We start from the raw sequence: 252,928 nt of genomic DNA, 5'->3' as shown, positions 1-252,928 counted from the left end.
ACTGGGCCGGGAGCGCGGGTTTCCTCACCCGCCGGTCGGGCGCGAGCGGGCTGCGCGCCAGTGCCCCCCTCGCACGCGGAAGTTCTCGGGCGGCGCGCCCTGTTGCATACACACACACACACACACACACACACACACACACACACACACACACACACACACACACACACACACACACACACACGGAAGTTATCGCGCCAAGATACCAGACACACACACACACACACACACACACACACACACACGGAAGTTATCGCGCCAAGATACCAGTCCGAGCAGCACATCTTTCAGGGCTTCCTGGTGGTTGTGCTAAGAAACAAGCTCAAAGCGAGGTTCGGAGGTCCGGCTCCTGGACGACTCCAGCTAGTTGGATCTAACCCTCTCCCTTTGGCTCCAACTTCAGTGTTTCTCTGGCCCACTCCTCAAGTTCTGGCAATCTGCTTATCGCTATCGCTCCTCCCTTTATTTATTTATTTATTTTTTCTCCCTTACGGATTCAAACCTGTTGCCTGATCAGTTTTCACTTATAAGGAACTCTGATCACCTCTCTCTCCTGGACCAGCCCTTTTCAGCTTCTACATTCTAAATTGTTGGCACTTCATCTGAAACACTGCTCCGCTGAAGTCCCTTTCTCCTGCAGTAAATCTTGCAGTAGTAAGTCCTGTAGACTTTTCAAGATATCCGAGGGTGTTATTTCGGTGTCCTTTTTTTCTACCTTTTCCCGCGCGGTTTTTACTCAGTTCAACTCAACAAATATTTGATTGTCAGTTATTTCTGTCGCTGGGGACATAAAGATAAATGACACAGTTCCTGCCATCAAAGGGAGATTGGCAAGTATATAATCAATTCTCACAGTGCCTTAAATCAACACCACCTGAAGGAACAAAGTCCCTTTCTCTTCCCTAGAACTGTCTTAGGTATCCAGGCACTTCTCCCTTTTCACTTGTCCTGGTCCCAGTTTCGTCCACGGTTCACCTGCAAACCCGCAGCAGTATTAGCCTTCAAAAGCACATCAAAGTACTCTCAAGTGTTTCTCCAAATCTTATCCTCCGAAGTCCCTGAAAATATGTCACTATAAAGTCACACTACAACAATAATGAAAGGAAGGCGCCTGAAAAAAATTTAACAAATGAAAATGAAATGAAGCACTTATCTTGTCCCCATAACGAGTTATCTGTAATTCTTTTATTTTGTGGGATGGATTTCCGGGATATCAGACCTGATGGCCATGAAAAAAAATGTAAAGATTTCAGCTGCCTGGTGACATGTCAGGGAAGGACATCCTGTTCCTGTCCTCCCCCAACCCTTCCCTTCCCATGGCTGCTTGTGGAAAAGACAGGAAACACACTGTATCTGCCCTGGTTGCAAATAAAGATGGCAAGCTCTCTTTTCTCATTTATTGAATGTTTCTGCTTCATGAATTCATTCTTTATTATAATAAAAGTGTGATCCAGGCTTGGCCAAATTCCCTGTGTCATAAATTAGTTTGGCTGTTAAGTGTCCTTTGAGACACTGCCCAATCCTCTCATTTTACAGCTCAAGAAACTTAAGTCCAAAGAAGTTGAAACTTGTCCACAATGAGGCTTTGAGTGAGTGGCACAGTCCAAATGAGACACTAGAATTCCTGACTGCTAGTTCATTGATCTTTCCATTAACACGTTGCCTCCTCTCTTATCAGACCTACCAGAATGTGGAAGGGACAATAATGCCACTATGGCATATTTTCTCATCTGGAAGATTTAAGTACTCTTACAAGTTTAAAATGCTAGAAAGTTGTTTTTTTTCTCTAATAGAAGACATGGCTGACAATTCCCTGAAATAAATTCATAACACACTATAAAACAATTACATTTAATGGTAGCTGTTGAAGAACTCATTAGTCCTTTAGCCAGACTATCAAGAAAAAGGGAGAGGACTCAAATAAATAAAGTCAGAAATGAAAGAGGAGATATTACAACTGATACCATAGAAATACAAAGGGTCAGGGGTGCCTGGGTGGCTTAGTCGGTTAAGCGTCCGACTTCGGCTCGGGTCATGATCTCACGGTCCGTGAGTTCGAGCCCCGCGTCGGGTTCTGTGCTGACAGCTCAGGGCCTGGAGCCTGTTTCAGATTCTGTGTCTCCCTCTCTCTCTGCCCCTCCCCTGTTCATGCTCTGTCTCTCTCTGTCTCAAAAATAAATAAAAGTTAAAAAAAATTAAAAAAAAAAAGAAATACAAAGGGTCATAGGAGACTGCTATAAACAATTCTATAACCTAGAAGAAATGAATAGATTCCTAGAAAACTACAACCTATCAAGACTGAATTGTGAAAAACCAGAAAGTCTGAATAGACTGATTACAGTAAGGAGAAGCAGTAATCAAAAACATTCCAACAAACAAAAGTCTAGGACCAGATGGCTGCACTGGTGATTTCTATCAAACATTCAAAGAAAGATTAATACCAATCTTCAAACTCTTCCAAAACAAAACAAAACAAAACAAAACAAAAACAGAAAAGGGGAGAATTTTCCCAAACTCATTTTATGGGGCCAGCGTTACCCTGATACCAAAACCAGACAAGTATGCCGCCAAAAAAAAAGAAAATTATAGGGGCATTTGGGTGGCTCAATTAGTTAAGTGCCTGACTGCGGCTCAGGTCATGATCTCGTGGTTTGTGGGTTCGAGCCCCACGTAAGGCTCTGTGCTGACAGCTTGGAGCCTGAAGCCTGCTTCAGATTCTGTCTCTCCCTCTCTCTATGCCCCTCCTCTGCTCACGCTCTGCCTCTCTCTCTCTCTCTCTCTCTCTCTCTCTCTCTCTCTCTCTCAAGAATAAATAAGCATTAAAACAATTCTTAATAAAAGAAATTATAGGCCAATATCCCTGATGAGCATAGATGCAAAAATCATTGACAAAATATTAGCAAACCAAATTTAACAAGACATTAAAAGGATCATACACCATGGTCAAGTGACATTTATGCTAGGGATGCAAGGATAGTTCAACATCTGCAAATCAACAAGTGTGATACATCATGTTAACACTCAACAAGGCAGGTATAGAGGGAGTGTACCTCAACATAATAAAGGTTACCTATGACAAACCCACAGCTAACATCATATACTCAATGATGAAAAGATGAAAGCTTTGGGGCGCTTAGGTGGCTCAGTCGGTTGAGCGTCTGGCTTCAGCTCAGGTCATGATCTCATGGTTTGTGAGTTCGAGCCCTGCATCCGGCTCTGTGCTGATAGCTTGGAGCCTGGAGCCTGCTTCGGATTCTGTGTCTCCCTCTCTCTCTGCTCCTCCCCCGCTCGTGCCCTGTCTCTCTTGCTTTCAAAAATAAATAAACACTTAAAAAGTTTTTTTAAAAAATGAAAGCTTTTCCTCTAAGATCAGGAACAGACAAGGATGTCTACTCTCAACACCTGTATTCAACCCAGCACTGGAAGCCCTAAACAGAGCAATTAGGCAAGAAAGAGAAATAAAAGTCATCCAAATTGGAAAGGAAGAGGTAAAACTGTCACTATATACATGACATTATATATAGAAAACCCTAAATACTCCATCAAAAAACTGTTAGAATAAATGAATCCAGTAAAGTTGCAGAATACAGTCAATACACTAAGACATGTTGCATTTGTACACACTAACAATGAACTATCAGAAAGAGAAATTATGAAAAAGATCTCATTTATAAGTGCATCCAAAAAAATAAAATACCTAGGAATAAACTTGACCAATGAGGTGAAAAACCTGTATACTGAAAACTACCAGATACTAGGAAGTTGAAGAAGACATAAAAAAATGGGAAGATATTCCATGCTTATGGATTGGAAGAATTAATATTTGTTAAATCTCCATACTACTCAAAGCAATCTACAGATTCAATGCAATCCTTATCAAAATTCTAAAGGCACTCTTCCCAGAAATAGAACAATGAATCCTAAAATTTGTATGGAACAATAAAAGACCCCAAATAGCCAAAGCAATCTTGAGAAAGAAGAACCTCAATTTTATTCCTCACTCTACAATTATCTAAATCTGGAAATCTTGGACAAATGGTTTAACTTTTTTGATTCACTATTCTGTCACTTTTAATATGAGAATAATATTCAGCTTTTAAGTTACCACAAAGATTAGACAAGAGAAAAAATGTAAAGCCCTTAGCATAGTGCTTGACCAATAGCATATACCAAATAATGATAGCTATTATTATAACAGAGTTCACAAGACTGAGTAACATATAACGACGATAAATACTAGGGGGAAAATAATTGTTCTTTTTTCTTTCTAATCCCCTATGTAGAAATTCAATTCAGCAGAGTTAAAATAATCTTTAAAAAATATTAATGTCTATGCCTTACCCTTAAGCCTCAGACCTTAAGGTAGTACTGATTTCCTGATCATTTCATTTTATAATTGATAAAACCTATGACACAAAAAATAAAGTTTCATTTCCAAGCACAGAGAGAGCTGTCAAAATGTTGTTTCATGTATCAGTATAACCAGTATAAAGTGAAAAATCGTGAAATGCTAAATGTTTATTTAGATAATTAGAGTGTTGGCTTTTTTTTATTTCAATGTGTATGTTCTATGGGATGGGGATTATAGGAACACAAAACAACGAATAAGTCATCTGCTCTTTTTTTTTATTTTTCATTAAAATGAGTGGGTATTTTTAAAAAACTGTGCAGGAGACTGACCGGCTCCGTGGTAGAACATGTGACTCTTGATCTCAGGGGTTGTGAGTTTGAGTCCCATGTTGAGTGTAGAGTTTACTCAAAAAAAATTTTTTAATAAAATAAATAAATACATGATAAGTCCCTTGGGTCTCTGATTTTTTAACTGCTCCAAGAATAGTCTTCAAATTGAGCTTCATGGCTTTTTCAGGATTCTGGCCAGAGACTAGAGTGGACCACTTGAGTAGAGATAGGCCTCCACTAGCATGAAGAGAACTTTGGGGAACAGACATGTTCAATAGCTCACTGTTTGCCAGCCTCTGTACTCTCTGGCCACTACCTAATTTCCCTTACCTCTCCTTTCTGCCTACCCTGCTTCTACCTTTCCTCAGCTTCCAAGCTCCCTCTTAGATTGGAAGTCTGAAAATGACTGGGTTGGGAGAACAGCCAATAAAAAATTGGGCAGTAAAGGAACTCCGTTATTTGAAAATGTTCTTGCAGTCCAAGAATTAAATCTACCTCACAGTCACGTGATAGGATGGGGAAAATCGCCTCTACTATTATTTATTATTACTACTATTATTTTCTTTTGGAAGAGTGTGGTTGAAATTAGAGAGTTGCCGGGGCGCCTGGATGGCTCAGTTGGTTGAGCATCCAACTTCGGTTCAGGTCATGATCTCACAGTTGGTGAGTTTGAGCCCCGCGTCGGGCTCTGTGCTGACAGCTGGGAGCCTGGAGCCTGTTTCAGATTCTGTCTCCCTCTCTGTCTGCCCCTCTCCAGCTCACCCTGTCTCTCTCAGGAATAAATAAACATTAAAAAAATTTTTTTAAGAAATTTTATGCTACTAACACATTTTAGTAAATTCAACTATTAAATAAAATTTCATTTTGAAATTAAAATTAATTTTAATTTTGTAGTGGCTGATATATGGAGGAATAGATACTTTAAACCTAAAATCAGGATTACTTTCACTGATCTAAATAGCTAACACTGCAGGAGGCTAAAATGATAATACAGCTGTGAAGCTATAGCAAGACTTCTCTCAGAATATCAGTGGTGACCAACTTAAGATTCTGTTCCTCTCAGCAAAGATCAACTGGTTTTTGAACATTCTTTTTCATCCTCTCCATCAACTCCATGCCTTGCTTCTCTATCCTTGTCTCTTTTAATATTTCCAGGGAATGAAAGCTCTACTCAACTGGTTCTTGCCTTCCTCCTCTTTTTCTCCTTAATAACTATGGTGCCCCTATTTCTAAAGCAGGAATTGAACTTTAAACAATTCACAGAACTTCGTTACAATTCACAGAACTTCGTTACGTAAAAATAACCGTTGTGAGGCTTGAGGTGGGGAGAGAACCTTTTTATAAGCTGACTCTCCTTGCAACCATGAAACAGAGATATACTGATTTCCAGGTGGAGCCTGTGCTCAGAAGAAGACACCCAACCTTCATTTAGATTTGAATTGCTCAGAACAGCAGCTTCCCCTCCCCAAACTCCTATCTGATAGTCCTTAAATATAAACTAAGTCAGTTCTCAAAAGAATTTAAATGTGGTGCGTCATCAGTATTATTATTTGTAAACGTGATGGGAAATCTGGGTATTGTGCCAGAAAAATAAGAAAAATGAGTGAGGTTAAAGTCTGATACGTTTTTGTTTTAGGGTTTGAAGACCCCTGTTTTCTTAACTTTTTCCAAACAAGATACACGGAGTGTATCTCCCTCCCTCTCCCCTCCAGGCCCTCAATTCGCTACTGCTATCCAGTCGGTATTAATTTTAGCACTTGGAGTTGTTCTCTGTAATGGAAAATTCTACCCATTATCTATGTTATCTCCTTGCCCAGATTTCCCCCCAGCTGCAGGACATGAAGTAACGAGAGGAGGAGGGGTCTGAACCAGCTCAAACACACTTTCACACGAAATCATAATGTGCAACATTACCGCCTCTGAGCTGATTGTATTCAAGCTGAAGGAGCCAACACATACATTTTCATTAGAGGAGAAAAAGATCATTTAAATAATACCATTTTTAGGATATTGCAATAATCAAATTAATGTTGCAACATTTTTATGAGAATACACCAGATTAAAACATGAAGGAAGAGTATAAATTAGCTAGCGCTGGGTGGAATGGAGCTTTTTCGGCCAAATTCAAACACCTGAGGAAGAAAAGTACATCGTGCATTTGAAAGAAGTCTGATATACCTGACATAAAGAGCAAGAGGAAAGTAATAACAATTATTACTTTTATTCACCGCTTACTAAAAAAAAAAAAAATGCGTTTTCTATGCATTAACTTGATCCTTACAATGTCCTTAAGGGGTAAGTACTAACATCATTTTCACTTGACAGATAGGGACACTACTATACGGCCGTAAGACCAGGATGAAATGAGTAGGAGAAGTAGGCAGGGGCCAGATTACTCAAGTCCCCTTAAAGAATTGGTCTTTAGCTAAGGTAAGCAACTGGAGACTTTTCAGCAAGGTATCAGATTTGAATTTATAAAGATCATTTCAGTTTCTCTGTGGAACACATAGTATTAGTTAACACTTCTAAACTGTTTTCTAAGAGTCAGGCACTGTTTTCAGGACATTTGCAAGTCTTAACTCATTTAATCCACAGCTGCTCTATAAAACGGGTATTGTTATTTTCATTTTGCAAAAGTGGAAACTGAGGCACGGACAGAACAAGTGACTTACCCCTGGTTGCACAGTTTGTGAATAATAGAGCTAGATTCCAACCCAGGAAAGCTGACACTACAGTCCACACCAGCCACTTTGGTATACTGCAACCAGATGTTGTGATTGGGACTAAGATGGCAATAATGGCAATAAAGACATGTGAAGGGATTTGACAAGATATTTAGGAAACTTGATGAACTAAGCATAGTGAGGGAGAAGGTGGAAAGTGTCAGGGATGACATCACGATCTATATTTTACACGACAGGACATAATAATTGTATTATTTACTGGGAGATCACGAGTGCAGAAGTTGGTTTTAGATACAGGTGAAGAATTCAATTTAAAATTAATTGGGTTTGAGGAATCTCTGAGACAACCAAGAGTGGGTAGTCACATTTAAGGTGTGAAGAGTAGATGAGAGTCTGGAGTTCTGAACAATTCTACATAGAAATCCCCGCCTGTTTTTTCTCAAACCATACTCCATACCATTCCCTCCAACTACTTCTCACAACTTGTGACGATTTCATATCTCTCATGTAAACATATCATGGAAGATTCTTTGCTTGACTCTTCGCTATTTTCTTCCCAATGCCTGGAATATAGGTGTGCCATAAATAATTGTCCAATGAGTGAATGAGACAGCATCAGACAACCATATCACAAAATCTTTGACCAACAGGAATTCAAGTTCTCCTTGTACATGTCCAGTGTCAAGGAACGCACTATCATAAGGCAATCATTTTTAACGGCTCTCTTCAGAAATTCTCATTTTATATTCAATTGCACACCACTTATTTGAAACATTGACCTGTTGGTGCAATCCACTATCTGGTCCTGCTATCTAAAGATTAATGACCAAATTGCCCATTTTATTCTCAGTTCCTCTTTATCACGTGGCTTGGATACACCTTAGTCTGTCATTGCTCTTGATACGTGGCATCTGAAGCTGATCCTCTAACCCCAAGCCCAGGCCTCACATGCTGGGTCCTTCAGGGTACAGAGTAGGACTGTCACCTTTCTTGTTTCAGCTAGTATATTTTGACTAAAACCAGCCAAACTCTATTAAGTGTTTCTGCTAGCTTCATAATGATTTACAGTCAACTAGAATGCCATTTTTAAACAATGTCTAGGGAGGCAACTGGGTGGTTCAGTTGGTTGAGCATCTGACTCTTGATTTGGGCTTACGGCTCAGGTCACGACCTTGAAGTTTGTGGGATCGAGCCCCACGTCAGGCTCTGTGCTGTCAGCTGAGCTTGGGATTCTCTCTCCTTCTCTCTCTGCCCCTCCCCCCTCCCTCTCTCTCAAAACAAATAAAATAAACATTTTAAAAAATGTTTAGGTATAACCAAATATTTGTGATTTAATGATACTCCCAGGTATATTCTCGACTTTGGAAAACAATGGCCCAGTTTCATATTCACATCTGTTATTTCAAAAAGCATCACTTTCTAAGATTCAGCAATGTGTATCAAAATTTAAAATCTGTCATCTTTTTATAACCCATTTAAAAAGCAATCTATCCCAAGGAAATAATCTGTGAAGTTACATTTTTTAAAAGTCAAATGCAGCATTATTTAGAAAAATGTAAAAACTAGTACCCAGCATAGGTCAGTAGTGGTACAGCCACCATTAAGTAGCCATCAACAAATGATGGTTACTAAATCTATCTCATTTTATTATTAGAGTGATTCCAAGGGGAAATGCTTATAAAATAAGTTGGCAAAAGCAGGATACAGCATTCCACTTCAGGATGATTACAAATGTAGAAGGAAATAGACTAAAATATCAACAGTATTGTCTCTGTGTGGTGAATTGTGATAAGTTTTCCCCAAAATTTAATGAATGCACATTTTTTAATTAAAATCAATTTAGAATAATGTATAAAATTATTTTCCTTTTTCCTCTTGAGTCTACTTTTATGCTCATTAGACAAGGTTAAAGTCCCACCCACCTCCCCCCTCCATTTTCTTCACAAATAAGAGAGGTATTTTCCTATACAAATGGAAATAAGTTGGAAAGAAGGAAGAGGTTTAAAGAAAGAATGAATAATCAAAGTTAGAAGTTGGAGAAGCCAAAGTTAGAAGTTGGAAAAGCCAAACAAACTCACTTAAATTTTCATGTATTCTTTTTTTTTAATGTTGATTTATTTATTTTGAGAAAGGAGTGCACGCACATGCACCAGCTGGGGAGGGAGAGAGAGAGAGAGAGGGAGAGAGAATCCCAAGCTGGCTCCACGTTGTCAACGCAGAGCCGGAGGCAGGGCTTGATCCCACCAACCATGAGATCCCGACCTGAACCCAAATCAAGAGCTGGTGGGCCGCTCAACTGACTGAGCCCCCCCAGGTGCCCCTTCATGTATTATTTTGACTTGCATTGAAAGTTGGGGGGGGGGGAGAAGGGCAAACACGGCATATGGGTATGAGAAAAACGATGCCTGAAATGGAAACCCTGACTTCTAATGGTAAAAAGAGACAGGGAATTGTGAATAGGGGCCCAAGGCTGTAAACAAATGCTCTGGAAACAAACGAAAAAACAGCTGTACTGTTACTTGTGCATGCATGGTCCTCACATGTTTGTTTAGTGACAGCACCAAGAACTTAGCTCAGGATAATTTTTCTAAATTGTGATTAAGACATGAAATTTTTAGGTAAAATTTTGTGAAGTCTGTCAATAATAATTTCATACGTTTTTACAAGTAGAAATAGATTCGTGATGATTAAATTAGGTTTTTGAAATAATCCATGTGATGGAAAGCATTAAGGCAAGACATTTATTTATAGCTGGACTCTAGCCATTTCTGGCATGGACCTAAAAATTCCAATTAAGAAGGAAGAAAATGTGAGGTATGGTGATTCATACAAGTAAAGGTGTTTTTGAAAACTGTGCTAATTGCATACCTCATTCAGCATTGTTTGCGTAGAAGGAAATAATGGATATAAAAGTGCCTAGCACAGTGCCTGGCACACAATGGGAATGGCAACTCTTCATGATAGTGATAATCTACAATATTTAACTGCTCTCTGGATTTAATGTATTTTATACTGTCTTACCATGATAGCTATTTTATATCCACTTAACAACTACTTATCAGACGAAACAATATTATGTACTAATATTAAAGGATCAGCCAAAGATTCCCTCTCTTGATAAAAATAAGCAGGATAAATATACAGACGTACGTACTTTTTAGATGTGCAAAAGATCATAGAGAGAATACCCAGTAAATTTTCCTCTCATTTTCTAGAGGAGGGAACTGAAGCCCCCAAGAGGTTAGGTTGTCCAAAGTTCTATCCCTAGTTGATGGCAGAACCTATTTGGAAAAGGGAAACCTGACTTCAAAATTTTGTTCTCTCTCATTAGATTCAGAATCCAAATGGACAATATTAACAAGAACCTGGAAAGGAAATAGAAAATACTTTATTTCTTTTAATGTTAACAGTGCTCAAACTACGCTTCAGAAAGAATCCATTGGCTACCACGATGCTTCTCCTTTTAGCTTCTTGATACTGGATGTTTGTAAGCAAATAGATACAATTATTCAGGTTGAGAAGAAGCTCATGGATTGGGCAGTGAAACAAATTAATAAATATAATTCTTCAAACCAAACAGAGCTTCTTTTATAAATATTATCACAGAAACCTAGACGTTAGGTTGTAAGTGGCTCAGAAGAGTTTAGGGAAAGTATAAAAAAGAACTGGGGAGAGGGGGAAGGAAGGAAGATACTGAGGGAGAGAGGGAGGGAAAAAAGAATTATTGCCAATGCATGATGCACCCTACCTCAAAGTAGGAAATGATGGGAAAAGTCTGGGAGGTACCAAGAACAGAAGAAAACAGCCAAGGCTGAAATAAACTTTATTCTCTACACATAGGTGAGTGAAAAGGGGTTATATGCGCCAGAAACAAGGGATTGAAGAACAGTCTGGCAGTTCCTTAAAAAGTTGAAGAGCTACCAATTCCACTTCTAGGTATATAGCCAAGAGAAATGAAAACACACATGTCCACTCAAAAACTTGCACACAGTTGTTCGCAACAGTATTATTTACAATAGGCAAAAGGTGGCAACAGCCCAAGTGCCCATCAACTGACGAATGGATAAACAAAATCTGGTCTACCTGTAACGGAGTGTTATCCAGCCATAAAGAGGGTTGAAGTACTGATGTGTGCTACCACGTGGAGGAAGCTTAAAAACATGAAGTCAAGGGAGGCGCCACATCCGGGTATCTCCGCCTTCGGCTCCTTAGCTGCGGCCCTTGCGTCCTCGTACCTTCCACTTGCAGAGGGGGCCATGTCGTGAGGGGCCTGGGACCAGGCTTTGCGCATCCTGGCCATGTCCAAGGCAAAGATGTCGGGCATTGGGATGTCGGGCACTGTCGCGATGCCCGTGGTGGGCAAACTCAGTCCCATCAGCCCTCCCACTTGGCACCGCTCGCTGCCCACAGGAGGGGAGGGGTGTGAATTTGGCGTGCCCCCTGCTAGCATGAGGCGAGCTGCTGATCAGAACGGTGGAGGCGGGAGACACAATTGGGGACAGGGTTTGGGGACCTATGAAAGAGTGGCCTCTGGCCAGTCCACCAGCCACTGGCTCAGATGAAGTTTTCTTCCCAGTGCTGGGTGTGTTTAACAACTGAGTTCTAGCAAACGCTGTTGGACCTGACCCACGCTGAAGTAATCTTTCAGTACAGGAGAAAATTTTTTAAATCCTGAAGACAAATGTGTGTTCTTCAAGTTTCCGGATTCTCATTCAAGTCCTTACTGTTAGGAACAAGTATCACTTGTGCAAATTTCTGGACTGTGTGTGTGTGTGTGTGTGTGTGTGTGTGTTTCGCTTCCTTTTCCGTCTGAATAATGGGCTTTGGTGGGCCCTGGTCTGTGGGCACCAAGATGGGCATCTGGGGATGGGTCACCAAACCCTTGACAAAGGGGCTCTTACCTCTTTCTTGCACACACGCCTGGCTCCTTCTTTTCCCAAGCCCCAAATTTGCAGCTAGAGGAGGTAGCACATATAATGGTTCTGCCTTTGACAAGCTTTCTTATTTATGGACTTTTGCCAAGGACTGGTTGCAAAGAAGTTGTCCACCATCTTTCCCCCTTTGGTGGCAAAACTAATAACAATAGGGGAGAAGATTAGACCAGTGGATGGAGAGCTTTTTCAGCTTTTGGAATTGCTGTAACCTGATGTCTGTTGCAACCATTTGCCACCTCTTTGGTTGTTTTTATAAAAACAAAAACAAAAACAAACAAAACCAAAAAACAAACAAAAAAAGCACCACGGAGTCAGTGAGGGCCACAGATTGGTGTTAATGAGGCATAAAGGTTGTTCCCTAAGGGAAGTGATCAAAACTATAGTGGAGCTACACCTTGCACAGGGGCTAGGTGCAAACTGTGTGTACCCAGAGTAGTTGGGATGTATTATGCTAGAAAGTTCCAAACCCCATGCACCACAAGGACTTGCTCTCTTTGAGAGGCACCTGGGCATTGATTCCATTTCATTCTCATTCTGGATATGTGTTTATTGGATAGTGTAGAGAGGAGGACCTTACACTCTATTTGTCATTTTTGCCCTCCCTCCCTCCCTTTTTTTTTTTTTAAATTTTTTTTTTCAATGTTTATTTATTTTTTGGGACAGAGAGAGACAGAGCATGAACGGGGGAGGAGCAGAGAGAGAGAGGGAGACACAGAATCAGAAACAGGCTCCAGGCTCTGAGCCATCAGCCCAGAGCCTGACGCGGGGCTCGAACTCACGGACTGCGAGATCGTGACCTGGCTGAAGTCGGACGCTTAACCGACTGCGCCACCCAGGCGCCCTTTTTTTTTTTTTTTTTTTTTTTTTTTTTTTTTTCAACTGCCCTCCCTCCCTTTAATGGCCCTGTGCTTCAGTTAATTGTGAGGAAGGTATAACTCCTCTGTACATAGGTCATATTTTAGGAGCCAATATAAGTGAATCACATGGGTTGTAATGGCTTTAGAATCATTTGTATTTGAGGGTCCTTCTAAAAAAAATTTTTTTTTAATGTTTATTGTTGAGAGAGGGACAGAGCATTAGCAGGGGAGGGGCAGAGAGAGAGGGAGACACAGAATCCAAAGCAGGTTCCAGGCTCTGAGCTGTCAGCACAGAGCCCAATGTGGGGCTTGAGATGAGATCATGACCTGAACAGAAGTAGGATGCTTAACAGACTAAGGCACCCAGGTGCCCCCCTTTTTAAAAAAGATTATTTATTTTGAGAGTGACAGAGGCAGTGTGAGCTGGGGAGGGGCAGAGAGAGAGAGAGAATCCCAAGCAGGCTCTGTACCGTCAGTGCAGAGTCCGATGTGGGGCTTGAACTCATGAACCATGAGATCATGACCTGAGCCAAAACTAAGAGTCAGACGCTTAACTGAGCCACCCAGGCACCCTGAGGGTCTTTATTTTGAGCCATGATGTACATCAGACCAACTTAAATAATCAGTCTTCTTTCATAGGTGGGCTTTTTCCACTAGAGCTAGGCTTATCCCCCAGTAAAGTTTTTTGAAGGCTAATAAACCCCCACCAAAACCAACAAAGAAAGAAACAACCGTTAAGTCAAGAAGCCAGTCACAAAAGACCCCATTCTATGATTTCATTTATACGAGATGTTCATAATAGGAGAATTGATGGAGACTGAAAGTAAATTTGTTGTAGTGACAGGCTAGGGAGAAATGGAAGGATTGTAGGGTGATTGCTAAAGGGCGTGAGGCTTCTTTTTGGAGTAATGAAAATGTTCATAATTGATTGTAGGGATGGTTGTTGCACTACTCTGTGAAAATATTAAACACCATTGAATTATACCTTTTATTTTTTATTTTTATTTTTTAAAGTTTATTTATTTAAAGTTTTTTTTTTTTAAACATTTACTTATTTTTGAGACAGAGAGAGACAGAGCGTGAACAGGGGAGGGTCAGAGAGAGAGGGAGACACAGAATCTGAAACAGGCTCCAGGCTATGAGCTGTCAGCACAGAGCCTGATGCGGGGCTCGAACTCATGGACCGCGAGATCATGACCTGAGCTGAAGTCGGACACTCAACTGACTGAGCCACCCAGGCGCCCCTAAAGTTTATTTATTTTTGAAGGAGAGAGAGAGATCGTGAGTTGGGGAGGGGTAGACAGAGAGGGAGACCCAGAATCTGAAGCAGGTTCCAGGCTCCAAGCTGTCAGCACAGAGCCCGACGTTGGGCTTGAACTTAAAGAGCTGTGAGATCATGATCTGAGCCAAAGTCAGACGCTTTAACCGACTGTGCCACCCAGGCGCCCCTCAATTATACCTTTTAAATGGTGAATTATATGGTGTCTGAATTACATCTCAATAAAACTGTTACCAAAAATATCTCCCCTGAAACAAGAATAACTTTGGAAAAGCAAGTTTGAGATGAAACAACCCTGTAGCCATAAAAGAAAGTAAGGAATGGGCAAACGAAAGCCCCCTCTGAGAGGCCTAACAGACTGAATAAGGAAAGCCAGCAAGGAGATGGGAGCTGCCAGCTGGTGAGAGTATGCAAGCCAATAGAAGGCCGGCCGATGAGGAACAGGTGTGCATCTGGACTATTCAAAAAGGTGCTGTTGCTACTGCAATCTATGTGACACCTGCAGTCTATGTGACACCTGTAGTCTACGTAACACCGTCTGGTAAAACTTGGTGTTTAATATTTGCTCAACACTGTGCAAATGTTCGTTTCATCAATTATCTATTTGATGTGGTAAAATTGCCATTGCACAAAAGACTGGCATAATCATAATTATGACTAATTCATTTTTGTATGCCCTGCAGCGCTCAGCTTGAGGCCTTATATGCAGCAGGCACTCAATAAATATTTGATGAACAAAAGTAACCATCATAGTCAGGGCTCAAGACTCCGCACTGTAATTATAAAACATAACCAAGGCCAAAGTTTTAGCCATCAAAAAAAAAAAAAAAAAACCAAAAAAAAAAAAAAAACCACAGAACATTATTCCACATTTGAAACATTTTAATGGACCTTTAAATGAGAGTTTTAATTCAGTTAACAATTAAACTACACACAAAGCATAATTTAGTAATCTAATATGAAAGTAAAAAGATCAGAAAGGTAAGGACATTCTGAGAAATGCTAAGAAAATGGGATTTTATTCATATTATATATACACCACAAAACAGATAATTTCCGTTACTCTGGTTACTTCAAAATTTAAATTCTGCATGTTTTTCAATTAAATTTTTTCATGACAGATGCTGAATACTGACCTGTTTTTTCCTGACAATATCAATAGGCTGCCCAACTACATGATATAATTGTTTTTAGCATTTAAGAGCCTATGGCTCAGTGTTTACAAATAAATTAATTAACAAAAACAAAACATTATTAGGAGAAAAATGAAAGCACACCTGATGATAAAAACAATCACTCCTTCAAAATCAGAAAGCGGCGGCATGAGCATCACTTTACTTGTCCTGCTCATCTGAGGCATACAATTCAAATGACGCAGAACCTATAGCTCGGAATGATACAGTTGCTATCGCTAATTAGGTGCCACTAGGTAGTATAAATAAAAACAAATGGAATATCAAGTTAAAAAAAACTTGTTTTTAGCTTAATCGTTGGTGCAGAATGTACGGTCGGGGCTGGCTGCCTGGTAGCTGCTTTAGCTTTGCTGGCTTGGCTTGCCCGAACAGCAGTTTCCAAACGCACTTTCAACTCAGGCGCTGCTCCCATTACTGTCTTGAAAGCATGTGGATACAGAGGTCCAATATGCATTAAATTCTGGAGTGCAAACTCATGAAGATCTTTGGAAACCGTGCTTGCTGAGGCAAAGGAATTTTCATCCAGCAGGTAGGAGATCAAAGTGGGAACTAAAAGGGCAAGTAACTGGACTCCTGTAAAGAACAAAGATAAAGTCTGAAGATCATCCCGGGTCCGTCAATTACAATAAACTTTAATTTTAAAATTATGCAATTACCATGGTGGTCTCACTCATAATACAACATAAGCAAATACACATACACAATCTGTTTTAGACTCAACAATAACTCATAATTGATATCAAATATTTACTTAATGCTAAGCTATCTGGCTGAGACCAGATTTGTTACACTGTAAATCTTAGGTTTATATTAATTTGTCCTATTAAAAAAATTACTGCCTAAAAAGGTTAAAAAGGAACAAGCATTTTACAACTGCCATCTGGTGGAATGTATTCGGCTAGTAAGATTATGACATCTTTAAGGGTATTCCAGAATAGGGAAGTTCGAGTAGGAAACAGATACCTGAACAGCATCCAATTACTAACATTTAACTAAAACTAAGTATTTCTTTCTTTTTAAAATGGAAGAATAGGAAGTCAGAGTCTCTTGAATCCTAGAGAAGTTTTCATAAAAAGATAGGATAAGTTTTGAGTAACAGATTGGATACAGATGAATAAAAATTAAGACTCAAATATAAATCCAATGTCTTTAGCTTGTAACCCTGGTCATGTCGGGTGAAAAAACTTCATTGTCTATTTCTGTAATGGATACTATCAAGTTAAAAACAAAAATTAGCATTTGGAACTGATGTGAAAAACATTGAGTGATAAAGCAAATTTAAAAGCTGAAAATTTACACTTTGGGTTTTATAGTACTGTATTTTCTATAACTATGTATTGTAGTATTAAGTATAACTTTATACTATATATTATATATGTAAATTGCTATATATTCTCATAATAAATATTAGTGAAATATAATCAACAATAAGTATTATCATAGTTTCTTCATTTTTTAAGATTGCTTCACTCAGATAACAGATGCTGTGTACTACATCAAGACTTAAAAAAATTTTTTTTAATGTTTATTTATTTTTGAGAGAGAGAGAGACAGAGACAGAGCACGAGAGGTAGAAGGGGGAGAGAAAGAGGGAGACACAAAATCTGAAGTAGGCTCCAGGCTCTGAGCTCGAACTCACAAACCGTGAGATCATGAGCTGAGCTGAAGTCAGATGCTTAACTGACCAAGCCATCCAGGCACCCCTATACCAAGACTTTTAAGATGTACAATAAGACTGGTGTATAAGATCAATTTCTTTTTTCAGAGGCACCTGGGTGGCTCAGTCGGTTAAGCATCCAACTCTTGATTTCCACTCAGGTCATGATCTCACAGTTTGTGAGTTCGAGCCCCTAACTGGGCTCTGCACTGGCAATTTGGAGCCTGCTTGGGATTCTCTCTCTCTCTCTCTCTCTCTCTCTCTCTCTCTCTCTCTCTCTCTTTCTCTCTCTCTCTCTCTCTCTCTCTTCCCCTCCCCCACTTACTCAGTCTCTGTCTCTTAAAATAAATAAATAAATAAAATTAAAAAAACCTTTTTCTTCATAATCACCTTTACGTTTATCCTTTTTCACTATCATAGTTTTGGATTATTATTTAGAAAAAAATTTTTTTAGTGTTTATTTATTTTTGAGAGAGAGAGAGACAGAGTGAGAGAGGGGGAGGGTCAGAGAGAGAGGGAGACACAGAATCTGAAGCAGGCTCCAGGCTCTGAGCTGTCGGCACAGAGCCCAATGTGGGGCTCCAACCCACAGACTGTGAGATCATGACCTGAGCTGAAGTCAGATGCTTAACCGACTGAGCCCCTGGTTCCAGGTACCCCTGGATCATTACTTTATAGGGAAACTATTACAATAGCTTTTTCAAAATCTCTCCTATCTTCCCAATTTCCTGTAAAAATTTTTTTCAAGGGAAGAAGAAAAAACTTATGATGGAAAAATGGATATAATTGTTATCTGGAGCATAAACCAGCAATATATATTAAAAGCCTTAAAAATGTACATTTCCTTCAACCCAGTCATTTCACTTTAAGGAATCTGTCTGAGAAACAGAATAAAAAATCTGTACAAAGATACTTAGAATCCCAAAGAAAGATACAAAGAATCCCAAATGTGTACAAGGATACTTAGCTCAATTATTTATGATTTTGAAAAATTGGAACTAGCTTAATGTTCAATCATAAGGTACTAGTTTAAAAGGTATAGTCTTTCTGCAATAATTAAAAGTCCTATTTCTAAAGACAAATTTTAGATTGTGATGAAATCAAGGGAATAAAGAGTAGGTATTAAGCTAAGTCTGTGATTAAATTGATGTATGTATGTGGTAGCTTTTCATTAAATAAAAATAATTTTTAAATTTCAAAATTGGAAGGATTTTAGGAATGATGTGTGGTATTAATACTAATCTGATCATGTTTGTTATAAAGCTTTTGTACTTCTATTATGAACACAACAATAAATTATTTTTATAAACCTATTAAACACCCATAGTTTTCCTAGTTCTTTTTTTTTTCCCCTAGTTCTTAAAGAGTACATTCCTAGGAAAAACATCAATGTGCTGTAATGCCATCAGTAATTTATTTTAACCTCTTGCTCATAAAAAAATGAATATAAATCAACTCAATACACTATATTATTAGCACCCTAAGAAAAATATTAAGCTTTCCGATAGTAACCACTCCTAGTAAACTTACTATTGCAATGGCCTGTGTCCAATATCAAATTATATATATATATACACATACATATATATATAAAATACAGTTCTTCATTTGAGACTTGGATTTTTATACAAATACTTACTGTTCTGTTCTTCCCCAAGAGCAACTAACGTTTCAAGAACTTTGATTCCTTCTTGAACAGCTAAAAGTTCGGTGCTACTGGCTGGTCTGTTTCTTTCAACAGCTTTCAGCTTTTCAACTACTATTGGAGCTAAGGAATGGATATAAGGAGTTGAAAGGGCACGATTGGAATGTTGGAAGACTGACAAGAGAAGCTGGTAACATTTGGCTTGAACCTATAGAAGAAAGTAATTTCATTAATTAACATGTGCAATAGTTCTTGTTTGTGTACACTCACACTGCAACTTAATATAGGAAGAAAAGATATGACACTATAGGATGAAAATTAAAATGTAGGATGAATTAATGCCATTTTCTATTTATAGAAATGAAGCTAAAATAACAAAATTGCCAATAAGCTAACTAAAAAAAACTAACTGAAAAGAAATTAATCAAAAAAACATTCCTTATACGGTAACTGCCAAATTACCAAGCCTATATAATTTGTGTATTTTGATAGTGTGGAAGACGCTAGAAACCAGGAATTCCAATTTCTGTTTTTAATTTTTTCTTTACTCGACAATTGTCCCTTCCACTTTAACCTAACATATTTAGTAAGGAAGGCGAATATCTAACTGATGTCAAACAATGCTATAAAAATACACTGGTAAGACACCTCACATTCATTTGAATTCCCTGGAAATAACTGCTTATGGCAACTTAAGTTTTTTAGGTCTCTAGAAAGTAAAATCTCATTGACTCCACTTTAGCTTAGAAATACTTCATATTACCATTTAAAAAAAAAAAAAAAGGAAGGAAGGAAGGAAGGAAGGATCAAAGGAAGGTCCATCACCATATGGGACAAATAGTGGAATAAAGCTGTTTCAGCACTTTGGTAGAAGAGAAGTTACCAGACCTTGCTGGACATAAATACTTGGGCAATATTTTTAAAATACAGATTTATGATTCAGGAAGACAGCAGCAGAGTTCTAGGAATCATGTTACTAAACTGATTTTTTTTTCTGATATGAAGCAGGTTTGAGAATCATTAGTTCAGACTTTGACACTGTGAAACCAAAAAAATTTATTTTCTAGAAAAACTAGTTTCCCATAGGTTCATCAAAACATGTAATAATACAAATTTATTTTTTAATGTTCTTGGTGCCATTAAGTAAACAGTGAAAAATATAATCGCAGACTCATGTAAAATTTCTACCAATATAAGTCAGAGTTAATAAAATATTTTAGACATTGGAGAATAAACATACACATAATGTGTCTCCTAGTGCTTAAACCCCGTGATCTTTTCCAGCTTTTCTATTTAAAAACCACATAGCAAATATTTAGGTTCTCATTTGATGTATTACCCCTTTTAGTGGACCAATCTGAAATATTATTGATAAAGTAGAATGTTTACCTCTATGTTTAAGTGTAACTTACCCATGGGTCACATGAATTCAATGCATTCTTAAATCTGTTCATGCAGCCATTCTGTAATGACTGGACTCCTATTATTTCACTACTAGCAGACCACAGGAAGAGTGCAATTGCTGTTAGCATGCTTACTTCATCAGGCATAGGCATGGAATCTTCTGAAATATATGAATAATATTAAAATACGTGAAAAATGGAAGCAATGTCTTGTTTCCAACATGCTTTGGAATTCCAAACATGAACAATAACCTTCTCTCCCCTAAAAGACATTTACAGCAGCATATACTTCAATCTAATGCAGTCCATAAACAACTTTATGGATAGAACTCATCTACTACTAAGGAAACAGGGATACTTCCTGTATTTAAGTTCTTTTTACTTGTTTTTCTGGATGATACAATATTAACTGAAAAAAATTCAGGCATAAATCCTAATAAGAACTCTACAAGGGAAAGCAAATTGGAATAGGAAAGATAACACTGTAATGTAAAATTACTTAAAAGTTATGTAACTTCCTTGTAGTTTAGACTGATCAACAATTTCTAAATACAGCTATTCTTTCAACAAAGCCAGGTGATTATAAGATATTCTAAGTAGTTTAAAAATCCAGAGTGTTCTTTGTTAGTGATATCACCTTTATATTCAGTAAATATGAAACTTGTAAGTTCTACACAACCATAATCAAAAAAATCTCGTACAATTTCCTGAAGGCAGTATTCTCATAATTTTAAAGAACTTCTTGCTATTGCAGCCATTTATTTGGGAATAGATGTGACTTTAACCTAATGGAAATACAGTATGTTATTAGAAACACAGGAAAATATACATTTTTTCTGAAGAAAAGTACTATTAAACATATAAAATAAGAAAAAAAAACATAAAAGAAGAGACCTCAACTATTTTGTCATTATCATTTCTTCCACAGCTGAACTTACTAACATTCTTTACATATGAATTTGGACTAATTTGGAAATTGCAAATACTCTATAATCAGTAATTTATCAGGATTATGAATATATTTAATATGCTAACACTATCTCCTAATTAGGGTACCAGCAAAAAATAGAATGGGCTACAAAAATAGTTGAGAAGACGCCCACTAACTTGAAGAAAAGGAAGAGATGTAAAATCTGAAGGATTTAGCCAATCTATAATAACCTAAGTCACAGATGTTAAAAACCTGAGAACTCCATCATAGGAATATTACTGTTATTATTGTAGTAGGAATATTATTGAACAATCTCTAACTCAGAGTTTGTGACACTGCAAGCAATTTTTTGTTGGAAAATTAACACTTTATTTTAAAATTGCGACTTTAAGATTTGCTATCTAAATACCATTTCCTACTAAAAGAAACCAGGGCTTTTTTAGAGAAGTGACTAATTCCAGAACAGTAATAGGGAAAACATAAGGTAAGTCTGCCACATCTTGGTGCCAGGAAGTAAAAATGTGCTCAGGAAATAATGGAGATATGTCAAAATGACATTAATGGACCCACTGAACTAAAAAAAGAATCATAAGTCTGTACTGATAGTAATAAACAATAACCATATAAAAAATAACAAATGAAGGCAAAGAAAAAGCTCTTCCTTTCAGAGAAATGCCAGCTAATAAATGTAAAAGGAAGAAAACTAATGAAGAAGTTAGAAAATTATCATTTTGACATCATCACAGTAAGAACTGGTTCAGGTATAACAGATATTAAAACGACTGGGTATGGCACGCCTGGCTGGCTGGGTTGGTGGAGCATGTGACCCTTGATCTCAGGGTCATGAATTCAACGCCCAGACTGGGGGGTAGGGCTTACTTAATAAACAAAAACAAAAACAAAAACCATTGGGTAAAAGCTTGATGGGAAACAGATAATTGATATAGTTTCAAAGTATCTCCCTACAAATTCCTTACTAATTGTAAAAGGGAAAAATGTAAACTTTATGGTGGAGAAATATGGCAGACAGCATCTTAATCAAGTTATTAAAGTTAAGACTCCTAATAATGGGGGGGGGGTGCCTGGGTGGCTCAGTCAGTTAAGCATCTGACTTTGGCTCAGGTCATGATCTCATGGTTCGTGAGTTCAAGCCCCACATGGGGCTCTGTGCTGACAGCTCAGCGCCTGAAGCCTGCTTCGGATTCTGTGTCTCCATCTCTTTCTCTCTCTGTGTCTCCCCCACTCATGCTCATTCTCTGTCTCTCGCTCTCTCAAAAATAAACATTAAAAAAAAAAGACTCCTAATAATGAGACGAAACACCATTATATGCCTCTTTACATGATGCACTGAGAAAGACCTAACAAAATCATACAGTATTCCTGCCAAAAAAGCATAACCTGAATCTAAGCACAAGAAACACACACACACACACACACACACACACACACACACACACACACACACACACAATTCCAAACTGAAAAACAATCTATAAAATAGATGGTCTGCACTTTTAAAGGACAATATCATGAAAGATAAAGAAAAGCTGAGAGAGACTGACTCAGATTAAAGAAGACTAAAGCATTAAGACAAGTACAATGCGTGATCTTGGACTGTATCAAAAAGAAAAAGAAAAAACTTCTATTCAAGTCATTATTAGGACAACTGGTAAATTTGAATATGAATAACAATAGCATTGTATCAGTGTTAAATTGCTTACATGTGATAATTCTTCTGTGGTTATGTAAGAAAATGTTCTTGTTCTTAGAATAGCCATAAAGCATTTAGTAGTAAAGAGTCATGATGACTTCAGTGTATTCTCAAATGGCTCAGCATAATTAACAACGATAATATTAACAATAACATGTGGATTATAGAGAAATAAGATACGTGGCAAAATGTTAACAGCTGGTGAATTGAGGAGAAGAGTATAATGTAGTTAACTATGTTATTCTTGTAACTTTTAAAAAGTTTGAAATCTATTCAAAATTGAAGTTTTTAGAAATGAAAAAAAACCTGCAGCAATATTAAGGGTATACACTACATCCAAGGAGATTTCTATTCGTGGGTGTATGTGTTCACATACATACATATGTACATTTTTTCTAAGTGGAAGTCTCAGATTTTATACTAGGAAATATGATTTCTATAATAAAAATTCTCAATTACGAAACTTTTCTTGTAAAGCAAGGGATGCTGCTTGCCTTGCTTACATATACTATACATATATTATACACAATGGTACTTGCGGCCTTGATCCCATTTTCATATTGACCATCTCCTAAGAGTTCAGTTCTGGACAGAATATCTTAGGCAAGTTCATTCTTTTATCATACTTTTGAATTAATTTAATATTACTAGACTGATAAAATATCAAAACCTTCCCTTGTAACTGACAATTTAAAAAACATGATTATTGACTACGGAACTGCCCCGTGAAAATTAAAACAATATTTAGATTTTTAAACAAATTCTTAACTATTTATCTTGTTACTCATATCTATTTATGTACTTACACATATATACATACACATACATAAATATGGTATTTAACATTTCTTTAGTTGGTTATAAACATTCACTCAAGATACAGCTAAAATAGTTCCAGTAGCACTAATAAAACTAATTGAAGTTTTCCTTTCCAAATAAATTTTTAAAAATTCAGATAATAAAAATAACACAAGGTCATTGTTTAACATATAAAAATGGTCTAGGGAAGGAAATAAAAGTAATTCTACCATCAAGTGGCAGTTTAATTTCTAGGTACTGTTTTAAATCCTTCTGGTCTGCATTCTTTTTGTATGTATTTATAAATATGATTTTAATAGATATAATGGATATATAATCCAAATTAATATATAATAATGTATTTTATAATTTTTCCCACTGCCAGGTAATTATATTTATCACATATTTTCACTATTGTAAAATAGACTGTGATAAATAACCTTGAACATAATGAATCCTTGAAAACGCTTTGTACATTCTATAGAATTGATTCCCTAAAAGTTTAAACCATTTTAAACTCCCTTCAGCAAAGTATGAAAATGTTCTACGGGTACCAATGCCAACTGTACAATCACATTTAAAAAAAAAATCAACTTTGCAAGAAAAATTTGATATTACTTCATTTTTGTTCATATTTCTTTGCTTATTAATGTGGTTGATTTTTTTTTTTTTATATGCTTGGTGGTCATCTCTACTTTTCACTAATGTGTGTTCTTTCCCCTTCTATTGGGTGTCAAATGTTTATCTTACAAGACTTCTTTGTATATTAATGATATTAACACTAACATAAATATTGTTGTCAGTTTTTCAGCTGTCTTTTTTTTCAGCTACCTTTTAATGTAAGAGGTTTTGACAGGTAGAAGTTACTCTATAGCCTAGTATGTTGATATTTACCTCTGTGATATTTTCCGTTCTTACACTTACACACTCTGTTGCCATCCTTACATAAAAGTTGTACATGTATTTTCTGTAACTATTTTTAAAATGTTATATTATCATTTTAATTTATCTGGTATTTATTTTGAGTCATGATCTAAGGTGAGGGCCTAACTGGAACTGATATCTCAAACAGCTACCTGACACAAACCATTTGAAGGATAATGAATGGTCTTTATCATGTATTATATTCTCATGTGCATAAATGTCTGTTTTAAAGCAATTTGTGTGTTTTGTTGTGCTGTCTGTTAATTCATGGGCCTGCTCCACAGTTTTAATGTGGAAATGTGTGAAAGGTGACATGGCAAATTTTAATACGTGAAACGTGACATGGCAGATCTTTATTATTCTTTGTCTTCCATCTTTGTTTCTGTCTTTACAACAGAAATAAAATGAAAGAAAAAGTCAAACACAGAATAGAAATGAACAAAAGTGCAAATAAGCATTTCCCTCAAAATTAAACACAAGCATGAAGAATGCTTATTATACTCACTAGGAAAATGAGAAATGCACATTAAAACAACAAGACAGTACATTTTACCCATCAGATAGCAAAATTTAAAAGTCTGAAATACCAAGTCTTGGTGAGGACATGGAGAAACAGAGATTATTATCCACTGCTGGTGGGTGTTTAAATTCACATGGTTACTTTGGAGAGCAATTTGGCCAGGTCTGATAAAATTAAAATTAAAATATGTCATCAATTCCATCTCTAGCGGTATACCCCAGAAAATCGCATAGCACAAGTGTGTGAACAATTTATAAAGATGTTCATGGCAGCAATTTTTATAATGGGGAAAAATGTGAAACAGCAGAAATATCAGTTGACAGGGAATGAATAATAACTGAAAAATTCATGTGATGGAAACTATATAGAAGTTATATAGAAGGAATAAATGAGAATTTTATATGTACACATTAATAGCTCCAAAAAACCTTACTCTTGAGTGAGAACGTAATGGCAGAATGACATGCTGTGACATTACTTATGTCGATTGAAAAACACAAAAGAGGGGCACCTGGATGGCTCAAGTCGGTTGGGCGTCCGACTTCAGCTCAGGTCATGATCTCACACCCCGTGAGTCGGGCTCTGTGCTGCCAGCTCAGAGCCTGGAGCCTGCTTCAGATTCTGTGTCTCCCTCTCTCTCTGCCCCTCCCCTGCTCATGCTCTGTCTCTATCTCAAAAATAAATAAAAACATTAAAAAAATTTAAAAACACAAAAATACTATATATTGTGCATGGTTATTTATCTCATTTTATATATAACCCATGTATACATTTATTAATATATACATTTATTGTTATTTATTAATAAGGACCTATATTTATTAGTACAAAAAGTATATTTACATATAAAAATATTTCTGGAATGAAATATATCTAAATCAAGGCTGTGGTTTCATTTGAGGATAAGCTTGGTGAGTGACAGATACTTCAACTTTCTCTATTTTATGATATTTATTTTAAAAAATGGAAGCAAAAAAAATATTTTAACACATATCAATTTGATTCTGAGTATGTTTTCTGAAATCTTCTGTCCTTTTTGGCCTGGGGAACCTCCAACATGTATTTAAGTGCTACGACAAGGACATTTACAGTCAATATCCAAATATCCAGAAAGGGGTACTAACATTCCTATCTAACATGACTACAAGACATCTCTGAGTTGCTTCAGTGTTCTATAGCACTTTTCTGATAAGCTCATTCAACTACTTATTGGCATACAGATATCCCAATACATTATGGATTTTAAGCCCTGTTTAGGTTACCTGGCTGAGAATATTCCAGGATGCATGCCAGAGTGCTGCGAATTAGAGCTGTCCACTGTTTCTGAGTGTCCTCCGTCTTGGCCATCGAGAGTGTCACGATGCTTTTAATCCCTTGAAGAGCTGCACTGACTGGTGGAGGAACCTGATTATCTGCCGATTTTATTGCTGTGTCTTTCAATATTCTTGCAATTAAAAACAGAATTGTGGGCAGGATTGTCATACATCCTGAATTGAAAACAAATCAGATTACCTCATAACTACTCAGTTCTCATATTACAGTTCTTCCAATTGTTTTCACATTTGATTGTGGTTTAATATTATTTTTTTTCCTTGTTGTTTTACAAAATGTGCTGCATTCCTATTACTTAATTCAATGTTAAAAAAGAAAATGAGAAAGTGGCAAGTTATTTCAAAGAAGACAGTATTTTCTTTCTTATTCTGGCTAGCCTTATTTTTATTATTTCCAGTATTTCATCTAATCATGCCCTTCAAAATGAAAATGAGAAAGGAAGATAGAGAACCAGAAGGGAAGCACTACCATATCCTTTGAGAAGCATCTGAGTAACTTATTGAATCATGTAACAATTCTAAGACATGTAATCAATCTTCAGTGTATTCAAGTCAGCCTTAACCATGCTGGGAAAAATGATGAAAAGACTATATGGGTAAGCAAAGAAGAAATGAAAAAAATTCCAGAATTTCTAGCTAAAAGAACTCGAAGGTCATTGAACGCATTATTTTTACATCCACAGGCTTGCATTGAGCTGAAATTTGCCTTTACATCTCCTGATACTATTTCTCCTATTTCTCCCTCCTAGATAAGTAGAGGGAAAGTCTAAGTTTCCATCTGGTATTTTTCAGGTATCTGCAGACAGCTATAATCTGTGCAGCTATAATTTCTCTAGTTACTCCTTACAGTTGGTTGTCACAGTCATCTGACGTTTAGTAGTTTGTCAGTGTTACTCAAAAGTGGCAACTAGACCAGAAACTAACAGGTTTAGTCGTCCCGCCTTATGTCTATCCACTAACATTCAGTGTCTTGCTTCAAGCTGTGCTTCTATCTCTTTGCTGGTTTGTCTGAAATATATCTGAAGAGCATCTGGAGTTTTTGGTTTTTTAAATCCTTAACCTTTATAGGCTCCAAAAGGTAAACGTCATAAAAGACTGACTTCTTCCATACTTGAGATTTAAGAGGGAAAATAAGTCATAACAGCACTTAAAAACAAAGGAAGGCTCATCTTTGTCTACTGCAATATAATGCATTTGCAAATAGTGTTCAATACTGTACCAGCAGGCGAGCAAAGGGACGGTAAGTCAGAGAGTATGGTAACTGTGGCTGCCACCAGACGAGCACTTTCTTCTGACAGTCGAGTTTTAGTGGCTACGTGACTGGGGGAGTCGGACATCTTGGTACTGAGATGTGGCATATGTCGCACTAAAATGAACATCAACAGCTCCATAGTTGCAAACACAAGAGATTTTCCAGGAACAAGACCACCGCTGTCACCTCCTTCTCCTACTACAGGACAGGGTTCTTTTTCCATATCATCTTCATCTTGGGGGGAAAAATGGGTAAAATTTCCAGCAAAAAAAAAAAAAAATAGCACAGAGTAGATAAAACTACACAATAAGTATATTTGAGAAATTCTTTCAAAAGAATTTATAACTGAATGTCTAACTGATAGCACATGTCTTTCAGAATAATTCTCTGCCTTCCTAGAATTCTGTTTATTGACCTCTCCTTAAAGGTAAAGGACAACTCAGGGGTGCCTGGGTGGCTCCGTCGGTTAAGCGTCCAACTTCAGCTCAGGTCACGATCTTGCGGTCCGTGAGTTCGAGCCCCGCGTCAGGCTCTGGGCTGATGGCTCAGAGCCTGGAGCCTGCTTCTGATTCTGTGTCTCCCTCTCTCTCTGCCCCTCCCCCGTTCATACTCTGTCTCTCTCCGTCTCAAAAATAAATAAAAAACGTTAAAATTTTTTTTTCAAAAGGTAAAGGACAATTCATTTTTGACTTCAAAAATTCTTATTAGGTATTTTTATTTGGAATGTATTTCATATTATGAGTAACACACATGTTAGATTGAACCATATCAACTTGACACTTGAAGGTGAGAAATAGCTATCAGCAATTTCCTTTGGGTTTTTTGTTTGTTTATCTTTTTTATTTTTTTTTATTTTTTATTTTTTTAACATTTATTTATTTTTGAGACAGAGAGAGTCAGAGCATGAGCAGGGGAGGGTCAGAGACAGATGGAGACACAGAATCCAAAAAAGGCTCCAGGCTCTGAGCTGTCAGCCCAGAGCCTGATGTGGCGCTTGAACTCACAGACCACGAGATCATGACCTGAGCCGAAGTCGGACGCCCAACCGACTGAGCCACCCAGGCGCCCCTGTTTAGTTTTTTTTAGAGAGACAGCACAAGCAGGGCAGAGGGAGTGGGAGAGAGAGACTCTTAAACAGGCTCCACACTCAGCACGGAGACCGACAGGGCTCAATGCCACAACCCTGGGATCATAACCGAGCTGAAACCAAGAGTCAGATGCTCAACTGAGTGAGCCACTCAGGTGCCCCTCATTTGTCTCTTTCTAATTAAAGCAAAATCAACTGCAAATCTTCTATATATATGGTTAAATCTTTTGATTAAAATTTTTATTAAAATCTTGCTGGCATTGATACTTAAAATGTCAGAGTACAAATAAGATCTATTTCAAAGTTAGCATAATTTCTAGTACTTACTTAGAGTGTTTCTTTTTTCTTGCAAATAATCCTGAGCAGCTCTTACTATCTGTTGTACAACTCCAGTAACCAGCAGTTGGACAGATGGGGGGTTCCAGGTCAGCAGGAGGCGGTGCAAAACACTCAGCAACTCTACGCCAATCAGCTATTATAAATTAATTCAGGTAAACTTAATTTATCTTAATTTCAAAGGATAAATTTAGGTTATTAAAATCTAAGAAAATATGCGTGTAAAAATAAAGTTGGTAACTAAAGTTAACATTTATGACTACGTAACAAATAAGAAAATTATAACAATCTTGAGAAATGGTCATATTGTATCCCAACACCTTTTCAGTCAACAAATTATTTTTGCGTTTAAATAATTTTTATATTAAAAAAATGATCATTCTCCTATTTCTTTCCTCCATTTGAACTAAATGGCATTGCTAAAGTACAATGCCACTAAATGTATGATTTCCAATCCTAGCTGAGCACCAGGAGTTGTCTACCAGGGATTCTAAGCCCTTCTAGTAAGTCCCTGTCCAATTCATCTCAGCAATTATTACAAACTTTCACCACTCATTTTAAGCTTCTTACAATCTTCCACATCAAACCCATCCAATGACCCTGCCTCAGATTTCAAAGGGGGAAAAAAAACACTTAACTATAACCAAAGCCACTTTTGCCTTTTTCCTTAAGACTAAGTATCCAGGCTCTACCCAAGGCTGGTTCATCTTTCCTCATTTGCTTCCTATCCTATCCTATTTGACCTCCCAAGGGTTCTTCAAGGACCTTGATTGTACTTCATATATCATCAGCCTCTCTCCCTCTGGTTAGGCTCTTCTCCCCAGTATAAGGAAAACACTCAAGTCTTTCCTGTCTAATTCGCCCTCCTCTCCTGAACCCAGTCAGATCCTTCTCTCTTGCCTCTATGTCCTTTCTATCTCTTCCTCTGTTCCCAACCTAGATAGATGCTTCCACTTCCTTCACCCTCTCATTTACTCCTCACTCTTCCACTGTCTGGCTCTGCCCAAAGTCACCAGTAACCTCCTTGGGACTCTCTTATGTCCTTATATACTGGATCCTGTTTCTTCTGAGACTTGTCTATCTCTGAAACTCTCTGTTGCCCTAGTAACTCTGTTCTTAGTTCTCCTCCTACCACTCTAGTGATCTCCACTGTTGACTTACTTCCCTCATCTCCATCCTTACTTGCTATTTATCCCTCAAGCTCCAGTCTTGGCCCTCTTTTCTTCTTCCTTTGTTCAGTTTCCTAGGCCAGTGTAATTCATCACTTCTTTGGAATTATGAAAAGAGCCTCTTAATTTGGTCACCCTGCCTCCCTTATCATCTCTTACAGACCGATCTCTACGAGATTGATGAAAGTGATCAAATCTATATCTACCATATTCTTAAATATAAGTTTAATCATGTCATTCCTCTATTTTAACATTAATTTTTTTTTAATATTTATTTTTGAAAGAGAGAGACAGAGAGGGGAGAGCAAGCATGAGCAGAGGAGGGGCAGAGAGAGAGAGGAAGCCACAGAATCTGAAGCAGGCTCCCTCCAAGCTGTCAGCACAGAGCCGAACATGGGGCTCAAACCCATGAACTGCAAGATCATGCTCTGAGCTGAAGTCGGATGCTTAACCGATTGAGCCACCCAGGTGCCCCTATTTTAACATTTTTAATGATTCCTTACCACTTTCAAGATAGATTTTAAATGCTTTAACATGCCATAAAGGAATCTTCATGAGCTGGCCTTTTCCCCATTGTCCAGTCTCATCTAACAACCCCCACATGCTCCTTTTGCCTTGGCCACAGTAAATGATAGTAGTGTCCTTGAACTGGTCCTGTTTTTCATACCTTCTTGTCTTTGTATCTGCTTCTCTCTTGGAGAGGAAAACCCATTCCTCTTGTGCTGCCTCACTAATAACTCTTTTAAGATGTAATCCAACCATCATCTCCTTTGACAACCCAATCTTTATTTTCCTTGATAATGTCAGCACTCCTCCCCTCTGTCCTCATCAGACCGTTACATCCGCTAGCTCAGCACTTATCATATTGTACTGGTCTCCTAATCCAGATGCAGTGAAACCATTTTTGATACCTATAGCCTCAAAATGTGTCTGATGCCAGGACAGGCACAGAGTAAAAGTTGTTGGGTGAATGAATACAATTTTTGAGTCAATGTACTCTGATGATATTGAAATCATAGGAACCAACTCAGGAGAAAAAAAAAAAAACCATCCAAGTGTAAAGCAGTGCTTGCATAAACAAAACACTATTACGTGCAAAAAATAGCTAGGTAGTTAGGTGTGGGACAAATTATGTTAACACCCAGATTACTGACTGTAAATATAGTATTCCCTTTTCATTCACAGATTTAATTTTATATGTGTGACTATTTGAAGACAACTCTGAAGTTTCTTGCAGTAATCTGTAGTACAGCTGAGGAATAGCTTCAGGATGCAAGGCTGGGGTGCAATGAATATATAATGAAATGACAGCAACTTTGTTTTTTATCTGTTAGTTTGTGGTTTATAGAAAATTACCCCACATGGTAGTGATGGCAACCAAAAAGATGTTTCTTATGAAAAGAAAATACATTTTTTTAATGTTTCTATTTTATTTTTGAGAGAGAGACAGAGCACGAGCAGGGGAGGGGCAGAGAGAGAGAGAGAGAGGGAGGGAGAGGGAGGGAGACACAGAATCCGAAGCAGGCTCCAGGCTCCAGTTGTCAGCACAGAGCCTGATGCGGGGCTACAACCTATCAACCATGAGATCATGACCTGAGCTGAAGTCGGACGCTTAACAGACTGAGCCACCCAGGTGCCCCCAGGGAAAGAATTTAGAATTAAAAAGAAGAGTAACAAATCCGCTGGTAGCTTGCTTCTGGAACATGAATAAAGGCCTCTAAATAATCCACACAGAAATTAGAAAAAGCAATTCATTAAACTGTTTAGAGGAGTACTTGAGCAGTACAAAAAACAATCTCATTAAATGAGAGATAAAACTTTATCAAACATTTAAAAGTGGCATAATTTACTTAATAGCCTTATAAATTACTTCAGCCCCTTTTTAGTAGAATCATTAACTGGGATGGAAGGCATCCCTTAATTTTTAGTTGTACTTGACTGCCGATGAACACATCTACAAAGATATACTGACCACTCTCTATGCTGGCTGTGCCTGGTCATCCAACATTCAGTATAATGCCTTAGATAAAGCCAAAATCCTGAATAGTTAGTACATAAGATTTATTTCGTAAGGTTGAAAATTATCTTAAGATAAATATGACAAAAACAAAGCATACGATTTATAGAAATTATTATAGAAATACACTGTACCTGATCTTCTGCGATATGGACTCGGGCATAAGGAGAATCTAGCAAGGTGTGCAAGGCCTGTAGACATGCTGTGACGTGTTCAATAGGCTCCTCGGGTCTAGGGGAACAAAGGAACTGTATACTCACACCTGCGATGTACATAATAAAAATACACATTTGTCACCATCACACACTTCGTTGCTTCCGCATCAATTTTTTTTCTCTAGTTTTCCTACTTCTTTGTCAGATGCTTTAGCATATATTTAATGCTACCTTGAAGTAGACTTCCAAATGGTTACCAGAAGCAGCAGCCAAACTTTAGAATACAGATTCTAGCTTTTTAGAATACAGATTTGTAACTACAGATTGTAGCCTCCAATGAAATTGGAGGTTGGGGGAGGGAGGCAGTTCCACAGTCATCAAGTTGATTAAGAAGATATTCAATTTTTTCTTTCTAGGACTTTTAAAAATAAACTTATGAAAGTTATACAATTAACTCTCATTAAATGGTTGCCAAACAATTTTCATATCTACAAAGTTTTTTTTAGTAGCAAGCTACAGATGCACAACGGATATCTTGGGAACAATTTTTTTTTTTTTAATCTATTTATTTTGAGAGAGACAGCATGAGCAGGAGAGGGGCAGAGAGAAAGGCAGAGAAAGAGAGAGAATCCCAAGCAGGCTCCACACTACCAGCTGTGGAGCCCAACGCAGAGCCTGAACTCATGAACTGTGAGATGGTGACCTGAGCTGAAACCAAGAATGAGTCACCCAACTGACTGAACCACCAAGGAGCTCCAGGTAACAATTGTTTTTAATTTGCATAAGGGTAAGGTCATAGTTCTAGAAGTCCCTCATATTTTCATGTATAAGATTTACTGACGAGTTCTGTAATTTCATCTTACCACTGTGTTCCTTTCCCCTCCCAGAAAAGATAAGACCACTTAAGAGCCTCATTAGAATCTATAATATCTTAATGTTAAAAGAACACCTATAAAGCAATTATAAATTGAAATTTATTCAAATTTGCTTTAACTTTGCATTTGTTATTTCCTCATGGGACAATTTAAGTGCCAACTAAAAATAAAACCTGTTGTTGAAAAAGAAAAATGTAGCTTTTTTTTCTTGAAAATTATTCAGTACTACTCTGTGAGTAGACACGACAGGTAAAATTTTTAGAGTAGTTTTTTTTGTTTTTGTTTTTGTTTTTAGAGAGAGAGCATGTGAGCAGGGGAGAAGGGCAGGAGGAGAGAGAGAGAGAGAAAGAGAGAGAGAGAGAGAAAGACAGAGAAAGAGACAGAGACAGAGACAGAGAGAGAGAGACAATCCCAAGCAGGCTCCACACTTAGCACAGAGCTCAACACAGGGCTCAATCCCACAACCCTGGGATCATGACCTGAGACAAAATCAAGAGTCAGATGCTTAGCCGACTGAGCCACCCTGGCGCCCCAGAATATTTTTAATAATTAAATTTTTATATTAAAAATTCAGTTAGTAATTTAGAAAATGTACTTAAAAATTCTTTTATTATTCCCTCTCTGAACTGCGATACATAAAACTTTTCTATGGCATTAAAATGAAAGATGGAGGAGTTCAGAACATGCCACACCAAAATATGCCTCTCTGGCATATTGGTTATTTTGAGCTGAAGGTACTTGATGAACAGCAGACCCCTTTCTACCTACAAGCAGGTCATAAAATTTCTCATGAGAAAGGTGCCCTCCCTGTATCAGGAAGACCAGACTGGGAGTCAATGCTGAAATAGACCTGTACAAACAAACCTACTAAAACCAGTTTCCCGCACATATTTCCTAGCCCTGTCCCACAGTTTACTGCCCCTGGCCCAAAGCCCTTTCTTGTCACATTCCTACCATTTACTGTTCTTTGTGCAGAACGGCATGTAAGTTTTTGGGCCTAATGGCTACTTCAGGCTGAAAATATGAAAAAAATCTGTGTGCTCTTCTCTTGTTAATCTGTCTCATATCAATTTAATTCTTAGGCCAGCCACAGAACCTAAGAAGATAGAAGAGAGATTTTTTTCTTCCCTACAGATATGAATTTTCAGAAATGACACATCTCGAAATACAGTAATATGACACACCTACCTAAAATCAGATGCATTCTATCTTTGTTAATTTCTGGCAAAGATTTAGCACTAGGTGTTGCTCCTGATGCCTGGTTTAAATTGACGGGTGTAGAACGTTTTTGTAAGCCAGGTATCGCTGCTGCTTCTGCAGACTCTGAACATGTGAATCCTGTGCTATTTAACCAAAGTGCCACTGCGTGGAGAATCGGGGCCCAGGAATTCCGGTAGTGAAGTCTAGCTGTATCAATAGTCTCAGGAGTATAAAATGCTCCGCCTGTAAAATAATCAAGCCAATGAAAGCCATTACTTTTTATTGTAAGTGTTTAACCATTTATCAACAGCTAACTTAAAAATACTCATTCCTTACTGTGTTAGTCCATTTGGGCTGCTATAACAAAACACCACAGACTGGGTGGCTTATAAACAACAGAATTTATTTCTCACAGTTCTGGAGGCAGGAAGTCTGAGATCACGTGCCAGCATGCTCGGTTAAGGGCCATGTCTCTGACTCCATGTGGGGTCTCTTCTACAAGGGTACCAATCCCATTCAGAAGGGCTCCGTCTCATGACCTAAGCACTTCCCAAAGACCTCACTTTCTGATACCATCACCATGGGGATTAGGTTTCAACACGTGAATTTTGAGGGGACACACAATTCAGACACAGCACATACAAAAGAGCAATCTAACCAATTGAGATTCTCTTCATTACCAAGCCACCAAAACTAACGTCTTTCCTGCCACTGCTGAACTGGAGTGCCTGTGTTTTCCTCACCAATGCTAGGGTTTCCAGTCTTTCCTCTGCAACTGTGGATGCTGCTGGGAACCCAGTACCTTTCTCTACCTTGTGGCCACAGGCTTCCTCTTCACTGTTGCCAGACACTCCCTAAAGCCTTCACTTTCCATCACTCTTTCGATCGCCTTTCTCTCTGTTGCAGAGACAGGGAACTCTGTCCCTTCTTTTTCTTTCAACTCCCCCTCTGCCATTCTCCCTCATCTCCTGTTTACACTGTCAAACTGAAGATTTCCCCCATCTGTCCTTGCATTCACTGACCAGCACAGCAATAAACTTCATTATAGTTATGCATAATGACTTGTTATGCATAGTTATTTAGAGTATGTTAGCTCATAAAGTTATTATTATAACAGGGAGAACATGTTTGCTTGGGTTAACAAATAAGCTTAAGGCTGTATTTGAATTCAGAAATTCAATATGGAGAACAGGCTCCAAGTGAGAGAATGCCAAGTTTAAGTCCACAGAAATTGAAAGTGTTATTGCTACATCTTAAATCACTTTATTAAATTATCAATAATTAAAAATTTAAATTTAAGATGTTATACTATCTTTACAAATTTAAGATGTAAAAGTTATATCATAATATTATTAGTGATTGTCGCTAGCTTCCACCCATTACATTTTGTTTAATTACTACTCTGAACTCCATAAAGGCCAAACTCTGAACGCAGTACTTACCATCTGCAGGGAGCTGACTAGCAAATTCGGCTGGTAAAGTCAAAAGCGCGTAGTCTTTTAGTGCCGCCAACCACAGGCGGCTGAGTGTTGGCAGCTCGGGTTGCACAAGTGTGATTAAACTATCTGGCGGTAGTTCATCTATGGTACCAAAATCATCATCATCATCATCAGTGCTTTTAATTGCTCTTTTTGGTTTTGACTCCGCTTCCTTCTTAATATTCATAGCAACCACATATACCTAGTGCGGTATTCAGGAGGAGAAAATAACAAGGCATAATACTAAGAAATGACACAATCTAAGTTGCTATGATTATACAATTGAATTACCAAAAATAGCTCAGTACAGACACTGGAGAGGATACAGCCTCATGAGTTCCTGAGAGCCTCCAAAGAATAATTCCACCTGCTTTGGAGGTAATTTGTTTTTATTGCTCTGACTTCTGACTATTCCTCTCATAAAATATTCCTTGAGTAGGGTTCTCTGAATTTCTTCTGGTTTCTCTTGCTATACTTTACAAAGCCCCCTTTTATGTGTGTCTTTTTTTAACTTTTTCTTTTCGTCATAGGGTATAACTTCCTGTTTACTATCTCTACTTTCACAGACTTATTAGACACAATTGGACAGCATTCAAAGAAAAAGGCTGGGGCACGGGGGAAGGGCCACAGAAAGGATTTCCATAAATATCCTTCTAACCTCTTAAGTGATAGTTAGCAATCTAGTCTTTATAACAGAGAGATGAGCATATAATTTACTGCTTACATATATATTATCCATATCCTTTCTCTCCACTTGGTAAACCAAAAGGATGTATAATAGCAACTTCCTAAATCATAATTTAAAAAAAAATTGTTTTAAGTTTATTCATTTTTGAGAGAGACACACACAGCGTGAGCAGGGGAGGGAAGAGAGAGATAGAGATAGAGATAGAGATAGAGACAGAGAGAGACATGGAATCCAAAGCAGGCTCCAGGCTCTGAGCTGTCAGCACAGAGCCTGACGCAGGGCTCAAACTCATGAACCGTGAGATCATGACCTGAGCTGAAGTCAGATGCTTAACTGACTGAGCCACCCAGGCGCCCCTCCTAAATCATAATTTTAAGGATTCTTCTTTGTTACAGTTATACACGTTTGTTTTTGTACATGCATTTAGGCTTTGGCAAGTGGTACAGACCGAGCAGAGACTAGGAGGCAAAAGTAGGTGAAGGTTTTACTCTATATGCAATGGGGAAGAGAAGAGGTCACTACAGGATTTATAGACCAGATGTTATGTATCTTCCCTTAACTTTTGATGGTATTTAAAAAGTTATACTATAAAAAGTTTTGGAAATGGGTTTTTAAAATTACTATAATTCCAATTTCCAGGTTATCATATTCTGTCTTTGTATGCTGGAATGCTGTTGTACAGAGAACTTTGGGTTTAATTTTATCTTCTAACATATGATAAGGTTTTCCCATGGAATCCTAGTCTTCATAACCATAACTCTTCATGGCTGCAGGGGGTGAGCCATAATAGGTCTAACAATTTCCCCATCGTTGAAATTTTATATTTACTTCTGATTCTCTAGTCAGCCTTCAGAATCTTAAAAAAGACTACTTACAGTTTTCAAAGACAAAAGGTGTTCAGTTCTTCACATTATAAATATGTTCCAAGTAAACCTTTTTTGTAAACACTTCCTTCCTACACTTTGGATATTCTTCCCTAGATAAAGTCTCAGAAACAGAATTACTGCATTACTGATTATAAATCTTTTTATGGCTGTGAATAGACACTGTCAAAACCTTTCCAAAAGGGTTCTATAATTTATATTGCTACTTGCAATACAGGAGAATATATTTTTTAGGATTTTTTTTAACAAATTTTGGCTTATTTTTCTTATTAGAAAAGAAAAATAGAAAAATCACACAAGAAAAATAGAAAAATGAGAAGCATAAAATGAAAATAAGAAAATATCGTTAACATTCCAGATAAGTTGTATATACATATTCATAGTCTTTTAAACAATACTTCGATTCTTCTAGCACAAGATAATATCTAAGGAGTGATCAGGTAGGGTCATCAGTTTTCCAAGACCACTGACTCCAGACACCTTGACACTGAGACCTCAGGCTCCAGGGCACAAGTGACTCACGGAGCATGTCTGAGCACTTGTTCTTGTTTTGACCGGTCCGTGGACGCCTGAGAATACATGTACACCAGACCACTGTCCTCAATAAAAACCCCAGACCCCAAGCAAAGATGAGACTCACTCTCCTTTCCTTTCCAAGTCTCCCAGAGACTTGGTATCTGTATCTGCTCTCTCTATATCTTCAGTAAACTCTGCTCCCACTTCCTCTCAGCTCGTGTTTGATTTCTATCCTGTGCAAAGCCAAAGACCCTCCTGGTTGGTCCTGTAGGGCCCCCTCGGGGTCCTCGGACCCAGCTAGCCTGCATCAGTGAAGACCCCAGATTGTGGGGGACTAAGAAGTGGGTGGCCAAGAGCTTAGGAAGTGGAGATACTGAAATTTCAGTGAACTGAGATGTGAAGAGGAGAGACAGAAAGCAGTGAGTAAAAGAGAATACTGAGTTGGGGAGGAAAGCAGGTAAGAAGACCAAGCATGTAGAGGGAGAGGCTGAAGACACACAGGTGGGCAGGACTGATGGCACTGAGCTGGAAACAGTCTCCCCTTCCTACTCATGCCTAACGGGAAAGTTCCCAAACCATGTAAATCTAAAGATTTCAAGGAAACAATCTGAGGAGACAGACAATGGAAATCCTCAGCTTTCTGAGTGAAAAAGTATAACCAAAGAAAGGTCTTGAGGAGAGAAATCTAGAATATGCTGGCCATTTGAAGAGAATGATAAAGGAAAGGAAAATAAGCAGGGAAAGAATTGCTAGACAGCATTGAAGGCTGAGGTGTGAGGTGCAAATCATTAAATTATAGCACAAGTTACCCCCCCCCAAAAAAATGTGTCAAATACAAATGTACATTGTTAATTTAATTATGTGAGGTTCTGGGGCGCCTGGGTGGCTCAGTCGGTTAAGTGTCCGACTTCGACTCAGGTCACGATCTCGCGGTCCGTGAGTTCAAGCCCCGCGTCGGGCTCTAGGCTGATGGCTCAGAGCCTGGAGCCTGCTTCCGATTCTGTGTCTCCCTCTCTCTCTGCCCCTCCCCCATTCATGCTCTGTCTCTCTCTGGCTCAAAAATAAATAAACATTAAAAAAAAAAATTAAAAAAAAATTATGTGAGGTTCTGATCTAACTTTTTAAAAGTAATGATCTGTCTTCCATTCAGTCCCAGTCCCAGTGGTTGGTCCTTTTATATACATTGCCTTACAAGATATTATCTCCATGTTCTAATGAAAAAACTAAGGCTCTAAGAGGTCGAATCACTTGACCAAAATCACAAAGATGGTAAATGCCAGAGACAGAATTTGTTCTAGGACCTCTGAGTCAATATTTAATGCTTTTTATACTAAATTATGCCAGGCTTCCCAGTAGGTGAATCAAGCATATTAATGCAGGTCAGCAAAGAACTAGCTGACTGGCAACCAATGTGCTGAACTTCAGACCCCACAGTGGTCTCTACATTTGGGGAAATGAGTGAATGGGGTTGGAGAGTTCAGAACAATGCAGATCTTCAGATAAAAATCAATACATCAACTGCAATGTAATTTCTACAGACAAGAAAAGTAGCAGTTTTAGATAAAAACTCAGATACATGAAAATTAACAAAGAATTTTTATCATTTTCAAAGTGAGAAAACAGAGGTAAGTCATATTATAGTAACTTTTTCTTATACTACTTCCCATCTAAAAGGGTTTGCATTGATTTGAAAAAAAAAACTAAATTTTTATCAATAAGAGCAATCATTTTATCAATCAAACAAAAAATATTATTTTGCTTTCTAAGCCAAAAATGGCAGCAGGGAAAAATAAGGGAACCTTCATGGATAATCTACTTGAAGGACAGCTTGATCTACAGTCTAAAAATCAGAGAAAACTGATTTCCATATCTTATTGAGCTCTGTATTTTTCCATTTTTATTTTTGTGGGGGAAAAAAGTACAGCAAAAATTCAGAGGTCCTTTATCTGAACTATATCACGTGGATGCTGCATGCTCTGAGTCAGCAAGTGTCTACTGGGTAGTCATCAGCCACTGATACTAGAGAAATAGAGAAGTCAGGTACTGGTTGGCAGAGGGAGGGTTACTTGAAATACTGTAGGTCAGATAATAAGAATTTGAAAGCAAATGGCAGAAGAAATTTGGAAAAGTGAATTTAAAGCAATATCACAATTTTTTAAAAAATGGCTGTGGAATGAAAAAGGTAAAGCCAGCTATAGAAACAAAACAAAACAAAACAAAACAAAACAAAACAAAACAAAACACACAAACAGAAAACTGCAATCTTGGTATCAATGAGCAGTGGCAAGTCTCTTGAAATTTAATCAGATAAAAGACTTTTTTTTTTTTTTTTAAGTAAATTCTACACCCAACGTGGGGCTTGAACTCACAACCCTAAGATCAAGAGTTGCATGCTCCACCAACTGAGCCAGCCAGGTAACCGTCAAATAAAAGATTCTTGGCATAAAATATTTTATATTACTTATATTTGTAGTTTTCTCTGCCTAATTTCCACATAATTAGTTAAGGGATCAATTTCTCAATATCAAAATTTTGAAAAAACTGATTAAAAACTGTAATTTTCAAAGGCTTCATAAGAGCTCTTTTGAGACATAAACATATACGTATTTCAGCGAGAAGGAGCAAATAATAGATTTTCAAAAAGCATTCCATACCAAAGATCGGTTTTAAAAGAACAATAACCAAATAAAATTTTTTTTTTACCTACAGGAGGAGTAGGGGAACATTTTCTCATGGATGGGGAAATGGTTCAAAAACAATAGGCTGTGGTTACCTCTGCCCACGCTTTGAGAACAGCCAGTTTTTCCATGGTTGTGGCACTCTCTCGGTACAGTTGGCTAGAAGATCCTTTTCCAGCCTGCACTTTGTCCAGAGAAGAAACAAGCAGATTGTGCACTCGACGGAGGTCATTGAGATCACTGACAACTCCACTTCCGATCCACGTACTACACACCTGGCCAAAGAAAAACATTGTTAATGTTGTATAAAAAAATTAACACAAAACATATAAGAGTATAAATATGATTTTTTTCCTTGGGGAAGAAACATAAAATAAAACCAATGAAGAAAACAAAACAAAAAAAAACCCCAATGCTGTGCTTCAGTATTATTTTGAATCAGAAATCAATAGCAAGAGTAGGATTTATTGTACTCTTATGTGGAAAATGAACGGTGATTTACTTATGCTTCCATTTTCTAATTTGACAAAAATTTTAATAGAAAAAATTTTCTGCCTGTATCAGTTCAGAATCAGTTGTGAATAATCCTTCAATTCAACAACATTTCTGCTTACCACAGATAAAACGTTATTCTGAGTGCTATGGAAGAGATTAAAAAATAAATAAAGGGCTAAAATCTGGTCCCTGTTCTCAAGGAAGAGAACGTAGAATGAATGAACACACACGACCATTTTAGGATTGCAACGCTACACTTAAAAACAGAGAAGGGAGACATCACTTCCAGGAGGAGAAATGGGAATGTTTGGAGATCAGGAAGGTCTGTGTGTATAGATACAGAGGAGTTACAAGGGAAAAGTGATGAGATTAGCAAAGTTAAGTGGGATCAGATTATGGTGCAATTTAAATTCCAGGAGAACTAAATACTGACTTTGTTCTATGGGCAATCATAAGTTTCCAAGGCCTCTGGGCAGGGAGATTACAATTAGAATTATGCTTTAGGAAGATTGCTCCAGCATTTATGCCAGCAAAGAGGGTATTTAGATGGTTAGCCATGTGTTCAGTAAAGTGACTATTATAATATTGTGGGACAGAGAATATAGATGAAACTGGGAATGGAATAAAAAGGGAGAGTCATCTGAGAGAGATTTGGAGGTAGAAATCACAGGATTTGGAAACCAATTAAATATTTTTAGGGGGAGGGGGCGGGGCCTTAGAAAAAGTGTGAGGACTCAAAGATTGCCAAAGCTTCTAACTTGGATGAAAGTGAGGAAAGTGAGGCCACTGCTTAAGAGACAAGAAAGGAAAAAGGAAAGGTTGGGGGAGATGGGAAGTTAGAGAGCATTTTTAACCTTGCACAGTTTAACATGATGAGTTCAAAGTACTAGTAGGGGACCTGTGGGAAGATATTCAGCAGACAGGTGGAACCTTGGTTCTGGATTTCAGGAGGAAGGTAAAAAATAACGAAGTAGATGCTCAATATCAGTCACCATCAGGGAAGTGCAAATCAAAACCACAATGAGATATCACCTCACACCTGTCAGAATGACTAAAATAAAAAACGCCAGAAACAACAGATGTTGGTGAGGATGTGGAGAAAAAGGAACCCTATTGCCCTGTTGGTGGGAATGCAAACTGGTGCAGCTACTATGGAAAACAGTATGGAGGTTCCTCAAAAAGTTAAAAATAGAGATAACTTATGATCCAGTAACTGCACTACTAGGTATCTACCCAAAGAATACGAAAACAATTCAAAGGGATACATGCACTCCTAGGTTTACTGCAGCATCATTTATAATAGTCAAATTATGGAAGCAACCTAAGTGTCCATTGACAAATGAATGGATAAAGATGTGGTGTATATGCATGTGTGTGTGTATACACACACATACATATATACACACATATCATATATGTTATACATGTTACATATATACACATTATATATATTACATATATATACATTATATATATATATATATATATATATATATATATATATATGATGGAATATTATTCACCCATAAAAAGAATGAAATCTTGCCATTTGCAACAACATCGATAGATCTAGAGAGTATTATGCTAAATGAAATAAGCCTATGCTAAATGAATAAGACTAAGACAAATACAATATGATTTCATTCATATGTGGAATTTAAGAAACAAAATAAATGAACAAAAGAAAAAAAAAGAGACACAAACCAAAAAATAGACTCTTAACTATAGAGCAACAACTGATAGTTACCAGAGGGGAGGTGGGTGGAGCTAGGGTGAAGGAGATTAAGAGTACGCTAATACGATGAGCACAGAGTGAACAACAGAATTGTTGAGTCGCTAATATTGTACACTGAAACTAATATAACACTGTAGTTAACACTGGTTATTATTTAGTAATAATAGCAATGTTACCAGGTAAATTTGTTCAAGGACTGAGGTACAAAAAAAAGGTGTTAAGGGCAGAACACAGGGCAAATATTTATACTTAAGGGACAAGTGGAATAAGAATAAACAATGAAAGAAATTGAAAAGAAAATTCCAGAAAAACAAAAGAAAAACCAGGCAAGTGCGGTGCCACTGGAGCCAAGGGAGGAATGTCAAGAAGTAAGGGGTGGCCTGGTAGTGCCACCTTTACTCCACAATTACAAGTCCTCATGTTCTGATTATCTGAAATCTTTGGGTCAAGATGTGGGTCACAATTCAAAACTTTTTGATGAAAGGTAGTAAGGCCAGTGAACCTCGCTAAGAAATACATCAAGCAAGACGTGTGGCAGCACCCCCCCAATTAACAGAAGGACACTTCTGTCGTGAAATGTAGTACAAATCACAGTAAGAGGGACGGATCAATACTCTAGCCCCACTCAGCTTCACATCAAGACAAATGAGGACAGTCAGCTCAGGTTTCACCAGCAAATAAATAATGAAAAAGCTTTTGTTTTTCAGAGTGTTTGGATATTAAATCATAATTAATGGATTATGTTTCTATATTTAAAATTTTTTTAAGCTGAGAATAAATATTTATGTAAATCATTTTATTCTCTTATAATCTTATCCTCCCAGAATTCAGAACTAAGTTTAATAAAAATTAAAAAGGACATTTTAAAATTGATTGTTATTAATTATGAACATATTGATGGCAAAATAAAATGCCAGTCAAAATATTGTTGGAAATATAATGAAACTTAAAGTAGAAAGATTTTAAATATGATTATGAAAATAGAGTTGCTATTCTTTAGGAAACTGAGCAACATATTGAAGAGATCTGATACACATTTCTCTTGAGGTAGTAATACAACTAAAAGTTGGGGGAAACTAAACACTGAGGGTTTGGCACAAAGTTTAATTTATAAAAACATTAATTATCTCTTCCACTTTAAAGAAGATGAAACTAGATATTGCAGGTACTGCATTATAAGTTTGGTTTATCAAGAAAGGCATAGCAGCACTGAATCAGCAAAATCATTTTCAGAGAAAAGACCTTGGCCTTACATCAAAGGAGGGGTGTGTGAATGTACATTTATAAATTTTAATCTGAAATAAGATAAAGTATATATTATGTTTAAGATTGCTAGGCTGATTTAAATGATTTTTTATTAAGCCGTTGATTACTTGTCCACATGTGTGTTCCACTTGAGTCTTCCTGTAATATCTAAAAATTGTCCTGATTTTCAGGTTTAACATAACATCTATTCCAGTAAATAAGGTGGGATGCAATGTTTCATGACCTGTCCAAAGCCAACTCCTTACTTTTCTTTAAGGAAAAGGAATTTGCAACCCACTGTTCCATTTGTTTCAAAACCAGGTTTCCTTCAAGAAACCGAAGGATAGGAGGTCAAAACTTAAGCTTGCCTCTAGATAAGGAGAAACTTCTTATAGAAAAAGCAGCTAGAGCCACATAAAGAATGAGACGTTGTGGCACAAAAACAGACACACAGACCAATGGAATAGAATAGAAACTCCAGAACTAGACCCACAAACGTATGGCCAACTCATCTTTGACAAAGCAGGAAAGAACATCCAATGGAAAAAAGACAGCCTCTTTAACAAATGGTGCTGGGAGAACTGGTCAGCAACATGCAGAAGGTTGAAACTAGACCACTTTCTCACACCATTCACAAAAATAAACTCAAAATGGATAAAGGACCTAAATGTGAGACAGGAAACCATCAAAACCTTAGAGGAGAAAGCAGGAAAAGACCTCTCTGACCTCAGCCGTAGCAATCTCTTACTCGACACATCCCCAAAGGCAAGGGAATTAAAAGCAAAAGTGAATTACTGGGACCTTATGAAGATAAAAAGCTTCTGCACAGCAAAGGAAACAACCAACAAAACTAAAAGGCAACCAACGGAATGGGAAAAGATATTCGCAAATGACATATCAGACAAAGGGCTAGTATCCAAAATCTATAAAGAGCTCACCAAACTCCACACCCGAAAAACAAATAACCCAGTGAAGAAATGGGCAGAAAACATGAATAGACACTTCTCTAAAGAAGACATCCGGATGGCCAACAGGCACATGAAAAGATGTTCAGCGTCGCTCCTTATCAGGGAAATACAAATCAAAACCACACTCAGATATCACCTCACGCCAGTCAGAGTGGCCAAAATGAACAAATCAGGAGACTACAGATGCTGGAGAGGATGTGGAGAAACGGGAACCCTCTTGCACTGTTGGTGGGAATGCAAATTGGTGCAGCCACTCTGGAAAGCAGTGTGGAGGTTCCTCAGAAAATTAAAAATAGACCTACCCTATGACCCAGCAATAGCACTGCTAGGAATTTATCCAAGGGATACAGGAGGACTGATGCATAGGGCCACTTGTACCCCAATGTTCATAGCAGCACTCTCAACAATAGCCAAATTATGGAAAGAGCCTAAATGTCCATCAACTGATGAATGGATAAAGAAATTATGGTTTATATACACAATGGAATTCTACGTGGCAATGAGAAAAAATGAAATATGGCCTTTTGTAGCAACGTGGATGGAACTGGAGAGTGTGATGCTAAGTGAAATAAGCCATACAGAGAAAGACAGATACCATATGGTTTCACTCTTATGTGGATCCTGAGAAACTTAACAGGAACCCATGGGGGAGGGGAAGGAAAAAAAAAAAAAAAGAGGTTAGAGTGGGAGAGAGCCAAAGCATAAGAGACTGTTAAAAACTGAGAACAAACTGAGGGTTGATGGGGGGTGGGAGGGAGGAGAGGGTGGGTGATGGGTATTGAGGAGGGCACCTTTTGGGATGAGCACTGGGTGTTGTATGGAAACCAATTTGTCAATAAATTTCATAAAAAAAAAATAAAAATAAACGTTAAAAAAAAAAAAAAGAATGAGACGTTGAAGGCAAATTCAGTAAGAGGAAATTTTCATAGTACTCATCCACAAGATGAAATCTGAATAGCCTTTGCTTTTCTATGAACAGGAGCTTTGTATGATTCTTCTGCTTAAATACGGTGCTTTAAAACATCACCATGATACATTTATTTATACATAACTATGATTTCTGATTGTGTGTTGGTATCCCAAACAAAACGGCCTCCTCTAACTCTGAGGTTTGTATCATGATCCACAGACTTCTCTTTTCTTTTTAAATTTTTTTTAATGTTTATTCATTTTTTTTGAGAGACAGAGAGTGAGTGAGTAGGGGAGGGGCAGAGAGACAGAAAGACACAGAATCTGAAGCAGGCTCCAGGCTCTAGAGGCAAACCCATTCAGCCACAGAGAGAACACAGTAAGAACTTCACACTTACCATTGCAAACAGCAGAACATTCTCTTTCTAGAGGTCACAGCTTGATTATGGATTCTAAGCAATAATGATGGACCCAAACCCATACTCCAGAAAACTGGGAAGGAGAGGGTTGCCTCTCTTCTATCTTTAGGAAAGCAGATAAAGACTCTGATTTCCCGGGGGCTCCTGGGTGGCTCAGTTGGTTGAGCATCCAACTTTGGCTCAGGTCATGATCTTACAGTTTGTGGGTTCGAGTCCCATATTGGGCTCTGTGCTGACAGCTCAGAGCCTGGAGCCTGCTTTGGATTCTGTCTCCCTCTCTCTCTGCCCCACCCCCACTCAGCTTTCGGTCTGGCTCCCTCAAAAAGAAATAATAAACATTAAAAAAAAAAAAAGAATTGGATTTCCTGAAACACGGGAGTTTAATGCATGAATCCTTTTTCAGAATGAGGCATGAAAAAGAGGAATTTATTAAAAGTGTAGGAATATAAGTGCTTGCTTTTGTGACTCTTTTCAAATGTAATAATGTTAGACCAATTCCCCTGCAATTAATTTTACAATTAAATTTCCATATTGTTAAATTCTCTTTAGGATAAGTGATTCCCAGAAACTTGTAAATTTTTCAAAACTTGTGATGAAAAAAGTCTTTTTTGGGGGCGCCTGGGTGGTTCAGTCGGTTAAGCTTCCGACTTCAGCTCAGGTCATGATCTCCCGGTTTGTGGGTTCGTGCTTTCTCTCTGTCCCTCCCCAGCTTGTGCTCGGTCTCTCACTCTTAAAAATAAACATAAAAAAGTTTTTTTAATTAAAAAAAAATCTTCTTTTATGTTTATTTTTTATTTATTTTTGAGATAGAGCATGGGGGAGGGGAAGAGAGGAGAGGGGCTCCCAATCAGTCTCTGCCCACTCTCAGCCCAGAGCCTGGCATGGGGTCTAATCTCTCTAACCATAATATCATGGCCTGAGCTGAAATCAAGAGTCAGATGCCTAACCGACTGAGCCACCCTGACGCCCCCCAACAATTTTCTATTACCTAATTATCATTAATAATACATTATTTAATTATTTGGTAATCTTACTTTAATTTTTAGTTGTTTTTATGATTTTCATACCTCTGTTTACTTCTGGATAATATAAAAGCTATGTATCCCAAAGTCATCTCCTCAGCTATGACAAAAAAGGGATGCGACTAAGTTACTACTTCATCATTTGATACAGAATAAAAAAGGAAACTGTCACTATTGTGTTTTCAAGATAAAAAACAAATATTATTTGATTTTTCCCTCTTCTTTCTTGGAGGTGAAATTCTAAGGCATCTATTAACTTAAAGAAGGTAACTATAGGGGCGCCTGGGTGGCTCAGTCAGTTACGTGTCCAACTTTGGCTCAGGTCATGATCTCGCGGTCTGTGAGTTCGAGACCCGCGTCGGGCTCTGTGCTGGACAGCTCAGAGCCTGGAGCCTGTTTCAGATTCTGTGTCTCCCTCTCTCTGACCCTCCCCTGTTCGTGCTGTGTCTGTCTCTGTTTCAAAAATAAATAAACGTTAAAAAAAATAAAAAAATTAAAAAAATAAAAAAAAAGAAGGTAACTATAGAAAACCCTATTTTTCTTCTTACCTGGCAAGCTTTTGCTATTATGTCTGATGGGGTATCTTGTGAAAAGGCTGGTCTTAGAGCAGCTCCCACCTAAAAAAAAAAAAAAAAAAAAAAAAAGAATATGAGCGTTTTGTTTTAAAGATACGTGGTAAACATAAAGCCTCTTGTGTCCTTGGAGATGAAAACACACAAAATACATCATTGTTACTTTCTTTTTTATCACATCTCCCTTATCTCTCTTCTCAGTTACAATAAACTCAAACATACCGTTTTTCTTTTGCTTTCCAGGAGGTTATAATCATTATCAAATCTGTATGAATGCTATACCAAAGAGGCAATTAATCTTGTTTCTTTTTCCTTTGTTTTTGTTTAATAGTAAACAAGATTTTCTGACAAAGTCACAGGCTCCTAGAGATAACAGAAAACTGCTATTCTTTTTTATTCTGTCTATATTTTCCTGAATGTATTTCTTTAAAAAAATTTTTTTTTTATTATGTTTATTTATTTTGAAAGAAAGAGAGAGACAGAGTGCGAGTGGGGAGGGGCAGAGAGAGAGGGAGACACTGAATCTGAAGCAAGGCTCCAGGCTCTGAGCTGTCAGCACAAAGCCTGATGCGGGGCTTGAACCTGTGAGTGTAAGATCATGACCTGAGTCCAAGTTGGACGCCCAACCGACTGAGCCACCCAGGCGCCCCTCCTGAATGTATTTCTAACAGTATTTACCTCATGGGTGAATCTCATATAACTGGATCAACTCCTTTAAATAACTGAGTAATACTAAAAATTCACATAGTCATTTAAAGACCTTAGAAGCCATTTTACCTCAAAAAGAGGTGCTTTCAGAGAAGGATTCTCAAGAAATATTCATTTGTGTACCATTGTTACAGTAATAAGTAAAGGAATATTAGCTTTAGTTTTCAAAAATATTTTTTTTTTACATTTGTTTATTTTTGAGAGAGAGAGTGAGTATGAGCAGGGGAAGGGCAGAGAGAGGGAGACAGGATCTGAAGCATAAACGCAGAGCCCAACGTGGGGTTCAAACTCACCAACTGTGAGATTATGACCTGACCTGAAATCAAGAGTCAGCCACTTAACCAACTGAGCCACCTGGGTACCCCATGAACTTTAGTTTTAATAAGCCAACCCAGTCATTGATTTTTAGATATACTAAATTTAATGTGCATGAACTGAACAAGGAATTAGATACATTCAACTCCTAATTTGAGACATCTTCCCTTACACAAGAGTCAGTCACTAAGATATATCAGTAGCCATTTGGAAATGGATTGAGTCCCTCTCTGTGACGAAACACACATGGTAACTAATTGCAGTATTGGTGGTACAATCATCAACTAATCACAGAGCTGGTGCTGGGTCCTGTACTGAAGGTGGAAGAGAATATACTATAAAAGAGATTACCGGCTTGACTGATAAAAGTGGAATATGACAGACTATATAGAAGTAATATATCAGTGTTGAATTTCCTGAAGTTGAGAACTGTTCTGTGGCTATGTTAGACAATGTTCTTGTCCTTTGGAAATACAGACTGAAGTATTCAAAGATAAAGGTACATGATTTAAATAATTTATCTGTAAATGGTTTAGAAAAAAAAAATGTGTGTATAAAGAGAGAGAAATATAAAATCAATGCTAAAGCAAATGAGGCAAAAATCACCATTGGTAAATATGAGTAAAGGGCATAAGACAGTTTTTTGTACTATTCTTATAATTTTTCTGTACGCTTAAAATTATTTCTAAATAAAAAGTCAAAATAAAGCAGAACAGAACAACAAACCTTCATTTGGATAGGTTGGGTATTTGGGAGTAAATAGTTGAATATGGATTTTCTATAGCCAGCTGGGCTAGAAGCTATAACTTCCTCACCAGTACTTATGATGGAAAAACAATGGATTAAAAATTATTCGTACTTTTTAATTTTACGTATGTTTGAGTATAGCTTTTGGATAAGGTGTTGTGTATCTGAAGCTAAGATTTTGATCACAGTAAAAAAAAAAAAATGTGTATTCTTTCCTTGCTAACTTTGTCTTCATATAACCCATCATTATCAGGATTATATCTATTGTGCCTCAGGTGAAGAAAACAAAGTTATAAATCTCAGGAGAAAAAAGTATCTCTGTTTAGAACAAAATAAAAATATTTTTGAAGGTATATAATTCTTTCAGTAATATTTTTAACTGCTATTATTAAAAGTTATCCTTCAGCATACAAAGTTGCCCTTTGTATTTTTAAAAATGCTTATCAAGTCTTGACATATAAAAGTAATGTCAGCAAATCCACAACACTCTTTGAATGTCCTTTTATCTTTTAAATGGCACGGCTAAACATCTAAACACAAGACTGAAAAGCTAGCCTGCGATTTCTATTCTAGTTTTATCATGAATATGCTATCATAACTTAAAAATAGTTTTATCCTATTGTTTCTTCAACTGTGGGATTCAACTATGCAACAGACAATGGGAATAAAGACATATAGTTGAAGCTCCAAAGACATTTCTCCAGGGAATCCTTGCCCCCTTACTCACCACACAAAGAATCAATTTTAAGTTTTTAAGTAAACAGAGTATCTCACTCACATTAGCTTGATACTGCTCCAGAATCACTTGGCCTGGAAATTCTGGCTCAGGCACAGATGCAAACTTCTTGATAATGTCTTCAAGTGCTTGGAGCCCAGCCATCCGCAGCTGGTTACTATGATCTGTTGCAGCCATGAAGGCCATGCGAATCAGGTCAGAGAGATGAAGTACCAACAGGTCATCTAAAAATAAAATAGACGGCAAAAAGGAAAATTTCTGCCCAAATAGGTTTAATATGAAATGAAATAAATGTCTTTAAAAAAGCACTTATGGGGGCGCCTGGGTGGCTCAGTCGGTTGGGTGACCGACTTCGACTCAGGTCATGATCTCACAGTCTGTGAGTTCGAGCCCCGCGTCGGGCTCTGTGCTGACGGCTCGGAGCCTGGAGCCTGCTTCGGATTCTATGTCTCCCCCTCTCTCTACCCCTCCCCTGCTCATTCTTTGTGTCTCTCTGTCTCTCAATAATAAATAAATGTTTAAAAAATTAAAAAATAAATAAAAAATAAAAAAATAAAAAAGCACTTACATTCCATACATTTCACTGTGTTTAAAAATAACAAAGATACACTTTCAAGAAAGCTTATCTATCATAATTTCTCAAGAACATTGGTAAACCTTTCACACAGTATGGTAAAATAGACGACATTATTATGCGATAACATTTGAAGCAAAGTAACTGATTATCCTAACTTTCCCCAAAGGAGTTTATAATTCTTTAGAATGGGGTCGGCAGATTTTTTTTTCTGTAAAGAACTAGATAGTAAATAGTTTTGGCTTTCCTAGCCATATAATTTCTTTTTATTTTTTATTTATTTTTTTTTTTATTTAAAAAAAAAAATTTTTTTTTCAACGTTTATTTTATTTTTGGGACAGAGAGAGACAGAGCATGAACGGGGGAGGGGCAGAGAGAGAGGGAGACACAGAATCGGAAACAGGCTCCAGGCTCTGAGCCATCAGCCCAGAGCCCGACGCGGGGCTCGAACTCACGGACCGCGAGATCGTGACCTGGCTGAAGTCGGACGCTTAACCGACTGCGCCACCCAGGCGCCCCTATTTTTTATTTTTTTAATCTTTATTTATTTTTGAGAGAGAGACAGAGTGTGAGCAGGGGAGGAAAAGAGAGGGAGACACAGAATCCGAAGCAGGCTCCAGGCTCCGAGCTGTCAGCACAGAGCCCGACGCGGGGCTCAAACCCACGAAGCGCGAGATCATGACCTGAGCCGAAGTCGTACGCTTAACCTACTGAGCCACCCAAGCACCCCTGGCCATATAATTTCTAACACAGCTACTCAACTCTGGTGTTGCAGAATGAAAGTAGTCACAGTCCATGTGTATATAAATGGGCGTGCTGTGTTCCAATAAAACTTCATTTAAAAAAACAGGCTATGGGCTGGATTTAGACTGTAGGCAGTAGTTTCTCAACTTCTACTTTATGGAAAAGACTTTTGCAAGGTAAGACGCAGGAAGGAGAAGACTTTTTCCTTTTAGAATAAAGGCTGCTCCAGATCTGCCCAAACAAAGCTTGAATGCAAGTCTCAAAGGATTCAAAAGATAGCAGGTAATTTAACTATATCCCAGAACAAAGTGTAATACTATTTAAAGGAATACAACAAAATCCAGCACTACTACCATAAAATTTGCAATATCTGGCATGTAATAAAAAAATTACCAGGGATGCAAAGAAGCAGGAAAATATATTTCATAACAAGGGAAAAAACTCTCAGTGAATAGAAACAGATTCAGAAATGAAAGGGATGATGAAATTAACAGACAGGCAGCCTAAAACAGGTTTATTATAAACATGTTGCCTATATTCAAGAAAGAAAAGGAAAGGCCGAGCATAATGAAGACAGAAATAAAAGAGAAAACCACAAATGGGACTTGTAAAAATTAAAAAATATATATATTGGAAATGAAAGATAAATTGGATAAGATTATTAGGGATTAGTGCCAAAGAGGAAAAGATTGGTGAACTTAAAGACATAGCAACTAAAATTATCTAAATAATTTATCAAGCTCAAGTACTCTGAAGTTCTTCAGGCTGCTGCAAGACTCTCAAAGTCTTTTTGAAGCAGTGGCAAGTCTGTGTTTCAGCCTGATTCCCAAACAGCTCCTATTTAAACAGGTTTTTGCTGTTATTCTTATTGTGAAGGTTGTAAGACAAGTTCTTCTAATTTTTTCCTGTGCCTACCTAAAATTCTTATTTTAGAATCTTAAGTTTAAAAAACAATATCTATTGGTTTGGGGAAGAGGAACAGAGGAGAGAGAAAAAGAACATTTAGTCAGAAGCCCCCAGTGCTTCCTCACCTCAGGGAAACAAAAACATTCCACCAATGGGGCGCCTGGGTGGCTCAGTCAGTTGAGCGTCCGACTTCGGCTCAGGTCATGATCTCACAGCTCATGAGTTCGAGCCCCGCATCAGGCTCTGTGGTGACAGCTCATAGCCTGGAGCCTACTTCAGATTCTCTCTCTCTTTCTCTCTCTCTCTCTGTCTCTCTGCCCCACCCCTGCTCACACTCTGTCTCTGTGCCTCTCAAGAATGAATAAACATTAAAGAAAAATTAAAAAAAAAAAAAAAAAAACATTCCACCAATAAAAATGAGGAATAATGAAATGCTGCCAGAAGTTGGGAGGAAATTTCCAAGGTAGATGGAACTCGCTTAAAATGGGCCTATTCATATTATGCCAACCAAGAAGTAAATTAAAAGGCCCATTACCCCTCTGTTACTCTCTGCCACCTAATTAAAAAGGTCTAGAATGATAGCACTCTCACAACAAAAAAGTAGGCAATAATTCCTAAATGAAAGTGCTATCACTTCTCTACACAATTCTCTACCTCCAACTTTTCTTAAATCAAGACCTCTTTTTTCCAAATCCTAGGAGATGAACTCCTAAAGCAGGGGAGTGGGAAGGGACATGGGGCAGAAATTCTAAAATGGGGAATTAGGGGACTGTTAGAGGTTTATTATATTCTGGGACTGGTAGTTCTGTACAACGAAAGCACAGTGCATGCAAAGGGAGATAAGGATGATACAGGAAGAGCCTGGATAGCACATTTATTTGATCTGTAACTTTTCATACACACTGACATTACTGTTCAGGACGGCAGGCAATGGGAACTAGAAAGGATCCTCTTTCAGTCCAGCAGAACAAAGCATGTCAGATACTGAAATCTAGGTTGGAGAGCTGTTATATCAGCTCACCATCCAGCTACCAATGGGAAGCACCCAGTTAACAAAGACAGAGAATATGGGCAATCCACCCACACACAATGTGAGCAAATTCCAAATATGCACTCTACCCTTTCAAGGATATATAAACAAATAAGCCTGTGGAAAAAAAATACACCCAGGCAAAAGAAAGATTATGAAGATTCCGAAAGAACTAATCTCAAAAATAATTTTCTGGGGACACCTGGGTGGCTCAGTCGGTTAAGTGTCCAACTCTTGATTTAGACTCAGATCATCATCTCATGGTTCGTGAGATCAAGCCCCACATCAGGCTCCCTGCTGATCACGCAGAGCCTGCTTGAGATTCTCTCTGCCCCTCCCCCATTCATGTGCGTTCACATGTGCAGACTCTTTCTCTCAAAATAAATAAAATGCACCTAAAAAATAATGTTCTATAAAAATCAGAATAAAATACAGAAAATCACTTGGCATCTCAACAGGATGCAAAAGTCACGGTTGCTATAGAATAAGAACAGAAAATCATAAGGAGCCCAAATGATATGATACAATGAAGGAAGAAGACAAAACAATTAAACGAAAACTAAAAACATAAAAGAATACTTCAGATCCACTATGGGGGGCAGAAAACAGTAAAACATTATATCCATGACATAAAGGGAAGCCTTGTGAGGATCTCTGAGAATGCAGGGAAAAAGACAAGATACAAATAATGAGAGAAAAAACAATTAAACACAAAGAAAGGAAAGCCAACTTAAGGATCTTCACCTTTCCTTAAATGTAATATGCATACTTCTGTGCCTTTACAAATTCTCTTACTTTCTTTGCTTATAATAAACCAGTGTGGTAGGCGGAATAATGGTGCTCAAATGTTTCTACACCCTAATCCCTACAACCTGTGAATGTTAAAGGGACTTTGTACATGGAGATTATCCCAAATTTAACAGGTGGGCCAATCTAATCACATGTGCCTTAAAAGCAGAGCACCTCTTCTGGCTGTAGTCAGAGAGAAGTGTGACAACTAAAGGTGGATCACTGAGACAGCCAATGTTGTTGGCTTCGAAGACAGAGAAAGGGGGCCACCAGTCGAGGAATACAGGCAGTTGACAGAAGCTATGAAGAAAATAGACTCCTCTAGAGCTTCCAGAAAGGGATGCAGCCCTGCTGAGACCTTGATCTTAGGCCAGGGAGACTCATGTTGGACTTTCTGACCTACAGAACTATAGGATAGGGCCACTGAATTTGTGGTCTTTTCTTACAGCAGCAATAGAACACTAATACAATCAGCTTCTTCTACCTGCAAAATCTTTTCTCTGTCTTTAAAATCCAGTTTCAAAATCACCTTTTCTGTGAGATCTTCCCTGGCTCTTCAGGAAACGAACACTACTTTTTTTATGTTCCCCAAATACTCCATCATACCACTATGGGACATGTAATTGTTTGACACAAGCCTTTTTGTCTTCTAGACTAGAAATTCTTCAAGGATGTGGGCTCTGTTTTCTTTTTCTTTGTATCCCCAATGTGTAGCAAAGAACAGGATTTGGTAAATATTTGATAAATAATGACAGGAATAAAGACACTGTGCTCATGATAATTGTGCTTTCCTGATAACTGTACCTTCAGATTCACATTCTATACATGGAGTGCTGTTTTACCTTTTGTTTTTTAATCCATTTGTGAGCTCTAGTAAACTGAAAGGCATTTAGTAACAAAACAAACTGGAAGGCATTTTAATGTACAGACTTCAATACTATTAACATATATAGTTTGTCTTTACATATGTAAGAAAATGACAGGGCAATGAAGAGACAACAAATGACGAGACAGAGTCTATTACTCTCTTACTGCCCTCAGCTTCTCTGATTCTCATTTGTAAAATGAGGATATTGGATGCGATGATTTCTTTGCAAACTCCCTATAATATCGGATCCAGGGAATTATGGGATATAAAAAAGGTCATAAAATATAAAAAAGTGACAGGTCTCAGTAACCAACAATTTTCACTTTTTTAAAACTACCTAGCAGCATTTCTGAAATCTGAGAGTTTGAGTTGAATTGAATGATAGCACTCATGAATTCTGACATTCTCCATGGCTGGGGACTGCAAAATTCACTTTGCTTATGCACCTTAAAGCGTTGCTCTATCTTTTACATTGAAGTGCTAAAACTAGGACAAGGTACAAAGGATATGTAAGTTACTGTCATTATTACCCTGAGGGGACATGATTAAGATACATCTACCTTAAGATAGGTAGACATATACCTTTGAACCACTTTCTTCAACTTATCTTCCAAATACAAAGCAGAAGATGGGTAGTATGTTTAGGGGACAGAAAACAAAGGTAAAAGGCACATGAATGCAAGACATGAAAGGCAGAATCTAAAGCATGTTACCTAGCAGCAAAATATCTCAAACCTATAGAAAAAGTACTGATTTTAAATTTACTTGTAGGGTTCCGTAGTTTAGCAGAACGTGCCATCGCAAGATCAAAGTGGGCCTGGTCCGCATTCTCACACAAATTGATGATTCGGCACAGGCAATCGGCAGCGAACACCCGAGTGGCCCAGCGAGGTGCCACGAAGGGCTTTGATTTATCTTCTTCGCCTAGTGTGGTGAACATGGTATCATCATCCATTTCATCTTTCTTCTCAGATTCCTCATCTTTTCCACTACTTAAGGGAGTTGCAGTGCTCATATCTATAACAAAAAACAGCATATTATGACAAATTTCCATATAGCAAAAATGATGTTATAGAACTTGCATTCATGTTAGAAGATTGTTAATAAAAAAGGACTAAATTCTCATTCCTTTGAAAACAGTAGAATTGGTAAGTTAAAAAAAAAAAACAATCAGAAACCAAGCAAAGGGTAACATAAAGGCCTTTTACATATTTCACTAGTTTTACATACTATGTTGAACTATGGAGTAACTGGGGGTTTTCATACATGAAAATTTAGTTTGAATTTAGCTGTTTCCCCCAAATCAAAGAAAGCATATTACTTTGTAATGTAATTTAACCTTCAACATTTATATAGGGATTTATAGATTAAAATGTATTAGTATTTTTAAATGCAAGCTCAAATTTAAATCTATGTATCTATATATCTTTTTATGAATCTGTATCCATATATTTACACATACAAATGTATACGAGAGGGAAAATATTCACTATTTTATATATTGAATACATACCACTAGAAGCTGCCAGGACATCTTTACAAAGCATTAGCCAATGCGAAAGTTTTTCTACAGCCAGTGATGACAGCATATGCCCCAAAGTATCGTGAATATCAGAACATAATTTTCTATCTGTCTCCCGGTCTAGCATTCCAAAAAGAAGCCCTTCAAGACCAGTTTCTGTTATATTAACACCTTGGTGCCGGCAATGGATATCACTTCGAGAACTAACTCCAGGTGCAAAAGGACTGACATCTGAAAAGCAAATTTTATAAATGAACTTGTACAGGATTTTGTTGTACACTAGAGGTAACAATTACGTTAAATACCAACGCTTACATGTAAATTCAGGATTACAACAAAACAAACTAGCTACACATACAATTTATGTTCTCCAGTTTACATACATATCCTTAGGTTTAGAATTTAATCTGACAATAAATCTGATCTTTAAGACTGACTATTCTGAGGTAGTTTAAACAAATCTCCAGGGAATGCTAAATAGATATATATTTCATGTAAAAAAGAAAAAGTGTGGGAAAGAGATATATTTCTAGGTAGATTGAATTTAATGGCCTAAAAAATAATTACTGCTATATTTGTTGGAAGAACAAATTGAAATTCATTCAGTCTTATAGTTCAGATTTTTAAAAATCTGGCTTTATAAAGCCAGAACACAAATCATAAATGGATTATATGCTATACGAACACTTAAAAACTGGGAAAGTCCTTTCCAAGAAACATACAATCCAAAAGTAATAATGAATGGCGAGATGGATAAAATAGGTGAAGGGGATTAGGAGGCACAAACTTCAAGCTATAAAGTAAGTCACAGGGATGAAAAGTACAAACAAGGAATACAGTCAACAATATTGTAATAATGTCGTATGATGACAGATGGCGACTACACTTATCATGGTGAGCACTTCATCATGTACAGAATTGTGGATCTCTATGTTGTATCCCTGAAACTAACATAACATTGTATGTTACTTATACTTCAACTAAAAAAGCAATATTATTATAAGATAGTAAATGTCTTGCTTTATCTGAAAATCTTTTTGTTCTTATAAACAGCAAAACTTGTACAACAGGTAGCCTTAAGAATGAACACCGTGGGGGTACCCAGGTGGTTCAGTCGGTTAAGCATCCGACTTTGGCTCAGGTCATGATGCCATGGTCTGTGAGTTCAAGCCCTGCATCAGGCTCTGTGCTCACAGCTCGGAGCCTGGAGCCTGCTTGGGATTGTGTCTCTGTCTCTCTCTCTCTGCCCCTCCCCTGCTCATGCTCTGTCTCTATCTCAAGAATAAATAAACATTAAAATAAATAATAATAATGAATACTGCGAGCTCCGAAGTCTAAAGTCCTCTGAACCTTGAAGAGAGTGAGACAGATGGATGGAAACTGAAAAGTGACTCTTTTAGTTGAGTCACTCCAAAGACAAATGAGGGGTGTCTGCAGAAAACAGCCACAATGAAAGAATTCAGACAGTAGGAAAAGTCAAAAGAAAAGGTTCCAAGGAAAGAGAACATTAGTGAGAAATTAGACCACAGAAGTTTAATTTTCACTTAGCAGCAGGTAATATGTTCCCATATCAGGAATTATACTTCTATAACATGAATTTTCATAGCTACATAGCAAACCACTGAATTAAGAGAACATTGATTAACTCATTGAGGATGAATTCCTAAAAGGGGAATTGCTAGGTCAAAGGGTAAGCTGACAAAAAATACTGACAAATCCAAAAAATTTGTATGACTTTACATTTCTTCCTATCTGCAGTGTAAGACATTTGTCTTCTATTCATACCTCTCCCAGCGCTAGTTATAATCATTATTTTTAATCTGGTCAGTTTCATAAAAGAAAAATGCTATCTTATTATTGCACTGACTTATAACTTTATTATTATTTAATCACTGGAGGTTGAAAATATTTCCTATGTTGATACTTGTTCTTTGGTAAAACATGTTTCTTATGCTCTCATGATTTCTGTAGATGCAAAAGACAGTTAACATAGCAGGCCTGAGAATACTTAGTAAGGCCTGATATTCAGGTTAGCCCTCTGTTAGCATCTGAGAGAACTGGGTTTCAGGAGGGTTCCCACCATTTCCTGGTAAAAGTGGCTCACTATGCCTAACCTGTTTGTACAAACAGTATGGTTTATGCCAAACATCCGCCTGACTTTTGAACATCTGGGCTTTTGAAACATGCTAGGCAGACATACCCTGTCAACCAGTGCCCAATAAAAACCTTGGGGACTGAGTCTCTGAGAAGATTCCCTGGTAGACATTTCGTGTGTGTTGTCAAAACAGACTGTTGGGGAGTCAAGCAGCTCCTGTGTGACTTCATGGGGCGGGGGCGCTTGGAAACCTGAGCCTGGTTTGCTCCAGACTTCACCCCAAGTACCTTTTCCCTCTGCAAATTTTGCTTTGTATCCAGTTGCTGTAATAAACCATAGCCATAAGCACGACTATATGCTAAGTCCTCCTACTGCATCATCAAATGTGGGGTGGTCTTAGGACCCCCGACACACTAAGCTTTTAAGCTTTAAAAATATTAAAACAGGGGCGCCTGGGTGGCTCAGTTGATTGTCTGGCTTCAGCCCAGGACATGATCTCGCGGTCCGTGAGTTCGAGCCCTGCGTCGGACTCTATGCTGACGGCTAGGAGCCTGGAGCCTGCTTCTTGTTCTGTGTCTCCCTCTCTCTTCCCCTCCCCTGCTCATGCTCTGCCTCTCTCTCTCTCTCTCAAAAATAAATAAACATTAAAAAAAAATAAAAATATTAAAACATAAATATACACACTTCAATAAATAAAGCAATAAATATATTTTGCAAATATTTCCCCCTCTTAGTTTGTCTTTCAACTTCAATGATGGTGGCTGAATGTAAACATTTTAAAATTTTGTATCTTGGGCAGCCATGGTGGGTCAAGAGGATCGGTACTGTGGGAGGTTCAGCAGGACTGAGCGAACTGGGAGTATACTGAGGTCAGCAGCAGCAGCATCAACAAATTGTGGACTTTCTCAACTCATTTGATACATCTTGTTGTTCAAGACTTGCAACACTAAACGAGAAACTGACAGCCTTTGAACAGAGACTAGAGTACACTGAAGCACGGGTGACAAAAGGTGAGACCTAGCACCGTGCCATGCTGCTGCTGGGAGGCGTACCTGGGAAAGGCCCCAGCAGCCTCCGCTCCTTCCTCTCTCCTTAAAGAGCAACAGGGCTTATTCTGGTTTTACTTTTTTCCAAAGCGTGGCCTTTGGGCCCTGCCACATACGTTGGTGTGTGATGTGGCGTGTGGGAAGAAGTCCAGGGGCACTCTCAGAAACAACATTAGGCATTTTACCTTTTAAGTAACCATTTTGTAGAACTGTTTGTCAATGCATTTGAGGCCGTGCAGAGCCAAACGCCTGGGACTCTTTGTTAAGGTCCTCCCCACCTCCTTTTCTCTCTCTCTCTCTCTCAGACTTTCCTTATAGCTCCCATTGCCTCTGCATTGGTTCTATAAACAGTCTTTGTCTCCTTTCCACCTTTGGAGGGGAGAGGGGTGGAGTGGAGCGGTGCTGGCTGAGAACACTTATGCCCTGGCAAGGTAGCCACCAGAGAATGTTGTTGGTAACCCACCAGTTTCTTGTCCTTTTGGGGAGGTCAAGGCCAGGCCCCCACTTGGCTTGAAGGGACATTTTCAGAATTTTCTTTCTGTCACTTGGGGTGTCTTTGCCTCTCATATTTCTCTAATAAACTCCTCAATTTTTAAAAAAGATAAAAATAAAAAAATTAAAATTTTATATCTTATTCAGGAATATTCTGTAATTACTTTTGGTTCTATGTTTTCTCTCTTAAAAGCAATAATGTTTATTGTATAGCTTCTCTCACATTTCTACAATACAGTATATTTGTTAATAGAGCTCCTACACTATGCTAAAATTGAAGATATTTTAGCATCTTGCTTCTTAGTACCCAAGCAACTTCTATGCCTTTGAAAGCTCTTGTAAGTAAAAATTTTTCTCTCACAATAAGGAAATATCTGTCAATTAAGCTCTGAAAAAGTTCCCAAGCAACCAATCGCTAGGGACCAGAAGACCAAGTATGAAATTCAAGTTATACATAAAACCCCCCCCAAAACAGAAAGAATTGAAGAAAGCAAAGATCTACCTTTTGCTACCCAAACATGTACTGACATTTCTTGTTTTATTGGTTACTCTAGCTTTACCTTCTTGAGGAAAAGTTGCATCACTTTTCAAAAGGGACCAAAGCTTTCAGGTACCCCCCAAATAGATCACTGCTCTTTCCAGAAGTCTATCAGTGATACTGAGCAACATCCTTAGAGTTAGTTATCCTTTATATATAGCTAAATCATCCTCAAGGCATGGCACAAGTATCTTGATATTAAATGCTGTTTAGCTCCAAACCTTAAAAAAGGTAAAAGTGTAAAATTACCAAGAAAACCATACTGGAATTTTTTGGGGCATGTGGGTGGCTCTGTCAGTTAAGCATCTGATTCTTGATTTCAGCTTGGTCATGATCTCAGAGTTGTGGGATCAAGCCCCATGTCGGGCTCAGTGCTGAGCGTGGAGCCTGCTTGGGATTCTCTCTCTTCTCTCTCTGCCCCTCCCCTACTTATGCTGTCTCTGTCTCTGTCTCTCTCTCTCTCTCTGTCTCTCTCTCTCTCTCTCAAAAAAATCAATAAACATTTATGGGGCGCCTGGGTGGCTCAGTCAGTTGAGCGTCTGACTTTGGCTCAGGTCATGATCTCACGGCTTATGGGTTCGAGCCCTGCATCAGCCTCTGCCCTGACAGCTCGGAGCCTGGAGCCTGCTTCAGATTCTATGTCTCGCTCTCTCTCTCTCTCTGCCCCTCTCCCACTTGCTCTCTCTCTAAAAAATAAATAAAAACATAAAAAAAATATAAATAAATAAACATTAAAAAAATCTTTCTAAAAACTACACTGGAGGTGTTTTCTAAGTGATAATGGTTTTATTTTATTTAAAAGGACAGGAAGAATGACTATCCTTGAAAGCAAAAATGTTACTTAAAGAGCAATAGTCCTGTGAAATGGTTAAGTATTTAAACAAAAAGAATAATGACCGATAAGGTAACTTACTAGTACCACTGTTCTCCTTGTCGCCTGCATTTTTGGCTAGGCTCATGGCATATTCACAGACTTCTGCAGCTTCTCTTTGGGCGAGCTGCCGGAGACAAGCCACGGCTGCGCGTCGAAGCAGCAAATGGGAACTACATAAGTGAACCTGTAAACCATAACATATTAGACAATTTTTTTAAAAACACTGCGATCTCATTTACCTAATGAATATATATTAACACTTTACTTGGGAAGAGGCTCTTCGTTGAACAACATCAGTTGTTAAATATATAGCCAAATAAGTGGCCTTTTGGAAAAATAATAATACCAATAAAGCATACAAGGAATATTTTAGTGGCCAAAATAACTGTCCCAAGACCTGGTCACTAAAGACCATACAATATACTTACATAAAAATCCAGATGGATCTCTTGCACATCTTATTTTACACACGGTCCTACTAAATGTTGTCATCCAAAATTTTTAACTGCAGGGGTGCATGAGTAGCTCAGTCGGTTAAGCATCCGACTTCAATCAGGTCATGATCTCATGGTTCGTGGGTTCGAGCCCCGCATTGGGCTCTGTGCTGACAGCTCAGAGCCCAGAGCCTGTTTCAGATTCTGAGTCTCCCTCTCTCTATGCCCCTCCCCCACTCATGCTCTGTCTCCCTCTGTCTCGAAAATAAATAAACATAAAAAAATTTAAAAATTGTTAAGTACATAAAGATTATATGTAGTCAATGAAAAGTTAGCAAGGAATGAAAGCAAAGAAGGGTTGTTTATTAAAATAAAAAAAAATCAAGCCAATATTTACACCTGGAAAAAATTCCAAAATGGGCCCTTTTGGAAAAGAATTGTTTTTCATCTCAAAAGATCCTGAAAGACATTGAAAGAATCAATGTAGCACACTTTAATACATGAAGTATAAGACACAGCATAACATGATGATTAAGAGCTTGTGCTCTGATTGCTAGACTGGGTTTGAATCTTGGTTGTCATTTACTTCTTTGTGACCTTCGACTAGTTACTTAACCTCTCTGTGCCTTGTTTGTCCATATGCAAAATGTGGAGAGTAATTCTTTGCAGGAATATAATGAAAATAAAATAAGTTAATGCAAGTATTTTGCTTAGAATAATGATTGACATACTTACTCAATACAGATTAGTTGTTATTACCATAAAGCTGATTCACCAAGAAAATATTAAATTAGGTCCCATGAGCTACTTCTTAAGCAAGGAGATAAGAAATGTAAGTAATATATGTTAGTAAAAAATCTCATCCAGAAATAGCGAAAGGGGGAATAATTATATGGAATACACCACCCCTTTACAATGCTAGATAGTATATTTTTATACTACCAATATAGCATTTTTAATTCGATATATTTGCATAAAATTCATAGCCCGTGAAACTTATACCAAGTATTTAAAATCTATATCTATATCTATATCTATGTATACATATATATATATGTATATATATATAACTGAGAGAAAACCTGACAGATTTCTTTCAATAAAATGTTTTATTCACTCCATTTCCTTAAAATTAAGACATTTTGGAACTTTCAAATATCCTCTAATTAGAAAGCTTAAGCATGGTCACATGCTTAAGATGCGAAGAACAAGTCACTTAGTCTCTCAAAGTTTCTGCCTTTTCATGTGTACATTGGGGACAATACCCACCCTATCTTGCATGATTGTGGTAAGAATCAAATGATTAAATATATATAAACAGAACATCATAAAAATTTAATTTAGTTGCAACTAAATAGAATTGTAGCTAAGAGGGGTGCCTTGCTGGCTCAGTCTATACACCATGCAACTCTTTATCTTGGGGTCGTGAGTTCAAGCCCCATGTTGGGCACAGAGTTTACGTAAAAAAATTTTTTTTAATATTAAAAAAAAAGAATTGTAGCTAAGAAAATACATTCAACAAATGTTGATTGGGAGAGCTGAAGAGAAAAAAATAGAACACTTTTGTTTTCAAAGTACTTTGAATACTCCATTTTAATGATTCTGAGGCATATATATTTTTTTCCATTTGAACATCTCTAGTATTAGAGATGCAAATTACAATCGATGGTGTCTTACAGTCACTGTAAATCAGGTAAAATAAAGACATATTTGTTTGAATAAATATTTGATAAAAATATGTGGCTTCCTAATGTCCCTCCCTAGCTCCTTAGAGATAATGAGAATCTATAGTGACATCCATCATTATAGTTTCATTTAGCCTGCTCTTGAACTTTATATAAATGGAACTATGTAGTGTGCTCTTATGTCCGACTTCTCAGAAATTTATCTGTGAGATTCATCCAAGTAACTACATTTCAGTTTGTTTTTATTGCTGTGTAGTGTTCTGTTGAATATTATATCACTATCCACTGCTCACTGGTAGACATATAGGTCATTTCTGCGTTTTGGCTATTTTGAATAACCAATCAATGAACATTCCTGCACATGTATTTTGGCACACATATGCATGTATTTCTTTCAGCTATTTACTTAAGACTGAAGTTGCTGGGGGCACCTGGATGGCTCAGTTGGTTAAGTGTCTACTTTTTTTTTTTTAATGTATATTTTTGAGAGAGAGACAGTGCAAGAGAGCGCGCACACATGCATGCATGCATGAGTGGAGCAGGGGCAGAGAGAGGGACAGAGGATCTGAAGCAGGCTCTATGTTGACAGCAGCAAGCCCAATATGGGGCTCGAACTCAAGAACCGTGAGATCATGACCTGAGCTGAAGTCAGACACTCAACTGACTGAGCCACCCAGGTGCCCCAAGCATCCTACTCTTGATTTTAGCTCAGGTCATGATCTCACGGTTCCTGAGATTGAGACCGCATCAGGCTCTGCGTAGACTGCACGGAGTCTGCTTGGTATACTCTCTCTCCCTCTCTCTCTGCCCCTCCCCGCTCACATACTCTCTTTCTCTCAAAATAAATAAATGTAAAAAAAAAAAAACCTATAAAAAAAAGAGTGAAGTTTCTGGGTCATAGCATATGCATATATTAAACTAGTTTAGATTGTGCCTAATTGTTTTCCAAAGAAACTTTTTTGTCTTATATTTCACAAACTTCAGGAACATTGTGTTGCTTACTCCTACAGTAGACCTCCACCTTTCTATAAAAATGCCTGTTATTTTATACTTTACATCATCTTGCTATCTCTTGTTGCATCCACCGCATATACATCCTGGACAACTGGACGTCCCCTGCTCTGACACTGATGACCTGGGCATTCAGTTCAAGTCTTTTTCTCACTGACATTTCCTACAACTATCCCAGATGACATCAATGCCTATGTGTGGAATACTTCTGTCAGGACGGGAGAATGAGGAACTGTGGTCACCTGGGAGGAAAGCAGTTGCTTGCCAAGAGGGAAATAACAATACTTCAGAGTGGTGGTTGTTCTTTCAAAGACACATTTTGAATAGTTCTAACATCACACAAATTTTAACACTTTTATATCACTTAAAGATTACTATGGTGAAACTCACCTCTCAATACATTTGCTGAAAAGATAAATCACATTTCATTTGTGTGAGGTATTACACACGGTATCACATAATATTGCCATTTCTGATGGCAATGATTGAGTAGGAATAAACACGAAATTTGTAAAAATCTGAACCGATTTCACTAATTTGGATGAACCCACGTGTGGACTAATTTTCAGTGTTGAAAGATCTGGTATGGAGACAGCACAGGGGCTTTTGGCAATGTGGAAACAAGACAACCCCTTGCATGGCCCCTTTTCTCATCGCTACCCTGCCAAGCCACCTCCTTCCAACCAACTACCTGGAATCTCACTACTTAGCCTCTTGGAAGAGGTTCAGGAAAGTGCTCCAACACACCTTGTAATAAAACCCTTGGTGTTCTGCCAAGGGAATCAGTTTGGAGGCTCATTGCACAGCCTGTGGCTTATTGGTAACCTCCACTGAGATAAAGAAACTCATGTTACTACTTTACCAGATCCTCTTAAATGTGCTCTATTTCATAAGGTCAATGCCATAGTATAATTATATTTAAGGAGAAAAAAATGGAGACAGGAATCAGACAACCTAAAGAATACATGTCTGTGTTTTGTCAGTAACCTACGTTTGTCAGTAACCTGAGCTGTATCACGTAACAGAGTCACCTTGTTCAAGAGATGCCATCAATGCCCTCGGAGCTTGGGCATTAAACCATGGTTTTTGGCAGGATGCTACGTATCTTGTTGCAGAATGCAATCAGATATGAACTATTAATCGACTATTTTCTTTGCGGATGTTTTTTGTACGCATTTCATGTGCATCTGGTTTCTGCCCTGCAGCACTCTCAGATTCTGGGATGGTCTAGGACGGATTCACATTCCCCTGGTCTATGGTGAAACAAGAGCAAACCTTATTGCGTCCGTTAAATATACCACATCAGATCTAACAACTAATATGTTGGCCTTTCAGTCCCTTCACCTCACTCTGGGTAACCTCCTCCCTTTTTCTCAGCAATATCCTCCCATGGTTACATCTGTAGCGCCTTTCTTTCCCCTTGTATATCAGCCTCATACTGTCTTTTCCTTCCTCCTTTACTGAAGTGAGAGCTCATAATCTCAGCACTATCTTGTTAGTACCCTTATTTCTTTCATCCTGCTGTCATTTAACTGAACCTGTTTGGCCAAAGTCCAACCATGAATGTACCAAAGCATCTATCTGGCTGCTCAGTGCCTGCGCTCAGTTGATTACAGGTTTTGGAGAAAAATCCTACAAGGTGCACTGCTACCATTACAAATCACACACTGGAGCCAAAAGGGTCACTATTCTCCGCTGAAGCCTTAGTCCTACCACAGAAACTCCTATTTCTCCAGTTAGTTCAATCTCCCACATCCCACTCCTGTCAAATTTCTGGCCCTCTTCTTTGCTCTTTTGTTCATAAAACTTATCTTCCCTCCCGGGGCACCTGGGTGGCGCAGTCGGTTAAGCGTCCGACTTTAGCCAGGTCACGATCTCACAGTCCGGGAGTTCGAGCCCCGCGTCGCGCTCTGGGCTGATGGCTCAGAGCCTGGAGCCTGTTTCCGATTCTGTGTCTCCCTCTCTCTCTGCCCCTCCCCCGTTCATGCTCTGTCTCTCTCTGTCCCAAAAATAAATAAACGTTGAAAAAAAAAATTTTTTTTTTAAAAAAACTTATCTTCCCTTTTATGTGAAAGTAAAAGTCATTGGATGATAACCCCCCAACTTCAAGCCACCAAATCCATAAACTCATTTGTATGTACACTCATCCTCTTCCCCTTTCTTCATGCTGTACTGGGAGAGAGATTCTCTTCCTTGTGCCCTGAGAAGTTTATCCCATTATAAACCTTGGGTGATTAATTATCTCTCCACTCTCCGTCCCACACCTTAAACTCTCCCACTCTACTGGTTCCATCCCCTCAGCATTTAAACCCTCACATCTCACTACCATAGGAGAAAAAGTCCATCTCCCCCTTGACCTACTGTCCTCAGTCCTCTCCTACAAAGTGAACTTCTGGAAAGAAGTTTCTATTCATATCCCACCATTAGCCCAATGTATTTGGGCTTCCATTGGTACCACTCTGCAAGATGAGCTCTTGCTAAAGACATGATGTGACAAAAGTCAAAGGACACATGATAGCTCTCATTCTTATCTCTTAACAATATGTTATAGCAGCCCACTCCTCTAATCCACTTGGCTTCCGTGAACACTACAAACTCTATTTTTCCTTTAATCACTCAGATTGTTTCATATTTTTCCTGATTCTTTTTCTTTCCCTAAATGTTATACACTGGGTTCCTCATGCAGCACTCTCCCTGGTGATCTTATCTACTTCTGTATTTATTGCCCATCTAAATGCTTATGCCTCCCAAATTTACCTTTCCAACCAGACTTCTCTTTTCTGAGCTCTAGCTCATGAAACTAACTAAATGTCTAAAACTGAATTCGTTACATCCACCTTTCCCAACCTTCTCCTATTCTGGTGTTACCAATCTCAGAAAATTACATTACTATGCGCAAGTCAGGAACTTGGATTATATCCTTCTCCTTTTTCCTTACAGCCCATTAATCAATGAATTGCACTGATTCTTTCTCTTAAACATCACTCAAATCCATTTATTTTTCTGCATTCTCATTGCTACTAATAGGGAGCAAGTCATTACCATCTCTCTCCTAGACCACCGTATTTCTCTCTCTTTTTAAAAAAAATTTTTTGGGGCACCTGGGTGGCACAGTCGGTTGAGCGTCCGACTTCGGCTCAGGTCACGATCTCACGGTCTGTGAGTTCGAGCCCCGCGTCGGGCTCTGTGCTGACAGCTCAGAGCCTGAAGCCTGTTTCAGATTCTATGTCTCCCTCTTCCTCTGACCCTCCCCTGTTCATGCTCTCTCTCTGTCTCAAAAATAAACAAAATGTTAAAAAAAAATTAAAAAAAAATTTTTTTTTAATGTTTACTTATTTTTGAAAGGGGGACAGAGTGTGAGTGGGGAAGTGGCAGACAGAGAGGGAGACACAGAATTCAGAGCAGGCTCCAGGCTCCGAGCTATCAGCACGGAGCTTGACATGGGGCTGGAACTCATGGACCATGAGATCATGACTGGAGCTGAAGTTGGACGCTTAACCAACTGAGCCACCAGGCGCCCCACCGTAATTTTCAAAGCCAAAAAAGTCCAAAGTTTTACTACATCTAGAAAGTCTGCATGATCTCTCACCTGGCTAAGTGTCCAGCTTCATCCTGTGCCTGGGCCCTATCCACCCCTTCTCTCTCAGCCTAACCACACTGACTAAACAGTTTCTTGAATGTATCACACTCCTTCCCATCTTGGGGCCTTTCACATTTTTCTCTCTCCCTAAAAATAAATGCTGTCTATACCAATACCATGCTTTCTCTCAAACTAACTCTTATTTATCACACCTTGAATATCATTTTTTCAGGGAAATCTTTTCTGAATGCCTGGATTCTGACAGGCTCCCCTGTTACATGTTTTCCTATAGCCCTTTCTAGCAATTGTCATATTGGTAAATAATTATTATTGGCCATGTTCCCTTGTAAACTATAAATTTTATATGACAGAAACTTCATCTTGTCTCATCTATAAAATGTATTCCCAGTACTTTGCATAGTACATGACATATGGCAGTTTCTCAATAAGTATTTATTAAGTGAACAGATTAATGACTGTGATGACAGCAACTGCCCCTCAGAAGTTATCAATCAAACTTTAGGAGACAAAATTCTGAATGGGAAAAGCTAAAAATATGATACATCCTTAGCCAAGACATAAACAGCTCATCAAAATATTTCTTAAAAGGTGAAAAAGGAAACCAGTAAATAAAACGAACAGTCATAAAATGACTACTGAAGCTGAATCTCTAAGATTCACAATCTAGGAAACTTCCATTTTTTGTTTTGGGTCTAGTTTAATCTTTTGGGAAACAAATCTGGGGCTCTCTAAATAAATCCATGAATGAGGGGTGCCTGGGTGGCTCATCTGACTCTTGGTTTCGGCTCAGGTCATGATCTCACAGTTTGGGAGTCCGAGCTCCACGTCTGGCTTGGTGCTGACAGCCTGCTTGGGATTCTCTCTGTCTCTCTCTCTGTCTCTCTCTCTCTCTCTGCCAACCGCACCCCCTCCCCCCACCAGCCGCTTGTGCTGTCTCTGTCCCTCTCAAAATAAATAAACTTTGAAAATATTAAATAAATAAATATATAAACGAAGCAGCTTTATACTTACACACAGGCTAGGAACAAGACTAGACAGGTTGACATGTCGTGGTGCAAACATGTGAAGCTGCTGAAGGCAAGAAATGGCAGCAGCCTGAACAAGGGAATCTGAATGGTCCTGGGTTATGGCACAACCCACCAAACAAGAAGAACGAATGGTGGAAATTGTTGCTCCGTTCCCTAATCGAAAAATACAAGAAAATGAAAAACACAATTATTAGTATTACCAAAAATATTCCTAGAAAACAATTGTCTTCTAAATAACCTCTTTCTGATTACTGTACAGTTTTGAAGACAAAAAGTCTACGAAGTCCATAGAAATGATTTCAAAACATGATTGTCTATCAATGACAACAATATATCCCTCCAGGTTTAGCTAGGTTTACATATAATCCCTAGGAAACTATGTTGTCTTTTAAATCCATCATTGTTTTATTCGAAAGAGACAGAAAATTCCTCATTCTGTTTCTCTGTTCAACCAATATTATCACGACAGTATTTATTTAATAACTTTAAATCGTATTTTCCTAAGAAGATTAATGGAAATTTTTACAGAGATAGGAAAAATAATTGTAGTATTATATACTATCTGTATAAAAATGGCTTAATTGCCGGGGCGCCTGGGTGGCTCAGTTGGTTGAGCGTCTGACTTCAGCTCAGGTCATGATCTCACAGTTCATGGTTCAAGCTCCACATTGGGCTCTGTGCTGACAGTTCAGAGCCTGGAGCCTGTTTCGGATTCTGTGTCTCCCTCTCTCTCTACCCCTCCCCCACTCATGCTCTGTCTCTTTTTTTTTTTTTTAATTTTTTTTTTTAACGTTTTATTTATTTTTGAGACAGAGAGAGACAGAGCATGAACGGGGGAGGGGCAGAGAGAGTGGGAGACACAGAATCAGAAGCAGGCTCCAGGCTCTGAGCCATCAGCCCAGAGCCCGACGCGGGGCTCGAACTCACGGACCTCGAGATCGTGACCTGAGCCGAAGTCGGACGCCCAACCGACTGAGCCACCCAGGTGCCCCATCTCTGTCTCTGTCTCTTAAAAAAAAATGAATAAACCTTAAAAAAAAATGGCTTAACTGCCTAATATAAGTGATTTCAAACTTTTGCCAATGTAAAATAAAAAATAATTTTACAGACATAAGGAAATCATAGGGTCACTTCTAATTTGAAATACACATTGGCTCCCTATCACTGCATTAGAAAGCACTTGGTAAACACCTATGTTTAATCAAAGTTGTATATTTATCCTGTGTATATCCTTATGATAACACTGAAAGAAAGAATTATCAACTTTCTCAAAGAGGACACTGAGTCCAAGAAAAAAGACATGTCTAAATCATGTATTTTCCACTTTCTAGCATTCTTCATCAAGATCTTTTTATTTCGGCTTCCTTTTTTAAAATATCTGTCTGGATGGAGGCAACACAGACAGCAGAGTGGTTAAGAATGCATGCAAAGGAAACTGATCTGGGCTTCACCTCTGGCTCCAACCACTTGCTGGCTATACAAAACTTGGAAAAGTTTTTAACCTCTCCCAGCCTTAGAGTTCCATCTATAAAATGGAGTGATATACCTATCTCAGGATGTTGTCAAAGTTAAATGAGATAATGTGCATAAACATCTTGACCCACTTAAAGCATTTACTGAATGATGGGAAAAAAGTGAAAATTTTGAAAATGGCTGGTACATTCAGGATAAATTCACAGTAATTTTCTGCCTTGTATGTTTCATTCAACCTTTAGTAAAATTATGTCGGTGGAATTGTGTGGTTAGAATGCGGGCCTTAGGATCATACCTATCTTCTCTGAGTTTGCTTCCTCACAGAGAAATTACATAATATTATCCCCTTTATTGCAGTGGGTTTTCAAACTTTGATCCTGAGCTTTAGAGTTCAAAGAAAACAGTGAAGCAAAAGTCCATGAAGACAAGTGGATGGCACTCCGGGACACAGGGACTCCACTTTCATCTTGTCTTCATGGGGATCCAGGTAAAATATAATTTGAAAAGGCTGTCTCTGCTCAAAACTTCAAATAACAGTCAGTTATAGGTATGGTGTACGCATTAGATTAAATACCATATGTAAAAAGAAAAGGCATAGGTCTTTGGTAAATAACAAGCATTCAGTACATAGTAATTATTATTATTATTATTATAAGTTTTCATTTAGCGACATGATAGTGACATGCAGGAAACTGAAAGACAGCAAAGTGTAGTTCCTTTCATTTAAGATGAATTCACTCACCTTGTAGCTCAGGGCCAACCGTAGTTATTATGGCACCCAAACATCTACCCAAACATTGATGAACTTCTGTATGTGAAGGTGGAACAGTCAACAGCAAGGTAAGAACTAGAGATAATGTTGGCTCCACATATCCACGATACATTGGGCCACTAGAATCCACTATAAGAGCGAGTGAATGAAGAGACCATGTCTGGAATGAAATATAATTTCATTTAGTTGTAAGGAATAATTAGAGTATACTGAGCTGATTTTTTTAACTTAAATTTTAGTAACTACTAACCTCTTACTTTTTTAAAAGTTTATTTGTTTTGAGAGCGTGCACATGCAAATGGGGTAGGAGGGGAGAGAGAGAGAGAGAGAGAGAGAGAGAGAGAGAGAGAATCTCAAGCAGGATCCGTGCAATGCAGAGCCCGACACAGGGCTCGATCCCGTGAACCGTTAAGATTATGACCTGAGCCAAAATCAAAAGTTGGGACGTTTAACTGACTGAACTACGCAGATGCTCCTTGAGTTAGGATTCTTAAAACAGAAGACAAATTAGGGAAAACTTAAGAATATCTACTGTACTCTTCTTGTGCAGATATACAGTAGTGCTGAGGGAATGCAATTGATACAAATTATAGTAAAATGTCCTCTCATATAAAAAGAATCATGTAGGGGTGCCTGGATGGCTCAGCTGGTTAAGCCTCCACCTCTTGATTTCAGCTCAGGTCATGATCTTGCAGTTCATCTCGCAGTCTACTGTGAAAACAGAGGTTTTTTTTTAAAAAAAAGTGTAGCACCTAACAAGTAATAAGCTTACTTAACTTTTGTTTCTAACCTTTTTGGGAATTTTGGGCTTTACACAGCTGGAAACTTTTACCAAGAAGTCAAAGGCAAACTAAGCCTGTAGACTGGAAGCCTCTGCTGGATTTACTGCTTCTTGTCTAACTGTGAAGGAACTAATTTATCAACAAACTAATGGTATGTAGTAATGGCAACTGAATTGTTTCTTCTCCCAACTTACAGTCCCAGTATGAAGCTGGCAAGCTGAATGCTACTATAGTCATATACTCTTAATATTTTTAGGTGCATCAGTGCATGGTGGCAAATCCTTAGTGTAGTATGTTTTCAGACATGTGAAGCTCTTGCCTTTCGTTGTGGTTGTATTTATTTGTATATAAAATGTTCAAGCATAAACAAACAAAAATTCCAGGAGAACACTTGAAAATTCAACCAAAAAACCCAGACTTTGACTGGTGTCTGAGTGGGAAGAGAGAGAGGATAGCCATTAAAACAAACTTGATCAACTCAGCAAATGTGGAGCACCTGGGTGGCTCATTTGGTTAAGCGTCTGACTTCAGGTCATGATCTCAGTTTGTGGGTTCGAGCCCTGTGTTGGGCTCTGTGCTGACAGCTTGGAGCCTGGAGCCTGCTTTGGATTCTGTGTCTCCCTCTCTCCCTGCCCTTCCCCTGCTCTTGCTCTCTCTCAAAAACAACAACAACAACCACAACAACAACAACAAAAACTTAGCAAATGTAAGGAAATGCAAAAAAAGAGGAAACAAGTACAAAAGATAGTAAATTAATAAAAAGAAACTATATTTCGAGAAATATATGTGAATGGGTTAAATTCCCAGAATAAGACAGATTTAAGACTAGGTTAAAATACAAATTCCTGTTCTACAGTTTTACAAATAGAACTCATAAAACAAAGACCCTAGTAACATTTTTCCAAACAAATTATAAGAATCATTACTATTTTATAAAACAAATGACAGTGCTAAAAATATTATTTAAAAATGTCATAATGAAACAAAATCAGCATTATACCTGGACTTCAGAGGATGTTCCATCTTGTGCTAGAGCCAATAAAATGCTGACACTGGTTTTCAGATGTTGTCCTGAGCCGATACCACCAACATAACGATGCAAGCAACCCAGAGCCAATGAGTGCCCAGTTCTGGATACAACATCTCGGGCTGATTTCAACCTGGGAAAATAATTATATGCTTCAGGGACTGGCCTTTCTATTTCCCTATGACAGTAACAAGCTCATTATGAGTCACACCATAAACGGGATTTATTGTGGAAATCAGAGAAGACTACAATCATGATTACTTCTTTCTCCACTCCCTACCAAGAGTCAGAGATTAATTTAAAATGGTTGGCTAAAGTCACATATTTCATTTTAATTTTAGAGAAACTCTGAAAGAAGAATCACAACTTCTCAGTTTTTAACATTTATTATTCCTTGAAAAGTTAAGAATTATTTGAAACATATTTTTATTATTGGTGTTTTAAATAAACACGAATTGCTTTTATAACTGGTTTTAAAAATCTAAAAATTTAGATTACAGAAATTACAAAATTACAGAAAATGTTAACTTAAGAAATTCTCTATAATTATGATCTGAACCTCTTTAACATGCATCAGTCTTTTTCTTTGTGAAATATATCTAATGAATTAAAAAATATAAAAAGAAGATATTGCAGATTACTTAAAAAATAAGCTTTATTGAGATATATTTATATAAAATAAAATTCACCAATGGTAATTCTTTTCAAGTATCCATAGAACATTTACCAAGATAGATAATTAATTGAGCCAATAAGGAAATAAAACATATCAGAATTTATGGTATGCAGCTAAAGTGTGTATCAAGGTGAATTTATAGCATCAAAATCCTTGTATTAGAAAAGAAGAAAGGTTTTAAATGAAGTATCTAAACCTCCACCTTCAGAATCTAGAAAAAGAAAAGTAAACTGAACTGAAGGTAAGCATAATGAAGCAAGTTATAAAAATAAAGTAGAAATCAGTGGAAGAGAAAATGGAAAGACAATAGAAAAACTCAATGAAATCCAAACCTGATTTTTTTAAAAAGAATTATGAGAATAAGGAGAGAGAGAGAGAGAGAGAGAGAGAGAGAGAGAGAGAAAGGCAGAATGTATATTGCTTCTTTTGTAAAGTATTCTACAAATGTCAGTAGGCCAAGCTAGATGACAGCATTGGTAAAATCTACATTTTTAATAATCAGAGTCTGTTCTATTAGTTACTGAGACAGGAATGCTGAGATCACCAAATATAATTTTAGACTTGTCTATTTTACTTTCACTTCTATTAGGTTTTGTTCCATGTATTTTAAAACTATATCATAAGATACATATACATTGAGAATTGCTATGTATTCTTGGGGGGAATTGGTCCTCTTATCATTATGAAAGCACTCATTTATTCTGGTAACAATTTTTGTTACAAAATCTACTTTTTCTGATAATAACAGAGCCACTCTAGCTTCCTTTGAGTTAGTGTTTTCCTGGTATATTATCCCTATCCTTTTACTTTTAACCTATTTCTTTCTTTAGAGTTAAAGGGGTTTCTTACAGATAGCATTCAGTTAGATTTTGCTTTTTATCCAATATGACAAATTCTAACTTTTACTTGTAATGTTTAGACCATTTATATTTAATGTAATTATCAGCAGGTTGGGTTTAAGTCTCCCATATTGCTATTCAAGCTCTGTCACATCAGTTTGTTTCTTTTTCCTTCTTTCCATCTTCTTTTGGATTTAGTATTTTTTATGATTCCATTTTATCTCCACTATTGGTTTATTAGTTATACATTTTTGTTTTTTAGTAGGATCTCTGGAGTTTACATTATACATTTCTAACTCATTATGATATACCTTCAAAGAATATTATATTCTTTCATGTATATTGTACATGGAGTATGCCACCATTTCCTCTTCCCATTCTTTGCACTGCTGTCATGTATTTTTACTTCTCTATTAAAATCCTACCATACATTATCATTTTTGCATGAAAGGGTCAATTATCTTCCCAAGGCACTTAAAAAATGCGACTAAAAATAGCTTGCAAACTCTGTTGCCCAGGAGCTGCCTGTGCCACTCAGCCATGGTCAACTCCACCATGTTCTTCAGCATCGCCATGGATGGTAAGCCCCTGGGCTGTGTCACCTTGGAGCTGTCTGCAGACAAAGTTTGAAAAACAGTAGAAAATTTTTATGCTCTGAGCACTGGGGAGAAAAGATTTGGTTATACAAATTCCTGCTTTCATGGGATTATTCTGGGATTTATGTGTCAGGGCGGTGACTTGGTATACCATAATGGCACTGGTGGCAAGTCCATCAATGGGGAGAAATTTGATGATGAGTATTTTATCCTGAAGCATAGGGGTCCTGGAATCTTGTCCATGGCAAATGCTGGACCCAACACAACAGTTCACAGTTTTTTCATCCGCATTGCCAAGAGTAAGTGGTTGGATGGCAAGTATGTGGTCTCTGGCAAGTGAAAGAGGACATGAATATTGTGGAAGCCACAGAGCGCTTTGGGTCCAGGAACGGCAAGACCAGAAAGAAGATCACCATTGCTGACTGTGGACAAATCTATTAAGTTTGACTTGTGTTTTATCTTAACTACCAGACCATTCCTGTTGTAGCTCAAGAGAGCACTCCTTTGCCCTTGTCTGCTCTCGCTGTAATCTTTGTATCTCGCTGCAGTTCTGTGGGTTCCATAATTTCCTTATTCCCCTCCAAGTTTAGCTGGATTGCAGAGTTAAATTTATGATTATGAAATAAAAACTAAACAATAACCAAAAGTAAAATATAATAAAAAATGAGAATAAAATAATAGGTCATTTTAAAACAGACATATAAAGAGTAAGTCCTTATATTTATCTACATACCTACCACTCTTGGCACTCTTCACTTCTGTATGTTACACTCAAATTTTCATCTACTATCATTTTTTTCCCCCAAAAAGCTTCTTTTAACATTTCTCATGGTACACCGTATAAGCAATGAATTTCCCAACTTTTCACAGTCTGAAAGTCTTTATTAAAACTTCAGTTTTAAAAAAGTATTTTCACTGGCTATAAAGTTCTAGATCACTCTACTGCCTTTTGCTTGCATAATTTATAATCAGAAGCCTGCTGAAATTGTTATCTTTGTTCCTCTGCGTGATATCTTCCCCCAACTGGCTGCTTTTATGACATTCTCTTTATCACTGGCTTTATGAAATTTGATTATGCTATGCTTTTCTTTTGTCTTTATTCCACCTCGGGTTTGTTGTGGTTATTGGATGTGTAAAACTCCTATTTTACCTATTATTAACAGAGCACAAATCATTAAACAGGTAAGACTGGTTGTATATTTTAAAAAATCTTTAATGGAAGTTGGATTTCAGAATCAATGACATACTTGGAAAAGCAAAACTGATCTATTGTTAGAAAATGGTAAAAGTCATCCTACAGAAGATCAAGTGTCAGGGACTATTTTATCTTCTGCTTGCTCATATTATCCTTAGTGATTCAAACAACACACTAGGGCATTACCCTATAACCAAATTGTTGCTCATGTCTGAAGACAGGGAAAAGCCATTCTCATATAACCAAGAATTCAGAAAATACTTTTTATTCAGAACTACTGCTTCACAACCATTGTTTCCCCCCCACCTCTCTCATTAAAGATTATGGCCTAGTTTGGTATAATTAGTACTCAAAATATACAGTGGTTAATTTACATAACTCAAGTATCAGTTCTTGACCACACTTGATTTTCAACTTGTCTACTTTAAGTACTTGATTAACAACCAACCAAGAGTCACTAATAACGGCATCATCTTAATCATACTTATTTGGAACTCTGAGATCACTCTTTTTAATTAATATGCAAAGAAATCCTTAAAACCTAACACCAACTTTTCCCGTTTCAGGGATAATTTAAAAGATGATAAACTTGCTGGCAGTTATAAAAAGAATGGCTTATTCCAAAAAATGAATAATTAACAAAAAGAGTAATGTAAGGAGCAGAGATAAGAGAAAGGGACTTCCAGAACACGTCTTCAGAGCAGAGTACATATAACTAACTACGAGAGGTCGTATTAACAATCTGCTTGATTCCATTATGTAATATTCAAAGGCTGAAACCTGACCACCTTAAAAGTATCTATAATATTACAACTTTCCCAGGTTCTGGAGTTTAAACAATTACTGCACTGAAAATTAAAATCATTATAAAAAACACACAATATTGTTATATGCTATGCCATGTGGAAAGCATATCACCCAGTTAATATAATTATTGACTACTAAAAAGACATCTTTGTCTCTATGAGAAACTTACTTGTCAGTAAAAAGACCCACTTACTTGTCAAAGCTATACTGGGCCATTCTAGCAATGAAGGTTGCTTCCCCAACCACCTGAGCCATTCTTCCAAGAGCTTCCCCTGCTGCACATCTTAAGATGGGGTTTGGGTTGTCAAGAGCGCCCATAACCAGAGTCAGAGCAGATTTACGAACTTCCTCAGGTCCTAAAGTACTTTTGTTTTCAGCCAGGCCCTATGGTTATTAAAAACAAAAAAGGGGGTGGGGGAAGGGGGCAAATTCAAAATTCACAGTACATAAAAGAAAAAGATGTGCTGCAATCTTTGTAAATATACATGTATTTCCACCCACCTTTTTTCAACCATCTTTTATTTTTTAATTTTTTAAAGTTTTTATTTTAATCACCCAGTGCTCACCATGACAAGTGCACTCCTTAATCCCCATCACCTATTTCACCCATCTGCCCACCCACCTCCCCTCTGGTAACCAGTTTGCTCTCTATAGTTAAGAGTAGTTTCTCTCTCTCTCTTTCCCTTTGCTTGTTTTGTTTCTTAAATTCCACATAGGAGTGAAATCATATGGTATTTGTCTTTCTCTGACTTATTTTACTTAGCATTATACTCTCTAGCTCCATCTATGTCACTGCAAATGACAAGATTTCATTATTTTTGATGGCTGAGTAACATTCCATTGTGTATATATACCACATCTTCTTTATCCATTCACCAGTTGATGGGCACCTGGGCTGCTTCCATATCTTGGCTATTGTAAATAATGCTGCTATAAAATAGGGGTATTATGTATCAACCATCTTTTCGTTTTAATTGAAGTACAGTTGACATACTGTACAAACCTAGTTTTAGGTGTACAACATCATGATTAGACAATTCTATGCATTAAGCTATGCTCATCATGATAAATGTAGTCACCATCGGTCAATGTACAATATTATTACAATATTAACTATATTTCCCATGCTGTATTCCTATGACCTATTTGTAACTGAAAGTTTGTACCTCTTAGTCCCCTTCACCTATGTTACCCATTCACCTACCTGCTCCCCTTCTTCAGCCATCTTTCATATGCATATATTATGCCTAGAATCAATACCTGTTAAACTAATCATTTTCCTAAACATGATTCACAACATGATATATAACAAGGTTATAGTCAATCAGCCCTAAGATGAACAATCCCTGGACGTGTCTTTATCCAAAGACTAATGCTTTTTATATAAAAGTATTGCTTTTTATAAAGGATGCTATACTATTAAGTCAACTGGTATTCAACTAATTGACATTTACCATTAGAACTTTAGGTAAGGAAAAAGGCTGATAAGTATGAAAATTTGACATGTTTCTATAAAAATTCCAGAGAAGATAATTATGTCATCAAGAGTACATTCAATATATATAAAAAGATAAAATAAGGTAACAATAATCAGTAACTGAATATCGATACACTTTGTTCATCATATTAAATGTTAGTATCTCTGTTCTAGGTACACCTAGAACATGGAACTTAGCTTACATGAGACCAAAAATCCAACTCATGGTGCCTGGAGAAAATGTTAGCCATAGCAGGAGCATTAGCAAGCAAATCTATGAAGAAAAGTATACTGTAGAGCAATATTACAGTTGGTTCACTCACCTTCCAACCACTAAGGAAGACAGACTACCCAATTCTTTTTTTAAAAACTCAGATGTTCGTATTAGCTGATGGTCTCTAAATAGGGCATATACTAATAGCTATATAAATGATACAAACTTCTATTTCTGTATTCAATGCCTATGTCCCTTTTCCCTGATGTTTACAAAACACAATTTAATTCACGCCCATTTAAACACTTGTATTTGCTGCCATTTTAACCGTAAACCTTATAACAAGCTTAGTGCTGAATAATATAAAAAAGTTTTCAAATATGTCATGAGAGGCTGTAGGCTGCATAGAACAGTGCATGAACTCTGAGAGATAGGCAAAATATTGGTTATTTCACTTCAAACATACAGAAACTGAGGTTCAAAAGGTTAAGGAACTGCTTAAGACATAAACCTATGAGATCTAAACCACAACACAGTCTCTAAATGTAGCCTTTTTTCAGCTGTACAACATAGTCTCTCCTGATTTATGGTCTAAACCACAAATGGAACTCAAACTTTATCTAGTTAACCTCAAGTAGAATACAAGATTTTATTAGTCAGACATCTTTGAAAATTCCAAGAGAACTTACTAAAACTTATAAAATCTGAAAGATCAGATCAAAAAATGAACTTTAACATTATTAAACTATAGAACACTTATTTAATTGTAATGAGTCTAATAAATAGTTTCTAATAATTTAGTTAAACTAATATAAAAACACAGTTTTCAAGTGATATACATATAATCATCATAATGGTCTAGATATACCTGCCTTATTAAAGGCCTTAATTAAAATCTTAGTTCAGAATACTTATGTTTTTTTTAATTTTTATTTATTTTATTTGAAAGAGAGAATATACACACGTGCTCAAGTGGGGGAAAGGGGCCAACAAAGGGAGAGAGGGTGAAAGGGAGAGGGAGAGAGAGGGTGAAAGGGAGAGGGAGAGAGAGGGAGGAAGAGGGAGGGAGGGGGAAGGGGGGTGGGGAGAGAGAGACAGAGAGACAGAGACAGAAAGAGAGTGAATCTTAAGCAGCCTCCACATGCAGTGTAGAGCCCGTCTCGAGCTATTCCCACAATGGTGGGATCATGACCTGAGCCAAAATTAAGAGATGCTCAGCCAAATGAGCCACCCAGGTGCCCCCAGCATACTTATGTTTTAAAAGTAAATACCTTTAGTGCACTAAGAACAGCAGTAAAAATATTAAGCTGCACAGCCTGCTGACGGACGCCTTTGGCTTGTTTAACGCATTCAGCAAAGTGGTCCAACATTTGTAATCTATGATAATAGAATAAAGATCACATTAGCAATACTTTTTATTCAAATATGGCTCAAAAAAGATACATAAAAAGAGTATAAGCTAATTGGTAACAAATAATGCCCCATGCTGTCTCATTTTTATTTCATTCCTGCAGCTGGTTCAAACCCAAGCTCCTCCTGAATTGATATAGGGGCATGCAGTTTTTAAGTGGAACAAGGCAAGAGACTAAATATTAAGTTTCAATGAACAAAATAAGGTCATAATTTCAGTGTTAACATTAATGCCAGAATCTAATAAAGTGCCTGGTATACAGTAGATGCTCAAGGTTTCTTGAACAGAATTAGCAATCATTAATTATGCATCTGTGTAGAAGATTCAGTTGGAAATTTTTAAATGAGGCATAATTTTTTTCTTCTTTTCAAAATACACTCACATGGAAGAAAATTGTACCTCATGTCCTATTCTCAGAAGCTAACTGGGAGGTTTTTATTTTATTTTTTTTATTTTTATTTAAAAAAAATTTTTTTTTAATGTTTATTTATTTTAAAGACAGAGAGACAGAGCAAAGCAGGGTCAGGGCAGAGCGAGAGGGAGACAGAATCTGAAACAGGCTCCAGGCTCTGAGCTGTCAGCGCAGAGCCCGACACGGGGCTTGAACTCACGAACCGTGAGATCATGACCTGAGTCGAAGCCGGACGCTCTACCGACTGAGCCACCCAGGCGCCCCAACTGGGAGGTTTTTAAAGGGATTTAGCTTTGGTCATTTTTTTCTTTTAATGTAAAAAATCAGAAGTGAATTTTTTTTTATTTCAAAATTTTTTAAATGAGACAGTCAGAAAAAAAAAAAAAAATCACAGCCATTTGAGACTATTCCAATAAGAGAATGAGATCATTTCAGATTCTTCTAAAAATAAATCAGATGGGCAAAGGAATCCGGGATGTTGGATTCAGTACCAAAATAACTATGATCTAAACTAGGAAATCAGGATCTCCCTAAGGTCACTATAAGGATTTAAGCTCAATTTACAATAGGCCATAGGTCTCAGGTCAAAGTATTCTTCAAATATCACATAGGGAGAAATCATCTAATCTTTCAGTAAAACTCCACTGAGAGTTACTGGGGGCTAAAATTGACTACTTAATACTTGCTCTGACATAGATCCACATCTTCTAAGGATGAGGAAACTGGGCATTGCTTTCAAGCATACACATAAGAAGACACACAGGGTCTCCAACACTACCAGAAGCATGATTTACCTATGACTGATCTCAAATACATAACCTTTTTAAAAACCTTACTTTAAAAAATGTTTTTTCTTTTTTATAAAATATTTGTTTCATTTAATTTGAAGATTAGTAACAAAAAATTACATCCAGAAATAACTACTCTTACCCTCAGATACATTTTCTTTCAGGTCTTTTTTTAATCATTATTTTTAACGTTTATTTATTTTTGAGGGGGGGAGGGGCAGAGGGAGAAGGAGGCAGAGGATCTGAAGTGGGCTCTTTGCTGACAGCAGAGAGCCCAATGCAGGGCTCGAACTCACAAACTGTGAGATCACAACCTGAGCCAAAGTCGGACTCCTACCCGACTGAGCCACCCAGGCTCCTCTCAGGTCTTTTCTTTAAAATACAGGACTGGGATCACTTCTTGCCTTTTATTTTACTTTTATCATTTAACATTGTATAAGGAGCATATCAAAACATTGTCCATGTAAAAAAAAATTCTAACCTATTGACCTTCCATAATTGATTGACTCATTCCTCTATCACTGGATATTTAAGTTATTAATTGTTAATGTAATTTATTTAATTGTTCTACAAAAGTGAGTTAATATAGTCAAAATAATCCTGGACTCTACTTACAGCTCTCATAACTAGCTGTGTAACTTTGGGCAAACCACAAACTCTTAGACCTGGATTTCCTGATTTAAAACAAGGATATTAAAGTAGATGCTTTATGAGATTCTTTCCCCTTTCATATTCTTCATTTATGTGACAACCAAATGTTCTTAAAGATACCTGGGTAAAGTGAAATTTTACACGGAAATTTTTCTCCTCAAATTAAAAAGCAATTAACCAAGTAACCTATGCATTTTTTAAAGATAATATTTACATTATTTTTTATACTTATGTTATCTTTATACACAAACCTAACAATGTTTCAAAAGCATTGTTTATTTATTTTTTATTAAAAAAAAATTTTTTTTTTAACGTTTATTTATTTTTGAAACAGAGAGAGACAGAGCATGAATGGAGGAGGGTCAGAGAGAGAGGGAGACACAGAATCTGAAACAGGCTCCAGGCTCTGAGCCATCAGCACAGAGTCTGATGTGGGGCTTGAACTCACGAACCGCGAGATCATGACCTGAGCCAAAGTCGGACGCTTAACCGACAGAGCCACCCAGGCGCCCCTCAAAAGCATTGTTTAAAAAGATTTTTTATTTTTAAGTAATCTCTATATCCAACGTGGAGCTTGAACTCACAAGCCCGAGATCAAGAGTCACATGCTCCACCGAATGAACCAGTCAAGCACCCCTAAAAGCATATTTTGTTAAACAAGTTACCTATGAGTGTCTTACACTAATTCATTTTCACTCTTCCTCTTGAGAAAACCACCATAAATAGATAAAATGCCTACAAAAATTAGGGATAGTGTCTGTAGACACAGAATACAGCAAACCAAAATGCTCCTATTAGAAAGACAACCAGTTACTTTAGTTTCCTAAGTCCCAGACTAAACCATATGACAAACACTATTAGAGAATGGACTTCACATTCATTAACTTCTTCAGTAATAAAAAAAAAGAGTTAGCAAAGTGATGTCTCTTATTAAAGATATGGAAAACCTACTTAAAAACTCGCAAATGAATTATTGAAATGAAAATCTTGCTGTTTTAAGACAGTCCACAAGAGGGGCGCCTGGGTGGCTCAGTCGGTTAAGCGGCCGACTTCGGCTCAGGTCATGATCTCGCGGTCCGTGAGTTCGAGCCCCGCATCAGGCTCTGTGCTGACAGCTCGGAGCCTGGAGCCTGTTTCAGATTCTGTGTCTCCCTCTCTCTGACCCTCCCCCATTCGTGCTCTGTCTCTCTCTGTCTCAAAAATAAATAAACGTTAAAAAAAAAAAAAAACTATTAAAAAAAAGACAGTCCACAAGACAATGGATGTCAGAGGCCAGTTCACAGAGCCAACTCTTAAAAAGTTTCAATTATGTGGAATTTTCAAGCAATTTTTTTCATCATGTATGTGTCACTTACATTATTAAATTTATAAGCCTATTATTTAAGTAGTAGTTTACCTTATTGCAGGTAACTGAGATGGGAAAATCTATTGCCTAAATATAATTTATATATATGTTTTTCCTGACAGCTTTATTATGTTAAATACTTAAAAAGTGTTTTTATTTTTTATTTTATTTTTTTATTTTTATTTTTAAAAAGTTTTCATTTAAATTGCAGCTAGTTACCATAGTGTAATCGTTAGTTTCAGGGGTGCAATATAGTTATTCAACACTTCCATACAATACCCAGGGCTCCTCACAATAAAAGCCCTCCTTCATCTCCATCACCTACTTAAACCATCCCCCCACCCACCTCCTCTCTGGTATAGTTTATATTAAACTAAAATTATTTGATTGATTTTATACTAACCGGTGTTTATAAGAAACATGAGGAAACACTACACCAAAAAGAGCCACGGAAGCATCAATGACTGAAACCCCAAGAGGGAGAGGACCAGGCACAGCTTCTCCAGCAGGGATTCGTAAGTAAATGGAGGATGGGTCGTGCTCCAGAGCCCCACTTCCAGATGCACTGTTTGGCTGGAGCTACAAAAAGAAGGACATAAAAATCATTCAAAATCTACTTTAAGAAACTCACTAAGTATTAGTTAGGCATGAAAAACAGAATGAGAGGAAGGAAAAAAGGTAACAACAGCACAAAAAAACCAAGAATGATTGAATTTGAAAAAAAAAGAAAAAAACAAAATGATTGAATCTGAAAAATTTTAAATAGATAAAAATATTATTTGGCCACTAAAAAAAGCCATCAGTAACACCTTGTATAATTTTAAGAAAATACTTATTCATTTTAACATTTGTATATTGACCACCTTACAATGTGTAAGCAAAACAATATCAGGAATAACTTCAACTCACGAAAACTCACTAAAAGAGGCATTAGTAAGTCTTTTTTTAAAAGAACGTAAGAAATTCACCATTTTTCACTATTTTTTTCTACCACCAGGAAGCGATCTTTAAATGTCTAAGAAAGCTAAAATAAAATTAAACTTTAGTCTGAAATATTTCCTTTTTAAATAACAATCTGTAACAGCCCCATTGCTTTTGATGACGTAGTATTTCAATTCCCTGGGTAGTTTGCTACCTGGTCTTCAATTGATTTATGATCAGTTTCTTGAAGCCAGGAACCAAGAAGAACACTGTCATCATAATGGCAGAGGGATCTGAGGAGGGAAGTGGTTGTGTTGGCTGAATTGTCAGTCAAAGTGAATTCTGCTACCAGTTCTCTAAGAAGTGCGTTGAAAGATCCTAAAAAAACAGAACTTCAGATCAGACATGAAACAATAGTTTTTATGAAAACTGCAATCATTGCCCACAAAAAGAAGCACCATGTTCAACAGGGATAAAATAATTAAGTCCCATCGCTTCTCAGCCTTTTGGCTAAGATCAAGTGAAATAATTAAGTCCCCCCTGTTCTCTTTTTTAAAAAATCTGTATCAAATACTTTAATGCTGTTTTAAAATACAATAATGGTACTTTCTTTTTTATTATTGTATTATGCGTTTTAGCCCAAGTTATTTAAAGGAACAAAAAACTTAGAGAAAATATTTACAATAACTATTACATTTACTATTTAAATTTAAAACATTTAAATTTAATAAATATATTAAATATTTTCATGCTTTAAATATTTATTTAAATATACTAAATATGACACGATTATTATTTATTATTAATTACCCAGTGATGTGCAGACAATGAAGCCGAGCACATCAGAATTCTTGGACATGGCTGAAGTGAAGACAAATCAATGGCTTATTTTAATATTAACATTTTACATAATATTTAATATCTATAGAGTACATTATTATTCTCTTTCAAGATTCCTAAATTATTGGCTATATTATAATATATACAAAGCAGTTTCAGATAGTAATTAAAAGCAGAGACTTTGTTGTTGTTGTTGTTGTTGTTTTTTAGTGTTTATTTATTCTTGAGAGAGAGAGATAGAGCGTGAGCGGGGGAGGCGCAGAGAGAGAGAGGGAGACACAGAATCCGAAGCAGGGTCCGGGCTCCGAGCTGTCAGCTCAGAGCCCGACGCGGGGCTCGAATGCATGAACCGTGAGATCATGACCTGAGCCGAAGTCGGACGCTTAACCGACTGAGCCACCCAGGCGCCTCTGTTGTTTTTTTTAATATGAAATTTATTGTCAAATTGGTTTCCATACAACACCCAGTGCTCATCCCAACAAGTGCCCTCCTCAATGCCCATCACCCACTTTCCCCTCTCTCCCACCCCCCCTCAACCCTCAGTTTATTCTCAGTTTTCAAGAGTCTCTTATGGTTTGGCTCCCTCCTCTCTAACTTTTTTTTTTCCCCTTCCCCTCCCCCGTGGTCTTCTGTTAAGTTTCTCAGGATCCACATAAGAGTGAAAACATATGGTATCTGTTCTTTCTCTGTATGACTTATTTCACTTAGCATAACACTCTCCACTTCCATTCATGTTGCTGCAAGAGGCCATATTTCATTCTTTCTCATTGCCAAGTAGTATTCCGTTGTATATATAAACCACAATTTCTTTATCCGTTCGTCAGTTGATGGACATTTAGGCTCTTTCCATAATTTGGCTATTGTTGAAAGTGCTGCTATAAACGTTGGAGTACAAGTGCCCCTATGCATCAGCACTCCTGTATCCCTTGGGTAAATTCCTAGCAGTGCTATTGCTGGGTCATAGGGTAGGTCTATTTTTAATTTTTTGAGGAACCTCAACACTGTTTTCCAGAGCGGCTACACCAGTTTGCATTCCCACCAACAGTGCAAGAGGGTTCCCGTTTCTCCACATCCTCTCCAGCATCTGTAGTCTCCTGATTTGTTCATTTTAGCCACTCAAAGCAGAGACTCTGAAGTTGAACCAGTTGGGTCTGAATCCAAGCTCTGCCACTTACTAGATCTCAGACTTAGGTAAGTTACATCACCTCTCTGTACCGGAGGTTCTTCATCTATAAAATATAGGTGAATTACCTCATAAAGTTGTGGTTAGAGTCCAAGGAGATAATACACGTAAAGGGATTAGAACAAACCTGGAACACAATAAGTGCTCAATGAGAGTTAGCTACTCTACATGAAGAAAAGTAAAATGGTTGTCTTCCTTTGTATGGTCAGGGGACAGCCTTGGTCAGAACTCTGTAATGTTGTGAAGAACTAGAAAGATACACTGAAGAATTTTTATTAGACAATGCAAATTTCATTTACCTTCATAAGTCTTTGGAGGTAACAAAGCCAAGATATCATAAAGTCTTAAACGGACCATTGCTGCACTAGCTTTCAGATGAGCTCCATGGGCTTTAATTACAGACGGAATGCTAAAATATCAAAAGTACAGTTGGTGTCAGCTTACTAGAATAAGTGTTATAGACATTTTCAGCAATGTATCGATGTACTGTCAAAATACATTGGCAAGTATAACATTTTCATCTTAGTTTATACTGTGACCTTTATTGGAACAGTATAAAATACAATTTTATTTCAATTCATTCCATGACTATAGTTTTTAAGTTCATTTTAAAAAAGTAAAGTTTTACATGTTTCCTGTATGACATTAGAGGGGAGTGCAAAACATGATTATTTATAAATATGTAAAACTGAACATTAACTTGTTATAATCGCTTACTTACTGTGACATCATGGTCATGGCACATTCAATTGGGGTCATCAATTTTCTAATCACATCTTCAGTCAGGAGCTCAGGGCAATGTGCGACAAAACTCCTCATTGCTAGATAAAATTTTTAATTCTTAATTATTATGAAATATAAGGTTCTGAAATCAGGTCAAATCAAACGAAGAACTAACTGCAACTACAGAGAAACATCATTAGAAAAGGCTAGAAGAAAGGTGGAGGGAGGGAAGATATCTGTTAGGGAGATTTCTGTGAGTGGGAATTCAAAGGTCTGTTAACATCACTGAATTCAGATAACCTCAAAGAAAGCAAGACAGAACCAAGGGTGGACAAAGTGGCTCAGTGAGAAGGAATATCTTTGCTGCCTCTTTAGCAATAGAACTAAGACAAAAAGAGCTCTCAGATGTTTGGGAACAAAACTGACACCTTGCCCTGCCACCTTTATGATTTAAGCATATATCTGTTTCCCACAGTTTGGAAAAAGAAGCACTTTCCAACCAAAAAAGAACAGAGTCACCCCAGTGTAATTCTAGTTCCCAGTTGAAACAAAACTGGAGCCTTTCCTGTAAGTTGCTGACTTCTAAACAAAAATAATTTTATTCATAATTTTTGTAATGTGGATGTCTAAAAAAATGCATCTCAACATTTGCAGATTTGATAATGCTGGAGGGAACAGCTGTGTGTCCATCATGAAAAGACTCACTGTCAACTCAGTGACCTGGGAGATCCTGAGTGTCTTCTTCCTTTAAATACCTACTGGGTTTTCTATGTGGTGACAGTGCCTCTTTGACAGGTAGAAGAAGACTGCAATAACTGGACTCAAGAGGCCTGGGTTCTAAGTCTTGTCTGATGACCACTAATGCTAACCTCCTCTTTCAAGTCACTGCTTCATTTCCATCTCAAAATTAGGTTATTTATGGGATGCCTGGGTGGCTCGGTCAGTTAAGCGTCAGACTCTTGGTTTTGGCTCAGGTCATAATCTCATGGTTTGTGAGTTTGAGCTCAGTGCTGACAGGCAGAGCCTTCTTAGGATTCTCTCTCTCCCTCTCTGTCTGTCCCTCCCCTACTCATGCACACGTGCACGCGGGCTCTCTTTCTCTCTCCCCACCCCCCAAAATAAATAAATTAGTTTACAAAGTTTCTTTCTAAATCTACAAGTCTATGAGTTCATCATTACACATTAACATAAAAATCTGAAGTAGTGATTCTCCTTAACCTCACAAATATTTTTGTAATAAAATTATATTCTGGGAGCACACCCCTTTCAGTTCTTACCACATAAAGCTCCGGCACGACCTTCCAATGTTACCTGCCAGGTAAAAGAATCGCCTCGGGCCTTCTCAGCCTCCAATTCCTTTAGAGAACGAGGGAAAACATTTCGCCACAATAACAACATCTTGGGCAGATGGTATCGAACTACGGATGGTCCTAATGGAGAAAAGGAGAACACGAAACCATACATACATAAAACAAACATTACAAACAAAAGTCAAAGAGCCCCACACAAGCTTTAATAATATCATTTCACTCTACCTTCATCTGTGACAGTAAGAGTTTCAAAATGTTTCTTTTATTTTCCAGTGTGATTGAGAAATAAGTGGCATACATCACTGTATCAGGTGAAGGTTTGGGTTACAAATAGTGTGAAATGAGCACCACAACAGGTCTGGCCAACATTCATCATCTCATATAGATACAATAAAATGAAAGAGAGAAAGAGAGAAAGAGAGAAAGAGAGAAAGAGAGAAAGAGAGAGAGAGAGAGAAAGAGAAAGAGAAAGAGAAAGAGAAAGAGAAAGAGAAAGAGAAAGAGAAAGAGAAAGAGAAAGAAGAGAGAAGAAAAGAAAAGAAAAGAAAAGAAAAGAAAAGAAAAGAAAAGAAAAGAAAAGAAAAGAAAAGAAAAAGAAATTAAAAAAATGTTCTCCCTGTGATGGGAAGCCTCAGGATTTACTACTCTCTTGACAGCTTTCCTGTCTGTCACAGAGCAGTATATCTGCATGCCGGACATCGCATCTCTGGTATTTACTCATCTCAGAACTGCGAATCTCTACTTTTTGATCACCTTCCTCCACTTCCTCCCTAACTCAAAGTGCTTCTTATTCAGTAAGTAAAACACATATCTACTACTAAAGTTGGAAGCTGGACATGTGAACTAAAAAGAAGACATACGCCATCACCATGACAACAGTTCTGTTCTATGTACAGTGCTAGACTTTGCCTGCATGTCAGGTTTGTCATAGCACTTGGGAAAGTGAAGGGGAGAAGGGTAACTCCAGAAAAGCCGCACCAACAAGACCACTGGAATGTGACTTTATCACCCCACTAAAATCATGTCACTCACGTCACTTTGGGGATGGAATGGGCCCCATACTCTTATCTCATTTGGTTAGCACTAAGCCAGTTAGTTAGACCAGGGCTATTCTGGTGACACTTCGTTATTTTTTAAGGTGAAACTTTGTTAACCATTTTCTCCTTAAATGTACTTAAGCAGAAGTTACCAGAAATAGAAATCTACTCCCAAATGAGAGGAAAAACACCTTCACCATTTTACCATGTCATTCAAAGTCTAGAATGTGAAGTTTAATACTTTTAAATTACATTTTATTTATAATCTACTGACACTTACAGAGTAAGACGACATCCTACTCAGATATAACTATACCTAAAGTCATAAGTGCTCCAAGTAAAAGCCATCCAGCTTGGGTGCGCTGTAAAGACAGCCTGCTATTTTGAGCAGCGGTTCGTAAGAGATCTTCAGCGATACTAACTACCATCTGCAAGAGAAGTTCAGAATTGGATTTTAACTGAAACAAGTTAAAGAAACCAAGTAAGAAAATACACAGCTAGTGCGCCTTATTAAAAAAGGAAGTTGTTCTTTTTTGTTGTTCCTGTTAACATGTTTTAAAAGATCCAACATCAAGACCTACTTCATCTCGATCACACTGTCGTCTGTGAGGAGACCCTGAACAGCACAGTGGTTGAGAGAGAGCTCTAGAGCCAGATTGCCTGGGTTCACAGTCCAGCTTTGTCATTTCCCGGCTTTCTGATCTGGGACACCTTCACCTCCCTGCCTCAGTTCCCTCACCGGGGAAATAGGAATAATAGGAATGCCAACCTCACTCCAGCAAGGATTAAATAAGTTAATACAGCAAAGCACTCAGAACAGTTGCTGGGTCCATGAAACCACTTAATAAATGCTATTATTGGTAGCACCATTATCCTATATCAAAAGATTTGTTGAACTCTTAATATGTTTCTGCCATTAAAATAATCTTACAGCACTTATAGTCTTCGAGAAGTCACAGGGAAATGGGAAGTAACAAGCAGCACATGAATGACAAAAGAGTGAGCAGATGTAGTAGTGGTCCACAAGGGCAAAGGTTATCGCAGACAGAGTAGCTCTGAAGAAATTTCATGAAAGAGATGGAACTTGAATTGGGCCTCTAAACAAACAGATACGTTTGGTTCACCTGACCAAGAAGGGGGATGAGATGCTATTGTGTGAACACAGGCATGAAGGCTGCAAAAGGCATGGAAAGAGAGCAAGACGACTAGTCTAAGCAGAGCAGTGGGAACGCAGAATGAATGGGTAGAATGACAGCAAATTGTGGAGGTGCCGGTTTACCAGACCGAGGGGATTCTATTTACTCTCTGAGCACCGGGTAGTCCCTAAGGGTCTCGGAGCTAATGTGAAAAATGCAAGTGGTGTGGGGAGACGAGAGAAAGGCTGCAGGCAGGATAATCAGAGAGGAGGCAGTTGAAGGACAAAGGGAGATGGAAGCCAATATTCGAGTGGTAGCTATGGAGCTCGTAAGAGTGAATAGATCTGGGCCTAATGTCCCAGAAAGAGTAAGAAGTTAAAAACCTAGCCCCAATCTACATATGTAAAGTTGCGGACAGTATTTACATAAATGTTTAATATTCTTGAGAAAAAAAACCATAATAGTATTAGTAGGTATAGTAGAAAGAAAAAGAAAAAAACTGACTCATAATAACCACTGATTATTATTACCAAAATGCTAAATGCAATAGCATATTCTCCTGATATCTTTGAATAGAGCAATGTGAATTTTTATCTCTAAAAGCTGAAAGAATAGCTCTGATTTCTACATAATAACTGTTAAGGGTTTGGGTTTTTTTTTTTTTCTCTAAAATAAAATGATACTACCCCCAGACAACAGAATTAAAGAATTAAATATCAAATTTGAATTAGGGTCTGTCAACTCCATATTAGCATAACACTATATTTTATACTATTATATTAAAATTGTTTGATCACCCAGCTCAGCATCAAACACAGGAGGTGTTCCAATAAAGACTAAAGCCCACGTGACAGCACTCATAATTCCGTCGTACCTTTCCCTTGGCATGAGGAATGCCCAATGGACACTGATGAACTCCACCTAACAGAGCAGCCATTGCAAAGCTGTATCCACTAACGGCTTCCGGTGACGTTTTCAAGTTGTTGAGCCGTTCTGCACACCTGTCTAGAAAGGGTGTCAACTGGAAAGGTAATGCCACCGCCACACAGCGCAAACACCATGCGGCAGCAAGCCGAGCAGCCATACTCGGATGAAGAAGCACGGAAGTCACAGTCTCCAAAAGTCCTAAAAAGAAATACTCAAAAAATTACTCTTTAACGAAGTCCAATGATTCCATGAACTAGAAGACTACGTGTAACACAATGATTAAAATCATAATCATTATGGTTTTAGTCACATACATTCAGAACTTTGCCACAAAACACATAACATCATCTCAGAAACAGCAGAGAACTTCAAAGAAACATTTTCTACAAAAGAGTATAATTACATCTAATAAAATACAAATGATGTAAAAATTAAATGAATATTTAACAAACGTTAGCCAATTATTACAAACTACCATGACGTCTTTGTCTCCCCAAACTTTCTTTCACTATTTATTCAACATTTACAATTACCGTGAATCTTAACTTAAATAAAACCCAACTGATCTAAATGATCTAAAAACTGCTAATTATGATGACAAGCAACTAATCAGGAGTTAAGTATCAGTTACACTTCTGACTTTCTTTTTTAAATAGTGAAAAGAATCCCAGCAAGTAAATGAATTCTCATACCTATAGATGCTTCCTGAATAAGAGGAGAGGCAGTAGCATTCAGGCTCTGCACCAGGCTCCCGAGCTCCTGGAGGGCACAGACCATCACATGCTGGCTTGCTGCGATGTCTGCCGCTCCAGATTTGTTTTCACCGCTAGTATCATTCACGACTGCTTCTGGAAACACACAATCATGCGTTTGATGTGGGTGAGTTAAATTGTGACATAATGTTTTTGATTTATACAACTGATATTTATTTTAAGTTTATTTATTTATTTTGAGAGAGACAGAGATAGGGCGAGTGGGGAAGGGGCAGAGAGAGAGGGAGAGAGTGAGAATCCCAAGTGGGTTCTGCACTGCCAGCACAGAGCCCAGGTAGGGCTTGAACCCATGAAGTTCTGAGATCGTGACCTGAGCCGAAACCAAGAGTTGGATGCTTAACCGATTGAGCCACCCAGGCGCCCCCTACAATTGGTATTTTTGTATCAACATTTATACCAGTTGATGTCTGCGTGCTAAAAACTCTATTTCTTGGCAGAACACTTGTGTAATTAAATGATGAAGTGACTTAAAAACACTGATTAATGACATCATGACAGTACTTCAATACATACTGGGATATCTTGTCTGCTTTCAGGAATACACCTAGCTCTAGTAAGCAGTAGCAAATCACATTGTACAAAGCACTGGCTCTGGAGAAAGGAAACCTGGGTTCCTGTCCCATCTCCACCAGTCACGCCAGCTATGTGACTCTGGGCAAGATACTCTGCTGACCCGAGTCTTAAATTCCTCATCTACTGAGAGGGTTAAGGGCCTATCTCAACGGGTACTGTGGTGATTAAAGAAGACAGCACAATGCTGCCCGCAATACATGTTCAGCAAATGTCAGCAGTCATTACTGTCACTTTATTATTATTGCTATCTCAAGTGCTGCAACAGTGTCAAATTTCTGACTAAAAAGGAAGTAGATCTATAAGGAAACTGGCTTTAGAATTTCTTACTGAGATGTTCCTCAAAGCTCCTTTAGCTTTGCTGCCCCCTTCCCTGACCCTTCATTAGAATTAAAATGTATTTAACATAAAGACAACTGAAGATTCCTTGCCAAATTAATTGAGAATATATTCTGGCCCATAAATCCCAGACAGATAGCATAACATTCAGTTCTGCTTTTAAGATTGTTTAAATTTTTATTTATTTATTTATTTATTTATTTATTTATTTATTTACTTATTTTTAAACTAAAACTGTATATAAAACATTTAATTTATTGGTCTTTTGGGGGTATTTGATGTATCACCAGTGTCTTACAACTGAGCCATTAATCTTGTCGCTTCATCAACATTAACTGGCTCGTTTTCATGACACTGCTGAGGAATCGACTATTTCTGCAGAAGTTCAAGGGAAAGTCCTTTGGAGAAACATGCAAGTTCCTTTTGTATATCTACAAAAGCTTTATTCACTCTGTTAACTTTTCCATCATTCACAATGTTTATCTTCTTAAGATTAGTGGTAACTGGTTTTGCTTTGTTTTTAGTCTTAAAATTTTTTGGCTGGCTATATGAAATCCATTCCTGGACCTTTGCCCTCTTAGTTTGCTCTTGGCCATTGTCTTCGATAACCCTGTGCAGCAACTGAAGCTCCAAGTGACGCCATCTGCACGCCTTGTAAGATTTTTTTAAAAATCAAATGGCTAGTCTGTTGCCTTAAGATTAAGACCCTTATGTGACTGTAAAACTTCGTTACCTTTATTGCATTCATTGTGTATTGACAGACTATAAAAATATATAATACATAATTATGGAAGAGAATAGATTAATACACTACAGATTGTAATTTTCATTACGGACCTCTTTATTTTTACCTATTTCTAGACTTGGAAATGCATGAACTCCACCTTTTGATTATTAAACCATAAGCCCCTTGACCAGGTATTATCTATATCTGGTTCACTATTTTATTCCCACAACCTGGCAGTGTTTCTGGCACTCAAACATTTCTTCCACACATCAACGTACAAGTATTTGTCAAGTTGTGAAACTAGGACAGACTACTATTTTAAGATAACTAAAGAATGATGCCTCATTAGGGGTGCCTGGGTGGCGCAGTTGGTTAAGCGTCCGACTTCAGCCAGGTCACGATCTCGCGGTCCGGGAGTTCGAGCCCTGCGTCGGGCTCTGGGCTGATGGCTCAGAGCCTGGAGCCTGTTTCCGATTCTGTGTCCCCCTCTCTCTCTGCCCCTCCCCCGTTCATGCTCTGTCTCTCTCTGTCCCAAAAATAAATAAATGTTGAAAAAAAATTAAAAAAAAAAAAAAAAAAGAATGATGCCTCATTCATTTAAACACCCTTCAATTCACAATTCATAATTTTTAGTTAACCCTATACATTTAAAAATGGTTTGCTAAGTAAGCTATTATAAACAATGAAAGCTAGGGGTGCCTGGGTGGCTCAGTTGGTTAAGCATCCGACTTCGGCTCGTGTCATGATCTCAGGGACTGTGAGTTCGAGCCCCATATTGGGCTCTGTGGTGACAGCTCAGAGCCTGGAGCCTGCTTCAGATTCTCTGTCTCCCTCTCTCTCTCTACCCCTCCCTCACTCATGCTCTGTCTCTCTCTTTCTTTTCCTAAAAAAATAAATATTTTTAAAAACTTAAAGAAAAAAACAATCAAAACTATAACTATTTGTGAATTTACTTTTATGGATTTTAGAAAATGTTTAATATATTCTCTAAATATAAGTTACCGAGTATTCTCTATTCATTAAATTTTTATTTCTAAAGAGCACTAGTAGGCAATATAATTTGCATGATTAGAATTAATAAAACTGAACTGTCCAGAATTTATATTTTACCTTATATAGTTCCCTAACTGGATTACAAGCCAACTGGATTGCAAGAAACTTTTTTTTTTTTAATTTTTTTTTTCAACGTTTATTTATTTTTGGGACAGAGAGAGACAGAGCATGAACAGGGGAGGGGCAGAGAGAGAGGGAGACACAGAATCGGAAACAGGCTCCAGGCTCTGAGCCATCAGCCCAAAGCCCGACGTGGGGCTCAAACTCACGGACCGCGAGATCGTGACCTGGCTGAAGTCGGACGCTTAACCGACTGCGCCACCCAGGCACCCCAAGGATTGCAAGAAACTTTTATGTCACTCATTATTCAAACCCTGAATTACTGCTTAGAAAATCTCAGATACTCAATATTTGTTAACTGAAAATTTTATAAATGGACATTTCTTTGAAAAGGATTTCTTTTAATTATGAATTACTGAGGTTTCACAGTGTATCCTCTGGTGGGCTAATAACCACATCTTCACAGTAAGCCTAGTAATGGAGGGAAAACAAACAAACAAACTTGTGTTTATAAAAAAAAAAGGGTCCAAGCAGAAAAATTACAATAGACTGTTCCTTAAAGACAGCAAAGCACAATAGAGCTTACCAGGAGAGCTCTAACACCAGTATAGGTACTGGAAATAAAACAGAAAACCTAACCTTTCAAACACGCTACCGAAATCTGTAAAAATTCTATTTCACTGTAATGACATTGTTTGAATAACAAAATAAGAGTCTTCAATAAAACTATTAAAACACAGTCCAGAAAGTGACACGAATGAATCAGATCTATTATATTTATCAAGAATAATAATACAAAACTAAATGACTAATCAACTAGACACATCAAGATATCGATTCTTACCTACTGCTTTCATCTGTTTCCCAATAGCTTGGCATATTTCTTTGGCAGCTGCAATCTGGGCTTTTTCACCTAGCAAACTGCCCACGGTAGCTCTTAGGATAAAGGAGACACATCGTCTTGAGTACACAGCCTCTACGTGAGTTTGTGTTGCCCGAGGATGGGAGACCAGATCAAGTACGTGAGACAAGAATGTAGCAAAGCTACGCTCCAACCATTGACCACCCAACGTAGTCACAAAAACGACATACGCCTATAAATAAAGATACAACTTCAGATAAATTATATAAATGAACTGAAATTACAGATAAAGCAAACACAGAAATACATGATGACAGTATGCAAAATAACTTATATTTGAGAAAAGTTTTCAATTAGCAATAATTGCGCCTCGGATAAACCTCATTGGCTACGATACTGCCACTGCGCAAAGCTAAAATAACTTATATTTGAGATGAAAGTTGAGAAAATTGACAACTTGAGACCTGGTGGATTAAAAACTGTCCTTAAGATAATAGCTTCATGGGTTGCCTGGGTGGCTCAGTCGGTTAAGCGGCCGACTTCCGCCCAGGTCATGATCTCGCGGTCCATGAGTTTGAGCCCTGCGTCGGGCTCTGTGCTGACGGCTCAGAGCCTGGAGCCTGTTTCAGATTCTGTGTCTCCCTCTCTCTGACCCTCCCCCGTTCATGCTTTGTCTCTCTCTGTCTCAAAAATAAATAAACGTTAAAAAAAAAAAAAAAAAAGATAATAGCTTCATGAAAAACACAAAAAGAGAATGGGGAGGGAAGGCTGAATTCACCCTAATACTGAGGAAGGTAAAAGGTTATAGGACTAAGAAAACTCGCACATCCTAAACAAACATGGACCTGGAAAATAGTTGCTTGTGATAGTAAGATAAAAATGGCTTACTATTATTTTACACTTGTTTTAGGAACAATGTATAGCTGGAGTGATTTTGACTAAGATCACAAAGAAACATTTTATCTTATAATGTATTAATTATTCTTGGATCATTACCCATAATACCTTATTTGGTTAATTATTATTTTGAAATTATAATTCCAAGTCAGGATTCATTTCATAATTACACTGGTGATTAATCATTAATGATAATCCAATCAAAGTATTAACCAATATGGTTGGCTACCGGGTAGCTGGAGAACATTAACATCTAAATGCCTAAAGCTATTTGAATATAATTTCAAATAAAACTGAATTATTTTACATCTGATTTTCTGCCAAGTAAAATTTGGGAAAATGTTATTGGATACTTATATAAATATAGTAGACAAAGGCTTATTTACACATCATTAAGAATCTATCTTTCCATATAAGTGTGTAATTTGGAATCTGAATGTAATTCATTCATTTGGTAAAATAAATGTTTTGAAAGAAACCAGACAAGGTTAAAAACTTGGGTGTACTGTTACTTAGTAAGAATGTTCCATGAGATTTCATAAGCAATGCAAACAGAATTCTTTTATATGTATACATTACAAACCTGTGTGACTCCAACTCTCACTTCACGATTAACAGACCCTCCGACTTTTAACATTTCTCCACCACTCTTTAGAAAACCTGACCCTCCACGTAGAAATCCTGTGGCCATGAGTTCTAAGACTTCATCAAATGTCGCTCGCTTCACATTCTGCCGCATTACTTTCAGGAAGAAAAATAAATTCATAAGCAATATATCTTGCTATTAGTTGAGTAACACTTTCTTATAAATCTAGCTTAAAATTCAAGAAATTATTTTCAAGGATTCTTTACTACAAAGGAGATAGGGTCCTTTTGTTCTCTTACAGTCTTTACATTTACAATGTACTTGTAAAAATAAATTCAACTTTGAAGCTAAATGCTAGGAAATGGAATGAGCTAGATATTAAAGGTAATTCAATAAATTGATGTCAAAAATAGCTTAATAATACTGTTAACCTTGATATATGTAACACAAGGACAAAGCACACCCACAGCCCTCATTGATCACAGCCCTCATTCCCAGCTGAGGTGGACTCAAAGAAACTTTGTCAAGTACATGCTTTTTACACAATGGTTAGCAATAAATTAAAATGTCACTGGACTGCCGCTGACTTGCCCTCCCTTATACAGAGCTTCATATTTTACAAAGTCCTTTCACAAACAGCTGCAAACATAATCCTCACAAAAAGTCTGTAGGAGAGGTATAAAGCTCATGATTAAGTATGTTAACTTTGAATTTGGCTGCCTGGGTTTGAATTTCAGTTCTGACACTTAACACTTAACAGAATATAAATTAATACAATCGCTCGATTTCCTTGTTTATAAAATAACAGTACTTATAGGGCCACCTGGGTGGCTCAGTTGGTTGCATCCGACTTTGGTTTCGGCTCAGGTCATGATCTCACAATTCATGAGTTCAAGGTTCATGAGTTGGAGCTCTGCATCGGGCTCTCTGCTGTCAGCACAGAGACCGTTTCATATCCTCTGTCCCCCTCCCCTACCCCTCCCATGTGGCCGCATGTGTGCACACCCTCTCTCTCAAAAATAAACATTTAAAAGTAAATAAATAAATAATAGTACTTATAAGTCACAGAGCTTTTGTGAGGATTAAATAAAACAATTTTGTTATATGCTTAATTCAGTGCCTGGCACAGAGAGCTTGGTAAATGTTACCTGTCATCATCATCTAATTGCACAAATTGAAATAATTGAAGATAAAGAGACTACAGCTCAGAGGGCTTCACAGCTAATTAACATAAGAGCCTGGACTTGAATCTATGACATCTGATTCTCCTTCTACTATATAGAGGTGACATAGGGGTGGGGACAGTAGCAAACGGTGGCTCAGAGCATCTACTCACAACCCTCCCTCACTGACGCATCTCTGTGGAACTGTGAGGCACAGCACAAATCACATGACAAATCAATGATGCCTCTGATTTTGCTTAAAATAGTCATCAAAACAAAAACAAACAAACAAACAAAAAACAAATACTGTGCTATAAGAAGGGTCTACTCACAGAGATTGAAAGTAAGAAAGCATATAAAGTGCCAGACTCTGGTCCCTTGACGATTACACAATACCATTTCATAAATCTTACTTGCTTATATATCCAGTATACTTGATATATGTTATCTTGTATGTTAAAACCATAAAAAAATGCCTATATCAAGAAAAATTCCATTTGGGTAGTAGACAAAGATACTCAACAATTTAAAACTTTAAAGTGGCTTGCCTCTAAGAAAGAACTCTCTTAGATGAATTCCATATACCTTCAAGTATCTGTTATAATGTACATTAGGGGCTAGCAAACAATACCTGTTGCCTGTTTTGGCATCAATGCTGTAGCCATGACTGTTCCTAAGAGTTTAGATACTGCCACTCGAACCCCATAATTTGAGTTTTCCAAAGCCTTAAAGCAGAGAGTGGCAATATTTTCCAGTTCAGCAGTCCACATGAACACAGCTTCATTCTGTAGTTCTAGTAGACACTGGAATTAAAAAAAAAAGAAAAGAGAAAAAAAATAAAGTACATCCTAGAACTTCCACTTCCATAGATATAATAAGAATCAGATTTACTCTTTCTCCTGAAATAACTAAAAAAATTAAATTAAAATATATGAAACAATAGTTTTCAAGACACTGGACATCAGGCAATGAAGCACAGTGAGCCTTAGGAGATGGAAAATAAAGTTAACCCTATCATTGTCCCAGCTTACTGCCTTGAGTTTTCAGTACTTTGGAGAACATATTTAACAGTAATTCTTATATTAGAAAGAAGAAAAGTCTTAAATCAATAGCCTCAGCTTCCCCTTAAGAAACTAGATGATGCAGAGCAAATTTAGCACAAAGTAAGCAGGGAAAAAAAGAGAATAATAAGATAAAAAAGCCAAAGTAGAAAACTGAAAAGAAAAACAGAAATAAAACCAAAAGCTGCTTCTTTGTGATGACCAATAAATTTGACAAATCTCTAGCCAGACAAATGAAGGAAAAAGGGAGAAGACACAAATCACCAGAATCAGGAATGAAAAAGGTCACATCATTACAGATTCAATATATATTAAAAGAACAAATAGAATATTATAAACAACTTGATGCCAATAAATTTGACAACTTAAATGAGACAGATAACTCACTGAAGAAGAAATATATAACCTAAATAGCCCAATATCTATTTTTAAAATTGAATTTGTATACAAGTAAAACTGGGAAAACTAAAGATCAATGGATTGTGTCAATGTCAACACTGTATTAAACTAGTTGTAATACTGTACTATATTTTTGCAAGATATTACCATTGGAGGGAACTGGGTAAAAGTTTATAAAGACTTCTCTATATTACTTCTTATAATTGTATGTAAATCTACAATTATCTTAAAGTAAGAAGTTTAACTCGAAAACAGTAACAACAAAAACAACACAAGAAATCAAGTATAAAACAAAAGGCATTTGACAAAATCCAACATCCATTCCTGCTAAAATCTCTTAGCAAGCTAGGAATATGAAGGCACTTCCTCAATTTGGTAAAAGTCATCAAGAAAAACCAACACTTAACACTAAATGGCAAAGTACTTAATATTTTCTCCTTAAGGATCTGGAATAAGACATGGATCTTTGCTCTCATGTTTTCGTTTTTGTTTTTAATGTTTTATTTATTTTTGAGACAGAGAGAGAGAGAGAGAGAGAGAGAGAGAGAGAGAGAGACAGAGTGTGAGCAGGGGAGGGGCAGAGATTGAGGGAGAAACAGAATCCGAAGCAGGCTCCAGGCTCTGAGCTTCAGCACGGAGACCAACGTGGGGCTCGAACTCAAACCATGAGATCACGACCTGAGCCGAAGTCAGACACTTAACCAGCTGAGCCATCCAGGTGCCCCTTTGCTCTCATGTTTTTAATTCAACATTGTACTGAAGGATTTAGCCAGAGCAAGAGACACCCATGTTGGAAAACAAATAAAACTGTCTTTATTCTTAGACAACATGATTGTCTATGTAGAATATCTGACAGAATCCATTAAAAGAGCTGACAGAACTTATAAGTCACTTAGCAACACTGACAGATACAAGGTCAATATACAAAAACCAATTGTATTTCTGTGTTAGCAATGAACAATTAGAAATTAAAATTTTAAAAATCAATACCATTTAAAATAGCATCAAAAATATAAAATGCTTAAGAATAAATCGGACAAAAGATGTACACGACCTACACCTAGACTCCACAAAGTGTTGTTAAGAGAAAACAAAGAAGACCTAAATAAATGGAGAGATATATCACATTCAAGGGTTAGAAGATTTAATATTGTTAAGATGTCAACTCTTCCATGGATAAGGAAGATGTGGTTATATATATATGTATATATATGTATATAATGTATATGTATATGTATATGTATATACATATATATGGAATATTACTCAGCCAAAAAGAATGAAATCTTGTCATTTGCAATCACATGGATAGAGCTAGAGCATATTATGCTAAGTGAAATAAGTCAAAGAAAGACAAATACCATATTATTTTACTCATATGTGGAATTTAAGAAACAAAACATATGAACAAAGGGGAAGGGGGGGAGAGAGAGGGAAGCAAACCATAAGAGACTCAGTGACAGAGAACAAACAGGGTTGATGGAGGGAGGTGGGGGGGGGATGGACTAAATGGGTAATGGGTATTAAGGAGGGTACTTGTGATGAGCACTGGGTGTTATATATAAGTGATGAATCACTAAATTCTACTCCTGAAACCAATATTACACTATATGCTAACTAACCAGGATTTAAATAAAAATGTGAAAACAAAAAAAAAAAAAGGAAAAAAAGATATCAACCCTTCCTAAATTGATCTATAGATTCATTGCAAAACACCAGCATGAATCAGAATCCTAGCATGTTATTTTTCAACAAACTGATAAACTAATTCTAAAATTCATATGGAAATGCAAAGAGCCTAGAATACTATTTTGAAAAAGAACACAGTTGGAAGGTTAATACTACCTAGTTTCATGACTTATGAAGGTACAGTAATTACGATAGTGTTATTGACATCAAAATAGATCAATAGAACATAAGAGTCCAAAAACAGACCCATACATATATGGACAATCAACTTTCAACAAAGGTTCAAATGCAAGTTAGGTGAAGAAAGGATAGTGTTTTCAACATGGTGGTGGAACAAGTGAATATACGTGTGCAAAAAAGAAAAAAATGAAAAAAAGAACTTTGATTCATACCTTGTGTCATATTTAAAAAATAACTCAAAATGGATCATAAAAGAAATAACTTCGATTCATACCTTCCACTATATTAAAAAATTAACTCAAAATGGAGTGTATATATAAGTATAAAACTATTAAACTTCTAGAGGGAAACATAAGAGAAACTTTCAGCTAGGAAGTTTTCTTAAGATACAAAACCAGCAGTATGGTCTATATAAGAAAAATTGGTAAATTGGACTTGGACGAAATTCAAAACTTCTCTTCTTAGAAAAGCACTATTTAGAGAATGAAAAGACAGTCCACAGCTGAGAAAAAAATATTTACAAATCATGTATCTGATAAAGGAATACATAAAAAAACTATAAAGTACTGTCAAAACTCAATAATAAGAAAACTCCATAAAACAATGGGCAAAGGATTTGAAGAGATTCTTCGCCAAAGAAGGTATGGATGGCAATAAGCACATCAAAATATGTGTCTGTTTTTGTGCCAATACCACGCTGTCTTGATGACTACAGCTTTGTAGTACAGGCTAAGGTCTGGGATTGTGATGCCTCCCACTTTGGTCTTCTTCTTCAATATTTGGCTATTCGGGTCTTTTGTGGTTCCATACAAATTTTAGGATTGCTTGTTCTAGCTTTGAGAAGAATGCTGGTGCAATTTTGATTGGGATTGCACTGAATGTGTAGATTACTTTGGGTAGTATTGACATTTTAACAGTATTTCTTCCAATCCATGAGCACGGATTGCTTTTCCATTTCTTTGTATCTTCTTCAATTTCCTTCATAAGCTTTCTATAGTTTTCAGCATACAGATCTTTTACATCTTTGGTTAGGTTTATTCCTAGGTATTTTATGATTCTTGGTGCAATTGTGAATGGGATCAGTTTTTTATTTGTCTTTCTGTTGCTTCATTATTAGTGTATAAGAATGCAACTGATTTCTGTACATTGATTTTGTATCCTGCAACTTTGCTGAATTCATGTATCAGTTCTAGCAGACTTTTGGTGAAGTCTATCAGGTTTTCCATGTATAGTATCATGTCATTTGCAAAAAGTGAAAGCTTGATTTCATCTTTGCCAATTTTGATGCCTTTGTTTTTCTCTTGTTGTCTGATTGCTGATGCTAGAACTTCCAACACTATGTTAAACAACAGCAGTGAGAGTGGCCATCGCTGTCGTGTTCCTGATCTCAGGGGGAAAGGAAATTTACCCAAGGGATGCAGGAGTGCTGATGCATAGGGGCACTTGTACCCCAATGTTTATAGCAGCACTTTCAACAATAGCCAAATTATGGAAAGAGCCTAAATGTCCATCAATTGATGAATGGATAAAGAAATTGTGGTTTATATACACAATGGAATACTACTTGGAATGGAAAGAATGAAATATGGCCTTTTGTAGCAACATGGATGGAACTGGAGAGTGTTATGCTAAGTGAAATAAGCCATACAGAGAAAGACAGATACCATGTTTTCACTCTTATGTGGATCCTGAGAAACTTAACAGAAGACCATGGCGGAGGGGAAGGGAAAAAAAAAGTTAGAGAGGAGGGAGCCAAACCATAAGAGACTCTTGAAAACTGAGAATAAACTGAGGGTTGAGTGGGGGTGGGAGAGAGGGGAAAGTGGGTGATGGGCACTGAGGAGGGCACTTGTTGGGATGAGCACTGGGTGTTGTATGGAAACCAATTTGACAATAAATTTCATGTAAAAATAAATAAATAAATAAATAAATAAATAAATAAATAAATAATAAAAAATATGCTCATCATTAGTCATTAGGGAAATAGAAATTAAAGCCACAATGAGATGTGGGTACATATATACAAGAATGGCTAAAATGAATAAGCATAACTAACCAAATGTTGGTGAGGATGTGGAGGAATTAGAAATCTCATACATTGCTGGTGGAAATATAAAATGGTATGATTACTTTGGAAAATCGTTTGGCAATTTTTTAAAAAGTGAAACACAAATCCATCATAAGATCCAGTTATTCTACTCCTGGGTATTTACCCAGGTAAAATGAATGCATATGTCCACACAAAAATTTGTACACAGATGTTCATAGCTTTTTTTGTAATAGTCTACACTGGAAGCAACTCAAATGTCCCTAACCGGTAAAGGAATAAACCAACTGTAGTACATCCACACAATGAAATACTACTCAGCAATGAAAAGAAAATGAATTATTGATACATGTGTAACAATACAGATGAATCTTAAATTACATTGAGTGAAAGAAGCCAGACCCCCCCCCAAAAAAAGAGAGAGAAAGAGAGAGAGCACATACCACATGATTCCATTATACATAATTTTATAAAATGAAACTAACCCATGGGGACAATAAGCATGCTATCATATTTTAAAACTTAAAAAAAAAAAAAAAAAAAAAAAAAGAGCAAGCAGGAGAAGGAACAGCATTATAAAGTGGCCAAGCACTAACCTTGGCAACTGCACACCGAACAGCCATTGACCGGTCAGTCAAGAGGGATCTGGCATTCTTGTAAATATCACGATGAGAGGAAGCTGCCGCACCTCCCAGTCCGTTCAGAACTTTCTGTAGACTCATTAGGATTTCACTTCGCCCTTGAGACTAGAAGTGAACATAAATCAAACTGAAAACTTTGTTGTAAAACAAATTCCAGGTTTAAACAAGAACATACCAAAACACAACAGTTTTCTGGGGTTCCTGGTCTCATAGTCTTACCTTTAAATTGTAAACAGTAAGTAATGAAAAGCAAAATAAAATAAAGTATCCTAGAAAGTACCTGAAAGGTAAGAGTAGTTATTAACTTCAATTAAGTAATACCTTTCTGAGAAATTAGGTTACAACTAGAAAACATATTCTAATGTTTCCACAATATGTTGAAGTGCAGCTTAATGAGAACATGAAAACAAATTCAAAAACTTCACTATAAGTGTATCTCAAGGATCCAAAACCTCAGAATGTGAATGGTTAAGCAAAACAGTAGTTAAGTAATACAGGCATTCTAAGAGAAGAACCATCCAACACATTTAAAAAATGTGTCACAGAGATATGCTAAACCTTCATCTTTTTGTAGTTCCTGTTGTCATACTCTTACACTTACTCAAACACAGATCTCTTCCACTAGACTTGATGAGGTCAGGAACCACATCTTGTTCATCTTTATGTGCTTACTACCTGACAGTATGTCCTCAATCATGGTTTAATAAATGAATGGACAAATGATTCCCAGAAGAAGGGTTGTCCAAGAAATCTTTACCTTTCCGAGATGCAGGAATTAGACTGTGAGAGTCCAGGGCTTGGTCCAGTTTTAGTCAACACCAAGTTGATAAGGAACTTTCAGAAGTAACATGAAACTGACATCACAAAATAGAACTATTTTTACTAAATAGCAGCTGCTGTGGATTGAATAGTGTCCTCCGAAAAGATTAGTTCAAGTGTTAAGCCCCATTACCTGTGCAGACAACTTGATGTGGAAATCAGGACTTTGCGGATGAAATTAAATAAAAACAAGGTCATACTCTATTGAAGTGGCCCTACTCCAATAGTTGGCATCCTCATAAGAAAAGAAGAATTTGGATGCAGAACACAGGTACGGAGGGAGAACACTATGTGACAACAGAAGTAGAAATTAGAAATGTGTCCATAAATCAAGGAATACCAAGGAACAACAAGGGACTGCCAGCAACCACTGGAAGAAAGCAAGCAAGGATTCTTCACAAGTCTTCAGAAGAAGCATGGCCTTGCCAAACATGTTGATTTGGGATCTTAGCTTCCAGAACTGTGAGACAACAAATTTCTGTTGTTTTAAGTCCCCATGGTCATTCATTACCCTGGGCAACTCTTGGAGCCTAATACATTAATTATGACAAATAAAATGGCAATGCAAAAATATCCATAGGGCTAAATAAAAAATAATAAGTAAACCTATTTTTGCCCAGGTGCCAAGGAAAAGCATTCTTTTCCTTCGCACTGAAATATAAGGTAATATACATTAAAGAAGGAGCAAGCGATGTATTTTTTTGCAAGTAATAATCTTAAATTACCTTCTTGCTAAGCACTAGGAGTACCACAGTGACAGGAAAAAAAGGCAAACATATATTTTTAACTGACATCTAACTCCTGCCAAAAGCAAAACATTTAAATAATATTTGTTGTAAAACTTACCTCTGCACTTTTCAGAGATTTCAAAAGATTATTCACTGTTTCTGGAAATGCACTTCCTAACATTCTCCCCATTTTTTCATAAAATGCTCCAACACAAGCCACTGCAGCCCTGTAAGAAGCGATGCTTTTACTGGTCACTGTTCAGGTTAATAAAACAATTTTCATGATACCTTTCTCATTTTCAGAAATCAATTTGTATTTGTGCAGGATACTTTTGGCTACAAATCCTTAATTTTCAGCTTTCAAAAACACCTTGTTTACTTACCTATTCATTATGATCACAACAAATACTACCGTTAATCAAACTGTATTGTTAGGAATACAAGAGAAAAAATATATTTATGTAAGAAATCATACCCATCCTTTGGGGAAAAAATGAAGTTTTCCTTTCATGAAAACTTCTCAAATTATGTCAATCCACAACGATTCCTTCTCTTCTCTCATTATATATAACACTCCATGTCAACCATTCATTTTCACAAAATTATGCTATATACTGTGTTGTGACTTGACCATTTATGTGACGAGCATAAGCTTTGAAGTCTGGCAGATCTATGTCTAAATCCTAGGACCCGCCACCTAATAGCTATGTGTCCTGAGCAAGTTACTGAGGCAGAAACATTAAATGTGCTCACCTCACTATCATATATGTAATAAATAACAGAATCATGGAATCAACCTTCATCTGTTTGACTCTAAATCCTGTGCTTTTTTCAATACTCTCCAGGCTGATAACAAAACGAAAAATGACTGAGGTCACATGCCAGAATATTCAGGGAATTCCTAAACAGAATCCATGAATCCACTGGAAATACATATGAATAATATGCAATATGTAATAAATTCTACTTAAGCAGAACTAGAAAATCATGTGTGGATTTGCTAAGTGGTGGAGAACTAAACCACCAAAGTTTAGTTTCAAATTCCAAATTAAACTGGAAAGCACTGGTGCTCTCTAATCTCTTCCAAAACTTTTGAGATCTACATCTATCCCAAACAACACAGAATCTAGTTACAACATACCTATGCAGTTGAAAACAGACTTAAAAATCAGTGTCCAGATTCAGAATAATGTCCCTGTTTCCTCTGTAAGCTATTAAACTGGCCCAGGCCCCTTGCATGGTGTTCTAGAGATGTATCTCTGGCCAGTCTCTGTTCTCAAACAGTAACTCTTTCTAGGTAACTATCCATACCAAAGAGTTCTACTTGCCAAAAGCTACGTTCTCAACTCAGAGCTCTGATATCCAGACCACGACTTCCAACTACCGACTATACACACTGTCCCTTGGATATTGCCTCCTGTCCTGCAAGTCAGCACACCCAAAACTGAACTTCTCATCTTCCCCTCATGACTTGTTCCCTCCTCTACTTTGCATCTTTCTGAAAAGCTCTGTAAAGTATAAAGAACCTACTTCTGTTTCCAATGAGAAGTTTCCTTTGCCTAGAAAACAGGTTGGCAAACGACTGCCTGCAGGCCGAATCTGACCCATTATCCAGCCTGCCACCTGGTTTTGTAAATAAAGTTTCCCTGGAACAGAGCTATGTTCGTTTATTTACATACAGTCTCGGGCAGAGGCGAGTAGTTGCAACAGAAATGTATATATGGTCTTATAAGCCAAAAATAGTTATTACCTGGCTCTTTTTCATGAAGTCTGTCAATCCCTGGCCTATCACATCCACCTTCCCTTCTTCCCATCTAACCACTTACTTGACTATTTCCATGTGTCCTTCCCTGTTGTTGATCTTCTTTGGCCAATGCTTTGTTGAGAAGCCTTCCTGACACTGCTCTCCGCTCACACCGCAGCTAAGCTTATTTAGGTGTCATTTCCCCCTCCCCACCCCACCCCGGACAACACTCCTCACTGTACTCTAACTGCTGATTTTCTTATTTGACCCTTTCATAGGACGTACCCCATTGCCATTATTCTTAAGGCTTGCTCTGAAAATGTCTGTCTTTGACCCAAACCACAAGTTCGAGCCACGAGTTGGGTAAGCCCTTAATTTAGAGGTCAGCAAATGTGCAGGCAAAATGGTCTCTGTCTCAGCTATTCAATTCTGCCATTATAACATGAGAGCAGCTACCACCCGAATGAATATGTCTGTATTCCAATAAAACTTTATTTACAAAATAGGCAGCAGGCTGGATTCGGCCTGTGGGCTAGTTTGCCCATTCCTGCCTTAATCCCATCACTTAGAAATTCTTGACTTTTCTTTCTATCTCAGTCAAGAATATTCTCTCCATCCAAATTTACCAAGAGATCTCTGTGCAAATTGCGGACACCACACCAATTCTCTGTAGTTTACTGAAAAGTCCCAGGGGCGATGAAACACATATTGAAAAAGAAACCCTTCCCCAGACCTACTTAGAGCTTTCATTGTCAAGCAGCATGCCTCAGGTTCCATTGACCTTGGGGTCTTTATGATCAGTAGTCCCTTATTAAGATAAGTTACTCAAAAAAAACCAAAACATCAAATTAAGTACTTACAGTTTTGTTGGTAAGTAGGCTGCAGTGTCATCTTTATTTCTGATAATATCATTACATTTATCAAGTGTTTGAAAAACAGTAAAAGTATCCCCAATGCTATAAAGGGCTGCCAGGTTTTTAGCTAACAATTTTCGTGTAGGTGGTCCAGGTGAACTACTTATTAATCCAGTTAATTGTTCAACAAGTTTTTTCTGTTTTTCCTTTACGTCAGTCTGTTATAAAAAATAAAGAACATTATCAGCTTTTTTCTTATGTGTGCTTTCATTACCTTTCAATCAAAATAAAAAATACTCAAAAGTTAAAATCTATATTACATTAGGCATAAAACCATAAATGAAAATGTTCAAGATAAGGAAAAGTTTGGTAAGAAATGAACCATTCTTGGGGCACCTGGCTGGCTTAGTCCGTCGGGCATGCAACCCTTGATCTTGGGGTTGTAAGTTCAAGCCCCACACTGGGTATAGACATTACTTAAAAATAAAGTCTTAAAAAGAATAAATGAACCATTCTTTCCTAAATGTTATCCTTCGTTCCCCTCCAATACCAAAAATTTAGCTGCTAATACAAGTGACTGCTCTAGATGAAAAAGTTTCCACACCAACTAAGAAACCAACAAAGGACGTAAAATATTGGGTACATGGACAACTGACATCTTAGAACCTAGCTAGGCTGCCCTGTAAAAGCCAAGTCAGCAGTTCATAAGACACAGGTCCGTGAAGGAAACCAAAAGAAACTCTAGGAGCCCTAGGCAGTAAAAAAAGATATTCAAATAGACTCATAGTCAATACTCAGAGTTCATTCATTCATTCAAGAAATGCTTATTGTGCACTTATTATATGCCAAGCACTATTCCAGGCACTGGAATGAAACAGTGAACACAACAAAGTCTCTGCCCTTGTGAGTTTATATTCTAGTGGGGAGAGGCAAAGTTTACCGAATAAACAAATGAATAGTGTGAGTTCTTACTGTTTTGTTCAGATTAGTAAGAAAAGGCCTCTCTAAAAAGAAGCGAAGGTGTGAGCTATGCAGATATTGAAAGAAAAATATTCCAAGCAGGAGAAACAAGGGCAAAGGCCTTGAGGTGGGAACTTGCTTGGGCGAGGACAGCAAGAAGGCCAGTCTGGCTGGCAGAGAGTCAGAGAGAGGAAGTAATGAGAGATGAAGTCAGAAGAATAGAAAGGACCAGATTGTATAGCCCCTTATACACCATTGTAAGAATTTTCTTTTTTTTTTTTTCTTTTTTTTCTTTTTTATTTTTTTAATTTTTTTTTTTCAACGTTTATTTATTTTTGGGACAGAGAGAGACAGAGCATGAATGGGGGAGGGGCAGAGAGAGAGGGAGACACAGAATCAGAAACAGGCTCCAGGCTCTGAGCCATCAGCCCAGAGCCCGACGCGGGGCTCGAACTCACGGACCGCGAGATCGTGACCTGGCTGAAGTCGGATGCTTAGCCGACTGCGCCACCCAGGCGCCCCAAGAATTTTCTATTTCATCCTGAGAATCTGAAGCATAAGAGGTACATGATCAAAATGTTTTAACAGGCACATTCTGACTACTGAGTGAAAAATACTCCACAAGGTCCATGGCTGGAAGCATAGTGAGCATTTAAGAAGGTGTTGCAATGATCCAGATGAGAGAGGAGGGTGGAAACAATGGAAATGATAACAAATAATTCAATTCTGGACATGTTTAGTGGATAGAACCCTTAGGATTTGCTGATAAATATGATGTGAAATTTCCAAAAGAGAGAAGAATGACTCTAAGGTTTATGACCTGAGCAACTGGAAGGAAGAAATGGTTGTTTCCTGAGATGGTCACCACTGAGAAAGGACAGGTTTGGAACGGAGAAATCAAGAATTTAACTTTGTATATGTTAATTTTGGGATGCTATTTAAAAGAGAAAGAGGTGGGGCGCCTGGGTGGCACAGTCGGTTAAGCATCCGACTTCAGCCAGGTCACGATCTCACGGTCCATGAGTTGAAGCCCCGCGTCAGGCTCTGGGCTGATGGCTCAGAGCCTGGAGCCTGTTTCCGATTCTGTGTCTCCCTCTCTCTCTGCCCCTCCCCCGTTCATGCTCTGTCTCTCTCTGTCCCAAAAATAAATAAAAAACGTTGAAAAAAAAATTAAAAAAAAAAAAAGAGAAAGAGGTAGCTGGAGATCTGCAAGTCATTACTGTATAGATGGTAGCAAAAATCATGAAATTAGATGATATCATTGCGGGAATAAATATTTGTATATACTCTTCACAACAAAATAAAATACCTATTACGTGTTTCAAGGGAGAGGATCAACTATGTCAAAAGCTGCTGATGGTCAACTAAGACGGAATACTGACCATTGGCTGGAACAATGTGAGATCACTGATGACTGGACAAAAGCCATTTCAGTGAAATGGATGCAGCAAATACTCAGTTGGAAAGGGTTTAAGAGAAAATAGAGACTTCTAGCTAAGGGCCATAAGTGAATCCATGCATTAACTTTGTCTTTCCAGAAATACTAGTAAAACTATATGAAAGGGCAACCACACACACACACACACACACACACACACACACACACACACACACACACACAAATGCACAAATCCACAAGAGCAAAGAAAACAGGAAAAAAATCAACAGAATATACAGAAGCCAGGTACCTCCAATGGGGAAAGCTGAGAAGAGACGCAACTTACAACACAGAATCCCATGAAGCTCATGTCTGTTTTGTTGTTGTTGTTTGAAGCTCCAGGTGCTTATGGAGGAGGGAGTGAATTATGCTTGGAACTGGAGGAAATGGTTGAGAGTCTAGAAGTTGTAAGACTCTCATACCTCTCTCCTCCATTTGGGACTGAGGAAGCTCCAGCACAGCTGTGGGCTGGAAAAACTGTACTGAAAACAGGGGATTAAACGAAAGTTTTCATACTGGATGTTGAAGCCTGGAGCCTTCTCCCCGAATTCCTAGAATCTAGGCAGCTAGTGATATGCCCTAGGACACTAGAGTAGAAAAGTCTCTTCCTGGGAATGACTAGCCAAGGGAAATCTATGATGCCAATGCCAGGGGTTCCTCAAACCACAGGACTGGCCTACAGTGAAGCACAGTTAGCAAACTTCACCCTGCCCAGGAAACGTACTACTCATTCTTAAATTTGAGCAGACAGCCAAACATTATCAGATATTTGAGGAAAGTATCTAATTTTAAAGACAGAAAACAAAACACATAATGAAAAGCAAGAAGGCTAAAACAGACTACGTAGGAAGAAGAAAACAGAAAAAAGCCACCCCATTATAACTCCTCAGAGAGATAAGTGAAGATATTGGGATTGCTAGACAGCGCGGAGGGACCACTTGCAAGGTGGAGATGAGTGAATTTAAAAGTCATATAATCATATTTTTCTCCAGTCACATTCAGTTGTCCGGGTAGAGACATGAAGTAGGCAAAGAGCTAGGTTCAAATGAGATTCTGGTTTTGCCACAAAATAGAAAAAGAACAGACAAAAATTTCTATTACTGTGTTATAGTCTCAATTCCATAAGTGACCCACAACCTTTCCAAAACATAATGCGTGCTCCCTTACAAAGCATGAACATATAATACTCTTCATTATGTAAACCCAGCTGGGAAAAAAAGCAATACTATACCTTGTTGGCAGCGACCAATACTTTATCAAGAAATCTCAACCATTCAAAGATAAAAACTGGTCTCTTTGCTTCAGTGATTTGAGCCAAAGCTTCTTCATTTAGCAATAAACTGTGGGCCAGCTCCATTACTGAAGTTTAAAAGTCACACCTTAACAAATCAAGAAATACTTGTAAGTATTTTTTTTTTTTAATGTTAAAAGTCAAAGCTTAGTGAATGCAACCACTAAGAATTGAAAAGTGTGGTTTTACTTCTCTTTTCATTTGCGGGAAATTTACATTACTTCTTTGAGGCAAAACCCAAGAACCTAATTCTAAAGAACAAGGGTAAAACAAAAACAAACATAAATGAGTCATGCTTGGTGAAGAAGAATGAAAAAAGGACAACTTAAATCAATACTGCAAATAACAGGGCGTCTGCCTGGCTCAGCCAGTACAGCATGCGACTGTTGAACTCGGGGTCCTGGGTTTGAACGCCACGTTGGGCATAGAGATAGCTTTTTAAAAAAAATATTGCAAAGAAGACGTTATTCCAAAAGAAATATGCCTAGCAAAACATATGTCATTAACCCATTCCACGAATGGGAAAACCACGGCACCAAGATCATACACCGGTTGGGCCTGACAATCCACCCTCCTCTTTTCTCGCCCACGGCTCAGTGCACAGCACCCTTACCCTCCCCTGGCCCAGGACGACGTCAAAACTCCCAGAATAAAGATCTCACACTGGAAGTCTGCAACAAGAGTCTTCTACGGTGACGGGATGGGGAAGGCCAGATCCCTGTGGCCGAAGATTTAGTGACAACCCCGGGCGGTCGGGGAAATGCAGCCCACAAAGGCTGCGCGCGCTGCGGGTCTGGGTTAGCCCGGCTACTCCGAGGACCGCCGTAGCGCAGCGCCCGGCCTGGGGGGAAATGTTAAGAGGCCGCCGCAGGCCTCGCAGGAGCCACTCAGGGCTGTCAACTACAGGAGGCGGTGGCTCGGAACCAAGCCCGGAGCCTGAGAAAGAAAAATGTTCCCTACGAATTCGATTTTCCTCCCCAGTCCTCTGAAAACATACGGGGGGACAGGGGTGTGTGTGCGTGTCACCGTGCGTGCTTTGGCCGCAACGGGGATGGCCTCACCTCCTAGTCTGGCAGGGGCTGAACAGCTGAGTTCCGGGGCCAGAAGCAGCTGCCAAACGACCCGGATGCCCCGCCTCCCGCACTCCTGCCAGCAGGAAACGAGAGGAGAGCGCGTGCGCGGAAGGCTCGTGTTGCGCAAGCGCACTAACTACATCCTCCTGGCTCCTCCCGCCGCAGGTTTCCAATCGATTGCTCGCTAAGAAGCTTAGGTGGGAGCTGAGGCTCAGAAGTCCTGTGCAGGTGGGTGGGCGCATGCGCAGCGCGCGCTCCCACAAGCCGACCCGGGGCGAGTAGAGCTACCAGGTAAGGGAATGGGGACACCTGATAGAATGGTAAAGGGCGGTGGTCTGTGCGCTGGTCGTGACTGACCTATCACACCATCACCCACATTCCTGACTGTGACGCTTGCAGCTGGGCGGGACGCGAGAAGGGAGAAATCAGCCGTCCCTAAGGGGGGGTTTGGGGACTGAGGCTTTTTGGTTACCTTTCTACTGTATGTCCAGCTAATTAGCCCTTCTCTCCACTTGGATGTATAATGGGATTCTCCGTGTGTCTGAAGCAGCGTTCTTGTTGCCACCGCCTCTGCCTGCTCTATGTCAAAAACAAACAAACAAACAAACAAACAAAAGACTTCACCCGAACCAAACCTACTACAGTCTAACCACTCTTAACTGGTAACTCCATTCTTCCAGGTGTTCAGGCCAAAAGCCTTAACATAATCGTTGACATCGCTCTTTCACACACCGCCTCCCATCCATCAGCCAGTCTCCTTAGCTCTACCTTTAAAATACGCTCAGGGGCTCCTGGGTGGCTCAGTTGGTTAAACGTCCGACTTCAGCTCAGGTCATGATCTCGTGGTTCGTGGGTTCAAGCCCCATGTCGGGCTCTGTGCTGACAGCTCAAAGCCTGGGGCCTGCTTCAGATTCTGTATCTCCTTCTCTCTCTGCCCCTCCCCTGCTCTCTGTCTCTCTCTTTCTCTCGAAAATGAACAAACTTAAAAAAAATTTTTAATATACGCAGAATCCGACCGCTTCTCACCACTTCTGCCGGTGGTCCACTTCCACTGGTGGTCCAAGCCACCGTCATGGTGGCTTTACAAAGTTTATCCTTATGCTTGATGCGAATGGATCATGTTGAAGTGTATTGTACCCACAAAGGGGGAGTTTTAAAAAGAAGCTGGAACCCCTTAGGCACCCCCCCCCCGCCCCGTTCTTAAGACCAATGGATTACTTCTGTCCTATAAAAGTTGAAAAAGCCATGCTTTTATGCATGGAGACATGAATTAGCAGTTCTTGCATACCTTTTCGGTAAATAGGAAGATTCAAACTTCTAGTATTAGATTAACAATCTAATGTTTTTATTAAACTATATTTACAGTAAATAGGACCTAGAACGATTTTGGGATTTAGTGATAGAAGTAGGAGCGGGAGTAGGTGGAGAGTTATTAGGGCATTTTCTCATGTAAATGATGGTTTAGTGCTTTTGATATGGTGTGTGTATTTGCCCCGTTGGGTTGTGATTAGTATATAAAGGGAATATAGGGCTGTAATAATAATGTGTGTGCCTTTGAGGATAATAGTAATATTGGATCATGAGAATGAGGCTATTACTACAGATAGTTCTCCAACTAGATTAATAGTAGGGGGTAGGGCTAGATTTGCAAGGCTGGCTAGTAGTCATCAGGCGACTATTAAGGGGAGGAGTGTTTGCAGACCTCATGCTAGGATTATTGTTTGGCTATGTACTCGTTCATAGTTTGAGTTTGCGAGACAGAATAGTATTGATGATGTTAATCTGTGGGCAATTATTAGGGCTGTTGCTCCTAAATAGCTTCATGGTGTTTGGATAAGAACTGCTACAATAACTAGGGCTATATGGTCCTATACTTCTAAGAATTAACTAAATGTTTTGATTTATTGTTTTACGTTAGTTGAATTTATGGTTATTTGGGCTAGTTTTGGCTCAAGATGGCCAGTTTGATATGAAATCTTCTGGGTGTAAGCCAGATGCTTTGTTTAAGCTGCATCTTGTTTTATCCAAGCACACTTTCCAGTATGCTTACCTTGTTACGGCTTACCTCCTCTTGTGTTTTTTATAGTTTGAATAGATTGTCTTTGGGTTTTGTCACTTGAGGAGGGTGACAGGTAGTGTGTGCGTGCTTCGTGGCCCAATTCAATTGAGCTCTCTCTTCTCAATTTACTACTAAATCCTCCTTTGGTTCTTAATTTCATAAGGACTTTTCGTGGAAAAGTGTTCTAGGATAGAAAATGTAGCCCATTACTTCCCACCTCATAGGTTACAGCTTGACCTAACTTTTTTATGTTAAGATACTTGTGCTTACTTTTCTTCCTTTTTAGGGTTTGCTGAAGATGGCGGTATACAGATTGGATTAGCAAGGGGTGGTGAGGTATATTGGGATTTATCGATTATAGGACAGGCTCCTCTAGAGGGATATAAAATAAAGCACTGCAAAGTCCTTTGAGTTTTAAGCTGTCGCTAGTTCTCTGGCAGACAGATTTGTTTAGTTAGCTATCTAAGTTTAGGGTTAAGCGTAGTGGGGTATCTAATCCCTGTTTGGGTCTTAGCTATCGTGTGATCAGAGGTGTTCAGTTACTTTCGTGCCATATTTTTATGTTAACTGTAGCTTTTTACAGCTGAGTTAAAATTTAACTTTAGCGCGGGGTGGGGAGGGGTTCCTCTATAACACGCTTTATGCTGTGGGTCTATTAATTCCGGTTAATTGTATGACCGCAGTGGCTGGCATGAAATTTACCAACCCTAATTTAATATGGCTTAGCTGAACTTTCATTCATGGCTTAATTTTTATCGCTGCTGTGTCCTGTGGGGGTGTGGCTAAGCAAGGTGTCAGGCCTATCTTTGCCCATTTTTTCTATCTGGCTTCATTCTGCAAGTGGGATCTCTTCATATGGCCAGGAAGATGGCCCTTTGGAGCCCACCTTCACATACTCCCTGTTCAGAAACTCCAGTGAAGAGATCTCTTTTCCCCCATAAGGCATGCTTATCTGACCTGGTTAGGTCCTCACCTCCTCTGTTGCTGGGACATAGTGAACTATAATTGGCCATCTTGTGCCCAGGGAAGTATAGAAGACAGAGCTTGCCACCCTCCACTAGAACCCAGTGGAGGGCAGAGGGTTGGGTTCCCAAAGAAAAGGATGGTGGGTGGGCCAAAACAGCCTGTGTGTACTGCAGCAAATGACTGCCGTCTGTAACTAGCTTCTGGACCAGAAGCATTGATATCATCTGGGAGCCTATTAGAAATACAAAACTTCAAGCTCTAGCTCAGAATCAGATTCTGGATTTTAAGAAGATCCTGAAGCAATTCATATACATAATAAAGTTTGAGATGTGCTTTTTTGGGTAACTATTTTATCCCTGTAAGAGAAAATAATTACATGATTTTAACTATTTTGGATGGAAACTCTCCTCAAAAATGTCTCCATATAAGTGAGATGTTAAGTATACCAAGTTCCAAGTGGACAGCTTGAACATGGAGTGCTGTAGAGAGAGGCCTGGAATGGTTAGGATGGGTTTCGTGAAGGAGGGGAGCTTAGGCCAAGGAGGAAGGAAATGTCTGTGTATGTTCAGAGAACAATGAGAAACCCATGTGACTTGAATATGGAGCCCTAAAGGAGCGTCAGGGGTGAGATTTTGAAGGATCCCTCCTGCTACAGTGTTAGAGTGACTAGTCCTCCAGGGTCTGCAGAGTAAAGTTTATTGAGGGATTGAAATAGACAGATTAAGTGACCTGACTTATGTTTTTTATAAAACCACTCTGGAGAGGCTGGCTCAGCAGGAAGAGCATGCAACACTTGATCTCAGGGTTCTGAGTTTGAGCCCCACTTTGGGTGCAAAGATTACTAAAAAAAAATAAACTTTAAACTTTTTTTAATGTTTATTTTATTTTTGAGAGAGAGAGAGAGAGAGAGCAAGTTGGGGAGGGGCAGAGAGAGGGAGACAGAGGATCTGAAGGAGAACTCAGGAACCATGAGATCATGACCTGAGCCAAAATTGGATGCATAACCAACTGAACCACCCAGGAGCCCCAAATAAACTAAAAAAAAAAAAAAAAAAAAAAAAAGTTGTCTTTAAAAAAAAAAAAACACTGCAGAGAGTGTAGGGGATGCACTGGAAGAGGAGAGGCCACACACAATGAAACTAATTAGGAAGTTGTTGTAATAGTTCGGGTGAGAAAGAAATGCCTGAACTGAAGCAATGGTCACAACTATAGGAAAAAAGCTTTTGAAGAATATTGTAGAGGAAGAATTGGCAGAGGGCTATACGAGGTCAGGAATAGGGAGATTGTAGCGACATTTATTTGAAAAAATTAGGGGATAATGGAGGTTTGGAATGGAAGAGAACGAGTCGTTGGAGAGCTTCCCACAGAAAGGTGTCAGAAGGCACTTGAATGTGTGGTAGAGCTCCAGAGAAAGGTTTATTTCCATTTTCGACCAAACAACAACAAAAAAAGGTGCTGTTACTTTATCCTCTTTGATTTGTAGATACTTTTGCCATATGAAGTTGAACATGGCAGAAGAAGAGGACTATATGTCTGATTCCTTCATTAATGTCCAGTAAGTAAATTTGCACACCTTATGTAGTGATATATATAAGACATTAATGTAGACTCCTAAGTGATGACATTGATTTTAAATGTGAGTTGAAAAGTCAGTTTTGTTGCTTTGTGGAAACACCTCTTACATTTCTGTACAAAGATACCAGGAGCCTTTTCTTCCCTTTTAATGCTAAACATTTGACTTCTGCCCTTGATTCTTGTTATTTTCCTCTTCCAAGCAAGTTTACACTTTTGCTTTATTTCATCTTACTGTCTCTTCTAGCTCGTATTCAGCTTTGCTCTTTATTATTTCCAACCTCCTAGAAAAATTAGTCTAAAATTACTGTTTCTTCAACTCTCTATTTTCTTTAGCTTCCTACAGTCTGGCACCAGCTTTCATTATTTTTACTAAAATAGCCATTCTCAGAGGTCACTGATTATGTTCTAAGATCAATGAAAACAAAGGTGGTCATCGTGGTGGTGCTGAAATATTAAGTAGCGTCAGGTAAGTAAGTAGCAAAGTTACGAGAAAACTGCATGTCCTCGTCTAAAATAACCTTCTCCATTATTCTTCAGACAAGACATCAGACCAGGATTGCCAATGCTGAGGCAAATCCGAGAAGCCCGTCGAAAAGAAGAAAAGCAACAGGAAGCTAATTTGAAAAACAGACAGAAGAGTTTAAGAGAAGAAGAACAAGAAAGACGTGACATTGGATTGAAGAATGCACTAGGCTGTGAAAACAAAGGGTTTGCTTTGCTCCAAAAGATGGGATATAAAAGTGGTCAGGCCCTTGGCAAAAGTGGTAAGTTCCATCTGGACATAAGCAGGTGTTCCTAACCACCAAATGGTGCTCTATTGATGAGTGCCAGAGAGGACTCCTTATCCATCTACACAGAAAGTAAAGCAACATAGCTACTAGGTATAACAAGCATACAGAGAACAGTGTCTTCCTACACCACTTTAGACAAGTGTGTGTCATCAAGAGCTACTTACCAGCCCCACTTCGCCTTCAAGGCACCAATAGCGGGGGTGGACGAGGCTTACAACGGAGGCAGCAGCTAACAATGGTGATAAGAGAAGCGTTGAGAAGTACAACAGCCAAAGGACAGTGAAGCAACATTGAGGATGATGGCAGGACACCGCCCTGCTCGCTCTGTACCTGTGCCAGGTACCCCAGTGAGCTCGCCTCCCTATTTAGGAAGGTGTAGAGGCCATACATTCATAGTAGATTCTGTAAGCCATTTTTCTTTTCTTCCTTATTATAATTGCTTTGATCTTCACCGAGCAAGGCTTTGCTTTCTCTGGAAGCTGCCACTTTCTTGGACATATATCAGTGTTTTCCCTTGCTGAAACCCTAACTTCAGATGGCATAGGAGGCTGTGGGTCAGTCTTACTGAGGAGTAGATATTTGAAGGCAAGGGAGGTGGTTGATTATAGAGTATTCATGTTCAGATTTCAATTTCAAATGGCATCGAAACTGGAAGGGATATGTACAGAACATTGTAAAGCTGCGTACTACACTCACCTGTAGCTTGAGGAAGAAGTTCTAAAGTCATGTGTGTTCTCTTTTTTTGTTCTCTTTTCTTAGGAGGTGGTATTGTTGAACCAATTCCTCTCAATGTCAAAACAGGTATATAATTATTTCTGAGCATATTTACCAGTAATAATAACTTATGCTTAGATCTAGCACATAAACTTGCATACCAAATGGGTTTTTTTTGTGGTAGCACTGTTACAGTTCTTATCCTAGGAAGCCCCCAGTAAAATATTTCTTAGTTAAACTTCTCAATATTTTAAACTAAAAATAACAGTTTGAGTATAAAATAAAATTTAAATCCTAAAAATATGGGGGGAAATCATAACCATTAAAAATGCAAAGCTAGGGGCACCTGGGTGGCGCAGTCGGTTGAGCGTCCGACATCAGCCAGGTCACGATCTCGCGGTCCATGAGTTCGAGCCCCGCGTCGGGCTCAGGGCTGACGGCTCAGAGCCTGGAGCCTGTTTCCGATTCTGTGTCTCCCTCTCTCTCTGCCCCTCCCCCGTTCATGCTCTGTCTCTCTCTGTCCCAAAAATAAATAAACGTTGAAAAAAAAAATTAAAAAAAAAAATGCAAAGCTATTTTTTGCCCATTGAAATGTGCTAAGGGGTGCCTTGGTGGCTCAGTCAGTTTAGCGTTTGAGTCTTGATTTCGACTCAGGTCATGATCTCACAGGTTGTGAGTTTGAGCCCCGTGTCAGGCTTCCCACTAACAGTGCAGAGTCTGCTTAGGATTCTTTCTCTCTCCCTCTCTTCCCTGCTTGTGCTATGTCTCTAAATAAATAAACATTTAAAAAAAAAAAAAAAAGGAATGTACTGAAAGTATTCTGAGACAGACTTATCCATTCAATGTTTTTCTTAAGACTTTGGATGAATTAAGGAGAAAAATACATATTTTATTTGGTTATTATATTTATATGGAAGTATGATAGTTGATACTGTTTTCCCAATTTAAGGAATTTTGTATTGTGTGACTATCTCATTAAATCAGACTAATGATCTTTGTAAAACTCAAATTGTGTGTTTGGGTTTAGGAAAAAAAAATCTCTAGTGTTTTCATGTCAAATAATTTCGAGTGATTGTACTCAAATCAGAATTGTGTGAAGTGTGAAGTCATCAGGTTCTAAAGCAGTTTGCTGTTTGAACAGGGAAAAGTGGCATCGGTCATGAGGCATTACTGAAGCGGAAAGCAGAGGAAAAACTAGAAAACTATAGAAGAAAGATCCACGTGAAAACCCAAGCCGAAGAAAAAGCCGCAGAGCAGTTTCGGTAACACTTGGTATTTGAGCTATTTTGGGTTTTACCCCGTGTTTATTGTGATGTTTTCTGGTAGTTGGGCATTTAAATGGATAAAGGGAGGGCAGACTCTCGGTAGACTATTGTTTTCTTTCTATTAGACTGCGATTGAAACATAAGCAGGATGAAGTGAAGCTGGAAGGGGACCTTAGAAGAAGCCAGCGAGCCTGCCAGCAGTTGGATACTCAGAAGGCAAGCCTTTCACCTGTGTTCCGTTTGGAAAGGTTTTTCCGCGCCCAGTGTGATTTGCCACGTAATTAGGAAAAAAGAAAGAAAAGAAACTCCAGGCCTGTGGTATCTAGCCTGCTACCTATTAAAGCTTTCATTTAACATGCAGGGCTGATCTTTGATGGTTGACACTCATGACGATGACCTGGTCGCTGCAGGAACCGGAGTAGTCTGAATCACCCAATAAGGCTCAAATAACATTTTTATATTTAATCGTTCTCTGCTTATTTGGATATTGGAGACTCAGAGCTAGTGTGTGTGGAGATTCTGTCCACCAGAATATTTGACGAATAGCCTATTTTCAGTCCATCTTCAGTACCTCTTGTGTCCCTAACTAGCAAAGTCATGGTAGATTACTATATATTTTGGCTGTTTTTAAAATTCTGTTTTTGGTTTTATTTGTATTTCATTTTGCAATTTTTTTATTTTGATCTTTCCATTAGAATAAAATGACTTCAATTAAAGTCTCTAAAACATTTCCCTTGTATGTAAATAGATCTCTGGAAGCAATCTCTCACTTTTCTGTATTCCCATAGCACTTTATTTTGCGTCATGACACTTTCCTAGCTGATGTGTACTTTGTGTGTGTGCGTGTGCTACAAGTAAATCTTGCGAGATCTAAAACGAAATCTCATGAGATTTTTTTTTTTTTAATTCAAGTCAGTTAACATACAGTGTAGTCTTGGCTTCAGGAGTAGAACCCAATGATTCATCTCTTACATGTGACACCCAGTGCTCATCCCAACAAGTGCCCTCCTTGATGCCCATCCCCTCACCTACATCCCTCTTATGTGTGTTATTTTATTCCCATTAAGATATATATACCCATGGCTTATTTCCCTAATAGACTGGCAGCCACTGGGGGACAATACTTGAACTGAGTCTTCATCCCTATGGTTCATGCAGCCCAGGGCTTTACTCTTGAAGCAGCAATCAGTAAATATTTCATTGATAGAAAGAATCCATGTCGATATGAACGTACTTGTGATTAGCTTGTACTTGTGTAGTCTTCTGGTTAGCTGTGTTTAATTGGGAATAATTCTTTATTTTCAGAATATTCAGGTTCCTAGGGAAGCATGGTACTGGTTGGGGCTTGAAGAGGAAACCGAGGAAGAGGAAGAGGAAGAAAAAGAACACGATGAAGATGAATATAAGAGTGAAGACTTGAGTGTATGTTTTGGTACCAGTTCCTCGAGCAGGGTGTCTTAAGTGTATGCCTTGGTACCATTCACATTTTGAGCCGGGTAATTATTTGTTGGGGCACACTGTTCTAACAGCATCCCTGGCCTCCACCCACCAGGTGCCTGTTGCACTTCCCCCTTATGACAACCAAAAATATCTCCAGACATTGCTAAATTTCCCCGAGGGGAAAAATCACCTCTAGTTGAGAACTACTATATTATAGGGTTATTTTATTGACCCCAAACCATTATATAATTTCTTCCTTTAGCTTCGGTTTACACTCTCAGCTTCAGTTTGGTGACAAGATGAGCCACAAATATAAATTATCTTAATTTCTACTTTGTTGCCTGTTAAACCTCAGGAAGTGATTCTAATGAATACCCCTCTCCTCCACCCATAAACAAAGCAAAAAAACACAGCTCAAAGGAAGTGGAAATTATTCAAGAAAGGAATCCCATTTCTGTGTTTTTTTGTGTATAAGAATTTTATAGGAAACATTTGCAATTTGAAAAACCAGTGTTCCACTTAACTGGGAGACCATTGATGAGAACTTTAATGACAAAGGGAGGCAGTGTTCACTCTCATTCCATCTGGGAAGGTAGGTTCTTTGAAGTAGAGGGAGGTTTTTAAAGGATCCTGATTAAAATAAGAGCCAGCCCAAATGTATTTTCCAAATGTTAACAAGTGGTCTCTTTGTGTCTGTCAAACGTGTGAAAATATCAGGGTGGCTGGTAAACTGGGACATGTTCTAATATATTCTTCCCTTGATACCTATCCTACATGGTTAAGAGAGTAGCAGAAGATTTATGGCCTTGGGCTAATTTGGCAGGATCCAAGAGACCAGAATACCAAGATTATGTTCAATTTGAACTATTAATGTGCCTGTGTCCTACATGTAGGTACTGGAAAAATTACAAATATTGACTGGTTATTTAAGAGAAGAACATCTGTATTGTATTTGGTGTGGAACAGCCTATGAAGGTAAGAGGATACTTTGCACTTTTTAAAAATATTGAACACGAATGCTCTTTGATTTTTTAACTTCGATTTTGTGTGTGTGTGTGTGCACGTGTGTGTAAGTCACATTTCCCATAGACAATGGAAATTTCTTATTCCATCCAAATGGCAGTGTGGGGTCCATGTCTTAAAGCAGTGGTGCATATAGAAATAATTGAGGCCTTTTCAGAAACTAAATGTGCAGAAGGGAATTTTTCAGTTCTCTATTTCAAAAGGAAGAATTTTTTAGTTACTTGAGGATGAATTTTTTTTCATGCTTTATTTTTAAAGATTCTTTCTTCAGCTGCATTACTTGCAAGATATTTCAGATTTTTAGAATTAGCTTTTATGTAGATAGAATATTGTTTCAGAATACTGAAATCCACTCCATTTTTTTTTTTTTTTATTATAAGGAAAGAAATGGGTTTAAAATTTGCCAGGTACCTTATAGGGCCAAGCACTTTCCCTTCTAACACATTCTCCCCAAGGTGGCCCTGTTAACTTGAATTTAAGGACTTTACACTTGACAGTAAAGAATTGTTGGTTATGGTTGTATCTTTTCCCAGTTTAGCTCAGTAAGTAGCAAACACAGCTACATGTGTTTACATGTTATGTTGAACTAATTTTCTAGAGTAGTTTACTATACTAGTATTAATCTTTTATTTTCCTCACATAAATTACAGATAAAGAAGACCTCTCTTCAAATTGCCCAGGACCAACTTCTGCAGATCATGACTAAGATTATTCTCAATAAAGTAGAAACTTGGAAAATGTTACTGTTTTCTAAAAATAAACAATTGAGCAGTTAGAATTCCCAAATTATGCCAGTTAAAGAAAGATGGCCTTTTTATATGTTTTGTTCTTTTTGTGATTTTAGAAGCACTTTGTACTTTATAGTTGTTCATTGATTTCAAAAAAAAAAAATAACAATGCTGTTTCAGAACGCAAGTGTTATAGACATGGGCAAACACAATTTGGGACTCTGTTGTGATGCTATGGGGCTCAAGGACACCAACAGGTAACTCCCTCATTCCTCTCTTCACTTTGGAACAAAGTGAGAAGGAAGACATGGGAGTCAGAGAGAGATCAACATGTCAGCTTTATTATCAGTGACGTTGAGATAGAGAGCAAGGTTGACTTGTTCTCCTATTAGGCTCCCTAAAATATCTCCCTGACTGGACACAACTGCAGACTTCTGCCTTGCCAGGGATGGAGCCTACCTTTGCCTTCTGAGAGCATTTAGCTTTCAAGGAGAGAGGACCCACCAGGGGCGGGGCCACACATGCTAAGTTCCTTCTCCCAAAATCACATCTCAGATAAGACACTTCTCTGTTGAGAGGGAATGAACGACGGTTCACAGAGCTTGCTCCCATACTTCTCTCTCCCAAGGAGCAAGAAAAAGTCCCTTCCCTCCATGCAGATAGGAGGAAGGAAAAGCATCCCCCTCAATAAGACTGATGTCAGGCCATGTTACATTAACACTACTTCATTCTAGCCAATTTCAGAAACAAAATAATTATGATACTTGTGGGAAAATCATGAGTTTTCATGACAGTGTGTATATCCACTATAAGTGAAGATTGCAAGTTTTAGCTAAAGAAACTGTAGAATTGGAAGTAATCTTAACTATCAGGTTATCCAAGTACTTCCTAAATTTGGGAGCCCTTGGACAACATTCCCAGCAGTTTGCAATCTAACCTCTGCCTTTATTTCTCCAGCCACAGAGAGCTCACTGCCTTAAAATGGATTGTTCCATTGCTGGGTAGCTATAAGTGATTTTTAAAGTTATTTTTCTAAAATCTGCTTCTCTATAATGTCACCACATATAGCTAAGGACATACCATGTAGCACACCTCTAGATATCTTCAGACAAAACTGGGCATCAAAAATCATGAACTTTTTTTAAAGTTCACAAGCTCAGGTACCACCCCTAGTGATTTTGATTCGGCTAGTCTAGGGTAGTTTCTAGATATCTGTATTTGTATAAAGTGCTAAGAGTACATCTGATAAGCACCTGTGCGTTAGGACTAGTGCTACAGGTTAAATACAGAGCACTGTTACATTCTTGGGGATCCAGTTTTATAGCTAACCTCTCTCTCAGTACCACTGAGCAAGAGATCAGCCTCTTTTATTAGAAACAGTATACACAAGAACAGAGCAAAAGCATAACCTGTATTTGCATAAGTTAAGATAATCAATAGCACAACTCGTATCAGCCTTTGCCCTAATATAACCTAATTCATTTGTTCTCAAGTTTAGCTTGGGGAGCTTTAAAAATGATAATACAAGGGGTGCCTGGGTGGCTCAGTCGGTTAAGTGTTTGACTCTTCATCATCACAATTTCGTGAGTTGAAGCCCCACATCAGGCTCTGTGCTGACAGTTTCCCATCGGCAGAGGTTCTGATGTAATTGGTCACTGTGGCCTGAGCATGACCACCTTTGACTCTGAGATGCAGCAAAACTTCAGAATCACTACACTAGTTAACTTCTGGGCCTCCAGAAAATGAAGCATTATTTTTATGAATATAAACACACATATAAAATACTAGAGCTTATACTGTTGTATAATAGTATTAAATATTTACTTTTTCACTTAACAATAAAATTGTATTAATAGCTGAAACAAAGGAGTTTGTCTTTCCTGGGAATTACAGTCAGATACTCTCCCGTCATTTCAGCCAGTATACTGACATCCATGCAGTCATTCCCAAAGCCATGTGGGTTGTTTCAGATGGAATGGAGTTAGTCACCAGCTTCCTTTTCTACTACTGACTGTGGGAACAACCATCCACCTGCCTAATGGCCAAGAATATTTTTAATACGTTCATGCTCAGAATATGGGAATAACTTTGATAGAATCCATGACTCCACCAGATTTGTGGTTTGCATTTCCAGGTCAAGGCTTAAAACTAGGCTTACCTTGGAGAGTGGGAAACATTCCTTATTCTTATCCATTGACAATTAAAAATACAGGCTTCTAGGGCGCCTGCGTGGCTCAGTCAGTTAAGCGTCCAACTATTGATTTTGGCTCAGGTCATCATGAAATGGAGCCCTGCATCTGGCTCTGCACTGACATCATGGAGCCTGCTTGGGATTCTCTCTCCCTCTCCCTCTGTTCTTCCCCTGCTTGTACTTTCTTTTCCTCTCAAAAATACATAATAAACTTAAAAAAAAAATACAGGCTTCCAATATGAGTAAAAATTTATTTTTATTAACATAAGCCTTTACTGATTTCAAAACTAGACAATAATGAAAACCAAGATAAGCAAAACATTAGAATTTTTAAATTTGCTTTAGGGAATTTGAATTTGCTTCAGTGAAATTTATGTAAAATTTGAAACATATGTCGTGTTGTCATTTACTTTTATTTATATTGTGCTTTGTTTCCTTTTTTTTTTTTTTTGAGTGCTTTGTTTATTTTCAAAGTCCAATCTATAATTTCTAAAGTCTTTCATTTTCCTAAAATATAAATACAAAACACTGGAGCTTCTACAATTCAAAATGAATAGACTTTAATATACAAAATTTGTTTCCCTTAAATACCCATTTTTTTAGTGTTATTTGCCATTTAACTGTTGAAATTTGAAAGTGAACATTATTATTTAGTATTAGACACATTTCGTAGGATCAAACATATGAAATCCTTAATACTTTTATTTCCCACCGATTCAAAAGCACTTACAGAGTTCCTGCTTTATGCAGATCAGTAGGCTCACTGCCTTGGGGTAAACAAAAATGAGAGAACCTGTCCCTGCTTTCCAGAAATTCATCGAAAGAGCCACACAGGGAAAACTGAGCTCCCAAGGCAAATTGGTAAGCATAATACTGAGGCACTGGACAAGAGCAGAACTAGGAAACAGTTCCATTCTGGGTGGGGGACAGTGGAACATGATGAAGTCACACTGAATTTGATTCTGAATGTCATTTCAATACGCGAAGTTATGAGGAAAGGGTTACAATATAACCCAGCACTTTCACTCCCAGTATTTACCCAAGAGAAATGAAAACATACATCCACATAAAACTTGCACATGAATATTCATAGTAGCATTGTTCATAATAGCAGGAAAGTGGAAACAACCCAAATGTCCATCAACTGATGAATGGATAAATAAATTGTGATAGAACCATAGAACTGATTATTAGTTGGCCATAAAAAGGAAGGAGGTCCTGATCCATGCCACAACATGGATGAACCTCAAAAACATTATGCTAAATGGAAAAGACCACATATTGTATGATTCCATTTAAATGAAAGTCCAGATTGGGCAAAAAATCTCTTTGGGATTCTCTCTGTCTCTCTGTCTCTGTCTCTGCCCTCCTCTGTGCACTCTCTCTAAAAAAAAAAAAAAAAAAAAAAAAAAAAAAATTTAAAGATTAAAAAGATAACATCATGGTGATGGTTGCACTCTCAACATACATGACGTCACTGAAATGTATAGTTTAAATGGGTGAAATGTATGGTATGTATTCTATCTCAGTAAAATTGTTATTAAAAAAAGAAGGAGATTTTAGGTAGAAACCATAGTTGAGAGCCATTGAGTGCAAAACCTTATTCAGGTAACACAGCTGACCTGTGTGGCAGGAGCTTAGTCAAGTACGTCAGTGAACATGGGTCATGGAGTGGGAACCTCCAGAGGAACGTGGCCCTGCCAACACCTCGACTTTAGCCCAGTGAAACTCACTTCAGGCTTCTGGCCTCCAGAAGTGTAAGAGAATAAATGAGTGTTGTTTTAAGCCCCCAAGTGTGTGGTAGTTTTTCAAAGCAGCCATAGAAAACTAATACAGGTCTCAACCCCTGGAGAGTCACACATATTTGAGAGGTATTTGCCTCACAGTTTTATCTCTTCTACTGTTTTTAGTCAGAGTTTAAACCAACAGTGAGAACACTGTACATCTATCAACTGTAGTCCCTTCATCTGAGACTGTTCTGAGGACATGCAGGATTGGGACAGGCCATAGTTACAGACAGAGAATCACACAGACGTCAAGGACAGGGTTGACATTTAGATATAAAGAGTAAATACCTAAATGGAGTGTTTGCCATACTTTGTTCCTTAGTCTGCCTTCCTCTGCATAATCTCCCCTGGATTCAAAGTTGAGCCTCATGGGTTACTTCCAGATAACATACACATCACTCTGTGTATGAATCCATCCTCTCATGTGTTTTCCACGGTCTGCTCGACCTCTTCACCTCTATATTCTGGCAGCAACACAAACAGCATCTCCAAATGAGAGCTAACATTTTACACCCCATACGTGCTCCCCTCATCACGTGGACAGATGTGCGGTGGCCTTCCTATTGGCTTAAATCCTAACGAAAAATTGTATAATAGACAAAAGTGTGAGACAAAATATCTCTCAAATATGTGTGGCTCTTTGGGGGTTAATCCTATTGAAGCCTACATCCTAATCTGGCTACTCAGCTTCAAACAAACCTGGAGGTAATCTCTGGCGGTACTTTCTCCTTAATCCTCACAACTAGTCACCGACTCCTCTTGGTTCTGTCCCCAGTATCTTTCAGGCTGTCTTAGCCTCTCAGCCTTCTGGTCTTTCAAATATAGTCTCCTCCTGCTCCAACCCATTCTAAACACAACTGTTTCAAAGAGCTGGCTGGGTCATACCGCTGCTCAAAAAACGAAAGCCTTATTTGTTGCCTTTGGGGTTACCAGGGCACCAACTCATTCTAAAATATTTATTCCATCTATTCCATTCTGCTTTAAAGGAAGTTCTTTATAGAATAACCACAGATGATAAAGATTACAGAATCCAAAAATCTCTATTTTGCAACCCCTAATGAAATAATGGATCCAAACAACAATCTCCAACCATTAGGTGGAAGATTGGAAAGAAACTTTATAGTAGATTACACCACCAGAACCCACGGATCAATCTTAAGATCACCGAAAATGAAACAACCAAACATTATGTTACTCCTGAAGAGATGTCAAGGAAAGTATACACCATCATCTATGCAGTATTCTTGGGGAAAAAACTTGAACCAGAATCAAATCAAGCTTCTAGTCCTAACTAGACACCATGGGGATACCATCAGTCAAGTCCTGAATGAAGGAAATTGCACAGGATATATGATCTAGTTCCCTCCTCAAATAAATGGCAAGAGGAAAGAAATTTAAAACAGGGGTAAATGTTACAAAGCGAAAGAGACATCAGCTAAATGCAATGTTGGATCCTGATTTAAGCAACTGGCCAAAATATATTTTTGTGAAGAAAACTGAATACAGACTGGTTACTATACCACCATCAAGGAAATATTAATTTTGTTGAATGACAGTGTATCATGGCTTTGTTAAAATTCAAAAGATCTTATGTCAGAAATACATTTTTAAGTATTTACAAGTGAAATGATACAAGGACTGAGATTTGCTTTAAAATACTCCAGTAGAAGAAAATTTAAAAAAGGAAGGGGGGTTGGGACACCTGTGTGGCTCAGTCGTTTAAGCATCTGACTCTTGATTTTGGTTCAGGTCACCTCACAGTTCATGAGATCGAGCCCCATGTCTGGCTCTGCACTGACAGTGCACAGCTGCTTGGGAGTCTCTCACTACCTTTCTCTTTGCCCCTGCCCTGCTTGTACAAGCTAGCTCATTCTCTTTCAAAATAAATGATTAAACATTAAAAAAAAAAAAAAGGAAGGAGGTATATATAACAAAGAAGGCATAATATTGATATTTGAATGAATGAATGAAACATAGAGTTTCATTATTCTGTTTTTGTGTATGCTTTAACATAAAATTTATTAAATTAAATATGAATAATATTAGAATCATTCGATATGCCATAATATCCCATAATGAAATATTCCACAATGAATTCCAATATTCCATAATGAAAAGTTAACATGCCAGGAACCTCAAGTTATGGTGGACACTCCAGTAGGGAATGGATGTTGTGAGTTTGTTTCTAGTGAGGGTCCTGGATAATTTGAGTCTTGGAGAAGCTGGTATTTAGACTTCTAAACATTTCATCTCAGATACATATGCATGTGCACGTATATATGTGTGTATACATATATATCTTCACACATGTCTGGCTTTACGGCTGTGGAACCTGTGCAGCTGTACAAAGCTCCATATTCAAGAAGTGACCCATGCTTAATTACTGAACAAAGTCCCCATGTGTTCATTTCACTGGGTCCCAAATTATGTAGCTGCCCATACACACACACTTATCTATGTATATGTGTATATATAAAAGCTAAATCACATATGTGCATAAATAACTTTATCCTCCTCCTGGATTTATCAGTCATTCAGTTGTTAACATTTTGCCCCATTTGCTTTTTCTCCCTTCACATACATAGCGATTTTCACTAAACATTTGAAAGTTGTCCCTATCATGCCACTTCACCCCTAAATATTTCCTCATGCACTGCCTAAGAATAAGACCTCTTCAGGGCGCCTGGGTGGCGCAGTCGGTTAAGCGTCCGACTTCAGCCAGGTCACGATCTCGCGGTCAGTGAGTTCGAGCCCCGCGTCAGGCTCTGGGCTGATGGCTCAGAGCCTGGAGCCTGTTTCCGATTCTGTGTCTCCCTCTCTCTCTGCCCCTCCCCCGTTCATGCTCTGTCTCTCTCTGTCCCAAAAATAAATAAACGTTGAAAAAAAAATTTAAAAAAGAATAAGACCTCTTCCTGCATGACTGCAATATCATTATCACACCTAAGAAAGTTAAAAATTATTCTATAATGCCATCTAATATGCAGTCCATACCCAAATGTTAACTGCCCCCAAAACGTCTTTTATAATTTGATGGTTTTTTTTTTTAATGTTTATTTATGTTTGAGAGACAGAGAGGGAGTGTGAGTGGGGGAGGGGCAGAGAGAGAGGGAGACACAGAATCTGAAGCAGGGTCCAGGCTCTGAGCTGTCAGCACAGAGCCCGATGCAGGGCTTGAACTCATGGACCATGAGATCATGACCCGAGCCAAAGTCAGACGCTTAACCCACTGAGCCACCCAGGCGCTCCAGGTTTTTGTTTTTTTTTTTAATCTCTCTTTTTTTTAACATCCAAGAAACAATCAAGGTTCAAGTATCACATTTGGTCATTATACCTCTCTAGTCTCTATTTAGAATACTTCCTCTACTTTTTTTGTGTGTGATATTGACTTTCTGAGAAGCCCAAGGTAATTATCTTATAGAATGACTTAATTCAGGATTTGTCTAATAATTTCTTCATGATTGAGTTCCAGTTAAATGCTTTGGCAAGAAAACTAAATAGGTGATAGTACATAACTCTTACATCAGGAGAGGCATAATATTAGGTAGTCAGTCCCACCTTCAGTGATGTTGATTTAATCACATGGTTATTAAGGAGACCAGGAGGTCTTTCCATTGTAAAGGTACATTTCCCTTTCCCCCTTGTAACTGATATATCATCTGTGGGATTATATTTAAATCCTTTGAAGATCTTGTTCCCCAACACCTTTTCAACCAATGGTTTTACCCTCCATTGATAAACCTTGCCTTGATCAAATACTGCATTGAGAGTTGAAAACCATATTAACTGCCTTCAATAACTTTTTAGAAATAGCTATAGCCTTCATAAAAGCCTTTCTCTGTGACTTTTCTGCCTAGCCTAAACTTGGCTCACTTTAAAAACTGTAAAATTATATGACAGGTTTTTTCCCTCAGGTTTTTTTCCAAGATATCACCCAAATTATCTTCTGGTATTCTCTCCAGCAATTCAGGGAAACAAAGTATACCCAACATTCTTAGGTGTATCTTTTCCAGAACTCAAGCCATGGCTCTTGTCCAGACTCCTGCCCATATTTGCTCCTCACTACTTGTCTAAATCCCTAGCCTACTTAGAAGTCTCACCAGAATGCCACTTCTAAGCTGTATGCCATGATACCTCAGGAGAAAGTGATCTCCTGGAAACTTCTCCAGACTGATTCTTCTCTGTGCTTACCTACTGCCTTCTAGCACAGTTATCTCTTTAAAGTGTTCCAATAGATACAAAATGTATTTAAGATAAAAAGAGTACACAGTAAACAGTAGTGAATGCAACATCTGGTTTAAGACAAAAAAAGTGAGGAGTGCCTGGGTGACTCAGTCATGACGCTTAAGCATCCAACTCTTGACTTTGGCTCAGGTCATGATCTTGTGTCTCAGGAGTTCGAGCCCCACATCTGGCTCCATGCTGTAAGTGTAGAGCCTGCTTGGAATTCTCTCTCCTCTCTCTCTCTCCAAAGTAAATAAATAAATAAACTTAAAACAAAGTGAACTGTTATCTTTGAAGTTTACTTCCCCTATCACACCACTTCCATCCCTCCTCAGAAAAACCACCATCAAAATGTAGAATTTCTTATTCCTTTCTTTCCCTTTATTGTTTTACCACATTTGTTTGGATTTCTAAACAAAGTATTTCATTTAGCGTGGTCTGGAACTTTATGTAAATAGAATCATTCTGTATATGTTTTCTGTAACTGGCTTTGTTGGCTTAACATTATGTTCCTCAGAGATGTATCATGTTATTGCACTTAGCTATATAATTCGTTCATTTTCACTGCTATATAGTATTACAATGTATGAAAAAATACAGTTTATCCATTCTTCTTGTGATGTACGTTGTTTTTTGTTCTTTTGGCTGTTATGAACAAGGTTTCTATGAACATTCTGGTAGGCAAGCATGTAGGAACCAAATTGATGGCTTTGAGGGTATATACACCTTCAACTTTACCAGATCATACCAAATTGTTTTCCAAAGTGATTGTATATCACTTATCTTCTTATGAGTACCATATTTCTCTAAATTAGCTATTTCAAACAGTGAGATATCTCATATATTTTTGGCCTAGAAACAGTGGACATTTAATGAATATTAATTGATTTGCTAATATTTTAAAAATTTGAGAGATATTCTCCCCTATGTTTATAATAAGAAGATAAGCTCACAAAAGAAGTGTCTGAATGCTTTTGAAGTAAAAAAAAAAAAAAAAAGATTCAAACCTTCTTAAAATTTAGTGAAAAATTAAGAGGAAAATAAAAATAGAAGGTAAATACCCAATAGGTGTCCCTAGAAGATTTTAGACAGTTATAGAAAAATTGAATATCCAAGGCAGGATACTTTTTTTAGAAGAGCTCTAACATGTGCTTCGTTTCTTATTCTCTTTTACATTCCTCCACTCCTTCAAAGTCTCCAGTATTTCAGATGCATGAGGCCGTTTCGTGGGTTCGGGTGACAGTAATTTTTGCAGAAGAATTTTCTGTAATGATAGTGAGTCAATACTAATAAACAGAACACTGAAATAAATAAAAGTCTGACTATTTTCAAGTACTTACTTCTCTGCCATCAAATACATCTGAGAACTTGCCATCCCTTAGCTCTTTAAAAATCTGAAAATAAAACACACACACACACACACACACACACACACACATATATATATATATATATATATATATATATATATATATATACATACATGAGGAAGTTATTCACTCAGGAGGAAAACCAAACATGCTTCTTGGCCCAGAAGCAAGCAGGACTCTCCTCTCCCACCTTTCCCCATCCTTAACATCAACATGTTGAAGTGCTAGAGCGTCATTTGCATGACTTCCCTTCATCCTTTTTGGCATCCTACGTGCTAGGTATTTTCATCATCCCTGCTGTCCAGAGAAGGCTGTTGGCTCCAGCAAGTCGGTTTACCGAGCTTCAGACCAAGATATCCCTCCGGTTGCCTAATACCTTTAACAGCCCCCCACTGCCCCCATAAGAAAGTCCATAATCTTGCGTTAATTTAGTCCCAACACGTCTCTCCAGTGTACCAACCATCCCTTCCTTGTCACTTACTACTCCAAGAAAAATGATTCTGTCTGCTAGTCCCACCCTCTGCACAAGGAAGGCTGGAATGATCTTTCTTCTATTTTGGCCTATTAGAAGCCAACCAATCCTTCAAAGCCCAACTTAAATACCCCATGAAACCTAAATCCCTACAGCTAGAAAGATCTCTGTCCTGTTTCCCCAAGACTTCATGTCTTTTCCCAAAAACATGTAGAGCATTCTCTGATAGTATCTTCCCTTCTAAAATAAAAGCTCCATGAGAACGAGGCTTATTCACATTTAAAACCCTGTAGCACTTAGCACAGTGTCTTAGGCAAAGCAGGCAATCAATAAAATTTTACTGACTGACTCAAATGAGAAGAAACAGCTTTAGTTTTGTGAGATGTACACACCTTCAAAAGAAGACCAAAGTTTCTGGTCTGAAGCCAAAAGTTTTGGTTGCCCAACTGTGTGAAAGATTAAATCCATATTTCCTTCTCAGTCAATACTAATATATTCAAGTCTATCCTCACATAAGGGCAGTTACTGTAGCAGCACTTTGGAGATGACTGCTAATAATTTTTGTTGCTTAATTCTTTTTTGTGATATTATTTACCTGTAATGTTTCTGAAACAGTGGGACATATGTAAAGGAGTTCCGCGAGAATTAGCCCCAAAGCAAAGATGTCCACTTCGTTTCCATATTCTTGTAAAGAAATCTAAAGAGACCAAAATATGTTTATATTTGTTACTGATATATTTGTTACTGATACCTGATATAAACATCCATGGCTTCTGAAACCAAAACAGCTATTTGACCAAACTATCTTATATCATGTAACAATGCGTGTTTATTAGCAAGATCTGTGGAGTCTCACTGCCCTGGTTCAAATGTGTCACTAACTGGCTGCATCACTCATGTAAATTAACCATCAATGGTGGAATAATCTCAGCCATAAAATGGGGATAACAAAAATTTCAGCCTCAGAGCTTGACAGTAGTGTTAAATAAGATGCAGGAGGCGAAATAGTTAAGAGTTCCCAGTTAAGTGGCTTTCATGCAAATGTTCATATGTATTCATAATGTTCTATAACTGGAAGCAATCCAAATGACCATCAGAAGAATAGAGAAGCACACTGTGGTATATTCAGGCAATGGAATAGTACTCAGTAATGAAAAGGAATAATCTGCTGGTATAAACAACCACTAGAGGTTCTCCAGCAGACATTAGTTTGACTGAAGTAATCAAATACAATAAAAAAATCATACATAAAATATGATTCCACTCATATGAAGCTCAAGACAGGGAAAACTAATCTGTGGTGACAGAAATCAGAGCACCGGCTGCCTCTGGGAAGGAGGGAGGGACTGGAAAGGGCCTGAGGGAATTTTCACAGGCGAGGGAGATGTCCTACATTTTCACAAGCGTATGGGTTTCCCAGGCATATATGCCTTTGTCGAATGACAAATGTACCTTTAAAATACATACACTTCATGATGTATAAATTATTTCTCAATAAAATGTTTTTCAGTTTAAAAACCACTAAGGAAATGAAAAGTACAATGAGGAATGATTTTTTCAAAAATATTTTAGGGTGACAATACAGGGTGCAGGAGTTAAAGTTTGTCTTCTACTTTCCTATTCCACAAAAAAAATTAAATTATGTTTTTATGCCACATGGTCCCCAAGGGAAGAAGGCGGATTTCCTCTCTACCCTAGGCTCTCAAACATCAAAAAGATGAAAACAGACAATAAGCTATCAACCAAAAATGGAGACTATTAGAGTAATGAAACGACACATAAGACAAACATTCAAATGTTCTCCTTGATGATGGTTTCTTGTTATTTCTTTGTTTAAAATGTAGCATAGAAGATTTTAAGTTGTCATACAAGAACATTTCTGTAATATGGTTAACAGATACAGAATCAATATCCAAAATATGTAAATATTCCTTACAAAGAAATTAGGAACAGATAACCTAATTAAGAAAAATGAGGAGAGCACGTGAATAGAAAATCTGCCGAAAAGCTGTAAGTACATACGTATATAGATGGCCTACCTTACTAAAATCTGAAAAATGCAAACTAAAACATCAGGATACTCGTTCATCACCGAGGCCAAAATGCAGTCTGCTAGCACCCTAGTCTGGTTGGGAGTGTGAAGGAGAAAGCAGCATTCTCCTACACTTTGGGAGGAGGGCATAATAGAATCACTTTTTTCTGAATGACAATTTCATAGTATTTACCAAGTTGAAATGCACCTGTCAGCCTACTCAGTAATTTCACTTAAAGGAATCGATTACAGATTATCCTGGAAATACTCATTTTTAGGGGCACCTGGGTGACTCAGTTGGTTAAGTGGTGGACTCTTGATTTTGCCTCAGGTCATGATCTCATGATTGTGGGATCGAGCCCCATGTCGGGCTCCACACTGAGCACGGAGCCTGCTTGGGATTCTCTCACTCTCTCTCTCTCTCTCTCTCTCTCTCTCTCTGCCCCTCTTCCTGCTCACTAGCACACTCTCTCTCAAAATAAATAAACTTAAAAAAAAAGAAATATGTGTTTTTAGAGTCAAAGATAAGGAGGAAAACACATAAAAAGTTGGTAACAGCCTAAATAAACACTCATCAATAAGGGAACAGTTAAATAAATGATGGTATAGCTATACTTCAGTATACAATACCGTCGCTAAAATGGATGTCAGATCCGTCTGTGCTGGTACGGAAAGATTATGATACATTGTTGAGTGAAAAAAAAGCCACAAAACAACAGTACAGTCAGTTATAGAAACATCTCTTCATATTTTTGTGCAAAAAGTCTGCATACATATACAAATGTGTGTTTATAAATGTCTATAACTCACAGAAAATGATCCAAAAGGATAAACAACAGACTCTATGAGAAAAGTAGGGATAGAAAGTTGGGTTAAAGGGAATTTTCCACTTTCTTCCTATATCCTTCTGTGATGTTTTAATTTTATAAGAGGTGTCTGTTATTTTTCTAATTAAAAACACAAAAGAAATGAAAACTATATAGACAGAAAGGAAAGGGACCTCACCTGTTCTGGGCTCATGTATCGAAGAGTTCCTGTATTCCTTGTCCGATTTGCGTAATTTTTCAGGGATGTCACAAGTCCAAAGTCTCCTATCTTTACTTGTTTCGTATCTACCAAAAACACGTTACCTGGCTACAACAAAAAGAAAAAAACCCAATATTGAATTTATAAGCACCAATTTGACAGACTGTTAACACATATCCAAATCACATTTAACAAGGGCTATTTTTATATTTCCTTATAAGACATTTACCCTTACACAGGTAGCCCCAGACAGGATATTTAATATCACAGGTCTTTAAAATGCCAGCTGAAGAAGTAAGGATTTCTCTGTCTACAGAGAGGGCTTTGGGCATTGCTGCCTTCAAATCTCTGGAGACATGTTAAGTGGGAGGTGGATTCACTCTGTACGGTACAAAGGGATGGATCCAGGACTGGAGGGCAGAAAAAAACCCAAAAGGTTTGCTTTAATATATCCTAATAAACTAACAGTGTGGTCCAAGGAATGGGAATTTGAGAGTCCCCATGTCAGAGAGTATTCAAGGTGGGGCTGGACACCCACTTGTTAGAAATGTTGCAAATATGAGTCCAGGATCTGTTGGGGATTGAAGTTGACACCTTTAAGATCTCTTCTAAGTTTGAGATTCTCAGAATGAGTCTCTTGTCAATAATGTTGTAAGATAGCGCATGCAGCAACCGTAGTAGAGAAGCTAGAAAAGTTGGAAGATGGAAAGAAGGCTCAGGAGTATTAAGGTCTGATCTCTGAGCAACTACAGACACGGAACAAACATCATCTGCAAACAGACACAAAAACGAACACTGTGACACAGGGCAACAGGAAGTATGGGGTACAGGAGAGAACGGGCAAGAGACGTGCTAGAGAAAGGAACATCCAGTCAGCACCAGTCAGTTTCGAGAATTCATCCAGAGCAGGGGAGACTGGGAGTTAATACCCAAACTTCTGCATTTATTTGCAGGTTACTTTATAAGTAAATAAATGTGCTTAATTTGTTATTTAACTATATATATATATATATATATATATATATATATATATATATAATCACCTATTCCAAGGTGAAGGCATAGCCAATCGAAATGTATTTTTCTGAACACAGTTCTTACAACATTCCAACTTCAAAGAGCACCTTCAGGTATTAAAGCAGATGAAAGTAGGTGGACTCCAACACAAAGGCCTTGGCCATCCAGCTCCTGGGCAGACCAAAGACACGATATCTTTTATGGGCCAATTATTCCTATGTAGGCCCAACAACTACAACTATGGGTCCTTCTTTTACTCAAGAAACTCTTTTGTTTCATCCTTATTCTTGACTATTTTAGATGGGTGGGGTAAGCAAACAGCCAAGATCTACACAGAAAAGGTGCTTCTCCTGGATCCAGAGTCATCAGGAAAGGCTACATGAAGAGCCTGAGACCAGAGAAGACAAGCAGGAGAATGTTCCATGCAAGAGGAAGAGGAGCAAAGCCTCCATGATAGGATTCAGCATGGCCAAAGTGTGATGGAAGTAGGCCAATTACAGGGAAGAGAGAGTGAGGGAGGCTATGAAAAGCTGTTCTGTCTTCTTTGATTTTGATGAGGAGGTAAAATGGGAAAACAGCTCATCTCAACCATAAAAGAAGCTAGGAAGCCAGCAGAAAATAAAAATACAAAGGTATGCTGTGTGTTCCAAGTTTTGGATTACAATTTTCCAGTCACGGGGTAGAAATGTCTAACCAAATGCCAGGAAAGTTCTAGACTCTGGACCCAGTAGCTATGATTGCCGTCATGAATAATGACTGATAGGGGCACCTGGGTGGGTCCATTGGTTAAGCATCCAACTGCATCTCAGGTCATGATCTCAAGCCCCACATTGGGTTCTCTGCGGTCACCACGAAGCCTGCTTTGGATCTCCTGGCCCCCTCCTGTGAGCCCCTCCCCCACTTTCTCCCTCTCTCTCTCTCTCTCTCTCTCTCTCTCAAAAATAAATATTTAAAAAAAGAGTAATGACTGAGAAATTGGGAGAATCATGTTCCCAAAGCCAGTCATCAGAGTCCCTTCTGCTTCTCAAACAAGCCTGAGTAGCAGCAGAGGCAATGACAAAGCAGCCCACTGGCTGTGGTAGCCACAGTAATTCTTTGCATGCAAAGGTAGTTTACTGAAGCAGTGTTTGCAAGCGGAGTATACAGAGCAGCCAGATAGGACCAGAAGTGAATGAGCTCCTTCCTATAGGGCTCACTATCTCAATAAATTGATTTGTCCTGAAGATCCTCTGAACGGTCCTATGGAATGGTATTTGGGGCAAGATCTAGATCCATTCTAACTTCAGAGGATCAGAGATATTATTTCCTCAGGACTGTTAATCAATTCTAAAACTACAGAAGATACGTTTTAGAATGACTAAACCATAGGGGCGCCTGGGTAGCTCAGTCGGTTGAGCATCTGACATCAGCTCAGGTCATGATCTCGCAGTCCGTGAGTTCGAGCCCCGCGTCGGGCTCTGTGCTGACAGCTCAGAGCCTGGAGCCTGCTTCAGATTCTGTGCTCCCTTTCTCTCTGCCCATCCCCCGCTAGCACTCCATCTCTCTCTCTCTCTCTCTCTCAAGAATAAAACAGACATTAAAAAAATTAAAAAAAAATAAAATTACTAAATCATATTTATCAATTCCTAACAAAGTACATTTTCATTTACCTTAAGGTCTCTATGGATTAACTGTTTGCAATGTATATAATCCACACCTGCTGTTATTTGTTCATACAATTCCAAAGCCAAATGTTTGTCTGGTGTCTGGCCTCTTCTGCTGTCAATCCATTGCTCCAATGTCCCTTTACCACAGAATTCCATTTGGATGAAAAGGCACTTAGTCTTTGGTCTGGATATAAAATTCACAGTATATTACAAATAGCAATAAAAAAAATTTATAAAAAAATAACATTTCTTTTTAAAATTATACTTCATCTTCTTAAGAATCCCAAAACATGGGGCGCCTGGGTGGCGCAGTCAGTTAAGCGTCCGACTTCAGCCAGGTCACGATCTCGCGGTCAGTGAGTTCGAGCCCCGCGTCAGGCTCTGGGCTGATGGCTCGGAGCCTGGAGCCTGTTTCCGATTCTGTGTTTCCCTCTCTCTCTGCCCCTCCCCCGTTCATGCTCTGTCTCTCTCTGTCCCAAAAATAAATAAACGTTGAAAAAAAAAAAAAAAAAAAGAATCCCAAAACATGTCTGAAGGCAGAAATCTAGGGGTGCCTGGGTGGCTCAGTCGGTTAAGTGTCTGACTCTTGATTTTGGCTCAGGTCATGATCTCACAGTTCATGAGATCTTGCTAGCATCTGGCTCTGAGCTGTCAGCACAGAGCCTGGTTAGGATTCTCTCTCGCCTCTTTCGCTGCCCCTCCCTTGCTCACATATGTGCACACACATGCTCTCTCTTTCTCAAAATAAGTAAATAAACTTAAAAAAAAACATGAAAATCTAAATGTAATAAACTTGAATCAAAATACAATAAATCATTTTTGATTTAAATTGTAAGTTCCCAAATGTCCAGAGCTTTATTTGTTAAGTAATTTACAAAGTATGAGACTGCCCATTCTCTAATGGTAAGGGTCTTTGATCACCTTTGCTAGTAGAAAGGAATAGGAACACCAATACAATGGAATTAAGGAAAACCAAATTGCATTACTACATAAAGTAATTCTGGAACATTTTAATTCACTATTGGCCTACTGAGCATCTGTTTTGTGAAAGGCCTAGAAGAGTCACCTAGAGATGAGAAAACAAGTTAGATACTATCCTTGCTGTCATGGGGGTTATAGTTTAATGAGAGAGAAATACAAATCGAAAACAATAGTTTAAGGATCGTTTCTCAAAGAGGAATGCCAACAAATTGCTATGACATATACTTGCGAGGACTAATTTTGCTAACCATGTTTTTATCTTGCTTTATAAACTAAGTTGGCTTCAATATTAATTTATTCTCTTCAAATTTATGTTGGTTAGAAAATAGGAAAAGAAAGCCAAAAATCTGCTGAAAGCTGAAGAAGTCCTGTCTGTATGCTGATGGTCGATGAGTCCTGAAACTAATGATAAAGCTCTCAATCACATGGGATGGATGGAGCTGGTGCTGGGGGTGGGAGTCAATGAATGAACAGACCCTCATTGTCCTCAGGATTTCAGTGAGGACAGTCCCCAAGAAACACTGGCTGACTTTTCAGAAGCAGATGCCAGGTCTTTAGAGACCTCCAGTCCTTTGTCAGGGTCTTACCTGAGACAAAGCATGAGTGATGCAAGGTGGGGTACCTCCTTGGTCTTAAATTATCTTCAATGCCCACCACTCCACTGTAAGTGGTGTGGTTGTATTCAAAAGGGACCCCTTGGGGTGTCTGGCTGGCTCAGTTGGTAGAGCATGTAACTTTTGACCTCAGGGTCATGGGTTCAAGCCCCACGTTGGACATGGAGCTTTACTTAAAATATTAAAAAAAAGAGAGAGAGACAGAGAGAGACAGACCACTTAACTGCACCCCAACAATCAGGAGTCTCTGAGGGACAGAAAAGTGTTGGCAGCTGAGGAGGGGTTTCCAGCTGTAGCATCCATAATGTGTTCAAACCTTCTTCCTAAGACTGCATGTACAGCCTAGCCTGAAGCCGGGGTAAGTGAGCAAGCCTACAAATTAAACAATGGAGACAAAAAAGCTAAACCTGAGATTTTCAAAACAGATGAGGACAGGGATACCTGGCTGGCTCAGTCAGAAAAGCATGCAACTCTTGATCTTGGGGTTGTGAGTTAGAGCCCCACACTGGGTGTAGAGGTTACTAAAAATAATAAATAAACTAAAAAAAAAAAAAAAAACCGTATAAATTTAAAAAAATAAAACAGTTGAGGACAATAAAAAAATTTTTTTAAGCAAGTGTGGAGCAAGGGATAGAAGCAAGGACAAGATTATTGTCTCAAACGGTGTTTGTGGTTGGTGATTATTAAATGTAATAACTTATCTTCTGTAATGTAATTAAATGTAATGGCCTTATCTTCTGGCCTACACCAAGTAAATAACAGTTTCTTCCATCCTGTTAGGGCTATGAGAATTCTTTTTAGTTACCTTGAAGTGTTAATGCTGTCCACAGAATGGTAATCATCGCCAAACCAGCAGCTGTAGTAGTGAACGATATTTGGGTGATTGAGAGCTGCCAAAGCTTTTACTTCACGCTCTGCCTTCCTGCTTTAAAGAAACAGGGAACATAAAAGTGTCAGCATCATCCCTGCTATGAACTACAAGTCAGGTGACAGAAGACAACTACCTACGCTCCCTTATGAAACAGTTGCCGTGGTTCCCACACCCTGAGTTTTTAGAATGGAGGCCAGGAGTACTCGAAAGGAAAAACTGAACACACAGAAAAAACATGGCTGTCCTCACTCTCAACATGAGAAAAAGCAGTGACTTAATCAAGTTCAAGCATCAGACATTTTAAAAGCCATTTGTGGTCGTCTTTGAAATGCCAGTCAAGCAATTTTTGGTTGCTAATTCATACATCATATTTTGTTTAACCTTGTGTTGAAATCACTTTGGATTTCATAAGCAAACCCTAATAGGGCAGCAAGGGTAACCCAGGCAACATGATGAACCTAACTCAAAAATTTAAATGTATAACAGAAATACACAAAGGAGATATCTACGCAGAGAAAGCAAGACTTCACTGTACGTGTGGGAGCTTTATAGTGATCTGGAGTCAAGAGCTGAGAGAATGCTATGCTACATGGAATAAATTTGAGATTTCAATGAGGAGAAAAGATAAGCAAACATTTTACAATTCCATTTTCTAATTTGCAAAGTTCCATAACTACATGACATAACATTTATAAAAATAAAGGGAAAAAAAGTACTCATCTATCAACAGCCCTAACACAATCAGTTATCGTTTTGGATTGTTTCTTATAGTCTTTCTTCCTATATATTTTTATATACTTGTAATTATAGTATATAGTTTTTTATCCTATTTCTCCATATAGCAGGTTATCTTTACCATTTTCCTTGTTATACAATTTGTATAACCATCATGTAAACTTTTTAATGTAAGATTTCTAAAGTATAAAAAAGTAGAGCAAATAGATTCATGAACTGCTACCTAGCCATTACCCAAATGAAACTGTTATTAACTCCTGGCCAATCTCGTTTCATCTATACTCTCACCCACTTCCTCATCTTCCCTGGATTATTCTGAAGCAAATTCCAGCATCATATCATTTCATGTCTGAATATTTTCCATATGTAAGCTTAGCCATCGAACAGGGGAGAGAACAAAACATACTTAATCATTTCTTCGTTGCTGGACCTTTAGTTTGTTCTAATTTTTCACTGTTATAATGACACAGTGATTTACATCTTCTTGTATAACTTTTTCCATAATTTGGATAATATCCTTAGAATAGGTTCCCAGATGGGAAATCCATGGGTCAAGGTGTATAAATATTCCAAGTATATTTTTTTAAATTTAATAATTATTTCTGAGAGACAGAGAACACAAGCATGGAGAGGCGCAAACAGAGAGGGAGACACAGAATCTGAAGCAGTCTCCAGGCTCGAGCTGTCAGCACAGAGCCCGATGTGGGGCTTGAACTCACGAACCACGAGATCGTGACCTGAGCTGAAGTTGAATGCTTAATCGACTGAGCCACCCAGGTGTCCCTCCACGTATATTTTTAACTGTGTTATACCAATTTATGAAGCTACTAAAAATGTCCAAGATACTGTACTCCTATCATCATTACATATTACCATTAAGAAAAATGCTACTGAATGGAAAGAACAACACTTCATTCATGTTAAGCAAAATAATGTAATGGAAAAAAAAAGCCTTGTTTTGATGCCAGGTGGACAAGGCAAGGCATTGTCCGTGGGACGGGAAGTAGGTGTGTCTGGCTGAGATGAGGAATGGCCAGGACTCCATGCTTGCTTCTCCTTTACTCATGTCATTTTCCATAGCTCATATCTGTTTCCCATATCCTTCCCTAGTCCTTGAGGGATAGGTCTACCAAGTTATACATAGTCCAACTGTCAGAAACCAACAAGCAAGGTTGGTGAACCAGTGAGCTTGTGATTTAATACTTCCTTCCCACATGTTCTCTTTTCTGAAGGAGTTCTACCCAGTAAGTGGGAAGGGTGGGAGTAAGTGGGTGCAGACAATGCATGAAACAAACATGGGGAGCAAGGGGTTATAGTGGGAACACAATGGATCAGCATTCCAGAAAACAAGTTCTAAATCTCCACCTTGTTACCATAGTAGGTAGCATCCAAAGATGGTCATCAATTCATGTCCTCCCCATGCATACATCCACTCCTCAGATTAAGAGGTAGAGTCTATTTGCCCTCTACCTGAGTCTGAGCTGGCCTCAGTGATGTTGTTTAACCAATATTATGTGGAACTTCCAAGACTAGGTCAAAAGTAGCCTTTGCTCTTCCCTCTTGGGATGACTTTCTCTGAGGACAATCCTTCTTGGAACGCAGTGACTAGGTTGTGAGAAGCCCAGGTGACATAAAGAGGCCACGTAGAGGCGCTCTGGTTAACAGCTGAAATTCCAGCCCACAGCCAGCATCAACTGCTAGCCATGTGCGACAGCCATCACTAGCCAAGCTTTCAGATGACTTCTGACAGCAAATGCATGAGAGACCCCGTGTGAGGATGGCCCAGATGGCCACAGCCAACTCAGAGGACCATGAGAGATAATAATACCTGTTGTTTTTAAGCCACTACATTTTGGAGTGGTGTATGATGCAATAATAGACAAACAGTTACCTATTGACAAATCAGTTCCCAGCTTTGGGTCTCAGTCTCCTAGTCCTTCCAATAAAGGAGAGGAGACCAGAAAATCTCAAAGGTCACTGTAAGCTAGATGATTCTATTACTTCTGTTTTCATCAAGACAAGCTCAAAAGAATGATCAATGGTATATTCTTTTTTTTTTTTTTAATAACCACAGTAAAGTGAGGTCATTTCACAGTAAGCCAAGCCCCTGATGATAGAGCAACATTTTTAAGGAAGACTAGAAAAAACTAAATAATATGCTAATGAAGAAGAGATAAACATAAAAAAAGAACAGTGCAGGTTCACACACCTCATTCAAAGAAATAAAACATTTACTACTTACTCGCTATCATATTTAACACGTTTAACAACGTAAGTCTTCCTATCAATTCTGTGTTTTGCTTTGAAAACTTGGCCATATCCACCTGAACCAATCGGTTCTATTTCTGTAAAATCACTGGTAAACCTTAAAAGATAAAAAATACATGGTTATTCTGAGGTTCAATGGTCACTGCCCACCCAGCCTCCCAACCCTTCCACTTTCCCTTAATGTCACTGGCAAAATGGACTCTACAAGAAACAAGGCTCTCTCCTTCTAAATGAGAAGAGTCTACTCCACAGAAACTCTTGAATCACAAAGGATAGCTACGCCTGCTCCTGCTCCCAAAATAACAGACCACCTCTGGTAATTACGTTCAACTTCTGGCTAGCACAAAAGCCATGATAATTTTATCTCAAGTATAAAACTTTAGAAAGAAGTGCCATGGGGCGCCTGGGTGGCTCAGTGTGTTAAGTGTCCGACTTCAGCTCAGGTCATGATCTCACGGTTCGTGAGTTCAAGCCCCGCGTCGGGCTCTGTGCTGACAGCTCGGAGCCTGGAGCCTGCTTTGGATTCTGTGTCTCTCTCTTTCTCTCCCTCCCCTGCTTGAGCTCTGTCTCTGTCTCTCTCCCTAAAAATAAATAAAGATTAAAAAAAATTTTTTAATAAAAAAAATAGAAGTGCTGTATTATGTTCCACAGCTATCACCAAGCTGTCATAAGAGAAATGAGCATGTTCTCTGAGCCCGCCTAGGTCTGTAACTACCTGGCGTTCCCCTCTCTCTCCTGTCCTGCATTCCATCATTAAGTCCTGCCAATTCTACTTCCAAAACCTATCACTGGTATGCACCCACTTTCCTCATCTCCAACAGCTATACACTAGTCCAACCTTCTATCAGGCTCCTTCATGAGCCACACAGCAACCAGTGTGAAAAAATGGAGTATGATCATGTCTTTCTATTGCCTAAATTCTCCAATAGCCTCCTTTTCATTAAGCCAAAGCCAGAAAGTCCTTAGATGGCCTATAAGGAGTCTCCTACTTCCCTGCCCAGTCTGTCTCATGGCACCGTGTCCTTGTTCCCTGCACTCCAAGCACACAGCCTCTGCTCCTTGAACACTCACCTACCTTTCCTACCTTTACTTTTCCACATGTGGCTCTTTTGCAGAGCCACAGAGCTTCTCCACCTCCCTGTCCTAACTCATCCTCCAGGCGCCCCCACACCGGTGACCCCACAGGAAGCCTTGCTTCACCCCTCACACTAAACCCAAGGTTCCTATTTCCACTTCTTACCATGTCATTGCTTCTAAGACCATGCGTGGTAATTACAGATTTTTCATCGAATTATTCTCCCCACAAAACTGTGAGGGCGGAAGATGTTTCTGTTGTTCCACTCTAAATCCAATGCCCAAAACTGTGCCAGGTGTGTATTAGGGACTTATGAAATGTTTGCGGATTCTTTTAAACTTGTATTCAGTGTCCTCCTATTGCAAATAGGCTTCATTTTTTTTAGATACTTTATTCAAACCCAAACATGCAATCTACCACAAGGGGAACCTTTTTCCAAAGTGAAATCTGGAATGGAGCTGGAAAGTGGAAAACAGATTCAAGTGGAGCTGTTCGGATTCCTGCAAGAGTCTTTTCTAAGAAATCATTGGTTTATAGAAATATTTACCTTCAATATTGAAAACGTCCATGGATGTCAGAAAAATTCACATAACTATCCAGTAGATCTACACTTACCACATTCCACCTGGATTCATCTAAACTTTCCGTCTCCAGGAGACAATGATCCTTTGCGGATCTGAGTGTACTAAAAAATTAAACTGTTCAGGTAGAAATATAGTTTAGCCTGGCTGACGAACAACAGTCCCTTAAGAAACTTTTGTCGAAGGGGCGAACATATCTGTAACCAGATTCTTTGTCACAGCTTTCCCTCTTACCTGAGTTCCACAGAACACCTGCTGTCTTTTGTCACAGGAGAGTTAAATGTAGGTGCCAAACTTCTAAGATTTAAGACAAGAATATGAAACTCAAATAAAACTGAAATCAAATATAACGTTAGAAGAAGTTTTATGTCACGCACTAGTTTTTTTTATATATTCAGTCAACTGTTAGAATTACAGGATTGAAAGCATTCACCTTTTCCTTTATAAAACAATAAACTTAACAGTTCTCCTCTGTCAACTAATGATTTTTCATTCCTTTTCTGATTCCTTATTTATTTATTTATTTATTTATTTATTTATTTATTTATTTATTTATTTATTATTTTTGCCTGAACACATTTATTGCTGGTGTGCCCCAGCCTCCCTTTTTCTCCCTCCAGACTCAGAACCAAAGGACTTCTATCTGCTTGCACTGTCATTCCAGTCATTTTACCCTTTGTACTTTATTCCTTACTGGCCATGACACCTGCTTTTGGAAGTTCAAACCCCACTTAAAACTAAACCTCTTCAAATTGCTATCTTCCCTTTAAGTCCTCAGGTTCCTAACACCATCAGCTGTTAGGCCATCAGCCATGATGCCTGATTCCCGTCTACATCTCACCCACAAGGAATAGTCTTAAAATCCTTTCTCCATTGCTTCTTCCCCAAGTTACTGGAACCATACTCCCTCAAACCCTGCCCACTCTTCTCGTATGGTCTGTCTTGCAAATTCTCCTCACCCTCCTCACTGCTACGATAACCAATGGCTGATGACTGGATCACCTCACATGTACATCTCTCTTCTCTCCACCCAAACACCCACATCAGGAATCATCTTTCCTTGACACACCTCCTACTCTTCAGAATATATCGGTGGCTCATAATGGCTCCTACTGCCACCTCACCCTCACGGCTGACTGATAATTACGTCCTCGTTTTTCTCTTCAGGTCAAAAAAACAATCCACGTGGGGCGCCTGGGTGGCTCAGTTGGTTAAGTGTCCAACTTTGACTCAGGTCATGATCTCACAGTACATGAGTTCGAGCCCCATGTCGGGCTCTGTGCTCACAACTCAGAGCCTGGAGCCTGTTTCAGATTCTGTGTCTCCCTCTCTCTGCCCATCCCCTGCTCACATTCTATCTCTGTCTCAAAAATAAACATAAAAAAAGAAGAAGAAGAAGAAGAAGAAGAAGAAGAAGAAGAAGAAGAAGAAGAAGAAAGAAACCAATCCACCATCATTTATGTAACATTTGGTCTTTTTCTTTTCTTGCCCAAGTCATTACACCATCTCTACCCTACCTGGCTGTCTGTAAAATAACACACTTCACGAGAGAGTACTTCCCTAAGCCCACCATCTGTCAGCCTCATCCAAAATAATGCCCTTAACCAATGACTTTAGTGACCCCCTACAGGCTTTATGTCCACAGTGCAGTATGTGCATCCATTCAAAGATTTCTCTACATATTTACAATTATTTGTTTGTAGGTGTCAAGCTTTCTGTGATCCTCAACCATGCTTTCCACCTCTGAAACTCCACACAAATGACGATGTATAGTATTCTACAAATACTAAAGACTTAGTAAATAAGGCTAACAAACGAAGTCTGAAATAAAACTTCGTTTCAAAATACAGTCACTGCATAATGATACTCACCTTTTCACCTTCTTTTCACTATTTCTGACATTGTCCTATAATAAAAGAAAATGAAAAATAGTTTCAGATGATTAAGTCAATTCTCTTGCTTGACCTTGCTCTTCTTCCTGCTGTACTTCTAGATGGTTCTGTGACATTTTTTTGGTCCCTTAGATGAACAGCATCATCAACTTGTGTACTCTCGTCATGCCCTGCTTCTCAGGTTGGCTACATCAGTGTTCTATTATAGCATTAGATCTCTATTATAGCAATAGATCTCTATTATAGATCTATTATAGTATCTATTATAGCAACCAGATAGACATGGTGGGAAGGGCAAAAAGGTAGTCCTAGGGCATGTTCAGCAGAAGCACAGATTCCCTTGGTACAGAACGTGGCCTCCCTGGCGACGCCCCGGGCTGGTGGGGGTCTCACCAAGTCATCCACAGTGCTAATGAAAAAGAAATGGAGCTCAGGGACTAGTTTAAAGTAATTCCCCAAGTGTTTCTGATCTGATCAGTTAAAAATGGCAATGCTGGGGCACCTGGGTGGCTCAGTCGGTTAAGCATCTGACTTCATTCAGCTCAGGTCACGATCTTGCAGATAGTGGGTTTGAGCCCGGCATCGGGCTCTGGGCTCAGGGTGCAGTGCCTGCTAGGGCTCCTCTGTCTCCCTCTCTCTCTGCCCCTCCCCTGCTCGTTCTCTCTCTCTCTCTCTCAAAAATAAATAAAATTTTTGGGGCGCCTGGGTGGCGCAGTCGGTTAAGCGTCCGACTTCAGCCAGGTCACGATCTCACAGTCCGTGAGTTCGAGCCCCGCATCAGGCTCTGGGCTGATGGCTCGGAGCCTGGAGCCTGCTTCCGATTCTGTGTCTCCCTCTCTCTCTGCCCCTCCCCCATTCATGCTCTGTCTCTCTCTGTCCCAAAAATAAATAAAAAACGTTGAAAAAAAATTAAAATAAATAAATAAATAAATAAATAAAATTTTTAAAAAATCCAAACTGTTTTAAAAAATGGCAATGCTGAAATATTCATTTTTAGCAAAAATGAACAATTTAATTAAAAAAATTTTTTTAACGTTTATTTATTTTTGAGACAGAGAGAGCAGAGCATGAACGGGGGAGGGGCAGAGAGAGGGAGACACAGAATCTGAAACAGGCTCCAGGCTCTGAGCTGTCAGCACAGAGCCCAACGCGGGGCTCGAACTCACGGACTGCAAGATCGTGACCTGAGCCGAAGCCGGCCGCTCAACCGACTGAGCCACCCAGGCGCCCCAACAATTTAATTTTAATAGTTAAGAAAAAAAGAGAAGTCCTGGATATATCTCAAAAACTAATTTCACATAGCTATTCTTTATTCATATTCACTTTTATTCTGGTAGGTTTGGTAACTTTGTAGTTTTACCAAGCTGAGTATGTTGACACAGAGTGGGGAGCATCGAACTAAGAACTTTTGAGCTCATAGCACCTACCAGCCTCAGTATTGTGTGATGACTAAGCTATGGTTAATTTAGCCATTCTGTTAATGGACAATGTTTTTTTTCTAATCTCCTCCTGTTACCAATGCTGTTGCAAAGAACGTGCTTATCCAATGTCTCTGTACATACGTATGAGTGTTTCTCTAGTACACATTCCCCAGGAAGGGAACTGCCTGAAGGCACGGCACACACACCTTCCACTTCACTACGTGTCACCAAACCGTTCTCCACAATGTGCACCAACTTACGCTTCCACCAGCAGCAGCGTATAGCGGTCATAACTGGAACACAGCTGTGCCAATGTTTAGTACTGCCAGACTCAAATTTTGCCATGGTAACGGGCTTAAAATGATACCTAACTGTGTTTTGATTTGCATGTTCACCATTACTATGCAGTGAAGCATCTTTTCATATGTTGGGGCCTATTTGGGTATCTCTTCTCTGACCTGTTTGTTCAGATATTTTGCACATCTTTATACTGACCCACTTTTCTTTTTCTTATTGATCTGTTCATCACTCATTATAAACAGGACACTTTTATAACACTAATCATCACCACAAAAATTATCTGATTTTTTAATTTACTTTTGAGAGAGAGAGAGACAGAGAGAGAGAGAGAGAGACAGAGCATGAGTGGGAAGGGGCAGAGAGTGAGTGAGACACAGAATCTGAAGCAGGCTCCAGGCTCTGAGCTGTCAGCACAGAGCCCCATACAAGGCTTGAACCTGTGAACTGCGATATCATGACCTGAGCTGAAGTCAGATTCTTAACCAACTAAGCCATCCAGATGCCCCCCAAATTGTCTGATTTTTAACATTAGTTCTGATTTTTTAAAACAAGAGCAGAACTGGGGTGCCTGGGTGGCTCAGTCAGTTGAGCATCTGACTCTTAATTTCAGCTCAAGTCATGATCCTAGGGTCTTGGGATTGAGCCCTGTGTTAAGCTCCGTGCTGAGTGTGGAGGCTGCTTAAGATTTCTCTCTCTCAAGCCAAACCGTAAGAGACTCTTAAAAACTGAGAATAAACTGAGGGTTGATTGGAGGGGGGGGTGGGAGGGAGGGGGGTTGGGTGATGGGCATTGAGGAGAGCACCTGTTGGGATGAGCACTGGGTATTGTATGGAAACCAATTTGACAATAAATTTCATATTAAAAAAAAAAGATTTCTCTCTCTCTCCCTCTGCCCCTCTCCCCCACACATGTTCGTGTTCTCTCTCTCTCTCTTGAAAATAAAACAGGAGCAGAATTATATTAATGGACCTTTCAAGTACTAATTAATAGAAGATAAGCATGATCATAGGAATATATGAAAACATGAAGGTGAGTAGGGAGAAGATGAGAGTGAATAGTGGAGGAATTTTGCATGTGAGGAATGGGAGTTAATAAAGGAGGAAGTCAAATGCTGCCACATATCAATATGAAATAAGAGTGCACCAGATAATAGAAAAATTACGGTTGGGTACGGGAGATACTTTTTAAATGAGGAAATACAAAGAAAATAAGGAAACTAATTAGGAAGCTAGAGGCTAATACTATACCATAGGAGATGAAGAATTGTTTACACGGCCCCTGTCACAACTTCCTCCTGATGAATTTTCCAAGAAATCATTTTCAGATGGTGATTCAGGAGCACTGGAAGAAGGGGGAATAATTGTTAATTTGTGAATTCTGACTATTTTTTGTTGATCAGTAATTTCTTTCTCTAAATTCTCCTTCAACATTTTCATAAAATGTGCACTTTCAGGCAGCAATCTTAATTTGTTAAATATCACAGCTGTTTGCTCATACTTACGATATGCTTTTCACCAAAGTGTTGCTTCCAGAGTCACCAGGCGAAGTAATCAAAGAACCAGCTAATACCGAGTCAGCTTTCTGAAAGAAAGAGTACCCCTTAGGAGTTTGAAGAGCAATTAAATTATTGCTCCATACTGACTCAGTCTCTGTGTGCTAACTACCACATTTATTTACGAATGCTTGATCTGGATTTACAAAACAACCCTGAGGGGGGCGCCTGGGTGGCTCAGTTGGTTGGACGACCAACTCTTGATTTCCAGTCAGGTCATGATCTCACAGTTTGTGAGTTCCAGCCCTGCATCAGGCTGTGCTATGAGTGCAGAGCCTGCTTGAGACTCATTCTCGCTCCCTCTCTCTGCCCTTCCCCCGCTCATGCACGTGCTCTCCCTCTCTCCCAAAATAAATAAATAAATATTCAAACAAACAAACAAACAAACAAACAAACAAACAAACAAACAAACCCTGAACTGCCAACAGAACTTTGATCTCTGGGGCCTCATGGCCCCATGGCTCATGGCTCATGGCTCATTGGTGAAACACAGAATGGAGGAATCCTTTTGCTATGTTACTAGCTGTCCTGGCATCATCTAAACACAGTCTAACCTTTCCAGGGGAATTCTACCAAACACTTAAAGAAGAGTTAACACCTATTCTTTTGAAGCTCTTCCAAAAATATAAATGGAAAGAAAACTTCCAAACTCATTCTATGAAACCAGCATTACCTTGATTCCAAAACCAAAGACCCCACTAAAAAGAATAGACCAATTTCTCTGATGAATATGGATGCAAAAATCCTCAAGATATTAGCCAACCAGATCCAACAATACATTAAAAGAATTATTCACCACAACCAAGTGGGATTTATACCTGGGATGCAGGGCTGGTTCAGTATCCACAAAACAATCAATGTGCTACGTCACATCAATAAAAGAAAGGACAAGACCCATACAATCCTCTCAATAGATGCAGAGAAAGCATTTGACAAAATACAGCATCCTTTCTTGATAAAAACCCTCAAGAAAGTAGAAATAGAAGGATCATACCTCAGGATCATAAAAGCCATTTATGAAAGACCCATCGCTAATATCATCCTCAATGGGGAAAAGCTGAGAACTTTCCCCCTAAGGTCAGGAACATGATAGGGGTGTCCACTCTCACCTCTGTTATTCAACATAGTATTGGAAGTCCTAGCCTCAGCAATTAGGCAACACAAAGGAATAAAAGCCATCCAAATCATCAAGGAGGAAGTCAAACTTGCACTCTTCAAAGGGAATTTTAAAATTTAAAAGTTAAATCCAAAGGCAGTACATACCATTGAGGTTTTCTCTGAAAGTATCTGCTCATACGCAAGCTTAGCAGCTGACTGTTTGGCTTCTTGCTTAGTACTACCTACACCAATACCGTATTCTTTCTGTCCAATTTTGCATCTATAATGAAATCTAGGAGAAATGATGGAGAATATGTAACCCAAATACAAAAAAAACAGTGAATCTAATTTATGATGTGGAAACAAACATATATTAACAAAGACCTTAATATGATGTGATAGGTAGATTTACAGCTGGTAGCTTGTATGATATAAATCTTCAAAACTGGCTGACCAGTTTCCCAGAATAACCAGGATTGGTTGACGTCCTAGCTTGCATTTTCCAGCCAACTTCTCTTTGTTGCTTCACTGAAATTCTGCAAAGGTTGGGGCACCTGAGTGGCTCAGTTTATTAAGCATCCAGCTCTTGACTTCAGCTCAGGTCATGTGAGTTTTAGCCCTGCATCAGACTCTGTGCTGACAGTGTGGAGCCTGTCTGGGATTCTCTCTTTCTCCCTCTCTCTTTGCCCCTCCCCGCCTCATGTTCTCTTTCTTTCTCAAAATAAATAGATACAATTTTTTCAAAAAAACTTAAAAAAAATTCCTTGGAGCACCTGGGTGGCTCAGTCGGTTAAGCTTCTGACTTCAGCCCAGGTCATGATCTCAGCATTCGTGAGTTCAAGCCCCACATCGGGCTCTCTGCTGTCAATGCAGAGCCCGCTTCAGATCCTTTGTCCCTCTTTCTGTCTGCACCTCCCCTGTGCTCTCACTCTCTCTCAAAAATAAATAAACATTAAAAACATTTTTTTAATTCCTCAAAGATCAAAAGATATGGAGGAAAAGAAGGACGAGAGAGATCTGGTAAATTTTTCAGAGATGCTCAAATGGAAAGAAAAAGCCTGAGTAGGGAAAGTAGGACATCTACAGTAGAAACAATAAGGTTATAGTGTTTTGTAGGGAATGGGCAAATCATAGATTTGTTCTAACTTCAGCATTTTCTGTCCCCTGCTCATGTGCTCCCAAACCTAAGAAAATCCCCACAGTACAAAAGACAAAAGCCCCATGCTGAAGTCCACACACCCCTCATATTATATGTAAGAATATTTGTGGTTAGGCAAGGATACTTGGACAATTACATGAGAACTGTATTTAAGGTAGCAAAGCAATGGACATGGTAAGTATCATCGAATTACTATATATTACCACAAAATTATTCTAGTATTATTTGCCATAGAGGCAAATACATCCAACCAGGGTGAGTCTTTGCTGCTGGGCCCTGAAAGCAGAATTAGGTTGAATGACTGGAGGGTTTCTATGGCTCTTATTCTCTCAGGCACCTGTAACTAGACTTCTCTCTTTTAGGGAACTGACGTTAGAGCACTTAAGCCAAAGGAACCAAACAGGTGAGCTATGAAAAAATAAAATGGCCTCTTACTTTATTGAGATTGACCCACACACTTCACTATTTCATGCCAATGAATACTATCCTGCTTTTCTCATCCTCGTTCTGGCCTAAAAGCCATCAGAGTAAAATAGTCAATAGCTGAGTCAATTCAGAGGACAGTGGGGCACGCGGGTGGCTCAGTAGGTTGAGCGTCCGACCTCTGCCCAAGTCATGATCCCGTGCTTTGTGGGTTCAAGCCCCCGTCGGTCTCTGTGCTGACAGCTTGGACCCTGGAGCCTACTTCAGATTCTGTGTCACCCTCTGTCTCTGCCCCTCCCCTGCTTGCACTTTGTCTGTCTCCCCAAAATTAACAAACATTAAAAAAAAATTCAGAGGACAGTATCCTAAGGTAGTTATTTGGGTTATTTGTCAGTCAGATTTTTTTTTCTCTCATTTACCTGGTTGGTTGTAGCCAAGAAACAATCCCCTTCAGACTCATTTGCTTTCTGCTTTTCCTAGTTCTTATCTATTCTTTATCCTTACTTCCAAAGTCTTGGCAGCTCTGAAGCTCTACTCCATCCCTCAAATCATATTCCTAAAATCCTGGTCTCCTCACACTCTCATAGGTCTCCTGCAGACTAAACCATCCAGATATACCTCAGAAACAAAGGATTCCCCAGATTTGATCTATTATGGTACATGGGTCCCAAGATTTCAGCAAGTAAGCATTTTAATATTTCGATTACAAAGATGTCCAATTGCGTGTGAGTTCTATAAAACCTTCCCTGCAGAATATACAAAAAAGGAAGACAAATATTTCTGGAAAATTAGACATGAAACAAGCCCGTTATATTGCTGTTATATTGCTTAGATACAATGAAACAGAAGGAAAAACTGAATTACGTCTCACCTTTCAGGCCCAGGTTCTTTCAATTCACATTGTTCATAATTTACAGACAGTTGTTCCTTCTGGGCAAGCCTATTGATACGGCCTATGAAATTCCCAGTGGATCCTAATCCTAATCCTTCTGATGAATGTGTTGTTGGCAGTGATACAGAACTAACTGCCTACAAAGAAAGAAAAATCTTGCTTAATATACATGAAAACAGAAGTTGAACTATTTTGATAAATACTAAATAAAATTTAGTTTATTTAATAAAATTTAATAAGATTACTAGAAGAATAATTTGAAAGACAATTTAGATCTTATGTGTTGTCCTACTCTACTACCTTGAGTACAAGTCTAAGTATGTATCTTTTTCTACCAGAAAAAATCCACAAGGGTAAGTGTTAACCATAGGAGCCATTTTCATTTGATAGTTTCCTAAAGAAAAACAAAGTAGTTAACTTTCTTGTTTATCCACACAAAATACTATAACACTGTCTCACTCACCCTTTGTAAATCTCAAAAATGAAGACAACCAAAACTGAAGTAAAGCCATATCCTGGATCACACCTTAGTGGGAAAGATGAATATAATAGCACATTCCTTCCATTATAAGAATGGAATGTACTTTTTTTAATCTGACGAAAGCTTGTCCAAAGTTTTTCTATTTAATTAATCTTGTCAGAGAACTAACTTTTGGTTTTATTGACCATCTTTATTATTTCTTTGTTTTCTTGTACATTAATGTCTGACCTTATTATTATTTTCTTCTGCTTCATTAGGGGAAGGCATTCTATTGTTCTTTTTCTAACTTCTTGATTCGATTTTCTGGCTCATTAACAATTCATGAGTTTACAATTTTGCCTGATTTACTTTTCCCTATTTGAGTTACCAGGGAGACATCATTGAGTAAGATTTTTCAGGAAAGTATCTTGAAAGTCAATGTTTTCAAATGTTCAATATGTGAGAATGATCCTCTCTTGTCCCACATATAAACGAGCTCTTGTCTCATGTTACAGCCATTTCTCGACTATCCCTTGGCTTTTAACGTTGCTATGGACAGTATGATTTTTTTTCATTTTTATATACTTTTAAAGTCTTTATTTATCTTTGAGAAAGAGAGAGCACAATCAGGGGAGGGGCAGAGAGTAAAGGACACAAGAGGATCCGAAGCAGGCTCCACGCTGACAGCACAGAGTTTGACGTAGGGCTCAAACTCACGAAGCTGAAGTCGGATAGCTAAGCAACTAAGCCACCCAGGCACCCCTTCATTTTTACATTAAAAAAAATTGTTTTTAATGCTTATTTATTTTTGAGACCGAGAGAGACAGAGCGTGAGCAGGGAGGAGCAGAGAGAGAGGGAGACACAGAATCTGAAGCAGGCTCCAGGCTCCAAGCTGTCAGCACAGAGCCCTACACGGGGCTCGAGCTCACAAACTGTGAGATCATGAGCCAAGCCGAAGTCGGACGCTTAACTGACTGAGCCACTCAGGTGCCCCCATTTTTACATTTTAAATAATTTACTTTTGGGGGTGCCTGGATGGCTCAGTCGGTTAAGTGTCCAGCTTCGGCTCAGGTCATGATCTCGAGGTTCGTGAGTTCAAGCCCCGCATTAGGCTCTGTGCTGACAGCTCGAAGCCTGGAACCTGCTTCAGATTCTGTGTATCTGTCTCTCTCTGGCCCTCCCCTGCTCATGATCTGTCTTTCTCTCTCTCTCTCTCTCAAAAAATGAATAAACATTAAAAGAAATTTTGAAAAAAAAATTTTTTAAATAAAAATTTTTTAAAAATTTAAAAAAAAAATTTCTTTTCTGCCTAGATGCTTGCAGGATTTTGTCATCACGCCTAGAGCTCAGGACTTTCCCAATGATTGATGGATCTTGTTCTTGGTGGCTCCGTATTTTTCTATGATCTGTTGTTTTAATCTGGATGCAGGTCTTCCTTTATTTCAGAAACATTTTCGACTGGAATCTCTTCAGACAGCTTTTTCTGTACTCTTTACTCTGTTCTCACCTAGAACAGAGCTCTTGATCAGGCTCTCAATCATCTGCCCTCCTGATACATCACCCTCCTCACAGTCCCTCCACCTCTTTGTCCTTTCCCACTGCACTGCTCACTTAGGTGGAGGGGTCCTGCCAGGACCTGTCGGCTCATTTCACACTGTTTCCTTTCCCCATTCTTCCAACTTCAGAGGCTACCACTACCATTAGCATTCTAAATAGGTATGGCCAAGCTTTGCCCATTATCTCCTAGATATATCTTTCATTCAGGGCCTTACAGAAATGGAGACGGGGGGGCGGAACTTCTGTATGTAAAAGAACTTGTGGGAGCACCTGAGTGGCTCAGTTGGTGAAGAGACCGACTCTTGATATCAGCTAAGGTAGTGATCTCTCAGTTGTGAGACTGAGCCCCTTGTCGGACTCTGTGCTGATAGCATGGAGCCTGCTTGGGATTCTCTCTCTCCTTCTTCCTAAGCTCCTCCCCCACTTGCCCTCGCTCTCTCTCTCAAAATAAATAAATAAACTTAAAAAAAGAAAAAGATGGGGTGCCTGGGTGGCTCAGTCAGTTAAGCGTCCGACCTCGGCTCAGGTCATGATCTCACAGTTCGTGAGTTCGAGCCCCATGTCGGGCTCTGTGCTGACAGCTCAGAGCCTGGAGCCTGCTTCGGATTCTGTGTCTCCCCCTCTCTCTGCCCCTTCCCTGCTCATGCTCTGTGTCTCTCTGTCTCTCAATAATAAATAAATATTAAAAAAAAATTTTTGTTTTAAAAACTAAAAAATTAATTAATTAATAAAAAAAAAAGAACTTGTGAATGGCTTTACTCTGTATGGGTATTTTCTCACAGAGAAAAGTTAAAAAGGGCATTTACTCACCTTGTTTTCTTTATTAAGTATTTCAATCGCCAATTTGGCTGCAGCATTTCTGGCCTCCTTCTTCGATTTACCTTCAGCTTCTGGATATCCTCTCTCATCTATGATAACTTGGTATTTAAACCTGATTACAAAGACAATATTCATAAAATATTATAAAATTCATACATTATCTAAAGACAAGTGTTCTAATTACATTGCTTCCTGTGACTACCCTGAAGGTTTTAACCCATTGCACATAGAATTTAAGCAGTCACCCCCAAACACCAAACAGCACATCATCTTTGTTCTAGAGCTAAATTATTATTTTTTTCTTTTTTTTAAGTTTATTTATTTATTTTGAGACAGAGACAGAGAGATAACAGGCAAGAGGCAGAGAGAGAGAGAAAGAAAGAGAGAATCCCAAACAGGCTCTGTACTGTTAGTGCAGAGCCTGACATGGGGCTTGAACTCACAATCTGTGAGATCGTGACCTGAGCAGGAATCAAGAGTTGGATGTTCAACTGACTGAGCTGTCCAGGTGCCCCCATAGCTAAATTATTGACTTCAAAATTGTGCCAGAGTGGCCATTTTCCCAGTTCATATTTTATGGAGATATACCTTTTAAAAATCCCAGCAATCAGATGTGCTTGGGTGGCTCAGTCGGTTAAGCATCTGACTTTGGCTCAGGACATGATCTCGAGGTTTGTGAGTTTGAGCCCCGCGTCGGGCTCGGTGCTGATAGTACAGAGCCGGGAGCCTGCTTCAGATTCTGTGTCTCCCTGTCTCTCTGTGCCCCTCCCCCACTTGTGCTGTGTCTCTATCAAAAATAAATAAATGTTAAAACAAAACAAAACAAACAAACAAAAAAAACAGCAATTTGAAAGACCTAGTTGGCCCAGTCAGTCGAGCATGTGACTCTTGATCTCGAGGTTGTAAGTTTGAGCCCCACATTGGATACAGAAATTACTAAAAAAATACAATCTTAAAAAAGAAAAAAGCAATGTACCTTAAGTTATGTGGAGGTCCCGTCTTAGACAGTTCCTGATACTTAAGTACCATGTTGTGCTTCTGACAGTATACATTAAGTTCTTCTATAAAAAAACTTGGTGGACGATGATTGGCCATTTCTTCTAATAACCTAGAACAGAAGAGATGTTTGAAAAAAGTAACACAGAACATATTTAATCTGATTTTCCCAGTCGAGTTTAGGAGACAAAACAGGGTAAGAAGAATCTTCTTTAGAAGACTCATCTCTGGGCACCTGGGTGGCTAAGTTGGTTAAGTGTCCAACTTCAGCTCAGGTCATGATCTTGCACCTCATGAGTTCAAGCCCCGCATTGGGTTCTGTGCTGACAGCTCAGAGCCTGGAGCCTACTTCCGATTCTGTGTCTCCCTCTCTGCTCCTCCCCCACTTGCATGTGCACGTGCACTCTCTCTCTCTCTCTCTCTCTCTCTCTCTCAAAAATAAACATTAAAAAAAGAGACTCATTTCAGCCCCACATAAATACAGAGAAGACTTTGTTACAAAATCTTTTTCTCTCATGAACTGCATACCAAAACTTTCTACTTTCATAACTCAACTGGCCAAAAAAGGAAAGGGATCTCTCTCTTCCACTCCACTCTCTGTTTCTAGTGAATGTCAGGTACAAGTTCATCTACCTGCCTGAGAAGGTAAAAAGGCTACAGGAGTAGAATCAGAATTCTTCATGCTGAGAAGAAAAAGGTCGAGAGTACATATATAAAGTGAAGTTTATGAAATCATTAAAGACTTTGCAATACAGAAATAGACTTCCATATGAAATCTCCAAAATCTTTCTTTGAAAAGTCAATTTTAGGTAAATTTACCTGGGTAAATTATGACCCCAGTTTATGGGTCTCATTGGACCAAGAGAGTAGCAATGACTTAAATCATAAGAAAAATCTAAAAAATATATAGAATCTAAATACAGGAGCTCAAACTGTAAAACTCTTAGAAAAAAAGACATAAGGGTAAATCTTCATGATCTTGGATTTGGCAATGGAATCTTTGTTATCACAGCAAAAGCACAAGCAGCAAAAGAAAACACAGATAGACTGGGTTTTATCAAAAGTAAAATCATTTGTGTGACACAGGCCACTATGAAGAAAATGAATGTACAGAATGGGATATCTATAAATCATATGCTGATAAGGGTCTAATATCCAGAATATATAAAGAACTTTTACAACCCAACAACAAAAAGACACCCTAATTAAAAACTGGCAAAGGACTTGAACAGACATTGCTTGTAAATATTCTAGTACCCCAGGGTCCAGTCCTTGGATCTCCTCTCTCTTCTAACACTCACTCCCCTGGTGATCGCCTCTAGAATTATGGCTTTAAATTCCACCTACACAATGGTGGTGTGCAAAAGAACACTTCTACCCCTCCCTCCTGACTCCTAACTCCTTCTGTCCAACACGCTGCCTCCTGAAATGTTCTTGGCTCTACCCCTTCCACTGCCTTCGCCTGGTCAACTCCTATTTCCTATAGATCTCAGCTCAAATGTCACTTCTCAGACACCCTTGAAGAGGTCCTGGTTTGGTGCTCTATCACAGCTCTTGTCCCCTTTACTGCAATTGCTTATATAACTGTGCGCCAAAAGAGTTCACAAGCTGTAAAAGGGAAGGGAGCAGGCTATTATAGTAGTGGCTCAATAATCAATGAATGGATGCCAAAGTATCTGCAGACCCCGCCCCCCCGCCCAGACCTCCCCCCGCCATGACTTGTCACATGCTTTTCTCTTTGCTGTGAATGCAATATGTGAGCCCTCTGTCTACCAGGCAACTCCCACTCATCTGTGAGGCTCCACAAGTCTTCTTTGATGTTGGAGGGCCCACTAGTATTCCTCCAAGGCCCGGCCGCTCCACTTTGCCCAGCTCTGATAACAGCCCAGTTTGTTCTTTGGGAAGTAGGTTCTATGTCTTACTCATCTTTGTATATCAACACCCAGTGGGCAGTGGTAAGTGCTGAACAGTTGAACGGTATACAGGAGAATGAAAGAATGACTCATTAAAATTAAATACTGCACGTTCAATCCCCTCGTCTTCTCCTTTTTCTTCATCTGCTGTTTTCTGTGTATCCTTTCTTCATTTATTCAGTAAATGTTTATCAAGTGTCAGGCACTGTTCTGACCATGAGTATACAGATGTGCACAGGACAGATTATAACCCTACCTGCATTCCACTGAGGGAAGACAGAAAATGATCATGTACAGAAACAAATAAAAGGAATGGATAATATGATGATCAGATGGCTGAAAGTGCCACAGTGAAATTAAATAGGGGTGCGGCATAGAGGATGAGCTCTGTTGGTGGGGACAGAGGGAGGTGGTTGTAGACACAGTGGTCAGGAAAGACCCTTCTTAGGAGGTAATATTTAAATGAAGACTGAGTAATGAGAAAGTCCATCATATTAAGATATGGGGGAAGAGTATCTCAGGAACCAGTATGACCTTTGAAGGGATAACAAAAAGATCAAGGGGACTGCTGCACATTGAATGAGGGAGAAAGAGTAGGAAGCGAGACAGAGAAGTGGGCCAGTGCCACCCACATAGACCTTGTGGTTCACGGTCAGAACTGGTGGATGTTACTACAATTGCAATAGGAAGTTAGTTACAGAAGGTTCTCTAAGTAGTGGGGGATGTGATTGGATTTACGTTTTAAAGGATTACTCTGATACTATGTAAAGAACAAGGTATGCGGGCAGGGACAGGTGTGGAAAGGGAAGCAGAGCACGTGCAGAAGTAAGGAGACCAAACAGAGGCGGCTGCAGTGGTTTGGGCGAGCGGTGCTGGTGGCTCCCAGTGCCTGGAGCCTGAGCAAAGGTAAAGCCCTCACATGACTGCTTACTGTCGTAGAGACAGGCTTTACAGCCACACGGATCTGGGCTACACCCTCTCTGAACCTTTTATTTATGACTTGAAGACAGGAATAAAAGCACCTGAGTTCAACGTTGTGGGGAATAAATCAGATGAAAAGCATCCAGCAGAGTCCTTCCCACACCATTAACCTTCAATCAATGGTGCTCCTGGTCTGCAATTCCAAAATCCAAAAGGCACTGAAAATTGAGGCTTATTTTGTTTTCATTTGTTTTGTTTTTGATAGGTGTGTAGCCCCCTGTCTAGACCTGAAATGACACGAGCTAGCTTTATGATACTTTGTTGTCCACTTATACAGTTCACTACGGAAACTGTTTTATTAGAGAGTGCTGCCCCCAAATCCCGCTGAGAGCATGGTATAATAGACAGGATGTACGCTGCCCTACCTTTCTAAAATCCAAAAACCTCTGAATACCAGAACACATCTGGCCCAAGGGTTTTTTTTTTTTTAATTTTTTTTTTTTAACGTTTATTTTTGAGACAGAGAGAGACAGAGCGTGAGCAGGGGAGGGGCAGAGAGAGGGAGACACAGAATCTGAAACAGGCTCCAGGCTCTGAGCTGTCAGCACAGAGCCCGACACGGGGCTCGAACTCATGGACCGCGAGATCATGACCTGAGCCGAAGTCGGCCGCTTAACCGACTGAGCCACCCAGGCGCCCCGAGGCCCAAGGGTTTTTGATAAGGATCTGTAGACGTACCATAGAAACAGTGTCATTTACTTTGGTCACAACTATGAGACCATATGTCAGATTGGGAGGGGATCACAGACTTCAAAATAGCAGTTATGGAAGAGACCGTAAATTCTCTCAAATGCTCTAAATCCTCTGTACTCTTAATTTTAAGTAACTGCCCATCATGAGAATTTAAGTGAAATATACGTGCAACCTAAGAAAGTGCTGAATTAACATATTTGCAAAAGTACTTACAAGCCTGGAAAAAAGAAGCAGCAGGTTTCTTTTCCAACTACTATAAATTAATCTTGTTTTAAATCTATGTTATCATTTTCCTAAAAGAAATCCCCACCTAAATCACTGACGAGTGTAATGTATCCATCTTACTCATGCCCGGAAGTCACTATGACTGTGCCTTTGCTCCTTCTGGCAGACTGTTAGCTCCTTGTGGGCCCAGCCCCCTCCCGGGCCTCCACAATGCTTGCCACACTACATGTACCATCTAGTATCTGACTAATGAAATGAGTAAACTATAGGTCCAGGGTTATGGATCCTCAGGGTCAAATAAGCAAATGGCAGAAGAGCATAATCTGCCCCAAATTCAAAACTCCTAAGTGACAGCAAAGTCTATCTTTCAGCCCTCCTTCGGCAAGACGTTTTTAGTGCTTAAGAAATCACAGGCTGGGAATGCAAACTGGTGCAGCCACTCTAGAAAACAGTATGGAGGTTCCTCAAAAAATTAAAAATAGAACTACCCTATGACCCAGCAATTGCACGACTAGGTATTTATCCACGGGATACGGGTATGCTGTTTCAAAGGGGCACATGTACCCCCATGTTTATAGCAGCACTATCAACAATAGCCAAAGTATGGAAAGAGCCCAAATGTCCATCGATGGATGAATGGATAAAGAAGATGTGGTATATATATACAATGGGGTATTACTCGGCAATCAAAAAGAATGAAATCTTGTCATTTGCAACTACGTGGATGGAACTGGAGGGTATTATGCTAAGTGAAATTAGTCAGAGAAGGACAAATATCATAAGACTTCACTCATATGAGGGCTTTAAGATACAAAACAGATGAACATAAGGGAAGGGAAGCAAAAATAATATAAAAACATGGAGGGGGGCAAAACATAAGAGACTCTTAAATATGGAGAACAAACAGGGTTGCTGGAGGGGTTGTGGGGGGGATGGGCTAAATGGGTAAGGGGTATTAAGGAATCTACTCCTGAAATCATTGTTGCACTATATGCTAAGTAACTTGGATGTAAATTTTAAAAATAAATTAAAAAAAACCACAGGCAATAGGAAGTCTCGTTATTCTGTAATTCAAAAGAGAATTTATGAATCGCCATTCATTAAACAGATATTTAATGAGAACCTGTTATGTACTAGGTGCCCAGGCAGTACCAGTGAACAATACTCTTGTGAACTTAACTAATGGAGGAACTCAGACAAATCCATAAAAAATGTCACAGGCTGAAAACTACCATGTTGAAAACTGAACCAGAGTAAGGGGGGACTGCCAGGGAAGGGAGGTGTTTTTTTGTTAATAATAGACAGTATTCAGGGAAAGCTACTCTGACATAAGTGACATTGCAGGAAGCACAGGGTAAAACAGGGGAGTCTGGGTGGCTCAGTGGGGTGGGGGTCCAACTTCGGCTCAGGTCATAATCTCATACATAGGTCATGATCTCACCGTGGCTGGGTTGGAGCCCCACATCAGGCTCTATGCTGATAGTGGGGAGCCTGCTTGGGATTCTCTCTCTCCCTCGCTCTCTGCCCCTCCCCAACTTGTTCTCGTTCTCTCTCTCTCAAAAACAAATACACTAAAAAAGAAGTGCAGGGTAAGGTAAAAGAACGGCCCAAGAAGGTATGGGGGAAGAGCTTTCCAGGAAGGGTAAACAGGCAGTGCAAAGGCCCAGAGGCAAGCATATGCTTGGCTGTATTCCAAGAACAGCAATGGGGCCTGCATGGTCGGAGTGGAGAGAGCAAGGGGCCTTGTCCGTGCCATTTACGGAATTCTGATGAGACGGTAAGCCATTGGGAGGATCCGAGCAAAGGACTGTCCTGTTCTGATTAAAAGGACCCCTGGGGCAGCGGCAGTGTTGAAAAAAGACAAGGGGGGAAAGGGTGGTACGGAGTTGGGGCAGGGAAAGGAGGAAGGGATGGGGGCGGGGGAAGGGGAGAGGAGGGGACGGGGCGGGGACGAGGGTGGGGGAGGGCTAAAGCCAAGCAATTGGGAAACAATTAGAACTGTCTAGGCAAGAGATTTTTAGCCAGGGCCTATTTAGCCAATCTATGAGAAGTCCAGGCCTCCGTATTTCCGATCTGTCACATTCCCCACGTACCTGTTTTCCACTAGATCCCCCTGCCCCCGCACCCCCACCCCACCACCCCGCCACCCCGGCCTGGGAAATTCGTTACTTGCTCTGACCGAAATTCTTCGCGGAAAAAAACAGCTCTCAGTCGCCAGCGCGCTGAGGGATCCCCTCCCTAGCTGCGGGCCTCGGACAGCGCTTCCGCGCGGCCAGGCCGGGGGTCGGCGGCGTCTACCCCCGCAGCCACTTCCCGGGCCGGGGCCGCGCCCCTCGCCGCGCCCAGCACCGCCCCGCGCGCTCGCCGCGCGCCCGGAGCCCCGCTGCTCACCGTGCACCGCCGCTGCCGCTGCCGCTGCCGCTGCCGCTGCCCGCCTGCCGGGTCCGGGCGGCTCGCTCTCGCTTTCCTTTTCCCCGCCGGCTCCGCCTTCTATGACCGCGCGCGGCCCCTCCCGCACCGACTCGGGATCGCGGGAAACTCGAGTCTCCTTCCGAGTCCGCGCCGCGCGCGCTGCAGCCCACGTGCTGCCGGCTGCCCGCGGGGCGCGCGGGGACCCTTCTGCGGCACCCCCAGCTCCAAGCCCTCCGGCTTCCAGGTGTGTTTGTGGCCGGAAGGGTCCGCCGGGAGGAAGGGAGGACAGAGAGGTGTCCAAGCGCCCGTGGCGTGCCAAGGTGGGTATTATTCGCCCCATTTCAGAATCGAAGAAACTGAGTAAATTAACTCGTCCAGAGTCCTGCTGCTGCTAAGTGGCAAAGTCGGGAGTCAACTCAGGGTCAGGCCTGTAAACACCGAAGTACTCCGTCCCCGTCCCCTTCTGCCTCCTAACTTTCACGAGACTGGGGATGAAGAGACCTGAAGGCCTAGCCTTCCTTCGGTCAGTTTCCACCCATTTGTCTATTCATTCAACAGGTACTTGCCAGCGCTGTTCTAAACACCGGCCGCAGGTCCAGCCATTAGGAGAGCTACCTGCTCCCTGTGGGACCTCGTGGAGTTTTGCTCCCGAAGCCCCTACGGGTAGTCCTCGGTTTATAAGAAACTGACACAGCGATTGAGGAGTCCTGAGGACTTACGATACGGCAAAGTAGGTACCCATTACTGTACCCATTCAACAGATAAGAAAACTGAGGTCTGGGGCACAGAGAAGTTCAGTAACACAGAAGTTAAGTAAGCCGGAGAGCTAGAATTAGAATTACAAGTCTGTACCCTCAACATCTGAGCTAGAGTGAGGGAGTGAGGTGGTCCCAAGATGGACCTCTGATATACTATTGGTATTGGGCATTGGCTCTAGGACTCATTGCCCACTCCTCTTCTCCATCCCTCCGGAGTTTCAGTGGCTAAACTGAATGGCTAAATTTTCGGTGGTTAAACACTGTATTTTCTTTAGAGCCCAGGTCCTGGGCAGAGGATTTAAATTCTGCAAATGTGAAGTACTGGTGGAAAGTTTGAAAGATAGATAGGAGACAGAGCCATCTTTCTGTGGGATTTCCAGATGACGGAAAGCTCCAGAAATAGCAGGGATTTGCATGAGACCATTTACCAGGTTTGTGGGTGCGTGGTGTCTGTGACAGCAGCAACAGCGGTAGCAGTGACAGGTTTTCTGAAGGCCCTGAACTGCCCAAGAGAGTTTAAAGACAGGAAATGACAATCTCAAGCGTGGTCAGAGGATACAAGCTTTAATAAATGCCCAGAAGCACCTCTTATTTCATGTAGACTCAGGGCTGATGTTGCAGAAATTAGGTGCAGAGTCTGCAGCTGCAGGTAACAGAATTTTGCAATACAAATTTAATTTGCAGCCTCCCCAGGTCTCTTCTATGAACATTGAGGGCATTGAATGGGAAAGAATGAGGCCCTGGGAATTTGGGGGGATTTGAGTGAATCCAAGTACTACTGCCCTCCCAAATACTGCTGAGCCTTCAACAGTCCTCTGCCCATGTTTGGTAAGAGTGGTACAGCCTGGTTTGAAGATTATAAAGTAATCACCTTGCAGGGAGGTGCTGATTCTCCAATTGCCCCATCCCTACCTCATACTTTCACTCCTAGAACTAGAATCAGATGCTAGCATGCCCCAAGAGGATACGGACAAGATCTGATCCAGAGGAGATAGTTTATGGAACAAAAGATTTGCAAACTTCCACTAATTTTTATCAGCAGAAACCCAGGAAATATGCATGCAAATGATTCGAAAGGTGGCATTTAGAAATGAATGTAATTCAGATTATGCACTCAGTGTGCTGGCTCCAGCAGCTGGAAATGGCTCATTAGAAATGTTACTGCAACCTGGGCTCAGGGGTGGCCCCCATTAAATGAAATTGTGATGCCAACTAATACAGATAAATCAAAAATACTCAGGGAGTCAGGAATATTGGAGTAGAATGATGGCATTCATTCACTCCCTAGCCATGCTCCCCAAGAAGATCCAAAGGACCCTTCTTCCTCAGGCATTGAGGAAAATATTGGAGTGAGGATCCATTGGAGTGATGTATCCTTGATGTATCCTTGAAAAACTCTGTAATGCCTGACCACTGTAGATTTAGAGAATGTCAGTGGGAGGTGCTGCCATTGGAAAAGCTCCCTAATTTCAGTGGGGATTATGGCAGGTATCTAAGACCCCCATGGCACTCACCCCTGCTCTGTCAACCCACAGCACTGAGCTCATGGAGAGTTCCCTGTGACCAGATGACTGAGAAAGAAAAAATCGAATGAAGCACAGTATACTGGCGTTAATCAGAAGTGGATTGATGTATTAAAACAGCCCCTCTGGAAGGTGGCCCTAAAGGGTATTGGGAGAAAGGAAATCCAGGAGGCAGAACTTTGAGCAGTACATTTCGTTGTCACTTGGAAAGAGAGCAAGCCAGTGGCTTGAACACACCCAGTGTCTCGCAGGCTAGCTGGAGATTCAGAGATTTGGAAGGAAGAAGATCAGAGGGTTGGTCATAAGCGGTCTGAGGAAAATGGTGTGGGTGAACCCCTTGGACACTATGAGCATATAGTGAATGTTCATCAAAGGCATCTACTACTGAGGAGGCTTTTGAGGAGCAGGTGGCCAGGAAGACTTCTGTAGAGGTCAGTCAGCTTTTCCCCAGCACACCCAGTGCTTGTTCACGACGAATAAGGAGACGACAGCAGTAGCAGGGTATGGAATGTGTGAGTTCATCGACGCGAAATTCTCATCAAGGCTCATCTGGCTGCTGAGCACCCAGCAGTCTCCCATCAGGGACCAACTCTGAGCCCCAGTGTCGAGTACCATACCCCAAGGTAGACCAAGCGGCCACTTGGTGGCAGACAGGTTACACAGGAGCCCTTCCATCTGGAGTGCACAGGGATTTGCCCTGTGGGGAGTGAGCATTTATTTCAGGTACAGATTTGCATTTCCTTCCTGCAGTGCTTCTGCCAGCATCATCATTGTTGGATATTCTGTATACTTGCTCACCATCACAGCCTGTCTTGCTAAGAAACCCGTTTTACAGAAAAATGAGGCAGTATACTGACTGCTGTAGAGTTCAGTAGTTTTATTATGAACCTTGTCACCCCAAAGCAGCTGGCTGTACAGGGCAGTAGGGTGGAGTATTGAAGGCTCAGGTGCAGCCCCAAGCAGGAGTATACTGAGTGTATACTCAGCTGAGTGTACTGTCCTTCATGGGCAGTGGATGTTCTAAACCAGATTGCTGTTTCTTTCATGCCCAGTACACCTGAACTCAGGAAACAGTAGAAGTGAGAGGGTTGTGTTCCACAATGAAACCTAGTCATGCTCTTGCAAAATAGTGCTTCCTGTTCCTATGACATTGGGCTGTGTTTCCAGTAGGAGACACATAGTTCCTTAAATAGGAATTTGAAACTGCATCTGGACATTTCAGGTTCATGATGCCATCAGGCCATCAAGGAAATAAGGAAGTTACCAAACCAGCTGGGCTGATTTATGGGAAAATAGTGATGTAGCCACACAACGGAGTTAGAGACAAGCATGTCTTTGACTCAGGAGTTCCTCTAGAGTTCCTTCTAGTAACTCCCTGTTCAATGATACATGTTAGTAGAAATCTACAGCTGTTCAACAAGACAGGACTGTTTAGGGCTCAGATCCTTCAGGATTGAAGGTTTATGTCACCCTACTAGCTGGGAAGATTCTGAGGGCAAAGAGAATAAGGAATAAGGAATAAGGAAGTAATAAACACCAACTACAGTTTCATGACCTATTGCATTTTTCTTCCTTGCTTTGTTTTTGTATTAATAAACTTCATTGCTTTTCCCTTTCCTTTTCTATGAGATTTGCTGGTAGCGGTTAATTTTATAAGATAGTCTTCTGGTTAGAGTGTCTTACGGTAGAATTTGTGACTAAAAGAGAAGAAGGAGGAATATCACATAGCCATGGGTATAAAGACTAGGGGCTCGGATAAGCATGTTTTCATTTGAAGAAGGGAATGGGTGCATTAGGTGGGAACATAGTTCTGTCGTCTGCTTGAAAGATTATTAGTGCAAGCAGTGGACTGCACGATATTGTTCATTTTTATTTAGCTTCCAATCTCACTCCTTTCTATGTCTCCCTGTCTCCTGGATTATAAAGTATGGAAAGTTAAAATCACATTGTCTGGATTTTTATGGAATTAAAATTCTGGAGTTCTGCTAATGACTGATGAGCCGTGGTGCAAGATTTGGAAGATGGAAGGAAGAAGAAGGCCATCCTCATGTGATAGAATGAGCTGATGAGCAAACTTCTGTGCTCATGACTCCAGGTGCCCTTGTCAGTTCTCCAAGGGTATGGTGCATCCGTGGCAGCAGCCGTGGTAGAAGCAGTGTCAGTGACAAGGTCCTGAGCTCTGGATGGCAGGTGCAGTGGAAGTCTCCTGGTTTTCATTCTGCCAACCTTTCCGACATATATGCATTCATTTCCCACTGAATCCTTATGCTTGACATACTTATAGTGGTTTCTGTTTCCAGTACTTCCCAAAGAGAAATCTCCCCCAAAATGGAGGCTACACTGAGGGGGTAGAGTTGAGAAGTGAAGGTTGAGAGCCCTTCTTTGAGCTCTGGATCAAGACTAATCTGAACCAGACCCGTCCTAGACCAGTCAGTTGTAAGACTTCTCCCCTCCTCTTCTTTCTACTATAAACCAGTATGTGTTTGATTTTCTGTTTATTACATCAAAAGGATACTGACTGATTTATATTCTAAGTAACACTTCTTGGTTTTTAAAAAAAAAACGTCCCTTTGCTCATTAATTTATTCAATAAATATTTACTGAGTGCCTACTATGTGCAGCATTGTACTGGATACACGATGATGGCACTATGTCCTTAAGTGTTTATGTAGAAATTAGTTTCAAAAAGATAGAGTATAAGAAAGGAAGCAGCCATTCAGTTGGTCTTTATTTTTTTAAGTTTTTAAAAAAATTTTTTAATGTTTATTTATTTTTGAGAGACAGTGAGCAGGGAGGGGCAGAGTGAGAGGGAGACACGGAATCCGAAGTGGGCTCCAGAGCCCCGATGTGGGGCTCAAACCCACAAACTGTGAGACCATGACCTGATCCGAAGTTCAACGCTCAACCAACTGAGCCACCCAGGTACCCTTTAAGTTTTGTTTTTTTTTTTTTAAGTTTATTTATTTATTTGGTGAGAAAGAGAGAGAATGAGTGGAGGAGGGTCAGAGAGAGAGGGGGACAGAGGATCCAAAGCGGGCTTTGTGCTGACAGCAGAAAGCCTGAGGCGGGGCTCAAACTCACAAACCATGAGATTGTGACCTGAGCCGTAGTTGGATGCTTGACCTGAGCCGTAGTTGGACGCTTAACTGACTGAGCCACCCAAGCACCTCTTGGTTGTTCTTTATATACTCTAAATAGTAGCCTTTTATTTAGTAACTTCTTCAAGTCTCTGCCCTGCCAGTTTACATTTTTGGGTTTCACTTTCTTAATGACACAGTTTTACTTTTTAAGATTTTTTTTTTTTTTTTTTTTACTTTTTAAACTACATCCAGCCTGGGGCTAGAATTGACAACTCTGAGATCAAGAGTCAGGACTGAGCCAGCCAGACACCCCACAAAGATGTTTAGATTTTAATGTAGCCAAAAACATAAATTGTGTCCTCTTTGTGCTTTCTGTTTCTTCTTTAAGAAATCTCACTCGGGGCGCCTGGGTGGCGCAGTCGGTTAAGCGTCCGACTTCAGCCAGGTCATGATCTCGCGGTCCGTGAGTTTGAGCCCCGCGTCAGGCTCTGGGCTGATGGCTTAGAGCCTGGAGCCTGTTTCCGATTCTGTGTCTCCCTCTCTCTCTGCCCCTCCCCCGTTCATGCTCTGTCTCTCTCTGTCCCAAAAATAAATAAACGTTGAAAAAAAAAAAAAAGAAATCTCATTCTAGTTATAAAAATATTATCTTGTATTTGCTTCCAAAAAACTAAAGCTTTAACATCTTTTTTAAACATATGGTTGTTTAATTTGCAAGAAATTCATTTTTGTGAGTGATAGAATGTGAGAATCTGATTTTACTTCTTCTGTATCATAACCAATTGTCTTAGGAGCAAATATGGAAGAGTGTAATTTCTTCCTAGATATGCAATGGCAGCCCTGTCCTCTATGGGTCAGTTCAACAGCTCTGTTTTGCTCTATTTGTCTACTCCTGCACCAGTCATGGGGGTCTGGGCATTAAAACCCAAGCCTCTGTTGCTGACAAGTCTCTCAGTAAATGGTGGCTTAATGTCATCTCTGATTATTACTTGGTCTCCTTCTCTGTTCCATCTGTGGTTTGGGGCCCTGATGAGTCCACTTACTCTACTGGGGGCTGAGAAATTCAACTCAAAGAATTTGTAAGAATTTTTATCCAGACTTTCTTGGTGTTCTGAGGGAAGAGTTTTCAGGTTATATAATCCACCATACTACCAGAAATAGTAGTCCTGCAGTCTTTCTCATGCAAATTTTTTTTTAAAAATTTTAATATTATTTATTATTTTTGAGAGAGGGAGAGAGAGAGACAGAGTGCAAGTGGGGGAGGTGCAGAGAGAGAGAGAGGGAGACACAGAATCCGAAGCAGGCTCCACGCTCCGAGCTGTCAGCACAGAGCCTGATGCAGGACTCAAACTCATAGACCATGAGATCATGACCTGAGCCGAAGTCAAATGCTTAACTGACTGAGCCATCTAGGCACCCCTCTCAAAGGAATTTTATTTAACTTTTCTATGAACCTTCTATTCTTCACTGTGACTAGCTATGGTGTAAAGATTAGGGACTGTTGAGAGGGTTCGTCCAAAACTTTCTTTACCTTCTCTCGTAAGTTCCACCTTACTACCTAGGGTTCTGTGGTCGAAAAGCCTTTATGCCAGAATGACACAATCTCTAATATTTAGCTTTGAATTAAAGGTTGTGTTAAATAGACATATAATGCCCCTTGAGAGTGGGGCCTCCACGGGGCTCACTGCAGGGACATACACAGAGTAGATGAGCAGTGAATGCATTTTCCTTGAATTATATGAGGATAGGATTTATTCATCCTAATTCAGCGCAGAGTTGGAATTAAATTCCCCCCGACAGTAAGTCTGAGATAACCACAAGTGCTTTGGTCTGTAGTGAGGGACAGAGGAATTATTCTGGGAGGACAAAAAATTGTGCATCACTGGGAGGCCTGTCTCATCTACACACCATTCAGACGCCAATTTACGTGTGTCTCTGATAGTATCTGCTTATGCTCTTATGTGAACCCAGAGCATGAAAGAAGTTACAACCCCAGCATGCCACATGAGCAAGAGTATCCCCTTTGGACAGCTAAATGGTCTTTCCCCAAAAAGCAAATGGGCGCCTGGGTGGCTCAGTCGGTTAAGCGTCCGACTTCGGCTCAGGTCATGATCTCACAGTTTGTGGGTTTGAGCCCTGCGTCGGGCTCTGTGCTGACAGCTCAGAGCCTGGAGCCTGCTTCGGATTCTGTGTCTCCCTCTCTCTCTACCCCTCCCCCGCTCGTGCTTTCTCTCTCTCTCTCTCTCTCTCTCTCTCTCCAAAATAAATAATAAACATTAAAAAAAGTTTAAAGGGGCACCTAGGTGGCTCAGTCGGTTGGACATCTGACTTCAGCTCTGGTCATGGTCTTGTGGTCCGTGGGTTCAAGCCCGCATCAGGCTCTGTGGTGACAGTACGGAGGTTGGAGTCTGCTTCAGATTCTGTGTCTCCCTCTCTCTCTCTCTGCCCCTTGCCCACTCATGTTCTCTCTCTCCCTCAAAAATAAATAAACATTAAAAAAAAAAGTGAACAGGGGCGCCTGGGTGGCGCAGTCGGTTAAGCGTCCGACTTCAGCCAGGTCACGATCTCGAGGTCCGTGAGTTCGAGCCCCGCGTCAGGCTCTGGGCTGATGGCTCGGAGCCTGGAGCCTGTTTCCGATTCTGTGTCTCCCTCTCTCTCTGCCCCTCCCCCGTTCATGCTCTGTCTCTCTCTGTCCCAAAAATAAATAAAAAACGTTGAAAAAAAATTAAAAAAAAAAAAGTGAACAAACAACTCTGCACTCAAAAACTTCAATGTTATCATTATTATTATTGTTTTATTTATTTTTTGAGACAGAGAGAGACAGAGCATGAGCAGGGGAGGGGCAGAGAAAATGAGAAAAAGACCCAGAATCCGAAGCAGGCTCCAGGCTCTGAGCTGTCAGCACAGAGCCCGACGCGGGGCTAGATGTCACAGACCGCGAGATCATGACCTGAACCGAAGTCGGATGCCCAACCCACTGAGCCACCCAGACGCCCCAATGTTATCATTATTATTAAATTCATATTATGTATATCTAAACGTTGTTTAATTATCATTAGTTGATTATTTGATCAACTTATTTCATTATTTAATAATCATTCAGGAAAAGAAAATACCCATGCCTGCTGAATTGGCAATCGGATGGCAGTAGGATTCCTACTTCAAGGGTGGCAGTAGGATTCATACTTCAACTTTGCTCCTAGGGAAGTGCCTGCCAAGCACTGTTTGAATTTTTCATCCATTTCCTGGTTCTGAGTCTCACTGAACAAATTTTTCCAATCACCAACTTCACCTACAACACACACAAAAATAACAGACCCGGACACCTGTTAGAAGATAGTTTCCTCATTTTTTTTTTTTTTTAGCTATTTATTTCATTTTATTTTTATTTTTATTTGAGTATGGTTGGCACACAGTGTTACATTCGTTTCAGGGCTGTCACATAGTGGTTCGACAACTAGACACACTATGCTGTGCTCACAAGTATAGCTACCATCTGTTACCATACAACGCCATTTATAATACCGTTACCTGTGCTGTGCCTTTTAGTCCCATGACTTGTTCCTTACTTAACTGGAAGCCTGTACCTCCTACTTCCCTTCACCCATTTTACCCATCCCCCTATTTCTTCTTGATTTTACCATTTTTTCAGTGCAGCATTTCACTCTGAAATGGGAAATGGAGACATGAAGAAAATTAAACAGTCTTAAAAATGAATGTAATTCCTCCTGTAAAGTTAATGGTATCCATTGGGGCCTCCCCATCTGTGGCATAGTAGGTGATGGGCTTTCTTTATATCACCGAAGGGACTGTTGGCCTCAGTCATCTCCTAGCCCCACCCCTGTCTCAACACTTGGGACCTAAAATTCCACTTTTTGAGAGTCATTCTTTTCTCCCCCTCTGTAAAGTCTTTTAAATACCTCACCCCTCGAGAAGTTATCATTTTACAACAGGTTTTGGTTAAGACCTCAGATGCTGATAATTTTGCAAAAAGTTACTACTTTGCCTGAAATTAAGATATGTGTTTCTTATTCCTTTTAAAAACAAAGGAAGTTGGGGCGCCTGGGTGGCTCAGTCGGTTGAGCGACCAACTTTGGCTCAGGTCGTGATCTCACGGTTTGTGAATTTGAGCCCCACATCGGGCTCTGTGCTGACAGCTCAGAGCCTGGAGCCTGCTTCAGATTCTGTGTCTCCCTCTTTCTCTGCCCCTCCCCTGCTCTCTCTCTCTCTCTCTATCAAAAATAAACATTAAAAAAATTTTTAAAAAAGCAATATAAAGAGAAGTTCTATTTTCTTCCCCCTCCTTTAAAGCTAATCAAGCAAGGCATAAAAATCAGGGGTAAAGTCAGGAATCAAGCCCAAGCTAGATTTACATTCAATGTTCCATTCACAGTGGGTATTTTAGATGGGTCTTCATTTGATAAAGTAAAGTGGAGTAGACTCAAGTAAACCTACGTTCAAATCCTGACTCCATCGATCATTAGCTTTGTGGCAACGGACAAATTAATTTCCCTGAGCTTTGGTGCCCACATTTATAAAATTAAGGAATTCATGAATTTTTTTGCTGTAAAATTTATGCCTAGTAAAAGGTCTAACACATAGTGCTGCCTCTAAATCATGTTATACTTTCAATATATATATATATATATATATATATATATATATATAATTTTAAAAAACTGGTAATACCTAAGCTATATTATCATAAACTGTCATAAGAAGTTAGATTGCCTTTAAAAAAAATCACAGTTCCCTGGGGCGCCTGGGTGGCGCAGTCGGTTAGGCGTCCGACTTCAGCCAGGTCACGATCTCGCGGTCCGTGAGTTCGAGCCCTGCGTCAGGCTCTGGGCTGATGGCTCGGAGCCTGGAGCCTGTTTCTGATTCTGTGCCTCCCTCTCTCTCTGCCCCTCCCCCGTTCATGCTCTGTCTCTCTCTGTCCCAAAAAAATAAATAAAAAACGTTGAAAAAAAATTAAAAAAAAAAAATCACAGTTCCCAACCAACAGGGCAGTAAGAGGTGGCCAATGAGGTATAAAGAAGTCACTGATGAGGCTTCCCACAAAGTTCTTTAAAGGGGCCCCACTCAGCTAACATGCGATTCTGTATCTTGCTATTCCCTGTTTATTTTAAAAATATATAATCCTTTAGTTTTAATGTAATGGTGGAGCTCTGGCTGTTGTCCTGCCATCACATGCTGGCAAGCAGAAAGGTACAAGGAACTTAGTACTCTGAAAGATACTTTAGATATTGTGGAACTCACTCAGTCTACTTCTGTGGAATTAGTACACAGTAGAAGTATACTACTCAGTGGAACTCAGTCTACTTTGAACTCACTGTGTCCAAACTTACTGAGGGAGAAACAAGAAAATCCTGTCTTAACTGAAGATAAAAGTATTTGGATTGGGGCACCTGTGTGGCTCAGTCGGTTAAGTGTCTGCCTTCGGCTTAAGTCATGATCTCATGGTTCGTGGGTTCAAGCCCCACGTCTGGCTTAGTGCTGACAGCTCAGAGCCTGGAGCCTGCTTTGGATTTGGGGTCTCCCTCTCTCTCTGCCCCTCCCCTGCTGGTGCTCTGTCCGTCTCTCTGTCTCTCAAAAATAAATATACATTAAAAAAATTATAAAAATAAAGTATTTGGATTGCCTGTTACATGCAAACCAATGGATGTCCCAGAAACCAATGCGACTTTACCTTTGCGGAACAGGAAGGGCCCAACGGCACCGTGTGTTTCCTGGGACTTTGCTCGCATTGCTTGGAAGGTACTCTGGGCTGAGATGGTTTGGATCTGCTCCCCAGTTAAAGAGAATCCAAAGAACTCAGCAATTTGTTTTATTCCAGCGGTCAGGTTCTGAAAACAACATTTTCAAGGATAAACTTCTTTCTATGGGAATTGTGCCCGAGCAAAGACAGGTTTCTTAGCCAGAATGGATTTACTAAGCCTACCTCTCCAACTCACCTTTTCATCTCTCTCTTTAGACTTTCTTTGATACTTCTGTATCAATATTTGAGATAGCCCTACAAAATATTCTGTATTGTTTTTACTTTGTAGTTTCAATGGGTGACTCTTATTAAACTCCTCAGGATACAAATAATGATAGCAAGCATTAAGTAGTAGGTCTTATCTAAGATGATACTCATTTTATTAAAAAGCACCAGTCTAGGGGCACCTGGGTGGCTCAGTCGATTAAGCATCCGACTTTGGCTCAGGTTATGATCTCCCAGTTTGTGAGCAAGCCTTGCATCGGGCTGTGTGCTGACAGCTCAGAGCCTGGAGCTTGTTTCAGAATCTGTATCTACCCCTCTTTCTCTCTGCTTCTCCCTGGCTCTTGCTGTGTCTCTCTCAAAAATAAACGTTAAAAAAAAATAATAAAAAAAAAAGCACCAGTTTAAATGAGCTGAGGAAATCAATGTATTTGTACATGCCCATTCCAATTCTCTTTTCTTCTGAATCCTATTTATAGCTATTGTTTAATTCTATCCAGAAAGTCTAATTTTTAGAATCCTGAAAACTAGAAGAAATCTTGAAATTAATCTTGTCTAAATACCCTTGTAACCAGTATCCCTACCAATGAAGATTCAAAATCTTCTAGAACAGTTTCTTAAACTGTTTTTTCTACAAAATACTAATTTACTTCAAGGTAGCTATAGATGTTTTGTGAAAAAAGAAAAAAAAAGAAAAGGAGAGTGAAGGGTGAGGTCAAATAAGTTTGGAATCCTTTTGGTTAAGTAAAGAGAAGTTTGTTTTGTTTTTCCTACAGGATCTCTCACTCTTGAGTATGTCAACTTGCAATGTGAATGTCCCAAAAGAGCCACAGTCCCCAAATCAGTTCGAATAGGCAACCTCCAAGCAAGAATTATTAACATCTGGGCAACATGGCATTCCATGGAACACAAGTTTCAGAAACATCATTGTAGACTAGAAGGATAAAAGACTAAATTAGTATGTTCTCTCATGTTACATAAATGCACTCGAGAAACAGAAGGGATGGATTCATTCATACTTCCCTTTGATAAGAATGTCAGAGGAGACTGGTGTTAATAACCCAATTCCTCTAGAAAGCATTTGGCACGCTCCCTTTTTAACATACTTTCTCTACTGGAGTCCAGGACTCTGGCTTCCCTCCTGCCTCATTAGCCCCTCCTCCATCTCCTTTGCTGGTTCCTCCTGTTTCCCAAACAGTCTATATGGGGGACTCTAGGGCTCAGTTCTTGGTCTCCTTCTCTTCCCTATGTATATACTTACATACATGTAAGTATGTAATCTCATGGCTTTAAATGCCATCTATGTGCCAAATTTATATATACAGCCCAGCACTCTCTCCATTCAACACGTTTATAGGCAACTTGACCTCTCCATTTGGATGACTAATAAACATCTCAGACTAAGCATGTGCAAAGCCAAACCCCTGATCTTTCCCACAATCTCACTTCACCTGCTGGCATCTCGTACTCAAGGGACAACAATTCAGTCCTCTCAGTTGGTCAGGCCAGTAATATTGGAGTCTTATTTGACTTCATTTTTCTCTCACTGCTCTTTCTCCCATCCAATCCAGCAGCAAATCCTAATAGCTCTTCTTCAACAAATATTCAGAATTTAACTACTTATTACTTCCATTGCCACTTCTGGTCTAAGCCACAATCTTCCTTTGCCTGGACCGCTATAGTACTCTCCTCATGGGTTTCTCTACACAATCTTTGCTTCTCTCTAGTACGTTTTCATACACCAACCAGAATGAACCTGTTAAAAACACAACTCCTATCACTTTTCTGCTCGAATCCCATAATGGTTTTCTATTTCACTCAGAGTGAAGGCCAAAGTAATTTCAATGGCTGGCCACATTATTCCCCACACTCCTCTCTACCCCACTCCCTTGCCTCTGTTCTCATTGGTTAATCTCCCCTGGTTCACCCCTACTGACCCAGCCACATCCGCCTCCTTCATATTACTTAACCATACCAGGAACACTCCTACCTCAGGGCGTTTGCTCCAGTTGGTTCTGTATGCCTGGAAAATTCTTATTCCAGTTACCTACTCTGCTTACTCCCTCATCTTCTTTAGATCTTTGCTCAAATCACATCCATTCCATGAGGTTTCTACCAGCTATCTTATATGGGGATTTGTCCAACATCCCAATTCCCTACCCCTGACATTTCCAGTTTTCCTTAATCAGTTATACCATTTCTTTTTTCTCACATATTATAAACATTTTTAAAATGTTATATTTATTGTTTTTCTCTCTCCCTGCCTCCTCCAGCTAGAAGGTAAGCTTCTCCAGGGCAGTGAATTTTGTCTGGTCTGTTCACTGATGTATCACAAGGGCCTAGAACAATGCTGGGCAGCACTAAATGTTCATGAATGGGGGAGGGGGAGGAAAAAAAAAAAGAGGTTAGAGTGGGAGACAGCCAAAGCATAAGAGACTCTTAAAAACTGCGAACAAACTGGGGGTTGGGGGGGGGGTGGGAGGGAGGGGAGGGTAGGTGATGGGTATTGAAGAGGGCATCTTTTGGGATGAGCACTGGGTGTTGTATGGAAACCAATTTGACAATAAATTTCATATATTAAAAAAATAAATAAATGTTCATGAATACCAATTGAAAAAATAACATTATATGGAAAAATCGATTCACAGCCAAATGCACATTCAATTCCATCTCAGTTGAAACCTACTTATTATTTCTGCCATTCTTAAGTTGGGCTATCTATCACAGAAGGAAAATAAAGCAGCCACTGTTAGTAATAAGTTGCTAAGCATTATTTTATTTCTGTAAAATAAACAACCTAAGCCCCTATGCACTGTGTTTTTTTTTTTTCCTAGCATTGTACCACAAATCTGGAATATTTATTTTTTTAATTGAATGCAATATTTGTTCACACAACCAGACATTAAAAGTAGGTTCTCTATGTGATATTTTATAATAAATCTTGCTATAGAATGTCAATAATCAAAATCTTACCTTTTTCAGGTCTTCATATAATATGAACTTAACATTTTCATCATCAAGATGTTTGTTCCAGTTAATGGCAAAATCAAAATAGCTTCCCCAGGAAACTAAAAATATAAGGAAAAAATTCTTAGGGAATTTCAAATAATTGAGGTTAAAATTATAGATGGTTAATTTATGCTTTAAAATATAAACTATATATATGTGTGTGTGTATATGCTCAGATAAGATGTTTGTATGTCATTATAAATCCCTGCTCCAGAAGAACTGGCATACGGCCATTCCTGTGTCAGATTTCTATTCATTTTATCATTTTCATAAATAATAACTAAGCAAGTTGCAAAAGTGATTTGATAAAAACTACCAGACATTCATGAATATTTAGGTGAATAAAATGATTCAGAAAGAGTGAAAGGTACACGAAAAACTACAGATAGTACCAGAAAGAAAAGAAATGATGAGACAGATGTTTTCTCGATCAGCATTGTCCAATAGAAATTTAATGGAAGCCACATCTGTAAATTTTAAAAAATGCTTATTTATTTATTTTTGAGAGAGAGAGAGAAAGCAGAAGCAAGGGAGGGACAGAGATAAAGGGAGACAGGATCCAAAGCAGGATCTGAGCCTGGTTTGCGGCTCGAACTCATGAACCGAAAGATCATGACCTGAGCCAGAGTCAGAGGCTTAACTGACTGAACCACCCAGCATTCCCCCCACCACATCTGTAATTTTAAATATTCCAGTAGCCACATTAAGAAAAGCAAAAAGAGGGGTGCCTGGGTGGCTTGGTTGGTTAAGCGTCCGACTTCGGCTCAGGTCATGATCTCACGGTCCGTGAGTTCGAGCCCTGCATCGGGCTCTGTGCTGACAGCTCAGAGCCTGGAGCCTGTTTCCGATTCTGTGTCTCCCTCTCTCTCTGCCCCTCCCCTGTTCATGCTCTGTCTGTCTCTGTCTCAAAAATAAATAAACATTAAAAAAATTAAAAAAAAAAGCAAAAAGAAACAGGTGAAATTAACTTTAATATTTTATTTTGTTTAACCAAATATATCCCAAAATATTATCATTTCAGAATATAATCAATATAAAAAATTACTAAGGAACCATCACACTTTGTTTCTAAGTCTTCAAAAGCCGGTGGGCATTTTACACTTACAGAGAATCTCAATTTGAATGCCAAATTCTTTATCAAAAATACTTGATGTATTTTTAGACCTTTTTTAAGGTTAATTTGTTTATTCTCTGAGAGAGAGACCACAAGTAGGGGAAAGGCATAGAGATAGGGAGAGAGAGAGAGAGAGAGAGAATCCAAAGCAGGCTCTGCAGTGTCAGTGCAGAGCCTGATGCGGGGCTCAAATTCACAAACCCGTGAGATTGTGACCTGAGCTGAAATCAAGAGTCAGACCCTTAACCGACTGAGCCACCCAGGTGCCCTGGTGTATTTTTAGACGTTTACAACTTAAGTTGAGAAAGTAGATTCATATACTCAACTTGTACCAAATTCATTTAAAAGTTTCCAATAACTGAATTATCTGGGTTTTTTTTTTTTTAATGTTTATTTGTTTTTGAGAGAGAGAGGGAACAAGCAGGGGAGGAACAGAGAGGGAGGGAGACACAGAATCTGAAGCAGGCTCCAGGCTCCTTGCTGCCAGCGCAGAGTCTGATGCGGGGCTCAAACTCACGAATCTTGAGATCATGACCTGAGCCAAAGTCAGACCCTTAACCGACTGAGCCACCCAGGTGCCCTGAGTATCTGTTTTTAAATTTAAACTAATTAAATAAGATGCAAAATTTAACTCCTCGATTGCACCAGTCACAATTCACGTGCTCATTTGCCACACGTAGCTAGTGGCTACTACACTGGACAGTGAACATCTAGACACTGATTAGCTGTGCTGCTTATTAACTGTGTGACTTTGAGCAACAACCGAAACCTCTTTGTACCTTAGTTACCTCATTAGTAAAATGGCATTGTTGTTAGACTTAAATGAATTAACACACATCAAATGGTTAAAACAGTGCCTGATTAATAGTACCCACTCAGCAAATTTTAGCCGTTACTGTAATCGCTAGTAATAATAATATTCTCATAATTCTTATCATCATCATCGTTATCATTGAAGCCCTTGCTTTGAGCCAGGCTATTTCCACATGTTTTCTTTGTTGAGGCAGACACTGTATGTTTCATACCCAATATCCAATATATTCCTGTTTTTGCTGCTAACCAAACTCTGGTTACTTGGGTCTAAGCCAGTTATGGGAATTCTGGTTCCTGTTTCTCAGCCTCCCTTCGCGCTGTGATTGGTCTCAGGATATGGTTCTGGCCAGCAAGACACAAGCATAAGTCTGCCGGAAGGTTTCTAGTAAAACCGTTGCGGTCTTGATGAACCTCCTTCAGGATCTGAAAGTGATGCTTGGAGGCACAGTAGCCAGCCTGAGAGTATGTTGCAAAAGGCAGAAGGGAAAGGCCAAGGGAATGGCAGAGGCGTTGGCTTTGCCATCACTGGGCAACTGAACCAGCTGTCTCTCTTCAGGCTTCTTGTTGAGTGAGAAAAATTAAACCTAATCTGTTTGGGCCACTGCGGTCAGGTTTTCTGTTCTTCCCCATGCACTATTAATTGATAGTTACACATTTGATCCTGGGATCTTTAAAGCAACCCAGGGTGATAGGTACAGGTTTTGTACCTATTTTGTTGGTGGGGAAATAACCGCTTTAAGGTCACACAGCAAGTTATGGGTTTTGCCGTCTTTCAACATCTGTCTGACACCAGAGCTGTAGTGCTGCCAAACAAAATGCTCTACTGTCCTACTTCCTGCAGGTCAGATATTCTTACCTTTCCTTTATAAGTCAGGAAACCAATGTTCATAAAGATCAAATGTCTTGGGGCGCCTGGGTGGCTCAGTCGGTTAAGCGTCCGACTTCAGCTCAGGTCACGATCTCACGGTTCATGAGTTCGAGCCCTGCGTCGGGCTCTGTGCTGACAGCTCAGAGCCTGGAGCCTGTTTCCGATTCTGTGTCTCCCTCTCTCTCTGACCCTCCCCCGTTCTTGCTCTGTCTCTCTCTGTCTCAAAAATAAATAAACGTTAAAAAAAATAAAAAAAAATCAAATGTCTTGCTCAACATCACCCAGGTGTGAGTGATTTCAACCTGAATTTAAATTCAAGCTCTGCTACTTAGTGGCTGTGTGACCTTTTTATGCCTCTATTTCCATCTTTACAAAAGGGGACAAGTATAGTATTTGTCCCCATGGGCTTCTTAAGAGAAATGGAAATTTTGGGGAGCATCTGGGTGGCTTAGTCGGTTAAGCGTCCAACTCTTGGTTTTGGTTCAGGTCATGATTTCATGGTTCGTGTATTCGAGTCCCTCATCGGGCTCTGTGCTGACAGCACAGAGCCTGTCTGGGATTCTCTCTCTCCTTCTCTCTCTGCCCCTTCTCCGCTCTCTGTCTCTCAAAATAAATAAACTTAAAAAAAAGAAATGAAATGTTAAAATGCACGCGAGAGGTAGTATATAGTGCCTGGCATGTAGTAATTGCTCAGTAAGTGGTAACTATTCTATCTAATATTAATTACTGATATATAATAATAAATGATGAAGCCAATCCAGTCCTCCCATTCCAAATCCTGCATGTTTTCCAGTACATTGAGCTTCCTTCATAAGTTGAACGTAACAAAGCATGCAAAGCAGAAACTTTGCACCACTTAGTGAGTGGTTTCCAGACAAACAAAACTTTGATCGTGGTGCTTCATAAGCACCTTCTGTGCACTCCCCCCCCCCCCCCCCCCCCGCCAATCCCAATACTTAATCTGTGCCTAGGAACCAATACTGTACCCAGTGGCCATGCATGTGGGGCGTGGTGTTGCTGTGCTGGTCACCTTTAGAAGTGGTCCTCTTTGGGCGCCTGGGTGGCTCAGTCGGTTAAACATCCCACTCTCGATTTCAGCTCAGGTCATGATCTCACAGTTTCATGTGTTTAAGTCCCACATCGGGCTCTGCATTGACAGTGCAGAGCCTGCTTGGGATTCTCCCTCTCTCTCTGCCCCTCCCACACTTGGCACTGCTCTGTCTCTCTCAAAATAATAAATAAGTCCGTGAGTAAGTAAATAAATAAATAAAACTTGAAAAATCATGTTAGGATGAGCACTGGGTGTTGTATGTAAGTGATGAACCACGGGAATCTACCCCCAGAACCAAGAGCAGACTGTACATGCTGTTTGTTAGCCAATAAAATAAAATAAAAGTGGTTCTCTTAGAGTGACCTGTCAACAACTTCTCAAGGATCATGTGGCATTAATTCTGCCTTCTATGACACTGCCAAGACTGAAAAGAGCCACCAACTAAAGGAGGCATCTTTAATCTGTGGCCATTATACCCATGGAAGCAGAGTCACTGGGGCTTACAAGCAGTGGGACCACTGGCAAGTTTTTTAACTTTTTGGATTAGTTTTTTCATCTGTGCAAGGGGCTAGAAATACTTTATTCATAGTTTGTTATAGTCTTAAATGAAATCATGCACATAAAACACCTCCTTTAGTACATTGGAGCATCAGTAGGCACTTCCAAGAGTTTTTTTTAAGTAATCTCTACACCTAATGTGGGGCTCAAACTCACAACCCCAAGATCAAGGGTTGCGTGCTCTACTGACTGAGCCAGCCAGAAGCCTCAGTAGGCACCTACAAAGTTGCAGTTATCAATAACCAGAGGTAAAACATCAACATGGTCTAACAAAGCCTTTTCCTTTCTGGCAAACAAATATCTTAGATGTGTTTGCTCAACGTCATGGTTTTATCTCTCTCTCTCTCTTTTTTTTTTTTTTATCATTGTGTTATATAGAGACTTAGGGGAAATTAACCAGAGATGCTTTTCTACATGACTCTGTATAGGCCTCTTGGTCCTATGTCTGTTCTATGGCCACCTCATACTTATAGGCAACATGTAAATTGCCCAAATTATTTTTAAAAACAGTAATGTATTATTGTTTGATGTGCAGAACTAGTGGTGCTATAAAACTTCATTAAAGTTTCATTAAAAGCAACTTTTTGGGGGGCGCCTGGGTGGCTCAGTCGGTTGAGCGAACGACTTTGGCTCAGGTCACGATCTCGTGGTCCGTGAGCTCGAGCCCCGCTTCAGGCTCTGTGCTGACAGCTCAGAGCCTGGAGCCTGTTTCAGATTCTGTGTCTCCCTCTCTCTGACCCTCCCCCGTTCATGCTCTGTCTCCCTCTGTCTCAAAAATAAATAAACGTTAAAAAAAATTTAAAATAAAAGCAACTTTTTGGTTCCTGGATCCTCCCTAGTCTTCTTTCTTTACCTTAAAATACATTTGATTTTTTGTACTTTTGTGGTCATCTGTCAAAGTAAGAATTCTTTCACCAACAGCCATACCTTGGCCTTTCATGAACTGTCTGAAGAATTCATCCCAGGAGCCATAGCTTGGAATATCAGGGACATCGTTGTGGAAATGGAAAAAAGATACTGCCGTATCTTTAGGGTTTCGAAATATCACCAAAATCTAGAAAGAGAAAATTAAGTTAATTTATTAAGGTCTATATTTTGAACTTTGGAAAAGTGAAGGGGTGAACAATATCATTGTGTAATCTTGTATACGACATAATTTTGTTAACATACAGAGAAATCGAAGAAGCGGGGGTGGCAGATGGGGAAGTCTGGGGAGAGGGAAGAGAAAAGAAGAAAAAGCAGACTGATGTTGTAGCAGAGAACTTTTGCTAATGAACTTAGACATTAAGAAGGCATGTGTAGAAGATATGAAAAAAGCAAGGTGCCTGGGTGGCTCAGTTGGTTAAGTGTCTGACTCTTGAGTTCGGCTTAGGTCACAATCTCATGGTTTGTGGGATTGAGCCCCAAGCCAGGTTCTGCACTGACAGTGCAGAGCCGGCTTGAGATTCTCTCTCTCTCTCTCTCTCTCTCTCTCTCTCTCTCTCTCTCTTTGCCCCTCCCCCAGCTAGCATGTGTTCATGCGTGAGCAGTGCACACACTCTCTCTCTTTCTCAAAATAAATAAATAAACGTTAAAAAAAAAAAAGAAGATACCAAAAAGGAAAAAAGGGCAAGCTCATTAGAATAGTCATAAGGGCATGATCTGGAAGGGTAAACCACAAAGTAAAAATTGCAACATAATATTAAAAAGTAATATTAAGGACAATGAAAATAATGTTCAGAGTTTGGTCAGCAAAAATAAAAAAATGATAAGAGTAGCCAAAGCACCTATAGTTATGTTGGCAGGACGTGAAGTTTGCTATTATATGTGAAATTCAGAAATAAAATTGCTTCAGACCTCACATAAATAATGCTCACCAGAAAGAACAAAAAAACACAACTTCTCGTTTTCCTATCGCATTCTTTTGTTAAACTCTCTAAATATCTTAGTGGGATTCTGGAATCTATTCACTATAAAACAGATTTTAAAATATGTTCAATTCTAGGTATATGTTTTATATCCTAACTGAAAATGCATTCGCTTTGAGCACAACAATAGCAAATATATTTGAAGAAAGAAACAACAGAAGAAATGCTAAATCACACGTTTCATTTCTCAAAATTCTATGATAAGATGCAGACTTCATCACATAGCTCAGAAAGGCAATATCTAGACATTAAAAACTTCAAACTGAAATACGAGTAGGGAGGGACACTCACCTTGGCTTTATTCTTGAAGATGGACCCAGGTAATTTGTCATAATGGAGATGAGTTGCCAGAATCCTTGGGGATGGAAACTGTTTCATTCTCTTAAAAACAGACATGGTAAAGTAAAAGTGTGTATGTCTTATGGTGAATCGCTCTTAAGTGTAGTATCTGAATGGTAGTTCCAAGTATCACTACTGTGCCTTTTCTATTTCCCCCTCCAGTTTTTAAAAATTTATTTCTGTTTTCTTAATTTGTGGGGATGAGGAATGGAGAAAGTCATAAATAATTTAAATCATCCTTCTGGACCGCCTTATAGGGTTTGGCTTACCATTTTGGAGGGGTCTTTTTTTTTTGAAAATTTTACCTTTTCTACAATCATACTAAATTCTTTTTAGAATTGATTCTTCGCAGCTCATAATTTGTGATCTATTCTGTCTTCATTTGGCTCTCTTCTATAGTCAAGGTCTTTACCAGAAATACTCAAGTTTTTCCATAGGTCTCCCAAACCCACTTTTAATATCTAGACTTTTTTTTTGCCAACAAAATTCCATGCAATCAAACATCCTAACAGAACCTGGAAGTGCACAGTCACTTGAATATCTGAGAAATATTTTACTAGAGAAATTCTTGTCAATGTAAGGACTCAGTGATTGATTCTTTGTGTGTGTGTGTGTGTGTGTGTGTGTGTGTGTGTGTGTGTGTGTGTATGTGTCTGCTTCTACTGATAATTTTGAAAATGAAGTTACCTGTTTAATCTGCCAGGGTTAAGGGTTTTAGTACGTTATATGGGCTAAAGCCTCAAGTTTCATTTCCACACTTGTAGAGGTCACTCACAGCTGGGGCATATTATTTCAAGTGGTAAAATGATATTTAGACGTTTATAGCCAATGTTTCTGTAGAAACTTAGTGGACATTAGACACCAGCTCGTGTCATGATCTCGCAGTCCATGAGTTGGAGCCCCGCCTTGGGTTCTGTGCTGACAGCTCAGAGCCTGGAGCCTGCTTCAGATTCTGTGTCTCCCTCTCTCTCTCTGCCCCTCCCCTGCAGGCTGTCTCTCTCTCTTTCTCTCTCTCAAAAATAAAATAAACATAAAAATTTTTGAAAAAAAAAAGAAAGAAACTTAGTGAACATCTCAACTCAAGCAAGAGCCCAAAAAAAAGGAAAAAAAAACACCTGAGATTTTAAAAATAAAAAACCAATTTAAGTCAATGATATGGCTTCCAGTGGCAATTAATAGTCATAATACTTGAGGGGCATCTGGGTGGCTCAGTCAGTTAAGCTCAGATCATGATCTCACAGTTTGTGAGTTTGAGCCCTGCATCTGGCTCTGGGCTGACAGCTCAGAGACTAGAGCCTGCTTTGGATCCTCTGTGTCCTTCTCTCTCTGCCTCTCCCTTGCTTTCTCTCTCTCTCTCTCTCTCTCTCTCTCTCTCTCTCTCTCAAAAATAAATAAACATTAAAAAAGAAGAGAATAGGATAGTCGTAATACTTGATTTACATCAAATTTCCCTAATTTTTAGTTTTGAACATCACTTTTACATTCATTCACAGCAATCCCCTCAGGTGGATATTATAACCCCCATTTTAGAGATTAACAAATGACTTTGAGGTTTTAAGGGCTTTGTGCAAAATCGCACAGATGGTAATTTTCAGATTAAGTTATAGAATGCAGTTTCCACTGCACTGCATGGCCAAAAATCACAAAAAGACATATGAGAAATAGTAAAGTTCCTAATAGGATTAAAGAAATGTCCAGGGAGAAAACGGGAAATAACTGTAACAAAACTGATGTGTCAACGAAAATGTGTGATGGGGCCAAACTATAAGCAATGTAAAGACTGAATATAGACATATTTTAAGAAAATACATGTGTTTAATTTTATTTATTTTTGTAAGTAATCTCTATGCCCAATGTGGGGCTCAAACCCACAACCTGGAGATCAAGAGCTCACATGGGGCACCTGGGTAGCTCAGTCTGTTGAACATCCGACTCTTGGTTTTGGCTCAGGTCAAGATCTCACAGTTTGTGGGTCTGAGCCCCTCATTGGGCTCTGTGCTGAGGCACGGAGCCTGCTTGGGATTCTCCGTCTCCCTCTCTCTCTGCCCCTCCCCTGCTCATGCATTCTCCCTCTCTCTCTCAAAGTAAATAAATAAATTTAAAAAATTATAAATAAAAGGGGAGTTGGAGGGGCGTCTGGCTGGCTCAGTCAGAGCATGCAACTCTTCATCTCCAGATCATGAATCTGAGTCCCAATTCGGATGTAGAGTTTACTTTAAAAAAAGTTGGATGGGCACCTGGGTGGCTCAGCCGGTTAAGTGTCTGACTTCGGCTCAGGTCATGATCTCACAAGTTCGAATTCATGAGTTCAAGCCCTGCATCGGGCTCTGTGCTGACAGCTCAGAGCCTGGAGCCTGCTTCGGATTCTGTGTCTCCCTCTCTCTCTCTCTCTCTGCCCCTCCCCAGTCATGCTCTGTGTCACTCTGTCTCTCAAAAATGAAGAAATTTTAAATAAAAATTACTTTTAAAAAAAGTTGGAAAACTAGAGAAATGTTAGCATAAATTTTAAAGGTGATGATACACACCCTCTTTAGATAAAAGGTTATGCAGTGGCCTGGAGAGGAAAAATCAATGGGGCTTTTCATTAGCCCGTTCATCTCTACCTAGGAAAGTTTCTTAAAACTCCTGTCCCCACATCCTGAGCTGGTCCTGACCTCCCACCTCTGGGCCCTGCTGTGGCTGCTAGGCCTCTGCTTCCTCCTGACGTTGCAGCCCCCCAGATCCAGGATGCACGCTTAGCTCCCCACTCCAGCCCAGCCCCAAGTCCCTGAATACCTTGTCTGCCTGTGTTTTTCTGTTACTTTAACCCAATCCATGGAAATGGGCTTCCTTCCCCCTAGGATCCAACTTTTCAGTTTGTATTTGTCATCATGCCATGTGTCTCTGTCGTTTTCCAGAAACCCCTTCGTCAGTCCCGATCCAGTGACTTAATTCTCAGTAACTTCGTTCTTCTGTCTGCTTGTTGGGAGTCCTGGCGGTAAGCACCTCTGAAAGTTTTGCTGAGACTGTAGTCCCTCCCCCCCCCGCCCCCAAATGCGTTTCTGGTGGGGCTGGGGCTGGCCTTCCTCCCACCTGTCCTGTCCAGGCACTGAAGTCTTGAGGCAGATCCTTCCTCCCTCCCTGTCCTTGCCTTTCCTGTCTGGGAACAGAACTTTCTGTCTCACACCCAAGCCTCACCTGGTTACATTGGTAGTGGGAGCAATAACGTGTGGTAAAGTGAATTAGAACAGGTAAGGGGGCGCCTGGGCGGTTCAATAGGTTAAGTGTCCAACTCTTCATTTTGGGTCAGGTCATGATCTCACAGTTTGTGAGGTCGAGCCCTGCATCGGGCTCTGTGGTGATAGCATGGAGCCTGCTTGGTGTTCTCTATTTCTCTCTGGCCTTTCCTTGCTCATGCATTCTCTCTCTCTCTCTCTCTCTCTCTCTCTCTCTCTCTCCCTGAAAATAAATAAATAAACATTAAAAAAAAAAAAAGAACCTTAGGGTGCCTGGGTAGCTCAGTCGGTTAAGCGTCTGACTTCGGCTCAGGTCATGATCTCATAGCTCGTGAGTTCTAGCCCCGCGTCAGGCTCTGTGCTGACAGCTCAGAGCCTGGAGCCTGCTTCGGATTCTGTCTCCCTCTCTCACTCTGCACCTCCCCTGCTTGCACTCTGTCCCTCTCTGTCTCTCTCAAAAATAAAAATTAAAAAAAAAAAAGAAACTTTATGCACATCAGTGGCTTACTCTCTCGGCTACTACCCTTTCCCATCCCCCCACACACCAGAGACATCACTGATACAGTGACACCAAAGATAGTGTCTTATTAGGAAAAGACTGGGGGGTGCTGACATAAACTGAAAGCAGAATGATCCAGGCCTTAGAGGAACCCTTCTCTTGCCATCCCACCAAGTTTCTGTCTTCAGAGAGAAAGTTTTTATGGTTTTAATTTTTTTAAAGAGATCTTATTTTTTAAGTAATCTCTACACCCAACATGGGACTTGATCGTACAACCCCAAGATCAAGAGTAGCATGTTTTACTGACTAAGCCAGCCAGGTGCCCCTCATTTTAATTTTTTTCTTCAGGTTTCTCGGCTTACTTTCCCTCCTAGTTCTCTTTAATAAGTAGGCTGTCCATATTGTGCGGAGGTTAAGAAGCTCAGATTGGACAATTTGGGTTCAAATCTTGGCCCTGACATTTATAAGCCCCTTGACCTTGGGCAAGTCTCTGACGGTTTGATCTTTTGAGAAACGGTGATGAGGTTTTTTTGCCCTGAAATGAGACAATCCTTGAAAGGTGCTGGGCTTAGATGGTACGCACAAAATAAGTTGCAATGATTATTAGTATTAGTACTTTCTGAACACAAAACTAAAAAAATCCCCCAAATGGAAGAAGTCTTTCTATGATAATTTACTATAAGTTTAAAGGCTGTTTTGTACTAACCTGATATTTTTCTGGGTCCCCACATTCAAGAATTGGAAATTCTGGATATTCATACTTTTTGTTAGATTCAGCAAATATTAACTCACTAATGATATGTAGAATCCAATTTGAACCTATAAGAAAAATCAGAGAATCAAAGCTCATTAAAAGAATCTTGGTATAGCAAAGGCATATTACTTGTGCATATACATCATAAAAATTAAAATCTATAGCCACTCTGTGGTGTGTACAATTGGTTCTTCTGCATTTGAAATAAACTGGGCTATGGAAAGAAATAGAGTTTTGTGGAAAATAGAACATACTTACATTAGTATAAATTCAGGTTACCTTATTTTTCAGATTTCTATTTTAACAAGAGGCAATTCTTCTTAAATCTACAATATGTTCCTTATAGAACAATGTTATGTTATAGAAATGATTGTTTATTATATATCACATATTATTGTACCTTACATTAGTAAATATTTTCTTTGAAAAAAAAAGTTTTAATGTTTATTTTTGAGAGAGAGACAGACAGACAGACAGAGCCTAAGCAGGGGGCAGGGGGGCAGAGAGAGTGGGAGACACAGAATATGAAGCAGGCTCCAGGTTCTGAGCTGTCAGTGCAGAGCCCCGATGCGGGGCTTGAACCCACGAACCATAAGATCATGACCTGAGTCAAAGTCAGATGCTTAACTGACTGAGCCACCCAGGTGCCCCAGTGAATATTTTCTAAAAAAGTATATATAATTTTGAATTTATAAAAACTCAGCATCAAATAATAGAAAGAAAAATATCAAATAAAGATGACTTTAGTAAACACTTAGAGATGAAATAACAGTTTAAAAAATCAGATTGTGTAAAATAGGGACTTAGATTCTGTTTTTTTTTTAATGTATTTATTTTGAGAGGGAAAGAGAGAGGGGGAGAGAGAGAGAGAGAGAGAGGGAGAGAGAGAGCGCTCATGGGGGAGGGGCAGAGAGAAAGGGAGAGAAAGAATCCCAAGCAGGCTCTGTGCTGACAGCGCTGAGCCCCATGCAGGGCTTGACCCCACGAACCATGAGATCATGACCTGATCTGAAATCAAGAGTCAGACTATGTCACCCCGGTGCCCCACAGATTCTTAATTTATCCTCCATTGATAAATGACCATTGTAACACTGGTTTGAGAAGCTGGAGGATTGATGATGTTTGATCCTGAAAAATAATTACATGGAAATCATCATATACATTATAGACATGGCCATGCTCCTCAGTCAAAAACCAAGATGAAAATCTTTCCTGCTCTCAGTGGCCGATGGCAAATGAACTTTCTTGCATTTATCTTTCTGGTTGCTAGCCCCACCATGACTCCCTTTTTGCATCCATCATCCTTCCCTCAGACCCCAGGATTTCTAAATCTAGCAGTTCTGGTTATTGATTTCACAAGCTATGTTCTTAACCATCTTGGTCGTCCTCCTCCCTGACTTCTGGCCAGCTTCATGCGGAGAGGAACCGCCTTCCTCCCACCTTTGCCTTGCACCCTGCCCAACCTACTCCTTATGAAAAAGCGCCCTTGTAGAAAATGACTTGTTATTTACCACACTTTGGATAAGATGCAAGCACTATGTCATTGCTTCTGGCTTCAAAGGTGTCCAAGGCCTGGAAAGTTTCTGAAGTGCACATGGTGGTGGGGTACGGAATCCCCTGGTGGGTGAAAAACAAGCGAGAAAGTGCAGTTTCTTTTGATTTTTCCAGAGCTTCATCAATGTAGTCAATAAATTTCGACTTGTTGGCCATGCTGGCTGTCTGCTAATGAACCTGTTCTGTGGTTGTCCGGCAGCAGCCATCGCTTTTAAAGGAGTTTTTCAGGAGGTGGAATAAAGGCCTCCTCCCATTCACATGAGAAACAAGTCATTTCATTCTCACCCCTTCCTCCCCCCACCTGCCTGTTTGCACGCCCACCTCTGACAAAAGGCAAACCACAGGTGCAAAAACAGGCTGAGGATCAGGGAGTATTACCCCAGGGGTTGATTATATTACCATTATGGACAATCCTCCCAAGGAAAGGAAGAGTAGAATCTCTGACCAGACGATAATAGATAACTATCTAGCAAATAGTTCTTTAATTGAATCAGACATACAATTTTCCTTCACCGAATTGAGGAAATTTTAGAAGTCAGCAGAACATATCTTACTGAGGCAGGTAGTACACGTAGGGGAGCAACTTTCAATCTCCGTTTTACAGAGGGAAAAAAGAGCTGACCAAAGAGGGTTCCCAGTTAGATAGGGTTCTGGGTTTCACTTTATTTATAATAATGTCTTTTTAAAATGTTGGTAAAAAGGTAGAATTGGAATGTCCAACTGTCTTACTATTTTTGTATTTCCTTATGTAACAATGGGATGCTATTCACTGTAGGTGGGAAGGTGGTGTATTTCAGAAGCTCCCTCCCCACCCCCTCCCGGCCAAAAAGGGAGGTAAGATTGGACTCCCTGCCAAGCTGCTTAGTGGGATTGTCCCTTACATTATAAAGAGTCTTTGTTTACCTGGGGAAGGTAGAATTTAAGGTATTAATTCAAATACTGCTGTTGTCCTTAGCTTGCTTCTTAGTGAGTAAAATGTTAAAAAAAGACAATATGCCTGGATCCTGTTTTGACAGTAATGCCTGTAATTATAGGAGGATTCGGAGGACTGTTTGGACTTGGTAATGTGAGCTCTGATTCTTCTTAGTCTCCCTGGGCTCAGGGCAAATGGTCAGTCTTACAGTTCTACCTCCTTGACTCTGTTTTATCTGCAAGACTTTATTTTTTAAAGTATTCTCTACACCCAATGTGGGGCTTGAACTCACAACTCCAAGATCAAGAGTCACATGCTCCATTGACTGAGCCAGCCAGGTGCCCCCCTACTTGACTCTTAAGTGTCTACATGCATGATACAGGGAAACAGCATGAATGATTGTAAAATAACCTAGATTATATGCTCGTGTGCACTGGTGTGCTTTTGAGTGCGGGTAGGCCCCAGGTTCTGTGCAACCCCAGCTTCCATTTAGCTCCTGGATCCACCTAGGCTGGAGATAAGTGGTGGGGGACCTCTCAGACGGCACTGCCCAGGCTTGGTTCACGCTCCTTGGTGGGAGTAGCACAGAAGGTTTGTTTAAAGCTCCTTTTCTTGAGATTACACACATTGCTCCCTCTTTAAAAAAATTTTTTTTTAATGTTTATTTATTTTTGAGAGAGAGAGAGAGAGAGAGAGAGAGAGAGAGAGAGAGAGAGAGAGAGATTGTGAGCAGGGGAGGGGCAGAGAGAGAGGGAGACACAGAATCTGAAGCAGACTCCAGGCTCTGTCTGAGCTGTCAGCACAGAGCCTGACACATGGCTCAAACTCACAAACCACAAGATCATGACCTGAGCGGAAGTTGGATACTTAACTGACTGAGCCACCCAGGCGCCCCGAGACATTGTTCCCTCTTAATGTCTTTTCTTTTTATTTTTTTCTCTAGGCTATGGACTTACGCCAGATGACAGAGAGAGACAGAGAGAATTCTGGAAAGAGAGATTGAGAAAACAGGTGACAAAAAATGTCTAGGGTGATTGAACTCAAGTCTGGTTAGTAAAGCAAGCAAGTGAGGATTAAGAAGCATATGTGCCCATTGGCCGCAGGCTGATTTTTAGGGGCAGGTAAATCGGCCCCTCCTGTGCCATCCCTCCCTTTATGGAGTGGGATGCCCCTTCAGGATTAAATTGTGCTTTTTTTGTCTTCTTTAGCAAGAGAAGTCCTACTTGCTAGTGTAGTACAGGATTGAAATTTACTTTGGAATCCTACGTGCAGGGAGAGGGCATAGCCTCTTGGTATTTGGGGGAGTTTATTAAAAATTGGCTTCCCTCTTTAGAACTTGAACACCAGAAAGTCAGGGATGATGTGTATGAGTTAGTGGATGCTGAAAACATTCAGGATCCAGGATGGTTTATCTGGTGACACTTTGACATCCTAGAATGGGGACAATGAAGAACCACTCCACTCCAGCCCTGGGCAGCTGGCAAGGTCCTGTCGCCACTGCCCGTGTTTCAGAGACAGTGCCACCAGAGGCTCAGTCACCCACTGTTCTGTGTTCTGTGGCCCTCCTAAGGGAAGGCTGGGTTGTCACCAAGATCCTGGGCCTCTCTTTTCCAGTAGGTGCCTTTTGGCACCAGTGGCCATGGGTCATCTAATCTCTGTAACCTCATGCCAGTTAATTGAAAGAGCTTTATTTGGAGGATCCCAGACAGGTTGGGTAGCTGCTCTTTCTCTGAGATAACCATGGGAGAATGGTCAGCAAACCTCCTACGTATTTATTAGTGAAGAGATCCCTGCTGCCTTACACCTGCTACTTGTGAGTCTTTCCAATTGACGCTGGTGAGAATCGGTGCCACTTTGAAAATCTGCCATCAGAGTCTTTCCCACCACCCCCAATACCCTCTGCCCTCTACCCCAATTCACTGATCGTATTAACTTAACACAAGTCTCCATTGGAGTCTATATTTCTCCTGTTCTAAACCTTGTGGGCAAATGGTCCTTACCTGCAAACATGTTTGTGAAATCTATGATGGGGTCCAGGATGTGTAAAAAATGAATATGAGGATGCCATATAAGTTTTGTGTAATACCAGGAAACTCCCACTCTAATGGACAGCCTCCTTTAATTAGTTTATATACACTCTCAGTGGAAGTGATTGCGTCTCTGTGCAATTATTTCAGCCTTTGTTATCAAGTTTTTTCTTTTTCTTTTTTTTTAATTTGAGAGAGAGAGAGATAGAGAGAGGGAGAATCTTAAGCAGGCTCCATGCTTAGCACAGAGCCCAACTCTGGGCTAGGATCACAACCCTAGGATCATGACCTGAGCCAAACTCAAGGGCCAGATGCTCAACCAACTGAGACGCCCAAGCGTCCTTCTTTTCTTTTCTCAATCTGAGCCATTCCAATTTACCTTTTCGTCTTGTTTTGTCACCCTGGTTCATATATCTATGTATGTATGTATATAACAAATATAAATATAAATTATATGTTATATCATATTGTGTATTAAATACAATATATATTAAACAAATTCCTGGAAGTCATTGGGGCTGCTTTTGAAATGGGAAATATTTATCCTGGGTGAATCTTTGAATAGAAATGAATCTCTAAAGACTGCACATGTCTCGGCTGGAGGAAAAAGAAGAACATTAACAGAGTAGGTAATAGCTGGGGTTGGAGTTCTGAAAAGTTTTGAGAAAAACAGATCATGACAGCAAAAACAATAACCGACAAAATAAAAAAACAGACCAAAAAAAAAAAAAAGAGATCTTAGGAGAAAAACTGGAGAGGAAGTCAGATATATAATATTAATAGAATGGGGGCTCAAGCCAGAGATAGTTACTATAGAGCAGATAGAAGAGATAGAGACTATACAAAGCCCAGACGTTACGCGGATACTGATAAAGCCGTGTTTTGGAAGTTGGGGATCTGGATCTGTAGGGATCTGAGTGATCTTGACCAATGACATGCTTTAAATTAGTAGTTTGCAGATCCACATTTCTCACAACTTATGATGGTTTAGTTGTGTAAATGAACGGTGTATGCGGCACTGTGGGGGTTGTACAGGAAAACTGGGGCCATCAGAAAGAGCTCCTCAGAGGCACTTCCTTTACCTGGCTTTGACAAAGACAGCTCCAACTAGCTTGCCAAAGACAACTCATCCCTTCTCTAAAACCTCAGGGGTCCTTCAGATTAGTACCAAGACCCTAGGGGCTCCTGGCTGGCTCAGTCAGAAGCAAGACCCTAATCGCTGTGTACTTTTTATTGGCTATTTGTGAATGTATTTTACCCCCACTAGACTATAACCTCAATGAAGGTAGATCTGTGTAACTATTTTGGCTAGCCCAGGCTTCGTCTTGTACATAGTACCATAATAGACCTTTATATTCCTTTTCTCCTCTTCCTCCTTCTCCCCTTCTGCTTCTCCTTCTCTTCCTTTTGGGTAGTATAGGCAGTGCATCTCAAAATTCAATTTACAATTGAATTGTCTAGGGATCTGGCTAAAATGCAGGTTCTGATTCAGTAGGTCTGCATTTCCTACAACTTTGTTCTGTTTTTTATTTTTTTTATTAAAAAAAAATTTTTTTTTCAACGTTTTTTATTTATTTTTGGGACAGAGAGAGACAGAGCATGAACGGGGGAGGGTCAGAGAGAGAGGGAGACACAGAATCGGAAACAGGCTCCAGGCTCCGAGCCATCAGCCCAGAGCCCGACGCGGGGCTCGAACCCACGGACCGCGAGATCGTGACCTGGCTGAAGTCGGACGCTTAACCGACTGCGCCACCCAGGCGCCCCAACTTTGTTCTGTTTTTTTAAGTAGCCTCCATGACCAGCATGGGGCTCAAGCTCATGTCTCTGAGTTGCTTGCTCTACCGGACTGTGCCAGCCAGGTGCCCCCCTAGGTCTGCATTTCTAAGAAGCTCCCAGGTTGCTGATTCTATCACACTTTGGGTTGCAGAGTGTAGAAAAATAATTGAGCACAGGTTTTCCAGTCAGTGTCCCGAGTTCAAATCCAATTTTAACTCTTGTTAACTCTGTGCTTGTGGGCAGGGTAAAACTCCCGCCTTCTCTGTAAAATGAGATACTCATACCACCTACTATGACATAGGGTTTTTCTGAGGATTAAATAAATTAACGTACATAGGCGGCAGTCAGGATCTACTTTCTGTAAGGAAATCACAATAACAGGGCACTTGGCTGGCTCAGTCGGAAGAACATGCGTTCCATGATCTAGGGGTCGTGAGTTCCAGTTCCATATGGAGTGTAGAAATTATTGAAATAAATAAAACTTAAAAAAAAAATAAAAGGAGCACAATAGGGACGCCTGGGTGGCTCAATCGGTTGAGCGTCCGACTTGGGCTCAGGTCATAGTCTCACCGTTTCTGGCTTTGAGGCCCGCATCAGGGTCTGTGCTGACCGCTTGCTCAGAGCCTGGAGCCTGCTTCGGATTCTGTTTCTCCTTCTCTCTCTGCCCCTCCCCCGCTCACGCTTTGTCTCACTCTGTTTCTTAAAAATAAATAAATGTAAAAAAAAAAAAAAAAAAAAAAAAAAAAAAAGGGGGGGGGCGCCTGGGTGGCTCAGTCGGTTAAGCGTCCGACTTCAGCCAGGTCACGATCTCGCGGTCCGTGAGTTCGAGCCCCGCGTCCAGCTCTGGACTGATGGCTCAGAGCCTGGAGCCTGTTTCCGATTCTGTGTCTCCCTCTCTCTCTGCCCCTCCCCCGTTCATGCTCTGTCTCTCTCTGTCCCAAAAATAAATAAAAAGGTTGAAAAAATAAATAAATAAAGGTTAAAAAAATTAAAAAAAAAATTTTTTTTTTTTTAAAGGAGCGCAATAAAAAGTAATCACGGGGCGGGGCGGGCCCAACGCCGGGAGGGGCGGGGCTTTGGCAACACTCGCGCATGCGCAGTCCGCAGTAAGCGCCTCAGGTAAGAGCGAGGGTTGACTCTAGTTGAGAGTCCTGACTCTTGATCCTCGGAACGCTGAGCCGGGCAGGTTTTCTTTGGCGGGGGTAGGAGGTGGGGGTGGGTGCTCGCTAAAGTTCTGGGTTCATAAGGAGGAAAGTTGGGTGTCGCTATATCCATCCATTCAGCGGGAGAGTCGCGGGAGAGGACCGAGTGTTTCCGGGTCGCTCGGCGACCTTGGCCCGGTGACCGGGCAGTGCAGCCTGCCTTGATGCCCGCGGGAGTCGGCTGCGGGCCGGGCGGGAGCGTCCGGGGAGCCCGGGCAGGCGGGAGAGCGCGGGGGGCCGCCGAGATACACCGGAGACCCGGGGGCCTGGGGGCCGCGCGAGGGCCTGAGGATCGTGGGTAGCCAGCCTGAGGCAACTCCCGGAGGCCTCGCTGGTTCCTTGGTTCTTGACCGTGGGAATCTGGACAAAGTGCTTTAGCTAATCAAACCCAGGGACGTAGCTGAGAAACCTTGCTCTCCAACATCTAGCGTGCGTGTGAGAGACCTTGCTGTGTGATAAATCGTGTTGCCTGCAGATGCTGAGCCGTGTCGGTTTCCAGCTGTAGTGGACGGATGAGGGTTTTCAGACGCAACATTTGCACGTTTAAGCTTGTGCACCCTGAATCAGCTTCTCAGCCCGGTGCTTTATGAACCCCCATGACGCACAGCCCTGCTTTCCTTCGAGCCTATTCGGGGACTGCTTTCTTTTAAACTTCGCCTAAGTTCTGTCCTTCTCCAAAATCTTGTCTAATCTTGTTCCTCCTCTGCTAGTTAGTAACCTAACTTCGTCGTGGACAGGTATGCCTTTGGTGGTCTTTGTCAACTAGGCTTTATCAGTCGTTATAAACACCTTTACTGAAGTCGAGGGACTTGTAATGTAAAATGTGTGTATATATTTTTCAAAAAGGTAAACACTGAATTATACAGTGTTACTTGTACTTTATGTTTTGAACCCTTAACCTCACCTCCCAACAGAACAAAACCAGATTTTACTTGGATTCCTTACACTGTGGTTATGGCTGCAGTCAGGCTTTATTTTTAAGTTAAAAGAATATTTTTTTTTCACCTGTTGAACATTAAAACTTATCCCACGAGAGGTCCCTGTACCAATCATGACTTACTTGGTGTCAGGGACAGCATTGTAAACAAAACAGTTCTCCATTCCCACCCACTCAGCTGCCTGTTGGTTACATGCAAGTTCTTTATTAACTTCCTCTGCTTCGGTTTTTAAAGATACGAACAATAAAGTTATAATCTTTTAGTCCCCAGGGTGATCATATTATCAAAATGAGGGAAAGGAATTTTGGAGGGAAGGGGCACCTGGTAAAGAGATTAATAGGATAATCCCACAAAGTAGGGTATTTAATTACCCCGTCTGAGGCATTATAAAAAGGAGTCAAAAGGAAATGGTGCAAACGCGTGACCGTGAGCAGAGAGCTGGGACTGTAGAATATCACAGAGCTTACCATCTCTGCACAGATGTTAGACAACAAACACTATGACACAGCATACGTTGACGATATCAAAATCCTAAGATTAAAAACGACTGGTTTCTCCTGTTGTTGGGGTTCTAGGGAGGCAGAGTAATAACTTGAGTTTATGTTTCATATACTCAGTAAGAGTCATATGTTATTTTCTTGACTTATATAGCCCCTTTCCCTTGTTTAGCTTTTACATTAAAGAAAGAGAATGAAGACTCAAACCCTTTTTGGTTGGCTTTTATTTTAATTGAAGCGAATCAAGATCTGAAGTCTAGGTTGCCACTTACTGGATGGTGGTGATCAGTTTTCCTAATGTGGTACAGGGGCCTCTTGTATACAAGTCATTGGAGTTGTGTGCAAATGGGGCACCTTACTGGGATGCTAACCCTCAACTTGCTGAATCAGAAAGCTGGGAACTCGGGAACTGCAGGGTGAGGCCCAGGAATGTGCATTTTTAAGAAGCCTTGTGGGTGATGTACTTAGTTTGAAAGTACTGTTAGAATAGCACCTCCCCAGAACAAGTTGATTTGTTGCTCAACTTTGAAATGCTTGGGCTGTGGCACCTAGTTCACTATATGCTGTATAAATAAAATGAAAACCTCCAGCTATGAAACATGTACAACCACTCACAGAATAGCCTTACTTTTGTAGGGTACTTACAAAGGGCTTTCACATATGCTGCCCATTTGGATCATCTTAATATTTTTTTGGTTAAAAAGAAAGGATTTACCCTCTCTCTCAACATTCTATATTCTTAGGTAATTAAAAATCTTAGTTCCATAAATTGTTAGTTCTTTTTACAGTGCTTTTTTCAGTTTTATTTCCTGCCCGTGCTTTATCCAATGGTGTCTTTGGTTCATTGTGCCCCTTAGGGGTGGAGATTGAAAACTAGGAATGTGGGACATCTAATACAAATAAGTATACAGTATACATCGTTCAAGCTGGGAATGAATTATTTTTATGGAAGTGGTATTAAGTTTGTATATGTTCACTCAGGTTTACATGTTGTTATTGTTAAACTTAGGATGGCCCGCACTATGGAACCACTGGCAAAGAAGATCTTTAAAGGAGTTTTAGTAGTTGAACTTGTGGGCGTTTTTGGAGCATATTTTTTGTTTAACAAGATGAACACAAGTCAAGGTAATTCTAATCCAGAAGTTAATGTTTTCTAGAGCAGTGTACAGTCTGATAATGCATTTAGGTGCTAAACAGTTTTAGAGAAATTGCTTCTTCCAGGTATTGGGCATTTTTATGGGTATAAGAGGAACACTTGGTGTTAATTATGGACCTAATGACTCTTCTTCCTAAATGTTGTTTGTAGATGAAAGAGAATGTTTCACACTTCTATGGATTTTACTAGTCGGGGGCATAGAGCAAGTATTTTTGGTCTGGCTTAGTTTGGGAACATGGGTGGAAGAAATTCAGCCTGCCAATTATACCTCATCGTCTGGTAGAGTAGTGGTGGCATAGCTGAATCATCAAGTAACCACTCTCAAAGGCTATCATATCTGAGTTCTTCCTGTGTGTCAATATTGGACACTAAAAACCTTTCCCATGCCACCGGCTATCACTGAAAGTGCTTGACATTTTGTGGGGGGAAATTGTAGAGTCCTCAACTTTTTGAATTATTAAGTGCTGCTTTCTTTCCCTAAAGCAGATAATAGTAGTCCTGAGTGGTGGCCATCTTTGAAACTTATCATGTGTCTTCTTAAAGTATTTTAGTGCAACACTGTGTTCTGGATGCTATTCGATCTCACAAAGTCTCTACACTTTTCAAGTGTAAGGGTGTAAAAGAAAACATCAACATGGAATTTAAGAGCAAATTAAAGTTTCTAATTATATTAAGAGGGTAAAATAGAATCCATCGAACAATGAATTTTTATGGATTCCATTTTGCCTTACTATGGAATTAGAAATACGTCTACTCAGTTTTTTATCTCAAACGTCATAGCTAATGTGTCTCAAACACATTAACAATGAAAAGTTACTTTTTGTCCCTTTTCTAAATAAATTACATCATGTATACAAGCCAAATTTGAAAAACTCCAAAAGGAACTATGGGAGGCAACATGTAAGGCAAGTACAACTTACACCCTGTCCAAAAGGATATAGTTCCTGATTGCCAGGAGGACCTTAACACAGATTCATATCTCATAAACCCTAAAGCTAGCACTAATTATGGACTCTATGCTTTAATATTTAATTTTAACACTTTTTCTCCATCAGATTTCAGGCAAACAATGAGCAAAAAATTCCCCTTCATCTTGGAAGGTATGTTTTAAGAGTATACAAAAACTTTTTCAGGTACCCTTTAAGTAATTTTTTAAATGACCAATTAATGGTTGAGACTTTAATTTTGTGGTGTCAATTTCCAAGAATTACTGCCTATCCCTATTTTAGCTCCTCTGAGAACACAGGGTGGAGAAAATTCTCATTTGGAGATGAGAGTAGTTAGCCAGTGGTTAAAAATGTAGACTTTGGAATGAAACCTATCTGAGGTGGTGATGGAATCAAATCACAACCTAAAACTTGAGTGACCTCTGGTTTGCTAATTTCTTGGGAGCTGTTTCTCCGTACAGTAGTGATAATAATGGCCATCTTTATGAACTGTTGTAAGGATTAAACAAGATGACATTGTGTAACCACTTAGCGCAGTATCTGCTATAAAGTAATGCTTAATAAATAGTGATTATAACAGTACAGATGCTAGAGGGCTTGTAAGTGAAATACGTATCCTACTGTCTTTTTTACTTTAAGAAATAAGGAAAAGAGGTTTGATTTCTTTCAATATAGTTTAATTTTGACACTTTTACATGATTTTATAAATGACAGCTGTCTTTATTTATAGTTTATTACAAATCCATTGAACAGTCTGGAATGTATGGAGTCAGAGAGCAAGATCAAGAAAAATGGCTGAATAGCAAAAATTAAGAGTAAGTACAATTTTAACTTATAGTTTATTTAGAAAACAATCAATTTCTTTGCTTTTTAATTTTCTGAGTGGTTTTTGGCCTCTTCTTTTTGAAGTTTTTCTTTTTCTTGATGATACTTTTTACATCTCTGTTGTGTAGCCAGTCATCACGTTCAGCCTCCCATCTAAGCTGTTTGAGACCTTTGTGGGGAAGAAGAAAGATGAACACACCATGTTGTAGACTCCTGGCCCCACAGAACAAAACAGGAACTTCTGGTCTGCTATGGCTTAGTCATTTCCCATCCACTATGCAAATCCCCTGCTCTTGTTTGTTGCTTTCCTTCTGCATTTATTGTTAAAGATTACTGTTTAACAAATAAAAGACTAGGTCAACAAAGGAACAAATACCCTAAAGATTTTATTTCCCCTGAACGCTTTGATTGGCAAAAGAACAGAAGCCAGTAACAATATCAGAAATTATGTCTATAAAGTACTTATAAAGCTACTAAGCATACTCACAATATATAAAAACTGCCTCTCTAAAAGAATTAAAGTTTAAAGTAACTACAGTCTTTATTAAAAAATGTTTTTTATATTTATTTTGAGAGAGAGAGGGAGACAGAGTACACAAGTGGGGGAGGGGCAGAGAGAAGGAGAGACAGAATCCCAAGCAGGCTCCGCAGGATCCACAAACCATGGGATCATGACCACAAATCATGGGATCATGACCTGAGCCGAAATGAAGAGTTGGATGCCTAACTGACTGCATCACCCAGGGGCCCCAAACGTAACTACAGTCTTTATTGCTGTAGTCTAAATGCTTTTTAATCCTACATGCTCCCCAGACACTGATGAAAAAAGCCATTCCTTCAGGGTTGTAAGGAACCATTTTATTTATCCTTACTAAAAAAGGTTGTCTAAGAATACGTCTTCGGCAAGTTGTAAGTTAAGGCTGTTTAAAAACCTCCATAAAAATTCAAGTTACTTACTTGCATTGTCTTTGTTAGCCATGGCATTCATGCCAATGTTATCAAACTTGGATCCCATATTTTCATCCAGTAGGTGGCCAAACTTAAAAAGAGATACATTTATTAGAAAACTCAAAGCAGTGTAGAATAGCTAGCTTTTTTTTTTTTAATTTTATTTTTTAATCTCTCCACCCAACGTGGGGCTTGAACTCACAACCCTTAGATCAAGAGTCCTGTACTCTACCGACTGAGCCAGCTAGTTACCCCCAGAGTAGCTAACATCATGAAGCAGTATTTTAACCTTACCTCTTCAGCTGATACAAATAGGCTGGAGTCATTGAAATTTCCTTTCTTTTTTTTCCTTGGTCCTAAAAAAAGTATAAGTGTAGGTTATTAAATTGTAAATCCATTAATTTTGGAAAAATACAACATTTTTAAATTGAAGTATAGTGGGCACACGTTACATTAATTTCAAGTGTACGACACAGTGATTCAACAATCTTTCAACATAGTTTTGTTGTAAAAAAGTTGTATTGGGGTTAAAATACAGAATTACAGTTTCCTCATAGCACCATTAAGTAGCTGGCATTTTAAAATAAATATATTTTATTTAAGAGTTGGTATATAGTACTTTTAAAATTGTATCCTAATAAAATTGTTTAGATGACAAATAGTGTCTTCTTGACTGCCTTTCCGATTTGGCCACTGATCAAGGTTTACCTAATTTCATAGTATCAGGCAAGATTAATTCTAAGGGTGACATGGATGAATTTAGGAATTTTTAAGGCAAACTGTAAATTCTCATTAAGTCAGAGGTTTTATTCTTTGGACTAACAGTGAAGAAAGTGATGGAAGGTATATTATGTTGCAAATGAAATTTTTGTTTACACTTCTCAAAATGGTTCTCCTTAGAAAAAATAACTCAACTTATAATTGTGAATATAAACTTTTTTTAAGTTTGTTTATTTATTTATTTTGAGAGACACTGGGCGCAAGAGAGGGGTAGGGGCACAGAGAATCCCAAGCAGGCTCTGCGTTACCAGCACAGAGCATGACACAGGACTTCAACTCATGAATGCGAGATCATGACCTAGGCTGAAATCAAGAATTGGGACGCTTAACTGACTGAGCCACCCACGTTCTGAACATAAACTTTTCAAAATAAAAAACTAGAACATCTATTTCTAATATTCATTAAATTTTAATTCATACACTAATAAAAATTTTTAAAAAATGGCTCTACTAGATGCAAAGAATTTCAGTAATATTGTTTCAGAAAAAGTGAAAATGGATAAAAACAGTATTTCTAGTTAATATATTTTAGATAATGTGATTTTTAACTAGAAATACTGTTTTTATCCATTTTCACTTTTTCTGAAACAGTATTACTCAAATTCTTTGCATCTAGTAGAGCCATTTTAAAAAAATTTTTATTAACTATGGGGCACCTGGGTGACTCAGTTGGCTAAGCATCCAACTTTGGCTCAGGTCATGATTTCAGTGCGTGAGTTCAAGCCCCAGCTCAGGGTCTGTGCTGACAGCTCAGATACTGTCTCCCTCTCTCTGCCCCTCCCCCATTCACATTGTCTCTCTCTCCCACTCAAAAATAAACAAATATTAAAAAAAACTTTTTTTGATTTTTATTTACTTTTATTTTTTGAGAGAGAATATGCATGTGTGAGTGGGGGAGGGGCAGAGAGAGAGGGGAGAGAGAGAGAATCCCAATTAGGCTCCACATTGTCAGCGCAGAACCTGACATGGGGCTTGATCCCATGTACCATGAGATCATGACCTGAGGCAAAATCAAGAGTCAGACACCCCATAGTGGGCCAATTTTTAAAATAGCTTTATTAGGGAATAAAATTCATAATAAAACTCAGCTGTTTTTAAGTGTGTAATTCAGTATGTTTTAGTAAATTTACAGAGTTGTTCAGTGTCATCACAATGCAATTTTAGGACAATTCCATCAACTCCAGAAGATCCTGGTGCCCATCTGCAGTCATGTGCCCTTTTCCCAAGAAGGCTTTTGCCTTCTCTGGTTATTTCATGTAAGTGGGATCATTATGTGGTATTCTGTATTTGGCTACTTTCACTTAGCGTAGTATTTCTGAAGCTCATCCATGTTATAACATGTAACAGATCAGTACTTAGTACCATTTTATTGCTGAATAATATTCCATTATCTATTCTTTAGTCAACAGACACTTAAACTGTTCCCACTTTTTGGCGGTTAATAATAATGGTGCTACTAACAATCGTGTAAAGTCTGTGCATTGATACCAAAGCCACTTTTGATAAAATAGTTTCTACAGCATTTCATCTCAAATTTTGTGTATCCTTAAATGGGATACTGTTATTGAGTATTTTCTCTTTAGCTAAAATTCCCATTTGTGTATAGCACTTGGAAACGCGTTTTTGGTGTTCCCTCACATTATATGTATACATCTATAACTTCAACTGGTGAGCCCTGTTACTGCCCTCTTAAAGTTGCCTTAAGGTTTGTTTATCCTTAAGGATATCCAACATTTGCAAATATAGGGTGAATACCACCCACCTCTCCCTCTGCAATTTATCAATGTTTGAAATTCCTTTGCCTTCTTTTGTTTTAATCAATTATGTCAGGTATCCTTTAATTCAAAACTATTGTCAGCTGAGATCTAACATCTTTCAGGCTCTGGTCTTCAGAAATAATAGTAAGGTCACTGAGAGAGCATCTTTTAATGAAAGTCTCAAGTAGGACTTACGATAAAGCAACATTTTTAAGTTTACTTATTTGAGAGAGCACAGGGGGGAGGGGTGGAGAGCGAGAGAGAGATCCCAAGCATGCTCTGTACTCAGTGCAGAGCCTGACATGGAGCTTGAACTCAGGAATGCTGTGAGATGATGACCTAAGCCAAAACAGTTGCATGCTTAGCCGACTGAGCCACCCAGGTGCCGTTTTCATAATTTTAAGTAATCTCTACACCCAACATGGGGCTTAAACTTAGAACTCCAAGTTGCATGCTCTGCTGACTGAGACAGCCAGGAGCCCCAGTGTTTCTTTTTGGAGATGATTTTGGGGAAAGCTGTCTTATATTTGAGCACAGGCTAGTATTAAATTGCGACCTTACACCACTCAACGGATGACAAAATCTGAAAGATAATGTTATCATTTACATATCAGGTAAGTCAATCTAATTAAGAGGACTATGGTTGTCAGTACTTGAAAGGGCTTATAAAAGTTTTGCAGGTATAAATGTCTGAGAGACTACTACCAAAATATAGTTATTATTTTTGATACTTATTAGCAAAAATATTTAATGTCCAAAATATTTTAACATTTAATTTTAAAAGAAATGTTGTCAAGCATTTTAATTATTTTTAACTTTGCAAATCTATTTTTATTCGTTATCAGTATTTATTAGTCAGCAGAAACGAGACATTAGAAGCAAAGCATAGAAAAAAAGTAAGCCTATGAATTTATCACAGATTTCAGGAATAAAATATAATGCTTTCTACATCACAAAAAATTTTTTAATGTTAATTTAGTTTTGAGAGAGAGAGTGAGAGCGTACAAGCAGGGGAGGGGCAGAGAGAGGAGACACAGAATGTGAAATGGGCTCCAGGCTCTAAGCTGTCAGCACAGAGCCTGATGTGGGGCTTGAACACACAAACTGTGAGATCATGACCTGAGCCAAAGTCAGACGCTTAACCCACTGAGCCACCCAGGAGCCCCTTGCTTTCTATACATTTATCAAAAAGTTAAAATTGTCACCTGATACAGTACCTTTTCCTTTTTTACCACTTTACAAGTGTTAACATTAAAAGGCATCATCTGTTATGATATACTTTATAGATGATCGAGAGATTTAAATAAGAAAAAAGTTATGAAGAGAAAATAATTGAAGGCATATGTGGCAAACAACTTTCACATATTAAAAATACAGAAAACCATTATTATCCATTATAAAAACAAAAACTAAATTGTACTAACCAATTAAGAAGTTTCCCAAAATAATAATGAGTGGTAACTTTCCCATAATCACTGTTTAGGTTTAAAAGAGAGTAAATGCATTCCTTACCTTGAAATGATCCAGCAAAGTCCAAATCATTTGCACCTTTCCTTTTGCTTCTCTTTGTATTGATTTTGGAGCTGACGTCATCAACTTCTATTTCAAAAAACCCAAAACAAAAAACAGCACCATGCTATTAAGCAATTTAAAAAACAGAACTGCCACTGGGCTAAGAAAAATGATTATTTTGACTAACTTTTAGAAATAATTACTACTCTAAAATTTAAAAAGGGGAACATAACAGCTCAACAGGTATTGAAGAGACAGCTTAAGTGCTGATTAAAATAAAAGCCCGGGGCGCCTGGGTGGCGCAGTCGGTTGAGCGTCCGACTTCAGCCAGGTCACGATCTCGCGGTCCGGGAGTTCGAGCCCCGCGTCGGGCTCTGGGCTGATGGCTCAGAGCCTGGAGCCTGTTTCGGATTCTGTGTCTCCCTCTCTCTGCCCCTCCCCCGTTCATGCTCTGTCTCTCTCTGTCCCAAAAATAAATAAACGTTGAAAATAAAAGCCCAAACACTTGGGTGACTCAGTAGGTTGGGTGTCCAATTCCTGATTCTGGCACAGGTCATGATCCCAGGGTAGTGGGATCAAGCTCTGCATCGGGCTCTGCACTGAACATGGAGCTTGCTTGGGATTCATATTTCTTTCTTTCTCTCTCTCTCTCCCCCCCCACTCCTTCTGCCCCTCTTCCCAGCTCATGCTCCTTAAAATAATATATATACACATATATATATTTATGTGTATATATGTATATATGTGTGTGTGTATATATATATATATATAATATATATACATATATAAATAAATGCCCAAAACTCAACTCTTTAAAAGAAAAAAACAAAACAAAACAAAAAAAACCACAAAAAACCCTTCAGTTCCAAATAAAAATAAGAGGGGAAAAGGTCCTATTTAAATTTCTGGCCGATCTCATTATTAATTTGAATATAGGATAATATGTAAAAAAAAAAAAAAAACAAACACTGTAGTAGAAAAACTAGCTTACACTGAGGAATAAAGGAAGATATGTTTTTTTGGCCCATATTTAAAAAATGCCCTTACTTTCCTCATCCAACACATCCATGAATGTTCCTCCATCTTCATCAATTTCAGTAAATTCTTCATTCAGACTTCCTAAAGAAACTTCATCATCATCTAAGTTATCAAATAGGTCATCATCACTGCCTTCTGAATCTTCATCTTCTGGGTCTTCCTTAGCACCTTTTTTTTTCTTTTTCATGTTGCTGAAGAAAACCAAAAACTTGTAATGGAGAACATTGTTTTCCTAAGTGTTTTTTGGTGACCAGAGGGTACTAGGCTAATAAGAGCACAGAATCTCTATTTAATACACTAATGTGTATTATAAAGGTCTAAAATGAAAGTACAAATCCATTTCCCAAACTTATTTCAATAAACTTCTTCTACACATCATAGTCCTGTACTTTACTGTTCTGAGGACAATTTGGGAAATGCTGAGAAAACAACAAAGTTAAGAAAAGACCAAAAAAGTTGAAGTATTTTACCCAGCAAAATCAAGGTCATCCTTTCCAGAGGTGAAACAATTATCATCTTCAAATGTGTCTGTCAGAGAACAATATACAAATTGTCAGATATAGCAAGGAATAACAAAGTTGACCTAGGTCTTCTATTTGAATCAATTAACACAGTTATGATTGTGCTAGTTATGACAAACAAACACCAAAACGATATAAATCTGATTATTGCTGGTGTGTTTGATTAATCTACATAAACCTATGAATATACTGACCTTAATTAAATCCCCAAACTAAAGTGGATTCCAGTTAATTTCAACTTCTTTCTACAACTCTTTTATGGAAAGAGGGTAAATATCAAAATACTTAGCAATGTGTAGTCCTTTTAAGTGGTTGTTGTTTAAGCGCTTATGGTATTCTATCTATACGATGCACAAGAAAAACAAACTCAATGTAAGCTTTTCTAATTTCCCATTTTTTGTTTTAGCCTAAGTATAGATTAAAATTTTTCTAGCTCTGTGGATCACAAAGGTAAAACAGATGAAACAGCAGACTACTGCTACGAATAGTGCAAGGAGATTATTAGTAAAAGTAACAATGGCTTCTCTTTTATAAGAGATTAGGCCTTAAGAAGGAATACATACCATGTAAATACAAACTTATTTTTCCCATTAATAGTCCATGCACAATCCCATACATTTCTCTGGAGCAAGTGTAGGTGAACTACCGTATGCCACCAAGGTACTTCTCAATCCTCTGCTGTCATTTTCATGGCATTCTTAGCTAAATGATATTTCTAAAACTAAGATTATTACTACAACTAATATTCCAATATTCTAAAAGGAAATAGATTATTTTACAAATTGAAGAGCTGACAAAAACAAATTACCAATCATCTTTTCAAATTCCTCATCGTCCACATCTTCTATGCTTTCTTCATCTGCATTCCGTTTTTGTTTCTCCTTAACAATAGCAACCTTTTTATAGTATCTAAAATAAAACAGATGTTATATATTTGATAATTTTATGAAAGAGCCCATTTAACTATAATTAAAGCACCTATTGGGGCGCCTGGGTGGTGCAGTCAGTTAAGCGTACGACTTCAGCCAGGTCATGATCTCGCGGTCCGTGAGTTCGAGCCCCACGTCAGGCTCTGGGCTGATGGCTCGGAGCCTGGAGCCTGTTTCCGATTCTGTGTCTCCCTCTCTCTCTGCCCCTCCCCTGTTCATGCTCTGTCTCTCTCTGTCCCAAAAATAAATAAAAACGTTTAAAAAATAAATAAATAAATAAAGCACCTATGACCAGTGACACAAACAAATGTAAAAACTTAACTCAGCTGGATATAAATGACTAAAATTTGCATTTATTGTAGAAAAAGTTTTGAATTAAAATAGAAGCCTCTGGATGTGAAGTATAATACATTTCAAAGATTTCATAAAAACACCTCATCTTAATTAAACGGCATAGTAAAAAGTTGTTTTAGCATCAACACTAACGATCTAAGTATTAGAATAAGACCAACTGTGACTCTAGAGAATATCTAATCACAATATTTTATCAGTCAGACGCATCCTCTTACAAGGGTACGGTGAAACTTGGCATTCTGCAAATGGGATCATACCCTCAAAATTCTTCACACAAAATGTTTTTTAAAAAGCAAATCAAATCAAGTGGAATTAACCAATCAGATAATGATAACAGTACCAGTAGGTTTAGGACTTCTCTCTACAGCAGCACAGTGAATTTTGCTAATTCTGCTTAGAACCATGTTTTAGACAACTTACTCATGAGTTGCTTATTATGTTAGACTGGTAACAGATTTAAAGCCTGTAAGACAATTACTATATTAAAAAAATAAGAAAGATAAGTTTCATAAAGTCAAGAGTCAAAAAATTCCCCCAAACTTACTTGTTCTTAAGTTTCACTTACATATCCTTTTTTTTAAATTTGAGAGACAGAAAAACCAAGTGAGACAGAATGCACATAAGCTGGGGAAAGGGGCAGAGGGAGAGAGAGAATCCCAAGTAGACTTGACACTCAGCAGAGCCTGAGGCAAGGCTTAAGACAAAATCAAGAGTCAGACGTTCAGCCAACTGAGACACACAGGTGCCCCAGATTTCACTTAGATATCTTAAGATTAGCAAACTGAATGATTTATAAATTCCCTTTGCAAAACAACAAAAAACCTACCTTCTAATCTTTTCAAGACACACCTATGTTAATGAAACATTTTATGGAATCTAAAAATTTCAATTTTAATAGTACCCCAAATGAAACTGTATTAAGTATATTACCTGTAAAAAAATAGTTCATCCACTGGTATTTGGCTTTCTTCTTTTGCAAGGAACTCCTTACTGTTCACTATGAAAACAGGTTAAGACAAAAATTTTATTAAAGTAATCCTTTTTTATGTTATTCAAGCTCTTAAGACTACATACAGCATACCTATAACTCTTAAAGTCTCAAAATGTTAAGGAAGATGGACAGAAGGCATCTTCTAGTGCATAGGACAATCTCTGGAAAAGTCTGAGTGCAGAAGACCCAACATTTGAAACTATTTGTCAGCTACAATGAAGTATGCAGCCACCAGTGCATCACAGAGAAAGAACATGGTTCTCTCATTGTCCTCCAACTGCATCCAGGATCCCAATTTCAAGAGAAAATTAGAGTTCTCTTAATAATCACTTTAAACTTGACATTTTCATCTCAGAAAAAAGACAATAATGCCTGCCATTCTGGAACAGGAAGTAAACGTAAACAGAATTATCCACAATTTTACATAATACTAAGACGGAAACTAAGGAACAAGAACAAGGCACTATAGGAATATTAGTTTTCCCTCTTCTGAATAAAATTTTCTAACTCCTCTTGATTAAAAGCAGATTTGGGTGAATTCTAACTATTAACTTTGGGCAAGTCCATTTACATCTCTGGGTCTCTGTGAAATCAGTTGGGAATTAAATGATTTATAAGGTGCAAATTAACCCTAGTCTCTGAACAAAAAGCTGTGACTTATTATATAAAGAAATATCTGAATACAGAAACAGAATCAGGTCCACAAGATGGGTACTCAAAACCCACAGAAGGTTATCAGCTAGTTTAAAATGATGCTTTGTGGGGCGCCAGGGTGGCTCAGTTGGTTAAACGTCTGACTCTTGATCTCAGCTTAGGTCATGATCTCACAGTCTGTGGGATAGAGCCCCACGTTGGGCTCTGCTGCTTGGGGATTCTCTCTCTGCCCCTTCCCTCCCCTACTCTTGCATGCGTGTGCACATGCTCACTCTCTTTCAAAATAATAAACATTAAAAAAAAGGGGAGAAATCTATTAAAAAGAAATGATGCTTTGTGACAAAAGCAGTTGTGGGTTTTCTGCTGAACCCATATTAGAGAGCTTAAGATGGTATTCAACTATGAAAGATAGTTATATGTGTGTGTGTGTGTGTGTGGGGGGGGGGTGATCACCAATAAAGCTACAGATGATACAGAAATGGCAAAATATTGATAACTGATCAAGCTGGTGATAGTTATAGGGGGTTCATTATACTATATGTGTATTTACTCTGGATATGTTTGAAACTTTCTGTAATGTAAAAAAAAAGAAAAGAAAAGAAAAGAAAAAGCCAGTCAGACATGGTAAACTCGCGAATGCATACACATTTTTGGGAGTAAGAGATGGATAATGTCTCTGGTGCTCAGTTTTATTCTGGTAAAGTGGAGGAAAGAGTAACACAACTTATGTATTATTGACTTGTTCATTTCAACTGTCCAGGCTTGATGCTTACCAGCAAGACTACGAACATCCTTCATAAAATGTTTTCTTTTTGGCTGCATCACAACACTATCTGTGTTTTCTGAAATGTAAAATCAAGACAGTGCAATGTAAAACCTAGTTGTATGCTCATTTTATTTATTAAATATCAACACTGAAAACCAAATAATTAAATAGAAGCATACCTTTGCCTTTATGTGCCTTTGGATTTCGGTATACAAATCGATCTAAGAATCTCATTAATGTAAAATCCTGGAGTGGGTCCCCTGAATACTGAATATGATTTCCCTGAAAGGCGGACAGGGTGGGAGGATTAAGAGCTTAACTCAAGTTATATAGATGCATCCAGATAAGAAAAAAAAAAAAAAGGAAAAACACAATGCACAAAGGCACAAATATGCCATAAATGATGGTTCAAATATCCGTCTCATCCCTCTTTACTTGAAGAATTGCACACACACTCATATATACACATATGTACTTTATGATGCACTGCTGACTTTATCAATAGGCCAATGATATTAATACTATAGGTCATCTAACTATTAACCAGGAACACAGACGTGGCAAACACAGCAAATGGGAAAGGAATGGGCACTCTTTCCTCAGGAGACAAGCCAGAATGTAGTTAAATAATGGCTGACGTTTTTTAATATCCTGTATTTCCATTCACCTCAGAGCGGGAAGACTTATCTGCTGCACTGTATTAGACAAGCCACTGCTCCTTTACAACAGCAGAAAATGTTTATGATTCTATGTGGTAGACAGAAAACAGTGTATGACCAATTATTGATTATCTAAAACGAGATTATTTATTCTTATTTCTTATCTTTGTAGTATTTTAGACTTACCTGAAGGATAGTCTTTGCAAAAAGGGCCACAGAGGGATGAAAATGCTCAGATAGCTAAAAAGAAAAATGTGAGCAAAGTCAACTTTTACTACAGTAAATCCAAAAAACTGAAACTTGAGCCAATACATTAGAGAAGAATGATTCTCAAAATTTTGGTCTCAGGAGTACTTTATACATTTAAAAGTCAGGGACCTCAAGAGCTTCCTTAATTTAAGTGGGATATATCTACTGTTATTTACCTAATTAGAAATTACAACAGAAAACATTTTTTTAAGTTTATTTATTAATTTTGATAGAAAGTCAGATGCGGGATTGGAACTGTGAGATCATGACCTGAGCTGAAACCAAGAGTCAGATGCTTAACCAACTGAGCCACCCAGCCACCGGCAAAAGAATTTTAAGTTTTTTTAAATTTTTTTTTTTCAACATTTATTTATTTTTGGGACAGAGAGAGACAGAGCATGAACGGGGGAGGGGCAGAGAGAGAGGGAGACACAGAATCCGAAACAGGCTCCAGGCTCTGAGCCATCAGTCCAGAGCCTGACGCGGGGCTCGAACTCACGGACCGCGAGATCGTGACCTGGCTGAAGTCGGACGCTTAACCGACTGCGCCACCCAGGCGCCCCAAGAATTTTAAGTTTTTATTTACTTAAATAATCTGTACAGCCAAAGGGGGGCTCAAACTCGACCCGGAGATCAAGAGTCACATGCTCTTCTGACTGAGCCAGCCAGGTGCCCCACAACAGAAAATTTTTAAACAACTGTTTACAGTCAACTTAAAATAACAATGAGCCTATTATACAGTAATGTAAATAACAGGGTTTACCAAAAGTAAGTTTTTCAGGATAAGTAACTATTAGAAGAGCAGAATTATTTCACAGTTTTGTAAAACTACTCAATGGCTGGCTTAATAGAAGACAGTGGATTCGCATACATGCTTCTGTAGTCCATGTTATTTTTAGTTGGAAGTATATGAATGGTCTTTCTTCACACAGATACATAGTTGGAAACAGGAGGGTTAACTAATAGTCTTTCACATAATTGTGGATTTCTTCTTTGCTACTACACCCAAACTGAAGATTAGTTGCAATATGGAATCTGAAACCATTATCAATCAGCTTTTCGTACTTGCTACTTAAAATTAATTAGTCTACTTTGAATAGATCTCTTATTCATGACTTTGTAACACTGTGCATCAGTCATTTGGAAAATACAGATTGAGTTATGCAGTTCTTCCAAATGCTGGTTACATTATCACAAAAATTACACTGGTGGTATCCCACTGATTTTATCAGAAAAGTTTTTACATATTGAGAAAATGTCTAGTTCAAGGTGGTGGTTACAAGATTTCTAAACTTTTAGTCTTTGCTTAAAGGCTTGAATCTTAAGGGTGCCTGGCTGGCTCAGTCAGCTAAGCATCCGACTTCAGCTTAGGTCATGATCTTGCGGTTCATGAGTTTGAGACCCACATTGGGCTCTGTGCTGACAGCTCAGAGCCTGGAAACTGCTTCGGTTTCTGTGTCGCCTTCTCTCTCTGCCCCTCCCCGCCTGCACTATCTCTCTCTCAAAAGTGAATAAACATTAAAAAAAAAAAAAGCTTGAATTTTATCATTGACCATAAATACTGTCAGCTGTTTCACTTGAAATAAGAGATTCACTTCATTCACTTTCAAGAAAATGTCTCCCAAATACCCAAATCTGAATAACCGGTTTATCAGTCAGCCAGTCTTTCATGAAAAAAGCAGCTAGTTGAGCTTACAACAAACTACACATGTACTTTTCCTAAGACACGAGAAAACCTTCATACTTACTTAGGTATGCACAAGTATGTTATGGATTCTTGCTGTATATGCACACAGAATATAAAAAGACATGTACTCTAGGGTAAAGATCATCACTAATTTTTCCTGTTTCATCATTCCTATGTGATACTGGCTTTTTTTGGTTTTTCTTGGAAAGTAAGTGGTAATGAAGAATATAATGGCCATAAATGCAGTATGGTGCTACTGTCCCTATGTGTGCTAAGGCACAAACAATTTTATTCATTTTAATATCATCAGTACCACGGTCAACACAGTTACAAAGGCAAATAATGTGCCTTGGTATCACTATGAAAGTAGCTGTGACCTTGCAGACTCATTGAAAAGGTGTGAAGGACACACAGGAGTCTATAATGAAGCACTTGTTTAACCAAAGGTATCATAGAAAGTTTACTGGATATATTAATTCCTCTAATGCATTTATTTAAACAAAACTTTTTTTTAACGTTTATTTATTTTTGAGAGAGAGAGTGTGTGAGCAGGGGAGGGGCAGAGAGAGATGGAAACATAATCTGAAGCACACTCCAGGCTCTGAGCTGTCAGCACAGAGCCGGACACGGGGCTTGAACTCAAAAACTGTGAGATCATGACCTGAGCTGAAGTCGGACACTTAACAGATTGAGCCACCCAGGTGCCCCTTCTCTAATGCATTTAAAAAGTAACTATATTTGTAAATAGTTCTATCTACACAAAACTTCTCAGGGAGATCTAATGCATGAAGCAAAATTTACCCTTTATATAGAGTCCTTATATGCAATAACCTGCTAAAAACACAATTTCTTTTATTAGTATTAAGATGTTATACTTATTATTAATTTTGCATGCGCATTATTTAAGATTTTCTACATGTGAATGTAGAAACGTATAAATGCGTAAATTTAGGGGTGCCTGGATGGCTCAGTCGGTTAAGCATCCGGCTCTTCATTGCAGCTTAGGTCATGATCTCACAGTTCATGAGTTTCAGCCCTGCAGTGGGCTCTGCGCTGACAGTGCAGAGCCTGCTTGGGATTCTCTCTCTCCCCTCTCTATGCCCCTCCCGTGCGCACATGCACGCTCTCTTAAATAAACTTCAAACAAACAAACAAATAAATAAATGTGTAAATTTAATGTTTAGCAGAGGCCACAGAAGTATGAGTTATAAAGCATTACAGCTGGGTGACATACTTCAAATTGGTTCCTTATGCCAATTAACTAATGTCTAAGCAAGTAAACACTATCATTTACAAGAAAAATGGAAACTTCAAAGTGTTAAATCCATGAGGGCAAATAGAAAGCACTATTGAATTAAAAGACAATTTAAAATTACTTTACCTTTTTGAGTTCCCAGAGACTTGTGTTTTCAGCTCCACAGAACAGAGGGTTTCTACTGAATGGATCATAGGTCTTTAACTTTTTGCCACCTGAGAATAAAAAAATACTATTTCTCAAATGCTTTATTCCCAGCCCAAGAGTTCACTAAAAGCTATCACCATTAATGTCTCCAATAACTATAATATGTATGTGTATATGTAATGTAACTACAATTTTCAACATTCTTAGTTAGCCAGGTATCTACCTAGATTAAAAATTCTAAGCCCCAACGGGAATTAGTTATGGTACCCAAAATAGCATTTGCTACCTTGAAATAGCAAACTGAATAAACCAGCCAGCAAAAGGTACCCAAATCTGGGTCAATTAGGTCGTTAGTGTTAAAATGGCAAATAACCTGATGATGAAATACATCTAAATTCTTTCAGAACTTTAAGAGCACTGAATATTTGTTATTAAATTATGTGCAGAAATAATTCTCACTTCAAACAAGTTTTACATTATCTTCATGTTTGCAGAAACTCAGGATGAAAAATTTAAGAGAACTTTCAGAACAGATCACAATGTCTCTACTTCACAATGTACATGCTCATCATCTTTCTGATGGATTCTTTTAAAAACTTTCCTGCTTGTGGGGCGCCTGGGTGGCGCAGTCGGCTAGGCGTCCGACTTCAGCCAGGTCACGATCTCGCGGTCCATGAGTTCGAGCCCCACGTCAGGCTCTGGGCTGATGGCTCAGAGCCTGGAGCCTGTTTCCGATTCTGTGTCTCCCTCTCTCTCTGCCCCTCCCCCGTTCATGCTCTGTCTCTCTCTGTCCCAAAAATAAATAAAAACGTTGGGAAAAAAGAAAAAAAAAATTAAAAACTTTCCTGCTTGCTATCATACTTCTCTTTTATATTTCACAGGCAAACTGAATCTGGGGAGATGAAATAATTTGACTAAGAGTCCCATGACAAGTTTGAAGAAATGGATCTGGCCCATTTCTTGATCTCCAAGGTTAGTGTGCTTTTCTTTTAGAGCCTCAAATGAAGAAGCTGCATTTCCAAAAGGTATTTGCTTTATTTTTTAAGATCTAAATTACTTTAAAATGTGCTATTATCTATAATATTAATAAACAGATCAGTGATTCACTGTATTAAACATTTAGTTCTAAGTTCCTGAATATATCTGGTTATAAAAGCTCTATTTAAAAAAAAAAAAAAAAAGAAAGAAATACTGAGGTCTTCTAAAATGGTATACTATTAATTTCTATTAAGATCAAAGGGGAATCCAATTCCCTGGTTTAAAAGTTCAAGAGAAAAATTTGAAGATTAAGAAACTCACCTTTCAAATTATCAAAGTGCACCCAAGAAGCAGACTCTGATTTTTTTGTCCCCACAGGTCCGTCAGACACAGTTTCTTCTACCTCAGCTTTTTTTACTGTATCTGTTTCTTTATCTGCATCAGTGAATTGTTCTGTGTCTTCATCATCTCCTATGTCAATAAAATTCTCTTCATCAGACTCCTAAAACAATGTTTTAATAAATCTACATTAATCAGCTGAAAGTCTGTATTTAGTTAAGTGAGGGAGTTCTGAAGAAGATCCACTTATTGCAATAATGGTGAAACATGAAAGTTCCATCAATCAAATTGATGAGAGGATTCCATGTTCTTTTTCCTAAATGTAAAAGGAATTAAGTTTTCAGCCACAATTCCCTGAAGACTTTGGGGATTTTTTTTGTTTTTTTTTTACATGAAAACATTCAGCCCTCAAATTTCTGACATGTTATAAATAACCCTATGAAGTAGGTGCTGATATGTCCACTTCACAACCAAGGAAACAGGTTTAAGAGATCTACTAGCTCTGTAACTATCTGTAACCACCTCATATAATTTTAGTTTAGTACAGTTTATTATGAGTAAAGGGATCAAGCAACATGCCCACCTAGTAAACTGTATACCTGGGATTAAAATCTAGGTCTGTCCAAATCCAGGACTCACACTTGTTCATGTTCCAGAGAACTAAGTTATTGAAGCAAAGAAGAAAATACCAATATATTTCAGAACCCACTCGATTTAAAAAGCAGTTGTGAAATATACCGGATGATCATCTAGTTGGCTTCTTAAACCTGGTTTTGCTTTAAGGATCTCCGACACAAGATATAAAGCTCCACATATGAATGGTGGCATCTGTTCGCAAGTAACTTGGAGTAACCTCTTCACAAAAGCCTTGACCCTGCGCAACACGATGTCCGCTTTCAGAGACTTGTAGACAAGATTAAGAAACATGGCTTGCTTAGAACACAACATCAACCCTGGATCCAACATCTTCCTATAAAACAAAAAGAAGATCAAATATTTATTCATAAAATACCTCCACAACCAGCAGCAGAGGCAGCTGCTAACCTCAGCTTAGTTAGGGATAACCTTCCTGTTTATTTTGCAAGAGACCATTTCTGGTAAAATGGAAGTCAATGACCAAAACAGAAAGAATGATGATCTTGGGGGTGTCGGGTATGTGTGTGTGGGGGGCGGGGGGCGGGAGTTATCACAGGAGAAAGAGGCTTTTTGTGGGTTTCTTTTCCAAGTGTTTCTCCATTCTCTAGGATAACAGCCTAATTTTTATATGGATACAAAACCGTACATGAAAGGCTAATCCAAAACCAAATAATGAAAACTGACTTATGAAAGCAGTGGACTAGACCAGGGCTCTTCCTATCCTTGTAGTACTACCTCCTACCTGGGGACCAGAGGCAGTCTCGACATATTTCTAATGAAAAACACACATGTAGAGTAGAAAACCGAACATGATACTTTTAAAATTGTCTTTATCCTAGTTGCTGAATCCTAGAGATGCTTCAGACATTAGGATATCCAGAATTAACACAATCCTTGGTATATGCTCATGTGCAGTATTACTTCTTATTCTAAGCACTTCTATTAACTTTTTCCCGTTAATACTAGAAATGGAAATATTTCATCTTGTGAAACATTTTCATATTGCTCTGCATCCCAGTTTTCCCCATTTGTCAGTTCTGTAATTCTGGTGATATTCTGAGATCTCCTATATTATCTAATCTTTGATATTCAATTTTCTCTCTGCACATTTAAAATTGTCAGTATTTCCATCTGTTTTATGACTCATTTTTTAAAACACTTGAGAGTTTAGATAGGTGTGTCCCCACCACTTGGCAGAGAACATGCTCTGGAAGTTTTTGATAAATCATATTTTTGTAAACGAAATCACCTGTTTCCTTTATCCTTCAAATAATATTAGGGAATTTTTGTTTATAGGGAATTCTGCTTAAATAAAATACTATAAGAAGGCTTAGATGCCCTTTGAGGAGATACATCTGTGAGAGCTCCTGGCAAGCAATAATTTAAAGAATTTAAGAATGTACTCCCAGATATTAGACTTGTGTTAAACACTGAGATAGTAAATGGATATTAGAAAAGTATCTTCCAATAGACTCTAAATGTTGTCCAAAAGGTTCTTGTGACCATCAAAAGTTACAAAAAAAAAACCCCTAGGACCCTGAAAACTCTACATTTTCAGTCTTGGAACTCTTTCCAAAGTAAAGAAGTTTTTATTACTTAAAAAAATTGTAGACTGTTAGGAGTTATGGAAAGGACTCTTAGATTTTCTTTAGTTTACCAGTGCAGTCAGTACCGTGCAACATTATGAATTCCCAGAGCTCAAAGTCCAGGATTTGCCATCTCAATTGGCCTTGTCATGTCTGTGTGATTTTGCACAAATCACTGTACCTCACAGACTGGAGAGGTGTTAAAGGGAAGAAATTCATGTGAGTAACATTAATAACAATAGCAGCCAACACTTGCAGAGCACTTATTGTATATGAGGCATTAAACACAACATACATGTGAAGATTACATGGGTTAACATATACACGGACTCAATAAAGCCCCAGTTCTGTCATTTTTTTAGCTATGTAACCTTGGGAAGTTTTAGAACAATTAACCCTACAGGAGAGGTGCACTCCTTTCCATTTTACAGACAAACTGGGCCACAGTAAAATGGGATCAATCATGTTTACCAACAGGGTTTTAAAGAGGATTAAGTAATTTGTCCAAAGTTACACAGCAAACTAATGGCTGGGACTCAAAGCCAGGCGCTGGGTCTTAAGTTCAAAATATTAATTAGCACATTGTATTTCTTATAAAATACATGTATGTAAAATTAGTAAAATGAATTAGAAAGGAACATAGGGGTGCCTGGATGGCTCAGTCGGTTAAGTGTCCAACTCTTGATTTCAGTTCAGGTCCTAATCCCAGGGTCACAGGACTGAGCCATGCGTCAGGCTCCGTGCTGGGTGTCGAGCCTCCTTAAGTTTCTGTCTCTCCTTCTCTCTGCCCTGCTCCCCCACTCAAACTTTTTCTCTAAAAAGAAAAAAAAGGAACATATAGCTTGTTGGTATACTTGAACAGTTCCAAAGTGTTTGTTTATACACTGTTCAAAATACCATCCCTCAATAGGTGTCAGGACAATTGCAAAATTCAGTAAACAAAATCTTAATTCTAATAACTAAAAAATTCCAAAAATGCAACCCTAACCCTCCCTAACAGACTTTCTTATGTACCATCTGTCTTCCCCATTATAAACGTAAGCACCTCTAGGGGTAGGAATTTTGTTCAGTGCGATAGCTGGAGCACTTATAACAGTGTCCAGCATATAGATGGCACTCAAAAAAAAAAAAAAAAATTCCTGTTGAATGAATTACTAAATGGCTGTGTGAAGGGCAGGGGGAAGAAATATAGGGCTGAGGATGGGAGTGGCGGGAAATTTTAACTGCAGTTCTAATTTTTTAAATTTCCTTTATTTTTTAAAGTTTATTTTTGAGACAGAGAGGGTATGCATGTGAACTGGGGAGGGGCAGAGAGAATCCCAAGCAGGTTCCTCCCTGTCAGCACAGAGCCTGACATGGGGCTTGATCTCAATGAACCACAAGATCATGACCTGAGCCAAAACCAAGAGCAGGATACTTAACGGACTGAGCTACTCAGGTGCCCCAGCAGTTCTAATTTTTTAATATTTGAAAGATTTAAAACAAATATAGCAAAATGTTAAAGTTGAAATATTAGGTGGTAGGATATGGATGCTCTCTTTGGGGAGGGTATTCTTATGAATTTTAACAACTTCTTAAAACAAAAAGTAATGTATGCAAAACATTTAACAGTTTTCCAAGAAGGAAACAAAGATTAAGTGACTTACTCAAAGTCGGTGATTAGCAAGTTGCTGAGGAGGGGGACCCAAAATCCAGTTTTCTAAGTCCTTTTCCCCAAAGTAGGGCACAGTAGGTGCTGTATATTAAATCACATTATTATTAAATCATGTTATTAATGGTATGTACTTACCTATATAGTGCTGCATAATATCGATCTGATATTGTCTGCTGAGAATTCATTACTTGAAAAAGCAACATTAAAGCCTGGACGCTGGTATTAAAATTCACAACATGTAGCACTTTAAAGAGCGTGTCAACCTGCTCCCTCACTTTGTCATCACCAGTCTGGGCATAAGGGTATGCTCTATTTACTCCTGTTAAAAGGGCACTAAGCATCTTTGATTCAATATCTTTTTTCTTGATACAAGTCCGAAAAAAACAAAAATAAAGAGTAATTAATTTATTAGCTAATTCACTTTCTTCATGGGAAAGGACCATTTGATTTAAAAAGCAAATTGCATAATATTGTGCTTTGGAGCTGATATTTGAGCGAAAGAGCAGTCTTTCTACTTCGCCACATACAACTCCTTTCATATTTGGATGTTTAGAAAGCAAGGTCTCTAACAGATGGGAGGCTTTTGTGGCTATTCTGTTCTGAGGATCTCCCAGTTTATTTACCACCTGCACAAGAAGAGCCTTTTCTTCCTCTGGTTTGTTGCAGAGAAGTTCATGAGCTACCACAAGGGCTCGAGTTTTAGTGGCCACTAATGAATCATGACTTAAAGTTTCTAAGACCTGCACAAATTCAGCCACTAAATGTTTCAGCTGGTGTTCAAAATACCATAATATCAGCCTTCTATCTCTTGAGTCCTTGTTGCCACTGGACAACTGTTCCAGTTTGTTGAAAGGATGCTGGCTGAAAATCCGTAGTTTCCGACTGTCTGGCAAAAGGTCTGTAATCAGTAACTCTTTGAAAGTATCCAAAGCCATGAGGCACTGCTGTTTGCTACCCTTCTTTTTAACAAGGCTCACAAGAGTTTCTACAAACTGCAGTGTGTGAATAGCATCATCCTGAATAAGAAGAATCATGGCTGCCATCCTGTCACCTAGCGTCCCTGACGACACAATTGCCTTCATCCAGGTAGAAGCAGCTCCCTTTTGATTATTTGTCTTATTTTTGAATAAGTTGATTTCATGCTCATACAATTTCTGAGCTAAGGTTTTGTACTGAGACACAACATCCCGAGGCTGGGGTTCCAAAGAATACTCATTGCTGTATTCTAGATCATACCATTTGCCTCCAGGCTTGAGCAACAATGTCTGTCTCTCACAAAATTCAAAGATGTCCTGTTGTTTATCTTTCTTAACTTTTGGTGTGGCACTGTTGTTCTCACCAGAATGCTGTTCTGGCCTCTTCTTATTCTTCACCTTACCGAGTGATGTCCTTTCACTTTCTGCTGCGTTTTGCTTTTTTTTATCTACTTTAGATTCGCTTGCTTTTTTGCTGGCATTCTCTTTTTTAGCTGGTTCATCTTCTTCAACTAAGAAAGCTTTTGCATACTTGGCCAAACTAAGATTTTGAATAAATGCTTCTAATTCACCTTGCTGAAGGTCGTCAATTGCTCCTTTTTTGCCTCCATCCACCACTTCCTCATTTTCATCCAAGGTAGCCAGCATAAGGTAATCTTGCTGCATTAAAACATAAGAAAGTTTAAATTACAAATCCAACAGTTTAGGTAAGTTTCAAAAGTTAATTTGAAATCTGTATCTTCAAAAGCAATTAAATTCAATTACCATGGTATTGCCTGGGCTCCCACCCCACAACCAAATAAATACTTGATGAATTAAAGATTTATGTGAAAAATAAAACCATAAATAGGAGGATGCACACTGTAATTCAAATAATTTCAGAGTAGAGAAAATCTTTCCAAATCTGACATAAACTGCAGGCCTTTAAAGGCAAAGATGGGTATGATTGTCATTCACAGAAAACATGCAAAAGTCAAAACACAAATACGGGGAAAAAAGTAATGGCAACTGACATCAAAGTAATTGGGCTTAATATTTAATACAAAAGTTCCTACATGTCAATTAAGGAAGTGACAACCAAAAAGAAAGATTTGCAAAGGATATAAACAAATGGTTCACAGAGAAAAATGTACTTTTTTCAAAATATGAAAGGATGCTCAACCTTACTGACATTAAGAAAAATCCAAATTATGGGGCGCCTGGGTGGCTCAGTTTGTTGGGTATCTGGCTTTGGCTCAGGTCATGGTTTCACGGTTCATGGATTCGAGCCCCACGTCAAATGAATCTGTACTGTCAGCATACAGCCTGCTTCAGATCCTGTCTCCCTTTCTGCCTCTACCCTGCTTGTGTGCACTCTCTCCCCAAAATGAATAAAACGTTAAAAGAAAAACAGGATTTAAAACCACCACGATTTTCTAATGTGTCAGATGAGCAAAGATAAAATTATGACAGCTGGTGCTGGGGAGAGTGTGAGGAACAGGCATTTTCCTACATGGTTGATGGAAATGCAAACTAGCACAACCTCTACAGAGGGCAATTTGCTACCTTCAAATCAAAATACAAGACACACTTCCTTCGATCCAGCAGTTCCATTTCTATCAATTTGGGTTATACATAACACTTACAATGTGGGAAAGGATTTATTTTCAAGGTATTCACTGAAGCATTATTTAAGATAGCAAAAAGTTGACAACCCACAATAAATGGCTGGTTAGACAGATTAAACAACGATTTATGCAGGCATAAAACCAATAAAACCAGTGACACAACTGCATATACTGATAGGGAAAAATCTTCAAGACAGCAAGAAAAAAAAGAGACACAAAATATTATACAATATGGTATCTTTTGTGTAAAAAAGAACCTGTGTTGTGTGTTTGCTTGGAAGATATCCAAGACACATAAAAATAATGGAAAGGAAATTGCATGGCTGGACATAAAAGCGGGAAAGACGACTTTTTACCGTGTACTCCTCCTTTTTAAGAGAACCTTTTTGTAACATCGGAAATATTATATATTCAAAAATTAAGTACAGGGAAAATTGTGAATCTGCCCCTGTAAAGTGCATTTCTCCTGCCCCCATGTCTCCCCCTCCCCAAGCTATAGTCTCAAACATTTACTAAAAAAATAAGCTAAATTCTGCCAGGTATTTGCTCCAAACCTTTTAAGGTTTTCCATCAAACCCAGGGACAGGCCTACATTCTTACCTTTCTTACTTCATTTCTTACACTCTCTCCTTACTTCACTGGGCCTCAGCTACACTTGACATTTTTGTTGTTCAGAGAGCAGCATGGCTCACTCCTTTCTTTCCTAGTTTTATGCCTAAACATCTCCGTGATGAGTTCCCCGATCACCTCATGTGAAACTGTTACGCCCTTCCCACTCATTACCCTCTTTCCTGATTTTCTTTTTCTCCGTGGCACCACTCAGCATCTGACGTTCTATGCATTCAAAAGTTGGTTACTGGGGCGCCTGGGTGGCTCAGTCGGTTAAGCGTCCGACTTCAGCCAGGTCACAATCTCACGGTCCGTGAGTTCGAGCCCCACGTCAGGCTCTGGGCTGATGGCTCAGAGCCTGGAGCCTGTTTCGGATTCTGTGTCTCCCTCTCTCTCTGACCCTCCCCCGTTCATGCTCTGTCTCTCTCTGTCTCAGAAATAAACGTTAAAAAAAAAATTAAAAAAAAAAAAAAAGTTGGTTACTGTTTCTTTTCCTTAATTAGGATGTAAATTCCGAGAGCGCAGAAGGCTTCTAGAGCGCACAGTAAACACGTGCATGTACTCCGTGAGGACAGAAGTTAACGTTCAACCGCACTGGAGTACAGAACACTGATGCCACGATGTCAGGACCCAAAAAAGGTCAGTCCTCTCTGACCTTATGGAGTGCCAATTATCCATCAGTGAAAATGAGTGACCTATATCCTAAGAAAGGCCATAGCGTAAACACGTTCAATTCTAAAGCACTCTTCTCTCGTAGAGAGCAGTAGAAAAGAAGTGCAGGAAGGGCACAACACAGTTTCGAAGCTGGAATCGGGGTTCAGGACACCCTCCCACGCCACTCGCCGGATCACTTGCGAGACCACCCCGGGCGCCTCTGTCCCCTTGTCTGAGTCCGAGGCCATTACCTTGGTGCCTCCAAGCCGTAATACTTCCTCCAGAGAGAACCCATTTTCGGCTTCATCGTTATCCTCTTCGCTGTCCTCGTCCGGATCTTCTACCGCCTCCTCTCCGCCCCAGGGCCGCTTGGCATGGAACTCCAAAGGCTTCCTGGCGGCCGCCATTACCAGCACAGCACGCGCAAACAGCCCAGAGCCTCCTTTCGTTTGCCTGAGTGACGTACTTCCTGCAGGGGCGGGCTCTCTCCCGGAAATGGCTTTACTCCACACCCCGAGAGTGCGCGCTGCAGCCTGCGAAGTTCGGCATGAGAGTCCTTGCAAGGGTAGGCGTGGGTCCGCTGTGCTCCGCGGCTCGCGCGGGTAAGCGTTCGCCTCGCCAGAGCCCCGGTTGCGGTAGAGACTGTCTGGGGTGCCTTCCTCAGTTGGGCGCTCCTGGGGTGCAGGACGCCTCTTGGGGGTTTTGAGGTGCAGACGAGTCCAGCCTCAGACCCCAAATGGCTGGTCGCGGGCACTGTGCGTTCCTGCCGGCGCCTGGTGGGCTTGCTTCGTGCGAGATTAAGAGTTAACGCAGCTGCTTCGGAAGCACTCAGGCTGCTTGCACTTGCAAAGAAACTAAGATTTTTTCATGGTCCCGTTTAACTGTTTTTCGCAGTCATTCCCTGTTTTTGGAGAGGGAAATACTTCAGTTCCGGGAGAGAGCCGGCAGAAAACCAGGTGACACCAATGCTGCGGCATCTTGTGTACAAAATCAAAGCAACTGGCCCCATCACTGTGGCTGAGTACATGAAGGAGGTCTTGACCAACCCCGCCAAGGTACCAGTCGGGGAGCCCGAGGACCAGGCCCTGCTCTAGCGGCCTTGAGGTGTGAGCCAGGAGGGGCGTGCACAGGGAAGCCCCAAGTCCAGGCAGCGGTGGTGCCTTCTACAGGGGAAGAGCCACTCCCACAGACCTGGAGATGGAGAATTAGTGTCAGGTGGTTAGGGATGGATCAAGTCAGTGGCAGTGCCATAAAGAAGGGAGAACGAATTCCAAAGCTGTTCAGGAGGCAGTGTAACCCACTGAATTTAGGAAATGAGGATGTCTTTCCTACCTGGGCTGATTGATGGTAGCTGGTGGTATCATTTCTCTGGGAGAAGGGAATGTAGAAGGAGAAAGAGCAGTAGCCTCTTTAAGAGGGAGGGAAAGGACAGAATTCAATCCAATATATGAACCTGAAGTGCAGACAGGACTTAAGTGGAAATCTACAATAGGCATCTGGAATTATGAATTTAGTCCTGGAGCTTTGTCTGTGTTGGGATGGCATTAGCAGGCATTGGAAGCATATTCTGGGTTTCCTTTTGGGGAATGGAAGGTGTAAGTCTTTACGCTTCAAGGATTAAGCACTGCCCCTGCTCTCTGTCCTGGATTTCCTTCTCTGCTCAACAAGGCCACTTGGTGAAAGCTGGGGTCCTTTTGGTTTAGAATGTATTACCTGTTGGTGGGTCGAAATATGAAATCTGGACTTCTGGGGTTTGTTTAGCCTATTGCTGTTGGATGTGGTGAAGGCAGGGATCCTTTCATACCTGTACTCAGTGCTACCACATACCAACAGTTCACATAGGGAGAAACTTTAGAACAAACATCTGTGTGTTAGAGTGAGGGTTCATTCATCATTGATTCAGGCTCCAAAAGGGCCAGGCACTATCTCAGGCACTGGGAATACTGCAGTGGACAGTGGAACATGGCACTTATGTTCTAGTGAGGAAATGATCTATAAGGAAACAAGATAATTATAAATTGTTGCAAGTGCTTCTGAAGGCAAGGAAAAGAAGAAAAAAAAAAAAAACCTCAGCAGGTTGGTGGGGTTGAAAATAAGTGGTGCAGTGGGAGTAGGGGTTGTAAAAGTTCCCTTGGTAGGTAGGTGGCCAGGAAAGGCTACATGGTTGAGATGGGCCAGCCTGGCAAAGAACTGGGAGTGAGTCCCCGATGGAGGAAGGGGAAGTACAAAGTTTTGGAGCTGGCAAATGTCTTGGCATTCACAGAGGAAAAAAAAGGCACCAGTATGGCTGGTGGGTGGTGACTGGGGGTGGCAGGTAATGGTGAGGAAAGTAGATGAGTTTGAGGGAGGAGCCAGTTCATTCAAGGCTTTCCTGGAACTTAGACTTTTGTGTTAGTGCAAGGGGAGAACATCAGGAGGTGCATTTGATGCATATTGGTGATGACATCCAGGCAGAGACAGCAAGTGAGCAGCTGGCTTTAAGGGTCTAGAGTTCTTGAGAAAGATTGGATATGCATATATTAATTTGTTCACCAGCGTATGGATGCTGTTAAAATCCAAGGAATCTGAAAGAATATATTTAGAGAACCGAAGGTTACTCTGGATTAAGCCTTGAGGAAACTCTTTGAATTTAGAGTAGAGGCTTTTTTTTTTTTTTTTAAATCAGCCTTAATTTTTATTTAAAATTTGTTAAACCTTTTTTTTTAATTGGAGCATAGTTGATACAATATCACAGTTTCAGGTGTACAACATGGTGATTTCGATGACTGTACCTTATACTATGCTCACCACAAACGTAGCTACCATTTGAAAGTAGAGTTTCTTAACCTAGGGATCCTTGAATAGAAACGGGGCTGTGACCTTGGATGGGAATAAAAATTACACTATTTGCATTAGCTTCTTTTTTTCCCCCATTTTTACTGAGAAATAATTGATGTACGTCACTGTATAAGCTTAAGGGGTACAGCATGATGGCTTGATGTGCACATGTTGTGACATTACCGCAGTGAATTCAGTTAATATCCACCTTATGTAGATACATTAAGAAGAAAGGAAACAAAAAGGGAGAAAAATTTTTTTCTTGTAATGAGAACTCTTAGGATTTACTTTCTTTTTTTTTTTAATTTAATCTTTTGTTTTTTAAAATTTACATCTAAACTAGTTAGCATATAGTGAAACAATGATTTCAGTAGATTCCTTAGTGCTCCTTACCCATTTAGCCCATCCCCCCTCCCACAACCCCTCCAGCAACCCTCAGTTTGTTCTCCATATTTATGAGTCTCTTCTGTTTTGTACCCCTCCCTATTTTAAATTATTTTTGTTTCCTTTCCCTTATGTTCATCTGTTTTGTCTCTTAAAGTCCTCATGTGAGTGAGGTCCTATGATTTTTGTCTTTCTCTGGCTAATTTCACTTAGCATAGTACCCTCCAGTTCCATCCACGTAGTTGTAAATGGCAAGATTTTATTTATTGCTTGCTGAGTAATACTACATTGAATACATATACCACATCTTTTTTTTTTCTTTTTTCTTTTTCTTTCTTTTTCTTTTTTCTTTTTTTTTTTTTTTTTTTACCACATCTTCTTTATCTATTCATCCTTTGATGGACATTTGGGCTCTTTCCATACTTTGGCTATTGTTGATAGTGCTGCTATAAACATGAGGTTGCATGTGTCCCTTTGAAACAGCACACCTGTATCCTGTGGATAAATGCCTAGGAGTGCAATTGCTGGGTCGTGGGTAGTTCTATTTTTAGTTTTTTGAGGAACCTCCATACTGTTTTCCAGAGTGGCTGCACCAGCTTGCATTGCCACCAACAATGCAAAAGAGATCCTCTTTCTCCGCATCCTCACCAACATCTGTTGTTGCCTGAGTTGTTAATGTTAGCCATTCTGACAGGTGTGAAGTGGTATCTCATTGTGGTTTTGATTTGTATTTCCCTGATGATGAGTGATATTGAGCATTTTTTCATGTGTCGGTTGGCCATCTGGATGTCTTCCTTGGAGAAGCGTCTATTCATGTCTTTTGCCCATTTCTTCACTGGCTTATTTGTTTCTTGGGTGTTGAGTTTGATAGATTGTAGAAAACTTTGTAGATTTTCGATACTAACCCTTTATCTGATATGTCATTTGCAAATATCTTCTCCCATTCTGTCGGTTGCCTTTCAGTTTTGCTGATTGTTTCTTTTGCTGTGCAGAAGCCTTTTATTTTGATGAGGTCCCAGTGGTTCATTTTTGCTTTTGTTTCCCTTGCCTCTGGAGACGTGTTGAGTAAGAAGTTGCTGTGGGCAAGATCAGAGAGGTTTTTGCCTGCTTTCTCCTCCAGGATCTTGATGGCTTCCTGTCTTACATTGAGGTCTTTCATCCACTTTGAGTTTATTTTTGTGTATGGTGTAAGAAAGTGGTCCATGTTCATTCTTCTGCATGTCGCTGTCTGGTTTTCCCAGCACCACTTGCTGAAGAGACTGTCTTGATTCCATTGGATATTCTTTCCTGCTTTGTCAAAGATTAGTTACCCATACGTTTGTGGGTCCATGTCTGGGTTCTCTATTCTGTTCCATTGATCTGAGTGTCTGTTCTTGTGCCAGTACCATGCTGTCTTGATGATTACAGTTTTGTAGTATAGCTTGAAGTCTGGGATTGTGATGCCTCCTGCTTTGGTTTTCTTTTTCAAGATTGCTTGGCTATTCGGGGTCTTTTCTGGTTCCATACAAATTTTAGGATTGTTTGCCCTAGCTCTGTGAAGAATGCTGGTGTTGTTTTGATAGGGATTGCATTGAATATGTAGATTGCTTTGCATAGTATTGACATTTTAACAATATTTGTTCTTCCTATCCAGGAGCACGGAATCTTTTTACATTTCTTTGTGTCTTCTTCAATTTGTTTCATAAGCTTTCTATAGTTTTCACCTCTTTGGTGAGATTTATTCCTAGGTATTTTGTGGGTTTTTTGTGCAACTGTAAATGGGATCGATTCCTTGATTTTCTGTCGCTTCATTGTTGGTGTATAGGAATGCAACCGATTTCTGTGCATTGATTTTATATCCTGCAACTTTGCTGAATTCATGAATCAGTTCTAGCAGTTTTCTGGTGGAATCTTTTGGGTTTTCCATATAGACTATCATGCCATCTGCGAAGAGTGAAAGTTTGACCTCTTCCTGGCTGATCTGGATGCCTTTTATTTCTTTGTGTTGTCTGATTGCAGAGGCTAAGACTTCCAATACTATGTTGAACAACACTGGTGAGAGTGGATATCCCTGTTTTGTTCCTGACCTTGGGGGGAAAGCTCTCAGTTTTTCCCCATTGAGGATGATATTAGCATTGGGTCGTTCATATATGGCTTTTATGATCTTGAGGTATGATCCTTCTATCCCTACTTTCTTGATGGTTTTTATCAAGAAAAGATGCTGTGTTTTGTCAAATGCTTTCTCTGCATCTATTGAGAGGATCATATGGTTCTTATCCTTTCTTTTATTGATGTGATGAATCATGTTGTTTTGTGGATATTGAACCAGCTCTGCATCCCAGGTATAAATCCCACTTGGTTGTAGTGAATAATTTTTTTAACGTATTGTTGGACCCGGTTGGCTAATATCTTGTTGAGGATTTTTGCATCCATATTCATCAGGGAAATTGGTCTATAGTTCTCCTTTTTAGTGGGGTCTCTGTCTGGTTTTGGAATCAAGGTAATGCTGGCATCATAGGAAGAGTTTGGAAGTTTTCCTTCCATTTCTATTTTTTGGAAAAGCTTCAAGAGAATAGGTGTTAACTCTTCCTTAAATGTTTGGTAGAATTCCCCTGGAAAGCCATCTGGCCCTGGACTCTTGTTTTTTGACAGATTTTTGATTAGTAATTCTATTTCCTTACTGGTTAAGGGTATGTTCAAATTTTCTATTTCTTCCTGTTTCAGTTTTGGTAGTGTATATGTTTCTAGGAATTTGTCCATTTCTTCCAGATTACCCATTTGATTGGCATATAATTGCTCATAATATTCTCTTATTATTGTTTTTATTTCTGTTGTGTTGATTGTGATCTCTCCTCTTTCATTCTTGATTTTATTTATTTGGGTCCTTTTTCTTCTTGATCAGACTGGCTAGTGGTTTATCAATTTTGTTAGTTCTTTCCAAGAAATTTGTTAATCAAATTTTGTTAATTCTGGTTTCATTGATCTGTTCTACTGTTTTTTTGGTTTCGATAGCATTAATTTCAGCTCTAATTTTTATTATTTCTTGTCTTCTGCTGGTTTGGGGTTTTATTTGCTGTTCTTTTTCCAGCTCCTTAAGGTGTAAGATTAGGTTGTGTATCTGAGATCTTTTTTCCTTCTTTAGGAAGGCCTGGATTGCTATATACTTTCCTCTTATGACTGCCTTTGCTGCATCCCAGAGGTTTTGGGTTGTGATGCTATCATTTTCATTGACTTCCATATACTTTTTAATTTCCTCTTTAACTGCTTAGTTAGCCCATTCATTCTTTAGTAGGATGGTCTTCAGTCTCCAAGTATTTGTTACCTTTCCAAATTTTTTCTTGTGATTGATTTTGAGTTTCATAGCATTGTGGTCTGAAAATATGCACGGTATGATCTTGATCTTTTTGTACTTACTTAGGGCTGATTTGTGTCCCAGTATATGGTCTATTCTGGAGAACATTCCATGTACACTGGAGAAGAATGTATATTCTACTGCTTTAGGATGAAATGTTCAGAATATATCTGTTAAGTCCATCTGGTCCAATGTGTCATTCAAAGCCATTGTTTCCTTGATGATTTAAAAAAAAATTTTTTTTTAACATTTATTCATTTTTGGGAGACAGAGACAGAGCATGAGCGGGGAAGGGGCAGAGAGAGGGAGACACAGAATCCGAAGCAGGCTCCAGGCTCTGAGCTGTCAGCACAGAGCCCGATGCGGGGCTCAAACTCATGAACTGTGAGATCATGACCTGAGCTGAAGTCAGACGCTCAACCGACTGAGCCACCCAGGCACCCCTCCTTGTTGATTTTTTGATTAGATGATCTGTCCAATGTTGTGAGTGGGGTGCTGAAGTCTCCTACTATTATGGTATTACTATCAATGAGTTTCTTTATGTTTGTGATTAATTGATTTATATATTTGGGTGCTTCCACATTTGGCACATAACTGTTTACAATTGTTAGGTCTTCTTGCTCTGTAGACCCCTTGATTATGATATAATGCCCTTCTGCATCTCTTGATACAGTCTTTATTTTGAAGTCTAGCTTGTCTGATATAAGTATGGCTACTCCGGCTTTCTTTTGTTGACCATTAGCATGGTAGATGGTTCTCCATACCCTTATTTTCAATCTGTAGGTGTCTTTAGGTCTAAAGTGGGTCTCTTGTAAACAGCATATAGATGGCTCTTGTTTTCTTATCCATTCTGTTACCCTATGTATTTTGATTGGAGCATTGAGTCCATTGACATTTAGAGTGAGTACTGAAAGATATGAATTTATTGCCATTTTGATGCTTGTAGAGTTGGAGTTTCTGGTGGTGTTCTGTGGTCCTTTCTAATCTTTTGTTGTTTTTGGTGTGTGTGTGTGTGTGTGTGTGTGTGTGTGTGTGTGTGTGTGTGTACATATATATATATATATATATATTTTTTTTTTTTCATCTTTTCTCCCCTCAGAAAGTCCCCCTTAAAATTTCTTGCAGGGCTGGTTTAATGGTCACAAACTCTTTTAATTTTTGTTTGTCTGGGAAACTTTTTATCTCTCTTTCTATTTTGAATGACAGCCTTGCTGGATAAAGAATTCTTAGCTGCATATTCTTCTGATTCAGCACACTGAATATATCCCTCCACTCCTTTCTGGCCTGCCAAGTTTCTGTGGATTGGTCTGCTGCAAACCTGATCTGTCTTCCCTTGTATGTTAGGGACTTTTTTTCCCTTGCTGCTTTCATGATTCTCTCCTTCCCTGAGTATTTTGTGAATTTGACTGTTTGACTATTTGACTTATTGATGGTCGGTTTTTGTTGAATCTAATGGGAGTCCTCTGTGCTTCCTAGATTTTGATGTCTGTGTCTTTCCCCAGGTTAGGAAAGTTTTCCACTATTATTTGCTCACATAACCCTTCTACCCCTATTTCTCTCTCTTCCTTTTCTGGGACCCCTATGATTCTGATGTTGTTCCTTTTTAATGAGTCACTGATTTCTCTAATTCTTAAATCATGCTCTTTTGCCTTAATCTCCCTCTTTTTTTCTGCTTCGTTATTCTCTATAAGTTTGACCTCTATATCACTGATTCTCTGTTCTGCCTTGTCCATCCTTGCCGCTGCTGCATCTATCCATGATTGCGGCTCAGTTAAAGCATTTTTAATTTCATTCTGGCTATTTTTTACTTCATTTATATCTACAGAAAGGGGTTCTAATCTATTTTCGACTCCAGCTAGTATTCTTATTATCATGATTCTAAATTCTGGTTCAGACATCTTGCTTGTATCTGTGTTGGTTGAATCCCTGGCTGTTGTTTCTTCATGCTCTTTCTTTTGGGGTGAATTCCTTTGTTTTGTCATTTTGAAGGGAGAAAAGGAATTAATGAGGTAGAAAAATTGAAATTAAAAAAATTAAAATTAAAAAAATATTAAAGTTAAACATTAAAAACACACACATGCACACAAATCAAATAGATAATGCTAGATCCTAGGTGTGTTTTGGTCTGGGTGTTGAAAGTGGTTTGACAGATTAGAGAAAAAAAAGGGGGGGGAAGGAAATCGTTTGAGAATTTGAAAAAATGAATACACTGAACTAGACTAAAATGAGATGATGGGGGTAAAATAGAATTTGAAATAATATGCACAAAAATCAAGAATATAGTAGAAAAAAATTAAGATATTTTTAATAAAAGTTAAAAATAAATATGAATTTCTTCATTTTCTGTATTTAAGAAAAAAGAAAAGAAATGAAAAAAATAAAATCGTTTGAAAATTTGAAAAAGTGAAAACACTGTAGTAGACTAAAATAATGGTGGAAGTAAAATAGAATTTGAAAAAATTTACATAAAAGCCAAAAATATAGTAATGAAAATTAAATAAGAATATTTTTAATAGAAATTGAGAGTAAAAATGAAGTTTTTCTGCATTCAAGAAAAAGAAAAGAAATGGAAAAGAGAAAAAGAAAGAAAAAAAAGATTGTATGAAAATTTGAAAGATTGTATGAATACACTGAAGTAGACTAGAATGATGGAAGTAGAATAGAATTTGAAAAAATTTACACAAAAGCAAAAAATATAGTAATAAAAATTAAAGATATTTTTAATAAGAATTGAAAATAAAAATGAGTTTTTTCTTTTTCTGTATTCAAGAAAAGAATTGTAAAAGAGAAAAAGAAAAAAAAGAAAGAAAATTGAATAGATGAACCTGCTAACAGATTAAAGTAGGACTGAAATTGTTTCATTTTCCCCTAGAAGTCAGTCTATGTAGCTCTTTATTGTCCATAAATTAAGCCGATGGTGAGACTTGTGTTCTTAAAGAGCAAGGTTGGCCCAGTTGGGTGGGGCTCAGTGTAACAGCTCTGCTGTCCACTAGATGGCACTGCTAGCCTATTGGGGTGGATTGTTGCAGCACTTGCAGGTGCATAGGCGCATGCACGGGAGTGGAGAAAATGGTGCCTCGCAGCTACCCAGTCTGTTCTCCCGGATCAGCAATCGCACACCCATCCTCTGTCTTCAGCTCTTGTCCACTCCCCGCTTTTTCACTCTCCATGATCAGGCCCCAGGCAGTACCTCTCTCCCAAGTTTTGTCTCAGATGCGGCTGTTTTCCCTGGCCCCTTACTTCTGAAGGACTGTGGCTTTGACCCATTGTGCCCCTCTGCGGGATGGTCTCACCGAGCGATAGCCGAATGAGCAATGGCCGAACGTCATCTGCACCCAGGAATGCCTGCTGTACCCTGCTGTTGCCGATGTCCTGAGGCTGCAGCCAGGTGCAAGCCTGTCCCAGAAAATGGTCGCAAGACAGTGTAGCAGCAGCATTTCAGGGATTATGGAAAATCACAACACACATCTGGCACCAGGCCTCACTCTCAATGGCCTTGCCCCAGCACCAGCGAATGTGGCTGCCTTCTGGGGTCTACTGGGACCAGGTGGCTTCAACAGTCTCTACCAAATGTCCTTTCATTAGTGGAACCACTTTTCCCTGTGTGGCCCGAGAACCTCCTGGACCCCACTCTGTTCCTGGGGATTCGCCCTTCCCACCGGAGCACCGCTAGGTATTGAGCGGCTGAGTTGCAGCCTTTGTGCTCCCTTTGTTTACAGTCTTAATGGAATTTAAACCCTCTCCTTTCTCCCTTTTTAATTTAGTCCCTGCGGCTGTTTCCAATTTTCCACTTTTTCCTCTAGCTGCTTTTAGATACTTTTAGATACTTTTCCCATATCCGTGCCACCCCCCCCCCCCCGCCCCCCGCCTCCGGTCTCCATCCTCTCTCCACCCGCAAAAGTGGTTCCCTACCTTCCACGGCTTCTCGCTTCCCAAGTTCAGCTCTCCACGCCGTGTGCCTGCTGAATTCTGTGGTTCAGGCTGTGCAGATTGTTGTGTTAATCCAATCAGTTTTCTAGGTGTGTAGAATGGTTTAGTGTTGGTCTGGCTGTATTTCGTGGACACGAGACATGCAAAAAGCTTCCATGCACTTCCGCCATCTTGCCTCCTCCCCTCTCTTTAACATTTCTTGTCAGGCCAGTTTGGTAATGATGATCTCCTTTATCTTGTTTTGGAAATTCTTTGTCTCTCCTTCTATTCTGAATTTTAATCTTGCATGGTAGAGTATTCTTGGTTGTAGGTCTTTTCTTTTCAGTGCTTTTAATATAGCACTCCTTTGTTCCCTGTAAAGTTTCTGCTGAAAAATCAGCTCATAGCCTTATGAGGTTTCCCTTGTATGTTACAGTTTTCTTTTGCTTCTTAAAAAAAAATTTTTTTTTTTTTTAATGTTTGTTTAGTTTTAAGAGAGAATGAGCTGGGTAGGAGCAGAGAGAGGGAGACACAGAATCCAAAGCAGACTTCAGGCTCTGAAGTGTCAGCACAGAGCCCAATACGGGGCTCAAAGTCATGCAATGCAAGATCGTGACCTGAGCCAAAGTCGAATGGTTAACTGACTGAGCCACCCAGGGGCCCCTCTTGCTGCTTTGAAGACTGTCTCTATCGGGGCACCTGGGTGGCTCAGTCGGTTAAGCGTCTGACTTCAGCTTAGGTCATGATCTCATGGTTCATGGGTTCAAGCCCCACGTTGGGCTCTGTGCTGACAGCTTGGAGCCTGGAGCCTGCTCTGGATTCTGCACCTCCCTCTCTCTCTGTTCCTTTCCTGCTCTCACTCTGTCTCTCTCTCTCTCAAAAATAAAGATTTTTAAAAAATGAAAAAAGAAAAGACTGTCTTTATCATTACTTTATGCGGTTTTAATTATTATGTGTCTTGTGTACCTCCCTGGTTTGTCTTGTTAGGTGTTCTGTGTGCTTCCTGGATGTCTGCTTTCTTCCTCAGATTGGGGAAGTTTTCAACTATTATTTCTTGAAATAAGATTTTCGCCAACCTCTCTCTCTCATCCTTCTGGGATTCCTAATAATGTGAATGCTATTATGCCTGAAGATGTTGCAGAATTCCTTTAACTTATTCTCATTAAAAAAAAAATTTTTTTAAAGGTTTATTTATTTTGAAAGAGAGAGAGACAGAGCACGAGCAGGGGAGGGGCAGAGAGAGAGAGAGGGAGACACAGAATCTAAACAGGCTTCAGACTCTGAGCTGTCAGCACAGAGCCCGATGTGGGGCTTAAACCTATGAGCTGTGAGATCATGACCTGAACCTAAGTTGGATGCTCAACCAACTGAACCACCCAGGCACCCCTAAATTCTTTTTCTTTTTGGTCTTTAGTTTGTTTGCTTTTCATTACCCTGTTGGATTACTAATCTGTCCTGCATCCTCTAATCTGCTGTTGAGTCCCTCTAGGATATTTTTCATTTTAGTTATTATATTCTTCAGCTCTGACTGGTTCTTTTTGAATATTTTCTATCTTCTTGTGAAGTTCTCACTGCATTCATTCACTCTTAAGTCTGCTGAGTTTCTTTATTGCCATTACTTTGAACTCTTTATTATTAGGGTTATTGCTTATCTGAGTTTCATTTAGCTGTTTTTTCTGTGATTTTGCTTTGTTCTTTCATTTGGGACATAGTCCTCTGTCCCCTCATTTTGTTTCACTCTCTGTGTTTGTATATATGTATTAAACCAGCTACATCTTTTGGTCTTGAAAGTAGTGGCCTTGTGTAAAACAGGTCTTCTGGTACCTTATGTGCGGTCTCCCCTGGTCACCAGAACCACATGCTCCAGGGATATCCCTTGTGTGGCTGCATGTGCCCTCCTGTTTATATACCACAGTTTCTTTATCCATTCATCCATTGATGGACACAGGCTGTTCCCATGTCTTGCCTGTTATAGACAATGCTGCTGCGAACATGGAGGTGCAGGTCTCTTTTCGAGGTAGTGTTTTCATTTTCTTTGGATATATTCTAGAAGTGGAATTGCTGAATCATATGGTATTCTATTTTAAAGTTTTTGAGGATCTTCCATACTGTTTTCCATGGTGGCTGTACCATTTTACAGTCCCACCAACAGAGCACAAGGGTTCCCTTTTCTCCACATCCACACCGACATTTGTCATCTCTTGTGTTTTTGATGGTGACCTAACATGAGGTGGTATCTCATGGGTTTAATTTGCATTTACCTCCTTAGCTTCTGAAAGTTAGCATTTCTCTCATTATGAACAGAGGAGACATCCTGTGGCATCAATAATACCTGTGACCTTAACATTAGTGGAAATCACTGATGTTGTCATACCCAACAGAGTGATCGTAGGTATCTCACAATAGCATTGCGCTCATCCGTATTTCAAAACTTTGTTACTTATTGGACCTTAAGTTTGGCTTTATTAACATACTTCTAAAGCTGCATGTATATTATTATATCATCAGTTTAGTTTTTAAATATTGGATAAGTATTTTTCTTTTTTTTTTTTTTTAACCCTATGAGTTTTAAAGTCTTGCATTTAAAAACATTGTATGAAGGGATCCATAGCCTTCATTAGGCTACCAGAGTGGTTTGTAATGCACCACAAAAACATCCCTGCAATCTTCACTTATGAAGAGAAAGCCTAGAGGGGGAGATGCTGTATGAAGTGAAAAGTTGTTTTTTGGTTTTTTTTTTAAGTTGAGAGTGACTCAAGTATATTTCTGCTGCTGAGAGAGAGAAGTTAAAGCTATAAGAGAAGGGGATGATAACAAGATCCTGGCCTATGAGGGCTGTGTGAGGAGAGGCAGTGGTCTAGAGCACAGGTGGGGGGTTAGGTTTGGGTAAGAGCAGAAGGTGAAGGCATTTCATCCTTTGAGTTCCGAGGAACGAATGGGAGCAGGTGGAGGCCAGTTGGGGTCAGGAAGCTGAGTCAGTCCTATTTTGTAACATTCTTTACTTCCTGTGTAGATTGGAGCCCAGGTCACCTGCAAAGAGTAAGATGGCGAAAGAAGGGGCTTGAGGAGCATAGAGGAATTTTTAACAGAATTCTTGAGTATTTCTTGAAGTTTAGACAGTATGCTGAAATTTGGAATAGTATGGTAAATAAGATAGTTCTCTATCCCGAATAACGGTGTTTCTTGGTGAGGAACACAGATACATAAATAAATAAGCACATAAAAGGAAGCACTGCATTTAGTCTGAAGTTGGAGGGCCGGAGGAGGAGGTCAGGGAAGGTGACATTTGAGCGGATACTCACTTTGATTGAGTGTAAGATTGCCAGGGAGGAACAGGCGGGGAGAAAGGAGAGCATCTGCAATGGCATGGGTTTGTGGACAAAGAGGGCTAATTAAAAAAACAAACAAACAAAAACTTTTCATGGACATATAAACTTCATATGGAAAAATGCATAAACCACAGGTATGTAACTTGGTAAGTTTTCACAAAATGAACACTCCCTTTTCCCAAGCATCCAGGTCAGGCAACAACATCACCAGCAGGCGTGGCTAATTTGAAACAGTGAGAATTGGGGAGAGGAGGCTGGAGGGAGGGGCAGGCAGGATCTTACTGTGTTGGGCGTTGGGAGCAGGGAGGGGCTGGCGGGTGTGGAGAGGGACGTGGCGTGGCTTCTGCCTTGATGGTCAAGGAGGGGTCATGTTGGGCTAGTATAGTTCTGCAATGTGATTGGTGCTGTGTAAAGTTTAAATCAAGTCACTGTGCTTATCATGTTTATTTAGAAGACGGAACTTTCTTACCAAATGATTATGTCATTGTATACGTTATGTAAGATTCTGGAGGGGTGTTTTACAAAACTTACTTGAAAGTTAATCCATTTTCTCCACGTTCTCTTTTTACTCAGGGATATTACGTGTATCGTGACATGCTAGGAGAAAAAGGAGATTTCATTACTTCACCGGAAATAAGTCAGATCTTTGGGGAGGTAATCGTCAATTTCAACTATAAAAGAAGCTAATATCTGGGTGCCTAGGTGGCTCAGTTGGTTAAGTGTCTGACTCTTGATTTTGGCTCAGGTTATGATCTAACAGTTCATGAGCTCGAGCCCTGCGTTGGTCTGTGTGCTAAAGGTGCAAAAAAAGCCTGCTTGGGATTCTCTGTCCCTCTGTCTTTGCATGCCTCTCTCTCTCTCAAAACAAACATTAATTTAAAAAGCTAGTATCACAAACACTTGAGAGCAGATCAGGTTGTATTCTTCTGTAGTAAGTAGTCTTTTACACCTTTGCTTTTGTGATTCATCAAAAGTTTTAATTTTTAATCATTTATGTGCTGGAGGAATACAGAATAATAGAGATAGGAGAGAGAGAAAAGTGAAGGGAGAAAAGTTGCAAAACCCTGAGGAGTTCGTGGGGCGAGGTGTGGTCTCAGGCCCCACCCTGCCGTGGTTGTACCGTAGTTCCAGTGGAAACCCCCCTCACAAATTTTCAGTTCTCCTCAGGAATTCCAGTTCATTGATTTCCACATAAAAACCCCCGATGAATTTAGAAATAGAAAGTAGTACACAAGAGGAAGTGGAATCCAGGTATTAAAAATGGTAATTGTGCCTAAAAAGCCATGTAATCGTATCAGTCATATGAATGTAAGAAATGGCATCATCTTATTTCATGTGTCTGTCTGCTGTTCCAACAGCAGCACCTTTCTGGAAGTGCTAGCCTCTTCCTTGTGTCAGGGGACCTCTTACAGTGGGGCTGCCTTTTAATGGTGCTCTGTTACTAGGCTTCCTAAGTGGTGTCTTTTGTAATGCCACCTCCGTGAGGCTTCTGGGTGTGCATACATATGTGTACATAGTAAATGACATACATGTGGTCATTGGCAAATATTTTGCTTTCTGGCATAAAATGCATATTTCCTTGGAGTTTTATATACTTTTACGCTATAATATTTCAGTATAGTTTTTTTTTTTTCCTTGTCGCAGTTGCTAGGTATATGGTTCATTAGTGAATGGATGGCCACTGGAAAAAATGCAGCTTTCCAACTGGTGGAACTGGGCCCAGGCAGGGGTACCCTCTCGGGAGATATTTTGAGGGTAAGTAATAAAAGGAACGTCTTCAGAGTCTCGTGTACTTGCCTGAACCTTTGTTCTTTTGATTTGTTTGCAAACTTCATTGACTTCAGTGGCTTTCGGTCCTCCCTCCTTACCTCCTCTTTCTCCGCTAAAATACAATGTCAGAATGATATAATGAATCATTACTTACTGTTGTCTGTTTGTAATCTAAAAAGTGAGGGTAGGGGAGAATGTGAAAGGGAAAAGCTTAAAACGTTTAGAAGACATCATGGGAGAATATATTTGTCTTCTAGGTGGGAAGAATTTGTGAATTATATAAAAGGCAGAAGCCATAAAGGTAAAGATGAATAGAGGGATAATTTCAACTACATTAAATTTAAGAAGTTATTGTTCTTTAAAGAAATTAGGAATTTTTTATTCTTCAAAGACACTGTAGGGGCGCCTGGGTGGCTCAGTTGGTTTAGCGTTCCGACTTCCAACTCAGGTCATGATCTCATGGTCTGTGAGTTCCAGCCCCGCGTCAGGTTCTGTGCTGACAGCTCAGAGCCTGGAGCCCTCTTTGTCTGCCCCTCGCCTGCTCATGCTCTGGTTCTCTCTCAAAAATAAACAAGCATTAAAAAAATTTTTCAGAAGACACATAAAGAGAGTGATAAGACAAGCTGCAAAGTGGGAGGAGTTATTTGCAACACATAAAGAACTGGTAGTTAGCATACATGAAGAATTCCTTTCAATCATTAAGAAGGTGACAGATAACTCAATAGAAAAGTCAGGCTAAAGATGTGAACAGGCTCTTCATGAAAGAGGAAGTCCTCATGGGCAGTAAAAACAAAAAGATGCTCAGACTGATTGGTAGTCAAGGAAATGAAAGTTAAAATCAGAGTGAGATACCACTGTGTCCGCAAGATTAGCACATTTGGCATCACCAAGGGTTGTTGAGGATGGAGAGATGGGGAGCAATGGGGACTCTCAGACACTGTTTGTAAGAGTGTAATTTGGGGTAAGCACTTTGAGACGTGCTTATTGGGCATCGTCTGCTAACGTCACAGTAACTTATACTATATGAGCCAGCAGCACTTTTACTGCTAGACGTGTGCCCTACAGGAGCTAGTGCAGATGTGTACCAGGAAACATGGTCAAGAAGACAGCAGCATTATTTAGAAGAGCAAAAAAAATGGAAACAACCCAAATGCCTATCAATGGGAAAATAGATCAATAAATTGTGGTACAGTCAGACATACAGTGGAATATCAAGGGTTGTGAAACTGCATGAAATCACAGCAGAATGCACAACACTCAGATGGACCTCAGTGTCTTGTGAGTGAAAATAACAATTTGTAAAAGAATCCAGATCATATGATTGTATCTATATAAAATCCCCAAATGTCAACATTCAACAATTTGTGTTTGGTGATACAAATGCAATTAGGAACATTTATAAAGAAAGAGCAGGAAATGATGGTGGTGGCATCTGAGGGTGAGGGAGGACACGTTTTCGAAGGGAAGGGTCGTGTCACTTTAACCAAAGATGCGGTATCTTTCCATGTATTGTTGTTTCTAGCACTCTACCTAATGTTTTGTAAAAACACTAAAGAGGTGGAATATTGTTTATAGTACATGATAAGTAATTGTGTTTGTTAAACTTTTGTAGTTACACTGTTTTGGAATCCATTAGGCTTTTAAAAACAAAAACATATTCAGTATACATTTGAATGTCTTGATGCAGTATGATTTTTGCTTGAAATTTGGAATCAAAGGATTTTTAAAAACGTGTAACATCTGACAGATAATCCTGATTATATCATATTTGGGGGTAAAAGAAATGAACCACTGTTTTAGGTTTCCAGTGTTCTATTTTATCGCTTTAAATTGGCAAAGTCATTTGTATACAAAATACTTAATAAGGTTCTCAAATAATATTGTCTTGTTTCAGGTACAATAAAAATCAAGCCCACAGCTCTTAAAATGCATACAGGATGCTTCTTTAGATCAATTCCTAAGAACTTTAAAAAGCTAAAGAATTTAAAAGAATGTTAAGAAAATGGACAAAGACATAATTACGGACTTGTTTTCATTTTTTGATCATAATTTCTGAAGGATTTTTCTCTTGGGAAGTTTTCCATTTGTAGTTTCATTTCCAAACGAAATTTGGAAAAATTGTCTTATTATTAGCCTATACCTGCTTATTCAGATCTCAAAAATAGGCAAATCAGCAGTGAAAATTACATTCAAATGAAAAATACTATTGGCGTACTTTATGCCTTGGCATTGAATTTTTAGCATTGAGATATTGATAAAATATCAGTGTTCTCCTTTTTTCCTCATGTTTACAACAGTTATAAATGTGTGTGGCTAAAAAAAATTAAAAATTGAAAGAACTGCGAAGTTAAACTGTCAAGTTTTTAGTGCCCTTCGAATTTGATTTCCTGAGAACACAGTTGAAACATCTCAAAGATGAGATTATTTCATAGACATAGCAGCTTCATAAAATCAGGGGGATATATACATTTCATGTTTTTGTTCTCTCTTTAGACTCCCTAGTCTGATTATTTACTGGATGCTAAATCTTTAATGTTTGTTTGCTAGTCTTAATTCTAATTTTTCTCATTAGGAAACCAAATTGTGCATTGTTCGTCTTTGATGTAGACTGTAATAACTGATAGCTTATGAATCTCACGGACTGCTGGAGAGTGGCTTGTGTGACGTTCCTCTGAAACCAAATTTTACTTCTGTGACATGAGCAAAGTGTTAAGGGAAATGGTTAGAAAACCTAAAATCTACTCAACACATTGTATTTTGCCATTTTTTTCTTTCTTTTTGTATTTAGGTGTTCAGTCAGCTGGGATCTGTGCTGAAAAACTGTGACATTTCAATACATCTGGTAGAGGTGAGCGAAAAACTGAGTGAGATTCAAGCATTAACACTGACTGAAGAGAAGGTCCCTCTAGAGCGAAATCCTGGATCCCCCGCATATATGAAAGGTGTTACTAAATCTGGGATTCCAATTTCCTGGTACCGAGATCTGCAAGATGTTCCAAAAGGTAATTAGTTTACACTGCGTGATGAGCTGATTTTGATTACCACCCATCCCAGCGATGATAGGCGACCACAAACGTGTAGAGCACTATAGTACGTTGACGCGATGCCACCAGGACCCTTACTCATAGGGAATAGCAAATTTGTTTCTAGAAGGTAGCATTGTATTAAAAAAATAACATGCCTAATAATAAGGAGAAATGCCTTTCATATGGTTTTGCACAAAAATGTAGATAGATCCCTATTGTACCTTTAAGTTTTTCCTGACCCTAAGATAGCACTGACGCTGAGGCAGTCCAAGGCGGTGGGGACTGATGGAAGCAGAGTTAGGTGGTTTGAGTTTAACTGTCTCATCTTTTGAACATCCTTGCTTACCTTCAGAGAGGTGGGAAAATCCCTGCACTCGGCAGGGACCATCCACTATGTTGATGGACCTCTGCTCCCACCTAAAGTGGTGGTCTGACCTTGACAAGCCACCTCGGCGAGTCCTGGGCTCAGCTGTCTCAGATGATTTTAGGAAGTTCAAAGCCTCTTTTAGCTAACAAATTTGGGTTCTAATTTCTTTCATGCCCTGTGATGAATAAAGGGTTAAATTGATAATTGGGATGTTTTGGCCGTCGGGTCCGGATATGTGGAAAATGAGGACGGTAGTAATTGGTCTTGAGCGTGTTCTCAAAGTAGGCGAAGCAGGGCCTGAGGTGGATGATTCTCTGGTAGCGATGTTTGTGGAAGCCACCTCAGGTTCCTACTCAATCCGCTAGGCGCTTTCTTTTGTTGACGTTCAAAAGAACGATTAGATATTGCCTTAATGCTGAAACTATTTTTTCCTTCTGTTTTTAAATAGGGTACAGCTTTTATCTTGCGCATGAATTTTTTGATGTTCTTCCTGTGCATAAGTTTCAGGTATTGGTGGGATAAAGTCATATTTATAATTGAATAACAAAGGGGCTTATGTTGGAAGAATAAACGTGAATGGTATTTGATTACTGTTAAAGTTAGCTCTGTTTGGAATTCTGATGAATATAAATAATTGAAAAGCAAAAGTAAAAGGTTAAGTAGAATCTTAATTGTCTTAGGGTAACTATTAAGAATGTTTATTTCCCATAAGAGACTCTTAAACACAGAGAACAAATGGAGGGTTGCTGGAGGGGAGGTGGGGGGGATGGGTTAAATCGGGGATGGGCAGTAAGGAGGGCACGTTTTGGGATGAGCACTGGGTGTCATAGGTAAGAGATGAATCACTGGAATCTACTCCTGAAGTCAAGATTACACTGTATGTTAACTAATTTGAATTTCAATAAAAAAGCTTATTTTTCCAAGGACAAAGATATGTGAGAATATAACATGGTAAATGGCTTTATTGCAAGGAAGGATTACGTTTTAGCCAATAGTTTTGATATCCAAAGATTAAAATTTTTCCTCATTGAAACTGAAGTGAGCAGACTTATGATTTGGTGGTAATATATGTGTCCTGGTAATTTTTAAGGCTAAGAGCATGCATTGATTTGTTAGCAAAAGCTTTTGATTAGTCCTTCAGAGTCTGTTTTCCATGTTAGGGGGCACTTTCCATGCTGCTTAGTTTATCTTCAGCTCCATCACTTATCTAACCAATACTAGTAGTTTTCATCTGTCCATCTTACTGTTTGAAGGAATTGGAGTAATGCCTTCAAGTGATTTTAAGTGGTAAAATCCTTTGTAAATGTTAGTCATCTATCTTGTATATGACAGGAGAAAATTAATAGTTATTTTTGGGAGGCAGTTTTGAGGAAAAAACTTGTAAGAATTAGTTTTTATGTGTTATTTTGTGTTTAGAAAACTCCGCAAGGATGGCGAGAAGTATTCATCGATATTGATCCCCAAGCTTCTGATAAACTGCGGTTTGTTTTGGCGCCTTGTGTCACCCCAGCGGAAGTCTTCATACGAGTAGGAATACCACGCGAATCCTCATAGTCTTGTTTTCTGAGTTACTGCTTTACAGGGGCCAGGAGAGATTTGCTCTTAACATATGCGGTGCATTTTATGAGTGGGAAGTGCAGAGGCTATCGAGTCAGGAGCCTGGGGTAAAATCCTTTCTTGGGTGCGTGACCTTAACGTAACAGGGAAGTTAGTAAGCACTTACTCTGCAAGTTCTTCACCTTCTCCCTTCACTCACTTCCCTACCACGCGGTGATAGTATTGCCTACCTGATGGTACAGTAATGCGACAACTGTTTAATGAGTACTTTGTATATGTGACTCTGTATTTTCTCATTTAATTCTCAAACGATTATGTAAGCTTCATTCTACACTGCCAAGATGGTTCATGGGCTGCTGCTGCTTTTGCCCTCAAGGAGTAATCACAAGAGCCATTCTTGTGTTTAGGGTTCAAAAAACCCTATACTTGTGAGGAACGTTTAGGTTTTGGATTGCATGTTGTAAAAAGGTCTACTTTTTGGGCCATAACTAAGTACTTTTTCCTCAGAAGTTACTTGTTTCAAAATCACAGGAGCTTTTAAACATGAACCTATCAATTACTTTTTTTTTTTTCCAGAGCATAATTAAATTCAAATAGCAACCTGAGTGCTTGGGGGCATTTCTGTTTTTTCATATTCTAGCTTCCCAGTTTTACCTGAGTGAGAAGCAAATTCATAGCTACCAAGAGCTAACCCCCTGCTCCTGGGAGATACAATTGTTTTCAGTTCTTGACTTGAGTGAGTGGTACTCACGAGAGAGGGAGCAATGACTTTCCCTCTCATTTGAATGGGGCAAATGGTGACAGAATCTGCCATCTTGAAGAGTGGTCGAAGATGGTAGGTATGTCACCACAGCACCCCGAGGTGTCAGTTTATGCCTGAAGTGGCTAATCTCATGGGGTTACAGTTCAACCACAGTAATGTATTTTATAAAGCTGGGGGATGGGGCACCTGGGTGGCTCAGTTGGTTAAGTGTCCAACTTCAGTTCAGGTCATGATCTTGCACTTCATGAGTTCAAGCCCCGCGTTGGGTTCTGTGCTGACAGCTCAGAGCCTGGAGCCTGCTTCCGATTCTGTGTCTCCCTCTCTCTCTGCCCCTCCCCGACTCGTGTGTGGACGCGTGCTCTCTCTCTCTCTCTCTCTCTCTCTCTCTCTCTCTCTCTCTCAAAAATAAACATTAAAAAAATAATAAAGCTGGGGGCTAAGTGCTTTATTGTTTGATTTAAGCCTCACGATAAGCCTTGTGTGTACATGATGAGGAAGCACTCTGCAAGTTGAAGTAACTTGTTTCTAGTAAGCAGTACGAAGAGCAGAGACTCAATTGCTAAGTGTGTGTGACTCCATACCTGTTAGCTCTGTGCCATTAGAGGCAAGATCAGGGCAGGTCAGTACTTCATTTTTTTTTTTTTAATATTTATTTATTTTTGGGAGACAGAGTACAAGCAGGGGAGGGGCAGAGGCAGAGGGAGAGGGAGACACAGAATCTGAAGCAGGCTCCAGGCTCTGAGCTGTCAGCACAGAGCCCAACGTGGGGCTCAAACCCAAGAAGTGCAGGATCATGACGTGGGCCTAACTGACTGAGCCACCCAGGCACCCCAAAACTTCATTTTTAAGAGTATATTAGGAAGGAGCAAAAGTTAATACAGGTTTTCATAATAAAGACCAACGCTTTTTCCCATTTTCTCAGGAGTTAGTGTAATGTCATATATACTAGTCAAGTTGACAAGTTCTAATACTGTCATTTCACTTTTTAGACTAATGGGCACTAAAATAAATAAACATCAAAAGAATCATCTAGACTATTAGGCACTTATTAAGGACCCTTAGTAAATAGTTGAATATCTTGGGAAATTATGGCCTCAGGTACAAGGTCATGAGCTGAGGTTTCTAGACAGAGGGCATATCATTGGAGTATCTTTTGCCCTAAAAGAAGGTATCAAAACATACTTACTTGCTAGGGTCTATCTTGTTATATTGGATTTATATCATTTGTTCTTTCAGCACAAATTTTAGAGCATCTGTTATTTGCCAGGCACTATTCTAGGCAGACAAAAATTCCTTTCCCATGCATTCAGCCCAGGGGAATATATTTATATGAATTACGAGCATAATATCACCATAAATAAAACTATAATGAACCAGCCATCTAGGGGTTTGGGAGGCATATGCCTTTTTATAAGAGGGATTGAAATTAAAGTATCTTTGTAAACTTAGTGGACGGCATCAAAGCACTAGGGAGTTCCATATAATAAAGAGGACGTCATGTGGAAAGTTGAGTGTGGACAACATAATGCGTATTGAGAAGGAGTGTATTGTAACCAAGAAATGCTCATTATAGAAAAACCCTAAGGAAACCGTTTTTTCAGTGATGCATTTTGATGCAGCTGTTCCTTTACTAGAGTGATGAAACGAGGGATCACGTGGAAGTGTGTCCTGAAGCTGGTGTAATTATTCAGGAACTTTCTCAACGCATTGCGCTGACTGGAGGGGCTGCGCTGATTGCCGATTATGGTCATGATGGGACTAAGACAGACACCTTCAGAGTACGTATAATTCAGCAAGATGACTTCTCAAAAGTTAATTGGCGTGCTCTATTAAGTTTTTAGGTTTGAAACTCATTGAAGATCTTTATCTTTGGCTTCTACAGTGGCTAGCATTGTAATATCACGTTGTTTTGTCATGAATATTCATTTATAGTATTATAATTCCTTCTCTATTCCATCACTGTGGGCAGCATCTTCAGGCACTCCAGGCGGCACTTTATATTGGGTTTTCCACATAGCATCTCATTTGAAGAAAGGTTGCTGTTTTAAGAGTTTGGAAACCACTGATTCAGGCTACGTTTTTCTTTTTAACAGCTGTTATGTAAAATGTACTAAAATGATAGCATTTCCTTAATCTTGATAACCACCAAAGGACAAAAATTCATCATTTTAAAATTATTTTCAAGGGATTTTGTGGCCATAAGCTTCATGATGTCCTTATCGCCCCGGGAACCGCAGACCTAACAGCTGATGTGGACTTCAGTTATTTGCGCAGAATGGCAGAGGGAAAAGTAGCTTCTCTGGGTCCAATAAAACAACAGACGTTTTTAAAAAACATGGGCATTGATGTCCGGCTGAAGGTAATGATTTATTTCACTATCTTAAATATTTCAATTTTGTAGTATTTCTAATATTACACTATGTGTTAACTAACTGGGATTCAAATAAAAACTTGAAACAAAATTTTGTAGTATTTCAAAAAAACCTTTAAAATAATAAGTACGTCTGGCCTCAGCACTCCTATTGTTAGCCAGATGCTTGGTATTGCTATTGTAGGGTATGGTGGAACCAGATCGCCTGTTGTGGCAGGGGAGCCTTGTAAGTTCCTGCGTCTCTGTGTGAGGTAGATTTAAGACTTCCAAATGGTGTTCGTGTTTGTTAAGAAAACTTGACTGTGTTTATCAGTAGATCAAACCACCTGGGAATATTTGCTAAACCTACAAATCCACAGGTTTGGGTCTTGGCAACCTACGTTCCCCCCACCCCCCCAGGAATTTTTATTTTTTATTTTATTATGAGAGAGAGTAGAGGGAGAGGGAGAGAGAATCCTAGGCTCCATGCTCAGTGTAGAGTCTGACACGGGACTCGATCTCATGACCTGAGCCAAAATCGGAAGTTGGACGCTTAACCGACTAAGCCACCCCGGCGCCCCAGCAACCTGGGCTTTTAGTGAGCACCCCATGACTCTTGAGGCAGGGGATCAGAAATCCCATCTTAAGTAGTGCTTTACTGAGTGGCTAACAGTCATGAGTGTTGCTGCATGTAACTAGGAATCCTTCTGGTTATTTCTTCTAAGAAGTTTTTCCTTTCAGGTTCTTGCAGACAAATCAGATGAGCCATCCAGGCAGCAGTTACTTCAGGGGTATGATATGTTGATGAATCCTAAGAAGATGGGAGAAAGATTTCACTTTTTTGCCTTGCTACCTCATCAGAGACTTCATGGTGGAAGCCATCCGATGAATGCGTGTCAGTCAAAACCTTCTCCGTCCCCTGTAGCTGGGTTTGGTGAACTTGCCTGGAGGTGATATCTCAATGTGGACGTTTTACCCCTAAGTCTGCCTAAGAAAGCAAAATAAAGGGAACCCATTCACATATATCACAGGTAAAATCCATATCGCAGTATTTTATGTCTCACAGCCAATAAAAATAGCCCATTTTAGATACAGTACAACTAAACATTGATCTTTTAAGGTTGTGTGTGGCTTTTGGCACAATTGTGTGCTTTCAGCTTAATGAAACAAGTTACCATGAAACAGAGTATCCTTAATTTTTTTAAAGTTTATTTTGTGGAAGAGAGCGTACATGTGAACATACTGGGGAGGGGCGGAGAGACAGGATCCCAAGCGGCCTTCATGCCATCAGTGCAGACAGAGCCTGATGCAGGGCTTGATCCCACAACTGTGAGATCGTGATCTGAGCTGTATCAAGAGTTGGACACCTAACCAACTGAGCCACTCAGGCACCTTGAAATGAATATCCTTTAATTAATAAGGCTAGTTGCTGTATTTTTATTTTAAAAAGTAAACATGAACACTGATTGGTTTAGTAAAAACTGGAAATCTAAGTGGCCTTTCACAGGGGATGGGTTAAATAGAACTATCCATAAAGTATTTTTAAAAAAAGAAGTAGAGTAGTATGTCCTTACCTCTAAGAAGGTAGTAAATGAAAAATGTGGTCAAGTAAAAATGTTTTATAGTTATGATTCCATTTTTGTTGGGGAGAAGCTGCATTTAAAGAAATGCTTGATTTCATAGAAATTAATGCAGACTGGTGGTTTTCTGTGATAGTTACTTATATATAAAAAGTGAGGGAAGGATGCCAGTAATTACTATCAAATATGCCAACGTAGCCTCTCTGGCTCTTGATTGTGGCTCAAGTCCTGCTCGCACGGTGGTGAGCCAGAACTCAACGTCAGGCTCTGCGCCGAGAATGGTGCCTGCTTAAGTTTCTCTCCATCCCCCTGCCCCTCCTCTGCTGTATGTGCACACGTGCTCGCTCACTCAAAACAAAAACAAAAAACCCAACATGGAAGTGGGTTTGAGGGGTAGAAATTCATTCTCCTTTGTGGTATTTAAAATTTTTTA

General features: G+C 39.2%; 8 protein-coding genes, 1 non-coding gene and 3 pseudogenes across 25 annotated transcripts; 6 read left to right on the top strand and 6 right to left on the bottom strand.

Moving 5' to 3' along the window:
* Positions 1 to 15,298: 15,298 nt before the first annotated feature.
* Positions 15,299 to 114,599, bottom strand: HEATR5B (HEAT repeat containing 5B). Of its 2 annotated transcripts, XM_006930362.5 has the most exons (36): positions 114,475 to 114,599; positions 113,354 to 113,501; positions 109,731 to 109,942; positions 107,245 to 107,353; positions 105,535 to 105,684; positions 100,194 to 100,365; positions 98,397 to 98,554; positions 96,899 to 97,148; positions 93,225 to 93,380; positions 92,480 to 92,730; positions 90,786 to 90,897; positions 89,400 to 89,552; positions 88,121 to 88,220; positions 87,699 to 87,808; positions 85,591 to 85,754; positions 84,859 to 85,034; positions 81,120 to 81,225; positions 78,351 to 78,541; positions 74,018 to 74,177; positions 72,206 to 72,395; positions 69,974 to 70,143; positions 62,271 to 62,415; positions 57,178 to 57,417; positions 56,430 to 56,681; positions 50,796 to 50,977; positions 48,224 to 48,292; positions 40,978 to 41,157; positions 36,081 to 36,318; positions 34,627 to 34,881; positions 32,543 to 32,670; positions 29,214 to 29,358; positions 27,767 to 28,033; positions 26,479 to 26,703; positions 20,342 to 20,493; positions 18,924 to 19,137; positions 15,299 to 16,200 (listed from the first exon to the last, which is right to left on the bottom strand). In XM_006930362.5, the coding sequence occupies exons 2-36, from the start codon at positions 113,477 to 113,479 to the stop codon at positions 15,896 to 15,898; spliced, it is 6,213 nt and encodes a 2,070-aa protein (XP_006930424.2). In that variant the 5' UTR covers positions 113,480 to 113,501; positions 114,475 to 114,599; the 3' UTR covers positions 15,299 to 15,895. The 2 variants fall into 2 exon arrangements, with proteins under 2 accessions (XP_006930424.2, XP_044910628.1); XM_045054693.1 differs by lacking the exon at positions 27,767 to 28,033.
* Positions 76,100 to 76,560, top strand: LOC123384551 (annotated as a pseudogene).
* Positions 94,509 to 95,276, bottom strand: LOC101081216 (annotated as a pseudogene).
* LOC111560000 lies at positions 97,177 to 97,330 on the bottom strand (annotated as a pseudogene).
* A 38-nt stretch (positions 114,600 to 114,637) lies between the features above and the next one.
* On the top strand, positions 114,638 to 125,224 carry GPATCH11 (G-patch domain containing 11). Of its 3 annotated transcripts, none has more exons than XM_006930360.3 (9): positions 114,638 to 114,714; positions 118,995 to 119,066; positions 119,624 to 119,850; positions 120,637 to 120,678; positions 121,733 to 121,853; positions 121,982 to 122,072; positions 123,162 to 123,278; positions 124,190 to 124,271; positions 124,970 to 125,224. In XM_006930360.3, exons 2-9 carry the CDS (start codon positions 119,008 to 119,010, stop codon positions 125,023 to 125,025), a joined length of 795 nt encoding a protein of 264 aa, XP_006930422.2. In that variant the 5' UTR covers positions 114,638 to 114,714; positions 118,995 to 119,007; the 3' UTR covers positions 125,026 to 125,224. The 3 variants fall into 3 exon arrangements, 2 of the variants coding, with proteins under 2 accessions (XP_006930422.2, XP_003984373.2); XM_003984324.5 differs by having other exon boundaries at positions 114,641 to 114,777; XR_006595815.1 differs by having other exon boundaries at positions 114,641 to 114,777; positions 123,162 to 123,352; positions 124,970 to 125,123.
* Positions 125,225 to 128,416: 3,192 nt separating this feature from the next.
* On the bottom strand, positions 128,417 to 166,845 carry EIF2AK2 (eukaryotic translation initiation factor 2 alpha kinase 2). 5 transcript variants are annotated; one of them, XM_045054689.1, is made up of 16 exons: positions 166,708 to 166,845; positions 160,485 to 160,616; positions 159,500 to 159,620; positions 156,651 to 156,808; positions 154,363 to 154,489; positions 153,049 to 153,128; positions 152,795 to 152,888; positions 149,806 to 149,840; positions 148,169 to 148,231; positions 146,253 to 146,375; positions 143,210 to 143,326; positions 140,813 to 140,993; positions 138,126 to 138,254; positions 135,684 to 135,785; positions 134,587 to 134,640; positions 128,417 to 128,622 (listed from the first exon to the last, which is right to left on the bottom strand). In XM_045054689.1, the coding sequence occupies exons 2-16, from the start codon at positions 160,601 to 160,603 to the stop codon at positions 128,494 to 128,496; spliced, it is 1,632 nt and encodes a 543-aa protein (XP_044910624.1). In that variant the 5' UTR covers positions 160,604 to 160,616; positions 166,708 to 166,845; the 3' UTR covers positions 128,417 to 128,493. The 5 variants fall into 5 exon arrangements, with proteins under 5 accessions (XP_044910624.1, XP_044910625.1, XP_044910623.1 ...); XM_045054690.1 differs by having other exon boundaries at positions 143,210 to 143,329; positions 166,708 to 166,822; XM_045054688.1 differs by lacking the exon at positions 166,708 to 166,845 and adding an exon at positions 166,496 to 166,650 and having other exon boundaries at positions 143,210 to 143,329.
* On the top strand, positions 142,494 to 142,566 carry TRNAK-UUU. The gene has a single exon. It is a non-coding gene; the product is annotated as a tRNA-Lys (tRNA).
* On the top strand, positions 166,032 to 171,001 carry LOC109498301 (translation initiation factor IF-2-like). Its single transcript, XM_045055104.1, has 4 exons — positions 166,032 to 166,093; positions 166,424 to 167,048; positions 167,287 to 167,458; positions 169,022 to 171,001. The coding sequence occupies exons 1-3, from the start codon at positions 166,032 to 166,034 to the stop codon at positions 167,332 to 167,334; spliced, it is 735 nt and encodes a 244-aa protein (XP_044911039.1). The 3' UTR covers positions 167,335 to 167,458; positions 169,022 to 171,001.
* A 4,079-nt stretch (positions 171,002 to 175,080) lies between these two features.
* SULT6B1 (sulfotransferase family 6B member 1) lies at positions 175,081 to 194,140 on the bottom strand. Its single transcript, XM_023251958.2, has 7 exons — positions 193,705 to 194,140; positions 192,146 to 192,258; positions 187,678 to 187,767; positions 186,407 to 186,533; positions 181,040 to 181,134; positions 177,776 to 177,932; positions 175,081 to 175,378 (listed from the first exon to the last, which is right to left on the bottom strand). The coding sequence occupies exons 1-7, from the start codon at positions 193,901 to 193,903 to the stop codon at positions 175,248 to 175,250; spliced, it is 912 nt and encodes a 303-aa protein (XP_023107726.2). The 5' UTR covers positions 193,904 to 194,140; the 3' UTR covers positions 175,081 to 175,247.
* Positions 194,141 to 199,541: 5,401 nt separating this feature from the next.
* Positions 199,542 to 219,791, top strand: CEBPZOS (CEBPZ opposite strand). Of its 8 annotated transcripts, XR_002155055.3 has the most exons (6): positions 200,421 to 201,516; positions 202,110 to 202,225; positions 203,312 to 203,356; positions 203,934 to 204,018; positions 219,157 to 219,247; positions 219,632 to 219,791. XR_002155055.3 is itself a non-coding variant. In XM_019827684.3 (5 exons), the coding sequence occupies exons 2-4, from the start codon at positions 202,111 to 202,113 to the stop codon at positions 204,014 to 204,016; spliced, it is 243 nt and encodes an 80-aa protein (XP_019683243.1). In that variant the 5' UTR covers positions 199,542 to 199,582; position 202,110; the 3' UTR covers positions 204,017 to 204,018; positions 204,157 to 205,635. The 8 variants fall into 8 exon arrangements, 7 of the variants coding, with proteins under 7 accessions (XP_019683243.1, XP_019683238.1, XP_044910627.1 ...); XM_019827684.3 differs by lacking the exons at positions 200,421 to 201,516; positions 219,157 to 219,247; positions 219,632 to 219,791 and adding exons at positions 199,542 to 199,582; positions 204,157 to 205,635; XM_019827679.2 differs by lacking the exons at positions 200,421 to 201,516; positions 219,157 to 219,247; positions 219,632 to 219,791 and adding exons at positions 199,564 to 199,645; positions 204,157 to 205,635.
* Positions 203,859 to 227,719, bottom strand: CEBPZ (CCAAT enhancer binding protein zeta). The gene is made up of 16 exons (XM_045054687.1): positions 227,564 to 227,719; positions 223,604 to 225,102; positions 220,331 to 220,562; positions 219,575 to 219,755; positions 218,255 to 218,343; positions 215,124 to 215,177; positions 214,458 to 214,560; positions 214,286 to 214,354; positions 212,798 to 212,864; positions 211,393 to 211,493; positions 210,534 to 210,591; positions 210,073 to 210,254; positions 209,026 to 209,112; positions 205,271 to 205,332; positions 204,986 to 205,067; positions 203,859 to 204,197 (listed from the first exon to the last, which is right to left on the bottom strand). Exons 1-16 carry the CDS (start codon positions 227,717 to 227,719, stop codon positions 204,058 to 204,060), a joined length of 3,162 nt encoding a protein of 1,053 aa, XP_044910622.1. The 3' UTR covers positions 203,859 to 204,057.
* A 30-nt stretch (positions 227,720 to 227,749) lies between these two features.
* NDUFAF7 (NADH:ubiquinone oxidoreductase complex assembly factor 7) lies at positions 227,750 to 251,940 on the top strand. Of its 3 annotated transcripts, none has more exons than XM_019827677.2 (10): positions 227,750 to 227,877; positions 228,207 to 228,367; positions 241,656 to 241,736; positions 242,727 to 242,837; positions 245,641 to 245,854; positions 246,694 to 246,752; positions 247,662 to 247,772; positions 250,200 to 250,343; positions 250,751 to 250,924; positions 251,657 to 251,940. In XM_019827677.2, the coding sequence occupies exons 1-10, from the start codon at positions 227,808 to 227,810 to the stop codon at positions 251,867 to 251,869; spliced, it is 1,338 nt and encodes a 445-aa protein (XP_019683236.2). In that variant the 5' UTR covers positions 227,750 to 227,807; the 3' UTR covers positions 251,870 to 251,940. The 3 variants fall into 3 exon arrangements, with proteins under 3 accessions (XP_019683236.2, XP_011279457.1, XP_019683237.1); XM_011281155.3 differs by having other exon boundaries at positions 227,778 to 227,914; XM_019827678.2 differs by lacking the exons at positions 227,750 to 227,877; positions 228,207 to 228,367 and adding an exon at positions 227,881 to 227,914.
* The last annotated feature ends 988 nt before the right edge of the window (positions 251,941 to 252,928 follow it).

Source organism: Felis catus, chromosome A3 (genome assembly GCF_018350175.1).
Source record: "Felis catus isolate Fca126 chromosome A3, F.catus_Fca126_mat1.0, whole genome shotgun sequence".
NCBI lineage: Eukaryota > Metazoa > Chordata > Mammalia > Carnivora > Felidae > Felis > Felis catus.
This window is presented reverse-complemented; position numbering and strand designations above follow the sequence as displayed.

Bases quoted from the DNA above. Each gene is read 5' to 3' on its own strand.
- HEATR5B (XM_006930362.5), bottom strand. From the start codon at position 113,479: ATGGAGCTGGCCCACAGTTTATTGCTAAATGAAGAAGCTTTGGCTCAA. The intron at 41,158-48,223 runs GTAAGAAGAAAA...TTCTTTGGCCAG, and splicing joins TAATAGCAAAAGCTTGCCAG to GTGTGTAGTACGTGGATCGG. The intron at 19,138-20,341 runs GTAAGTTACACT...TTTCTTCTATAG, and splicing joins TGAATTCATGTGACCCATGG to GTTCAAGCCAAATGTTACCA.
- GPATCH11 (XM_006930360.3), top strand. From the start codon at position 119,008: ATGAAGTTGAACATGGCAGAAGAAGAGGACTATATGTCTGATTCCTTC. The intron at 119,851-120,636 runs GTAAGTTCCATC...CTCTTTTCTTAG, and splicing joins TCAGGCCCTTGGCAAAAGTG to GAGGTGGTATTGTTGAACCA. The intron at 124,272-124,969 runs GTAAGAGGATAC...CATAAATTACAG, and splicing joins GTGTGGAACAGCCTATGAAG to ATAAAGAAGACCTCTCTTCA.
- EIF2AK2 (XM_045054690.1), bottom strand. From the start codon at position 160,603: ATGGCCAATCATCGTCCACCAAGTTTTTTTATAGAAGAACTTAATGTA. The intron at 149,841-152,794 runs GTATAGTATTAG...CTTTTATTATAG, and splicing joins ACAATTCTTCATCTCCTATG to GACAATGTCAGAAATAGTGA. The intron at 146,376-148,168 runs GTAAGAGGGAAA...TTATCTTTTAAG, and splicing joins AGGTGTTCTGTGGAACTCAG to GTTTACCAGTGATTTTACAG.
- LOC109498301 (XM_045055104.1), top strand. From the start codon at position 166,032: ATGGTCGGAGTGGAGAGAGCAAGGGGCCTTGTCCGTGCCATTTACGGA. The intron at 166,094-166,423 runs GTAAGCCATTGG...GTTTTCCACTAG, and splicing joins TACGGAATTCTGATGAGACG to ATCCCCCTGCCCCCGCACCC. The intron at 167,049-167,286 runs GTGGGTATTATT...TTCATTCAACAG, and splicing joins AGCGCCCGTGGCGTGCCAAG to GTACTTGCCAGCGCTGTTCT.
- SULT6B1 (XM_023251958.2), bottom strand. From the start codon at position 193,903: ATGGCCAACAAGTCGAAATTTATTGACTACATTGATGAAGCTCTGGAA. The intron at 192,259-193,704 runs GTAAATAACAAG...TTTTTCTTATAG, and splicing joins TGCATCTTATCCAAAGTGTG to GTTCAAATTGGATTCTACAT. The intron at 177,933-181,039 runs GTAAGATTTTGA...TGTTGTTTTCAG, and splicing joins TATATGAAGACCTGAAAAAG to AACCTGACCGCTGGAATAAA.
- CEBPZOS (XM_019827684.3), top strand. From the start codon at position 202,111: ATGGCCCGCACTATGGAACCACTGGCAAAGAAGATCTTTAAAGGAGTT. The intron at 202,226-203,311 runs GTAATTCTAATC...TTTCTCCATCAG, and splicing joins CAAGATGAACACAAGTCAAG to ATTTCAGGCAAACAATGAGC. The intron at 203,357-203,933 runs GTATGTTTTAAG...CTTTATTTATAG, and splicing joins ATTCCCCTTCATCTTGGAAG to TTTATTACAAATCCATTGAA.
- CEBPZ (XM_045054687.1), bottom strand. From the start codon at position 227,719: ATGGCGGCCGCCAGGAAGCCTTTGGAGTTCCATGCCAAGCGGCCCTGG. The intron at 214,355-214,457 runs GTATGCTTCTAT...TTTACATTTCAG, and splicing joins AAAGGCACATAAAGGCAAAG to AAAACACAGATAGTGTTGTG. The intron at 204,198-204,985 runs GTAAGTAACTTG...TTCCCCACAAAG, and splicing joins GGCTAACAAAGACAATGCAA to GTCTCAAACAGCTTAGATGG.
- NDUFAF7 (XM_019827677.2), top strand. From the start codon at position 227,808: ATGGCTTTACTCCACACCCCGAGAGTGCGCGCTGCAGCCTGCGAAGTT. The intron at 227,878-228,206 runs GTAGGCGTGGGT...TGTTTTTCGCAG, and splicing joins GCATGAGAGTCCTTGCAAGG to TCATTCCCTGTTTTTGGAGA. The intron at 241,737-242,726 runs GTAATCGTCAAT...TCCTTGTCGCAG, and splicing joins TAAGTCAGATCTTTGGGGAG to TTGCTAGGTATATGGTTCAT.